This window comes from Pongo pygmaeus, chromosome 10 (assembly GCF_028885625.2).
Source record: "Pongo pygmaeus isolate AG05252 chromosome 10, NHGRI_mPonPyg2-v2.0_pri, whole genome shotgun sequence".
NCBI lineage: Eukaryota > Metazoa > Chordata > Mammalia > Primates > Hominidae > Pongo > Pongo pygmaeus.
Genome location: NC_072383.2, coordinates 51,585,918 through 51,863,911, shown reverse-complemented (window position 1 = coordinate 51,863,911; position 277,994 = coordinate 51,585,918). Strand labels below are relative to the sequence as shown.

The window sequence follows — 277,994 nt, the reverse complement described above, 5'->3', positions numbered from 1 at the left end:
TTTTTTGAGACAGAGTTTTGCACTTGTCACCTAGCCTGGAGTATGATGGTGTGATCTCTGCTCACTGCAACCTCTGCCTCCCGGGTTCAAGCAATTCTCCTGCCTCAGCCTCCTGAGTAGCTGGGATTGCAGGTGCCTGCCACCACGCCCAGCTAATTTTTGTATTTTCAGTAGAGACGGGGATTCCCCATGTTGGCCAGGCTGGTCTCGAACTCCTGACCTCAGGTGATCCACCCACCTCGGCCTCCCAAAGTGCTGGGATTACAGGTGTGAGCCACCGACCGCACCCGGCCAATCCTAAACTTTTAAAATCTTAGATCCCCACCACTGCAGGTCTATAGCCTTTTTCTCCACTTTCTCTGCGTTGGTTTCTCTTCTCTTGACAGACAAGACACTTTCTTTTTCCATCTCCTGTGCTCTTACCTACCTCTTCCTCTCTTCTCCCTCTAATCTCCAGAGAAGGTGCTTATCAACTATTTTCTGAGAAGTCCTCCCTGTCGTCTGTCCCAAGTTTCTTCTCCAAGGAGAATCCATATTCCCTGGTCTCCCCTTGTAGGTGGGGAGGAGAGAGATCTGCAGACATTGCCTCTGACTGTCACTGCTGTTCCTGGCCCCCCTGGCCTCCTGCTCCCTTCTTCTCATCTATCACCAGTTTTTGCCCTTCCTTCCTCTTCAGAATTCTTTGTTTGGTTTATAACAGAGGTAAAAAGCCAGAGTAATTAATTCCCAGAGAGAAATCCTCTCCAATTCCAGCAGGAAGGATTGAGGCTAGATGCCTGGAAAAACTTCCAAATAGCCAAAGTGAGTAGTTCTGAATAAGGGTGTGGATCCAAGGGGAAAGACTGGTCTCTCTCCAGGCTTATAATCCTCTTCTTCTTCCTGGTCCCCCTTTTCACATGCCCACAAACCCCTGCTAGGGTGACTTTGTGCCCATCCCCTGACCTGTTGATGAGTGCTGCCAGGGGGTCAGAGGTCATGGGCTCCTCAGGGCCACACTGATGCTGAAGGATGGGTTGGGGCACCCTCCTACCCTGGCCTTGCCCATTGTCCCTGCTCTGGGCCCTGTGGCCTCACCATCCACTCCAACCGTCCCTCATCTTCTCAGGATGGGGGTCTCCTGAGCTTGGAGGGTCTGTGTGTGGGAGATCTGAGGGTGTGCCGTGTCCATCTGTGGAGCCAGCCATGTGTGTGGCTGTGCATGGGGTGAAGGCATACCTGGGGGTCTCGGTGTGCCTTTGCCTCAGCCCTTGCCCCAGAGCTCCAGAAGGCCCCTCTGGTCTCTATCCTGCCTGTGGCCCTGGGGTCAGCTGGTAGGTGGGATGAGTTGGTGAGTGCACAAGCTTGGGAGAGCCACTGACACTATGAGGTAGGCACGCCGACACCTGAGGCTTCCCCGATGTTGCACTGAATGCCCTCAGGCCCCAGGCCAGCTCTGCTGTCCACTATCTGGCTAAATGGGCCCTTACCAACCAGGCCCACCCTTCTGAAAGTAGGCACTGGTGGAGGATTGAAGGGCTGTGTTGGGGACCTTTTGGCTGTTCCTTCTAAGGGCTCCTAGTCTGCCTCCCTCCAGGAGCTCTGGAGTGGTGGGTTTCGACATGGGCTGAATCCATCAGTCCCATCTGCACCCTCCATTGCAGGTCCAGAATTATTCTATAGTGGGTCAGTTCCTGACCCCTCTCTCCACACCTTTGTTTTTTTTTTTTTTTTTTGAGACGGAGTCTCTCTCTGTCGCCCAGGCTGGAGTGTGGTGGCGCGATCTCAGCTCACACTGCAAGCTCTGCCTCCCAGGTTCACACCATTCTCCTGCCTCAGCCTCCCGAGTAGCTGGAACTACAGGCACCCACCACCACGCCTGCTAATTTTTTGTATTTTTAGTAGAGACAGGGTTTCACCGTGTTAGCCAGGATGGTTTTGATCTCCTGACCTCATAATCTGCCCGCCTTGGCCTCCCAAAGTGCTGGGATTACAGGCGTGGGCCACCGCGCCCGGCCCACACCTTTGTTTTTATTTTAATTTTATTTTTTGAGACAGGGTCTTGCTCTGTCAATCAGACTGGAGTGTAGTGGCTTGATTACGATTCACTGCAGCCTCGACCTCCTAGACTCAAGTGATCCTTCTGCCTTGGCCTCCCACGTAGCTGGGACCACAGGTGCACCCACCATGCTTAGCTTTTTTTTTTTTTTTTTTTGGTAGAGATGAGGTCTCATGTTGTTGCCCAAGCTGGTCTCGAACTCTTGGGCTCAAGCAGTCCTCCCACCCTGGCCTCCCAAAGTGCTGGGATTACAGAAGTTAGCCACTGCGCTTAGCCTTTATTGAACTCCTGACCTCAAGTGATCTTCCAGCTTCAGTCTCCCAAAATGCTGAGATTATAGATGTGAGCCACTGTGCCCAACTCTTCCCATATATTTGAAGAAGGATGTTTGTTTGTTTGTTTGTTTTTTGAGACGCAGTCTCACGCTATTGCCCAGGCTGGAGTATAGTGGCGTGGTCTTGGCTCACTGCAATCTCCACCTCCTGGGTTCAGGCAATTCTCCTGCCTCAGCCTCCTAAGTAGCTGGGATTACAGGTGTGCACCAGTACGCATGGCTAATTTTTGTGTTTTTAGTAGAGACAAGGTTTCACCATGTTTGCCAGGCTGGTCTCAAACTCCTGACCTCAAGTGATCTGCCCGCCTTGGCCTCCTAAAGTGCTGGGATTACAGGCGTGACGGCGCCTGGCCTGAAGAGGAGTTTTAAAAATGATTCAAGTTCACGTACAGAACATTATCATTGCATTTGGTTCTTTCCACACTTCTTTAAGGTAAAATGGTGGGCCAGAGGGAGTTTTACTTACTTTTTTTTTTTTTTTTTTTTGAGACGGTGTCTGTTGCCTAGGCTGGAGTGTGGTGGCATGATCTCAGCTTGCTGCAACCTCCGCCTCCCTGGTTCAAGCGATTCTCCTGCCTCCTGAGTAGCTGGGACAGTCACGTGCCACCACGTCCAGCTAATTTTTGTATTTTTAGTAGAGACGGGGTTTCACCGTGTTAGCCAGGATGGTCTCGATCTCCTGACCTTGTGATCCGCCTGCCTCGGCCTCCCAAAGTGCTGGGATTACAGGTGTGAGCCACCGTGCCAGGCTTTTTCTTCCTTTCAATGAATGAGGTCACTGAGGCTCTGCGGGGAGGTGTGCCCAGGGTCACTAGCTGGAGAGCGGCAGATTAGGAACAGAATGGGGTTAGCCTGTGTCCTCTTCCAGTGCTCCTTCTGGGCCCTACTCCTTCCTGATCAGGTCTCCTCGGGGCTGGGGCTGCCGATTTGGCCTCTCACAGAAGGTGGGGCCCTGGGTTCCCCGTCCTCTGCATCAGCAACCCTGGGCCCCAGCTCTAAGCACGGGTGTGGTGGTGGGAGGTGGAACTGCCTGTCCTGCCTCTGCATGGCCACAAGGGGGCTCCAGGACCAGGTTTTTCTTTTTGCTGGAGCTGCAAGAGTTCCCAGCAATCCCAGCACCCTGAGCTTTTCTGGAAGTGCCGATTATCCTTCTGAAGCTGCCACTGAAGGGTCTCTGCCAGGCTGGGAGGCCACCAGAAAGGGCGCAGCCTTTGCACTTTATAATCCTATTCCAGAAGTAACTCCCTTCGCTCGGCTAGGAAGTCCTTCCAGTTGTCTACCCTCCATTTCTACTGCTACAAGCAGGGAGAGATGAGGCTGAGTGAGCCACTCTTCTGTCTTTGCATTACTACTCCCCTACCCAAGGCTTGAAGGGAAGTACTTGTTCTTGTCCCCATTCCCTGACCATTAGAGCTCAGACTGCTCTCCTGTCACTGCTAAGGGCTGGATAGACAGCAGCAGGAAAGATGTAAGTTAGACATCAGGAAGGACTTCCTGACAGAGAAGGCCATGGGCTGCTGGGTTTGAGTATCTGAGGAAGGCTGAACAAAGAGAAGTTGGCTGTTTATCTGGGGTGAGGCTCTGGGAAAAGTCCTCTGTGCTCCACACCCCGCAGCTATACATCCCTAGAGGTGGGGAGTGGGGCCTGGGTACAGTTATTTGCTACTGTGTCTCTCCGAACCTCAGGGAACCACAGATATTGCAGGCTCCTTGGGCTTCTGGGATGGGGAACTTGGGCTTCTGGGATGGGGGCTTACAAAGGGGTGGAAAGGAAAACACCTGAGCCACTCCCTCCCTTGGCTGGTGACCCAAGGCAGAGGGAAGGATGACATGATGGAACAGTTTTCTGCATCTACTTCAGTTGGCTTTCAGAGCCCCTGTGAGGTCTTCAGCTTCTTAGGTTATTATCAACCTACTGGGCAAAGACTGAGTCATGCAGGTGGGGTGCTTCTTGTGGCAGGTGGGGTGCTTCTTGCGGCAGGAGATGACGCTGCGCAGGATATGAAGGAGTCTGGTCCCTTCTGTTTTCTGCACCTTGACTTTCCAAGTGGGACATGAAATGTCATCTGCCTCTTTTTCCCATCTGTCTTCAATGCTGAGGGGACCCTGGGGTCAAGGGAAGAGCAGGCCTTTGGAGTCAGACCCTACCTGTTGGAGCCGCATGGTGGACCACTCTGTCTCAGTCCCTGCATCAGAAGGGAAGGGTGGAATAAGAACTCCTACTTCCCAGGGCTGTGGTGAGCTTCGGGAGACGGCAGATGTGAAAGGGCCTCTGGCGGGGGTGGGGGAAGCACAGCACAGCAGGTGCTCCCTGCCTAGACCCCTTTGTTCCTGGAGAAGGGGAGATGTGTCCATTTCCCAGATTGGAACATGGTGGCAGGAATGATACTAAGTCTCAAGGCCAGGATCTCTGCTGGACATGCTCCAGAGTCAAAAGTTTGGCCTCCTGCTCCCCTGGCTCCTCCTGTTTCCTCCCCTCCCTCTTCCCACAAGGCCCTTCTCTGGCTCTACTTTCTACCCTGCATCCACCTCTTTTCTTACTTTTTTTTTTATTCTCCCTTCCTTCTTTCTTCCCCTTTCCCCTTCAGCTCTATTTCCTATTTCCTCTGTTCCTTTACTTTCCTCTCTTCCTTCCTTCCTTCCTTCTTTTTTATTTTTATGAGACAGAGTCTCACTCTGTCGCCCAGGCTAGAGTGCAGTGGCGTGGTCTCCGCTCACTGCAAGCTCCACCTCCCAGGTTCACGCCATTCTCCTGCCTCAGCCTCCTGAGTAGCTGGGACTACAGGCGCCCGCCACCATGCCCAGCTAATTTTTTGTATTTTTAGTAGAGACGGGTTTCACCATGTAAGCCAGGATGGTCTTGATCTCCTGACCTTGTGATCTGCCCGCCTTGGCCTCCCAAAGTGCTGGGATTACAGGCGTGAGCCACCGCGCCCAGCCCCTTCCTTCCTTTACTAAGCATTAAGTTAGGTGAAAGAGATGATCAAGAGCACTAAGCAATGCATGTGCTGTACCCCCGATCATCTCCTGAGTTGTTTTCTTCTCAGTCTTTCTTTCTGACCTCCCCACTAGGCTGATGCTTCTGTTCTGTGGGCCTGGGATGGGAAGGAAGTTGATAATAAAATCCAGTTCAATTAAATGTGTGCCTGTATTTGTGTGTATCCTGGGGAGAGAGCTGAATAGCACATGGTGGTCCCTGCCCTTGAAGGACTTGTGGCTAGGGAGGGAGGCTGCAGTGTCAGCAGCAGTGTGACAAGTGCTGCCTCAGACGTTTGAGTATGTTGCTGGGATCTGAAGAAGAACATCAGAAAAGGCTTCACAGAGGAGGTGATAGTTGAGATGGGTTTTGAGGGATGAGCTGGAGTTTGCCAGGTTCAGCAGTGGGTGGAGAAAAGGGCAGTCCTGTCAGAGGGATTACCACAGGCAAAGACATGTTGCTAAGAAAGGGCAAGGAGAATTTAGGGAACTGGCAGTAGTTCTGTATGGCTGAAGCCTAGGGAGTCATGGGAGACTGAAATCCCAACCCAGAAGGGGAGCAACGATGCCCAATGGTCAGCTCACTAGCCATGTGAGAGTGGTGCAGAACAGGGCATTGCTCCCTGCTAAAGGAATGACAAGGGGCAGTGGGAGCTGGGGGTGTGGAGAGGTGTGCCCTGGGCCCTCATCTCCTCCCTACTTGCTGGCTATTCTGCTCTGGGAAACCTACATTAACTGATCCTGGGCCTCGGTTGCCTCATCTATAAAACGGGGATGGTGAAGCCTTATCTCCTGAAGATGGGTAAGACAGACCTGGTTTCTTTAGGTGCCTTTCAGCATTGAGAGCTGTAGGATTATGATCACTTGGGGTTTGTGTGATCAGAGAAGCCTTCATGGAAGTGGAGGACTTGGTATCTGGCTTTAAAAGATGGCTAGGCTGCGGTCGGGCGCAGTGGCTCATGCCTGAAATCCCAGCACTTTGGGAGGCCAAGGTGGGCGGATCACGAGGTCAGGAGATCGAGACCATCCTGGCTAACACGGTGAAAACCCGTCTGTACTAAAAATACACACACACACACACACACACACACAAAATTAGCCAGGCGTGGTGGCGGGCGCCTGTAGTCCCAGCTACTCGGGAGGCTGAGACAGGAGAATGGCGTGAACCCGGGAGGCGGAGCTTGCAGTGAGCGGAGATTGCATCAACTGCGCTCCAGCCTGGGCAACAGAGCGAGACTCCACCTCAAAAAAAAAAAAAAAGAAAAAGAAAAACATGGCTAGGCCGGCGCGGTGGCTCACGCCTGTAATCCCAGCACTTTGGGAGGCCGAGGCAAGTGGATCTCGAGGTCAGGAGTTCAAGATCAGCCTGGCCAAGATGGTGAAACCCCGTCTCTACTAAAAATACAAAAAATTAGCGGGGCGTGGTGGTGGGTGCCTGTAATCCCAGCTACTCGGGAGGCTGAGGCAGAGAATTGCCTGAAACCAGGAGGCAGAGGATGCAGTGAGCCGAGATTGTACCATTGCACTCCAGCCTGGGCGACAAGAGTGGAACTCCATCTCAAAAAAAAAAAAAAAAAAAAAAAAAGATGGCTAATATTGAGCGAAATTGAGAGGAGTGGGGAAGACTGGGGGGACCATCACAAAAGTTGGAGGCAGGACAGTACAGGGCATGTCTGGAGGATGGTGTGTCCAGCTGGCTTTTGGGGTTGAGGCTGGCTCTAAGGAGAGGACAGGAACACGCCTTGTGCTGTCAGGAGGTACGTGAGAGTCATGGACTCTGGTGCATGATCCCCTCCCTGCCCCAAGCCTCTTGGGACCAGACTGAACTGAGAGCCAGAAACATGCAAATGAGATGCAAACAGCAGGTGACTCACACCCCTGCACCCACTGCCTGAGGCCTGTTTTGTGTGGGTTTGAGCCACAGGACAGAGGGTCCTGTACCCTTTACCTTCCCTGCCCGGGCTCTTCTTGCCTTACTGGCTAAGCCTGCTAGATTTTGGGGACACAGGCCTATCAGCTCTTTCCCTTCTCCAGGCCCAAGAGCTATTCCTTCCCCACCCCTCCCCTGCTAGACCCCTCGCCCCTCCTGTTCATCCCGGGAGGACTGGCTCGGTTCCTGTGGAAGCTTCCCAAAGCCCGCAGGAAGTGTCTGAATTTCTCTGACAGGGAGAGTGAAGAGCAGGTCAGAAAGGACCTGAGACAGAGGGAGTGACTGGGATGGGGTCTCAGACAGGGGAGACCAGAAGGTAAGGGACAGTCTGTTGAGAGGCCTGAGAAAAACAGATTTCCAGGGAAGTGGATAGATGCAAACCCAGTGAGCAAAAAGCGCCTGAGACCCTGAGAGACACATTCCAGCAGAGACCCTGAGTGACAGAGACAGACGGAGAGAGCCCTTCTCATGTGTCCAGCCTGGGACATGCTGTACCAGCGCCTCTGTCGGCTTTCTCTCGCCTGTCTGCCTGTCCCTGGCTGACGGTCCCTTTGTCTGTCTAGCTCTTTGTTTGTTTGTCTCTTTGTTTGCCTGTCTCCCTCCTAGTTGCCCCTTTCTTTCACCTCTGCTGTCTATCTGTTGGTCCAGACTTCTCCGTCTGTCATTGCCCTCTGCCTGTCCACTATCTATGGAGAGCAAACTGCCCACTGGGATCGTGGGGCCCCTGTGTCCTTGCCTCCTGATCTTGGACAGGTTCTTGCTTTTCCTTCTCCTGATTTTGGGTCTCAATTTCCTCCTTTCTAAGATGGCCCTACTTTCTGCCTCCTATCATGTTTATGAGCCTCAGGAGTGTGGAAAAGTGACTGTATTTATGGTTGCTCAGGCATCCTAACAAAGGGTTTAATGCATTTGAGGAACAATATTGCTCTTCAACCTTCTAAGGACAAAGCAAGAAGACAATAATGGCTGCAGCATGGAGCACAGTGGTTAGACATTCAGAGGGACTTCCTAAAAGGGCAGTATGGAAAATATTAGAGAAGGCCTGCTAAGAGGTTAAATAACCCCTTTCATAATCTCCTGAGGAAGAGTCCCATGGCAGGAGGATACACAACGTGACCTTCCTTAGTCTGTGTGGTCTGAGAAAAAGGCTTTTGATGTTATGAGATAGCAGTGACTGGCAGGAGGAGGCTAGGGTACAACCCTTGCCATCAGCTATCCTAGGCTCCCACCTGCACAGCCTCTCAGGTGGCTGGGGATTGGGCCCTGAGGGCAAAAGGGTGTGGAGGAAGTGCTATCTATCTCCGCACCTCCACCCTGTTTCCCTGTCACCTTCCCAAGCTGAGGACCACCCCGCCCTCGCCCCCCCGACAATCCATGAGAGATGGCTGCTGGGGACGGAGTGATGTATGTAATGCAGATAAAATGTCAGCAATTCTAAATGGGTCCGGAGATGCAGCCGTGGGTGGGGGAGAGGGAGAGAGGGCAGAGCAGGGGGGACAGAGGAAGGGAAAATGAGATGTGGTCCTTACCAGGGATGGCAGCAGGGACAGACACCCTCCTCCCCCCAGCAAAGGCCAGAGGAGGGGTGGGCCCAGGAGGCAGGAGCCCAAATGAGATTTTGAAGAGGGAGCTGGAGGGTGGGGGGTAGAGGGGAGGAGGACGCGGGCGGGGGCAGTGGGGCCGGAGCTGCTGATGTATAGCGGTTTCATAACTTCCTCAGTATTAAAGGCAGGTTCATGGGGAGGGCAGCGCCATTAATCACCAGGCTGAATGGGGCTGGGATTTGCTGAGAGGCGCGCTTGCTGTCTGCTGCGCCTGCTCAGCTCAGGGTGGGAGGGGGCAGGCAGGGATGTCCCTCCTGAACTAAGGGGTGAGACCCCAGGACGCTATTCTGGGTGTTGGGCAAGTGGGTCCTTGCCTGTAGACTGGGGATTCTGGCAGAAAGAAAAAGGAGGATGAGGAAGGTTGTGGCAGGGGCTAGGAGAGGAGGGTCAGGGGCTGTGGGGAATGATGGGGGCAGAGGCTGAGAGGATTCTAGGGGAGGAAAACTGGGGAGGGAGGATTGTGCATTTGAACATGAAATTGATCACATGTAAATATAATGCAAATGACATGCAAACGAGCATAGGATTTCTCTGGGTCCACAGCTCAAGCATTCTCTTTCTTGGATTGAGCACCGGGGCCAATTTGCATTCAGTTCTAGGCCCAGTGCCTTGTTTCTTTATTATTCATATTTTCAGAGGGAGAACTCAAATCTCACTTGTTAAGGGAGTGGTGGGGCCAACGTGGGCTGGTCCTCTGGACTTCTCGGGAAAGGGTGAAACATCAGGAAAATCAACATGCTTGAGTGACAGTGAGGGAGCAGAGTGGTAGGACTCCTGGGCTACATGCCTGAATTAATGGGGGTCAAAGAGACAGAGGCTCAACTGTAAGGTAGAAAGGTGGAAAGAACAGACATATCCCCACAGCTTATCTGATAGACTCAGAGCAGATAAGACAAGGATGCATCATGTGTCCTGTGAAGTAGGCATTGTCATCCTCTCTTCCAGGTGAAGAACGAAATGATTAGCCCAAGGTTCACAGAGGTCATGAGCTTCCTAAGGTCACACTGCTGGCAAGTGGCAGACTCCCAGCTCCAAATTTCCTTGAAAGTTCAGTGCTCTTTTCAACCTACTATCAGAACATCCTTGAGCTGGACATGGTGGCTCATGCCTGTAATTTCAGCACTTTGGGAAGCTGAGGTGGGAGGATCACTTGAGCTCAGGAGTTCGAGACCAGCCTGGGCAATATAGTGAGACCCCCGTCTTTACAGAAAAATTTAAAAATTAGCAGGGTGTGGTGGTGCACATCTGTAGTCCCAGCTACTTGGGAGGCTGAGGTGGGAGGATTGCTTGAGTCTGGGAGGTAAAGGTTGCAGTGAGCTAAGATTGTGCCACTTCCCTCCAGCCTGGGCAACACAGTGAGACTTTGTCTCAAAAAAAAAAAAAAAAAAAAAAAAAGGCTGGGCACGGTGGCTTACTTACACCTGTAATCCCCGCACTTTGGGAGGCTGAGGCAGGCGGATCACCTGAGGTCAGGAGTTCAAGACCAGCCTGGCCAACATAGTGAAACTCTGTCTCTTCTAAAAATATAAAAATTAGCCGGGCATGGTGGCAGGTGCCTGTACTCCCAGCTACTCAGGAGGCCGAGGCAGGAGAATCCCTTGAACCTGGGATGCAGAGGTTGCAGTGAGCCAACATTGTGCCACTGCACTCCAGCCAGGGTAACAGAGGAAAACTCTGTCTCAAAAAAGAAAAAAAAAAAAAAAAGAGCATGTCCCTCAAAGTGTTGCTGAGAGGAGTAAAGGAAACAATCCACATAAAGCACTCAGGGTGGTGTCTGGTGTGGACAAAGCACTCACTAATGGTTAGTTATTGTTGTTATCACCCTTACCACTATTCTGAAAGATGTGGAATGGAGGACAGAGACAGAGAGAGGGATCACCAGAGAGATGAGAGGGGCAGTATGGGTGGGAAGGAAAGGACAGGTTCAAGAGGGCTGCAGGAGCAAGAGAAGGCAAATGACAGAGCCAGGGCCAGAGGCAAGGAAATTGTCTTTTGGGAATATTGCAGGGGAAGGAGCAGGGCTCAGAAGAATCACCCTAGGTTCAAGTTCCTGCTCTGTGACTGGTTCCCTGGGAGTGCAGGGCAAGGCAGGGCTGGGCCTCGGTGTTGAGTAGGCTGGAAGCTAGGATTCTTGGGTCGTCCTCCCACTTGGTCCCATGGCCACTCTCTCAGACTCATCTTGATCCTCTTCTAGTTGCTTCATTTGGCTCAACCTGTGGGAGATGCTCCTCCCATTCTCCAAGTCTCACTTCCATCCTTCCTGCTAAAGGACTTGGGGATCGGTCCCGTTCCCTTGTCTGTCTGTCTGTCTGATGTCTGTGTGGTCCCTCAGGATAATTGCTCTGGACAACTCTAACACCACTCAGACAGATTGTCCGGCCTCCTGGCCCTGACATCTCCCACCACTGCATCAAGCCAAATTACTCAGCCCCCCCAAGCCCCGGGCTCTGGTGAAATCCGATTAGTGAGGAGAGAGCTGCACTGAGCTGACAGCTCCTCCGATAATTGCTTCCCAAGTAAGTGATGCAAATCAGCCCATCCAGCCTATTCCTGCTCCTCTCTTGGGGACCCAGGAGTCCAGGCCCCAGGAGATGGAGGACACCAGAGTTGAGGAAACCTAGACGCTGTCATCTGCCTCCAGTTAAGTGGGCACAATCCATAAAGCTAGGTTGTGCTGCCTTGGGGCTGAGGTGTGCGTAGCAGGGTAGCGAGGCTGAGCCAGGGACCCCACTGACTCTGCATTTCTGTCTTAACTGAGAGGGTGTCACTTTGTCACCTTATTCTCACCCCTTGGAGAATAATCTCATTTCTTGTAAGGTAGATGAAGACAGAGATATAGAAGATACAGAGACAGCGAGATGGCTGAACCTGTTGAGAAACAAATCAGGCAGGTGCGGTGGCTTACACTCGTAATCCCAACATTTTGGGAGGCCGAAGTGGGAAGATCACTTGAGCCCAGCAGTTCAAGACCAGCCTGAGCAACATAGCAAGATCCTGCCTCTAAAAAAAAAATTTTTTAAATTAGCTGGGTGTGGTGGTGCACACCTGTAGTCCCAGCTACTGGAGAGGCTGAGGTGGGAGGACTGCTTGAGCCTAGGAGGTCGAGAGTGCAGTGAGCCATGATCACGCCACTGCATTCCAGAGTGAGATCCTGTCTCAAAAAAAAAAAAAAAAAAAAAAAAAAGACACAAATGGAGGAATTCACAGCCTAGCTCCTCTGGTTGTGGGCCCTGCAGATAGCTTTCTCTCCTTGTAAGTGCCCCTCCTCACTAGGCTGAGGAAAAGACATGGAGTGTTAAGTCCCCACAGATGGAATGGGGAGGCATGGGGAATCTGATCAAGTCTGAAGACTTTTGCATCTGTGCCAAGGACATGTCCTTGGGATGCAGTGGCCCTTGCTTAACTCACACATCAAGGAGCCTTTTTCCCTTCCCCAAATCAGGGCCCTTTAAAGGGCCTGTTAATGCTCCTTCCTTAATGCATTTCCTTCCTACATCTTTACTTCAGGTTCTTTCTTCCTGTGACCTCCTTATCCCAACTCCTGCTGAACTTGGAGACCTGAAGAGTTACTTTCCTTGCAATCCTGAACTTCCAACTCCAAACCTAACCCTGCGTGCAGGTCACTGTCTTTGGGAAATCTACAGGATGAGCTCCTCAGTCTTGTCCTCCATGCTGGTGTGTCTGATAGGGCTTCATGGACTGGGTCTTGGGTACTCAGACTAGCATCTGCCTGAGACCCTGGCAGAGCAACAGCAATAACTACCCTTTGTGGAGCCCAAATTCTGTAATAAGCACTTAATGTAATTAAGTCATTTAAACATCACAAAAGAAGATAGAGATTACAATGATTATCCCATTTTACAACTGAGATAACTGAGGCAGAGAGAAATTAAGTAGCATGCCCAAGGTCACCATGAGTAAGTGGCAGAGCTTGGATTCAAATGCAGCAGTCTGATTCCAGAGCCCACAGTCCTGAGGCCTCTGCTATGCTGCCTTCACTGTCCTATGCTCTTTTGATGTTTGTTGGGCTAATCGAGACAGGGCCCAGTGTAGTGGAAGTGGGGAAGGTGGCTATGCTGAAAGTTAAACACCAGAACCCCCTTTGGGGCTCCCCAGGTCAGAAACAGTGAGTGGGAACTGAGCAGGGTGACACTTGGTATCTAGAAAGGGGGAAACATGGCCTTCACCTTCTCCAATTCCCGACCTTTGTTTTCTGCAGTGGGAGGCCCTGCAGCTAGACAGCCCTTCCCCGTGAGAAGCGGCGAGGCAAGGGAAAGGCTGAAAGATCCGCCTAGAAGCCCAAGTGAGCAGAGTCGGAGCTAGGACCCAAAGAGGCCGATAGATGGCGCTCATGGCCCAACACAGCTCCAGCAGCCCGAGGAAACCAAAGGAAAACAAGTGAGCCGGTTAACCCCTTCCCTCCCGGGCTCAGGACAGAGGAGCTGGCTGGTGGGTATGCCTGGGGCCCTGCCCCAGGCCCGGTGACTCAACTCTCTAGGCTCTTACCCAGGCGATAACCTGGGTCATCTTCTGTTCCTGCCCCACAAGGCTCTATCCGTAAATCACAGTCAGCAGCCTCCTGAAGACTTCCCAGAAGACATGAAGACTAAATAAATGGAAGAGACTGGTTGGGAGGGCTGCACCCAAGCCCATGTTTCATCTCTTGGGCTCTATCTCTTGAAAGCCTCAGGGTCTCTGCTTCTAGGCACCCCTACTTCAGGAGAGCGCCTCACCTCCATCTTTCCTGGGAGTGACTCACTGGTTGGGGAGGAATAGCATGGACTAAAGACAGAGAAGGCCCCAGGCCCCTCTGGCATTAGCTGTAGGGACTCATTGTGGGCTGCCTAAGCCTCAGTTTCTCCTTATATCTGGACTTTCTATCTCTGGGTTCCCTGGGGTGGATGGGCTTATACGGACAGAAACAGTTATTCAAGTCTTCTAGGAAATTGAAATCAGGGGTGGGGAGGTGGAGGTCCTGGGGGATCTCTGCTTGCCTGTTACTCATTTCACTCATTACTGTTCTGCCAGAAGCTGACTTTGAATGTGGAGGGGCGGCCAAGATGACAAACTAGAACAGAAGTGCTGGGCAAGCAAGTGACAGAGGGGTCGGGGGTGGGCAGGAAGGTTGTCCAAGGGATGGTGGAAATCCTGGAATTTTTAAGCAACAAGATGACACCACAATGAGGTCCCCTCACCTTATTTTTGGTCAGAAACACAGAAATACATAGATACACAGAGATGGGGGAACTTGTTCTAGAAGCTCAGATTCTTATTCCAGTTATTCTAGGGTAAGAAGCAGAAACAGGGAGATGTACACAGAGGGAGACAGAGACATGCAGATACAGAGAGAAAGCTACACAAGAGACTAGAAATAGAGATAAATTTACATAAGTAGAGAGGGGCAAATAACATAGGCAGCGAGAGACAAAGAGAAGGAGAGGATCTGGTAAAAATTAAAGCTCAGGAAATTATGGGCTTCATGAGGTGGATGATTAATTCCATTTCCAAAGTCTTGCAAGGGTCAGGGTAGTTTCTCACCCTTGAGGTCAGCAGGTCACTGCTCACAGCTCCCTGAAGCTCCTACTGCACCCATTAAGTTTTTGTTGATAGGAGATCAGACAAGTCCTGGGAAGTGAGTAGCATCCTTTTTCTCTCACTTCTTCCTGTTCTGGGGTTTATAGGTCTCCTTCTCTACCACTCATATGGAGACCTTGCTTCTGTGATTAGGGCCTTGGCTGTGCTAAGGTGTGTGGAGATTGTGGGGTGGAAGGAATATAGAAGATAACTAACCTTAGGGGGTTCCCAGTCTAATGAAAGTTTTAGAGTCAGGACACAGAACCAGACCCAGATAGAGCACAAGAACAAAACCAGGAATAGGACAGATTTGGACATAGATATTGGGATGGGGGAATGGTGGGGGAATGGACTGTTAGGTGCAGCCATGGGATGAGGATTGATCAGGGAATCCTTCCCGGACAAAGTATTTGAGGGAGAAGATTTGGATGGAAGAATGATAGCTAACTTTATGTGCCTACTTGAGTGGTCTAAGGGACACCCAGATAGCCGGTAAAACATTATTTCTGGATATGTCTGTGGAGTGTTTCTGGAAGAGATTCGCATTTGAATTGGTAGACTGAGTTAAGAAGATCACCCTCATTAATATGGGTGGGAACCATCCAATCCCTTGGGGGCCAATAGAACAAAAGGGTGGAGGAAGGCAAATTCTCTTTCTTCATGAGCTGGGCCATCTATTTTACCTGCCTTTGGACATCATTGGAGTTCCTGGTTCTTCGTCCTTCAGGCTCTGGGACTTAGCAGTGAGCCCCCTCCCCTGCTTTGGACTTTCCTGAATTATACCACTTGTTTTCCTGGTTCTCCAGTGTATAGACAGTAGAGCAGGAGACTATAGGACTTCTTGGCCTCCACAATCCTGTGAGCCAATTCTTGGAATAAATCTCGTCATATAGATAGATATCCTGTTAGTTCTGTTTCTCTGGAAAACTCTTGACTAATACTGACGTTATAGGGTTGGGCAGATAGCAAGGCAGAGAAAGAAGTCAAAATCGTGACACTCTGGAGATGGGCTTGGACAGTAATGGGGGATGCTCCTTGCTAAAGAGTTGTTACGAGCTACCAGAAATGTCCCTCAGGTGGGTGAGGGATTGGGGATGGTTGAAGCTTCCTGATTTGCAATCCCTTTGGGAAAACAGTGAATGAACTTTTGGAAGGGCGATGCCCTTTAGGCTAGAACCCAGGATTTCCCAGGTTAACAGGAAACAGGCTTAACAGGCTCTGGCCTTTCACTTCTCAAGACTTCCTGATTTAACGCTGATGGAAAGATTAAACTACAATTCCCAGCGATATTTAGGGCTAATTTAGCGCTCCTTCCGGGATTGGAGCATTTCCGGCGGAAGTGGCTGCGGGTACGCCAATCTCCTTCCCTAAACAATGTAGACTACGACTCCCACTGTCCTTAGCGCCGGGGGTTGGGTTTGGGGGGGGGAGGAAAAGGAACCGGAAACGGGATGGGGAGCTGGACCAGGTGAGGAAGTAGGAGGCTGGGAACCCGGGACTGTGGGGGCAAGTTGAGGGCTCCCAGGGTCGTCGGGGCTGAGCCGAGAGGGTAGTTAGAATTTCTGTGGTTTAGGGTCCCTCCCTCCGTATGGGGTTAGACTCAGTGCAGGGAGAGCCCAGCCTATGAAACCTCCTGGGAGGTCTGCAGGCTCAAGGCTTTCCAGTCGGCCCGAGCCGGCGGGCGCCCCCGGAGGTTTTGTATGGTGCCTTAGTAGTCGGCCCCTTTGGAACCAGATGAAATGGTCTTTTTGAGTTTATGCTTTATTATTATTATTGTTTATTTATTTATTTTTCCGAGACGGAATTTTGCTGTGACTTCCAGGCTGGAGTGCAATGGCGCGATCTCAGCAGCCTCCGCCTCCCGGGTTCAAGCGATTCTCCTGCCTCAGCCTCCCGAGCAGGTGGGATTACAGGCGCGAGCCACCATGCCCGGCTAATTTTTGTATTTTTAGTAGAGACTGGGTTTCACCATGTTGGTCAGGCTGGTCTCGAACTCCTGACATCGTGATCCGCCCGCCTCAGCCTCCCAAAGTGCTCGGATTACGGGCGTGAGCCACCGCGCCTGGCCTATGCATTATTATGATTATGATTATTATTATTATTATTTAGTTTAAGGATATTTATTATTGTCCCTTGGACTCCCAGAGTGCCTCCAAGGGACAGGGGAGTGCATATGTGTCTTCGATTCCTTCCTCACTTCCCGGATTTGATGTCAGAGAAGTCTGACATCAGTCTGAAGTCGGCCCTTGGTGGTCAGCCTTATTGCTGGGTCCAACTCCGCTGCCTTTGTGCTTAATGTAGTATGACACCGTATTTTATAAAATATCTACATTTCTTAAGCCTCTGGCTCTTGGGGCGACTTTGGGTAGAACTTACAAGTTCCTCCTTTGGGTTCTCTTAGTGTTTTTTCCGGGTATTAAAGCTCACATCACACTGTATTACAGTTAGTTGTTTATCTGCCCTCACAGCAGTTTATGAGCTTACGGAAAGCCTGGCCTACATTTTACTCTTTTTGGATTTCTTCCTCACCAAGAGACTGCTGCAGTGCCTGTCGTGTAAGAGAGACTCATAAGTATTGAAAAAAATAAATGAGTTAACAGGTGGTAGGTTGGATGGAGTATGTGATTTTCATAGAGAAGAGAGTTAAATGAGTTGCTCAAGAGAACCTTCTTAGAGATGAAACAGGAGTAGAATTCAAATCAATTGACTTCCAGCCTGTGGCTCTTGCTGTGAGATCAGGCTTTGAAGTTATGGAACAATGAAAGTAGTGTCTTGCCACTCTTTTCCCCAGCCTTGCTGTTTCCAACACAGGTGTCTAAATGTCAAAGGTAGGCTCAAGACTTCTCGAGATTCTAGAGCTGGAGCAACCAATCTGCTAATGTTGGTGTTGCATGGGGAGATGCAAAGCAAGGTCCCCTGAAACACTGGCGTTCTCCACAGCACCCTTCTCAGCTTTTGTATGAGCCCAGTTTGTCCTGGGTAGCCACCTGGACAACAGATCAGTTAAAGACTACTGAGACAGTCAGGGAAGGATTTCCTAAGTTGGGCCTCTGATTTTTTTTCTCTCCCACTTCCCCTAGGCTAGGGTGAGAAAATAGGTTTATCAAGCTGTTGTGTCAACCTTGAGTTTTCATCTTGGAGAAGAGGTCACTCCTGACCCAGGCAGAAAGTTGAGAGGAAGGAATGACAATGGTCCTTGTCACATGGGAGGTGCACATATGATGGCCACAGACCCGGAGTCTGGAAAACAAGCAGAGTGCGAAGTGGGCAGCTGAGCCTTGAATGAACTCAGGATATAGAAGTGGAGAGGGATCCATCAGGAGTGCCTCCTTGGTAAAAGGTGTTTATTTTATTTTTAGAGATGGGGTCTCATTATGTCAGCCAGGCTGGTCTTGAACTCCTGGCCTCAAGCAATTCTTCTGCCTTGGCCTCCCAAAGGGCTGGGATTACAGGCATGAGCCACTGCGCCCAGCACAGAAAGTAGTTTTAAACAAAAGTGAAAAAGAAGATGGACATTGCTGAGCAGGTGTTTGTTGAGTACCTAATAAGGGCCAGGACCTTGGGCTTATGGAGGGAGATTGAACAAGGCCTGGCTCTTGATCTGCCCAAGTTTAGCTGGGGAGGCAAAAGGAATTCATTAAGACGACGGTAACCATGGTGACACACAGTGGTTCTCAGCCTTCACCAACCATCAGAATCACCCTGGGAAGCTTGTTTAAAATACAGATTCCCAGGCTGGGCACGGTAGCTCACGTTTGTAATCCCAGCACTTCGGGAGGCTGAGGCGGGCAGATCATGAGGTCAGGAGTTCGAGACCAGCCTGACCAACATGGTGAAACCCTGTCTCTACTAAAAATACGAAAATTAGCCAGGTGTGGTGGTGCGCGCCTGTAATCCCAGTACCCAGGAGGCTGAGGTGGGAGAATCACTTGAACCTGGGAGGCAGAGGTTGCAGTGAGCTGAGATCGTGCCACTGCACTCCAGTCTGGGTGACAGAGCAAGACTCTGTCTCAAAAAAAAAAAACCAAAAACACAGATTCCCCGGCCTCAGGGGACCTACTTGTGTTGGGGGTGGGGTTGGGACACTATGGCAAATACTGCAGTGTTCTGAGGAGGGAAGACTTTATCAAAGGGATGGTTTGAGCTGCGTTTTGAAGGATGGGAGTGATTTGGATATGTGGACCTGTTGGGGAATCGACAGTCCTAGTTGACTGGATGACTGCTGAATGATGTCCTGGTTGACTTCAGGAGTGTATTTGGTTGGACTGTAGAAATGGTATGTGCAAGGTTTTGGGAGTTGAGGTAGGAAAGGCATTTTGAAAATGCGAGTAGAATGGTCAGGTTGGAACACTGGGTTTGAATGGGAGTGGAGTGAAGCAATGGCCTTTGCAGTTTACAAAGCTTGGTGTCATGTTCCTGCCCCCTCCCTTCTCCTTCCTCCCACTTCCCTTCTCTCTTCCCTTTCTTCTTCCTCTCCTATTTCTTCCTTTTCTCCCTTCACCTAAACATAACATCTCATTCCATCCTTACGTCTGTTTGTTTTGAGACAGAGTCTCCCTCTGTAGCCCAGGCTGGAGTGCAGTGGCATGATCTCGGCTCACTGCAATCTCTGCCTCCCAGGTCCTGGTTCAAGCAGTTCTCCTGCCTCAGCCTCCCGAGTAGCTGGAATTACAGGCACGTGCCACCATGCCCAGCTAATTTTTGTATTTTTAGTTGAGACGGGGTTTCACCATGTTGGCCAGGTTGATCTTGAACTCCTGACCTCGTGATCCACCTGCCTTAGCCTCCCAAAGTACTGGGATTACAGCCATGAGCTGCTGCGCTGGCAAATCTTTTTTTTTTTTTTTTTTGAGACGGAGTCTTGCTCTTTTGCCCAGGCTTGAGTGCAGTGGTGTGATCTTGGGTCACTGCAACCTCAGCCTCCCGGGTTCAAGCAGTTCTCCCTGCCTCAGCCTCCCGAGTAGCTGGGATTACAGGTACCCACCACAATGCCCAGCTAATTTTTTTTTTTTTTTGAGACAGAGTTTCGCTGTTGTTGCCCAGGCTGGAGTGCAATGGCGCCATCTCGGCTCATCACAACCTCCACCTTTCGGATTCATATGATTCTGCCTCAGCCTCCAGAGTAGCTGGGATTACAGGCGTGCACCACCATGCCTGACTAATTTGTATTTTTAGTAGAGGTGGGGTTTCTCCATTTTGGTCAGGCTGGTCTCGAACTCCTGACCTCAGGTGATCTGTCCAGTTCAGCCTCCTAAAGTGCTGGGATTACAGGCTTGAGCCACTGCGCCCGGCATGCCCAGCTAATTTTTGTAATTTTTAGTAGAGACGGGGTTTCGCCATGTTGGCCAGGCCAGTTTTGAACTCCTGACCTAGGGTGATTCACCCGCCTTGGCCTCCCAAAGTGCTGGGATTACAGGCATGAGCCACCATGCCTGGCCTTCCTTATGTCAACATTATTAAGTGGATATTATTATTCTTTGTATTTGAAGGCAGAAACCTGAGGCTCTGGCCATGGTTGTGTAGCTCGTAAGATTCTATGAGGAGTCTGTAATCCTCCTACTCAGTATTCCTGAGTGTGGGAAAGAAGCTAGGCTGGGGTTAGGGGGTTGTAGAATTAGCAGGGTGGCTGATCAAACCATCTAAGGCGAGATGGCGTGGGTGGTTAAAGCATAGCCTTGAGCCAGAGAGATTGGGCTCAATCAAATCCAGCTTTATTACTTACTAACTGTAAGACCTTGGGCAAGTTGCTTAATCTTGCTAAGCCTCAGTGTCCTCACTTACAACAGGGGAGCAGTAATACCCACCTCATGGGATTGTTGTGAGGATCAATGAGGTGTACCTGGCGCAGAGTAGTCGCTCACCACCTGGAAGCTATTGTAATTAGCCTTCCCAGGTCTCTGGGCTGTGGCTGTGCACTTGGATTTCATTCTTCAGCACTGTGCTTTCCAGAACACAGTCCGTTCTGGCTGGGCTTTTCTTTTTTAGGATGACCTTAAAGGTGCTGAAAGGATGCCACCAGTAAATGTTTATTGAAAACCTACTATGTGCTTGGCATAGCCCAGGAACTAGTGACTTATGCCTGATGGAAAGGAGATTTGGAGTGGGAGATGTTTGGTGGCTATGGCTTATCCTCACCAGGTGCCATGTGAAGAGGACAGATACTGGAAGTGGGGAGGGAAAGGGCCCTTCATTACCAAGAACTGAGATGAGTTCAGTCCTACTTGGTGGTTGGTAGATGACTGACATGGTCTCTTAGGGTCCCTTCTGAGCCCAGGAAATGGTAGTGGGGGCCCTGGCAAGCATGGATCCCTTCTACTCTGTGGCTGAGGGTTGATGGGGCTTCTGTCCATCTCTTTTCCCAGGTGACAGTGGCATGGCCATATGCCCCAGGCTTTCCTGCTGGGGTCCATCCATGAGCCTGCGGTTGCCCTGATGGAGCCCCAGCCCTGCCCTGGAAGCTTGGCTGAGAGCTTCCTGGAGGAGGAGCTTCGGCTCAATGCTGAGCTGAGCCAGCTGCAGTTTTCGGAGCCTGTGGGCATCATCTATAATCCCGTGGAGTATGCATGGGAGCCACATCGCAACTACGTGACTCGCTACTGCCAGGGCCCCAAGGAAGTGCTCTTCCTGGGCATGAACCCTGGACCTTTTGGCATGGCCCAGACTGGGGTAAAGGGTTTGGCTTCCTCAGTGGGTGGAGTGGGGGCTTCTAGGTGGATGCTTGGCTGGGTGTGCTGTGGAGAAGGAGCATGTGCATGGCTGTAGACATGTGTAGGTCCCCCCGCCCCATTCTCTCTCAACACACATATTGGCTCCTGTGGTCTGAGGCCCTCTCCCAGCGTCTCTGCCCGTAATTAACCAAGCACATCAATGGTAGTTTCGTTTTCCCTGTGAGCTGGCCACTAATTGCCTCTGAGAGCCCTTCCTTCCGCCAGCCCCATCCTTACTTTACTGGATCTCCCCTGTCCCTGGAGTGTGGTTGGGGTCAGAAGAGGGACTAGGACTGTTGGGTCTTCAGAAGAGACTGGTTGACAGGGGTGGGTATGTAAGAGATGCAGGGCGTTCTGGGAACCTGGGTTCTGTTTCCTCGCTAAGGCAAGGTTCAAAACAAAGCCTGGCTCCAGTGCCTGCCCGCTTTTCTTTCAGGGCTCAGGATGAGTGACTGCCCCTCAGTGGGGGTGCTTGGCAGGTGGGGGAGGGGAAGAGGCTTCAGGGCAGAAGGCTCAATCGCTTTTATTGACCCCAACTGGATGATGAAAGGTGATCAATGATGATCGATGGAAATGACAGCCTGAGGCTTGGGGCTGAGAGGGCACCCAGAGAGCAGTGGTCAGCTCATCCTTGTGCCTCCTTTAACCCTGGCTGCGTTTCTGTCTCAGACCATATGTCTGTCCCCAGTACTAACCATCAAACCCTGTGTAGGGCTAGATATCTCAATGTAGTCCCTGTACTTAGTCCCAAAGGCTAGCTGGGCTAGAGACAAACAAATTCTCTGGACCACAGTTCACAATCAAGAACTGGAAAAAGAAGGACAGGCTCAAATCATAGGGCCAAGAATCCTTGTCTCACGCCTTTGGGTGAAGGTAGGGTTAGGGGGTGCAGGCTGGATCCTCATGTAAGGTATAAAGAAGTCAGTTGGTCCAGAGCCCGGGCCTCAGGTCTCCAGTTTGAAGACTTTCATGTCTCTCTCCTTCCTCACAGGTGCCCTTTGGGGAAGTAAGCATGGTCCGGGACTGGTTGGGCATTGTGGGGCCTGTGCTGACCCCTCCCCAAGAGCATCCTAAACGACCAGTGCTGGGACTGGAGTGCCCACAGTCAGAAGTGAGTGGTGCCCGATTCTGGGGCTTTTTCCAGAACCTCTGTGGACAGCCTGAGGTCTTCTTCCATCACTGTTTTGTCCACAATCTATGCCCTCTGCTTTTCCTGGCTCCCAGCGGGCGCAACCTCACCCCTGCTGAGCTGCCTGCCAAGCAGCGAGAACAGCTTCTTGGGATCTGTGATGCAGCCCTCCGCCGGCAGGTGCAGCTGCTGGGGGTGCGGCTGGTGGTGGGAGTTGGGCGACTGGCAGAGCAGCGGGCACGACGGGCTCTGGCAGGCCTGATGCCAGAGGTCCAGGTGGAAGGGCTCCTGCATCCCTCTCCCCGTAACCCACAGGCCAACAAGGGCTGGGAGGCAGTGGCCAAGGAAAGATTGAATGAGCTGGGGCTGCTGCCACTGCTGTTGAAATGAGTGCCTTTGGGGCCTTGCATGGGACACATTCAAGACCTCGAAGTCATTCTTGGCCAAGCAGATGACAACACATCTGGACTGGAGCAAAAGGTCCTTCTGTGCACCCTGCTCGCTGGGAAACGTATTCTTTGATCTGTTGAACTGTCTTCCAACCTGCCATGGCAGTTTTGACACTACTCCTGTTTGCCCTCTTGATTCCTGCTTTCTTTACCTTTGAACATTGCCCCTTTCAGGGGACCCCACTTTGTAGGGAATCCGCAGAAGATGTGCTTTTGCACTTGCAGACTGCTTTACCTCAGTGTTTCCTTGGGAGACTTTATTCAGCTGAGAGTGCCCTAGACAGTAACTTCTAAGGTCACGTTTACTATTTCAGAGGAAATATCTTGCCCGGATACCTACCCATCCTTACAGAACAGCTGCCTTTAGCTGACCCCTTTCCTCACAGGGACCAAGACAAAGCATGGGACGTGAAATTAAGAGTGAACTTCTTATGGGAGGCTGCAGCTGGATCAGAAGAAAAATCCATTGTGGCAGAGTGAAAGCCAGAAGACCTGGCTTTTCATCCCAGCTTTGGAGACTTGGAACTTTTTGATTGACAAATTAATAAACCTCTCTATGCCTCAGGCTCCTCATCTGTAAAATGGGGATGCCTACCTTATGGGGTTGGTGTGAGGATTAACTGAGATAACACTTGAAAGTGCCTTGCATGGGCTTGGCATGTGGGTGCTCATTACATAGTCTTCTTGTTTTCTTGCCTCTGGGTTGAGGATTCACAGCACTGCACTACAAGGGTAGCCCCTCTCCATTCTGGATACCTTGCTAGGGGAGAGTCTGGGCTTCCACCTGTGGCCAGGGTGAAGGGAAAATTCTTGCCTTGTCAGAGATGGATCAATGACTATGAAAAACCTAGCCTGTGATTTTTTTTCACTCTAAGCATTAAAAGCTCCTAAAGCCTTTTGTCTTGTTACTTTTTGCCCCCTCTTGCATGCTAGAGGTGGAAGGTAGTCATTTAGATTCCCCTCTTCCCTCTTCATTGTTGGCCAGGGGTTCTCTTGGGTAGCTGGGGGAAGGATGTAGTAGATCTGTCTTTTTTTTTTTTTTGAGATGGAGTCTCATTCTGTTGCCCAGGCTGGAGTGCAGTGGTGTGATCTCAGCTCACTGCAACATCTGCCTTCCGGGTTCAAGTGATTCTCCTGCCTCAGCCTCCTGAGTAGCTGGAATTACAGGCATGTGCCACCACGCCTGGCTAATTTTTGTATTTTTAGTAAAGACAGGGTTTCACCATGTTGGCCAGGCTGGTCTCAAACTCCTGACTTGAAGTAATCCACCTGCCTTGGCCTTCCAAAGTGCTGCTGCCTGGCTGGATGTAGCAGATCTCTAATTGCCTTACCAAACCTGCAGGGTCTCTGTTAAGTGTCTGTTAGGGGTCTTATATGATACTCTGGACACTGTGAGAAACAGGTGATGGGGCAGATGGGAACCTGGTATCCAACTCATTTTTTATGTCTGCTGAATGGTTGACTGGGTGCCCCTTTGGTAAGGGCTGGGGAAAGTGAACCAAGTTGGGAGCAGAGCAGGTCTTGAGACCACCTTAATGAGGAACACATGGTCTACTTCCTATCTCCTGGGACACAGGTCATTTCCAGCTTCCAAAATTAGTAAGATTTTTCGTATAAATCCTCCCCTACTTCATTGTATAATAAAGAATTTGGCCTTTGTCTTCAGTTCCTGAGAAGGAGACTCTAAATCCTTGGAATTTCCCAAATAATAGGAGTATCTTTGTTTTTCGTGGCGGGTCCCTGAAACTACACCTGAATTTATGTTGAGATTTGACCTTAGGCTGCACCTAATTTTATATTGAATTTGATCTCAGACCACACCTGAGTTTGTGGTAAGATTTGACTGAGGATGGGGGCTGACCATGCCAGAATGACCAACCATATAGTTACAGGGCTGGGACTTTGAGCTGGATGATACCAGCTTGATCCCGAGGGATGGGAGAGGGGCTAGAGATTGAGTTCAGCCACATGCCCGTGATTTTAACCAATTATATCTATGGTAAAACTCTCTATATAAAAACTTCTGTCACTGAGGTTTTGGTCAGCTTCCTGGCTGGTGAACACATGGATGTGCTGAGGGATATGCAATGGTATCCTGTTTCTATAAGCAGAGGGCACACATCTGTGCCTGGGACACTCCTGGACCCTACCATATATTTGTCTTCATTTGGCTGGTTCTGATTTGTATCTTTTGTAATAGAACTATGATCATAAGTATAGAGTTTTCCTGAGTTCCATGAGTCATTCTAGGAAATTCTCCAACCTCAGGGTGGGCGTTGGGGGGTTGTGGAGACTCCTGAATTTATAGCCAGTTGGTCAGAAGTGCAGGTGGTCTGGGGATCCTCGAGCTTGCAAGTGACATCTGAAGTGAGAGCAGTCTTGGTGGGGAGTATGGCCTTAAACCCATAGGGTATGCGCCAACTCCCTGTAGTTAGCATCAGAATTGCATTACAGTATTGAACCTCCACATGCCGTAGACTCCTTTCCTTCTCTTTTTGCTGTCAGTGCTACGTAGTGAGTGCGCCATGTTGCAGAGCACTGGATTAGGTACTGTGGAATAACTGCACAGAGATAGAAGCCATCATTTCATTATATATTTAGCTGAGATAGTCAAGGAAAGCTCTCTGGAGGAGGTGGCATTTCAGGTGGCCTTAAGACTGGGAAAGTTTTGGATAACTTAGAGAACAGCCTTGTTATGTTCAAGGGGTGGCAAGTTGTATTAGGGTCTAGAGAGACAGAACTAATGATACACGTATACATGAAAAGGAGTTTATTAAGGATAATTGACTCACACGATCACAGGGTGAAGTCCCACAATAGGCTGTCTGCAAGTTGAGGAGCAAGGAAGCCAGTAGTGGCTCAGTCTGAGTCCCAAATCCTCAAAAGTAGGGAAGCCGACAGGGCAGCCTTCTGTTTGTGGCCTAAGGCCCAAGAGCCCCTGGCAAACTACTGTTGTAAGTCCAAGAGTCCAAAAGCTGAAGAACTTAAGAGTCTAATGTGTGAAGGAAGGAAGCATCCAGCATGGGAGAAAGATGAGGACTGGAAGACTCAGCAAGTCAGCTTCTTTCACCTTTTTCTGCCCGCTTTTTCTAGCCACCCTAGCAGCCAATTGGATGGTGCCCACCCACATTCTGGGTGGGTTTTCCTGTGGGTGGGTCTTCCTCTCCCAGTCTACTAACTCAAATGTTAATCTCTTCTGCTAATACCCAGAAACACCCAGAAACAGTACTTTGCATCCATTAATCAAGTTGACACTTAATATTTACCGACACACAAGTAGATTCCTGTTGGCTTGGCCCAGTTTGGAGAAAAAGATGAAAAGGTAGATTGAAGCTAGCTTGTGAAGGGCCTTGAATGCTAGAATAATCTTTGAGAATTTAAAGTGTAGTGGGGGAAGTGAGATGCACAGAACACACACACTGAAAATACCCAACAATAGGTGGAAACCCATAGAAGGAGATGAAGGGGCAAACCATGTAGGAGGCAGTGTAGGTGCAGTGGGGAAAGGGATGGGAAGGGAGGGGATGAGTCTATAGGGAGGACATCTAGGGGCATAGCAGGTCTGGTTGAAAGCCTAGAGTTGGGGTCTCTAGGTGATGAGATAGTGGGATAGGATTGGGTAGTACACAGAGGCACTTGAACAGTAGTGACCAGAATGACTTGAAGGCCTGGGTATGGCAGAGTCGCTGCTGGGTCTGGGTCCTAGTGGGGCTGTTGCTTTCAATTCCTGGGATGCATCTTGTCGGAGAGGTTGATTAAGGTCCTGGGCCTGCCTTTTCCTGAGGACACTATATTATGCTGCTAGGGCTGCCATAACAAAACTACCACAGACTGGGTGGCTTAAAACAACAGAAATTTCTTTTCTCACAGTTCTGGAGCCCGTTAAGTCCAGGATCAAGATGGTTTGATCTTTCCTGAGGCCTCTCCTTAGCTTGCAGATAGCTGCCTTCTTGCTGTGTCCTCCCATGGCCTTTTCTGAGCATGTACCTCCCTGGTGTTTCTCTTCTTAGAAGGACACCAGTCGTACTGGATTAGGTACCCCCTTATTACCCAATTTAACCTTAGGTGCCTCTTTAAAGGTCCTATATCCAAATATAGTCATATTGGGGTTCAACATACAAATCGGTGGGGGGGGCATAATTCAGTCTATAACAGGCACACAAAGTCATGTCACTGCTTTTTTTGTCCCCAACCAATGTCAACCGTAAACAAACTAGGGTACTTAGGAGTGCCTTTTTTCCAGTCTGGAGGATTGGAAGCTGGTCTAGGGGCTTAGGCAGCTGATCAGACTTAGTCTCACCAGACTGGCTTTTACCCTTCAATTCATTCTAGAGCATTTTCTTCAGTGCAAATGAGAGTGTCCTTAGGGAAAGGAAGTTCATTGGTTTTTTTTTTTTTTTTTTTCTGAGTGGAAGAGAATGGAACCTTTAGCTGCTACAAAACAGCATTGTGAGAATTATTCTAAAGCCAAACTGAAATAATTTGGTGTCATCTAGACTTTTATAGACCAATACAGTAGCCACTAGCCATGTGTGGCTGTTTTAGTTCAAAGTGATTAAGGAAAAAAATTCAGTTCTTCAGTTCATATTTCAAGTGCTCAGTAGCCACACATGACTAGTGACTACTGATTGGATGACACAGAAATTGAACGTTTCCATTATCACAGAAATTTGTGTTGGACAGCACTGATCTAGAGATCAGTGGCTTACAACCCTGCCAATGAATCCGAATTAACCGGTGGAGGTTTAAAAAAACAAGTGTCTCAGCTCCACTTAAGATATTTTGATTTGTGAGGTGCAAGGGGCATCCTGCTATCTGTCTTCAACAGAATCTCTCCTGCTACCAACATTCAGCCAAGGTTCGGGCAGGAGTGTCCTGAGTGTCTCGAAGGCAAAGGCCAGGGTCTCCTTTTTTTTTTCCCCCAGTATGTAATCCCACACCTGGCACAAAGTAGGTATTCAGAGCAGATGTGGAAGTAATGCATGAATCTGGTCTGGGAAAGCTACTCGTGTGCCATCCAGAAACACTAGTTTCTCTAGAGTTTGCTCTTTTTGCCTAGTGATGGTGTTTCAAGTTCTGATTCAGAGGAATGATGGAGGTCCCACCCCAAAACACACAAACTCAACTTGGTAGAGACCAAGGGTGTGCTTGGGGTGGGGATGCTTCTGAGCTTCTGAGGAGTAGATTGTGTTGGTGAAGAAAGAGAATTTTCTTACCTGTGTTTTTTTTTTTTTTTTTAGTTTTTATTTTTTTGACTCGGAGTCTTGCTCTGTCGCCCAGGCTGGAGTGCAGTGGCGTGATCTCGGCTCACTGCAAGCTCCGCCTCCCGGGTTCATGCCATTCTCCTGCCTCAGCCTCCCGAGTAGCTGGGACTACAGGCGCGTGCCACCACGCCCGGCTAACTCTTTTGTATTTTTTAGTAGAGACAGGGTTTCACCGTGTTAGCCAGGATGGTCTTAATCTCCTGACCTTGTGATCCGCCCATCTCTGCCTCCCAAAGTGCTGGGATTACAGGCATAAGCCACCGCGCCCGGCCTTTTTTTTTTTTTTTTGGGACAGGATCTTCTTCTCTTTCCTAGGCTGGAGTGCAGTGGCATGATCATGGCTCACTGCAGCCTTGACTTCCTGGGCTCAGGTGTCCTCCCACCTCAGCCTCCCGAGTAGCTGGGACTATAGGCATATACCACCACACCTGGCTAATTTTTTGTAGAGACGGGGTTTCACTATGTTGCCCAGGCTGGTCTCTATCTCCTGAACTCAAGCAATCCTCCCACCTTAGCCTCCTAAAGTGCTGGGATTACAGGCATGAGGCACCATGCCCAGCCTTTTTTTTCTTAGACGGAGTTTTGCTTTTGTTGCCCAGGTTGGAGTGCAATGGTGTGATCTTGGCTCACCACAACTTCTGCCTCCCGGGTTCAAGCGATTCTCCTGCCTCAGCCTCCTGAGTAGCTGAGATTACAGGCATGTGCCAACATGCCTGGCTGATTTTGTATTTTTAGTAGAGATGGGGTTTTTCCATGTTGGTCAGGCCGGTCTTGAACTCCCGACCTCAGGTGATCTGCCTGCCTCGGCCTCCCAAAGTGCTGAGATTACAGGCGTGAGCCACTGTGCCTGGCCCTGGCCTTTTATCTTTGTCTTTTTTTTTTTCTCCCTTACTGATATGGGATAGCTTAAAGGAAAATTGGGTCTTGAATTTGGCCACTGTGTGGTCTCACTTTCCTTTTTCAATTCAATAAACATTTATTGATGTCTGCTGTGTGTGTGTCATTCCTTGTGCTAGGCACTGTAGGGAGTGACAGAGGTGAATTAGATGATTCTTTGCCCTCACGTTGTTCACTGTCTAGTGCTGGGAGATACAGGCATATAATTATAGTATAAATCAAGCTGAAAGCATGTTGTGAACAAGTTATAAACACAGCGCTCTGGGCACACTGAATGAGGAAGTGATTAGCCCTCAGAGTCTGGGGAGGAGGTGTGTGTGCCTGTGAGAGAGGGCGGAGACTGGAGATTTCTTATCTCATAACTTGCTAAATCTTACCACCTCCATGGAGTGGATATTTGCAAAACGGGACCATTGTGTCAGATATGTCCAGGAATTTCTCAGCCCCAACTGCAAGGGGCTAGGAAACAGGATGAGGGGAGGGGCTCAGAGGCCAGGAATTAGGCAAGAGCCAAGGGTTGGGTGTGGCCCTATGGAAGATGAGAAGTGGAGCTTCCTTTCAGAACACATCTGTTAACTTTGGGGATGGAAAACTGCAGCAGATGGTGGCAGGCGATGTCCAGGTAGCAGATCAAAAAAGACTGGAAATGCAGCCTGGCCACAGCTGGGGTAGAGAAGCTAGTGGTGGAATGGAAGAAGGGAATAGAGATTGCCGCCTATCCCAGACTAAGTGTTGACTCTGAATATTCTTGTTTAGGAGGATATAGGGCAGCTGTTTCCTCTTCTTCCCTAGTGCCCCAGAGAAGTAAAGAACTTCAACTGGAGCATGAGACATTGAGGTTAGACACATGGATAAACTTCCCAGCTATGACCATCAGGTGATATAGAAATAAATTACTTTGGGGGAAGATGAATTGCTTTCTTCTTCAGAGACCTTAATGCCAGCCTGGCTCAAGCCCATGCTTACCAGTCAAGGTTGAATTATAATGTATTTGGGGAAACTTTCTTTTTTTCTCTCCCTCCTTATTTTGGCCCTCACTCTCTCAAGTACAAAACAGAACAAACAAAACACCTGCAAAAGAATTTTCCTGTACATCTTCTTGTCCATTCTTCGGCCCCTACATCTCATTCAAGGACCCTCAGGCTGATGTCTGTCTCTAGTCCTGGCTTGCAGGAGGGATGGCTGAGAGCCCAGAACAGTCCTCCATGGTGGCCTGTGCCAAGCCAGGTTGCCATTTCCATTTTCATTAATTGAAGCAGCTTGACCCTGATCTTTTCAGGCCAGCAATTTCCTGTCTGCTGGTTAGGAGTATGTGGAGGACATGTTTTTGCAGGTCATTCTGTCCTTCCATCTACCTGGATGATGCTAACACCTCATTCAGGCAGCAAAAAAGGGTCTCCTGTCAACAGTTGACTGAGAGAATCCCAACCTCACACAAATGCCCAGCCTCTCCTCTTGGGATTTCACACTTTGTCTTCTTCAGAAGCTCTTTCTGGTATCTAACCTCCAGCCTATCTGCTGTAATTTTGGTTGTTTTTTTGTTCGGTTTTTAGAAACCTGCTGACTGATAGCTCCCTCTCAGAACCTCATGTGATGATACTTCTGTGGCTTGGGAGAAGAACAAAATGTCTTTGAAGGAAGGGGTTTGCCTTCAACCCTGGAAGGCCACACAGCTGAGTGATTGGGGTGTGATGGCTTTGCTCTGAGTGTGAGTGTGGATGTGTTTTGCTCCTTACCTGGCTGTAAGGAAGGTCTGTGTGTCCCCTGTGAATCACTGAGTTAGCATCATTTTGTTCCTGTGTTTGGTAGCGCCGCTTTGCAAGTACTGTTTTAAGGGGTAGGGTAGTGTCTTCCCTTAGAGTGGGAGTCCACTGTATTACATGCATTTGTGTCCTCCTGTGATCATGGGATCTTTTTTGTCTCTGCAGTTTTCAGTCTTCCAGATGGACACTAATGTAACTGAGTGTGACCCATTTTTGTTGCTGTTGTGTAACCAGCACAACACAAAGACACAAAGGTGTGTCTGGTATTTTTGTGTAACCTCTGTGTTTGGGGCATCTTCGAGGGGCTTGTCGTGTCTTTCTGAGTGTCCTCTGGCTCTGTTTGGGCGGGGGAACAGAAGAAGGAGCCCAGACTCGAAGGGGAGCTGTCTGGGTGGGGGGAGCGTGTTGGGAGGGGGCGTGCTGCAATCTGTGACTTGGAAAACAGATTTGCAGAGGAGGCGAGCAGCCTGGGTATGCGGAGCGTGCGGGGCGGGGGCGGGGGGCCGCTCTGGCCCCCAGCTCCTCCGCAATCCAATTAAATAACATTTAAATGCATAACCAGCCCGCGCGGCGATGAGGCTGGAGATTGGAGCGGGCTCGGCGGCGGGCCGCGCGGGCGGCGTTTTGTGGAGCTCAGCGATTCTGGCGGCAATTTACCCGCTCGACGCGGCTTTTACGAGCCCGCTCCCGGCGCCGCGCCCGCTCTGCTGCGCCCGCCCCGCTCCCGGCCGCTTCCCGCCACTCCCCGCCTCGACACTTTTTTCTCCCTCGCCCTCTCTGCAGCCTTCTGGTCTGTCCGCGTGCGTGTCTCTCGCTCTGGTCTCTGTCTCTCCATCTCTTGGGGTGCATGCACCTCGCCCTAACCTCCCTCTCCAGCTGCTCCTGCGTCTCCCGATGCCTCTCCCGTTTGCTCTCTCGCTGGATGTCTGCCTCTCCCTTGCGCTGCCTGTCTGTGGCTTCTGCCATCTGTCAGCTTTTGCTTTTCTCGCTGCTGTTTCTGCCTCTGACTTTGACCCCTTGTTCTGGCGGATGCTGCCTCCACTTCTCTCTGTATCACCGTATCATCACAGCTTCTGGCTGTCTTTGCTCCAGTCTTCTTGTCTCTGGCCTTCTACATCCTTCCACCTTCAAACACTTCCCTTCAAGCCGCCTTGCCTTCTCCCCATGACTCAGAGACCCCACCACACCAGGCTTTCTGCTGAGTCCTCAGCCTTTCTCCACCTGTGTGCCCGTGGGGAATGCCTGCAGACTGGGAACAGCTAGAAAGGGCCGAGGAGGAAAGGAAGGGAAGCTAGGTTAGGAAGAGTGGGAGCGGGTGGTGGGCTTACCCTGGCTGGGCCTAGGCCCAGCGGGAGACGGGAGGAATACATATGTGGTGAGTGGATGACTGGAAGAGACCCATTCTTCCCTACTTCCTTTAGGAGCAGAGCAGGGAGGACCACCACATTCGGGGTCAGGGGAGTGGTTCCTTTTTGGGAGGTCTGCAGGAGCACCAGAGAGATGTGATTCCTTCAGGGCTTCAGGCTCTTTTGAGGTTAGGATGGAGATGGGTATTTTCTGAAGAACTAGAGTGGGACAAGTCCCCCCCCTCCCCGCCCCGCAGGAGACCCCCGCTGAGCTCCTGAAGCCAGGTACCTAAGGAAGACAGAGGAAGCAAGGCGGGCATTTTGTTTCTTGTGCAGGACCTGACTCCATTGTTTCCTCTTCAGTTCACTCCCTTTCTTATCCCTGCTCAGGCGCCCCAACATATGGAGCTGCCCTATAGCAGATGCTATATGGCATACAGATTTCCAGGGAAGAGTTTCCTGGCTAAGAGAACAGCAAGGGCAAAAGCCCTCATGTGAGCATGTCTGGCGTATTGGAAGAAAGCAATGAGGCTGATATGGCTGGAGCAGAGAAAATCAGGGAAGAAAATAAGTGATGAGATCTAAGAGGTGATGGGGAGCCACATCACGTAGAAACTAATAAGTTACAGTAAAACTCACACTCCGAGTAACATGGGAAGTCACTGCAGGGTTTCAAGCAACGGAGTGACATGATCTGCCTTGTCTTTTTACAGAAAATTCTTGCTGCTGTATTGAGAATAGATTGATAAAACAAGGGCAGAAGCCGGGAGACCAGTCAGGAGCTGATTGCAGTATCAGGTAAGAGGGGATGAGGGCCGGGACCAGGGAGATGGCAGCAGAGGTGATGAGGAGTGGTCAGATTTTTGATACATTTTGCAGGGAGAGCCAAGGGATTAGAGAGAGCGTATGAAAGAAAGAGGAGTAGAGGATAAGACCAAGATTTTTTGGCCCGAGTGACCACAGCAATGGATTTGCCATTAACTGATATGGGGAAATACCACAGGAGGAGCTGGTTTTGGGAGTAGTATTAGTTGTGGACATGTTAGCTTTGAGATGCCTGTTAAGCATCCAAGTAGAGGAGGCTAGCAGGTAAATCGATACACAAGTCTATAGCTTTTTTTTTTTTTTTTTTTTTGAGACAGAGTCTAGCTCTGTTGCCAGGCTGGAGTGCAGTGGTGCGATCTCGGCTCACTGCAACCTCCGCCTCCCAGGTTCAAGCAATTCTCCTGCCTCAGCCTCCGGACTAGCTGGGATTACAGGCACGCGCTGCCACGTCCAGCCAATTCTTGTATTTTAGTAGAGACGGAGTTTCACCATGTTGGCCAGGATAGTCTCATTCTCCTGACCTCGTGATCTGCCTACCTTGGCCTCCCAAAGTACTGGGATTACAGGTGTGAGCCACTGCGTCCGACCACAAGTCTATAGTTTAATGGTGAAGTCCAGACTGGAGATAGAAATTTGGGAGTAATCAGTGACACTGGATGAGATCCCCTAAAGAGTGAAAGCTGATAGAAAGTGAAGGTGGCCAGGCGTGGTGGCTCACGCCTGTAATCCCAGCACTTTGGGAGGCTGAGGTGGGCCCTTCACCTGAGGTCAGGAGTTCAAGACCATCCTGGCCAACATGCGAAACCCCATCTCTACTAAAAAATACAAAAATTAGCCAGATGTGGTGGTGGATGCCTGTGATCCCAGCTACTTGGGATGCTGAGGCAGGGAGAAATGTTGGAACCTGGGAGGCGGAGGTTGCAGCAGTGAGCCAAGATCATGACGCTGCACTCCAGCATGGGTGGCAGAATGACACTTCGTCTCAAAAAAAAAAAAAAAAAAAGAAGTAAGTGAAGGGCATCCAATGACAGAGTCTAGGCGCCGCAATATTTAGAAGTTGTAGAGGTGCATTTATCTGTCATGGGATTAAGAAACAAAAGGGGCCAGGTGCAGTGGCTCACACCTGTAATCCCAGCACTTTGGGAGGCTGAAGTGGGAGGATCACTTGAGCCCAGGACTTCGAGACCAGCCGGTGCAACATAGTGAGACCTCTGTCTCTACAAAAAATAAAAAGTTAGCTGAGTGTGGTGGCACGCAACTGTAGTCCCAGCTACTCAGGAGGCTGAGGTGGGAGGATTACTTGTGCCTGGGAGGTTGAGGCTGCAGTGAACCATGATTGTGTCACTGCACACCAGCCTGAGTGACAGAGTGAGACCGTCTCACAAAAAAAACAAAAAACAAAAATGTTGTGGAGGTACAAAAAAAAAAAGTGCTGAGACATCTCAGGGAGGAGGATTTAGGGAAGAGGTGCGGGGCTCTTGGCTTGATCATTCTTTTTCATTCCCAGCTGCCCTGGTGGCCAGGCCCTTATTGGCCCATATCTAGATGGTCCCAGTCCACTCTCTGGGCCCCTGCTTCATTCCCCTCCAAACACCACACAACAGCCACACTGACCACCTCATGCCACGCTTGCTCAAGAACCTACAGGGACTCCTGAAGCTCAGCATTATGGTCCCAGAGCCAGGGAAAGAGAGCTGCGGCTAGATGGGACCTGAAACTCTTAGTTCACCTTTACTGCTTTGCCACTAGGGAAACTGAGAAACAGTGAGCTTCTCTTTTTGCTTTTTTTTTTTTTTGAGACAGAGTTTTGCTCTTGTTGCCCAGGCTGAAGTGCAATGGCGCGATCTCGCTGGACCACAACCTCCGCCTCCCGGGTTCAAGCGATTCTCCTGCCCCAGCCTCCCGTGTAGCTGGGATTACAGGCATGCACCACCACACCCGGTTAATTTTGTATTTTTAGTAGAGACGGGGTTTCTCCATGTTGGTCAGGCTGGTCTCGAACTCCCAACCTCAGGTTATCTGCCCGCCTTGGCCTCCCAAAGTGCTGGGATTACAGGCATGAGCCATTGCGCCCAGCCCAACAGTGAGCTTCTCTAATGTCGCCCTGCCATTAGGTGGCCAGGGCTCCTAAACATAGCTGAGTGCTGTTTATACCAGCCCACCCTGCCTTTTGAATCACTTCTCAACAAGCCACAGATGTACTATTACCTGATTTTACTGAGTACCTGATTTTACTCACAGCATGCAGAATAGCAGTGGAGGACTATAAGGTGCCCAGTGGAAACAGAAGATGCAATTTTTGCCCTCAAGAAACTTGAACTAAGGATTCTTGAATGATTTCTCATCATTTTCCTCTATCTCTGCTTTCCTTTCTTATGACTTCCCAACATGGACTCTCCTCTTTCCCATTCTCTGCCCTAGGTTTTTCCTTACCCTGACTCATTCTTCCAGAACCCCTCCCCAGATCACTTTTTTGTTTTTTTTTAAGCCTGACCCACTGCTGACAGACAGATCACCTTTTATTACCTTTTATTGTCCTAACCTACCAAGTAGCTCAGGCCCCAAACCTGAGAGTCAGTATCCTCTTTTCCTCTCTTCCCCATCCCTCATTCATATGCAAGTTCTATTGACCTTATCATCCAAATATATCCCAACTCTGACACATCATCTCACAATCTCCACTGGTACAGTCCTAGCCATGCACTGTTTATCTTGCTTCTGCTACTGACCATGACAACTCCCTAACTGATCTCCCCTGCGTGTCCCCCTACAGTCCATTCTCCACACAGCAGTCATGTTCCTCTGAAGCCCTCAGCACTGTCTCTTGGGCCGGTGTGTTTCTTGCTATTCCTGTGTCCTTCAAACCAATCTCTCTGCCTTTTGGTCATTTCCCCCCAGCTGTGACCTGTCTTCTCCCCTCTCAGACCCTGGGGTGGAGGGTGCTCCCCTCTCATGGGAGGCAATCTGACTGGGAGTTGGGGTGGGGGCTGTTGTGCTAGCCTAGAGGAAGTCAGTGAGCTGAGCATGGTTGAGTATGCTTCTGAAATGGGAGGAAGTATTTTCAGGGACTGTCTTAGACTCACTTTTTCTCATTTCCATCTTCCCTGGTTCCTTCTGTCCAGCATTCTTCCTTGCTCTCACTCTTCCTTCCTTTCTGTCTCTCACTGACTGATTCTCTGTCTTTGGATTGGGGAGAGGAAAGCATCCCTCATCAGCTTCGGGGTCTTGAGAGATTCTTCAGTCAAATGTACCCCTGTTCCCAACTCAAGCCTCCCCGCAACTCTGGGAGGTGGGCTGAAACAGGCCAGGTGGGGAACATTCATCTCATCCTCTGCAGTCTGCACACCTAATCTGAGTCATTCACCATTTTATCCCCAATGCCTAGCACAACTCTGTGCACCCAGTAGATGCTTATTAAGTATTTATTGAATGGGTAAATGAATGAATGAATATCTTAGGCATTCAGTTTCCCTGTTGGACCCCTGGTCTGGCATTTCTGGTTCTTTAGACTATTGCTTTCAAACTTTAATGTGCATAAAAATCACCTGGGGATCTTGCTAAACTGGAGAGTTGGATTGAATAGGTCTGAGTTGAGGCCCAAGAATGCATTGGTAGCACACTTCCAGGGATGCCGATGCTGCTGGCTCTTAAGTCACATTTTGAGGAGCAAGACTCCAAGAGGAGGGGTCTCCCAGGCAGATGGTATCCTCAGCCTAAATCTGAAAAAGAGAATGATGAAGATTGAGGGAGACTGAGAAATAGGGAGAGAGGAAACAAAGAAAGAGGAGGTCCGAGGTCACTAGTTTAAAGGCCTTTAAAGCCCCTGAGAGGTACCCAGGTCAGTGGTCTCAGGAAGCCTAGAAGAACCTGCAGCATCTCTCACAACAGCATCTCTCTCAAAGACCTCACCCCTGACTTGGGGAGGTGGGGCTCTGGAGATAACTGCCATCTCCATGTCCCTGATTGGCCTCCTTACTCCTGATGAACCCCATGGGTCACAGAAAAGAAAACTTGGCAGAGAACAGGTTTGGAGTTTTCATTCTGTTCCATGAACATTATCCAGACTACCTGTCAGCACACAGGTGAACAGGAGGCCTGTCTAGTGGAGGCAGACATCTTGCATGAATAAAAGAAGTTGGGATTTAAATCTGGCTTTAGAGGAGGATGGAGAGAGCTTTGATAAGCATATGGGGGCCTTGGAAAGTGGTGGAGAGGTCATTCCAGGCAAAATGGGCTGGAAGCAGGATAGTTCAGGGCATATTCCTTGAATGATAAAGGGACCAGTAGTTGGGGTGAGGAGGAAGGATGTAGGAGGAAAAGCTGTAGGAGCTCAGTGTGGTTCTGCATTAAGGAGGGCTTTGCATGCCTATTTGAGGAATCAGTACTTTGGTGTGAATGCAGTTTGTTCTAAATGCATTAGGGTGCCATGGACGGGAGTTCCATGAGGAGAGACGTGTATCTAGGAGAGGTGCTTCTGGGGAAGGCTTTGCCATCTACTGATTTACCTGCTTATCGGGTGGACCCTTCTTGTCGGTCTGTCTGTACTCCCTGGAGGCTTGGTCAGGCTTTGAAATTGAAAGAGTGGTCCCTGGGTTGTGGGGGAGCTGGAGTGAGGTTTTCCTGTTTGTTTGTTTTTTGTTTTCCCTTTGGGAAAGAGCTAGAGTAATTTTGTTCAGTGGAAAATTTTATGAGCTTCTGCCCTAACTCCAGGGCTTTCTTTTGTTTTGTTTTAGCCTAGAAGCACCTGATAACAAACTATGCCTCAGGCAAGGGAGAGGAAGGGGAAAATAAGGAGGCCATTTTTCATGGTGGGTGAGCTAGTAACATCATCACTGGTCCATGCTGGTGAACACTGGGACCCACCTGCCCAGGAATGTCCTTCAGTCTGATTTCCACCAACCACTCAATCTCCCACCCTCCAGCCAATTCCAGTGTCTCCTGACCTTGGAGCGGGGGCCCTAGGACATATTGCCAATGCCAGATGCTTGGAGGCTTTTCCTGCTTAGATATCTCCAGCGCTTGCCAGACTGGGTGTCAGCCTTCCTAAGAACTAACTTAAGTTTAATACCCATGCATTTCACACACAGGTATGTGAGGGTAGAGACTATTTTTTGGCTGGCTGCTGGGAAGGGGCAGCATTTTGTGATTATTTGTGGGAGGAGTCTGGCTTGCAAGTCTGGGGTTTTCCCTGACAAGGATCCATCTCTTTCCTCCCTGTGTGTCTCCTGTCCCCTGTGCCTGAGGTCACTCTCTTGTACTCATTCCTCCAGCAGGCCAGAAATTGTGTCAACAGAGAGGGCAGATTTGGTTTCTGTGGGAGAGTGTGGGAGATTATTTTCATTTGATTTATTACAGTGCCTGATGATCCTCATGCTGATGTGCTAACGAGCAGGAGAAGCCAGGAGCAGCCCTCACAGCATCATATGGAGGGCTAGACCAAGACTGGCTGGCAGGGACTTAGTCCCAAATAGCAATTTCGGAGTGGAAAGGGGGCTGCAAGGGCTTGGGGGCGGGGCTATCACTGACACCTCAGACTCAGTTTCTCAGTTCTGGGAGGGGGACTAGCATTGGGACAACTTTGTGTGGGCCGTTCTTCTTCCTGGGTCCTCTGACATTTATTTATCTATTTATTTATGTGACAGAGTCTCGCTCTGTTGCACAGGCTGGAGTGCAATGGCGTGATCTAGGCTCACTGCAACCTCTGCCTCCCAGGTTCAAGCAATTCTCCTGCCTCAGCCTCCCAAGTAGCTGGGATCACAGGCTCCTGCCACCATGTCCAGATAATTTTTGTATTTTTAGTACAGACAGGGTTTCACCATGTTGGCCAGGCTGGTCTCGAACTCCTGACCTCATGATCCACCCACCTCAGCCTCCCAAAGGGCTGGGATTACAGGTGTGAGCCACTGCGCTCCGCCGGGCTCCAACTTTTATATTCCTCACTGCTCTGAAGCTCTTTTAGCCCAGAGTCCTTTCAAATGTTCTGTGGCAAATGTGACCAGGACATTTCAGGCAAAATCTTCTCACACTTGTAGAGTGAATAGAAAATTCCAGGTCCTCAATGTTGATCACGTCTTTGATTCATGACTAATAGTAGGTGCTCAGTTTATTTCTGGTGTAGGCGAGGAGGCTTTTAAGCTACTACCTGGTTTCATCTAGGAAGCTGAGGGCTAAGTTTTGGGTTCCTCTGCAGTAACTGTCCATTCTTGGGTTTCTTTTCCCAGGACATTTTAAAATCCTCACTTCTTTATCTGTTCTTGTTCTTTCATGGGTGTTTCAATGGTTCTGTTATATCTGTCTTTTTAATTTTATTTATTTATTTATTTACAAACAATGTCTCACTCTGTTGCCCAGGCTACAGTGTAGTAGCATGATCATAGCTCACTGCAGCCTCAAACTCCTGGGCTCAAGGGGTCTCCCCACTTTAGTTTCCCTAGTAGCTATGATTATAGTCCCGCATCAGCATGCCTGGCTAATTTTTAAACTTTTTGTAAAGATGGCGTCTCACTATATTCCCTAGGCTGGTCTGGAACTCCTGGGCTGAAGCTATCCTCTTGCGTTGGCCTCCCAAAATGTTGGAATTACAGGCATGGGCCACTACACCTGGTGATCTGTGTCTTATATGGTAGGCCATCTCAGATCTTTTTAGAAGGAATGTGGGTAAAAGTGCTCTGAAGACATTGTTGTATTTCACTTCAGCTGCTGTATGATTTTTTCAGGGGTTGCTACCTGACAACTGGCCCCAAAACGAAGGGTCTGCTGATCATGTGCAGTCACACCAGGTCCTGCTGGTGGTTGGAGGGGTTGCCATGAGAGTGAACAGAAAGCCAACTTGAAGTTTAGTGAGGCAGCATGATTGGAAAGGGAATTAAGGGAGGACATGAGAAGGTGAGAGAATAGAAAGAGCTTGGCAAGGGAATTCAGGAGGAGAGATCAGAGGAGCAAAGAGGGAGGGGTGTAGGATGGAAGGTACTTACCATTCTAGGCCTCAGCTTGTCATCTGTAAAATGGGAATAATAGGGTTGTTGTCAGGAGTAAGGCAGTTAATACATGTGACATTCTTAGCAGAATGATATAATTGTTTGATGATAATAAATAGGGTAATACTGCCTCCGTCACAAGGGTTGTTATGAGACCGGGGCATGTAAAACACTTTGCAGGCTGCAAAATGCTCATGTTTTCACTGCTACTATTATTATTCCACTCTTGCACTTCTTTCAGCCACTGTCCTGTCTTCATGCGGATGAAGGGGGAGCTGCCAGAAGGAGGTGTGGACCCCTGGGTTCTGTTCTGCTTTGGGGACTGTTTCCTTCCTCCCATCCTCACCCCCTGGTGAACAGAGTCCAAGCCCCTCACCCTCCCCGCTGGCTTGTATGCCCTCAGGCTCAGTGGAGAGAAAGTAGAGGCTGGCAGGAGGGGCGCAGGAGGGAGGCCGGGGGGAAGCCAAGCTGAAAATGAAAGCTGGGGAGGGGGCAGCAGAGCGCGCCTGGAATCATGTTTGCATAACGAGCTGTGCTGGCTCTGGCTTGCTGTTTTTCCAGACAGGGCTCTCCCTGCTTTGTCTCTCAGCTGGTGCTCCAGTCTCTTTCCTTCTTTTTTGTCTCCTGGCCACTGCCCCTCATTTACTTTGCCCCTCAGTACTCCCTGCCGCCACCTGGACTCCAGTCTTCCCCTTCCATTTCCCTGACTTCTGCTCTGAGGCTCTGCTCATTAATACCTTTGTTTCCCCCATCCCCGTCTCCCTAGTGTGCCCCCCTTCTCTGCCATCCATTTCTGCCCCAGTGGGTTCCCCTCTGTCTCTCTCCCCAGTTCTCCCTTCTCCATCTCTGTGCCATCCCCTTTACTCTCTTTCTGGCTGGAAGTCCCCCATCTTTTCTCTTCCTGCCTGCTTCTGTCTTGCTCTTGCATTCCTGGGTCTCTTTCTTCTTACTAACCCCTGCTGCCTCCTGGGTCAGGCTTCACCTCCTGCCTTCCTCCCCTTCTCTTGCCTTCCCTCTCTGGCAATAGCACTTTCTTGTCAGTTATACTGCTTGGATTCAGGGCACTTAGCAACTAGATTGAGGGCCCACTGTGAAGCCCTCCTTTGTTCACTTGATGAAATAATTGCAGTAACAAGATTAAAATTTAATGAACACTTACTAAACGCCTTATCTGTATATGATCTCACGTAATTCTCTCAATAATATTCATCCTGTGAGATGAATATTATTATCCCCATTTTACAGATGAGGAAATTTGAGAGATTAAATAACTTGCCGAAGGCCTCACAGTTAATCAGAATTGGGGCTTGAATGCAGGCCTGCTTGCCTAAGGAGCCTGTGCTCTTAACCACAGGGGTCGATTCCAGCCCTGGAAGAAGCTGGTCTCACTTTCTCTCCCAGTGAGACTAACGTAGCCCTCCTCCTTTCTTTAAACATCATCTTGGCGCCCCCAGCTTCCTCCAACGGTCATTTGGTCCCTTCTCTTTTCTCTGCACAAGTCCAGATTCAACCTAGCCTCAAGACCTTATTTTATATGACAGTGCTACTAACGATATATTGCCTGGCACTGATCTAAGCACTTTATGCCTATTATTTTATTTAATCATCTTAGTAACTGTGGGAAGTAGCTACTATTCTCACCCCCATTTTACAGATGAAGAAACTGAGGCATAGGGAAGTCAAATAATGTGTCAGTGGTCACATAGTTAATAAGTGGCAGAGCCAGGATTGAACCCAGGCACTTTGGCTTCTGGGAACCTGGCCTAACAGCCACACCGCTTCACACAGTTCCTGGGAAAACAGGTTTTGGTCCCTCACCTCTTGTTACTAGTGCAGGTGCTTTGACCAGTTCTTGTGGTCCATCCTCAAGCCCATTTCTGTGGGCACTGCCTGCTGCGGTGTAAAGTCTGCCACCAGCACTGACAGCCCTCAAGATCTGGTAGGCCACTTGCCCTAATCGGTGCCTGAGGGGATTTATTGGTGGCTGCCCCCAGGGAGCGGGGACAAGTGTTTTCCTCTCCAGCTCTGCTGTGCAGCCTCCTAGCCTGACAGCTCCCTCGTTCCGGCCCATCGCAGCAGCTGATTTACCTCTATGGCTGGGGGATTTAGTTGCTGGCCTGGCTCCTACTATAAATCCCTGGTCAAATAACCAAGCTCTGCATCAAAGCTGCCAACAGGGAGTGAGCAGGAGCAGATGGTCACTTTGGCCATGGGGTGGGGAGGGCAAGGGCAGTGGCTCCAGGGCTTTCTTGTCCACCCCTGTCCACAGAGCCAGGCTGCACCTTGTTCATGCCCATGGGGTTGCCACTCAACTTTCAGAGGATTTGACGGCCCCATCCTGGCGTCTCCCGATGCTGAGTGCCGGCAGGTTCTGGTTGATGTTCAGTCTTATCCCTGCTACTCCATTTGAAGTCTCTTTGCCTGACATCACTAGAAAAGGAGAGAACTGACTACCATACTGGGTTTTATCACCCTTCCAAGAGCCAAGCTTTGGGCGGTTTTCTGGAAACCCGTCCCATACATGTGGGATGTAGGTAGGTTCTGTCCTCCTGAGACAGGCTCAGACTGAAGCAGGAATTAAGAACTTCTCAGTGGAAAGGAATGAAAGACCTAGAATGTAGGTGACCTAGAGTGGAGGCTGAGCGAAACCTCCAAAAAGTAGGCCAAAGTCAAGGTGGAAGAACCCTGAAGGATAAAGGTACTCCCTAAAAGTGAGACATGTGGAAGCTGTGGTTGGAACCCTCAAACCTTCCATGTGTGGCCCTGTCTCAGGAATATGATATGACTGCGGGGATCCACACTGGATCTTGGGGTGCAGTGGGACTGGAGGGGTCATTGTTCTATCAGTGTTCCTTGCTTCTCTGGCTTCCTCCCCTCTTTCTCTGACTCCTTTAGTGGCTTCTCCCCGCCACTCCCTGCCTGTCCCCTGCTCCCTTCTCTTTGCCATGTTCTCCCCTGTGGTGCTGTTGCTTGCTGGTAGCCAGAAAGCACTTCCTACACTCAACTGACCAGCCTGCGGTGGTGGGATTGGGCTGTAGCTCAGGGCTCTGGTTCTGCTCCCCAGAACCTTGCTCAGCCTGGAGCCTGTCCCCAGTGTCTGTGCCATTTTGTTCTTATGCTCCTCATTTATCTTTCCTGTCCCCCTCCCCCTACCACTGCCGCCTCCGCCTGGGAGATTACAGTCACTGAATCAGCAGCCAGCTCCAGAGTTCTGCTGACAGGGGACTTTCTGCCTCTGAGGGCTCCTTGGTGGGATCAGGGTCCCTCCTGAGGCCCAGGGATTTGGGTTAGGGGAAGAGAAGGGCTGGAAAGAAGAACAGGTGGATGTAGAGGGACAGATGAAGGCAAAAGGTAAAGGAGAGAGGCAAGAATATGGAGAGAGAAAGGGAGAGATGAACAGAATTAGAAGAAAATATAGGCAAAGATGGAAGAACAATGGGAGAAGTGGAGAGAGAAGCAGAGGCTGGGGAGATGGGAAAGAGTACAAGAGGAGGGGTGTGGGAATTAGGTGGGGCAAGCTCTGTTCAGCAGCCTGCAAGTCCTGGCCCAGCCCTGCCCTCTCCCCTCCCCTGGTGCCTGGGGAAGGCCCCTTGGAGGCCCAAGTTCACTGGGACCCAGCTGAGGGGAGCAGGCTGGGTCCTGCTGGCCCTGGGTCTGGGGCTCTGCCTTGCACCTCCCTCTCTCCTCCTCACGTGGTGGTTTGTACTTCATCTTGTTTGCGGGGCGGCTGGGCCTGCTCTCGGGGTTTAATGATCTGTGCCATTATTTATAGCTTTGCGCGCCGAGAAACACACTGAATTTATCGCTTGCTTCTATAAATAACCCTGGCAAACGGGTGCCCAGGGAGAAGGGCTGGAGGGGGAGGGAGAAGCTAAGAAAGGAGAGGTTGGGGGTAGGGCAGGGGAGGACTCTGTGGACTCTGTCCCCAAAATGGGGTGACGATGTGCACAAGGACAGTGGAGGCTGGTGGGACTATTTCATCGTGGGTGTGTGTCTAAGGACACGTTAATATAACAGGACAGTGAGGGGAGAGGGAGTGTTTGCATGTTTCTGAGGGCATGCATGAGTTGACTATGTGTTACTGTTTGTGTTTGTCTCTGGTGCCACGCTGGTGGCGGTGAGGCTGAAAAAGCACAAGGCAGCCTCCAGCAATGGCTGGTCTCGAAATGGATGTCCAGCAGGGCTGAGAGACAAGGGTTGGGGGTGGGGCTTGACTAGAGTCGAGATTCTTTCTCTAAGGTTGGGGTAACAGAAAAGGTCACAGTGAGACTACTTTTCTGGGTGTTCGATGGTAGAGGTGACAAAAGGAAGAAATGAGGCCTGGGGGGCAGGGGCCAGGGCCACCTGTTCCAGGATCCAGAGAGACCTTCACTTTTGGGCTTTGTGGAAGGAGAGGTGGTGGATGGAGAGAGGGGTGGGGTGTGTGGTTGGCCGCAGCACTCCTCCTAGGACCCTCCTGGCAAGTCCTGTCCCAGAGTGGGAGTGGGGGCTCCGTGCAGGCCAGCCTGCCCAGGCAGAGCCAAGGGCCTGGTGCTGTGGCCTGCAGATTGCACCATTTCTGCCTATAGCAGGCCTTCCCCCTGGCCAGGGCTCTTCCCTACCCCTCCTCAGGACTGCCCAGGGTAGGCAGGTCTTGAGGAATGGAAACCCTGGCACGGCCCAGCCACAGGGCTGTGGTCCTACCTCCTCTCTCTCCCTTAGCCCACCACACAGAACCTGCTGCAGCAGCAGCGATTAGCTCTGGGAAGTGCTGTGCATCTCTAATGAGGACATTTGCATATATAACGAAGAACCTTCACAGGTGTTGGCAGAGCCACCCCTCCTCTTTTCCCTTCTTTCCTGCCAGCTGCCATCTTTGACCTGTGGCTCTTGGGGTGGGGGGTCCCTGCCCATTCAGCTGGGAGATGTGCTGTGCTGAAGGATCCCAGGCACAGGTGAGTTTCAGGGGCTCCCCTCTCTGGGTCAGAAACTGTCAAGGTGAAAGCCCATTGTGTCAGTGTGCATGGACAGGCCCAGCAACCTGTGTACACGTGTGAACATGAGCCTCTGCACACACAAAGAAGGCACAAGGTCAACACACTCATCTGTGCCCAAGTGCACTGCAGCGTGGTAACGTACCCTGGTCAGTGCAAGTATGCAAAACACGTCCCAGGCTGCGCCCTGGCTGATGCTCCGATGCGCAGTGGACATGGCTGCCAGCACATGCTCCTTCACACTCACATCCTGGCACTAGTGCAGACAATTAGACAAAAATGCACCTGCACTGACACTTCCTCCATCCACACAGGGCCCCCTCCCTCCCTCCCTCCTTTCCTTTCTCCCTCATGGAGTCATCAGCCCTTATTCAGGCCAGGAAACTACCTCCCCCATCCCATTTAGACCTATGAAGTACACAAGAGACCATTTTCCTTTTAAAAATGATTATGAGGGGCCCTTACACCCAGATAAATGACATTGAAGGGGAAGAGAAAATGCCAGGGCCAGGGTGGCAGGTAGGACCTCAGGTTGGGAATTGGGGGCAGGTGGAGAGATTTCTGGGGAGGAGAAGCGCCAGGGGTGCTGAAGTCCCCACAAGGTCATTCTCAGGTTATCCCCGACAGCCCTGACTCTTCTGCTGCAGACCAGCCAATCCCTGGCCCGAGGCCTCCCCACACTCTCCTGTTGGTCTGGCCGAGCCACGTGACCCTCCCGCTCTGTGGCAGCTGCCTGGATGATGGATGCAGCTGCTCAGCTCTACCTGTTGGGGGACAGGGACTGCACAGCTCCTAATTACCTCCTTCTTCAGTGAGGGCTGAGGGCTGGGGGCTCGACGCCGGGCTGTTATGAGACCCCCTCTCCTCCGCTGGGGCTGGGGCTGGGGCTGACAACCTGAACTACAGCCAGGCCTGGAGGCAGGCAGGCATTCCCTGAACTGCCCTAGGGTGAGGAGGGTGTGGGGGCACTAACCTGGGGTGTGGAGTGTGGGGAGTGCTTCTGGAAGATTGACAGAGGGGAGAAAGTGCATAATAAGTGACTTGGGAAGCTGGGGTAGGATATTAAATGAATGACCTTTCTCCAAGGCCATCCCACAGAGGGCAAGATTCAGGTTAAATATCAAGGCAAACTCCCTGGCAGTCAGGGATAAGTGCACTTGAGCAAAAGACAGAAAGGTGGAGATAGAGGTTTGGAAAGCTTTTTAGAAGATGAATCAGATCATCATTTTCCTGTCTGTTGGGTGGCTCGTGGCAAATAGCTGCAGAAGTAGGCTGGAGTTAGAGTAGGAGGGCTGGAGGTAGAACTCGGAATGATTTGTTGGAGTGGTGGGTTGGATGACACTGGACTGGACGCTTGAGGAGGTTGTGACACATCAGTGTGGGAGGCTCCAGGTCTGGCCTGGCTTGGAGAGGGATGAGGAAGACCCCAGGATTGTAAAGATGATGGAACTCCTCCAAACTTCCCGGGGGCACTGAGGTCTTAGGGGGCAGAGGCATATATTCAACAACACCCCAGTGCAATGGGATGCCTGGTGGGTGTGAGTGCCCCTGGCTGGAGGCAGGCAAACAGGTGGTTTGGGAATGGGACCACTACAAGATTTCTTCTGATTCTGAGATCCTAGGAATCCCAAAATTAGGATTCTGCAGGTTTCAAGAAGGGGAAGTGGGGAAGCGTTGGGCACAGAGCTGGTGAGTAGCACCAGGCATCTTGGCTGCCAGCCCCCTTCTCCTGGTGGTAGGGGCTATGATGATGTGGCTATGATAATTGCTATCCTTATTAAATGATATTGCAACTCACAGTAATGACAACTCCACCAGGATTCATTGCTCATAGTCCTCCCATTTTGGGGATCTCTTGGCTAAGGAAGAGGGGGAAGGGGACCTTGAGTCCCTTTGCACCCCCGGTCCCAAAAGGAGGACAAAATAAACCAGTTGTCCAGGTAAGCAGACCTTGAGGGGTCAGTCAGTGTGGATAGTGAGGAAGGGAGTTGGGGGGAAGGCAGCAGGAAGGCTCCTCATGTTCCAGTGAGTCCTTTTTCTTTTTTTTTTTTTTGAGATGGACTCTCACTCTGTTGCCCAGGCTGGAGTGCAGTGGCCCAATCTCGGCTCACTGCAACTTCTGCCTCCTGGGTTCAAGTGATTCTCCTGCCTCAGCTTCCTGAGTAGCTGAGATTACAGCCTGCCACCACGCTCGGCTAATTTTCGTATTTTTAGTAGAGACGGGATTTCACCATGTTGGCCAGGATGGTCTCGAACTCCCGACCTCAGGTATGATCCGCTCACCTCGGCCTCCCAAAGTACTGGGGTTACAGGCATGAACCACTGCACCCAGCCCCAGTAAGTCCTTTTCTGAATGGTCCCCTGCCAATCATTATTTGTCTCCCAGGGCATTTTTCCCAATCACCCCCACCCCTGGGTTTACGTGGATTGCAAATGGGCTGTCCTCAGCAGCAGTGCCCCCCTCATTCCCCCTCACCTGACTCCTCACTGTCCTCCTAAGCTCATCAGGCTGTGGGGTAGACCCTCCCTCACCCTTGTCCTTTATAGTGCCCTGGGTCACCTTCTCTATTGGCATGAGTCTTGAGGGAAAAGGTTAGGTAGGAGGTTGCTTACTGTGCTCTCCAGTGTGTGTGCGCGTGTCTCTGCTTCTAGGACAGTTTCTTCATGTGCGTGCTGGGGTGCAGGGTACACAGACTGTCTGAGGAGGCAGCTATGCTCTTGCCCATTCAGGGTGGTTATGAAAGGGAGACAGAAGGGGTGGGGATCTGGTGATCCATCATCTCCCCACCAGGGCAGACTGGAGCAGTTTTGTGAAACCAGGCTTTCCTGGTCTTAGCACCACACTTGTGTGTGTGCGTACACACACACACACACTCACACCACAGTCACCCCAAGAGACGCATCGACATGCTTGATGCCTCAGGTTTTTTCTGAGGAAGTCTGCCCTGTAAGCTGCTCCCTAATTTATTACCCTACTTTATTAGAGTAAATTTCCTAGCAAAATGGATCCCCCCTGTCACCCCAGACAGAAACTTTCCATAACTCCCCAGTGCCCATGGAGTGAAGCTCAGACCCTTTAGCCAAGCACTCAGGTTCTTCTCTGGTCTGTTCCCAACCTGCCTTTCCAGCCTTGTCTCCCATAATCCTCCAACAGGAGTGTTTTCCCCAAGAGGACTATTCCTGTGCACTTACATTTCCTCCCGCCTGGATCATCACAGTGAGTGCCCTCCTCCCACTCACACCTCTAATCGTTTTTTAGGCCCACCCCCTCCAGGTGGCCTTTTTTACTTCCCCAGCTTAGAGCAACTTCTTTCTTAGTATGTGGTCCTTGGCATTTGGAGGATGTGTTTCTACAGGCTGGGTTGGGGGAGCCCTGTCTCCTCACTTCTGAGCCTCTCAAGGCCGGGCCTGTACTCATTCATCTTTATTTCCCTGGTGCCTAATATGGTGTCTGGCATCTGTGTATGTAAATAGTTGAGAACCTGGCTCCAGGAAAGAGCAGCCTTCTGAATTGGATTAAGTCCCTGCCCTGATTCTTCTGGCTCTGTGACCCTAAGCAAGCAGCTTCCCTTCTCTGGGCATCACTTCCCTAATTGCATCATGGGGAGGTCGGACCTCCTTACTCTGAGATTCTGTTTTTGTGGTGGTGAGAATGGAGACAAACAGCCAGATATAAATCGATGCATAGGTAGCCCCTTACAACACAGCAGGTGAGGAGGCTGGGGGGTGGTAACTAGATAAATGGCCAGGCAGATCCATGTGATCTGGGCTACTTCCTTTGCCTCTTGCACCCTCTATTTATTTATATGAAAAATGGGATTGATGTTACAAGATTCCTTTGGACTTTAGGTAGGCAGAAGTTTAATTCACACACAGTATACAGAAGGACTTACTTGGAGAATTGTGTCTGGGGCCCCTCTCCCTTCTCATTTCTTCCCTAATGGTCTCTGCTGTGTTTCTTTTCATCTTGATAATTGCCTGGGAGAACCTGTACTCACCTCCCTTCACATCAGCCCCAGTGGCTTGGTATCAGGCCTGAGTGCAGTCCCTGACTGGCAGTCTACGGGGGGGTCTGGGCTGCAGAATGCCTCAGTGATCCTCCAGGCAGCTCCTCTGGTGGAGTCTCCTTTGCAAATGTTGTTGCTTCTGCAGGAACCACAGGATTTCCCACCACCCCAGATTCCCATATTCCTGACTCCTCTGCCTCACACACATCCTGCCTTCTATCTGACCCTGACCTTAGGGGTCTCTCCCAGCCTGAGAAATGTCCCACTTGTCTCGTTACCCTTCCCTGGGAATACTGAGGCTGGAATTGTCCGTGGAGGCCAGGAAAGTTCCTCAGAAATGTGAGGAAGGGGGTGGGGTATTGAGTGAGGGGAGACCCCTATTCTATATTATGACCTCTGGTTCACCCCCACTTCCCAAGTCACCCTTGGGAAAGCATTGGATGCAGGCCTCAGAGTGTACCCCCAAACCCATGTCCCAGTCTCCATAAGGCCTTAGAGGTGGGAAATTTTCTTTGCAGGGAGCCGAAAGGGAACTGGTGTATGTTCAAGGTGCCCTGGGGTCCCAGCTTCCCAGCCCCTGCCCACTGTGTGATCTCCAAGGACCTTGCATCCAGCCTCAGGAAAGCCGCTCTGTTTACAGTGTGAGAGGTTCATTCCCACTGATGCCGCTCAGCCTAGAGCTCTGGAGGGAAGAGGGGAAGGACTGTGGGAAAATCGAGGGGGGAAACCACATGAACTTTGGAAGGAGGTGGAGTTGGTGACTTTTCCCCTCCTTGGAGCAGCTGGGAGGTCTAGCAAAATGTAGCCCTTTCTCCTAGGGAAGAAGGACCACAGAAAACAAGTGAAGAAACCAAGTGGGGAAAATTGAGGGCAGGGAAGGATCAGCAGTTTGCTGGGGGCGGTAGTTGGCGAGAGGGAAGAGCTAGAGAGATCCAAACCAGAGAGTACAAGTCAAGACTCATTGAGTGTGATTTGGCTGCAAATACACAGCATCTGGGTCATTGCAAGGGTGAGGGCCCTAGAGGCTGGGGCTGAGTCACATGTTTCATTTTTACCACTGAGACTGGCCTTTGCTTACAGGAGGCCCAGAGAGGGAAAATATTTGGGCGAGGTCACACAGCTCTTGCCTCAATCAGAGGCTGGCCTGGCTTTCTCTTGCTCTTATTTTCTCGGCCACTCTTGACCTGACCTAAAAAATACATATATTCTCCAGTCTGTACAATCTCTCATGCTCCCTCTTCCCCCTAGTTATGTGTGAACTTTGACCTGGGAATTTGCTTCGAGGGGAGCACTTTGGGAAAACATGATAAAGCCTTGTAAAGAACCCCAACAGCTTGCAAATAGCCTGTGCTAAATTGCCCCTTCAAGTGAAAATTAAAGCAAATGTCTGTTTTATGGCCCTGTTTTCTTGGGCTGCAACTATGGCGGGAGTGCAGGCAGCTCAGAACTGGGAAGCAGAGAGAAGGTGGAGGCACATCAGGTGTGGGATCCCTGGACAGGTAGAACAAGCTGCTCCGCAGAGGCCCTCTAGACCGTCCTTCTGCATCCCTGCCTCTTCCACCCCTTTTCTGTATAGAGAGGGTGTCAAGATAATCCTGTCCCCAGGAAGCCCTTCTTAAGGCCTCTCCTCTTCTCCCAGTGTGGCTTTGGAAAGTTCTTGATCTTCTGGGGGCACCAGCCTCCTAGAGTGCCAGTGGTGGAAGCCCTGACATCACCCCGGCCAAGGTCTTGACCTGGGGTCTGTGACCTCCCAGGGTTTCTCTGACAGGCCTCTGAGGTTGTTGCTGGAGTAGAGGGGCTCTAGACCACCCCACCCCCTGCTCTTGCAGTTTTCTCCAGATCTAGTCCACTTTTGCATAGTGGGATTCTAAGTGAGGATTGTTTGAAAAGAGGTTCTAAGGCAATAATAATAATACAATAATAATAGTAATAATAATGATGATGACAAAAAAGGAAACTCCTGATCTACTCTAATCCCTTCACTGCACAATTGAAGAAACTAAGACCCAGAGAGGACCTCTTGGGGGAAGACCCTTGGTTGGATGAAAGGAAGTCTGGGAAAAGAAGCTCTGATTCTGACCCAAGTCACTTCCCTTCTCTGGTCCTCAGCTTCTTCATGCGTAAAGCCAGATGAGCAGATTCCCTGAACTTCAAAGGTCCTTGTCAGGCCTGTGAACCCTGAGTAAATAAGTACGTAATAATGACAACAATAGCCCATGTTTTTTGATCCCAGGGATGCGCCAGGTCCTAAGTGCTATGCATTTTCTTTTTTTTTTCTTGAGATGGAGTCTCACTCTGTCGCCCAGGCTGGAATGCAGTGGTGTGATCTCAGCTCACTGCAACCTCGGCCTCCTGGATTCAAGTGATTCTCGTGCCTCAGCCTCCCAAGTAGCAGGGATTGCAGGTATGTCCCACCATGCCTGGCTAATTTTTGTATTTTTGGTAGAGACAGGATTTCATCGTGTTGGCCAGACTGGTCTCAAACTCCTGGCCTCAAATGATCCACCCGCCTTGGCCTCCCATAGTGTTGGGATTACAGGCATGAGCCACTGTGCCTGGCCACTATGCATTTTCCATGGGCCATCCCATTTAAGACTCAATAACTTTATGAACTATCGTTATTCCCATGAGGAAACTAAGGCACAGGGAGGTTAAATAACTTGGCTGAGGTCCTTAAATGGCAAAGGCAGAATTTGAACCCTGGCAGTCCCTCTCCAGGGCTTGGGCCCTCAGTCACTACTCATGTAAGGGGACTGGGACCCAGCCCTGCTGACCTGTGAGCCAGTGCTCCTTCCACTGTACCAGGCCACCTGTCTAGCAAGGGCGGTGCTGGCCTCAGGCTCTCTGGAGGCTGCTGGGGTCTGCTGTACTCAGTGCTGGGAAGCCTAATGCTCAGTGTACAGCTTGCAGAAGGGGCTTTGGGGCAGAACAGGATTTCTTTTTTTTTTTTTTCATGAGTTTCCTGAGCTTCAAAGAACAGGGCTTCTTGAAGGAGGCCTCAAAGGCTGAGAAGAGCTTCTGTGGGACTCCAGGAAGCTGTGAAGGTTCAGGGCAGCAATGATACAACAGTATATAAAATTCCCTCCCTGCCCCTCACCCAATGGCCTGCCACCTAGGAAACCCTGCAACAGGCAGCCAGACTGGCCCAGCCTGCAAAACCTTTCAGTGACAACCCCCTCACACACACACACACACACACACACACAGACACACACACAGTGTCCCTTCTAACCTGGCTATCCCAGCCTCTTCTCTGAAGCTTCACTGCTAGAACTTGAGATCTGGCTTCCTCCTCAGAAGACAATTTATGGCAACATGTCGAAGACTCTGTTTTAATGAAGTTGCAAAAGTAGGTTAATGGGCTGTGGGTGTTTTTCATTCCCCTCCCCCTGCCCCATCTCCACCCCTGGGTGGATGAATGATGCCTCTCTCAGCAAGATGCAAAGTCAGGCTGAGGATCTCGGGCCTGGACTCAAGCTCACATCCCTTCCTTGGCCCTCTGCTCAGCTCCTCAGCACCACTGCTCTCTGCCACTGGGAAGGTGCTCAGAATGTCTAGTCCCAATGCTTCCTGCTGTAGCTGTGGTCCAGAAGGTGCTCCCGGGTCTGCCCAGAGGGGAGGAGCATGGCATATTTGACTGGTGGGTCTGGGGCAAGGACTGAGGCAGGGGTGGGACTCTGAAGAAGAAGTAAAATGCTGGGGAATGGATTTCTTTTGGATTGGAGAGGCGGGGAGGTAGAAGCTCAGCTAGTATGGACCCAGAGAACTCTGAAGCTGGTGCTAGTATTCTGGATGAGGACTGAATTTCTGGGAGCCTCTCCAGTTGCTGTCCCTGCCTGTGTAATTCATCTCTGTGTTTCCTGGTACCATGCTGATGTAGAGCTGCTCTCTCGATTGTTTGCTAAGTGAATGATGGATATAAGAGTGGATGACTCTTCTTTCCCTACACCAAGTCTCTGGGGCTAAACTACCCTCATCCTTCCTCACCTCTGCACCTTCCCTCAGCTGTTCCTACTTGGAACCCTCTCCCTTCTCAGACTCTGCCCAGTCCTGGCTCTACACTTCTGTCTCTTGGGGAGTTTTTCATGATTAAGCTGCAAGAAGAGTTCTCTATTCACTTGGGTCCAAGATTAGGGTCTGTCATCCCTGTAAGTTCAGGGTCCCCAGGGAGAATGGTCTATGTCATTTTCCTCCGGATTCTGCCCTGCCTCAGCAACACCCAGGGCAGGGCTCCAAGACTGAAGTGGGAGCTCTGGGCTCAGTTATTGTTGGGGACATACACCCAGGAGGACCATACTGCTGCCCAGGACCAGGTCTGGTCCTTCCTCCCTACAGAAAGCCGGGAGCGTGCACAGCATCTCACCTGTCATCACTCCAGGGGAGCAAGCAGCCTTCTTCATTCCCAGCCCCTCACTGCCAACAAAGGAGGCTGTTGGCCAGGGTTTGGGACTTGAATACCAAGATGGGGTAGAGCAGAGCCTTGCTGCCCTGCAACTTCAAATTATCCCCTCCTCTAGGAAGCTGGGTCACCTCCGTCCTTCCCCCTCCAAACTCCCTAGCTTTCTTTTACAGCCTTTTCTCCCTCCCTTCCTCTGGGCCAGGTAGTAGCACAGGCCTGTGGCCTTTTGGAGTAACCCTATAAAAACCCCAGAGCAACCCTAGTGTGAAGCCCAGAAAACCGCACCATAATCTCCAGGGCAACTCCACAGTTGTACTCCAAACTCTACGACAGCATCCAAAATCTACAGTAACACCCCAAATCTCTATAGTAACATCCAGAACTACCCAGCCCAGGCAGTGCCACAGAGCCACCCCAAACGTGGGACAGGAAGCTCAACACAGGGCCCTTCAGGAGCAGCTAAGCCTTCTAAGCTGATCTTCTAGCTGACCCAGACAGGGGGGTCTTCCTGGAGACTCCAAAGCCCTCATTGGACCTTGCTCCCCACTGAGCTTTGATGTGGTAGAGGGAGGGGTGGGCACCCAGGGCATGGACGTGAAGGTTTCCCCTCACCTGAGGTGCTGAGGGAAGAGGTCTGGGGGAGGACAAGCCAGATTGTCCCTGGAGGGTCAGGGAAACCCAAAGGCCATGGTAGTCTCATACCTGAAATGGGAATCCGTGGGGCTTCTGTGGATGAAGAGGAGACAGGACTCCCGGGTTCCCATGGTCACACGCACATGCTTTACAGATCTGTTTTGGGTCTGAGTCTCAGGGGGCGTGGGAGGTGGTGTGGAGACAATGGGTATGGAGAGGGTTAGTAGTTGGCAGTTCAGAGGGAGGAGACACAGGCCCGTTCCCCTAGTCCGATGAGAGAGAAGAGAGTCACACCAGGACCTGATTTAGGAATTGCTGGAGGGGCTTGTTGAGTGCAGGGAGAAACCAAGAAAAGGGAGCCAAGGATTTCAAATCAGGAGGGCTTCATGGAGGAGAAGAATGGGCAGGAGGTTGGAAAAGAAGGGGCCAGGCATGGTGGCTCCTGCCTGTAATCCCAGCACTTTGGGAGGCTGAGGTGGGCGGATCACCTGAGGTCAGGAGTTCGAGACCAGCCTGACCAACATGGAGAAACCCTAAAATACTTGGAAGGGAGGCTCCCACCCTCTCTGCCCCTGCCCCTGGCAGCCCCACCCCCAATTTGAGCAGGGCTTGGTCCCCAGAGCCTGGGGGTGGGTGTATCTACTGAAAATACAAAATTGGCCAGGCGTGGTGCACACCTGTAATCCCAGCTACTCAGGAGGCTGAGGCAGGAGAATCGCTTGAACCCTGGAGGCAGAGGTTGCAGTGAGACAAGATTGTGCCACTGTACTCCAGCCTGGGCAACAAGAGTGAAACTCCATCTCAATAATAATAATAATAAGAAGAAGAAGAAGAAGAAGAAGAAGAAGAAGAAGAAGGGAGGAATAGAGCTGGGAAGGTCCCTGCTGGGGGTGAGGCGGGGGGCGCTCTGTGGCTTTCGAAGGGTTGAGGGCTGGTTTCAGGCCAGGCTGAGTTCAACCTGTGGAGTCACCAGACATTGGCATCTCTGGGTATAGAATCCTGAGAAGGGAAGAGGATGAATGTGGAGTCAGGAGGCCGAGGGACCACAGGCTCCACCCTTGGCCTTTGACCTTGGGTAATTCCCACACACTTCTAGTGTCATCATTCTCCAGTCTGTAGAGAGGGAATAATAACATCCAGCATTCTTGAATTTTTAAAAAGCTTCTCTAGCAGGTGAGAAAACTACTTGGGAGAAAGCTATTTGGCCCACGATTTAGTAGATGTAAACGGTGCCAGCCCCTCTGTGGTGCATGAGATGTCAAGTTCTAAGTTCCCAGCTCTGCCACCAGACAGTCCTTTTTTCAGGCCTCAGTTTCCCCATCTGTAAAACAAGGGGAGTTGCACTTGTTCATTTATTGGGGCCCCTCCCCATCTGGTATCTGTTTAATAATTTTCGAGGTTCTTACAAAGGAGATAATAAATGCCAACAAGCTTTGTCCAAGTGTAAAGTGTGCTTCTGATGTGAGGGGCTGAAGGGCTCCCCGGATGCAGAGAAAGGTGCTTTGAGCTGGGCCATGGCCCACAGTCTATCCTAGGCTTGGACCCCTGGAAGGAAAATGCAGAGAGCCCTGCTCAAGTTTATCCCACCCCCTTCCCAGAGCTGTGCCCATGCCAGCAACATTCTGCTCCCCCTTCCCAACCAACCCCCAGGCTCTGGGGACCAAGCCCTGCTCAAATTGGGGGTGGGGCTCCCAGGGGCAGGGGCAGAGAGGGTGGGAGCCTCTCTTCCAAGTGGCTCCAAGCTGGAGCACAGCAATTACACGAGAGGATTTATGTCCCTTTGCCTTTAATCGGAAACTCCATGTCAAGAAGAAAAATCTGCACTGTCCTCCAGCCCGGCTTCCTGCTTTATCATTATTATTGGAGGAAGGTTGATTTGGAAACTTAAAGAAAAGTGGGGTTGGGGGTGGGAGCCACTGGGGAAGGGGAGGTGTGGGGCACAAGGATGGCCTTCCTACTGTTTGGTTTGTCACAAGGAGACAAAGGGTAGTACAGGGGCCGGGTCCCGGAGGGCAGGTGAGAAGAGACCAGAGGAACACTAGGGGGAGGTTGGGGGCTGCAGGGTCACGAAAGGAAAGGGCACCCAGGAGCTGGGGGATGCTTGCAGGGAGGGAATGAGTGGGCAGACAGAGGGGACAGCTGGGGGTTGAAGGGACCTGGGGAGAGAAGAGAACCAGCAGCCAAGGTGGAGGGAAGGAGCAGCCAGGTGCTGGAGGGACTATGGGTGGGCGAAGGGGTGTGGAACAGCCAGAGGAGCAGCCAGGCTCTCGGGGGATACTGTTGAGGAGGGAGAATGGGGGGTAAGCAGAGGGGATGTGGGGTGGGGGAAGAAGAGGGTGGGGCCTCGTGAAGTGAAGAGGCATCAGGGACTGGCAGAGGGAGAGGGAGGGTAACCAGATGGGAGAGTCAGGGACTGGGGCTGGTGGGGAGTTAGACCAGGAACTCTGGGACTATCTCAGTCTAAATGGCCTGCTCCCACAAAGGCCTCTCCTCACCTGGCCCACCTGTGTCTCCTGGTGTCCTGATTGAAGGGCTCTGGCCTCCCACAAAGCCCCAGGTTTTTGCCTTCCACCTTGGGAGCTGTTTCCTCCGGTGATCAGGTGTAGTGACTGGGAACAGGCTGAGGGGAGCCACTCGACTCTCTTAGACAGACAGGTCTGCGCTCTGGGGAGGCGAGACCAGGGACAGAAGGCCTCCTTCAGCCATCTTCCTGCCCTGTTTGGAAGTTCCCCCAGTGTCTTACCTGTTATCCCTCCTGTTGCGAGGATTTCATTCTGATGCTTTGGAGTCAGGCCTGGGTTTGAATTTTATCTCTGGCACTGACTACCTGAGAACACCTCTCTGAACCTCAGGGTTTTTGTCTGCGACATGATGACAGTAATACCTATGTGACAGGTGTTGTCAGGATTAGAGATAATTAAGTAAAGTGCCCAGCACATAGTACGCCTTCAAGATGCACTGTGCCCAACTGGAGGTAGCACCTGATATATGCAACCTCTCTACTTTACAAAGCATTGATAAATTATTTGTATGTTTTCTCATTTGATTGTCATGACAACTTAATGAGGGAGCCTGGGTAGGTGTCATTATCCTCATGTTAGTGATGGAAACCATGGTACAGAGTGGCTGAGTGACTTGCCCAAGGCCACACAGCGCATGCCTAGAGCACCCGGGTAAGACAGGCACATAATACCACATGAGAGGCTTGAAGATCTTCCTCTGGGTCTTCTTCTTCTACCCTTGCCAAGGCCCCACACCCAGCCACTGGTCCCTGGAATCTAGAGTTGAGTTTGGGGTGCTCAGCGGAGTGGCTCAGCTTCCAATCCTCCTGCAACCCGGGCCATGCCCACCCTCATGCGCCTCCTCCCCAGCTTGACTAAGAGGTTTTATAGCCTTTTATGAGCAATTTCTGTCCATATATCATCGGAGATATATAGCCAGGCAAATATTAGGGACCCAAACGGAGGTTTTAAGAGTGAGTTTTATTGCTGCTGAAAGAAGGTGTGATAGGCAGCATGCGGAGACCCACCTTCCCTGTTGCTCGGCGGCCGGGTGGTGGCAGCAGGGACTGGGCTTCAGCTGAGAAAAGCTATCTGTGAAGCTTGCGTGTTATGCCAGCACCCAGGGGTGCATTGGCGGAGGGTGGTGATGGAAGGGTGGGGCTCTGTTCCTCAGAGAGCCATGCAAGTGGGTGTGGAGGGGTGAAAGGAGGCAAGAAGTCACAGGCTGGTGTGGACAGAACAGCCTCTTCTCCAAACCTGAGTGGGAAGACACTGAGTTCCAGTGGATTCAACACACAGAAGCGTGGATTGACGTGAGACAGACTTGGGAAACAACTTCTCCCCAGGGGCCCCTGGGAGAGACTTTGGCATTGCCTTTTGCTGGAAGTCTTTAAAAACTGGACCTGAACAAGGAGACCCCTGCCCAAAGTTGGTGAGCTGGACAACATGACCCCTATACTCTTGAGCCATGGCCCCTGTTCTGCTGGAGAAAGCCCTGCAGAGGAGGTCATCCGTGGCCTCCTTTCAGGCTCTGTCCCAGGCCCCCGGCCCACGTGTCCCCTGCCCTCTGTGGGTTCCTGGGTATGGGTGAGTGGCAGAGGGGTAAGGAGAGCCTTCTTGGCTTGCAGCATATGGAGAGAAGATGTCCCAGGGAATCCTCGCTCCTGATTTAAGCAGCTCCGACAGCTTTATGGCGCCTCCTCGAGTGAGCCCCCAACGTTGGCTGTTTAACTTTTTAGCGTTGTTTAACACTTAGACTCTGGCGGACAGGCAGGCCCCAAGGCCCCAGAGGCAGCGGCACTAAATCAGGACACTCTGAGGCCCCGATAAATAATTTTTACAGGGCACGCAGCCCATAGATCACCAGTGGGGGTGGGGGGAGAGTGGCTGTGATATTTCAACCAATTGTCATATGTGACTGCCCTGTGCTCAGACTCCAGGTCGCCCACATGGCAGCCGGCTTCATAACCACAGCCGGCTCTGGGGCTCTTCACTTTGGGGCATGGGAGAGGAGTAGGAGATGGGGCCTTTGATAACCCCAGCCAGCAGATGACCTGTTGCCTCCCCGGGAATGATGTTAAGGTCTGCTCAACTCGCTGTTGTCCATAGAGCATGGGTGCTTAATCCAAGCCTCCTCTGGCACTGGGAGAAGGGACAGCTGAAGGCGCAAGGGCAGGGTGGCAGAGAGGAACACAAGTAACTTTCTGTAGCCAAAAAGTCACTTTTCTGAACACCTTCCCTGTTCTGTTGACCACCTCCAAACTTGTGGTCTGCGTGAGAGAACAGTATAGAGGGAGGGAGGCATTAGACCTGACCCCTGGAGAGGAGGGCAGAGCTAAGGCTAAAGTTCAGAGAAACTGGCAGCATCCCTGTACCATTTATACCTCTAGAGAAAGAGACGGAAAGACGTGGCGGGGGAGTGCGGAAGGAGAGAGACAGAAACACAGAGAAAGCTAGGTAGTGAGAGGGATAGAAAAATGAAGATGAAAGACAGATGAAGATGTAGAGAGAACAAGAGACAGAGGCAAGAGGAGACAGACCAAAACTGACTCAGAAAGGACACTCCAACAGATGGTTTGGTGTGGAGAAGGAGTCCTTTTCCTAAAGCTTGGTACCAAGCAAGAGCAACAGTGGTATCAACAGACCAAGGCAGGGGCTGCATCTGTGCCAGGCTGACCTGCCCCATGCCCTCTGAGGGTGCCCTTCCCCTGGCTCCAGGACTGTGTTTCCCTGCACCAGCTCCACACTGCTTCCCCACTCTCTCCCCTCCCCTCAGTGCCCTTGCCCCGTCCCCTCATCTGTAAGATCCTGGGATTTGTAGGGACACTTAATCCATATGGAGCTGATTCATTCCCATCTAAATCATCTCCATGAGCTTCCCTAAGAGCCCTCTGATGTGCCAGCCACCATTCCTCTCCCCTGGGCGATGGCGGGCTGGGGGCTGCCAGTAAACAAACCTCAGCCGCCATCCATCCATCTTGGCCTCGCCCATCAGTCCAGCCAAGACCATTCATCTCTCCAGCACTGCTCCCTGCACTCCTCCATCCCTCCATCCATCTGTCCCTCCTCCTCATGCCGCTCTACTGGAAACTTTACCTCTCTGCCTTTTCCTGGGTAGCATCTTGAGGGGTCATCTCAACCAGCCCCCTGCCTTCAGACAGGAGCCTTACTTTACCCCTGGCCCAGCAAGGCAGGGGCTCTCCCAGTTCATCACCTTCCAAGAATGAGGCCTTCGAGTCTGATGATTTTACTCTACAGCACTGATAACCTAGGGAAGTTCTTTCTTCTGTCTAGCTTGTGTGCTTGACATTCACATATGACCATATGTCTGAATGGGAGTGGGTATAAGATTATAGGATTATATTCAAGCGTGAGAGTCTCCAGTATTTGTAATATGTACCTCTCTGGCTTAACATGGTATGTAGAGTGCAAGACCAGTGAAATGGGCCTTTCCCCCAGTCTCCCCCAGCAGAGTCTGGCCCAGTGCCAAGCACGCAGTGGGCGCTCAGTGTTGATTGCTTACTGGCCATCTTCTTATTTGCCAGTGCCAATGAGTCCAGTGGTCTCACATACATCCTGGGGGGGGTTTTGGTGGGATGACTCTGTGGATCTGATACAGGGCAGGTTATGGCACCTCTAGCCTGGCAGGGTTTGCAGTAAACACTAAGGAAATGTCTCTTACCTCTATTCTCCCACCCAAATTTCTTTCTTTCTTTTTTTTTTTTTTTTGAGACGGAGTCTCGATCTGTCATCCAGGCTGGAGTGCAGTGGTGTGATCATGACTCACTGCAACCTCCGCCTCCCGGGTTTACTCCATTCTCCTGCCTCAGCCTCCCGAGTAGCTGGGACTACAGGCGCTCGCCACATGCCCGGCTAATTTTTTGTATTTTTGGTAAAGATGGGGTTTCACCATGTTAGCCAGAATGGTCTCGATCTCCTGACCTCGTGATCCACCCTCCTAGGCCTCCCAAAGTGCTGGGATTACAGGTGTGAGCCACCGCGCCCGGCCTATCCCACCCAAATTTCTTAATGCAGGCCTGGGGTTGAGCTTGCCCCAACAACTCGCTCTTGGTAATTGTGGGGCTGAAGAGAGGGAGGACGAACAGGAGGGGCAGCAGGTGCTGGTGGGGCCTTCCGTGGCACCGAAGCAGAACCCTTGCATTTGGGGGAAACCGTTATGTTTACCTGCACTAATCAGGAGAGTGCATGGAGGGCGCCGCTGTCCCCCGCCCCAGCCTTAGCATTATGGCCCTTCCCTTTTCAGCTTCTTCACCTCAGCCTGGGAGGGGTGACTCTGAGAAAGGGGCTTGCAGAAGCCCCTCAGGAGAGAAGATGGGAGCAGGTCTTTGGGTCCCACCTCAGCGTCTCCATGCGCAGCACCACTGGAAGTTGGAGAACAGGTCTGTCTCTGGAGTAGAGAATTTGGGTGAGGCTCTAGTAACCCTGCAGAGGGATAAAGTGGGTATGGGGGGTGGAGGTGGAGTTACAGGGAGAGATGAGGGCAGTACTTGTGACAGGTATGTCCTTCCCTGGATCCGGTCATGAAGAGTGGGAGGGAGAGAGGAGAGGGAGGGGAAACATGAACTTTCACGTGCCCTGAGAGAGCTGGTGTTTCACCACTGCCAGCTGCTCCCTGAGACCTGGGATGCCTTGTTGAGCATCTGCCCTGCTCCCAGACCAGACTAGACCAGGCAGGGAATCCCGATGCAGGCTTCTCCCCTGTCCCCACACTAACTCCCACTCCCTTTCCCCTTATTGCTGGTCCCCTGCATGGAGTCACTGTGGGTGCACAGGATAGGTGAGGCTCTACAGCTGTTATTGAGTTGTGAGGATCCTTGACCTTGTCCCTCTCACTCCCCTACAGGGAGAGGAGGCTCTAATTGTAGTCAGAAAGATAAGAAGGGTGTCGTGGAGAGGAGACCATGCAAAAGGATAAATTATTGCCTAAGAAGGAGAGGACATGGGGGAATAAGAAAAAATTCAAGCCAGGGAGACCCAATGCTACCACACTCATCACCATCATGACCTGACCCATCTGTGCTGGACTGATTAAAGTCCACAGGGATGGGGAGGCCTGAGAACTGGCCCTGAGGTCTTCAGAGGAAAAGCTGATACCCCACCGTGCATTTGCTTGATGTTACACAGAGCAAGGGGGAGCTGGGAACAGCTGCTCGAATTCTTCAGGTGGGGCAGCCACGGGGAGCTCCCCAACCTCCTCCTTCCTTCCTTGCGCCCACCTCTCTCCAACCCCTCCTTCTACCTAGTCCACTGAGGAACAGTGCCCTCTTCTCCCATTGGCCCGCCTCTCATGGTTGTCCCCAGCCTCTTGGGCTGGGCCCTCTTCACCCACTCAGTGGCTCCTAACCTCTATTGTCTCCTCTGAAACTCCTCTTCCTGCAAGAAGCATCCCAGGCTGCTTCTCCCCTCCCTCTAAAAAAAGCCCACTTACCCAGACTTGCGGCTGATGAAAATCCTTTAGGATCCACTCGTGGGCTGCTGCCTTGGGTCCTGCAGTGTTTGGAGATTCCTTTGTTTGTCTGTCCTCTATTGCTCAACATCCACATGTCCAATTTAGGCCGGGATTCCCACAATACAGGTGAGGAGCCAAGTCTTTTTTTTTTTTTTTTTTTTTTTTGAGATGGAGTCTCGCTCTGTTGCCCAGGCTGGAGTGCAGTGACGCGATCTCTGCTCACCGCAAGCTCCACCTCCCAGGTTCACGCCATTCTCCTGCCTCAGCCTCCCGAGTAGCTGTGACTACAGGCGTCTGCCAGGATGCCCAGTTAATTCTTTGTATTTTTATTAGAGACGGGGTTTCATCGTGTTAGCCAGGATGGTCTCGATCTCCTGCCCTCGTGATCCCCCCCAAAGTGCTGGGATTACAAGCGTGAGCCACCGCGCCTGGCGGAGGCTGGGGTTTTAAAATCTATTTGACAGCCCTTCTTCTGACATCATGAGGCAGAAGTGTCTTGAGGAATGCTGGGAGGTCTTAGAGGACCAATGAGTGGGACTGGTACACTTTCCCCCAGGGAAGCCATCTCATGCTACAGCAAGTAGTGACTGAGGCTGGACAATGGGAAGAACTGTAATCTCTTAAAATTGAAGGAAAGATTGCCAGGGTTTCAGTGAAGACCTTGAGAAGGAATGACTTTAATCTTTTCAAGCTCTGAGGGAGCAGAGAGGCCTGGGAGTCTGGAAAAGTTTCTGTCCACTCTTGCAGAACTGACTCAAAAGAGGGATGGCCACTTTCTTTTTCAAGAGCCCTGACTCATCCACATTCAGTCCAATTCCACTCACAATTTCTTAGGTAATTGTTTCTTTCTTAGACAGAAATTTGGTTCTGGAATTCCCTCTCCTATTCTTCCCATGACCTGGGAACCATCTTTGGGAACCAACTTCAGCTTATGGTGCCAGAAGAACAGAGATGTAGAGACATTTTTGGACAGTCACACAGCAAACCATCAGGGAGCTGGGAATGCCCCCTTACGGATCCTCTTCTCTTCTCTGGATGTGAAGGGAAAGGATATGATCCTAGGGGGAAGGGTGGGGTTAGTGAGAGCTGGAAGAGCACCCCCGCCCAGCAGGCCCAGATCCAAATGTGCACATGATGGAAATGTCTTCATAGCCAAGGGCCCCTCCCTCCCAAAAAGAAAATCCCACAATTGGGGAACATCTGGATCAAACCACAACCATGAAAGCGCAACATCAAACGAGGGTTTCTGAGCGACCCTCCCCACAGGCCCTGGTCCAAGAGAAATTGCAGACCTTCCTGCTTGAAGCTTTTAAGTGTCACAGAACCCCTCAAATTTGGGATTGCCCCCTATTTGCTGGAGACAGATGTCCCTGAGTGTGGTTGGGCCTGACTGCCCCCAGTGGGAGAGAGTGTGTGTGACCTGATCTTACCCCCAGCTGATCCAGGCAGGAAAGCTGTGATGAGGGGCTCCAGCCTTTCAGGCTGGGGGCTGGGGAGACAGGGGACAGGTGGGCCTTCTGAAACGTGCCTACATCAAAGGTTTGAGTACCCTCCCTTCCAAGCTTTGGCGCCTCCAGGGGGAGGAAAGCAGTGATTTCACCACATAACTGCACGTAGGGCGGATCTCAGTCTGAGAACTTCTGGGGAATGTGGAGAGGGGAGGGACGGTGCTTCCCAGAGGGGAGGAAAGGGCAAGGTGGGTTCTCGCTTCCAAAATAGCCTACCCAGGCCAAGGAAAATGGGGCCATATGCAGCCTCCCTCCTGCTCTGGCCTCTGTGGAGGGAAAGCTGAGGGGAGGGTGCATTCTTCCAAAGGGGGAGGAGGAGCAGCTGTAGCAGGAGGATGGCAGGAGCCGGATCACAGATTGAGAACGGTGGGGAACAGGGGCATCTTCCACACACGGGAGCATGAAAGAGGAAGGCTGTAGGGTATGTGAATTCCAGGAGAGAGTAGGCGCTCCCCTCCCTGTTCCCCAGGCTCTTTCCTGTCTCAGGAATCAGAGAGTGTCTGGTCATGATGCTGGCAGGGTGGGATTGACTGTGGGGCACATGGGTTAGGGAGGCACCCCGTATCTGGCTGGAATCCCAGTTCAGGTTTGGATCATTTGAGGATGAGTGAGAGTCGGTTGGGGTGTTGACACCTCACTGTAACCTTAGTTTAAGAAGCTAAGGATTTATTGTTGGGGTGGAAGGTCACCTTCAGTTGGGAGGAGTGTGGGGAGAGAAAAGGGGCACCATTTGCATATAATTTTGCTTATAGTTTCCATAGTCTTCCCCTTCAGGGAGACTTCCATGACCCTTTCCTTTCCATTCCCAGGGAGGTTTAGGTGTGTGCATGGTGCTCCCCTGGTGCCCTAGGTGTACCTATAGTCTTGGTTCTTTTCACCTTGCTTTGTAAAGATCCGTGGTTTCTTTCCCCATCCAGACTGTCGGTGCCTTGATGACATGGACCTCCTTGCTCTTCTCTGTGTTCCTAGTGCCCAGCACAGTGCCTGGCAGAGAGCAGGTGCTCGGTGATGCTACCCTACTACTGCTGGAGCCCATTCCCCCGTGACCAATGTTATGGGGGAAACAAAGGACAACCCGCAGGATGGTTCTTTAGCAGCCTGGAGGCCTCTGATGGGCTCTCAGCCTTTCTAAAACTGCAAGGATAGCTCCTATCTGACCGCCTCTGGGAGTCTCCTGGGAGGACCCTCAGTGACAGCACTTTCTTCTGCCCCTGAAACTTATTGTCCATAAGGCTCACCTTCATGGTCAGATATTTATTTATTAGAGACAGGGTCTTGCTCTGTTGCCCAGGCTGGAGTGCAGTGGTACAATCACAGCTCACTGCAGCCTCTAGTGGGCTCAAGTGATCCTCCTGCCTCAGCCTCCCGTAGCTAGGACTACAGGCACTCACCATCACACTCAGCTAATTTTTTTTTTCTTTTTGAAACTTATTGTCCATAAGGCTCACCTTCATGGTCAGATATTTATTTATTAGAGACTGACTCTTGCTCTGTCACCCAGGCTGGGGTGCAGTGGCATGGTCTCGGCTCACTGCAACCTCTGCCTCCCGGGTTCAAGCGATTCTCCTGCCTCAGCCTCCCGAGTAGCTGGGACTAGGATTACAGGTGCCCCACCACCATGCCTGGCTAATTTTTATATTTTTAGTAGAGATGAGGTTTTGCCATTTTGGTCAGGCCAGTCTCAAACTCCTGACCTCAAGTGATCTACCCACCTCAGCCTCCCAAAGTGCTGGGATTACATGCATGAGCTACCACACCCCACTAATTTTTAAAATTTCTTTTGTAGAAACAGGGTCTCGCTGTGTTGCCAAGGTTAGTCTCAAACTTCTGGCCTCAAGAGAGCCTCCTACTTTGGCCACCCAAAGTACTGGGATTGCAGGTATGAGCCACCAGGTATGGCCCCTATTCTGATTTTTAAATCTGGGATGGATGTGTCTCTTTTTTGTCACATGAGACCAAATGCTCTTTGGGGCCAGACTACCCGTACTGTTTCTATGGCCCACAGTGCCTAGCATGAAGGAAGACTTCAGTCAAGACAGGTTGGCTGTGGACCAGCTGACTTTCTCTGTGAGTGCTGGTGCCTCAGTCTTCCATGCGGTAGCTTTGTCTGGGGCTCTGAGGGCTGAGCTTCCATGAGCTGTTGAGTCAGGGGTGTTCTGACATAAGGGGGTGAATAGGACACATTAGAAGCTCCTGTCCTGGTGACACAGGGCCTGAAGGGCTCTGTCAGCTGAGAGAATCAGTGCTCAAGGGGAATGTTGTGGAGATTACAGCGGTCAGAGGGTTTTATTCAGAGTCTCTGGGAGAGGAAAATAAGAAAGGAGCTGAGAGAAGGGGAAGGAATGGCTAGGCAGAGGATGAAGGAGGATGTGCATGTGGGTTAAACTTGACAGAGGGTGAGCAGGCAAAACAGCTTTGCCTGCTAGGGAAGACCCAAGTGTGAGCCTGGCAGGCCTTGTGTCTAGGAGGGACCTGGGCGATTGTAAACAATATACTGTGTTCTGAAGATTGTACCCACCCCTCCAGTCCCCACTCCCATCCCTTCCCAAGATGGGGTCTTTGGTCTCACTGTGATTTCTAGGCCTAGCCTGAACTGTGCTGGGGTGACACCACCCAACACCAAGCTCAGATCAAACCAGCTTTGCTTCATACCCTTGGGGGCCTCCCTGAGGCTGGAGGGGACTTTGAAGTTGATGGAGAGAAGATTGGTGAGCTGTGTGCTAAGCAGGGCTCTCTCAGCAGTCAATGAGGTGGAGAGGATCTCCACTCCCTTTTTTGGGGGGCTGAGATATTGACACCTTAGTTTTCAAAACCTAGGTTTTTCATCCTTGAATGCTGCCTAAGGCTGACTTGATCACCAGGCATCTCTGGGTGGTAGGGTGTGGCAGCATTGCTGAACTCCAGAGAGCGCCATTCACTGAATTCCTGGAGCACAACTCTAGGTGGTGCCATTCACATAGAATTCAATGTGTAAGATGCCCCCCTCTCCCCTGAGGAGCTGTGCAACTATGGGTCACCATGATGCCCTTTTTGGGTCAGAGTTCTGTTTAGAAGCCCAAGCTGGTCAACATGAGAACTAGCAATATTCAAGTAAGACTTTGCCCAGAGACAGAGAGAGATGGACAAAATGATTTCCGCAGTTAAGTCTTCATGAAAGTGGTACCAGGAATGGGAGCTGTCTCCCGGAGCAACAGGACCATGGAGCAGTGCGTGGTCTTGGGCTAGATTAGAAATGACAAAAGTCCATCATCAGGGAAGGAAAACAGTCTTAAAATCCCTGGATTGGAAAGGATAACCCATATGTAAGCACCTAGTGGGGCCTGGCATTTAATAGGTGGGCAATTAATACGAGGTGAGGCAGTGGCTCATGCCTGTAATCCCAGTACTTTGGGAGGCTGAGGTGGGAGGATTGCTTGAGGCCAGGAGTTTGAGACCAGCCTGGACAACATAGGGAGACCCCATCTCTACAAAAAATAAAAAATAAATTAGCCAGGCATGGTGGTGTGTGCCTGTAGTCCCAGCTGCTTGGGAGGCTGAGGTGGAGGATTACTTGAGCCCAGGAGGTCAAGGCTGAAGTGAGCCATGATCGTGCCAGTGCATTCCAGCCTGGGTGGCAGAGCAAGACCCTGCCTCAAATAAAACTCCCCCAAACGAACGAGCAAACAAACAACGATAACAACAACGAGGTGAAACAGCAGCAGAGTCTACACTCCAGTCTCTAGGTTTGCGGATCTTAGAGGCAGAATGGCCTAGCCACGATGACTACACTTGCACATGGGAACTCGCTGAAATCAGAAATGGGAACCTGACCTAGGTAGGAGTCAGGAATTTGTTTTCTTCTTTTTTCTCCTTCTTAGGGAAAGCTTAGTCCATTGTTTAGGATGAAAAATAACAACCAGATGAACGAAAGAAGGATCTTCAGGAATGATGAGTAATGTGCTCCAGATGTGGCTGTGGAGAACTGGTTCTGATGGGCACCGCTGCCTGGGAGTAGCCACCTTGTGGGGAGACCCCCTTATTTCAACAAGGTTGCAGTGACACAATTTTTTGCAGCCTTCTTTTGGAATTGTCTTCAGGGTGTGTGACTCAGTTTTTTTATCGTCCTTATTGGTGGTAAATCTTTATGCTTTGCTTTTTTGGAATCAGTCAGCCGCTGCCCGCCCCCCCCCGCCCCACCACAAAAAAAATCAGTTAATAATGGTTGCCTTGAATTCTTTGTAACTGGCTCTGAAGTCAGTTTTGAAAGGAGACAGGTATGTTTTAATCAATAGAGGCACATAAGGAATGAGTGTATGTTCCCTGCAGGTGACTGTTTTGAAGGGCAACCCTTGTTTGTTCTGCCATGTTTGTTTAAAGAAGCTAATCACAGATATAGAGTTCATATTGCATTCTGTATAATAAAATAATGTAATATGATGTTGAAGGCAGTATGCTAACTACCTCCTCCCGCTGCTATTATGAATTAATACCTCTGATGATGTATAACGCATTTGTTTTTGCCAAGAAAGGGAGGGAATAGAGGCATGGAGGCTGTGTCTACACAGGCAGACCAAAGTGAAGAAATGGTTCAGTGATTCAGGGGAGAAGGTTTGGGCATCCATCTGCCCGTGAGAGTTGCCTAGCTCTGCACTCCTTTCTGGACTGGCTCTGTGTTCATTCTTCCGGAGGATTTGGTCAACTGGGCAGGGTGCACAGCCCTCTTTTAGAGGGGAGATTAATTTCTTAGCTTGGTTCTCTGTCATTCACCTGCAAAAATCAGCACTAAGATCTAAGAGAGGGAATCATAAATCAGTTCATAAATTATGCTTTTCACAAAAGTGGAAGAGGTGAGGTCAAAATGAACCTACATAGCAAACTTGTTCATACAGTTATTAGTTAACGTAAATGAAGAACTCTTTGGTTGAGGAAGTTTCCAGAACTTTCCTTTCCTGAGGAAAGACCAGGAAGAAATCGGTAAGCATCAGATCAGGGAGACTGAGGGTCCCCCCTTTCTCTCCTTTTGGGGAAACCCTGACTCTGGGCTTGTGTGGGATTTTGGGTGTGATGGCTGGGTTGGGGCAGAGAGAGGGTGGAATGACCTCCAGGAGGCCTAGCCAGTGGAACGCTCAGTGCTCCTTTGCTGATAGACCAAGCTGCAAATCAGGAATTTATTAGGAGCTGAGACTCATTTTCCCACCCTTTATAGCCCTGACGACTCAGAGTCAAACTCTGGCAAGGGGCTTCCTCATGGTTTTAATTAGACAATTAATTTTTTATTGCATCGTTTGATTTCCAGAGCCGGTTCCACTCTCCCTCTTGTCGCCCACCTGCCTCCCAGCTGTGAACAGGAAAGGAGAGACAGGGGGATTCAGGAAGGGCACAGAGAAAAAAAACCCTGTCTGCCTTTGAGCTGATTTAGGAGTGGTGGGGAGGGGGCGGGAATCCTCTGCCACCCCAGCTTGTCTAGCACCAGAGACACTGTCCAGAGCCCAGACCTGGGCTTTCAGAGCCTGCACAAAGGCATTCTGAGCTGCTCCTCCCAAGCTTCTCCCTGCTGCTGGGCTAATTAGTAACACAGAGTGGGGGTAGGGGCAGGGAGCAGTGCCCCGAAATACATTAGCGGCATTTCTGTGGTTAATCCTTGCCGTGCTTAGAGGCTGTTTACCCTCTACCCAGGGATTAGGAACCTGTTTGAGTTAGAAGGGCAGGGAGAGGCCAGTGCTTGGCTCTGTCCTCCACCTGCTTTCAGGAGCTGGGGTGGGGGGGCGGGGGGGCGCTGAGCCAGCAAGGGGTGGGGAAGTAGTGAGACAAACCTGTCTCCAATCTGTCTCCCCTTATTGATCTCCTGCCTTCCAGCAGCTTGGCCTGCTTTTGAATCTTTATCCTTCCCCCAGCCACCTGCCCCAAGTTTCACCCCTCGCCACTGCCCTTGTCAAATATCACCCTGGCTTGGAAAGGTGGGGAAGAAGGGAAGAGCGAGGGGATGCAGTGTTTAAGCTGTGGGGATGAGCCTGGCTGTGGAAGGGCTCCCTATACGTCACATATGTTCTCTTGGAGGAGTAGGGAGCCCCCTCTCAAGATTTCTGACTATGCTCATATTCCACCCTGAAAGACGAACAGAAGGCTAGACTCTAGGAAGAACTTACTTTCAGTAGCAGAAACAGGTAGCTCCTTCTTTAAAGTTTTATTATATACCAAGTCCAATATTTCACTGACAACAACATTGCTCAGAGGCCTTAAAATGGAATGGAGAGGGCTGTTTCCCCAGGTGTCCTGTTGGTGGGGACATTGTCACTCGTTGTTTCAGCACAAGGGCTCTTTCTGGAAGTGTGTGTTCATGCACACATACACACCCACCCACATACACATCAGGGGCACTGGCGCACCTGTGCAGGCATGCACGCCACCAGGCACGACCCGTCAGTATGCCAAGACTCGAGGTTATCCACGAAAGGTGTGCACGTGCTCACACACACGCACACCCCGACAAAGCCAAACTGAATCCCAGAACCAAGTTGACAAGCATCTGCAGACACAGAAGTGGCTCTGAGGAGCCTCCAGGGCCCTTGCAGGTAAAGCAAGCCCTCCAAAAGAATAGACCGGGATGCCATTCAAGCAGAGGGGCTCTGGCGACCTCCTTGCTCCTCACATTCCCGTCTGGGGTCAAAGCAATATCAGCATTGGTGAATATGTGCCTCCCACCTGCCACTGTGGGTCTAGAAGGGCATAAGTTTCTCATGGGGTCCAGGACTGCAAGAAAAAGTAGGACGTATTTATACTGGACTGTGAGGGACACAAAGATAAAAGGACCCAAACACCAAAGGGCCCCCCAGAAGCTCAGCGTGCAGACCTCTGGATCTCAGACTTGTTCTGTAAACAGGGTTTCTTCTCCTTTTGGGAAAGCTCATGTTGAGCAATCCCTCTGCTGGGGCTTGAGGTGGTTCCATGCTGGGAGTGAGGGATGGGCCTTCTTGAGATGAAGCCCTGCCTCAGTGGTGGGGGCACATCTCTGACAGCCTGGCCATTACCTCCCAAGTTGTGCATAATGGTAGTTAGAAATCCACGGAAGAAAGGGACAGAAAGGTTGTGTGTATGGGGTGTGGGGGCAGGCCCAGTATTATCCACTGACGTGTGTTTCCATATGGCCCCACAGCAGAGAGACGTGAATTCAGGCCTTCTAGCACTCGGAGCGCTGGCTTAAGGGTGGGGTGTGTATGCGTGGGGATCCTGAGCTGGCACCTCTGGGACAGTGAGGACAAAGGGGCCAGGGGAGCAGGCAAAACTCCACCAGAGAGGCCATGTGTGGGGCTCAGTGTCTATCTGTGGGCAGAGGAGAGATGAAGAGAAATGGTGAAAGGAATAGGAGAAAGAGAAGAAATAAAAATGAGGGCACTGAAACAGAGAGAAAAAGCTAACATCCACACAAAGAGAGGCCGGGAAACACCAGCTGAGCTTGAGGAGCGGGTGGTAGGCAGCAGGAGGCGGGCAAGGGAGAGCCTTGGGAGGCCAGCAACCAAAACAATTGGCCAGGCTTCTGGCTGGAAAGGTGGGCAGGATGGCAGGGAGGGGAAGGGGCTGCAGAGAAAAATCCTGCTCTCTGGGTAGGGGAGAGGCGGCAATGGAACCTGCTTCTTCCAGCTCACGAGCTCACAGCATTTCCCCCACTCTTCTCTGTGAGCCCAGGGCTGAGACTGACGGGCCTGCAGCTTCTCTGGGTCCTGGGTGGATTTGAATAATTAAGTCATCTGGATTCTTATGATTTACCATTTTCAATGATAAATAGACAGCACCCAAGCCAGCCAGTTGGCAAAACTCTGGCTGCTAGTTATAATTTGTCAAGCTGCCAGCAGATTCATGTTTTATGCTAATGGAGGGGGACTCATTGACTAGGGGGAGGCAGTGACCAGGTCAACTCTTTCCTCAGGCACCCCAGAGGTCGAGAGTTCGGGGGGAGAAAGGCCGAGGCTGTTATGGATTTTCTGTAAGGGTCGGTGTAATTTTATCATAATTCAGCGGGTAAACACACTCTCACATACACTGAGGGTCATGTATGGAGAGACATGTTCAGATTTGCAGGTACCTCTGTCCCCCTCCTCACACACACACTGGCACCTATGCAGGCGTCTGGGCCTGGTGTACACAAGCCTGGCACAGGCACACTTATCTGCCCCCCTTCAGCTCGCTCACACATGCACACCCTTGTTATCACCTTCAGGCATGTGATTACACCAAGGCAAACTCACAGACCTGCTCTGCAACCTGGAGAAACGTATCACATCACCCCTACCCTCCCTCACCTCTGACGGAGCAATGTTTTGGAGGGCCCCACCGCCGCCCATCCCAAACCCTTTGTTTTGGGACTTTCATGGCGGCTGATCCCAGCACAGGCCTCTTGCTCCCATTCTAACATTTTTCCAGTGGGAAAAACAAATGGGCCCCAGGGAAGTCCTGCTTGTCAACCAGCTGGGGCTGGGTAGCTGGAGCTGGGAAGTCAGGGGCTCTGAGACCCAGCACATGGAAAGCTGCAATGAAAATCAGCTGACTCCGAACCACAGTTTCTTTTCCATTGGTTTATTTGTATATTGGTCCACAACACATTGAAGCCTCACAGTTGCAAGAATTTTTTTTTCATATTTGTGGCAAACTGAGGTAGAGACAATGCTTGGCACAGAGTAGGTACTAGATAAATATTAGTGGAATGAACAGCTGAAGCGACTGACTTCTAAATGGAGCAGATTGCTCATTTCGTTTCTGTTCCTCCACCTCAACAAACCTTTACATCCTCACTGGTTTGTGAGGCCAGAGAACAGGTGTGGCCTTGGTGTGATAAGAAATGCTAATTTTATACAAACTGAAGCAATCTGGTCTCAATTTTGACCCCCAAATGCCCTCAAAATGGATCAATGAGCCAGGGAGGCTTGAGGAAGGAGGGAGCATCTGCCTTTCCTCCTGGCCAGAAGAGAATTTGAATTTGCTTTGAGTAGCTTATGGGGCAGGGCTGGAAGGTGCAGTTTATGACTGTCAGCAGCTTTGAGGCTGATGGAGGCATGGGGAAGGATTAGGGGCCTGGGAGAAAACATTTTATTTCCCTGTATCTCACCACCCCAACATGAGGGAGAAAAACACAACAGCAAACTGAACAGAGCAGAGGACGAGGCAGCAAGAACCCAAAGACAGAAGCTGCTTCTAGCATCAGGCTCCAGGATGCAACTGCAGCTCTCAGCTCTGCCGGCTGAGATTCCAGATCCTGCGAAGCAAGTCAGGTTTCTTCCTTCCCTGCCAGGCTGGAGTAAGGAGGCTGTTCTAGGCAGGCAGTCTGCAGCCGCTCACCAAGGTCTGGAACAAGCTGCCTTCCTTCTTTGCCACGCAGATGTGGATGGCGGTGGGCCTGGCTAATCAGGGGTGTTCTGTGGAAAGATAGCCAAGAGCCAGAATCACCAGCCTCTCCAATCCAAGGGATAGATGACCTCTAACTGCATCAGGAATAGGGAAATACGCTTTGCTTATTTAAGAGTTTAAGGCTCCGACCTGGCACCATTGACCTCACTCTCACTCACCCTGGGAGAGTAACAGCCTTGAGGGCATCAACAATTCCATTTTTGGGAGCAGGGAGAGGCTGACTGTGGTTTGCAGATGGCTGGGAGTGGGGAGAATTGTCTAGGGGTGAGCCAAAGGGATGTGAAAGTCATAATCATGATTAATACATAAAACTAATTGATTCATCCCACATCTGGTTAGCAAAGCTTACTCCCCATTTCTCCCCTCATCTTTTTTTTTTTTTCTTTTTTGAGACAGGGTTTTGCTCTGTCACCCAGACTGGAGTGCAGTGGCATGATCTCAGCTCACTACAACCTACGTCTCCTGTGCTCAAGCCATCCTCCCACCTCAGCCTCCCAAGTAGCTGGGACTACAGGTGCACACCACCATGCCTGGGTAATTTTTGTATTTTTTGTAGAGATGGTTTTGCCATGTTGCCCAGGCTGGCCTTGAACTCCTGGGCTCAAGCATTCCTTCCACCCTGGCCTCCCAAAGTGCTGGGATTACAGGTGTGAGCCACCCTGTAATCCCAGCTGCTCCCTCCCCATCTTCTAATCCTATTTGCATCCACATAATGAACTCTTGAGGGCAGGCTACATGTTAACCAGCCTAAAGGGCTCAGAGCAGAGCCATCCGGAGTACAAAGATAGTACAAGATCCCCAACTTGGACTGGATGAAAAGGGAGACAGAGAAATCAGAAAGGTTGGAAGGAAGAGAGAGAGAAAGAGAAATAAAGGAAGGGAGAAGCTAGAGAAAAGAGGGGAGGAAAAGCTTAAAGAGCAATGCTAGGCAGTGCTGGTCAGAGGCCTCCCTGAGAGAGCACTGCAAGGTTTACTGTGAACATGCCTTTCCAGCCAGTGGTTTGGGGGTGCCCCAGCCCATCCTCAAGGCATACACTGCCCTTGGAGGAACTGGCTGACCTCAGTGACCTGCCCCATCCCACTTTTGGGAGACAACGGAATTGGCTCTAAGAAGATACCTTGTGAATCAACCAGAGCACATGAGCAGGGCATGGGGAGTGCAGGCCCAACAGGCTAAAGATAACCTAGCAACCTCAAGTTGATCCTCTCTATAGCTAAATCTAAAGTCAGCTTACCAATTAATCTCTTTGTGTGTGTGAATTCAGTGAAATCCACTGCAGACCTAAGGTCCACTTGCCCGGGTAGGGAATGTCTTCCCTTTCATGTATGAAATCCTTTCTCTGGCTTTTCCAGGATTTGCAAACCTCCTCCCAAAGCTCTTTGCAGATGAATCCAACCCCTCCTGGCATGGAGAAACTCCTTGACCTGAAAGGTGGTTTTCTGGGGCAGGGTTGGAGATAAGGATAGCAAAGGAGGAAAATTTTTCTTCTCACCAGTGGAAGAAAATGAAGATCTCACTCCCAGCCCCCCATCCTCCCAACCCCCACACCCTCACACCCCCCTCCCACCCTTGCAAAGTGGACTAGGTCTTATCTTCATCCCTGTCTCATTTGCACATACTCAGGCAGGCTAACCAAAACTACAGAAAAACCCTCCAGTGCAAAGGGCTCATTTAACAAATGATTGCCGGGCACAGTGGCTTAAGCCTGTAATCCCAGCACTTTGGGAGGCTGAGGTGGGCGGATCACTTGAGGTCAGGAGTTTGAGACCAGCCTGGCCAATATGGTGAAACCCCGTCTCTACTTAAAATACAAAAATTAGCTGGGCGTGGTGGCACATGCCTGTAATCCCAGCTACTCAGGAGGCTGAGGCACGAGAATGGCTTGAACCGGCGAGGTAAAGGCTGCAGTGAGCTGAGATCGTGCCACTGCATTCCAGCCTGGGTGACAGGGTGAGACTCCATCTAAAAACAAACAAACAAACCAAAAAAACCAACAACCAACAAACAACAACAAATGATCAAACAGGCCCAAGGTCACAGAACCAGAGCACCTCTGAGCCCGGAACAAAGCTGCCCAGTCTTCAGACAGCCTCTGCCAGTAGGGTGAGAATGGAGGCGCTTGGGGCTGCGGGTGAGAGGATTGAGCCCGGGATAGGGGCCGCCAGGGTGGGAATCCACGACCAGTTCCTGCCTCACTGGCCTCTTGTACTTCATGCGCGGCTTTTGGAACCAGATCTGGACCTGCATGTCACACAGCTGCAACGCCATGCATCCAGCTTGGCATGCTGTGTCGGGGGCAGGTAGGGCTGCAGGAAGAATTCCAGCTCGCTCAGCTGCTTCGAGAAGCCCATATGCAGGCAGCCAGCCCCTGCCTCTACCTCCCACGGTTCACAGGCGGCCATCACCCAGGGCTGGGCCCTAGAGACAACGGAGTGGTGGCGGTCAGGGCCTCCGCAGCCCAAGGTGAAGTGGGGAGGGGCCCCAACTGGCCTTTCTGCTCACCCTCCATCTCCTCTTTCCTCCCTATGCTCCTCAGGAACCGGGATCCCCTTTCTGTTAACTGTTAACCCTAGTTGAGTTCGTGTTTCTCTTTCTCTCTCTCTCTACCCCGCTTCCCCTCACTCCACTTATTCCTTCTTTATCTCACTGTATCTTCATTTCTCATTTTTCCTTCCTTCTTTTGCTTCATTTCTGCCCTACCTTCACTTTCTCTTTTTCTTCCATTCCTTCCCCTGTCCTTGCTTCTTTCCCTGGTCCCTGTCTTTCCTCCTTTTCTACCTATCTTCGTCTCCCTTCCATTTCTTTTTTCTCACTTTTACCTCTCTTTCTTTCCCTTCCTTTTTCTTTTACTCTCTAGCTCTCTCCTTTCATTTGCTTTCTGTTTCTCTCCCTATTTTTTCTTTTCTCTTCCTTTCTGTCTTTATCTCTAATCTTTTTTCTTCTTTTTTCTATTTTAACAGGCCCCAGACTATCTCTAATCTTAAAAACCCAAACAAACCTAGTCCTGCTTCTTCCTTCTGCTTTTTATCAATATTCCTTTCATGTTATCTCTATCCCAGCCACCCTTCCAGAATACCTTTCTGTCTCCGGCATTAGGGCCTTTTCATATCTTTTCCTCTCTCCCAGTCTTTTCTCTTTGCTGTTTTGAATTTTTCCAGTCCTTTATGCTGTTTCCCTAGGCCTTCTTCTAATCTTCCTTTGTTTCTAAATTCCCTCTCGGCAGTAGGCACAAGGCATAAAACTGGCCCCTCCCCAGTAGAGGTTTTTGTCCTGCGTAAGCCCAGCCATCCTTCATGCATTTCTTTCTCAACTCCTCTCAACTTGAGACTCAATCTCAAGGGCCCGGGAATAGAGCTGTTTCCCCCTACTTGAGAAGTCAGGGCTGGGTCCACAGCTCCCTATCACAGGCTTAGGGAAGCCTTGCCAAACTGCCGTCACTCCATCAATCCTAAGAAGAAAGGGGAAGAGGAGCAAGGAAAGAGAAAAAGAGAGATAGTCCCACAGATCTGTGGGATTGGGTTGGGGGTGGGGGGTGGGGCGAGGGGTAGTATTGGAGAGGCAGGAGCAAAAAGGACCACATTCATCAAAGGGGGAGTGGGGTAGGCAGAGGACCAGACATCTTCTCTCAGAGCACACAAAGCCCCAGCAGCCTGCAAGAAGACGCCCAAGCCGGCTCCCACGTTTGCTTTGGGACTGGGGATGGATAAGGCCTTCCATCCAAATCCTCTGGACTGCAGAGGTGTGAAGGGCCACAAGATGTGAGGAAAGAAAAGGGTTTACATTCGTTTTGAGTATCAGTGGATTTTGTGTCTGCCCCTGGACACGTCTCTCTCAAAGGCCCTTTTTCTGGGGGACCAAGCCAAACTCCCTGTTGGCAGTGCCAGTGGAAGCCCTCCTAAACCTCTCAGCTAGGCCAGTCCAACTCCGTCCGGGGCTTGCCAATGAGCAGATGCTGAGCAGGTGCCAGGGCAGCTGCTGGGCCACAGCAGAAAAACTTCAGGAATAGCGAAAACAAAGTCCTGGGCAGATTTGTGGCTTCTGACCCAGCAGGGCCAAGTGGCCTCTGGAGGTGTCTACCCAGGAAGGGCCAGAACACCACGTGTTCCACGTAGGAATTTTCTCTCCTGGGATTCACATCGCTTCCTGGCCCTTTCCAAGGAGTCCGAATGTGTCCTCTGCCACTTTCCTGGCTCCTCCAGCCGGGGGCTCCCCAGGAGGGGCCCAACCTAAAAACTAAAGGCATAGTGCAGACCCTTGCCGCCTGGCTGGACCTCCCCGCCCAGGAACACCCCGGGCTCCAGGGTACCCCCCAACACCTGCAGCGGCCTCTGCCCTTGTCCACTTCCCCAGGCCACCCCGCAGCTTCTACACCGGCCTGGGCCCGCCCTTCCCCCTTGTCCTGGGCCCCAGGTTCAGCTGTGACCTCTGAACCCACCCTCTGCTCTTGACTGCCCTTTGAAAAGCCTCCCCATTCCTTCCTCCTGGGGCATCTCTTGGGTGGGGGAGGAAATCTCAGCCCTGGGAGGAGAGTAGGGGCCTTTTCCTTGACCTCTTTTGGGAACTGGAGAGGAGCGGGAGATTGTGCTGGAGGCGGGAGGGGGCACTCGCTTGGCTCCATCTCAGGGAAATGGGTCTCTGACTCAAACTGGATTCAGAAAAAAAAAAAAAAAAAAAAGATTTTTGGGAGTTGTTCCTTCTCTCAGATCACTCCTAACTTAGAATCAACGTAAGGTCCCAGGACAGCAGGGGACCGCTCTGGGCGGATCCCCCGCCCCGTCCCGGCAGAGTCGGAAACTCTGGCATTTCCTTCCCTTTCCGCGGGGCGTGTCTGGGGATCTCCAAGCGTCTCTAAGGGCCTGCTGGGGTGAGCGGGTTTGGGACGCGGCTGGGTTTTTCTAGGCTGGTAATCAGTCCCGACTGGGGAATAAGCACACACATCCTTCCTTCAGTACGGGAAGCGGAGCACCCTCTCTCCCACTTTAGCCCTCGAAACCCCAACTCCGCTCCCTTCTCCATCTCCCCTCAAAAAACTTTTCCGAAGTTCCCCCAAGTTGCGTTTGAGGAAAGAAGTCGTCTCCCTCAGACTCTGGGTTTCTCGGCCCCTAATCCTCCCCTCAATCCCCAGTTGCGGAAGCAACCCTCCCCCTCCCCTGCCAGCTACCACCTTAGTCCCTAAACTCGGGGAGGAAAGCTGCTCTGACCCCATGCATCTGACAGAAGCCCAGCCCCAGCCCAAATTTCTCCGGGGGAAGGCAAATTAATGTCAGCCTGCAGGGGAAACAGGGGTAAGGGGAGGGAGAGACCGGGACGAGGAGAGACAGATTGTTCTCGGGCTGAATCACACTGGTCCCGGGCCCAGCTTACCTGCTCCGGACCGGCTCCTCTAGATTTCCATCCTCTCAAAAGTTTGTCCTTCTTTCAAACGATTCCGGGAGGAGCGCAAACTCGGCCCTTGGGGAGGGCAGGCGGGCCGGGTACCCTTGAAGGCGCAGGCGGCTGATTCAGAGCAGGCCCCGGGGAAGCAGGACTCGGGGGCACGGTCGCCAAACTGGCGACCCGAGCAGCGATCCGGAGGGACAGCATGCAGGCGCCCAGGCTGGGGGCTACACTGCTGGCGCGGGACGACCCGGGACAGAGTGGGCGCTATAGCGTGAGTGGCAAGCAGGGCCGGGCGGGCCCGGGGAACTGGAGGGAGAGGTCCCTGGGTCCCTGGCGACGTCTCTCGCTTTCTCCAGTTTCTGCCGTGCCGGTGTGCCCCAGCCCACAACATTCCCTCGACCTCTTCTGGGGCGGCGCTCAGGGCCCCCACATGGCGAAAAGGGAGGGTGAAGGGATGAGGCGCCCCTCCCGCCTTAGCCCCTCCTCAGCCCCCACGCCACAGCCCCCCCTTTCTCCCCAGAGCCGAGGGACAGACAGAGAATTGCGACTAGAAATTCGATCGATTGGTACGAGGGACCACGTGGCCAGGTGCTGGCCAATGACCAGGCCGCCCGGGATGAGCTAATAATGCAAAGCAATTTGTAACTTTCAGTAGCTCTCTAGGCCTGGGTACCGGAGGGAGGGAGGCGGGCAGAGGAGGGGAGATGGGCACCCCCAGTCTTTCTATCCTCCTCATTCGTCTAGGGGCACCCGAATCCCCTATGCCTTATTTCCCCTATCACTCAGGCACTGGCAGGGTCCTTTGCCCACTCCTGTTGGCCGCCGCGGCTCCAAAGCGAGGTAAGCTGGTCCTCTACCCCTCAAACTCTTCACTACCCTCACCCCGTTTACTAGCACCTGCAAATCACAGCCTCCCTTCCTGTCCCATTAGTGAATTTAAATCGGATTTTGTTTTTACTCTTAGTTGAAAGAAAAAAAATCTTTTTGTTTTCTTTTGTGTAACCTATCTCGGATTTGGAGAAAATTTTAATTCAAAATAATACACTTATATTGGGGGGGTGAGTGGTACTTTCCTCCTTTTCAATAAATTTGTGTACTTGCTACTTTATGGAGAGTTTACTTTTCTTTGGGGATGAGTTACACCTTATGTTTTCACACGTGTTACTTCTTTAATGGTAAGTTCAACTCCTTTCTCCATTCCATCCTCCAATTTTGCTATTTATAAATATCACCTAATAGATTTAGAGTTTATTCATTTTTCTCCTCCCTCACTAGTTTTTCGGCTGTTACCGAATCACCACAATTTATTTTTCTCTGTGTGTGGATGAGGTTTTGTGTTGATTCCTCTTTTTGTTTTGTAAATGAATTTATTGTTTGGGAAACTCTTGGAGGGTGTGTGTGTAAAAAAGGTCTTTTGATTAATTCCAACCTCTCCTCTTCTGAAGAACAATTTGCTTGAAATGTTTTGTGTATTTTCCTCATTTTTATTGTGTTTAAATTTGAGGTATTTTACCTTCTTTAAAACCTGACCTCTTTTTAAAATGTAACCTTTTGCATGTTAAACCATTTTTAAGGTTTTTATTTTATAAACTTCAATGGTTAGTAGATTTATTTGCCTTTCCCTGACCTCCTTCACGCGCCTGCCTCCTCCATCTCAGAACTCCCATCCCCACCTTCCACAATTCTCAGCTTCCAAAGGACTCATCCTCCCCTCTCCTCCCAGCCAAGGAGGGATGCCTGGGAAGTAGACAGTGTCCTTCTTGGGTCAGAACCTATGCTCTGGTTCTAGTTCAGAACACATCGAGTCTGACCTCCAAGCCGGCAAAACGAGTGAGAGCAGAATTTCTGTTCAACTTTTTCGTTTGGGACTAAGTTCTTTCCACTTGGCTGTATTCCGGAGAACTCTGATACATGAAATTTAATTTTAAATTCTCATTTTTTCCCTAAATTCTAAGAAAAGTGCAGGCAGATTGTTTTTCTTCCTTAAATGTAAGCTGTTAGCTTGGGGGTCAGCTCTTTGGGTCTTTTACCTCCTGGGGGAGACTTCTCAGAGAGACACACAGTGTTGATTCTTCCTTTTAGTTTTGGTTAAGATAGAAGGGGCAGGGATTGGGGAAGCCCATATTGATCTCTGGCTCTAGCTCTGAACAAAGAAGGGTAGAGAGCTGGCCTGGGGACTTGTCCCTTTGGTCAGTAAGGTTTGGCTTAGGAGAGAGTTTGGAGTAAATCCCAGCTCTGAGGAAATTCTTTTTAGCATTACTGTGAAAATAAACTATTAAAATGGTGTGACATGGCTTCAAACTATTCAGATTCCTTGAAGTAACAAAAATAAAATTACAAGAGTAATTCGTGTTTCCCAAAGATCCGCCTCCAGTGACTGTCCATTTCTCTCAGGGAAACAGAACCCAACTGGGCAGAAGTAAAACTGCCGCCCCTCCCCTTTCAGTTCCCCAGTCACATTGACATTCTGGGCACATTTGGCCCAGCCCCCGTCCCTGCTTCTCCCAAGTATGAATCTAAATTACTATTAATAAGGGGCCGCTCCAAGTTAATTGGCGTTAAAAGAATTCATTTCAATTTGTTAATATTAAATGAATGCTCTGCACTTTAGCTCCCTTCTTCGCCCTGGATTCCCAGATGAGTGATGGGAAGAGGCGGCAGGGAAGTAGAATGAGGGTTTTATTTCTGGCTCTCAGCTTAGCCACTGTGGTGCCTCCCCGGGCGTGTGTGATCAGGCACAGTGGGGGCCTGCTTGGGGAAAGTCTGATGGCCTTTTTTGGTGAAATTCATCTGTTTCAGCAGGAGTTGTTGGGGGAGGGTGGGTGGGGAGCAGAGGGAGAGGGACAGAATGGTTTGGGGGACTTTGTGGGGAGCAGAGAGACTAGGGAGAAAGTGGGAAGGGAAAGGGACGGAGGTCAATAGGAGTTTTGGAGAACAAGGGTTGTAGGCTGTGGGGGGTAAAGCAGATTTGTGAAGAACTGGTGATAGGAACTAAACAACCCACCTAGAAGGGGAGGGGCTTTGAGCAGGGGTGGGGAGGTGGGATTTGAGGCAAAACAGCTAGGGGTTCCGAAACTATTAACATCTAGCTGTGTGACTCGGGGCAAGTTGCTTAACTTTTCTCTCTGCCTTAGTTTCTTGACCTGTAAAACAGGGATAATAATAATAGAACTTATCTCAGGGGGTTTTTCGGAATTAAAAGAAATACATGTCAGGTGTTTTCCACAGTGCTTGGCACATAGAAACTGTCAGTAAATGTTAGCTCTTTTTATGGCAGAGTGGTTAACAGGATGGATTCTGGAGCTAGACGGCCTGGTTTTGAATCTCGGTCATGCCTTATGTGAGTTGTATGACCTAGGCAAGTTACTTAACCCCTTGTGCTTTAGTTTCCTTGTCTGTAAAATGGGGTTAATAGTACCTAGCTCAAAGGCTGCTCTCAGGATTAAATGAGTTATATGTACGAAGAGCATGGAACAATGCCCATCCCATAGGAAACACTACGTGAGCATTACTTGTCATTGATATTGTTGCTCTTCTGATCTAGGAAGGTCGAAAATAGAGGCACAGGTGAGCTACTACTTACAGGCTAAGATTGGAATCAAATCAACTCTTTCACTCCTATCCCTGAAGCTAGTCCTGCAACTGGGGCTGCATATGAGGGCTTGGGGAGAGATCCTATAACCCTGGAAGCTGGGATATCCAAGTCCTTCCTCTGCTCTAGCTCTTGGGTTGGTGGTCCCTCAAAGACCCATAGACTCGAAGTCACTTCTTTTTCCCTGGGCAGGGTTGGGGTGGGGCTAGTAATAGGAGAATTACTTTCTTGGTCTAATAACTCCCTTTGGTAGAGAGTTAGTCCTGGGAGTGTGAGTTGGGGGAGGTTGGGTAGAGCAGAGGATATTAAATATCCTTTATGTACCAGCCCACACACACTTGACCTCACCAGAGGGTTGGGAAGACAGAGATTCAAAGAGAGGAAGTGATCTGACGAAGTCCTAAAGCTAGAACTTGGCAGAGTTGGCATCTGAACTCTGATCTGCTTGATGACAAACTTAAAGCCCTTCCATTGCTGTATGCTTTTTGAAGGGAGGGATGGGACATGTGTAAACTTGGGCCAGGACCATGGGGTAGATGGAAGATGGGCGAAGATAGAGTATTGGAGTGGGAAGTGGCCAAGCAGGAATTTTTCAATCATGGAAGATTTCCTGAGAAAAGAGATTCCAGATCAGGATTCAGATGGTAGGGGAATGAGGATAGGAAGTAAAGAAGAGGGAGGGAGCCATTCATTGACAAGGAAGGAGAAGAAAAAAGAATTTATGCAAAGGCTGGGTCAGAGTAATGGACATGAATTCGATTTGCTTTGGGTTTGCCTTACCCATTTATTGAAGGCATACTATGTACTAGGTACATACATGATCACATTTGATGTTCACAACAGCCCTGACAAGTGGGTTTCTTATCCCTATTTCCAAAAGAGTTCATTGAAGTTCTGAGAGCTTAATCCCCGCTTTAGGTTACACAGCAGTAGCTGGATTTCCTGGCATCAGAACTCTCACCTAGGCTGCCTCTGAGCATGGCTTCTGTGTCCCAGTCTCAACTTCCATGACTGTTTCAGGTCCTCCTGTTCCCCCACATTTGTAGTCACTCTTGGTGACTGGGAACAAAGGGCTAGGGCGTAAGCTGAAACTGAGACAGGGAGTGGCAGGCAGGCAGTGGGGACAGAAACTTTTCTCACATCCACCCATGTGAAAAAGATGGACAAAAGGGTGGTCCTTCTGGAGGGAGGCTTCCAAGCCACTTTCCCAAGACTGCTGATCTTGGGATGAATGGCAGGGATCTGATTGGGTAGGGGATGGGTGGTCACATTGTTTTCTGGGCTGTAGACTTTATTTCCCTTCCTTCGGGAAGAGAAGAGGAAGAGGACAGCTCAGGTGTGGGTTTGAGCCCTGGATTAAGACTGCCCACTGTCCACTAAAATCTCTTCTTTCCTTGCTGCATGAGGGTAGAGAGACACCCAGCTGGACACTCCATTTCCCAGCTGCTCTTGTTGCCAGGTGTAGACACAGGGGAATGTGAGGCGAGCATGTCCTCAATGCCTGACGACATTGGGTAAATTCTCCTTTGTGTTCTCTCTTTCATGAGCTGGGCAGATGTGCCTGAGACAGGTTTGACCCGCCAACTGAAAAGACATCCCTAAGAGAAGACAAAGCAAAGGTATGAAAGGAACACACGTCCCTGACTTACTAGGAGGAACAGAGCTGCCTGCTGTCTGGAACCGCTTCCTCCCAGACTAAGTGAGAAATAAACTTCTGTTTTCTATATGCTACTGTGTTTTGGGGCCTTTGTGTTATAGCAGTTTTGCCGTCATCCTTTCTAATTCACCTTCTCACACCAGATATTTCAAATTAAAAAGATTATATCAGGCCAGGTGCGATGGCTCACGCCTGTAATCCCAGCACTGTGCGGGGCTGAGGCAGGTGGATCACTTGAGGCCAGGAGTTCGAGACCAGTCTGGCCAACATGGTAAAACCCCATCTCTACTAAAAAATACAAAAATTAGCTGGACACGGTGGCACACTCCTGTAATCCCAGCTACTTGGGAGGCTGAGACAGGAGAATTGCTTGAACCCAGGAGGCGGAGGTTGCAGCGAACCGAGATCATGCCACTGTGCACCAGTCTGGGCTACAAAATGAGATTCTGTCTCAAAATAAAAAAATGATCACATCAGATCACGGAATAACTATAATAATATTTATTGGGCCAGAAAGTATGCGAAGGACTCTATACACATTATTTAGTGTAATCTATGTGACAATCCTCTGAGATACGTGTTACTATTATTCCAATTTACACACGAGGAAACAGGTTCAAGGAAGGTAAGTTATGTGCTAAGGGACACACAGGAGGAGGTGGAGCTGGATTTCAAGCCCACTGGGTGTGCAGAACTGAGCCTGTTCACCATGGGGGCAAATCCCTCCTGAGGACAGGGCTGGAAAAGCCATGGAGATCATCTTGTGCTTGGACAAGCCTCTCGCCAGTCACCGCAGGGCCCTGAGACTCCCATTCCTACTTTCAAGAAGCTCAGCAGGCTACTACTCGTGTTCATGTTGGGTCACTACATATGGTTTTATTTGAAGGAAGGACCCCAGAGTTAAAATCATTTGAAAACCCCTGATAAATTCAGTCCCCTCCCTCTTTTTACAGGTGAGGCTCGGAGAGAAGATATGACTTGCTTAAGGTCACACACTTAGTTTCTCTGTCAATCTTTCTAAATCTAGGACGAGTTCTCTTCCCACTGTATCAGGCTGCCTCAACAAACAGGGAGGTACAAAAATAGCCAAATCCAGGAAGGAGGGCAGTGGTCTGTGTCTCCTCCAATAATTTCATGGGCCAGCCAAGGCTATTTCCTTGATTTCCCTTGTGCCCCCCCTGTTGGATGTCTGCTTTGGGACCCATCTCTTTTGGGCTTGCAGAGAGAATGGGCTGCACCAGTTCTCTACCCTTCTCATCACCCAGATGGTCAAACATGCAAAGGGAAAGGAGAGCTGGGGCCAGAGCCAAGGCAGGCAAAGAGACTCCTCAACCCCCTCCAGTCTTTCCACATTTATATTTTTGGAATTTCAGGCTTCCTCCTCCCCCTAGACCTTTCCTAGTAGCCCACCAGGGAGAAGAAGAGGGAAAACTGCCATAAATTTCTCCTATTTATACAATATGACAGAGTTTCTTGTGCCAGAAAAAACACAGAAAGGGAGCTGTCAGGGGAGAAGGGACCCAGCCCTATACCTTCTGGGGTCAATTTATCTTTCCGAATCGTGGCTTGGGGGCTACCCTAACATTGCCTGTATGAAATGCAGGCTTTGACTTGGGGCAGCCAGGCCAGACAGCCCCTGAGCTTTGTTTCTGATCACAGTTTTCCTGCTTCATCTCAACTTCCCCCTACGCCTTATGCTGTCTTTTTAAAAAACAACTTCCTTGAGGTATAAGTCATGTGTCATACAATTCACCATTTGAAATGTACAATTCAATGGTTTTAGTATATTCACAGGCATGTCAAACCATCATCATAGTTAATTTTAGAACATTTTCATCACCTCAAAAAGAAATCTTGTAACCTTTAGCTATCACCTCCCTATCCCCCCATATTCCTTCTTGCCCTTAACAACACTAATGTACTTTCAGTCTCTGTAGATTTCCCTATTCTGGACTTTCATATGAATGGCATCATATAATAAGAGACCTTCTGTGACTAGCTTCTTTCATTGAGCATAGTGTTTTCAAGGTTTACCCATGTTGTAGCATTTATCAGTACTTCATTCCTTTTCAGGGCTGAGTAATATTCCATTGTATGGATATGTCACATTTTGTTTATCTGTTCATCTATTGATGAACATTTGGGTTGTTTCCACCTTTTGGATATTATGATTCTCTCTTTCCTCTTATTCTCTAGACATCTTGGATAGTATCCAGTGAGGCCTGTGGGCAAGAATGGGTGTTTCTTATATTTGGGAACACCTAATATCCATGAAAGCAGGGTCTTGGCACATGTCTGCTATCATATTAAGCACATGTACTAGCTGGAATTTTCCTCCCTCTATTGTTACTGAGGTGGGGCTGCTCCCTCCTTCATCAATTCTACCTTTTTATCAAGATTGCTATGTTGGACACTTGCTGACTCTTCATACTAGGGGATTCAGATCCTTCTCTTGGGGCTTCAGAGACATGGAGTGGATGAATAAATGTCTTCCCATCAGGGAAGAGTTCCCTGAGTCTGATCTCAAGTGATTCTCCAGTGCCTCACAGTGGAAGGAAGGTCTGTGAAGACTCCAGGGTCGAGGGAAAGTTATGTTCTTGGAGGTATGACTGAGCCCAGAATCCAGGCCTCCAGTTTCCATCTCCTTGCCTGGCCCATTTCAGTCTTCAGACATGCTTTGAGCTCAATACAGTCACTCACCTAGCAACAGACACTGCCTCTGCCCTCATGGACCTTGCAGTTCTAGTGGTGAGAGTAAGATGAATACAAGTGAACAAAATGATGGCAAGTTGTTCAAGCTTGTTCAATCTTGTAAACACTGTTCAATGAATGAATGAACCAACAAGCACTTACTATGTGCTCTGGAAAGAAAATGTGAAAAAGTCAGAGTTGTAAATCACTTTCTGCTACCACTACCTTTCCTAGTCTGGAAGTCAGCATTACTTCTCCATCCCTTGGAGGAGATAGTGGGTAGATATTACAAAATGTTAGCTAATAAGAGCTACCATTTATTGGACCAGACATACACCAAGGGGTTTCTATAGTTCATTAATTTTCACCCTTCGAATTAGGCATCAATATTTCCATTTTGAAGATGAGAAAAACCGAGACTCAGGGTTTAAGTAGCTATCTGCCGTAGTAGTAAGTTGCAGAACATTTGCTCTGGACACTGGGATAAGTATGTGTGTATGGGTTTTTTTGTTTGTTTGTTTTTTGTTTTCTGGTTTTTGTTGTTGTTGTTGTTTGTTTGTTTTTGGGATGGAGTTTTGCTCTTGTTGCCCAGGCTGGAGTGCAATGGCATGATTTCAGCTCACTGCAACCTCCGCCTCCTGGGTTCAAGTGATTCTCCTGCCTCAGCCTCCTGAGTAGCTGGGATTACAGGTGCCCACCACCACGCCTGGCTAATTTTTGTATTTTTAGTAGAGACGGGGTTTCGCCATGTTGGCCAGGCTGTTCCCAAACTCTTGACCTTGTGATCCGCCCGCCCCGGCCTCCCAAAGTGCTGGGACCACAGGCGTGAGCCACTGCGCCCGGCCATGTATGTGTTTTTATTCCTAGCACTTCACAACAAATGCCAACATCTCTTCCTGTGGCCCTACCACAGAGGGAGCTGATCAGTTGCCCCTCCTGCCCAAAGGCAAAGCAGCCACAGTGGAAGTGCCAGAGTCCTCCCTCACAGCCTGCGGTCTAGTGGCTAAGGAAGGGAAGGACCCATTTTGCTTTCAAAGGCCTTTTCCTTCCAGCCCTTGCTGTGCAGCCCGTTGTGTGTGGGAGGGACCATGAGAGGCCTGGATATTGTCAACAAAAGACTTAAACAAGCCAAAGAGCTGATGATGTTGACAAGAAGGGGACCTTAACAAGGCAGATAATCAAAAGTTGATGACTGACAGCCCCTTTCGCATCCCTTCACCCTCTGCTAAATCATGTCTCTTACATGATCTTGATGACAAATAATAAAAATTATAAACACATTACAATTTTCACATGCATTTGTTCACTTCTCACAGCAAATATGAGAGGTATCTAAGGCTGAGCAGCTTATTACAGAAAAAAGTTTATGGGACTAGAACCTTAATTTTATGTAACAAAATTTATATAGAGCTTACCATGGATCACGTACTCTCCTAAATAGTTCAAAACTTTCATTTTTAGAGACATGGGGGTCTTGCAGCCAGGCGCGGTGGCTCACACCTGTAATCCCAGCACTTTGGGAGGCCAAGGTGGACAGATCACCTGAGGTCAGGAGTTCAAGACCAGCCTGACCAACATGGTGAAACCCTGTCTTTACTAAAAATACAAAACACAAAAATTAGTCGGGTGTGGTGGTTCATCCCTGGAATCCGGAGACTGAGGCAAGAGAATCGCTTGAACCCAGGAGGTAGAGGTTGCAGTGAGCTGAGATCATGCCATTGCACTCCAGCCTGGGCAACAAGAGTGAAACTCCATCTCAAAACAAAGGCGAGGGGGCGGTCTTGCTATGTTACCCAGGCTGGTCTTGAACTCCTGGGTTCAAGCAATCCTTCCACCTCAGCCTTCTGAGTAGCTAGGACTCTGGGCCCATGCCACCAGGCCTGGCTGTATCTCATAACTATTAACTCATCTACTCTTTTTCACCACCATATGAAGTAGGCATTACTGTTATTCACATTTTTTAAGATGCAGAAACTGAGGCATGGTAATCAAGTATCTTGCCCAAGGTTGTACAGCCAGCAGGTGGTAGAACAGGGATCTTGAGCCCAGCCCCAGCGTCTGTGTCTAACCGCTTCACCAAGTGGGCTTCACATGGGGACTACACTTGAAACTCTAGTTTGTTAGTCTGGTGCCCCTGCTTCCGCCTGCCTCCCTCAGTCTTTACGGCCCATTGGAAAAAGCAAGCCAGAGCTGTGGCTCCCAGGGTGACGATCCTTCAGCCGCCTCCTTGGCACTGTCATTCTCTCCGCCCATCTCCTGCCAAGGGCTGCAGCCGAGAATACCACAGACGGTTTGCCATGGATCAAGATTTCTCTCGAGAAAGAGCTCACAGAAAGGCTGCTGTGAGAAAGGAAGTCACTTGCTACTCCCCTTATTCCTCCATCAGGAGGAGCCAGATGAGGTCACTGCACATTTGAGTGGGTGCTATCAAAGCACAGCCTCTGGCCAGCGTGGAGACAAACGTGGGCTGTGTGGCCCATGACTGAGTGGCTGAAAGGGAACCTGAGGTGGTAGATGATGGAACTGATTGAAATAAAACTTCTTCTGTAGGAATGCTGCATGTCATTCATTCAACAGTGCTCCCTGACCAGGGACCAGGGCTGTGCATATGAGCTGCAGATGGGTTTGTTCATTCGTTTACATATCTATTTGCTTATTTATTCAATAAATTCTGATTATGCCCCTAAGAGGCACTGTGCTAGATGTCAAGGATGAACGAGACAAAATCCCTTCCCCACAGGGGCTCCCGGTCTAGAGAGGGGAGGAGGAAGGAAGATCCACAGTGGTTTGTATCATATGCTGAGAAAAGAGAGTCGTTTACTATCGCCGTTTGACATCCTCACCCTCAGTGCGGTCCTTCTCTTTGTCTCTCCATGCTGGGAGTGAGCAGTCCCTACCCTGCTGCCCTTCAGACACAGCTCTCTTCCCTCAAGCTGCCCTCTGCCTGGATCCCACCTTCCTTGTGAACTGGAGTATTTGTGTTGAAGGAGTCTTGACTCTCCTTCCCTGTCAGTCACTGTTTGGCTGCAGGCAGTGACAGAGGTGGCAATAAAGCAGCAGAGAGAAGGCTTTGGTATCGGAGCAGGGACTCGTGGGTGGGATAGGACGGGGATGGTTTTCTGTTTGCCCCACTGTGTTCTCTGTGCTGCTCTGCCCAGGGAGGCTGACCTCTGCAGACTGTGTCACCTGGGCCCCCTGATCTCTCAGCCAATAGAGGTCCCGGTTGGGAAGGGGGAGAGAGGAGTCAGGGTATTTGTTTCCCCCATTCCCTGTCAGCCCCCCTTTTTGCCTACCTGAAGCTCTGGTGGTGGTTGTGGTTCTTCTATGTTCACAGCGTTGCTGAGTGGCCTCTCTGCTGTGTCCCGTGACCCCAGTCGGCATCGGGCTTTGGTAGAGATATTTCTATCCTGGTGCCACACTAGCCCTTATTAGTTTTCTTCATCTGGTCTATGCCTTTAGAAACTGTCACATCACTCAACCCTTCAGTGAAACCCTTTCGAATGTGTCATTTATTTTCTGTTGCCGCCCTGACTGGCTCACCTGGGTGCAGAGGAGATGGGGACAGAGCAGGTTGGGGCTCCAATTCAGCTTTATTGTCCCCTTTTTTCAGGGTTTCCTAGAGGAAGAGAGAATTTGGACAAACGAATGAGGGACAACGCTCACCTGAGGGTTTTCTTTAAGGGGCGAGGATCACTGCCCCTAGCTCCTTTGAAAGCAGAATTAAGAGGCAGTGCAGGAAGACACAGCAGGAAGGCTCATGGTTAGACCACAGAGAAGGAAGCAGCCACTGCTGGGGACCTGCCCTGTGCTGGTCACTGACAAGCTGTCTCATTAAACCTTCCCGGACCCTCAACCCCTCCTAGTATCTTATCCTCATTTTACAGATGAGAGGACTGCAGCCCAGAGAGGTAAAGATCTGGCTAGCAGGATGGGAGCTTCACTCTGTCTCAGTTGCTCTGGCAAAGAGAAGCCTCACCTTGTGATCAAGGGATTGGGAGGGTGACAGATAAATCTTGGCTTAAGTGTCAGCATAGCACTGGGAATCTGGAGCTAGACGGCACTGGCTTGACTCCTTGGATCTGCCTCTTACTAGCTGTGTGATACTGGGCATGCCTCTGTTTCCCCATCTATAAAAATGGGGCTAATGATAATAACATCTGCCTTACAGTTTGTGTAGAAGGTTGAATTTGTAGTTATGAGGTGCCCAGGAACAGTGCTGGCACACAGTGAGTGCCATACACAAGTGTTAAAGAATGGAGCCTCCTGCTCTCTCCTTACTTTCCAACCCCCTGCCCTCTTCTCATTGCCCACCTCCCTGCCTTCTCCTCACCATCCTGAAAAAGGGTGAACAGCCACCCAGGAGCTCCTGAACAGGCATGTTGGTCCCAGGCCCTTTGTGAGCATGCTTTTCCCTGCCCTGCCCCCTGTCATCACCATTCTGGATGGAGCAGCAAGGGCGGAGACACTTAGTTGGGCTATCCACTCCAGGTCCAATGCCAGTGGGATCAGCTTCAATGGGACGCGCACAGACTGACCTCTTCTCCCCAGCCCCCTCAACTTCCCAGAGCTGCAGGGGGCCCGGGAGTTCTTGGTAACAGCACATTAAACCTCTGTTTGTGGGAACTTTAATTTAAACACAAATTAGAGACGGCAAATGACTCTGGCAGCCAGATAAGCCATCCCGGGAGAACAAGGAGAAAGCCAAGAGAATCAGCCCAGATAAAGCCTGAATTTAAACTACTGGTGATACCCAGAAGCCTGGGACAGATGAAATCTAGGGGTCCTGAATGAAGAACCCCAGAAGCTCCACAGCCCAGTTGCCCTTGCTCTGGGCTCTATGCCAGCTCCCTCTCCTGTGTTCTCTATATTTCTATCTTTTTGCAAAATTCTAAGCTGATTCTTCGGCTCCATCCCTCCCACCCCTACCCCACTGTTGTAGAGAATGCACTTTCTTTACTTTGCTTCTCATCTTCTTCTGTGACCTACTATTCTGAGAAAGTTCTACTTGTTATCTAACCTCCATCTATGCTACTACCTTTAGAGTCTAATACATCCTGCTTAGTGGTAGCTCTGGGAGTTGCTGTTCAGGTGGCAAATGTGGTGTAGTAAAAACAATCTGAAAAAGACCTGGGTGAACTTCTCTGCATCTCAGTTTCCTCATCTGTATGATGAGTGTGTGAGAAAGAATCTCTAAGGGCTTGTAAACTCTGACTTCTCACAGAGAATCTGAGGACAAGGACATCCCAGGAAATCTCTATTGAATTTTCCACTGTTGTACTGTTTGGGAGTGAGCGTGGGGAGAGCAGTCCAGCCTGTTGATTCCTTTCTGGGAGGGGTCTACAGGCTTTGCTTCCACCCCTCCACCCACAATCCAGGCTCAGGCCAGGCCCAGGCCCAGGCCCAGGCCCAGGAGAGAGGCTGCCTTTCCAGTTCTGTCAAGGCCTGCTGAGCCCAGCTCTGTGGGGCTGTGGCTGCTAAGATGTTGTCTCTGTCCTCTGGGGTAGGAGCAACATATGTTCCCTCTGTCACAGCACCTGTGAGGGTGGCAGAGGGATGGCAACCCCCAAGAGGGCAGAGTTCCATCTCTCCAGCTGACCTTGAAGAATCTTTTTATCCTGCTTTTCTGAGAGGCTTAAGGTGAAGGTGGAGGGAGATATTACACAGCCCCAAAGCCCCCACCTAATGGGGAGCTACTGTCTTTCATCTTTCATGCAGGGTAAAAGAAGACACCTCGGCTATAGCAAGAAGAAAGAAGGTCAAACCACAGGCAGAACTTTCAGGTTGAATGTTAGAGCAGACTGTGATCCCAAGAGGTCATCCATGACCCTTGGTCTCAGAGGATGCCTATGAGGCCCTGGTCCCTGGCTGGGGTGGAGACAATAATCCCAACAGCCCCATGCCAGACTGACTTGGGAGTCAGAAGGTCCCTGGGACTAGAATAGAAGGACTTTGGCATTTTCCCTAGCCTAGGGCCCTTAGACAGAGGTAGGCAGCTGCCATCAGGAGCCTGGGGCCCAGCTGTGTCCCCACCTTGCCCGCCTCCCCCCTCCTGAGTGCCTGGCTGCCCCTGGAGCCCCAGGCTTGCCCGCCATCTGGGCAGCTCAGAGGAGAGCCCACTGCCAAGGGAGTGCCAGCGTTGATTTATAGCCCACAACCTTGGCAGGCTCAGGCTGTGTGCCCGAACCACCTTTGCTCAGGGAAGAGATGCTCCTCTTAAAGGGACAGTGCAGAGGAATGCAGGAATGTCCAGGACGAAAGCTTGGCAGGGGGCTGGCAAGGAAGACCTCCACCCATCAGCACTCTGGGTGACTGTCACTCCCTAGGGAAACTTCTCCCTAGGGAACCACCCATCACGCCTTTTATCATACCCTATCCTTTGTAGACTTGGCCCAACTGTAACATATTAATATGTTTACTGTCAGTCTCTCCCACTGGACTGTAATCTCTGGGAGGGTAGGAACTAGACCCATTGTGCTCATTCCTGAATATTCAGCACCCAGCACAGTGCTGGCGCCTAATAAGATCTCAGTAAGAATTTGTCAAGTGTAGGAAAGAATGAATAAATGAAGGTCCTTGTCCATGAGGTGGAGGGAAGCCCATGTGTCTTCTTAGTGCCTGCCATGGTTTCCAAGACCCTGCAGCATCTGCTGCTACCTCCAGGATCTCTCCCTCCAGGACTGTTCCCCACCCCTGTCATATCAACCCAGGACCAATGGGGCCAATCTTATCTGGATACCCTTGCCTCCCCACTTTCCTTGAGTCACCTTTCTTAAGTCCTTCACACAATGTTCTTTTCCTCCCATTTTCCTTCCTCCAAGATACTTTCTCAGATTACCTACAGCCTCAGTCCTTGATTCAGATACTCTTTCAGATAATATTTTTATTTATTTATTTATTTTTTATTTTTTATTTTTCTTGAGACAGAGGCTCCCTCTTTCACCCAGGTGGGAGTGCAGTGGCAGTCTTGGATCACTGCAACCTGTCTCCCGGGTTCAAGTGATTCTCCTGCCTCAGCCTCCAGAGTAGCTGGGATTACAGGTTTGTGCCACCATGCCCAGCTAATTTTTGTATTTTTAGTAGAGACGAGGTTTCACCATGTTGGCCAGGCTGGTCTCCAACTCCTGACCTCAAATGATCTGCCCGCCTCAGCCTCCCAAAGTGCTGGGATTACAGGCATGAGCCACTGTGACTGGCCTATCCAGCAATATTTACTGAGTATCTACTATGTGCTAGGCACCGGTTGCCAAGAATTCATGAATAAATGGGACAGGCATAATCCCTGAACTCAAGGACCGTACATTTCAGAGAGTGAAACAGACAAAACAATAAGTAAGCAAGTTAGCAAATACATACATCCAATTGTGAGACCTGTTGTGAAGTGGGTAATCACAGACAGGGTGGAGCAGGGACCCTTTAAATTGGGTGGTCAGCTAGGCATGGTGGCTCAAGCCTGTAATCCCAGCACTTTGGAAGGCTGGGGCGGGCGGATCACCTGAAGTCAGGAGTTCGAGACCAGCCTCACCAACATGGAGAAACCCTGTCTCTACTAAAAATACAAAAATTAGCCAGACGTGGTGGCGCATGCCTGTAATCCCAGCTACTTGGGAGGCTGAGGCAGGAGAATCACTTGAACCAGGGAGGCGGAGGTTGTCGTGAGCCGAGATCGTGCCATTGCACTCCAGCCTGGGCAATAAGAGCAAAACTCCATCTCAAAAAAATAAAATAAAATAAAATAAAATAAATTGGGTGGTCAGAGAAAGTTTCTCTGAGGAAGTGACACTTGGGCTGAGGTTGGAAGAATGAGAGGGAGCCATGTCAAGAGTGAGGTAACAGTATTCTAGAAACAGTTCAGTCACCTGGGTGTGCACAGCAGCATTTGGGGGATGGGAGTGGGTGAGGAGCTTTCCCAAACTGCACACTCCTATCTCGTTTACATTTTGAAAGCCCCTCCTCTTCCAATGTGGGAGGACCACTGCTTAAAATCTTTGGAGAAGCAGCCCTGGCCTTACCTGGAAGCTGGTTAGAAAACAGAGCTCAGGTGCCACCCCAGATCTACTGAGTCAGAATCTGTATTTTAACCAGGTCACAGGTCATTTGTATGCACAGTGGTGTTTGAGAAGCAGTGTTTCAGGAAGCACCTCACAGGGGGAATGGAGTGTGAGGACATCAGAAGATGTGAGGTGGGTGGGGTTGGGGGGTTGGTTGCTGAAGAGTGGATTTGAATCAGAGATGGGGGTCTGAGTGTGTATATGTGCCTCTGTGTGTGTGTTCCTCCAGCCCTAATGACTGTGGGCTATCTGAGGATGTGCATCTCCAAGCGCTTTTCCTTCTATGGGTGTAGAGTACCAGGGGATACTGTACATCTTTATCCCACTGTGACAATGCCCCCACTTCCACCTACAGCTGTGAGTCAAACAGAATCTGCCAACCTCTGGGTGGTGGGAGCATCTCGGAAGCAAGGCAAGGCAAGGAGATCCCTTGTTCCTGACCTCTGGCAATCCATTTATTTGACCTGAGTCTCATAAAGGCCTCCTGATGAGCCCAATCGCTTGCTAATGGTTATGAGCTGAGACCTGGGGATTTATGGCTGAGGCCTCCGTGGCCACGAACAGGAGTAGGGCTGTGCACAGGAGGCCAGGCTGTGCATGGCTTCAATTCATGGAGGCCTGTACCCCGAACCATGGTGGGGACTACTACACCCCCACCTCCAAATCTGGGGCAAAGAGCATTGCCCTGGGTGGGGGAAGGTGAGCTAAGGAGAAAAAAGACCTCTGGCTGGAGATGTCCAGGGATGAAGGGTGAGTGTCTGGGAAACTGGCCTGACTTGGCTGGGTGGGGTGTAGGGGGAGATACTGGAGAAGTGAGTGGAAAGGGCACTGGAATTGGAACCAGTCAAACTGGGGTTCAAATCCTGGATCTGTTTTCCACCTGTGTATGACACTGGACAAATCATGGCTCTCCCTGAGCCTCATTTTTCTCATCTGTAGATGGGAATTGTGACGCTATCTCATAGGTTTGTGAGAATGAAATGAGGCCAGGTACGGTGTCTCATGCCTGTAATCTCAGCACTCTGGGAGGCCAAGGTAGGAGGATTTCTTGAGCCCAGGAGTTCAAGACCAGCCTGGGCAACATGCCGAAACCCTGTCTCTACAAAAATACAAAAATTAGCCAGGTGTGGTGGCACGTGCCTGCAGTCCCAGCTACTCAGGAGGCTGATGTGGGAGCATTGCTTGAGCCCAGGAGCTTGAGACTGCAGTGGGCCATGATCATGTCACTGCACTCCAGCCTGGGTGACAGAGTGAGATCCTATCGAGAGAGAGAGAATTAAATGAGATAATGTTTGTGAAAAGCACCTCGAATACCAATTGTATATATTTAAGTGGGTCAAGAGATTGGGATTCTAATTCTAGCTCCACCACTAACTTGCTGGGATTCTAGCACTGGTTTTGTTACCAATGGCTTTTTTTTTTTTTTTTTTTTTCCTGAGACAGGGTCGCACTCTGTTGCCCAGACTGGAGTGCAGTGGTATGATCTTAGCTCGCTGCAACCTCTGCCTCCCAGGCTCAAGCAATTCCCCTGCCTCAGCCTCCTGAGTAGCTGGGATTACAGGCGCGCTCCACTACTGCCTGCTAATTTTGTATTTTTAGTAGAGACAGGGTTTCGCCATGTTGGCCAGGCTGGTCCTGAACTCCTGACCTCAAATGATCCACCTGCCTTGGCCTCCCAAAGTGCTGGGATTTCAAGCATGAGCCACCCCGCCCGCCCAGTTACCAATGGCTTTGTGACCTGGGGCACATCACAGACCCTTTCTAGGTCTTAGTTGCCCCATAGATACCAAGAGGGGACACAGTGCTCTTTTGGTTGCCTCCAGCTCTGATGTTTTGTGGTTCTAATGAGGAGTCCTTGTTTGGAAATGGAACTTTGGAATGGTTTGGATCTCATTCCGGCCATAGAGAGGGGATCATTGCAACTGTTGTTTCAGGGCCAATGTGCGGTTAGGGGGGCTGAGTCAGAACAGCTCCCTCTTCCTCGATAGTGCCATCCTGTGAGTACAACCTCTGTATGGGTGTTGGACACAGTGTTGGCGAAGACTGGGCAACAGGGGTAAGTAGGAAAGGCCCTGTGGTAGGGGGTTAGCTGGGTATCCACGGAAATGCCTGAAGTACTCATGCCTTTTGCACAAGTGGGTCTTCAAATAATCTCTTCTGCTTCCCTCTTCCCCACTCTTTCCCTGTCTAAGGTGTGTGGTGGTGGGTTGTGTGTGTGTGTGTGTGTGTGTGTGTGTGTGTGTCTGACCTGATTGGGAGAGTAAGCCAAATGCAGTGGAGTGGAGAAACATCCCCAAAAGTCCCAGGTAGAGACCTAAGGATTCCTAAATCACAGTGCAGAACAGGGTCCTCCACCCTTTTGCCTTTCTGGGAACATCCTGAAGCCAGTCATTGTGGGAGAGAGACATGACCCCCAACCCAGCCTCACAGACCCCACCCCTCTTCCATGCTTTGCCCTACCCTCCTTTCATGTGCTTGTATCCTAACCTTAAGCCCTAGAGACTTCTAGGTACCCAGAGAGCAGCCTATTCAGTGCCGTTTACTGAGCGCATGTTATGTGCCTTGCACTGGGCCTGGAGCAAGGGCTAAGGAGTGAAATTAGATCTGATCCCTGTCCTGCAGATGTCACAGCTGAGTAGGCAGAAAGACTTTAAACAGATAATGGCAACATTGATGTGCTAAGGAACATCAATGTACAAGATAACAGGTAGTCTGTATTTATGGGAGAGGGAGGCGTAAAAGAAGATGCTTCAGCTGCTTTCTAAACATGTTTGTTGTGGAACATTAAAAACATACAAAAACAGAGCAGTATAGTGTCCTTATCATGCAGCTGCAACAATGGTCACACCAGGATCTTGGTGTGTCTATACTCCCACCCACGTTCCATACCCCACTGCACCATTACTTGGGGTGGAACTGGGTTGGTTTTGAAGGAGGAACAGCAATTCCCCAAGTAGAAAGTGCTGGAGGGAAAAGCTTGCAGGCAGAGGGGATGCGGTGCTCAGAAGCTTGAGCAGTGCCTGATGGTGGTGCACCCAACCGAAGCTGAAGGAGTGGGACAAGATGCTTTGGCCCCTGTGCATGCTGGCCCTAATCCATCTGTCACACAGCGTGCCCTGTGGCTCCTTTTGGAACTCGGGTCTCCAGGCAAGTCTTCGGCAGAGCCAGGTTAGCGCAGAGCCAGCCCTTTGAGTGCAGGGAGTGAGGAGGCACCGCCAAGACGGCGGGCCTTGGCTGGGCGTCGGCGGGGCCTTGGTGGGCCTAGAGCGCTAGGGACTGGCACGCATCAGCACTGACGGACAAAGCGGGCGCAGTCAGGCCCTCCACCCCGCGTCGGCACGCGGTCTTAAATATCACCCCGGAGTTTTCAATTATCTCTCCTTAATGGATTTGCAGGGGCTCTTTCATCAAGCTCGGGGTGGCTGGGTGTGGGGGTGCGGGGAGCGCGCGGCGAGGGCTGGAGCTGGGAAAATGGCCCATATTTCAATATTAAAGCCCTTTACGATCGTCAGCGGCATGAAAGATGCTGCAAATAAAACGGAGCCGCCCGCGCCAGCCTCTCCATCTCGCAAGTTTTAATTAACGCTGAGGGGGAGGCGGCTGACGGGCGGGTCGGAGACGGGCCAGAGGCGGGTCTGGGAGCCTGCGGATCCCAGATTCCTAACTGGAGCGGCAGGGATCTCGCAGGCCGGGCCAGGCGGAGGCGGAGGGTGGTGGACTCCGAGTCCCGGGCGAGGGCGTGGAAGATGCCCGTGGAGATGGGCAAGGCTGAGGGGTGGGGGACAGGTTGGAAGGTCTCTGAGCATCTGACCGGGAAACAAAACTCTGCAACTGAATGCAGACAGCTTTGTTCTTAAAGGTGAGGGGGCTTGTGGCCAAATCACCGAGCTCTTCATCCCCAGGCTCCTTCAGCGCGCGTCCTTCTGCCTCTCTTCTTTCGGCCAACAATCCCCCCAAACGCTCCCCCGCGTTGATTCCCGGTCCCCTCCCACCTCATCCTGTGGCCTCTTGTTTCGGGAGGCAGGCGTGCTTCTGTGACCCCGCGGCTCCTGTTCTGGGACGTCTGCTTTCTCCATCACTCCCTGGCTTCCCGGGCGGGCCCCATCCTCCGGAGCGGAGCGGAGCAGCGCGCACAGAAGCGCCTCTGTTCTGCCTTGGCAGGGCCTGGCCCGACAGCTTGTGCCTGCGCAGCAGACCCATCCGTCAGGCGGGAAGGATGGAGCGACGTCCGGCTGCCCGCTCTGAGGACTCCCCAGGGAAACACCTCTGGCCTTGGCCCAGACTCCTCTCTTCCCTTCTCCCCACCCGCCAACCCTTCCCCCAACTACCAGCTCAGTATATACTTCTGTCTCTCCTCCTTTCCTTGCTTCTCCTCCTCCCTCCCATACGCATGCAGCCTGGGGCCTGGGGCCCAGGAGAGCCACTCCTCTCATGGGTCACACTGAGAAGTCCTTCCTCCACCTGCATCCACATGGCAGGGCATAACTCTAAAGCTTAAAAAGATCCAGCGATCTCAGTGGACCACAATCCAAAGCTAAGTCAGCCAACCAACACTCAAGGGCTTAAATCAAGGACTTTGGGCAAACCCTATAGAGTGGAGGAATTAGAAAAATAATACAAATAAAAGACATGGTCATTATTCCTGGGTATTTACAGATACTTTGTGCTTCCTGAAATGTTTTGCAGAAATCACATGCTCCTCTCATTGTGCTACACAGCTTGTAAGCACCAAGACAAGAAATTCTATGATAAAGCAAAAAGAAAAGAAAAGAAAAAATTCTCTTCTACTTTCTTCTTGGTGTGTATTTTTTCTTGTCAATTTCTGATAATCTATCAAGCTTACTTAAAATAGTGCCTGCTTATGCAGTATGGTTAGGATGATGAACACACACTTAAACGGGATAGGGAATAAGTACAAACTACAAGTGCTGTGGGGATGCAGAGTAATAGGACAAGTGGTGAAAATTAAAACATTTTTGGCTTAATCAAGGAGTACTTCCTGGAGGAGGGGAGACCTGATTTGGAAGGAGAGGTGATATAAACTTGAAAAGAAAGTTCCAGATGTGGAAACACTGGTTTTATTCTTTATTTTTATTTTGAGACAGGATCTTACTCTGTCACCCAGGTTGGAGTGCAGTGGCACGATCTTGGCTCACTGCAACCTACACTTCCCGGGTTCAAATGATCCTCTGCCTCAGCTTCCTGAGTAGCTGGGACTACAGGCGTGTGCCACCACGCCCAGCTAATTTTTTTGCTTTTTTCGTAGAGACAGTGTTTTGCCGTATTGCTCCAGCTGGTCTTGAACTCCTGGACTCAGGCGATCCCCCTGCAGCCTTGGCCTCCTAAAATGCTGGGATTATAGGCGTGAGCCACCACACCTGGCTAACACCGGTTCTAAAATTAGGCAGAATCTATATTTTACTTGAGGTTGAGGAGCAGATAATCTTGGCTATATTTTCCCTGACAATACAGTAACATGAAAGAAGCCTTGTGCAATAGCAGGAAGAATTCAGGGTAGACAGTGGGATCTGGGCTAATGCTGGAGACTAAAGTGAATGGAGAGAGACCCTAAAGCACCCTTTTCCCTTACTTGGCTATGGGCTATGGGAGGGATGCCTGGACTCTCAGACTTGGCCACCGTGTTGTGTTTTGCCATTGGAAGATTTGGACATGAAGTTGAATAAGGCAGGAACGACCTCACAGCATCAACCACAACCCCCAATGTGGTTGGAGAAGGAGGGAGAGAGGGCAAAGAATATCTTCCTCTTACTCAGATTGTAAGTGGAGAAACTGAAGTCCATTTACTCAAATCGATAAGTGTCTACTGAGCACCTCCTATGTGGCAAGCGCTATACAGGCCCTAAGGATCCAGAGATAATCAGGGCATGGTCCCTGTCAACATGGTGCTCACAGTCTAGTGGGAAATAGAGTTCACTCGTCATTCTATCATTCAATCAAAAACAAAAAGTATTGAGCACTTACTCTGAGCCAGGCAGAGTTGCAGGTGCCGGAGATGCAACCGTGAACAAGACAGACCCAATCCCTGCCCCATCAGAGAGTACTGCCTGGTGCAGAAGACACATACATAAACAGGCAGCTATAATTCAGGGTGATGTATGCTATGAAGGGGAAAGGACAGCTGCCATGGGGTGGCGTATCCACAGATATGCTGTAGATCCATAGGTTTCCATGAGGGGATTTATCCGAGTCTGTGAAAGGGGACGCGAGGATGATGTGGAAGAAGCAACACCAAATCTGATCTGCTCACAAGGTGCGTAGAAGTCAGGCATGGGATGGCATGGGGAGGGTGTCCTGGGCCTAGAGTTTGTGTTCCTTTTCAGCATCTTACTAGGAGCTTGTGGCCAAATCAGGCCCAGGCAGAGCTTCTTCCCTCTAGTCACAGGATAGCACTGGCCTGCACCAACACAGCTCTTCCAACACCAGCAGGGGAAACCAGATGATAATCCTAACAGAGCCAGACCAAAGAATGAGGTTATCAATTTTCCTTTTTCTGCTGGGAAGTTTCTGCCTTGGGGCTAGGCTATGTGGGGGGAGGCTGGGAGGTGGGAGGGCACTGTGGAGGATCTTACTCTTTCCACCCTCTTCTCACTGATCCTAGTTTTGGACAAGAAACAGGTGATCTGTTTCTCTAGTTGCAGCTGAATAGAAACCAGGACAAGAAAGTATTGTCCTCCCCAGACACGTTTCTGTCTCCTGGGTCCTAACCAGCTGCCTACTTGAGCCGTCTGACTTCCATCCACAGGGCCTCCCAGGAGCTGAATCCAGAAGGGCAAGAACAAAGTAGCAAAGCAGGAAAGGGCATTCAGAAGAGAACAGTATGGGCAAAGGCCCCAAGGCCAGAGCACTTGGAAACTGCAAGTCCCTCGGTGTAGAGATGAGTTTGTAGAGGAGGTTGACACAAGCTTGTGAAAGACCCAGTATGCCAGGCTAAGGGGGTGGGAACAGTGACGGACACTGAGGGTTTTATGGCTTAAATTTTGACAAGTGTATCTGCAATATAGACAACTAATGTAACACTCCTTTTTTTTTTTTTTTCTGAGACGGAGTCTCCCTCTGTTACCCAGGCTAGAGTGCAGTGGTGAGATCTTGGCTCACTGCAACCTGCGCTTCCTGGGTTCAAGTGATTCTCCTGCCTCAGCCTCCTGAGTAGCTGGGACTACAGACTGATCCCACCACATCTGGCTAATTTTTTTGTATTTTTGGTAGAGACAGGGTTTCACCACGTTGGCCAGGCTGGTCTTGAACTCCTGAGCTCAAGAGATCCACCTGCCTCAGCCTCCCAAAGTGCTGGGATTACAGGCAACAATTTTTTTTTTAAATTTTTTTTGAGACAGAGTCTTGCTTTATCATCCAGGTTGGAGTGAAGTGGCTCAGTCATAGCTCACTGCAGCCTTGACCTCCCGTACTCAAGCAATCCTTCTGCCTCGGCCTCCTGAGTTGCTGTTAATTTTTTTTTTTTTAGACGCAGGGTCTCACTATGCTGCCCAGGCTAATCTCAAACTTCAAGAGACCAAGGCGGGAGGATGGCTGAGCTCAAGAGATCCTCCTGCCTTGGCTTCTCAAAGTGCTGGGATTATAGGCACGAGTCACTGCCTGTCCATATAATGTAACACTCTTGAACCCACTATCCAGACTTGAGGTTTTGTTAAGTTACTGTTAAAATTTTGTCAATTTTGCTCTTGAGTTTTCAAAATAAACAGGTCATTACAGATAAAGGTGAAGTTCCCTTTGTCCCTTCCCCAGTACCATTCCCCTCCCTTTCAGAGGCACCACCATCATATATTTTTTCTATTTTTACCATAGATATATATCCATGAATAACATTATAAGGCTTCAGTGCATTTTAAAAAGAGGTCCAATGGTTATGATATAATTTATAACTTTATTTTTCCATCGCACATTTTTTAAAAAGTCTTTCTTTGAGGTTTTTGGCAAAGTGCTGACAAGGGTAAAACTAGGGTTATAAGATCATGCTGGTTACCAAGTGGAGTATTCCAGGTGACAGAGGAGGACCAAGAATGGTGACAGTGGGAAGGAGGAGACACAGGTAAAAGGAGAATCCATACCACGGGTCACTGGTGATCGCCCTGTGAGGGCAGGGTTGTTTTATACATGCTGTTCTTCAGCACCATGAACAGGGCCTGGCTGTTTAAGATGCCCAATAAATATCTGTTGACAGAGAAAGGTTGACAGGGGCAGATGGATCCAGGATGACTCCCAAAGTCCTGGCCCAGTGCAAAAGCCTGGATGATGGTCCCAGTCTCCAGTATGAGGGCCCCAGGAGGAGAAGTTGGATTGCAGGGAAAGATGAATCCAGAAGCCATCTCTCTGATCTAGAGGAAACGAGGCTGTGCCGTGTGGAAGGGATTAATGTTAGGAAGCAGCCCGGACTTCCGTTCTTAGGACAGAAAAAAATCTTGTAGCAGGTAGTTCAAGGCTATAAAAGATCTGAAGGGACCCAGAGATGGTAAGAGTGGAAAGGTTCAGTCCTGCTGGGGGCAAAGGGATAGTTGAAAAACAAGCCAAAAACAATAATCACTTTCCTCAGAAGGCCAGGAGGGCAGGGCCCAGCTTCTGCATCAGCCACAATGAGTGTCTTATAGCCCTCTGTGCGGTGGGTACCCACAGCCCATTAGCCAAGGCAGAGGAGGAGGAAGAAGGTATAGTAAGTGCATCTAGGATCATAAAGACCTTGTCAGATGCCCACACTCAACTTTGCTCCCACTCCATATTCATCAACAAGATGGACAGGTAGGGTGCTCACAACTGCTTCTTAGGACTTATTCTTGACCAAATTCAATTTCTCTATTCAGGGAAGGATGTGAAATATAACCTGCTTTCCAACTCTTAAGACCCAGAGCTCTGGCTCTTCACCTCAAAAGGCTGCCCTCTGCAAGAGCTCCCTCAAAGGCACTGCCACCCCCACCTCCTCACCCCACCACCCCTGCCCCAGGCACAGCCACCACCCACCCTCTGCTGCTAATTCACCTATAAACGGTCTCCTGCCTTGCGTCTCCACTCAGTTTTGTTCTTTCTCTAACACGTTCCACTCTCCTGAAAGCCCACCCGATCCTTCCTGTTACCCTAGCACTGACTTCCTAAATGAAGTCTGGTGGCTCACGGTTCTGTCCTTCTCTGTTTTTGTTGCTCTTTCCAGCCCCTCACCTGAGCCTTTGGTAGCTTGGTCTCACAATTCTTTGGGTCCTGGCTATGGTTAAGTGGCATTTCTCTACTTCATCCCCGGGTTCAGGGGCAGAAATGCTTTTACCATCCCCAGTGCCCCTCTCTGGGGGGAGCAGAGAGGTCACTTTAGTTTTGTTTGGTCTGGTGGAGTAAGGCACGCCCTTCTTTCAGAGAGGGAGCTGTCATAGATCTAAGCCAGTCCCTGTCCTAGGAGTACTTGCAATTTAGAATTGCACTTTAGTCAAGGAATTTTAAATATTGTAAAGCAATGCCATAGCTGGAGGGGGAGAATCTTGGAATCCCCTTTCCATGAGCCTGCTATTTGAAGGTGTGGTGGGATCCCTTGGAAGTGTGGGCCCCTTGTACTCTGGATCTAATTCCTAGAGTCACCAAAGGGCCAACATAATGATTCTCAAACCAATCTGTGATCAGTCCCCTCATACCTTGAACTTGGGCAGGCTGCTAATTTTTATCAGAGCAATACACCCTGTAGATACCACCTCCCTGAACTCTAAACCGAGCAGAGCTCTAAACCATCAAAGAATCAGGCTATATAGACTTCTACCTTAAATGGGTGTAGATTCAACACGATTCCCAAAGCCACGTGACTTGCCCCGCTAACCAGGGTTCTTCCTCAGTGGGGAAACTACTGGGGCCTTTTTTCCTTCTCCTTTTCACCTACCTGAATTATTACATTTATTTATAATTAACATATATCGCATGTACTATTAAAAAGAAAATAAAACTTAGAAAGACTTGGTGGTGGGTGCTGCTGAATTAGGTACAGAGCCCCAGTTAGGTGGGTGTCCTGTGGAGTTTCTGATGAATCAAAAGCCATTGTTGGGCACTTTAAAAACATGGATGCCTTGAGCCCTGGGAAGCCCCAAGGCTGTGTCTATGGAGGGCACCCACAGAGGATTAGAACTGGGGCACTGGAACGAGAGGACCATCAGAAGCAAGGCCTGGATGCTCAAATTCCCACCACAGTCATAAAATTTAAGAGCGTCTAAGTCGCAAGCAGCCTTTAGGTACTTTCTCAAGAATCCAACTAATCTTGTGTTCCGCCTTGTAGCCTTCTATAAAGTGTGACCATTCACTTGGTTGATGATTAATGATTCAGCTAGTAATTATTAAACAGAAAGGAATCAGAAATAAGAATCATAAATTTAAACAAAACATTTCATGTTCTTAATGCTAAACTTGAAGGTAAAACAGTAGGAAGGTAGAAAAAACAGTGTTGCTATTTGTTTTGTTCTTTTAAAGAATGAGGAAGTCAGACTTCCTGCTCCTTGTGTAGGCTCTGTCCCTGACAGGGTTTCTCAAACTTTTCTGCCAAAGTCTCTTTGATATTAGAGGCAGGAGGGTAAACTTGGACCCCAGCAGTCTGGGGGCTTGCCCTAAAGGGCCATTAGCAAGGACCAATTATTTCTTTTTTTTTTTTTTAAAGACATGTTTAATTAAATAATAGGTTACTTCATCTTCATTATTTGCATTATATAAAAATAGGATTTTTTATTAATAAGAAAATAGCAGATTCTTTTGTGGCCTTAAGTTTTAGCTCTAAAATGATGCAAACTTTGCATTTTATAACATAGTATATTTTATACATCTTAATATAAAACTGATGTTTTAAACCATTTGCCATCAAAAAACCTCTGTGGCCCTCGGAGAGGCTTCTTATATATCCTGGGACACCCTCAGCATGCAGCTACTGCAGTGTGGCCTGGGGCACTTGCACCCAGGTGAGAGGTGCTACAGAGTGTGGTGGTTTGTTAAACTAGCTGCCACTGTCCCAGGTTATATCTTTAATGACTACCATTTAGTGAGCACTACTATGTGCCAGACCCTACACCAAATGCTTTTATATGCATATGCCATTTAAATTCTCACAACCACCTGCCTAAGGCCACACAGCTGTAAGGTGGCAGAGTGAGGATTCAAATACCTGTCTGCTTGGTTTCAAAGCCAACTGTGACCCCCTGCTGACTCTTAGAGGCCAAGGCTGAAGCCCCTGACTGAGTGAGTGGTGGTGACCTGGGGAAAGGACTGTTGTGGTGCATCTGAAAAGAGCGTGGGGGGGGGTGGTCCGCAGGTAGTGCCTTATCTCAATTGATTGTTCACAGTCAGTTACAGATCAAACTCCTTGTTCTGCTCCTTCCCCCTTCTCATTACTGCACTTGACCAGTCTTTAAAAAAAAAAATACATACAATGCAGGTCTAATACGAGAAGTGTCAGAAAAGCTAGGCTTAGGTCTAGCTCTGCCTTTGACTAGCTATAGGTTCTTTAGGGAGGCCCTCAGCCCTGTCTATAAATGGGACTATAAAGGTCTGTGAAACGGGCAATGGAAAAAAGATGAATGTTGAGCCACATCCCAGGCTCCTTTCTTGCTCCACTGCTTATCAGCTGTGTCATCTTAGGCACATCACTATAACTCTAAGCCTGTTTCCTCACTTCTAAAATGTGAAGAACAATACCCACCTCACAGGGCTGCTGTGGGGATGAAAAATAATACACATGAAACACCTGGAACAGAGTTTACATATAGTAGTTGCGCAATAAATGCTTCCCAATAGTAGTTATCCTTGTAATAGTAGTATTAGCGATACTACTAAAGTATTATCATATAAAGTAGTATTAGCAATGCTACTATTCATATTTTAAAATTGTGTTTATTAAAGTGAGAAAAATGTATGAAAGGAATACTACAAATTAAGATAATCCATTAAAAATAAGCAGCTGGAGGCTAGGCATGGTGGCTTATGCCTGTAATCCCAGCACTTTGGGAGGCCAAGGTGGGTGGATCACCTGAGGTCAGGAGTTCGAGACCAGCTTGACCAACATGGAGAAACCCCGTCTCTACTAAAAACACAAAAAATTAGCCAGGTGTGGTGGCGGGCGCCTGTAGTCCCAGCTACTAGGGAGGCTGAGGCAGGAGAATGGCATGAACCTGGGAGGCGGAGCTTGCAGTGAGTGGAGATTGTGTCACTGCATTCCAGCCTGGGCGACAGAGAGAGGCTCCATCTAGAAAAAAAAGGGAGCTAGAGGAGGCCCACCTTAATGTACACCAAAATAGTTCTGCTGGTTGAAGGCCTGGAGTTCCCTGCAAAGGGTGGGGAAGGGGATTAGCCTGGGGAAATAATGCCTGGGGCAAGTTGAAGCAGAGTTAGGGAAGATCCAGGTCCCTCTGCTGAGCCAGTTTGGAGGACAGAGCCTGACCCTCCATGAAGAGAGACTCTCAAGGTCTCTTTTAGCTTTAACATTGGCTAAGTGTGGTTCTATGACTCAATCAGTCTGCCCTAATTCCTCAGTGTGGGCAGGACATGAAAGACCACCCACCAGTATCTCAGTGAGTTTGTGTGGCCCCCACCTTGGCAGCCACACACAGACACTTCCCAGAGTCTCAGTGATGACGATTCTCTCTAAAGGGAACCCAAGCCTTAACCAAAGACCACCTCTCCATCTTCCTGCTGGGGCCTTGCAGGTCAGCTTAGAGGGAGTTTTCCAGAGCAGGTGGCTTCCTGAGTGGCCAAGATCATGTGGGCAGGATAGGTTCTCTTCTCACTGGGCCTTTCCCCCCTAAGCTGGTGTCCCAGGCATCTCTCTCAGTTTGGAAATCAGATTATTTATGGTTTATTTTTGACACCAGATCATCGCTGCCCAAGTTTCATCAATTTGTCACTGTTTTTATTGTCAGCAATTGCCCATAACTGGAGCACATTTAAAATGTCATTGATCTTGGTATTACAGTGTCATAATCTGACAGTAATAGGTGTAGCCAGCACAGGAAGCCCAGGCCCTGAGATTGATGGCGTTCAGCACACCAATTATATTCTGTCCATCTAAGTGATAAAAGAGTACGTAGGAGGCATTCAATAGATAAATTAGATATCGCTCCCAATTATGTCCTTTATTTTATGGAGTCATATGCTCCCCTTAGAACTTTTTTTCTTCATTTGGCTTGTAAAGGGGAATTACTTGACCCCCCTAAAGACTGGGACTGCCACCCTGCCTGTCCCAACTTGGGTTCTACCCTGATCCCTTCCGAGTAGCTCATAGTCTCTCACCTGGGCTTTCTCTGGAACTCACCTAGGAGTTCCCCAGTGTGGTGGGTCCACAGGTGTAGAGGGAAGGAGGCAGAGGTGCCTCACCGTCTGGGAAGGAGTTGGGTCAGCCCGTTGGGAAGGACTAGGAAGTCTGGCAATGCCTTTAATGTGACACTGCCCAAATAAATGAGACCGGGAGAGGGGCTGGAAAATGGGTAAAAATCCTCCAGTCCAGACAACAGAGCCTTCAAATTAGGACAACGAGTAATTGACTATGGCTGGGGAGGAAGAGGATGGTAAAAAGGTTTTCAGTCCTTAGGAAGTGAATTCATCCATCCCTCTACCTCCACTCCGGACTGGGTGGGGCCAATTCAAGTCCTTCCTTGGAAGAATTCCCGGAATCTTCCACATCCCCATTCTGATCCATATCAGATGACTTCCTCAGCTCAAGTCCTAGCTCTGCCACTGTGGTAGGGACATAATGCCAGCTTTCCTGGGGGAGGCAGAGGGCTGCTGTTTGAGAAAAAGCCCCAAGAATGGTTCATTTCCAAGAAGAGAGCTCACCTGAGGCAGGGAAGTGCCTGGCCGAGGAATAGAGGTACAGTGAAGGCGTAACTTTATTAGGGGCCTGGTTTATAAGCATCTTAAACTCTGAGGACAGCCTTGACCTGGTCCAGACCCCTGTTTCCCCATCCCCCAAAGCAAGCATGAAACACGGCAGAGGCCGAGACACCAAGTAGTAAACTGTGATATAGGTCTATTGATCGAGCTTTCAAAGAGAAAGTGTCCATGGGCTGGGCTGCTCCCCATTGCCCTGTTGCCATCTCAATGTTATAAATAATTCTGGCACTAAGTGCCCTGTTACACCGAGGGGAAGTAGTTCTTATGGCGTGAAACCTGAGAATATGGGTCATGGGAGGAGGGGTGACTGGGGGCAGGGGTAGAGATGGGGAGCGATCACCCCAAGGCTCCTCAACTACACCTCTAGGCCGGTGATAGATGAATTTCTGGAGCAGAGGATGGCATTTCAAGTGAAATGTTTATAGGAAATGAGTGTGATTTAAACAACGTCTTGGCTGATAAGCACCAGCCAGCTGGGGGGAGATGGCAGGCTAGAAGTGGAGGAATCAAAAGCCCAGAGGCCCCCAGTGTTAAGTAGCTGTCTGAAGCTCCGCTCAAACACACACATCAGCTTTGGTCTTAACATGTTTTTAAGAGCTGGTTATGATTTCCTTGAGGGTGGCTCAGATTAAGACTAGAGTGGAGCCCCCAGCTGAGCGCCTTCAATAACTGTCCATCACATCCTCTTTAGAAACAGCAGCCTCTTCCCCTTGGCTCAGGGACCCTGTAACTGGGGAGGGCTGTGAAGCTGCGTGGCTTGTCAGCCTGTTCCCAGGCAGCATGGGGCCTGTCTGCCCTTTGCCTGGGGTCCTGCCCCGGATCCCAGGAACAGAGATTGAGCCCAACCCACAGAGAGCTCTCAGCCTTCAAGAAGAGAGAAAACATACAACCTAGAAAAGAAGAGAGGAAGTAAAGAGAGCAAAATGATGGAAGCCAAGGAAGAGGAAACTGACACCAAATCTGGAATTTGGGCCTTTCTCACCACATGCACTGCTGCCATCCTGGTCCAAGCCACACGTTTCTCACTTGGATTAGTGCAATGACCTTTCAACAAGTCTCCCTGCATCTTCCCTTGGCCCCCTGTGATCTATTCTCAACACAAAAGACAAAAAGACTATTTAAAAACTGAAGTCCAGGCCAGGTGCAGTGGCTCACGACTGTAATCCCAGCACTTTGGGAGGCCAAGGTGGGTGGATCATGAGGTCAGGAGTTCAAGACCAGCCTGGCCAAGATGGTGAAACTCTGTCTCTACTAAAACTACAAAAATTAGCTGGGCGTGGTGGCAGGTGCCTGTAATCCCAGCTACTTGGGAGGCTGAGGCATAAGCATCACTTGAACCTGGGTGGCAGAAGTTGTAGTGAGTCAAGATTGTGCCACTGCACTCTAGCTTTGGTGACAGAGTGAGACTCTCTCTCAAAACAAAACAAAACAAGACCCTGAAGTCCAATCATATCTTTCCTCTCTACTTCACTCAGAGTAAAAAGCAAAGTCCTTAAGTTGACTTATGAGGCCGAACATCGTCTGTTCCCTCCTTACCTCTCTGATGCCATCTCCTCCCACTTTTGCTCACTCCCACAGACTTGCCAGGCATGTTCCTGCCTCAGGGCCTTAGCACCAGCCACTCCCTCTACTTGGAATGCTCTTGCCAAGATGTCTATGGGGCTTACTTCCTCTCTCACCTCTAAGTCTTTGTTCAAATACCATATTCTCAGTGGGATCCCTTGGACAACCATATTAAAAACCTCAGATTTCCCCTCCATGCTGATCCTTCTCTATTTGATCTATTCCTTTTCTGTAACAATTATCATCTTCTAATATATGATATAATTTACTTATTTAGTAAGAATATTGTTCATTATCTGTCTCTCTCTGCTAGAATGTAAACTCCACACAGGCGGGGGGTCTTTCTCTGTTTTGATCACCAACGTATTCTAAGAACTTGGAATAGTGCTCAATTATAATTGCTTAGTGAGTAAATGCAAAGGATGAGTTTCACCAGGGGAGGGTTTGGGGAAGAGAACAGAGGGGAGGCCATCCCAGGCTTGGGGTGAACTTGTGCCTTATCTCACACCAGGCCATGTGTGAGGATCTGAGAGTCAGAGTGTTGGGCACAAGTTCAAGAGTCGGGCTAGGGCATCACCCAAAATGGAGAGATTCAGTTAACAAAGAGACTAGGCTGGATTTACCTCTGGAATCTGGTGGAGGACTTGGCTGTAGGTTGGGATTTTACCATCTTCATGACCAAAGCATACTTGGGGATAATAATGCCAAAGGGATGTGCAGGGCAAGAATGAGGTGGTTGGGAATGAAGGCAGACTGGGAATTCAGGTGGGAGAGGGTAGCTGAAAGAACAGGCATGTGTCTTCTAAGTCTGGAAAAAAGATTGAGGAGGAATTAGAGGGCCTGAAGGAAAATTGTGTATGCAAGTGGGAGGAAGAGCCTGGGTCACTGGAAGCTATCACCTCCAAGAGCATGTTCTGTCTCCACTGAGGGCAGAATCAAAAGCCATGGGCTGCACCTAAAGTCGAAGGAACTGGAGTGAGACATCAAGAAAGGCCTCCCAACAATGTGACAGGTGGTGGAGGGGAAGCACTGGGCCTTGTTCGCTGGAAAACTTGAGCAGGACCTAACTGGGTGCACACCTGAGCCAGGCTAAACCAGAGGGCAGTGTGAGGCTCTGGGGTGGGAGTGTGGTACTAGAGCCCCGGAGAGGGTTCCTGCCTCTGCCTGGCTCCCAACTCCATCCTCTCACCTGCGAGGCTTCTGAGCTTCTAAGCATGCAGAAATGTCCTCTCTCCTGACCTCAAGTTTCTGCATCTTCTCAGAGTGGAAACTGAGAGTATTTAGCATTCCAAGGCCCCACCTGTCCAGGGGCCAAAACATGTGTACCACCTCTCCTCAGAATATCAGTGCTCAACTCAGCTTTGTTGTGGCCTCAGGGTACAAGCCAGGAGAAGCAGAAAATACCTTTGGAGGTTATACAATTCAGTGGTTACTGCAGTTATAATGGAGTGAGGACATGGGTGGCCTGGGAGTTCTGAGGTTCCGGGGAGACTTACTTGTCACTGTATAACTTTTGGTGCCTTTTGAGTTTTGAACCATGTACATGTACTTCCTATTCAAAAAACATAAAACAATTAAAATCAGATGAAAGCAACAACAATAATAACAACAAAGAATAGGTCTAGGGAAGTGGGAACTTGATGCCTCCAATTGCTACCCTGAAGGCAATGACCTGCCTCCTCTTGCCCACGTGTACCCTCCTCCTCATCTGGCATCTCCATTCTCTAGAGGCTCAGAGAGGGGTGTGGCTGGCCTGATGTCACCCAGCATTTAAAACTAGCAAAATTCTGGGGCTTAGGTGTCCAGACTCTCAGTGTTGTCTTTCTTTTCTGATCCTCAATGACCCCATCTACTCATTGACCTCTCCATGTTTTCGGCAGAACTTTGCATATGCTACAAATCAACCTTCAACGGGTTATTTTTAAAACTGTATGGTCTTAAATGCCATCTTTCCCAGGAAGTAATCTCTTTTCACAAAGAGAAAGAGATGACAGCTCTCCTCTCCCCCTGGTGTGGTGTCTGATGGTTCATTCCCTCCCTTCCTGCCTCCCTTCTCCCTTCCCCCGTACCTCTAAAGTGGCTCTCCACTGAAACTTGGCCCTGTCTCTGATGAGATATGTGACCTTGAGCAAGTCATTTAACCTTTCTGTGTGTCTGTTTCTTCATCTGTAATTGAGGATCCTGACCTTCCTCCCCTGGCTCTTCACTTAGGCATTTGTACAGCAAGCATGTATTCTGTGCCTGGTGCTGAACCTGGCACTGAGGATCACACAAGACAATGTATGTGAAGTTAATACAGAGACACAGAGAGTTACTGCCAAGGCCTCCTTCCTTGGATGCTGTTCTGGGCTGGGTGCTCCAACCCCCTCATCTGGCATGCCCTTGGAGGAACTGCTTCACAGTCTACTCCAAACCTCTCAACTTCTAGCATTGCTCCTGGGCTGAAGCCAATATCCTGCTCTGCATGAAGGGTCAGGGGGTGCAGAAATAGCCTATTTCTCAGGCTTTTTCATTTGGTTAGATCCTTAGGCACCACTTTGCCTACAAGAAGGAATAATGCTGAAATCTGTCTGTTGGTCTTTAGTCTGGAATTTTCAGTGTCCGCCTCTCTTGCCTTCTGTGGGCCTTTCCCTGGGAGTTGGGCTGGAACAAGGGGTAGGAAATGGAATCTATTCATGTTCTCACTCTGCTCATTTCTCTTCTTTCCTGAGTCCCATGCATCCATGGAGATTGGTACAGTGGCTAAGATTCTGGGATCGGAAACTCACATTTGTTTCCCTTCAAATGTAAGCTGGGCTGTGGAGGAAAGATGGTACCTTCTTTAAAATGAACACTACCATCTCAGAGTATACAGGAGCTTGCTTCAGGTAGAGGAGGCAGAGCTGCCTTCCAGAGCTCTTGGCAGGAAGCTGTCCCCACTCCCTGCCTGACCACCGAGGATTGGGTGAGCATCACTGGGAGGGAGGGGTGTTTGTAGAAAAAACGTGCTGCTTCAGCCCTGATCATTGCTGATGGACCATGGCAGCAAGGAAGGTCAAGTCCAGACTAAGGAGGTACTTCTGGTTGTCAGGGACTGGGTTTAAGGTGAGAGGTTAGTTGGAACTACTCAGACATGGTCTTCCCAGAGCAAGGAGGAAGGATGAGATGATCTGGGAGTTGTGAAGGACTCAGGGGTTCCATGATGTTGCAGAACTGGCAGTGACTGGGAGGATGCCAGGGAGATGTCAGTTCACCCATGTCTAGAGCAGAAACCCCATGGTCAGAGACCAGGTATCTGGAACCCCAACATTCCCAGCATAATGCCTCGCACAAGGCTAACTGGAGACTGAGGAAGACAAGTCCTTCCCTGGAAGATGGTGCCAACACTGTGCTCACAGGACAGCTACTTTAAAGCCCCAGCAAGAAAATGGTCCCAGACTGTGGGACCTGGAAGTACTTCTTCATGTCCAGCCTCAATCCTCCTTACCACAGCTCGATTGGATCTCAGTGCAACCTGTGGGATTTGTCCATGCCCAGAGGAGAAACCCAGCAAGGAATATGGACTTTGCTTTTAGGCCTACCCTGTTGGCTGTGGGAGATAGAACAAGTTGGCCAAACTGTGAAGTACCTGTCTCCACACCTGGGGAGTCCCCAGGAAAGTGGAGAGGGAAGATCTTCCAGGGAACTGCCACCCTCCATGAGGAGATAGGCATAACAGCAGAGGGCAAGGAAGGTTCAGTGGCCAGGAGAGGTGGGGCTCAGGGAGTCCCTCCTGGCTGGGGGTGAGGGAGTTCCTGGATGCTCAGCCCCTCCAAGCCCCTGAGGAAAGACTGTAGCTTCTGGAGGGCAGGAGCTGATCCTGCATCATCTCGGCAGACCAGTGCCCAGCACACAGCAGATGCTCAAAACACATGGGTTGAATGAGTGAGCCTGGGGTCAAGAGCCTGCCCAGCCAGCAGGTGGAGTGGGTCTTTGGAGAAGGGATTCCCCTCTCTGGGCCTCCATTTCTTCATTTGTAGAATGAGGGGCTGCAGTAGATTGTTTCTAAGGTTTTGTCGGCCCCTGACGATCTGCGGTTTCCTATTTCCCTGCTCTCTCGTCAATCCCTTTCCAATTCTCTTTCCCTCTACAGCTTCTTTTCCTTTCCCTTTAAGTCTTTTTCTTCCACTAACCCCCAATCTCTGCACCCCCATTTTCAGTCTCTCCCCTCCCCAGACAATTCTCTGGCTTTCCCCCTTACAGGTATTCCTTCCTCTCTGCTTCTGGTAACTGCCCCCATCACTACCCTTCCCTGATACCTTCAGTGTTCTGCGCCGCCTGCCTCCCAAAAGCCGCCCTTTCTAGTGCCGCTTTCACCCACCTTAGATCCCAGAGGTGGGAGGTTGGAAGAAAAGGAGGAGGGTCCTAGAGCAGTCTCTCCCCTGCCCCTGCAGTGGCCCCACCGCGATGTCCTCGTCCCCGCGCCCCGCCCCCCTCCCCGCCACGCCTCTCCCTCAGCAGCCGGTGCCGCACTGCGCCCTCGCCCCACGCTAATGCGATCTGGAGAGACCCGGGCGGGCGGCGGGCAGTCTGGCCCAGCGTCCCGGGCGGCGCTGATGGATGGTCCCCTGACAGTAATCGAAGAATGAGGACGCGCTGGCGACGCTCTTGCCCGAGGCCCCGCTGTTTGGCTAGCCCGGGAGTTCCTCCCTCCGCAGCGTCTGCCTTCCGGACGCTCTGAACTCACTCGGCTTTGCGGGAGGCTCAAAGCCTCAGGTTAGGGCAGAGGTGGGGGCTTCTGCTCTCTCTCTCCCAAGACACTGGTTTCTGTTTGGGAACAGATCCCTCCTTGGATCCACGCTGCTTCTGTGATTCTGAACAAGCCACCCATCTCCCGGAGTCTCAGTTCTCCCTTCTGTATAATGCCCTTTAAAGCCTGGTGGAGTGTTGTGGGCCCGGGAGATAATACTGAGGAAAATGACGCTCTCTCTTAAGTAGAAACCGAATTTCACTTTTAGTTTACAATGCTCAGAATAATCTGGGCTAAATGTGCGAAGCCGAGTAAGAGCTGAGTGGCTACTCACACACAGAACATATGTTTATACACATACACATAATGTTTTTAGCATACCAGGACTGCTTAGACGTCTTTAAAGAGAACACTAGCCCAGGTACTTCTCCAGGGAGGCGACTGTCTCCAGCAGGACTTTTTCTCCCCTCTACTGAGGCCACTTACCTGTCTTAAGCCCCCAGACCCCATCCGTTCTGGGGTTCCCCTGCAATCCAGGGCCAGGCTGAGGTGGTATGTGGGAAGATCTCCCTTTGGAAAATGTTTCTGGTTAATTTCCCAACTCTTTGACCATGTTCTCCCCACCTCACCCACATTCAGATAACACAGGGTTCTAAGGCTCCTTCACTCCTTCACCCCCGGGGGATACTCCTTGGGCCTGGCCCTGTGGAGGGGCTGGGAGGTGGGATCCAGAACCAATTACAATTCTGAACGCACACCCAGCCGCCTCCTCACTCCCTTTTAACCTTTCCCTCTCGTCAGAAGCCAAATTGAGTTAGTCTTGAGTTTTGATTTAATTCCCGAAATGGAGTCATAATCTGCTTAGTGTCCTTTTTCCCAAGTCCTAGATATTGAAGTGTGTGTGTCTGTCAGGGGGAGTTAAAAGAGCAGCTCTGTGACCTTTGGAGGACCCTCACACTCACTTACCTCCCAAACACCACCAAAGAGCAGGAGACGCCATGGCCCTGAATTGCTGGGTAGTGTGATGATGGTACTGACAACTCACATTTACTAGGCATTTACCACATGCCAGGACTGAGACAGGCACTATACACGCATTTCTCACAACTACCTTTCAGGTAGGTACCATTCATATCCCCAATTTACAGATGAAGAAACTGAGGCTTAGCGAGGTTAAGTAGTTTATGTTCTATCCTGCAGTGATTACAGACGGTCCTCGACTTATGATGCTTTGACTTACAATTTCTCAGCTTTATGATGATGCCAAAGTGATATGTATTCATTAGATACTGTACTTCTAATACTCATACAACCACTCTGTTTTTCACTTTCAGTACAGTATATTATAACATGTTGAATCTCATGTTGAATACATGAGATGAATAAATATCTCATGTTGAATACATGAGATGAATAAATATCTCATGTTGAATATATGAGATGAATAAATATCTCATGTTGAATACATGAGATATTCAACACTTTATTATAAAATAGGCTTTGTGCTAGATGATCTTGCCCAACTGTAGGCTGATGAAAGTGTCCTGAGCACTTTAAGGTAAGCGAGGCTGAGCTATGATGTTTGGTGGGTTAGGTGTATGAAATGCATATCCACCTTACAATATTTTCAACTTACTACAGCTTTATCGGGACACAGCCTCATCGTAAGTCAAGGAGAGTCTATTATTAAGTGGCAGAGCCCAAATTTGAAACTACACAGTCAGACTGCAGAGCCTGTGCTCTTAACCACTTAGTTGTGTGACACCTGGCAAGGTATTTAACTTCTACATGCCCTGTTCCCTCGTTTGCAAAACACAGATAAGTAGGGATGATAAGATATTCCCTTCAAAGAATTATGTTGATGAATTGAGCTAAGGCATTCACCATACTCACAGTAAGCATTCAGTAGTTTAGGTGCCCTACACATTGGAGCAGGGTTGAGGAAGGGAAAGGGTACAATCCAATGGGCTATTAATTATTCATTGTTACTGTTGATAATAATAGTTATCATGCATTGAGAGCCAAGTGAGCATAGGCCACCCTACAAGGTAAAAATTATGTCTGTTTTACAGATGAAGAAACTGAGTTTCACATAAATTAGGTAAATTACCTAAAGCCATCCAGTTAATAAGTGACAGAACAGAGCTCTTGTTCAAACACTGGGCCCTTGACTCCAAAGCCTTCAGTTCCCAGCACCCCCAGGGTCACCAAAAACTGGCCTCTCCTGGGGGAGGTCAGGGCTGAGGCCAACAAGCCCAAGTCACACCTTTTACCACGTGGGACCTGATTTTCTCCAGGTGAGCAATGTTTTCTTAAAAGAACAGGAGGACAGTAAAAAATTAACTAAGACAGTTTCTCCCTCCCTGAAGCCAAGGTAGAACCTCCCCCCTACAGCCAGCCCCCACTCTCCTCACTCCTGTTTCCTCTGTGCTCAAGTTTGTGGCCATTAAATAGAAGAGGAGAAAGCTTGAACCAGGCATGAAATATTTATCAGTTAATTACAATATGCAGATTCTGTTCCTAGGGGTGATTTATCTTTTTGGAAATATAGGAAAAGATCCTGGAAACTTGTATCCTAATTGCTTGGCCTATTATTGTAGCAACCAGGTAGAAACTCCATTTACTATGTAACTACAAATTTTCCCACTACTGGAGGTATCTGCCTCTGCTTCTATCACTGGTGGTCTGGGGACCATATGCTTTTCGGATAAGAGATGAGCCTCTTAGAGGTCAATTTGTCGATTCCTCTGTCTCCTCTTGGGGTGGTCCCTTTGTAAATTCTAATAGCTATAGGAAATGAAAAGGGTGAGAGTCTCTGAAATTCTGGGATCTCAAGAGAAGCTAATTCTAAGTGAAAACCTCTCCGACTGAAGCAGTGCCACTGGTGAGGGGATGTCCAAAGTTGAGAAGCAGCTCTCAGCTGAGTATCCCTCCCCTCCCTTGCTCTGGCAGAAGTGTCAGCCCTCCTCTTATCTCTTGTATCATTTCCTAGGGCCTGCATCTCAACCTCTGGCTACACATTAGCAACCTGGGGAGTTTTAAAAATCCAGATGCCCAGGCCCTACTACAGGCCAACCAAATTGGAATCTCTGGAGGTGGGACCCAGGCATCAGTATTTTAAAAAACTTGTGGCCGGGCATGGTGGCTCACAACTGTAATCCCAGCACATTGGGAGGCCGAGGCGGGCGGATTACCTGAGGTGAGGAGTTCGAGACCAGCCTGGCAAACATGGTGAAACCCCGTCTCTATTAAAAATACAAAAATTAGCCAGGCATGGTGGCAAGCACCTGTAATCCCAGCTACTCAGGAGGCTGAGGCAGGGATAATTGCTTGAACCCAGGAGGCAGAGGTTGTAGTGAGCCGAGATGTGCCACCGCCCCCTAGCCTGAGTGACAAGAGCAAGACGCCATCTCAAAAACAAAAACGAACAAACAAAAAAACTCACTGGGGGTTCCAATGTGCAGCGAAAGTTGAGACCCTCTAGAGCTAATAGAAGGGTATCACTGCCCGGTTAATGGGCCCTGCTTATCTGCAAGACTGTAATTTTTATCCTTCCCTCTCTGGTGCTGGAGGAGGCAATTTCTTCACTTTTTAGAATCTGAAGAACATCTCTCTTTCTTCACAAAAAGCTTGTAACACAATAACTACCATTTATCAAGCCCCTGCTGAATGCTTGGATCTATGCAAATAAAATTTAATCTGATCTACAGAACAACTCTATAAGGTCAGTGGGTATGTCTATTTTATGGATGGCTCAGAGAGGTTAAGTAATTTGCCCAAGTTTGTACAACTAGCAAGTGTCAGATCAGGGACTTGAATCACAAACCCATGCTTTTAACCACTGTGGTACACTGCCTCTCAGTTTCTCAAGGCCAGAAGGGAAGGGCTTCAGGTCCACCATATGCAGTGCCTACGGAATGTCTTGGGGAGGGAAAGAAGAGAGAAGCAAGGAGAAGTATAGGGAAGCAGACAGGGGCTACACATGCATAGGGCCTGGAGGGCAAAATGGTGGCTGGGAGACTGAAGAGGGTTTCTGGGGCTAAGAGGAGGTACCTGAAGGAGGGTGTGGTAAGCCGACACGTGCATGGGAAGGGGGCAGTGTCTATGGAGATAGCTGGGGAGTGGCGGAACGGGGTCCAGGAGTGGGCGCCGGCAGTTGGAACATCCAGAACAGTGAGCAGTGCCCATCGTGGACTGGGTGGTTGGGGAGTGGGAGGGACCTCGTGTCAGAGGAGGGGTCTTTGTGAGCGTGCATCAGTGAGGAATGCTCCACCGTGAATACTAAGGGCAAGAAGAGAAAGGGCCAGAGGGGGCTGGGTGATGTTTAGCTGCTGGGGTGATTAATGGGGGTGAACGGAGGGTGAAACTCAAGCCCTTCCAACGAAGATGGTGGGGAATGGTTGTCCAAGAACAACAGTGCACTGTTTCATGGAGAAAGCCAATGCCCAGGGGAGGAGTGGCTGAGAAGGACGCCAGGCACAGTTGCTCCTTCCCTTTTTTCCCAAGTTCTCTTTATTTACCACCAAACAGTAAATTAAACTATATTAGCCAGTTCCAGGGGACCCTCTGGATGGGCTTCCTACCTGCCTCCTGGCTTGGGAGAGACCAAGGAATGTTGGTGTGGCTTGGGGAAAGAGTGAGTGAGGTCTGGGCTGAAAGTTGAGATGACTCCATGGACCACCCCCTGGTGGGGCACAAAATGGTGATGTGCTGGCAAGAGCCACTGGCTCCCTCTGACCAGACAGGCACTGAGAGATACATGGGGGTTGGGACCTCAGGTGTCCTGTAGAAAGTGGTAGTGTTCTTAGAGCAGTTTTTAGAGCAGCCCCTTGGCCTCAGGGAGGGACGCAGAGCTCCTTTTCTGTGAGAGAGAGTTGGGGGAACAAGGAGAGAGGGCTTCCCATGGCCCTGGCTTCAGGGTGTTGACCTGGGTTTGAAGAATGGAGATAAAACTTGTGGGAAATAGCAGGTTTAAGCCACTCTCCCCTCATTTCCTACTTCCGTCTCTTCCTCTAGATACAGCTGTTGGGAGCTGCCTCTTCTGCCCTCAATCTCCCTGCCTGTAGTTCCAGAGGGAAGAAGAGGGGAAAAAAAGGATGAAGAGAATTGTTTCAGTGCTGGGGGAGGTGAGCTTATAGCAGGGATTTAGATAGGAATTACCTCATGGGATAGAAGCAATTTTCTCCCTCTCCAGGCCTCTCACAGATGTGAAACAACTGGCAGATCCGACTTTCCCACCCCTAACCATCTGAGGGGATGATGTGTCTTGAAACCTGTGCCTCTCAATTGAGAGGCTGGTGGGGGAAAGAGAGGTCAAGAAAAGGGGCCAGATGTGTGTTCAGGGTCCCCAGAGAGTTGAGGGAGACTAGCATCTCCTTAGGGTAAGGAAGGCAAAATGCCCATTCCTGATCCCAGATTGCTTAGATACTGTGCCTGGGAGTCCTCCCACCTGGCCTTAATTCCTGTCTCCACACACAGCTTGGCCAAGTTTCTTCCCCTGTTGGAGTCTCACTCCCAGTCCCCTACTCTATCTCTCCAGGAGCCTACAAAGCACTTTGAAATCTGAAGTTTGTGTGAGGTGGCTGTATCGCCCAAATACTCTGAGGTGCAACATGACTTGACTGGTAATGAGGCAACCATCCCACCTAGGGCAGAGTTCAAGGACTGCCTTCAAGAAGGGCTGGCCTCAGTTTGCCTGTTACAGAAGCCAAGGGCTAACAGAGGCTGCCCTCTGCCTCACAAAGAAGGAGATAAATGGGTCCACTGGAAAGCAACGGTCACAATCAAGTCTTAATGATGAATTAATAATTCATAATTACCCAAGACTTGCAGATAAGCACAAGCCCACTGGAATGATTTCCCAGGGAGGAACACAGTCAGAAAGGGTGGGAAGGGGACTTCAGTACAGACATGTCTTCCAGAGGCCATTAAGTTCATTCCTCTGCTTCCCAAACAGAACCTGGAAGAGATTCATTAGCTTCCTTGGCTGATTCCTCCTAACAGCTACCACCCCCTGAGCTTCTAAACAGTTCTTCATAAGGCCAGAGGACCATTCCTGCCAAAGTGACCTCAGAGCCTGGACTCTGGATTTCTGGGGTCTCTCTGTTCTCTGCTCCCCATTCTGCTATTTACATATGAGGTCCCCTGTAGGAGGGCCTGGTGCTAGGTGTCCCGGCGAGATGTGGACATCTTTCTGGCTCTTCTCCTTCTCTTATCTAAGTCCTCACATGGTGGGAAAACACCTCTCTAACGCTATGTAGAAAGAGAAGCAGGGAGTGCCCCTTCTAGCGTGAATGCCTTTGGTTCCCAGATCTGGATTTGAGGGGCTGGCTCTATCTCTTAAGAAGACATTTACCTAGCATCGATAATGGAGATGGGGCCTAAATAGGGCTAGGGAGGCACACCCAACTCCAGACCCAGCTCTCTGCTGTTCCCCTTCCCAGTGCACACAATCCCAAATTCCCACTCCAGAAAATTTTTTAAAAACGTCTTAAAAAAAACCTCAAAGAGCCAAGCAGACCCTCAGCTTCAAGGTATCTCCTCATTCTCTCTCTCTCTCTGTCTCTCTGAATCTACAAAGAAGGAGTGAGTTTTGTCTCTCCAAGTATTCAGAGCCTTAGATCACAAAGGGGCCTTAGATCCTGGTCTTTAGGAGGTCTTTGACCACCATCTCTGCTGTGGCATGACCTTTTTCAAAATGCTAGAAAGAAGAGAGACTGGCTCTTAGACCAAGGGGATTTGGGATTCGAAAGGACTTCCAATTCCAGTTCTACAGATTTCCTTCCCATTAGCCTCTTCATGTGCATCAAATGTAAATGGCAGGCTAAACCTATAGGATGAAGAGAGTTGAAAGACTGCGGCCTAAAAATACCCTTGTCCAAATCTGTGGGTGCAGAAGCACATTGAAAAGCAGCTACCCAGCCTGGCGGTGTGGCACATACCTGCAGTCTCACATACTTAAGAGGCTAAGGTGGGAGGACTACTTGAGCCCAGGAGTTTGAGGCTTCAGTGAACTGTGATGGTGCCACAACACTCCAGCCTGGGAAACAGAGCTGGACCCCATTTCTAAAAAAAAAAAAAAAAAAAAAAAAAAAAGTAGTTACCCAGGTAAGGTGGATGATCAAGTACACCCAGTGAGAAGCACACAAACCTTACCCTCTACCCAAACTCTCTCCCTTACCTGGCCCATTTCCGGTCTCTAGAGGAGGATCAGTTAGGGGGTGTGACCCAAGTTACCCAGATAATTAACTGTGGAAGCACGAGTTTGTTTTTTTTTTCCACTTCTTTGGCCTCTAAATATGAGAGATCTTTACATCTCTTGCCTAGCTCCCTCTTATTCTCTACCCTCTCCCCAACACGCACGCAAATCCTAGCAACAAACAAAAAATCCTAAATATAAAAAGACAAACCTTCCTGACCTACCATTTTGGCCCACCTGCAACCCCTGTCCCCCGTCCCCCCCCCCCAATTTTTTTCTCTCCTGAGCCTCTGCTCTTCGCTTCTAAAATAAAAAAAAAAAAAAAAAAAGAAGAAGGAATTTTCAATAGTCCCACTTGTCAAGCGAAGACCATCTTTTAACCTTCAACAGCAGCGAAAGCCGTGTGAACTCTCGGTGAACCAAGATTGAAGTCATAAATCACGCGTACAAAGGCGGCTGCGGAGGCTGGCGCGGGCTGCTGCACCTTTAACGCTTTCTGGGGCTGACAGGCGGCGGCCCAGCTAAAGTTCACAGCGCCCGGGGAGGGCCCGCCTCCGCCTCCCCTCCCGCCCCCGCCTCCCCTCCCCCAGCCCGGCCCCGGCCCCCGGCCCCGGACCGGACCGCCGCGCGGTCGCCTGAACTGCGAGCTGAGGAGGCCCCTTAGCTGTTCCCGCAAAGGGCGGGGGGCGCATTTTCTCTCCTGCCAGCCCGCTCCATCCTGGTCGTTTATTCCCGGCCTTCCCTCACCCCCCACCCCCACAGCCTGCTGTATGTAAATAGGCAAATAGATCTACACGGACACAATAATTTAGTTTGTTTGGTCTTTGGCATTTTCTACAAGACCCCAAGAGATGGACTTTCCTCTCCCCTTCCTCCTTTTAGAAATGGCACCCTTCATCTCTGTCTATGCAGGCCCAATTATCCAGATCCTCGGGGCTCCAATAGGGTCTGAGTCATTGAAACCAGGAACACCTGGCTGAAACATGACACATAATTAGATTTTCTTTTTCTTTACCTTTTCTTTCTTTTTTTTTATAAGAGGGCCGGAATTAGCCTGTTCGACTGGGGCGGAGTAGCTGGGGTGTGGGAAAGGAACACCTGCATACAACTTCCAGCTTTCAGCCCCTTGGAGAGATCTCCAAGTTCCCCCAAGCCGCCAGGACTTCCTTTCCTCGATCTCTCGGCCGCCTCCTCCTCCTTCTCCGATCGTTTTTTTTCCCCTCCCCCCACTGTCTTCTCTACGGTTTAATTAAAGTTCAGCGACTCCATTTGCCTCTCCTCTCATTTCTTTCGGAAAGCGGAAACCAGACGACCCAGCGGCCGCGGTACGAGCCGCCCCAACTCAACCCCAGCAGGACGCTGGAGGGGCCTCCCTCGCCCGCCTCTCTTCGCCGGCGCTGGCCTCCCGCACCCAGGTCTGCAGTCCCTCCGCCATCTCGTAGGTGTGCAGCCGCTAGGCCTGGGGGATCCGAATGACTGGGGCTGGATAGGAATGCCTTCGTGTTTCCCAAGACCCCCGGGCCTGCTCCACAAAGTTTGAAGGGTGGGTACACCCCGACCCAGGCAAGTTGCTCCCCCAAACCCATGACTGACTAATCTGATATGACAAAAGCCCATGATGGATTTGGTATATGTTAATTCACAATGCCCTTTCCTCCAGAATTTAACTATAAGTTAATACACACCGGAAACCACGCGCATACACGCTCCTTAATGGGCTTAGGTATTAGCGAGTCCTAACGATGCATACAAATGTGCTCTGCGCTCTGTAGGCCCCTCAAGATTTATGGGCCTTGAGCTCTCTGAAGCTGTAAACAAGGAGAAAAAAAAAAAGAGAAAGCGAAAGCGACTCGGGGGAAGAGACGGAGGCCTGACTCGCCCCTCCAGGTTGTGGGAGAGAAGGGATTCTTTACGTATTTTCCTTTCCTTGCAAGCTCGGTGCGTGTGGGTTTTGGCGTTGGTCTGGGGGTGGTGTTCTGCCTGAATGCTGGTGTGCATGGGCAGTGTGTTGTTTGCGTGCTGGGGTAGGATGCCTGCCTCTTCGGATTGCTGTGCAGGGGCCTGAACACAGCAGGCATTTGTGAGCATATATGCGTGAGTGTGTGCACTGTGTTAGGGTGTGTGTGTGTATGTGTGTTTGTGTGTGTGTGTGACACAGAGAGAGAGAGAGAGAGAGAGAGAGGTAGGCTTCCCCCTGGGCCAGGCTGCTGTCCCCTGAACGGTGGTGAACAAATCTCTAACAATCATAGTAACAATAAATAATGAATAATAATAATAAAACAGTAGTTAACAGTCCCTCCATAACAGAGTAACAATAAAATGCAAGAGGAAATATTTTGAGGTGGAGACAGAAGAAGGAGTCAGGATCACAGCATCTGAGGGGGAGATAGGAAAGGCAGGGAGGAAGAAAGCTTCTTAATATGCTCTTGGCGGGGCTGGGGTTGGGAACCCCTTTCCCAGACAAGGGACAGAAGAGGGGAAGGAGAACCAGGAGGCCACTCTTTATTGCCACTCTTTATTGCTTTTTTTCTCAGGCTTCTGCTTTGTGTGATCAGGGAAGGGATCCCACATATGGGGATGGTTAATGGCTTTTGGGACTCTCTAGGAGCCCCTGTTTTAAGGAGGCCAAATGTGCAGGCTCAGGCCAAGGGGCAGAGATGAATGAGGCGATGACCACAGCCTTGATCCGGCAGGAGCTCAGAGATGCCCAGGAAGACTGGGGGCCCGAACGGAAGCAGAAAAACACTTATGGCCGCTGGGGAGTTGGGAGAGCCAGGCTGGGGCTCCGGCAGGCCCAGGCAAATTTCCCTTTCTAGGCTCTTTATTAAAAAATTTAAAAGGAGGAGTTGAGGCGCCTTGAATTTTCCTTCGCGAGTTTGGAGGCTAGCCGATTTTTCATGAAGCAAGCAAAGACCGCGGTCCCGGATCCTGCAACATCTACCTCATTCTCTCCAGGTACAGTTTTCTGGTTATTTAATTAGTTTGTTTTCTTGGGGGAGATGGGAATCACAGGCGCAGAGATAGTAAGTTTGCTAGAGAGGAAGCCACCCCACAGTTTCGGGTCTAACGAAATCCCTCCTTTAAAAACAATTGTACCCCCAATAAAAATAAAATTAAAGAGGAATATAGAAACACAAATTAGCCAACTTTTTTAAAAGAGAAAAAAGAAGAGAAAATCGTCGTAAAAAATGAGCGTGAGAAATTCTAAAAAATTTGTCACAAACCCTTTCAGAGGTCTGGATTCTTTTTCAGTAGCCGGTGACCCATTTGGTCTGAAAAGAGAAATACACTATCCACTGAGTCACTTATTTAAAGCTAGCACACACACACACACACACACACACACACACACACAAACACACACACGCATTCAGAAAGCCCTGGGTGCCCTCGCATTTGAAAACAACACCGGGTGGAGGACGCTGCGATACCTAATCGGACAAAACAGCAATAAAATAAGACAGGTGGAAGCGCTGAGCGCAGGACGCAGGGCTAGGGCCCAGGTTTTGTGTTCCAGGCCGCCGGCGAGGCAGCGGCCCCGGGCGATGGGGCGCCGGGCGGTCAGGCACTGGCTGGCGACTCCGCTCGGCCTCCGCAGCCCGGCCTGCAGCCCCTTTCCCCCAGCCTCTGGGCCTCGTGGGCTCTCTCCGCTCCGACGCCTGGTCGGGGCTTCCCTGTTGAGAGGGTTTTAGGCCGAAGGGCCAAACGACTCAAGCCAGACTCTGCTTTTTCATTTTTCTCCCTTAGGCCTCTCCACTTGCCCGAGCTCTCAGCCACCAGGAGACAGACAGAAGGGGCTTCTGGGCTGCGTTGGGAGCGGGCACTGTCCCCTACCCACTCCTGCTCGGTTTCCCAAAGTCCAGCGACCTCCGACCCTCCTTGGGGGGAAAAATACCAGTACCCAGACACCTCCGCACCCTGTTATATGACTGGGCTTGCTTCAGGAATATCTTACAAAGAAGAAGAAGAAGAAGAAAGAACGGCTTGGAGTCATGTTTACATCTAGTTCTACTGATCCGTTCACATCTGGAGAGTTTATTTATAACTCCCTCTATAACTCTCTGTTTGGAGGCACTGGTGGCTCTATTGACAGACTGATGTCTAGGAAATATTGCTCTATGTCTAACCGTACCTAAATGTGCTGTGGTTGTATTTACAGATTTATGTTTGAGGGAAATATAATTATTTCCATTGTATTTGTGCATATACAGTAGTTATAGGAGCAGATTTATATATGGGAAAATATATGACTCTCTTACAGCCATCCGGCTTTATGTACATTTGATATCCTGACAGATTTATATCTCTGAACAGCTATATAGATAAAAATGTATATTGTTAGAATTATGTATCAGGAGATATATACTTATTGATTGTGAAATAGAGTAGTTAGAGCATTCACTTAGAGCCATATATGGCTATGGAGATATTTCTATATTATTATCACTATATATAGGCATATCTATTTATAACTACATAGTTATAAAAATAGACATAAATAATTATAGTCCTATATGTGCATGCTGCAATCTCTCTCTAGAGTTATAGACACTTTCAAATATAACTCTATAGAGAGATCTGTATGTATATAAGGTGTAATTATCTTGTGATGTGTTTACGTTGGGACTTAGGCCCGTCTATCTAGAACAGACATATTTATATGTAAGGGCTGGGAGAGACTTGTTCACAGATATCTGCAGAGGGCCAACTGGAAACACTGTATCTGCCCTCTAGGAAACCAGCTAGGAGAGTTGTGTACTTATGGAGGGATGGAGTTACAAAAGGGTAAATAGAGCTCAGGGAGCCTTAAGGAGGGGAGGTGAATGGAGGGTGGGTGGGCTCGGTTTGAACAGATAGTGGGAGGAAAGGGGTAAACACCAGCACCCACCAGAAGGCGAGAACCGGTTTTGTGAGGGGCTGGCGCAGACAGCTGTGGACAAGGAGCTTGTAAAATGGGAAGCGGTGAACAGTCCTGCCACCTCACCCTGAGATACTCTGCACCGAGGAAGCAGCCTTCAGTTTGGCTTTTAGTGCACTGTAGGATAGGGGACTGTCGTGTCCCTCCTGTAGTCCTAGAGCGTTTCTGTTGAACCCTAATTTTTAGGTCTCAAAGAGTGGGCTTCAGAGATAAAGAGGTTTAGGCAGAGACAGGGCGAGGTGCGTGGGGTGTACTTTCGCTTTCCGATAAGTGAGGTAATCCAGGAAAGTGAGTTAATTTGGCCAAATAAAGTTTGTTTTTATCTGGGCCTCCTGTGCCCTGGCGGGGATGTAGGATGGGACCAGAATCTGGTGGACTGAGGAGTGAATTTGCAAGTATTGGGCCTGCTCTGATGGGGGCTTGGGGAGGTTGTCCTCATCACCCACCCTCCTTCTCTGAGGCCTGAGTGGCCTAATTCCCTCTAGGTACAGAGGGACTCCTTCAGCTCCCTAACAGTGCTGCCCTGGGTCTTTTCAGGGAGAATTTGACTTTAGGAACAGGGAACATGGACTTACCCCACTAGATCTCACTTCTCCCACTCACAGCTACACCACTCTTACGTCAGCCTCCTTCCAGGCGCCACTGGGCCAGGAGTCCACAATTCTTCCCCTGCTACCAACCAGCCCAGTGGGGAAATACCTCCCACGACTGCCAGTTTTTGGTGTTTTGTTTGTTTGTTTGTTTGTTTTTTTAACCAGGGAGTTACAGATAACTTCGTTGAATGTGTGAAGGAATTGTCCTGAACTCAGTCTCCGTGGCCAACCTGGCCTCCAGGATCTCTAGGATGCTAGGAAGGGAGTGGAGACCCCTGGACCAGGCTAACCACCATGTGCCACCCTCCACACACCCCTGCCCACAGGACTAGGAATTCCTGCAGTGCAGGGACTCTGTCTGCTGCCTGGCACAGAATGTTGAGGTAAACAGAATGGCAGTCAATACAAAAACTCACCCTCACTCTGCACACCACCATAGCCACTGCTGGCTAGCAGGCACCCTAGCCAGGCTGGGAGATAACATGGTGGCTGGCAGCAGCTTGGGCTTTGACCGGACCAGTGGTTAGTAGGGTGGGAGAGCATCCTGAGCCTAGGGTGGGGTGGGGACTGGAGCAAGGCACCTGGAATCCGGAAATCTGGGGGTAAGCCAAGGCAGATCCACCGCCCCAGTGCACTTCTGCTTTCTATCTCCAGTCTCCTGGCTCCCTGGACCCCCAAGTTATGAAAACTAAACCAGAGCTGAGACCTGGGCTAGGAAGGAATTGCCTGTCAACCCAAGGGGTGCAAAGAGGAACCACCATTGGGTCCATTAAGAAATCCACAAATAAAACAAAAATAAATCAGTGCAAGACAGACAACCTGGCTGAAGGAAAGGTTTCTCTCTATGCCTCAGCCCTGCTCCAGGGCTACCAAACAGATCAGGCTTAATATTTAAAATGTTTAATAGTTAAAATTTTTTAACAATTTAACTTTAAAAAGGTCACGCATTTTCTGATCCAGTAGTGCCCCAATCAGATTGTTTCATTTTTTTTTTTTTAATTATTATCACCAGTGTCCCCTTTTTGGTCCCTGTAAAATAGTTGCTTTCGGGAGTTTGGAGCCAGGCCAGGCGCCGTCGGTTCATGGGATGGGTTGGGCAGGTTTGGAGCTCCTCTGTCTAGTGAGGTTCCCCGTCTGCAGAGAAGGGTTGGCCTCTCCCTCTCCCATCAAGGCTTAAAGCAAGGAGGACCCTCCCGAATTTGGTTCCTTTTCCCCTAAGTATCCTTAGAGGCAATCCACCCTGTGACTAGGTGACTAGGTGAAGGACTGAGGTCCAGAAAGGAGTTATCTTAAACCTGGAATCCCATTTCCTACTCTGCAGCCTTTGGCAGTTTCCCTCTCAGACAGCTAGCCCTCTCCTTCCTCCCCATGAATACCTATGGCTTACAGGGATGGTTGTTGCTTTCCCTAAAGAAATTCAGGGAGGGAGAACTGAGGGTCCTACATTTACATATATTTGCCTAAGAAGGGCTCAAGGCAGGTGCCTGGGCTCTGGCTAGAAGTAGGGGGGTTGGGGGGGTTGCTGACAGTTGCTGTAAACAGCAGATTACAGTAGTGGCCAGTGTCTATTGGTTTGTCCTTAGCCAAAAGGCAGGAAACCAATAGACACTGGCCACTATTATTAACCCCAAAGAGTCCTGGGTCCCTTTTACCTGGGCTGGAATGGCTCTTAGCTGTTTCTGGGTCCCAGACCCCTTTGAGAAGCTGACAAAAACAATTGGCTCGCTTCCTAGCAAAATTCTGGAAGTGCCCTTGATAGTTGCAGGAGTCCTAGAAGCCTATGATCTCTAGACTGAGTATCCCTAATTTGTATATTTCCCCTTTGTTTCTGTGACCCACCCCCTTCCTAAATGCCTGCCTCAGTTTTTGCCCTCCCTAAGTTCTCTTGCTTGGAAATCAAGAAGTTATTCCGTAAGTATAACCCCCACGATTCTCGGCAAGTTTCCTTTTCTTCTTTTCTTTGCTAGAACAGGTACCTGGCAGAGGCCTTGCTGCTTATGTTGAGCTCCTGTTTGGTTCTCCTGCAGAAACCAGAAGAACGGCTGTTAACTGAAGCCTAGTCTATATTGCCCAATTACTCAACTGATTCCTGGGGAGGCGGGGGCTGGGGGTTATTGACAGCTGTGGAGGCCTGGCAGTAAGGGGGTCAGTTCCCGTCTTTAGTGGAAATTTGAGCAGGAAGCAAGTTACAATTGCTATTATAGTCATAATAATAACAATAATAATTTATTTAGCATATCATTAGATGTGTATTTACTGTCTTCCCTCTGCTTTTTTGCAAGTGTTTCCTAAGGAATTCTCACAACACCCAGGGGAAACAATAATAAGCTAATTACCGCCCTTTAGTTCCTTCTCCTCCCATCCACAAAGCCCCCGTCTCAGAGATGGAGCGTTTATAGAACCCCTTCCTATGTTTTACACCTGCTTAACACATTCTCTCCCATTCCCAATTCTCCTCTCTCATTCCCAGTTCTTCCAACCTTCTTTTTTTTTTTTTTTTTGAGACGGAGTCTCGCTCTGTCGCCCAGGCTGGAGTGCAGTGGCGTGATCTCAGCTTACTGCAAGCTCCGCCTCCTAGGTTCACGCCATTCTTCTGCCTCAGCCTCCTGAGTACCTGGGACTACAGGCTCCTGCCACCATGCCCGGCTAATTTTTTGTATTTCTAGTAAAGATAGGGTTTCATCATGTTAGCCAGGATGGTCTCGATCTCCTGACCTTGTGATCCGCCCGCCTCGGCCTCCCAAAGTGCTGGGACTACAGGCGTGAGCCACCGCGCCTGGCCTTCCAACCTTCTTAAGGAAGTTTCTTCATAATTTAGAGGAGGAAAGTTTGGGGAGAGGAGTAGTTGAGGCCCTACAACTTGGTTGTAGTTGTTGTAAGTATTAATATTATTTCCCTGATTAATATTTCACAGCAATATTTAGGGTAATGTAGGAGGAACCAAGTTCTCACTTATCAGGCTGCTCTTTTTACGGCAGAAACTGCCTACACAGGGTTTAGGTGCAGACTGGATTAGAGAGAGGATGTGTGCTGCCATGATGCCAAAACATCTGAGTTGAAAAACATTGGTAGGAAAGCGGCCAGTCCTGCAGATGTAACATCCACTCTGGTGGCCTTCAGGCTGTTCTGGTCAGATTGCAGAGATGCCAGTTGTCACATATCTTATTGGCCTCTTTTGGCAATGGAAAGAAAGGAAGGGAGGGAGGGAGGGAAGAATACGTGTGTGTGTGTGTGTTTACACACATACATACATATTCAATATTCACACACACATTTTTTCTTAGTAAATAACCATGACAATAGTTATACTTTTTCAAATATTAATTTCTTTGCTCTTTCAAATATATATTTATATCTCCTCAGAGATTACAATTAAAACACAAACCAGGCCAGGCGTGGTGGCTCACGCCTGTAATCCCAGCACTTTGGGAGGCTGAGGCAGGTGGATCATGACGTCAGGAGTTCGACACCAGCCTGGCCAAGATGGTAAAACCCCCGTCTCTACTAAAAATACAAAAATTAGCTGGGCGTGGTGGCAGGTGCCTGTAATCCCAGCTACTCGGGAGGCTGAGGCAGGAGAATTGCTTGAACCTGGGAGGCAGAGGTTGCAGTGAGGCGAGATTGCGCCACTGCACTCTAGCCTGGGTGACAGAGCAAGACTCTATCTCAAAAACAAAACAAAACAAAAAACAAAACACGAACCAGTCACGTGTGTTTGGATGATGGATTCTGGGTGGACTTTTGGACCAACTAAAAGACCCTCTAGAGTCCCAGTGATCTGCAGAGCACACTCTTAGTTACTCATTTCCTTGACCCCAACCCAGAGTGGAGACCTTTAGCTGTTGTCATGATAGTGTTGGTCAGAGACAGAGCTACTTGGTCTCAGTCACTGAGATCCTGGATATCCCTGCTCAGACTACCCAGACACTAGTATTGCCTCTCTACCTCTTGCCCAAGTACATCATTGCTCTTGGGAGGATGCAAGTCTGTGCTGGAAGGTACAAGAGCTAGGTAGAGTCAATATCAAGGTGAATTGAAAGTTAGAATTGTCTCAATGTCTCAGCTCCCTAAATCACAGATGGCCCAGTCGACATTCTTAGTAGGTCCCATGCCCATTTGGTGTCTTTCTGCTGCCCATACATTCTACTGTGTGCCTCCTGAAAGGAAAAGGCCTGTGCTCTGGCCCTTTAAGAACCCCAGTCCTATCAAAATTTACTTGTCCTGAACTCCAGACCATTCTTCTTTACTGAAGGAGAAGCTAGATTACAGGTTGGGAAACTTTCACCAATGTGTTGACATCACGTTCTCCCAGGCAACTGTGTGTTTTTGGTAGGGGTCTTCAGAAGCCACTGCCCAGATGGGGGGAAATATCTATAATAATGGAATTTTAGACCCATGTGGCAGGTGGCATAATACAAATTTGGGTGAGGGTGGTTTATGATTTTTCTTAAATCCTGTCATGAAGGCAGCCACCCATCCTGTCTGTGGGTAAGGCCAACCTTGGCCCAAACCTAAAATTTCCAGGTTGCATGGAGGGGTTCAGGACTCTTTCTGCTTATTTTATTGGCAGATCCTGAAAGATAAGATTAAGTTGGGAAAAAACAAGATTCACCCAGGTAAGAAAAAGATTATGCGCCGGGCGCAGTGGCTCACGCCTGTAATCCCAGCACTTTGGGAGGGCGAGGCGGGTGGATAACAAAGTCAGGAGATCGAGACCATCCTGGCTAACACGGTGAAACCCCATCTCTACTAAAAATACAAAAAATTGGCTGGGCGTGGTGGCGGGTGCCTGTAGTCCCAGGTACTCGGGAGACTGAGGCAGGAGAATGGTGTGAACCCGGGAGGTGGAGCTTGCAGTGAGCCGAGATTGCGCCACTGCACTCCAGCCTGGGCGACAGAGCAAGACTCCGTCTCAAAAAAAAAAAAAAAAAAAAAAAAAGAAAAAGAAAGAAAGAAAAAGATTATGCATGAATTTATCAGGGTCTGGACCTCTGATGTGCTCTGAGCATGGTGACCATTCATTCCATGGCTTAGTGCCAATTCATGAATGGTGTCCTGAAGCTCCCTTGGTACTCATAACTATAATAGTTTCCACTTCTGGAAGATTACTATATGCCAGTTGCTTTATACTGAATTTGATGAGGAAATCTATTCTCAGAAAGGTTAAGTCACCTGCCCAAGGTCACATCACTAGATTTGAACCCTGGCTGTGTGTTTCCCTATCTGCTAGGTTTTAATATTTTCAAATCATGCCTTATGGGTTAGATATACAGTAGATAATCATAGAAATGGAATGGATTTTTCCCCCTCTGGAATAGTTTTATATCCTCTGGACCTACAGAGGGCCCCATGAAGTACTTCTACACTGGTTTCTATAGTGGCTGACCCAAATGCACGTATATTATCGGAATTTCCATCCCCCTGATTTAAGTTTTACTGGCAGCCTCTGTGATTTTTCGGCATGATAACTACCCTCACCACTTAGAGTACACCCATTTCCCAGGACTAGAAATATGCTCATAATTGCAGGCATCTGGTTTCTAGGGGAGTCCTTGAGTTCCCACTTCCTCAGGCAGAATCTAGCTTTCCCACAAGGATCAGGCAATGTGAAACTGAGAAGTATCTAGAGATTAATCTTCAGGGCCCCTCATCTCCCTGAGCATCCCCCCTAAGCACTACTTTTCTGGTTCTATCCTTGTTTGATGAAGTATCCCAGTGGTGCTTTTGTATTTTAAAGGATGTGATCTGCAGAGGACTGTACTTAACACCATATGCTTTAATGGTGGAACTTAAGGCATTTCTGTGGCAGGATAATTGGGGAGGGGGAAACAGATCCTTCCCAGGGGCTTTAAACTGAATCACTGCAAAAGGCTGATCCTGCATCTCATTATCCATTACATCAGATGAAAGCTACAAAATTGGATCCGTTTATTCTATTTGAAACTAAGCAGATAGTGGGCTGATTTCTCTGTTTTCACCTGGCTATTGGCATCATGCAGACACCCTTTCCAACTTCCTGCCCCATCTTGTTTCTGCCTCTCTTCCCTCAGGGGCAGAGTCCTTAAGGAAACAGCTCCCCATGGTGTGTCTGCAGGGGCTCAGTGGAAAAGGTTGAGTTGTCAAATAAGGAGACACCACAGCTAACACCCCCTACTCCCCCACCCCCCACCAACTCTGGAATGAAGATGGAGAGTTTTCTGTGCCTGGTTTGGTTCACAGAGACACATAGTCCATCATTTGATTTGCTACAAAGAGTATTCCTTCTCCCTGCCCCCCAGCATCCTTCAGTTTTTGCTTAGAGTCTCAGAGCTGGAAGGATCTTAGTGATAACCTAATCAAACCACTTCATTGTGAAGGAAGAGAAACTGAGGCTCAGACAGACATCAGAACCCAGGTGTTCTGATCCCTGAACCAGTACTCTTCCTAGCACCATGCTGACTCTGGCTGTGTGTGTTTCAGCTGGATATTTTTGGAGTTGCTCTCTCCAAACCCCAGAATCCAAGCTTGCTCTCCATGGCAGGGAGAGTCACCAACCATCATAATAAGATGGCCCCTTCTTCCTGGCTGTGGCCACTTTTTGGCACAAGCCTCATCATACACCATGCCCCATAATCCCACTGGAGCCATCTGTGATCTCTGCGATATTAGAGGGCCTCTCCCCTCTCCCTGCTTCTGTACCACATTACATATCAACTCATCTTAATCCATTTCCTAGAGCTGGCCAGGGCCCAGATAAGGGGCTGAAGGTCTTAGGACAGACAACAACGGGGTAAGGGAAGTTTTTGCCTCTAAATTCCACACCTCCAGCCTCAGATCAGGAGAGAAAGAGGCTCTCTTGAATAAAAAAAATTTCCTTAAGATTTTGTCAAACCTTCTTCAAGCTTCAAGGGAGAAAACCTCTCTTATTGGATGAGTTTTATCTTACTGTCCAACTCTGAGGACTGGAGGCAAGGGAGAGGGGTTTGAGCTTGGCCTGAAGAATCTGAATACACATAAGAAAGAATGTATCAGTGATGAGAGCTCTCAGACACTTGTGTTCTCTGAACATACCAGGTAAGTTCTCCTCCATCTGAGATGGCCAAGTTAGCCTCACTGAGTTCTTTCCAGTTCCAAGATTCTGGTTAGAAACTTCCGTTTCCCAGTGTTTGGTGGTCAGCCTAATCCCGGATTCCCCAGCCCATGCTCACTCAGTTTCCCAATGGGCCTTGGCTCCAGGAAACAGTTTTTAATCTCATGTTGGCTCTAAACAGCTTCCCCATCCCTAAGAAACAAAACAAAACTGAGCCAACTTAAGAATAGGATCCACCAGATGACTTAGTCTGACATGGGCACAATGGCAGTGGACTAGGAATCCAGAGTCATGGTGTCAGTTAAGGGCTGAATTGTGTCTCCGCAAATTCCATTTCTTGAAGTCCTAACCCTCAGTAACTCAGAATGTGACTGTATTTGGAGACAGGCCCTTTAAAGAGGTAATTAAGTTAAAACAAGATTGTATGGGTAGGCTCTAATTAAATATAACTGGTGTCCTTATAAGAAGAGAACAGCATGCCAGGTGCGGTGGCTCACACCTGTAATCCCAGCACTTTGGGAGGCCGGGGTGGGCGGATCACCTGAGGTCAGGAGTTCGAGACCAGCCTGACCAACATGGTGAAACCCTGTCTCTACTAAAAATACAAAAATTAGCCAGGCGTAGTGGCACGCGCCTGTAATCTCAGTTACTTGGGAGGCTGAGGCAGGAGAATCGCTTGAACCTGGGAGGTGGAGGTTGCAGTGAGCTGAGATCGTGCCATTGCACTCCAGCCAGGGCAACAAGAATGAAAATCCATCTCAAAAAAAAAGAGATTAGGACACAGGCAAAGCAGAGGGAGACGACAGACATCTACAAGCCAAGGAGAGAGGCCTCAGAAGAAACCAACCCTGCTAACACCTTGATCTTGGACTTCTAGCCTCCAGAACTATGAGAAAATAAATTTCTATTGTTTAAGCTGTCCATGCTGTGGTACTTGTTATGGCAGTCCAAGCAAACTAATATGGTATCTAAATGTGTCTCAGCCATTTACTCACTGTGTGACCTTGGACAAGTCATTTAAAACTCCCCAAGCCTCAGTTTCCATATGAACTCTAAGGTCCCTTCAATATCTAACATTCTGTGATTCCATACAAAGAAAAAGGCTCAATTCACTATACAACTTTTACTTTCTTGCCAATGATAATAGTTTTAAGTTCCTGATACATACTCACATTTTATCCTTCCGAATCTACAGTCATTTACACAACCCTTCCCTTACCCTAAATGCCAGTGTAGATCCAGCTTTCAATGCAAACACATTTGGGTCCCTTGACTCTCGGATGCTGTTGCTTCTGCTGCGTCTCACAAAAATTGGTTGAAATGAGGCCGGGTGCGGTGGCTCACGCCTGTCATCCCAGCACTTTGGGAGGCCGAGGTGAGCGGATCACAAGGTCAGGAGATCGAGACCATCCTGGCTAATGCGGTGAAACCCCGTCTCTACTAAAAATACAAAAAATTAGCCGGGCGAAGTGGCGGGCGCCTGTAGTCCCAGCTACTCGGGAGGCTGAGGCAGGAGAATGGTGTGAACCCGGGAGGCGGAGCTTGCAGTGAGCCAAGATTGCGCCACTGCACTCCAGCATGGGCGACAGAGCGAGACTCCGTCTCAACAAAAAAAAAAAAAAAAAAAAAAAAAAAAATTGGTTGAAATGAGAACAGTTTAGTCAGTTGACTGGTTTTCCTGAGCACAGTGCTAAATAGCCCCACTGGTTTATCTCCATCTATTGATGGATCTTGTTTTAAAACTGTCGGATTCTGCCCATCGTTTTTGACTCAGTATCACTCCATGGCCATGTAATGCCTAGCCAACAACCTGATCCAGCCAGTTCCATCACCTTTATTCTTTTAATTGATTGGTAAGTTCACTCAGAAGAATCAACCCCAGACAATTGGCACAGCCTCTCTCGGGCCCAGAGAAAGCACACCCACATCATGTCTAGAAGATGCCAAAACACCCATGTGGGTCAATTGATTTGGGGAAAAATCAGTTCAACCTACAGGTGTAGCACAAGGTAAGCAAAGCAATGTTTCGTCATCAGCCTGCAGTGACTTGAGGTCTGTGCATGGCTAGTGTTCTTTCCCCTTTTCAACAAGTTCACTTGGCAGAATGAAGAAATGTGTCTTCATAGGGACACATGCACACACTTACATGGTACCACACCACACCACTCTTATTCCTGCCTTTTGGGGAGACAGAGCACTAATGATAGAGAACTTGTGCTGACAAGGGCAGGGGAAAGGCCTTGGGATGACTTATCCCAGGTACACAGTTTTGTGAATGTGACTCAGGTTGTAGTTTTGTCAACATTTGGCCTATTTGATGGTATGTGAGGGAAAGAGTGAGCCAGACTTGGAGCTTGGCCATGTTAACTGGTCGGTAGTAAAAATGTCTCAAAGTGTATTTTCACACTTCTGGGCTTTTCTATTTGGTTCCAGAACCTGCATGTTTGTATCCCTGCATGTTTATATATGTTTGAGTGTTTGGGTTTGTATCTCTGTTTTCCTGCATGCCTGAGTTTGCTGATTTGTATGTATATATTTGCATCTGCCTGAGTGTTTGCATATGTTTGTACATAGCTGGTATATGGGCAGGTGGATTTACTTGTGTCTCTGTGCAATCTCCTTTTGGGTTTCTATATGCTATTACATGTATCTGCATGTCTTTGGAGATAGGTAACTCCAAAGAGACTTCAGACATCTTTCAAATGCCTGGAGAGCCGAGGAAGAAATCTGATGCTGGAGAATGGCTTGGCAGGCCTTCAGCTCAGATTCCTTCTGGTTCACTCCGATTTTCATCCAAGATGAGGTCTGCAGTGTCTTCCGAGGATGCCTTCTGGCTGCCTCCACCACATTAGACCTCCAGGGTCCCCTCTCAGCCCATTTGTAATGGACCTAATGAGTAGAGGGGAGGAGATGGGGGTGGCCTGGGATTTTAAGATAAAAATAAAAAAGGAAAGTTCATCCTTTTCTCCCCATTCTCATTTTCTATTATTGACATTCATCAGCCCTAAGCATGAGACAGAGGGGAGTTAGCCACTTAACATTTCTTTTTTCTTTTTTTTTTGAGACGGAGTCTTGCTCTGTCGCCCAGGCTGGAGTGCAGTGGCCTGATCTTGGCTCACTGCAAGCTCCACCTCCTGGGTTCACGCCATTTTCCTGCCTCAGCCTCCCGAGTAGCTGGGACTACAGGCGCTCGCCACCATGGCCGGCTAATTTTTTTGTATTTTTAGTAGAAACGGGGTTTCACCGTGTTAGCCAGGATGGTCTGGATCTCCTGACCTCGTGATCCGTGATCCGCCTGCCTCGGCCTCCCAAAGTGCTAGGATTACAGGCGTGAGCCACTGTGCCTGGCCTCCGCTTAACATTTCTTAGATCTTTTTTACTTTTTAAAAACTAGGGAGGCTGAGGCAGAAGAATAGCTTGAACCCGGGGAGTGGAGGTTTCAGTGAGCTAAGATCGCACCACGGCACTCCAGCCTGGGCGACAGAGTGAGACTCCGTCTCAAAAAAAAAAAAAAAAAAAAAAAAAAAATCTAAAGAGTTTTGCTAAGAAATTTTAGGTAGGTATTATAATCATATTGTGGTTATGTTATTAATAAACTTTAACTTTTAAAGGTATTCACTGAAATGTTTACTACATAAGAAATTTTATGTCTGGAATTTGCTCCAAAATGTAAGAGGTACTGTTGGGTAGGGAATAGATGAAATTAGACTGGCTGTGGGCTGATCATTGTTGAAGTGAAATGATGATTGTATTACTAGTGTTTGATTATATTATTCTCTCTACTATTTTATTTGGACTTTTCCATAAAGGAAAAGAATTCTAAAGCTGGGCATAGTGCCTGTAGTCCCAGCTACTCAGGAGACTGAGGTGAAAAGATTGCTTGAGCCCAGGAGTTTAAGGCCAGCCTGGGCAATATAGTGAGACTCCACCCCCAAATCTAAAAAACACAGAAAGAAGGAAAGAAAAAAGAAAGAAGAAAGAAAGAAAGAGAGAGAGAAAAGAAAGAAAGAAAAGAAAGAAACAAAGAGAGAAAGAAAAGAAAGAAAAAGAATCATACTCAGACGTCTCCTACTATTTCCCCACCAGACTCCTCATCCCGAGATGTAGCTGAGACTATCATTATTTCCCCCCATTATGCGGATGAGGAAGTGGAGGCTCTCACTGGGTAAATGATTTGCTTGAGGCAGCTAGGAGCAGAAAGCTTGGCTAGAATTCAGACAGACTGACTTCCCACCGAGGCTTCTTCTCATAGGATCCTGCATAAACATGAGCCTCATACAGCCATAAAATATAGAATTTGTGAATAAATACCTATCAGATTAATGAAAGAATTGAGACCCCAGTTGCTCATACATTTACATGGGGCTTACCTAGACAGGTATACGGGCACCCAATGTTCTACATTTGCATCTGCAGAGACACATCTACACCTCAGCTCATACAACGATGCTTTCCTTGGTTGTACACTTGTAGACCACTAATTTTTGAAAAGGTATGTTAGAAATGATGTAGAGGAAAAAGAAAAAGAAGGGGACGAGACTGCTACCCTCAGGTGTGCCTGTTCTGTGTGCTCATGTGACAAGCTGGACTATCTACCTGCTCTCAGTGGGAATGTACCAGCAGGAGACCTGGAAGGAAGGAGTATCCCTAACAGTGGATATATCCAGCCCAGAACTACAGACACGTAGATAATTTGATGAGGAAGGAGAAACACTGGCAGGCTGATGCCTTGTACCAAGCAAAGCTGTAACTTTGCATGCAGGAATGTAAGACATTTTTTCTCTCAGATATAAATATGTTCAGATAAATACAAACATTATATATACTTCATAAATGGTTTGTGCCTGGCACACATCCACCCTACACAGGCATGTTTTGCAGCCATGTCTGTATAGAGAGGGATTCTGAGAGGGTGGGCATAGGTCTAGGAGTCAAAGGACGGGAGTTCTGCCCTACTGCCCACCAGTTGCTGATTGTGTCATCCTCAGCAAGTCACATCAACCCTCTTTGGCTCAGTTTCCCCTTCTGAAAAAAAAAGATTGATATTAATAGTCAAGCTGCCCACCTCAAAAATGCTAAACATGTGAAAGCTATTTTATCTATAAATTTATATTTTACTCTATATATTCAAGCTAAACAATAATGAATAATGCACCTATGACACACATAGCAAGTCTGTCTATATCTATCTATCTTCTATCTATCTATGAGATAGAAAAATTGAGTAACTTACCTAAGATAACACAATTCAAATACAGCATGAAATAGTGAAATGTTGATGGGTTTTGTAGTCAGAAGCACCACTAAAGAGCTAAAAGGGTGTCCAGTAATATTATTATAGTGGCTTCTGCTGGTTATCACAGTTGGTTGGCTCAGTGGTTCTTAAACTGTAGTCTAAGGATCCCTGGGGATCCCAGAGACCTTTTGAGGAGCTCTGCAGGTCCTTCCTGCCTCAATTATATGTCCGCATATGAGGCTATGTACTTCAGATATTTCAACCAAAACAGCATATCAAAATAAACTGAATGCAGAAACAGATATGAAAATCTGTCTTCTATTAAGCTAGACATTAAAGAGATGCAAAAATGTGAAATAATGACATTCTTCACACTAAATTGTTTTGTTTGGGAAAACATAGTTTTGTCATAAAAGTTATTTTAACATATAATATTTATTACTTTTTAAACAATTTAAAAATTCTTTTAGTTTTAATTTTTAATAAGGTAGATATTGATAGGTGTAACCCATAGAAATAAACAAAAGCTCCTTGAAACTCTAATAATTTTTTTTTTTTTGAGATGGAGTTTCACTCTTTTTGCCCAGGCTGGAGTGCAATGGCGTGCTCTCGGCTCACTGCAACCTCCGCCTCCCGGGTTCAAGTGATTCTCCTGCCTCAGCCTCCCAAGTAGCTGAGATTATAGGCATGCGCCACCACGTCTGGCTAATTTTTGTATTTTTAGTAGAGACAGGGTTTTTGCTATGTTGGCCGGGATGGTCTCAATTTCTTGACCTCGTGATCCACCCGCTTCGGCCTCCCAAAGTGCTGGGATTACAGGCATGAGCCACCGCGCCTGGCCCGAAACTCCAATAATTTTTAAAAGTGTAAAGGGGTCCTGAGACTAAGAAGTTTGAGAACCACTGGGTTGGAGCCTAGTGTTGATGAGAACAAGAATCTGCCTAGGTGAGACCAAGCCAGGTAGCAAAGCCCAAGCTAATCTAGGTCCTGCTTGCCCTTGGCTGACACGACCCCCATACTCTCACCAGTGCTCCTTGCCTATCATGAGCAAAGAACTGGAGTGGTTCAGAACACCCACTCTGGGGCCAGGCAAGTCTGACTGGAGTCTGGGCTCTGCCAGTGGAGCACATCCTTATCCTCCCGAGGCTCACTCAGCTTCCTTTTGTGTCAAATAGGAATATAATAACTTCCTTACAGTGCTATTATAAGGCTTGAATGAGACAATGAATCTAGTCCAGTTCCTGGTATATAGCAAGCACTTAAGAAAATGCCTGATGATGTTACTAATAATAACAGATTGCACTCACCGAAAGCTTATTCTATTCCAAGCAAGAATCTAAGTGCTCGTCATGCATTAATCCATTTAATCCTCTAATACCACTGTAAGGCAATTAACAACCCTAGGAGATAGTTATTTGGCAGTTGCTGCTATTGTGGAATGGATGTTTTCTAGATCCTACCTATGGGCAAAATGGGATAGATTGGAGTGTTAAATAAATGTTCGTGGTTTTGATTAACCTTGACACAGAAGTGAGAGGGTTAAGTGAGAGATCTGATCTTCCAGAGATTAAGTGAGAGATCTGATCTTCTAGAGAATCTTCTGACTCCTGCCTCATTCCTCTTTAGCCACCCCAGGCCTAAGGAGCCAAATTATGGGATCAAGAGTGAGACCTTAGGCCACATGGTCTCAGCAAAGAAGCAGGCCTTTTAGAGCAGTTTAAGGGCAAAAGGGGACAGCAAAAACCTCTGGCACCAGTGACATCAGTGGTAAGTCAAAGAACCCACTTCATAGATGCGCTGGTTGGGATGTCATTCTCTGTTATTCATCACCTCTACACACACACACACACACACACACACACACACACATACACACTCTCTCTCTCACCATCACCTTCAGCAAAGTCACCTACCCATGCACATGTGAACAGAAAAAATAAAAAATAAGTATGTTAAGGTCCTTGAATGTATGTGTCACGTATGTTTTGAGGATATGTCTCTAGGTAAATGTGTACAGAAAGGTCTGTGTGAAATTATAGACTGGAGAGAGGGATCCAATCCAGTCTTCTCTCCCAACTAATTAGCAAAGATGCTATCACAAAATTCAGGCTCTTACCTCCTGTATCCTCCTTAGGTAAGGTTCCCCCAGACAAGAACAACATCCTGGGCTGGTCCAGGTCTGCCCAACCAGTGTGTGTGTTTGTGTGCGTGTGTGTGTGTGTGTGAGAGAGAGAGAGAGTAGGGAGTGGTAGGTAGGTAGTTTGCCTCTCAACATCATGGAAACTGGGTGGCAAAGCCACTGGGAGCATGAATCTGGGGCTCTTGGCCAACTGCTACTCTTCCAGGATAGAAGAGGAGGCAGGATCCCAGGCAGTGGCTGGATCTCAGGATGGAGCTGGAGGGAAGGGAATGAGGAAGGTTTACTCTTTTCTACCAGTTTTCATCTGTGGGCACCAGAACAAGGACCTTGGGATTATTCCAGTCTGGTGCCCTGGAGATATAAAGCAGGTTTTTGCTAGAGACAGGTCTACCAAGCAGAGTTCAAAGGCCTTGGGCCTGAATTATCTGAACTTGGACCCAAGTGGATTGACTACAAAGGGGAAAAGACAGGCTACTGTCTACCTCGATTGGGTTTACAACACTCTCTATATATTCTACGGGTATGAGTGGAGAGAAGGAGGATGTGAGGGAGTAATTTTTGGTTTCTTTTTTTTTTTTTGAAAAACAGAGAAAAGAGGCTCTCCAATGTGCACAGTATGGAAACTGCCTTGATCTTCCTAGTTTAGATTAGTGAATTCTGGGAGGGATTGGAGTGGCTTTCTTATTGCTCAGAAAATGACTTTGCAATTAAGGGAAGGGTCAGAAAGGGGTGATAAAAGAAATGGCCAGGTAGAGGTTAGAAAAGGACATCTGTCTATGGTCAGAATATGGATATGTTCAAAATCTAGAGCCCCCAAAAGCCCAACAGAGGACTGGGGTAGTTATCTAAATAGTTCATCACCAAACCTTTCAAACTTGGACTCCTTGCTTTTACCTGAAAAATGGATAATTGTCCCAGGCAGAGAAGAGACTGGTCCCTAGGGGCCAAGACTCAACTCATTCAATTCCAGGACCCTCTCCAGCTGGTAGAATGAAAGAAAAGTAACCGGGGAGGGGCCTAAAGGTTTGGCCTCAAAGGTATCTGGACGTTGGTGTATCAGAATAGGTCAGAGGCCAGAGGCCTTCCATTTGGGGGCTTTTTGACTGCTTGAGGTGGAGGGAGGGAGAAAGAGGAGGGTGTTGGGGGAGGGTCAGACAGGAACAGATGCTTTCACATCTAAAGAAACAATTTGGGGGGTGGGCAGGATCAAACAGAGGAAGAGGAGGGGGAGGAGGGGGAAAGAAAAGAGAACAAAGGTATAGTGGAGATTGGAGCCTCTTCAGTGGAAGAGAGATGAAGGGGAATCCGGGTGAGATGGCCAGCATTTGCCCCGGCTATAAAATTTTGTTCTATTTGCTGCTGGCCCAGGGGGCACTCTGGAGTGGTCAGATCAGCCCCTGAGGTGGCCCGGACTGGAGGCTCAGCCAGGAACTTTTGAACCTCAGTTGTCCCTCCCAGACTGCCACCCACCACCTTTTGGTTCTTCCTCTGCTTTTACAGTTGGAAGAGGGTCCAAGGATTGGAACCAGGGCCAGGACAGGAGGAAATATGGAACTCGGAAAGCAGCAGAAATGCTAGGCAGAGACTCTGAAATGGCCAAGAAAAGACAGACAGAGCTGGAGGCAGTCACATTCCAGGAAGGTTTGAAATTATCAGAGACTGAATCCTTGAGGGGAGGTTTCCAGCTGGGAGGCCCACATCTCCCCATCACACCTGAGCTGGGTCAGGCAGGATAGGGATGAGGTGGGGAGGCCCAAGCAAGTATGTATTATGATTATTCCTTGCCTCCCTCCCCCATTTTTTCCTTTCTCTAAACTGGCTGCCCTTTTGTTCCTCCAGCTAAAACTCAAGCCCCATTCGGTAACCTTATTTTCCAAAATCTATTCCAGCTGAATGGAAAGACTCCACATGTACAAAGTTACAAACACAATGGTACCACCCAAAGGGGCAGAGCCTCAAATAAGAGCCAGGCTATCACTGTGGTGGGGTGAGATCGCCTCAACAAGAACAGACCAGTTTGGAGGACTTCTCCCAAATGACTCACGCCCAGCTCTGTCCCTGCCCATCGGATTTGAGAAATGTTTCCCCTTTTACAAAAGCCGTAAGCCTAACCTGACATCCAGAAACAAAGGCCAGAAAACCGAAGAGGGCAATTCTCCCTATAACTGGGGGAGAAGGAGACATTCTTGGTTGGAATTCCTCTGATGGAGGGGATTGTTGGTTTGATGGCCTGGGATCCTTCAGGGCCTTCCTAAGTCCCGGGTCCAGAACGCTTCTACTGATAACTAGATCTCCCCTCTCCATCCCCACAAAGATCCTGAGAGGGTCCCATTTCCTGCTCTTGTACCTCGGAGAAAACTATCTTTTCATTTCTAAAGAAAATGAAATCTCATTATCTGGAGGTGGTAGCGGTAGGGTATCGGTCAAGGAGCGATTGAGGGTCCTCTCAATTTTCCACGAAAAAATGGAAGGTGAGATAGGAGGAAGAAAGGAGAGGCTGGGATCTAAAGGGCGAGACCCTCAGGCCGAGCGGAGTTCACCGCGCAATGAACCCGCTCAGCCGGCCACGCAGCCCGCGCTCCCCGCCCCGCGCCCTATTGTCCGCCCAGGCCCAGGGTCGTGACCCAGCTGAAGGCGACACCGCGCCCAGGGCGGACGCGGCGTGGAACCGAGAGTAGGAGCCTGGCTGCCGCCGGCCCCTGAAACCTCGTCTTTGCCCCGGCTGGCCCCATTTCGCGATCCTCAAGACCCCGGCCTCTGTGAGAAAGGGAGCTGGGACACCCCCACCCCATGAAGACAGTCACATTTTGCCCCATTCTCTCACGGCCAGGCTTCCCGGGAAGCCAGAGCTCCAGAGTGGAACCTAGGGTTTGGCTATCTGGCAGTGCCTCCTGCACACTCGGTTCCAGGGTTTTTTTCTGCCTGGAAAATAAAATACTGTATACTTTCCTCTCCCAATCTTTGATGCTAGGAAGAGAGGGAGTCAGAAAGGAGGAGTGAGTAGAGGCGACACTTTTTTGGCTTCACTCATACCCCATTGAGGCAGGCAGAGCTGACCCTAGAGGATGCTGCCTATTCAGGAATCTGAAAATTGTTGATGGGGCCTGGAAATTTAAAATAGTCCCTTCCTCTTTATTAGGCTCTGTAACCGTATTCGCCCTCAAACATAGTCTGATATTCCCTACCCATCCTTGTCTTCCCTTCCTCCTGATTTATCCTCCAGGCCTGGCAGAAAGTGGAAGCAGGAAGATGAGGCTGCAGAGGCCCTTATCACGGCAGGCCTGGATGTGGGCTCTGCTGGATTGGCCCTGCGTTCAAAGAGCTACAGAACTGACACCAGAGAGAAGAGAAGAAAAACCCGGAGGAGTGGAGGGAGAGCCAGGGGCTCCTGGCATTGGAGGGCTGATGAGCAAACCTCCAGATCAGCTTTAGTTTCTTTCTGCTCCCCAAGCTCCAAAGGGGTCTGAGCTCCTTGAGCTGCGCAGGTTTTAAAATGTTCGAGGGCTCCTCACAGATCTGTAGCTCAGAGTTCACCGCCCCCATTTTTAATTATCAAGAGGCAGCTAAAACTCCAACACCCGGAGCAGCCACACGCTGCAGGAGAAAAATCAAAATGGGGCTGGCAATGCGGGGTGCAGAAAAAGCAGGCTGAGAAGGGTGGCCAGCTCTATCAAAAACATTGGGAAGAGGCAAAGACTTTTTTTTTTTTTAAACAAATCCCCCAAATGTTTATTTTGGGCTCCTGCCCATCCAGATAAATCAAGCTAACAGATTAGGAAGTTCATAAAATTGTATTCTTAGGTAATGACATCCAGAGAGGTAATAAATATTCCCTCTGCTCTGGTGGCCGCTGGAGTTCTGGTGTTCTGGGATCTTCCATCTCTTGTTCCAAGCCTGAGAGGGGTCTCTTGGAAGGGGAACATTTAAATTAAAATTAGCTCTCCATAGGTGCAGTGCCAGATAGAAACTGTGGAAAACCCAGAGCGGTGGTTTTGAGAGTGCAATAGCTTGCTCCCCCAGGACTGGGCAAAAAGCAGAGAAAAAGATGGTACAGTTGCTCCAGAGCACTGCTCCTCCCGGTCATAGCATTGATCTTAAGGGCCCCTTTCAGAGTCAGTCTCCCCTAATCCCAGAAAAGCAGAGAAGGACACCCTGGCCCCAAGCTCCCAGCAAACCTTTTAATTGTTTTCACTTCCCTACCACTCCCGCCAACACACACACACACACACACACACACACACACACACCCCTAGCTGTGGGAAGCTGTCTCTGGATTTCAATCTGCCAAGTCCAAGCAGAAAGAAAACTGAAGCACAGATTGCAGAGAAAACTTTTTAGGAAACTTCACACAAACAGCAGCAAGAGACCCTCAGAAAGGCAAAGTGCCCCAGTCCTTTTCCCTCAGTCTCACTTTCTCAGACTCTCTCTTTTTTAAGCCAAATTTCTTTACTCCCCAGGTACACAGACTCAGCACAGAAACGTCTTTTTCTCCAAGCAGAACCCCTCTGCTCACAATTGGATTTCCCGCCTTCCCTGCCTAAGACCAGGAGTTGAGACAAAAATTGAGTGGCAAATAGAGTTTAAACTTTTGTGCTCCTCACCCCCGGAGCAGACCGAGTGCTAACTACTTACGTGTCAATGGGATCTTTGGCCTGTGGGGATCTCCTGGCGCTTGGAGAGAAGGAACCCTGGAAGATTGGTGTCGCCATTTCACCCGTCTTCTTTTTACTTAGCCATTGAAGAGAGAGGGATACAATGCACTTACAGGCATTCATGCGCCTTGCCTCTCCCATTACTCTGGGCAAGAAATCCCCAGTCCTACAAAAGCAGTGGCATCCTATCTGGAGACCAGGGCTGAGCAAGGGCTGGCTTGGGAGGGTCAGAGATGGGGGTGGGGGAGAGGTCAGAGGCGCTGCCGAATATAAAGGCAATGGGAGAGAAAATGCTGTGTCCTCCCCGTGAACCTGGGCTGTGTCCTCCCCCCAGCCTTTCCCCACTGCTCAACCCAACTTAAATAAAAGCCCAGCCCTCAGCTTCCCAGCGAGGCTGTAGCAGCATCAGGCAGAGCAGCAGGGACCAAGACTGCTGGAGCTTGGGGCCCTCGGCCTAGACTGGCCCCCCCACATCCCAACCCTGCCCTGCCATTCTGGGTGGCCAAGTCCAAGGCAAAGGAGAGTTTTGGGGAAAGGGGAGAAAATGGAGCCCACTGGAGGGAAGGCCAGAGGCCAAAATCTTCAAACTCAAATGTAAGGGATTTTAGTTTGGGTTCATTTGTCAAGAATTATGGATTTCTGATGTTTCCCCTTTTTCAGACCAGAAAGAACAGAAGGAGACACACGGAGAATGACCATGTATGTGAGGGAAGAGGAAGGAGAAGAAACAGAAGACATAAAGAAGGGGAAATAAAATAAGTGTTCTGACCCTTTTATGCTGCTTTTCCTGAACTAGAGTGTCCCTTCTGCAATTTTGGGGAGAAACTTAGGAAATAAAATGTAGTAATTTTCTCCCTCCTCACTCTCATCTCTTCCGCTTTTGGGAGGAGAGGGATAAACTCCCTGAAAGCCACACGAGCAAACTTAGGAAAGGACCATGGATCTCAATTTACCCCTTCCCTGCTTTCCATCTTCGCTCCTTTACAGGCTTGAAAAGACACCCTGCTGCCCTTAGACCTTCCTTCCCTTTTCCCAAGCACAGCTAGAACCCCCTTTTTCTGTTCCAAGGGCAATCGCCTCAAGATGATAGGGGCTACAGTCAGATTTGGCCCCTAATTCACTTGATTACATAAAAAACTCCAGATAATTGTTGGCCCGCCTCCTCAAACTGTAGGCAGCATGTTTTGTTGTCTCCAGGGTACCACTGAGGGAGGAAAAGTAGACCTAAAGGACTAAGAGACTTCCCCCAACACACACACTTGTGAGGGCATGCATACACACACACACACACACACACACACACACACCAAGTAACAACCAGCAAGTGGTTCAAAAGGAAATAAATTCAAAGCACACCAGTGTGATTTGTACAACTTAGTCCTGCTGTTGCCTTTCACTCCAGAATTTGGGGATGGGGGAAGGGGTGTCCCTGGCTTCCCTGCATACCCTAGATCTCTTCTCCCTCTGTCTTCTACTTCTAATTGCCTTTCTTCTTGAAATATGGATAAATCGTCCGAGAAGAAGGTCACCAACAGCTCTCCTCCCACCTTCTCCTAACAAACAAGCAAAAAATTAAGCAGGCCTTGCTAGGGCCTGGTTCTCAGGACCAGAATTATTTGGGAGTCTTTGGCTTGAATGTATTCAGGTAATCCAGGCAAGACTTTTTGTTTCTTTTTTAGCCCCAAGGAAACAAATTTATTTAATTAATTTATTTCTTTACAGCCAGAGAAACTTGTTCAGGCTATCCCCATACGCTGCCAGGACCTGGGAGGTTATAGGAAGAGAGGGTGGTCCTTGACTCTCCCTAAGTCTCTTCGCAACACCTGGCAGGTCCATAATAAAAGTTAGAGAATAAAAAGGTAAAAGTCTTTTATTATCTCCAGGCATCAGCCTTTGAGGCCTATCCATAACAAGGGTACCTCCCAGGCCTCTGGCCAGTCTTTTTTCCAAGTCTAAACAAACAGAGAAGGTATCCTGACAGGTCACTTTGCTGCTTCAGAACTGCCAGCTCGAAACCTTTCTTCTTTTAAGAACTCAAATGTTGAGGGGATGTATTCCTTAATCCCTCATCCCAAAAGAGCCCTAAAAGATGAAAGAAAACTCTTCTCCTTCCCACTCCCTAAACTTGCCCCCTTGTCTACAAATTAGGCAGGCCTACTCAGCACAGAGGAGGGAGAAGGGAAGAGAGAGAACAGACAAAAAGAAGAAACTGTACCTAACTATAGAAAAGTGAGACACCCTCCACACTCAGCTCCACTGAAGTGCCCCCAGAGGTGTCTGGTCTCTCTGCAGACTCAGGCGGAAGGAAGGGGACTGGAGAAATCAGCCTTAATCTTCCACATCCCCTCTTCTGAAGATGCCATACCCCAACCCCCTTGCTGGTTCCTCTAAGGACATTGGAAGACTAATGGAGAGCTAAGATTTGTGTGTTTGTTTAAAGTAAACTTAGGCAACTATAGAGAAGATGGGATGTTACCAGGCCAGAGAGAGGAGGGGGATAAAAAGAAACCATCAGACATTGAGGTAAAACTAATTCACATCCACTGGTTTATTATTGATCACGGGGCATTTCACATCGACACTAAAATTCTTTATTGCAAGTTTTACAATAATCAAGTAAATTCAGTCCAAAAACACAATAACCACGATAGGGGTGGGGAGAGATTCTACCTATAGACTGCCTCTCTGAACTGAAAGTTCATTTTGATTTTCTTTTGGCTCCTCAAACTGAACAGCTCTGAGAGGCTCTCCAGATGCATTTAGCTTTGTCTGCTGTCTTCGCCCCCTCTCCTCCCGCACCCCCCCCCCAACAATAATACAAAAGAACTTCATAGCTTTGTTCTCCTTAAAATGACTTCCCCCTCACTAACCTCCCCTGGTGCATTTTCAATGCAAAAGGCCTAAGGAAAGAGGGGGGAAAGAGGAGGAGGAGAAGGATGAGAATTGGCTTTAAAATTTCTTTCCTTTTTTCTTTTCCTCATTTCCCCTGAAATTCACCCAAACCAGACCATCCTCATTTCCCCTGAAATTCACCCAAACCAGACACCTTGCAATATATAATTTTTGCAGCTTTTTTTCTTAAAAAATAAATAAACCCCCCAAATGGCCTTAAAAAAAAAAAACACCCAGCAGGTACCATGCTAAGACAACATCACATGCTTAAAAGGGTCCTTAACAGTGGAAGGGAGAGGAGGGCAGGGGGCTTGTTTCTCTGTTTTGTCTGTTTGGAACTGACAAGGGACAAGGTGAGAGGAAGAGAGAAAAGAACCTATATATATATATATATATATATATTAAATTCTATAAATAAGAGTCAATTTGTGTGTGAGGGGAGGGTGGGGGCATGGGGTGGGGGCAGGGGTGTGAGTTATGTTTTATAACCTGGTAATGTCCTCTGCCCGTTGCTGCTCCGGCGGCGTGGCGCTCTGGGAGTGGTCTTCAGAAGTACCCGGGGTAGCTGCCGAAAGGGTGCTGGGCGCAGCGCCGGCCGGGGGTGCTGACCTGACTTTGGTGTTGGGGAGTCGGTGGTCCTTCTTCCATTTCATGCGACGGTTTTGGAACCAGATTTTGATCTGCCTCTCAGAGAGGCACAGCGAGTGGGCGATCTCGATCCTTCTCCTTCGGGTCAGGTAGCGGTTGTAATGAAACTCTTTCTCTAATTCCAGGACTTGCTGCCGGGTATAGGCTGTCCTCGAGCGCTTGGGTTCCCCTCCGTTATAATTGGGGTTCACTGGGGGGGAGGGGAAAAGCAAATAGTGGGGTTCAGAGGCAGCAGGCTCCCCGCCCCCCACCCTCACCCCATCCTCAGCTCTGAGGAACAAGAGGAGGGAGTGGTGGAAATAAAGTCATCAAGCTTAAATGGGTTATAAAGAAGTTGAAGGAAGCTGAAGACTTTGTAGTGTAATAAGAGGGGAATCCTCATTGTAACGACACTGAATTATTTATGCGCCCTTAGAAAGCGAGCATAGTTTTCACACATACATAACAGATCGTAGCACATGGCTCGGACTGCCCAGAGTAGCTAAGCCATAAAATTTATGGGGGATGTAATTACCCATTCTCGCTCGTAAATCCAGTTCAATTGTGCTAACCCAGAGTCGCTCCTGGAGAGAGAGGGGGAAGGAGAGAAAGGAGGACAGGGGCCAGAGGGGGCGAGGAGGGTGGGTAGCTCTAGGGAAGAAGGGAGGGGGGGAGCAAAAAGCAAAGTTGCCTACCCGTGCTAACGTGAATTTTTTTCATCCATGGGTAGACTATGGGTTGCTTGCTGGCGGCGCTGGAGGGATGGTCGGGGGCTGGCTGGCTGCAGGCTGGCGGGGCTGGGGACGGGGAGGCGGAGGCGCCTGAGTGAGGCGCCGGCTCGCAGAGCGACTGTGATTTCTCGGGGTGGTGGTGGCCCGCCTGGGCCGGCCCGTGGCCTCGCGAATTGCCCGGCCCCTGGAGACTGGTGCAGCTATACTGGCGCTCAGGGTAGCTAGGGCGCGGAGGCGGTGGTGGGTACAGCTCCTGGTGGTGATGCTGGAATCCCGATTCCCTGGTCCGGCCGTAATATTCCGGACTGTGTTCAGGGATGTAGCTATTTTGCGAATATTCTTCGCATGGAGGAAATTTCGGATCGATGTAGTTAGAGTCCATCAAATAGGAGCTCATGATCATTAATTTCTGGAGTGGAAAATAATTTTTCTCGCTTTGTCGTTTTTCTGCTCCATAAAGCCCTCCTACTAGCTAGCGACCCTGTAAAGTTACTTTCACCATGTGACTTCGCCGGCCAATCACACGGAGCAACCCAGTCCCCGGATAAGGAACCGAATCGCTTTATTCAAAATGTATCCAATTTTTTTGTGTGTGTGGTGGTGGTGGTGCTGGGGGGGCGGGGGTGGGTGGTGATGTGGGGTTAGCTGGCAGGGGTTGGGGTGCCCCCAGTGCACATCCCGCCAGACTGACAACCCTCCCCTGCAAAAGGAGATGGGAAGCTCCCGGCTCCCCTCCAAAGCCCGGGCATTGGGGGGCTGTCGGGAGGCAGTGATTCAGCCCCCGCCCAGGGTCTCCCCTCAGGCCTCTGCTGGGCCCCGTGGGCCTCGGCTCCTCAGCTTTTCCAGAGGTCTCCATTCATGGCGATCGTGTCTCAGTCTGTGTAGGTCACCGGGCAGCGCCCCTCTTTCGCAGGAAGAGGAAGTTGAATGAGGACTGGAGTGGAGGTTGGATGGGGAGGGGCCCAGGCTGAGCCGAGGAGGCTGGAGAGCCTGGAGTGCCCCCCATCCAAGGATACCAGAGTCCAGCCCCTCTTCCCCATACACACTCACCCAACCCTCTGGCCACGGGGCTGGTGAGGCAGGGTCCCAGCTGGACCAGGCAGGTAGAGGCAGCGGGATGCAAATGATTCTGACGTCATTTCTGGAGGTCTGGGGGTTGAGCCCCCGCTGAAGAGAGACAGGAAGTGGTTGGCAAAAGCAGAGTTCAGAAGTCTCGCCTTCCCCTGCTACCCACTGACCCTCCCTGCCCCAGCCCCAGAGCAGAGGATCTCTTCTACTGCTGGCTCCTGTTTCCACTCCCCAAGTCAGCCCGGCCTGCTATTTTCTGACAATTATCTCCAAGGAGCTGGGGCAAGGAGGAGATCTTTCTGCCAGGAGTCAGTGCCCTCTGATGGTGCCCAGCCAAGACCCTGAGAGTTCTTTCTCTGTCCCCACAGAGGGCAGACCTAGCTAAGAGGGAGGCCTGTGTGGGTAGAGCCTGCTTGCTTCTGGCTAGGAGCTGTATCCATGTAACACGTGTGTTTACATGTAAACACGAATTCCTAAGGGCCAGCTCCAGGCTGCTTTCCAAAAACGGAAGGCTAAGCTCACAAAGTTGGGGAGGCACGGCCAGCCTTGGGGGTCTTCAGCCCATTCACACCCCCTGCTCTCTCTCTGCCACCCACTCACAGTAATACTCTGATGGGGGGTGACAGGGCCATAGAGGAGGGAGGGGCCAGGAAAAGCTGCTTTCCTAACCACCCCCCCCCCCCAGCTAGGGGTGGTCCTGTCATGCCACCGATTCCAATTAACTGATCGCCTATAACTCAGAGTTGGGGGGGTAGCGGAGGGGAGAGCCCAGGGAGGGAGCCTGGTCCCCTTGTTGTACTTGATAACAATTATAGTTTAAAATCATAGCTTGCCAGGGCTCGGCTATATTTTACTTGATAACAATAAAAGTGACACATAAAGTTAACTGTTTATGTTTTATTTATTAGACTAAATCTGCCAGCGGTGGTAGGAGCGCTTGCCTCGTCGCTACAGCTTTTATAGGGCTGTAAAACGTCATAAATCAGTCTCGCGGAATCGCCCGCACTCTTTGTGTCGGCGGCGGCGCAGGGCTGGCGGCCGCTGGTTGCCTGCTCCCTCCTTTCCACGAAAAGTCGTAATGTGATTTTTTTCCCTCTGATTTTATTATTATGATCGCCGCCGTGATTAGTCAATCTACCTTTAATTCGCTGCCCTACGCTGCCTCCTCCCAGCCCAGCCTGGTTGACACTTGAATAAGTACCTTTTAAAACGGCATAACAACTATTTGAGGGTTTAATTAGAACATCTGCAATTAAGGGAATGAGGAGGGGAAAGGGAAAAAAAAAATAAAGCCCTTGTGAGAGGGAGACTGAAGGCAAGAGATTCTCATCCTTTTCTCATCACCTTTGGGATGCTGGAGAGGGTCCCCACTTCCAAATTAGGGCTTCCCCAGAGGGCTGGAATGAGAGGGAAGCTGGACCACAGCCGTGCCCAAAGGGTGCCGATTCCCGCCTGGGCCCTCGTTGCCTTCCCTCCTCCAATGCTTAGGCCCCCACCTGCACCCCAGGCTCAGCAGGGCCAGGGCTTAGCTCTCAAGGAGCTGGTGCTTGGTGGTCCCTGAATACTCTCTCTCCAAGAGGACAGTGCCCATCCCCACTGTCACCGGGCCAGGTGAAAGAACAGGAGTTCCCCAGAGGCTGACCACCTCTAATGGAGATTTCCAAATTCTCAGAGTTGGCTGAGAACACTTGCCCACTCTTGTCTGGAACCCTCTGCATGTGAGGACAGGCTGGTTTGGTTGGAGAGGAACTTGAGACTGTGAGTGAGGGAGCGGAGGAAGGCTACTGCTTGGTTAATAGTGGTTTGGGTTGTGTGAGGGTTGTCTTATTTTAATCATTGGTGGTGGGGGCGGGTTCATTATAAATTGCTGAAAGAGGGCAAAGGGAAACCAGTGCTGAATCCTAGTACCTAAGTCTGAACTGTAGTCCCAGATGGCTCCACGGGGAAGTCCAAAGCTCAGCAAACTTTGGTACCCTGTGGAGAGGGTTGATGAAGAGGGAGGAAACCTTCCCGGCCCCACTCCCAGTCTCCCTTCTAGGCCTGTACCTAGATACGGCTGCCTCACCTGGAAAGGTGAGCTGTGAGCCTGACTCTCCTCCTCTCAGCCCTCACACTCACCTTTTACCATCCCTGCCCTGACACTAACCCTCTTTTCTTCAATCTTCACCCTCCTGTACTTGTTAAGGAGTCCTCCCCAATATGTTGCCTGTCACATCCCACCCCTGCCAGGTTTCTGAGCTTCTGCAGGTAGGTCAAGGAGACTGACTTTGGGCCAGTATAAGTAGTAGACACAGAGGGTTCAGATGCCCCCAACTGAATGTCAAGTCTGTCTTTGGTTATTATGGTTAACATATATGCATGCACACTATTAATATTTATTAATATATTAAATGCCTCTTTATGCAGCTATAAATATGTAGAGTTTTCATTCCAGGTTTGTGCAGCTAATTCAACATGCACATCCAGAAAGTGAAATCTCCAAGATTCCCCCAAATGTGCCCACACTCATCTACATCATTTACAAAACAACAACAGCAACTCCCTTTGGGCTCTCATAGCTTAATAGCAAGGAAGTCACCTGTCACATGGGTAAAATACCACACACATACACACAAACATTTTCACCTGGATATTATTACAAGCACAGAAATAAAATCCATTCAAAGGGCTTTTGCACTTAGCAATGGCTTAATTGGGAGGGGGTGGGGGTACTAAAGCAGCTCTCATCTGTGATGAATCCTTGTATCTGGTCCTGTCTTCTTTTGTGTTTCACCCTCCTGCCTCCTGCCTTGCTGGCCCAGGGACTGCACCTCTGCCCTGTCCTCCACCTTACTTTGCCCCAGTTTTATTTATTTTTATTTTTTCTGACTACCTTTTGCCAGCATCCAAATGCTCTCTGCAATTGCCCCTCCACCCCATCTCCTTTCTAAATCTCGATTTGGTTTCTCTTTCGGAAACATGTTTCAGTACAAAGCGCTTCCCTTCTGACATCGCTGAAGAAAAATATGTGTCCATTGTGTGTGAGGCCTTATTGTGCCTGGATTACCATACTGACCGTTGGATAACCCATATTCCTCCCCTCCCCAGTAACAAGCTGCCGGCTGAGAGAGCTCAGCGGCTCCATAGATTCTCTGCTGCATTAAAATCGTACCCTTCTCTGATTTTTCCAAGGGAGAAAAATAAATGGGTGAACCAATTCAGGATTTGGAGGGCAAAGGGAAGGAAAAGGAGGGTCATTCCTTTCCCTACTCTTTGAAATGCAGGGTTTATGTGTGTGAATGTTGTTGTTGTTGTTGTTTTAGGGATTAAAAATTGCAACATGTCTGTTTCCTTTCACTCATATAAATTGACTTTTAGATGGTATGCAATCAGGAAATTCATTTCACTTTGATTTTTTTTTCCTTTGGGCAACTTGAAAACCCCAAACTAAATCAAGGCTCATAGCCCATTTTTTTCATGTGTGTGTGTGTGTGTGTGTGTGTGTGTATGTGTTTGTCCCTTTCTAATGCCAGCAGCCAGGGCTAATGTATGCAAAAGAATATGCAAATGCTTAATTGATTTTTTCTTAAATCTCTTGTCAGTAAAAGTAATGAACTGGTCTAAAATGATTTTAATAACCTGGATGTGTCACCAGAAAATACTCAACCTTTTTCTTCTCCTGGAATCGCTTATAGTCTCAAAAAAAAAAAAAAAAAAGCAATCATGGAATGTTAATTTGCCCCCCTTTAAAATATTAAAGATGAATTTCTCTTGTTTGTTTGGAGACCATAGGCAAGGTCCTCTCATGGATTTCCCCCACCTTGCCTTGCCTTCCTTGGAATTCAATTTTCCTCAAATCTTGTTTAAAGTGGCTTTTTAAAAAGTGGCCGCATTTTAATATCGGTTAGACAGAGTGACCTGCATTTCACCTCGGGTGTTTGACTTGTTCCAATAGGTCACTGCCATGGGGTTATTGATGGGGAAACTCCATTGAAATTTGTCTCTTCGCAAATGGCCTTTAGATCTTCCAGCGAGTTCAATAACTAGTTATAATGTGGAAGGGGAAAAATGAAGGCCCTGGGCTAACGAATCTGATGTTTTCTGATGTTTCATTTTTATGCTGGAGAAATTGTTAGTTAGAGGTTGGGTTCCCCACCACCTTCCTCCCTCATCTCAGCCTCATTGACCCCCATCCCTCTTCAAGACTGCTGGATGATATCCTTTTTAAAACTTGGTTTGGGGTGTCCCTTGCTAACTTTGATGCAAGCTTTAATTTTTACTATGAAAATTGTTGTTGATGAAAATTCTGATGTGTGGATGCAGGAACTTTGCTGTGCTGCAGGTTTGTGACCTGAATTTCTTGCTGGGGAGGGGGACTTTTATTTTTCAAGGAACCTAAATGTGGCTTGAAAAGATCTAGAAATCAGGCTGGCCTTAGGTTAGTTTATGGAGGGGTCCCTGGCCTGGTACTCCCAGTATTAAAAAGATGACAGGAAGCTGGAAAGACTTTTAAGAGTTGATGAGGGTATCTCAAAGTGCCTTAATCTGTTCTTGGCCTCTGAACTGCCAGAGACCCATGAGGTTAGGCACCCAAGACCAAAGAAGGCAGAGACTGGGAAAAACTAAGGATAGAGAGAGAATTCTACAGTAGGCAAGTGAATCCTGGGTCCTCTCCAGGGTCAGCGTCAGAATTCATGAGGACTTGGTCGGGTCATCTCTGTTGCTTCACAAGAAGGGTGCTCCAGAAAAACTCAATTCCCAAAGACCGTGCATTTTAGTAAACTGGAGAGAGCCGAGGAAAAATAAGTGGGGTGATGGAGATTTTATAAGGTTTCCCTTTTTCTGGAGTTTTTAAGGAAGAGAGAGGAAAAGGCAGAGGAAAGAATCAGATGTCTTTATTTTATTTTCCCCAACCATAGTGAAGTTGGGGAACCCTTGACTCCTCCAGAGAAACCTCTGTGAGAAAGAACTTTGGAGAGCGCGGTCTCCTGGGCTGACCCAGCCATACCAGATCATTACCATGATTAACCTCAATAATAAGAACATCTTCCCCTCACAAAACACAGCTCCCGGTGTGCCTTTTTTTCTCTTCCAGGAACTGTTCTTTCTCCTTTCCTGCCCAAAGGGGTCCAGTTTGCTTAGCCCCAAGCTCTCCCTTTAATAACCCCGTCTGCCTCGCACACCCCTTCCAAGCCTGGGCCCATAGATCGGAGTCTTTCCGGGCATGCCTTGAATCCTGGGTTGGAGGAATCAAGGCCGAGAGAGATTTCTAAGTGCCTGAAACTGGGCTGTCACCTCCCTCCAACCCCTCAAACCCAAAGGCAGCATCTTGATGCCATTTGGGTTCGCAAACTTGCCTTGGCAAAATCGTGGCACCAGTGGGATCTGGGGAGCGGCCTTCAACTGCAACTGCGCGTCTCAACCCCACAAAAATGGGAAAGTCGGAGAAGGGACCATCGGAGGCTTCAGGGTCTGGCCTGGGAGAGGGCACCAGAGTCTGCTCTTCCTAGCCAAGCGGGAATCAATAGCGATGTGTTATAAACTTCCCCGAAGCCCCTCCGCGCGCTCTGGTCCTGGCGGGCGAGCCACGTCCCTAAGCCGCTCGCCAGCCTCGGCCTGCACCTTGGCCGCCTCCTCCGAACCCGGGACCCCCAGCCTCGGGCCTCGCCCCCTCCCTGTTTTAATTACGTGATTGATTTCCGCTTTGGCCGCCTCGGGATGCCTCTGCCTCCGAATGTTTAAATCTTTCGGCTCGCTTTTTGTATTTCCGAGTCCTCCCGGCGGGCTGTAATTTACAGGCGGCCCCTCGGCGGCCGGCGCACCTCCCGGCCTGGGTCCGGAGCGGGCTTCGGCCTCGCCCTACATTCCAACGAAATGGTCCTGCCGCGATGCTCGGGCAACCGGCTCTGCAGCGGCCCCGCGGCGCGGGACTCTCAGGCTGTGGTCCTGCCCATTCGCTTTCTGAATTATTTTGTGCTCCATTATTCTCTGATAGGAAAACGTTCCCTGTGTGGGTTATCCCTTCAGGCCTGGCCTCAAAGCTGGGCTCTCTGCGGTCCTGTGCTTTTCTCCTCCCCCAAATGAGGTGTGTGTTGGAAGGTCTGGATTGAGCCCGGAGGAAGCGCGACGCCTGGCTCCAGGCTTGCGGGGAGCTCGAGCCCCTTCGCCCCAAACACCTGGGCCCTGCGTTGGCGGGCGAGAAGCACCAGAAGAGATGCGAATTCGGCCACAACTTTACTCCAGTCAGCGCGAGAGGGACCACAGGGCTGGCGGTCCCCGCTGCGGCCCCTACCCCGCAGTAGGCGGTGGATCTGACTTTCGCTCCACAGCCCAGAGGCCCCCTCGCCCTGGCAGCCCCAGCGGGCACCTGACAGCAGCCTGGGGTGGCTGCGCGCACCTCCGCCCGGTAACACGCTGTTCAGCCCCTCCACCCGAGGGATTGAAGGTGAGGCGAAGGAAGGGAAAGAGGGGAGAAATTGATGAGAAGGGTAGACTTAGGGTAGGGAGAGAAAGGGGAAGACAAGAAATGAAGAAAAGGAGCCCCTTCTCCCACCGTGGCTGATTTCTTTCCCTTTCTCTTTTTGCTTCCCAAACTGCTGGTTTTCCACTTAATCTCTCATTTATTTACAACAAATAAACATTGCTCTGCTTATTCTCCCACGTTGTGTTCGTTCTTTGATCTTTTCGAACGAGGCAGCAATGAGTTACTATTAACTGTATATATATATATTTCCCTCAAGGAGAGAAGGGGATTGGGAATGTCTTTCTGACTGGAAAGAAGTTAAGTGACACTTGAGTTGGCCACAACCTTCTCCCTGTCCCCTGACCTACCACACCCCAATACTTGCCCCCCAGGCCCCCTCCCCCACAGCAATGTTGCCGGGTAAATAAGAGTCCGCCTGCCTGGCTATTAGGATTCTGGAGACGTTGGCATCTGTAGCAATCATTAGTCAAAGCCGCGGAAGCCAAAGGAGCCGAGGAGTTGGACAGAAAAAATCTTGGAAATGATATACAGGAGCCGCCGAGGCATCAATCCCAGCCGATAAGAGCGGGGCTGCTGGGCGCAAGGCGGCCGCTTAATTGGGCCCTGGGCACCGAGAACAACTGGGAAGGAGGAACCTTTGGGTTGTGCAGTAATCCTGGCATCATTTGGGCACCCTACAAAAACAGTTGAGGACTTGATCCCCTTTTCCCCCACATTTCAAAGGCCCAGTTGGGGGTGCAGGGAGACATACAAGCCCCTGTCAGCCTCTTGCCCTGGGGATCCAAGAGGAACTAGGCTGGAGGACTCTCCCCTTTCTTCTCTCCCCCTTCTTTTTAGTGGCTACCTTGAGAGGTAGGGAGCCTCGGCTTGGATCTCAGGTCACAGAGGCAGCCTGGAGGCAGGCTATGACCCCTAGAGTAGGTTTTCGATGGACAGATAACTTAGTGGGACTAGATTTTGGAGATGGCCTTGGAAATAGAGACAGAATTACTTGCTTTAATAAGCCAAACATCCAAAATATATTTGTTCCCTACCCCCACTCACCTAATATCTTTGTATATCACAGACACAGAGATAGAGAGGGAGACAGAGAGATGCAGTAAGTTTAAGTCCTTCTAGAAGGGAGATCTATGCCCCTATACACAGATGCATGCATTACAAAACCATCTCTAAACATACATTCAAACATGTAAGTTTTTCAGCAAAAATGCAGAGACCGTAAAGATCTCTAAATATGTAGCTTCAATATGTAGCTATTTTATGGGTTAGGATCTTGCATAAATCTAGATAAAATTTTCAAAATAGACATTGAACACACACATAGTTCTTTCCAACCAAGAAAAAAATTTCCAAATATTCACCTAGGTGTTTCAAGAGAGCTGTACCAATACATCCTAGCATATACATCCAACCACTATAGAAAGATTGGTAAAGTGCACACAGGAATTCGACCGAGGACTGTTATGTTCACTATGGATCTATAAATCTAAAGATCTATAAATCTGCATTTAAATGTGGAGCAAAAAGGAATATAAAACATACATCCTGATATAGACATAGAACGATCTATAAATACGTTTTCACGTATATAACTATGGGAGCGCTCAGCTCTCTGTGAAGATTATTTGCACGGAGTCCTAGGAATGAAGAGGAATCTCTAGTGCTTGTGGGTTTGGGGTATCCCAGCCCAGGCTTCTCTGAGAAAGAAATGAGGGTGGACCAGAGCCTTCGCAAGTACTAAGAGGGCCCAGAACTCATATAATCTATGACATATTTCCAGCATATAGGGGCATTTTGCTGGCAATGAATATAAGCCCTGATGCCTGGGCCTGAAAGCTTCCTGACCTGATCTGGCTTGAACTAAGGCTGAGTTAGAGGGCTCTTAACTTTGTTTTCCTTCAGCTCTGTAGCCCCAGGCACAAGGGAGGGACTTGCCAGCGAGGGGGTGGGGGATCCTTAGGAGGGGAAGACTCATTATCATTAGGAAATGGAGCTATTTAGGTAAAATACATTGTTTGTTTGGTAGATAGAGATGTGAGAAGGCTGGGGACTTATACACACACACACACACAAACACACACACACACACCCCTGCACCCATCTTAATTACAAAAAAAACCCAGTGACAGACTGCAGAGTTTCCTCCATTCATGTGGTACACGATGGGGTTCCCCTATGCCCTCCTCCCATCTCCTCTTACTCTTAGCTCCCATGAACTCTTTCTTTTATACATCTGAAGTTCTACCTTGTCAAAGGGGGTTTGGGGCTTGGGGAAAGAGTGACAGGGAGAGATCAGCCCCAGAACACAAGAGTCCTGATATCTACAGCCAGGCTCTGAGGCTATTTACCGTCAATGTTAGTTTATTTGTGACTGAGGGGTTGGGGGACCAGGGACTGCATGGGCAAAAGGAAATGAAACGTTTATTATTTTTTAGGGGAAAACTTTGAGGGAAAAAAATCACCAACTACCCTTTTAAAAAAGAAATTGGAGGCAGAGGATTTTGAAGACTCCAGATGCTCTGTTATATTTCTCCTTTAGTTTACTGGGGAAGGGAGGCAAGGAGGGGCCTCAGGTGGGCTTGGGGAAGTGCAATCCAATCTGCCAAGCCAGCTTTGGGGGAGAGTGATTTACAAAGCAAAACCTCAGATGCTACTTCCTGAGAAGTTACCAGATCAAAACACCCTCCTCTAGGCGTTTATGAGCCTGTCTTTACTCCCAACAGGAAAAGCACCCTCAATAAAACCTCAGCCCATGCCCCCATCCTCCACCCAGGGGATGGGGAGAGACACAACATAAAATGGAAGACCTGACCCTTACTACTCCCTACACACACACACACACACACACACACACACAGAGCCTGTGTTTTCCAGCCAGAAAGTTGACTTTTAAAAGAAGTATTTACTAGACAAGATTTATCTCTAATGTCTGAGAAAGGGAGCCCTGAGGAGTTTGGAGTTTGAGCTTGGAACAGAAGGAGAGGGGGATTAGATCAGATAAGATTCTGGCCTCCTTAGACCCTCCATGTCTCTTCAACTCCCGACAACTCAATCTGGGCCAATACAACATTGAAGATCACAGAAAGCCTGGCTGCCATCATCCCTGGAGTCAGCTCTAGGGTTTGGGTTTTCCAGAAAGGCAGAAGGAAGGAAACTCAACAGCTGCTCAGGGCTTGAGGGGTGGGGGTGGGGTGGGGAGGACAAATGGTTTCCAAGCTGGGCTCACAGGAAGAATGGAGTGGGAGGGAAGGAGTGGGAAGTTGGTTCCATGCTGGTTACTGTGTCCAGCCCAGGCTTCTGACCTCTACCACACCATCCTTGGGCACATATATGTATTTCTGTGTGTTCAGGTATTCTGGTGTTCAGGGCCAGGGGCTGGGGGAAATGAGACTCTTTAGAGGGCAGAACCAAGCGTGAACTGCCTCTCTGAGACCTGTGGTGCAGAACTGAAAGGATCGTAGGTGACCAGGCTACACATTTCACCCAGCCCATATGGGGTTGCAGATCACTGTAGAACTTTCTCTGTACATGTGTACAGATGTAGAGAAGGAGCCTTCTCCCTGCACTTGCTCTCCAGCATGCCTGGAGCAGTGGACGAGCTCAGGGCCCAGCCCAAGTGTTCAACCTCTTCTCATAGCTGCTAAAATGTGGTCCTTAGAGGCTGAACAAGGTCCTGCATAACCGAGTCCAATTTTCCCAAGTCCCACATTGCACACCCATACCGCTTCCTCTGAGGTATCTCTGTTCCCCTTTTGCCTCTCAGTGAACCTTAGGATTGGGAGAGGGAGATGATTACAAGGGTTGTGTAGGCCTCAAAAATAAAGAGATTTGTATCACCCAAGTTCCTCAGCCCAGACCTTGTCTGGCAATTCCTTGGGCTCCTGGAGCCCCATCAAAGGAGCTAGCGGAGATATTATCAGAACAGACACACCAATATGGGTCACAAGGAGCCAATAAAAGTGGGGAGGGGTAGGAAAGGATGTGACTCTCTTGGCTCTCAAACAGCATCGTCTTCTCCTTAAATTGAATCCTTCACCCCAAAACCCTAGTTTGGCACACTGATTTCAGATTTTCTTTCTCCTTCACCTCAAAGGGCTTCAGGGGCCCTAGTCCCACTAAAGAAGAGGCTCAGGGTGGTGGTGCTTGTCTTCTCAGCAAAAAAGACCTAATTAAATCCTAGAACAATGATGTTTCAGCATTCCCCCTCTCAAAAACTCAGTCCAAAGCAGTTACAGACAGAGAACAATAGTCAAAAAGAGAAAATTTACCTAGATATTAGGAGGGGTCGAGGCACTCATAAAATCTCTTTTCCCAGTGCCTGTGTGGATAGAACCAATCTCCCCCGTCTTTGTTTCCTAACACTTCACGAGATCTGGTACCCCAGTGTGAGAAGTCCACATTGAGGGTGAGAGTTGGTCTCCAACAATCTGCCACACCATTCACTGGGGAAGAATAAGTGTGTCCTTTAATTCTAACTCATAAAAGAGGCAAATGGGGCTGGCCGCGGTGGCTCATGCCTGTAATCCCAGCACCTTGGGAGGCCAAGGCAGGTGGATCACCTGATGTCAGGAGTTTGAGACCAGCCTGACCAACATGGAGAAACCCTGTCTCTATTAAAAATACAAAATTAGCCAGGCGTGGTGGTGCATGCCTGTAATCCCAGCTACTCAGGAGGCTGAGGCAGGAAAATCGCTTGAACTCAGGAGGCAGAGGTTGCGGTGAGCCGAGATCCTGCCATTGCACTACAGCCTGGGCAACAAGAGTGAAACTCCATCTCAAAAAAAAAAAAAAAAAAGAAAAGAAAAGTCTGGGTGCGGTGGTTCACACCTGTAATCCCAGCACTTTGGGAGGATGAGGCATGTGGATTACCTGAGGTCAGCCTGGGCAACATGATTAAATCTCATCTCTGCCAAAAATACAAAAATTAACTGGGTGTGGTAGTGGGCACCTGTAATCCCAGCTACTTGGGAGGTTGAGGCAGGAGAATCACTTGAACCCAGGAGACAGAGTTTGAGATGAGCCGAGATTGTGCCATTGCACTCCAGCCGGGGCGACAAGAGTGAAACTTAGTCTTAAAAGAGGCAGATGGAGCAGTGTGGTTGAAGGTAACTTGGGAAGTGAGGGCTCAATGATTTCTAAGAAGAGCTGCTCTTTTTCTGGCTTTTCATCCTTATCCTTCCCACCTGGCCTGTGGCATTGTCCCCAAACCAGCTCCACCCAGAAGACAAACAAGGAGGGGGTTGTTGACAAAGCCCAGCTCAGTCCGGACTATCCTTCCCATTCTTGTACTCTTAATGCCCCCAGGGGGGTGCTTAGAGGTCCAGGTGGCACAGTCCATCAGAACTCCTGCCCCTTAGCTCAAAGCGGGCAAGAGATCAGGAAGAGAAGGGGAGGAGAACCCAACCAGAAAATTCACTCTGAAATAAAGCTCTAGAGAAGTGGCTGGGGGAGAATGCCTGGGTCTGGACCCAGCCCAAGTGTTCAGGAAACACAAGCATTTCTGTCATAGCTGTGCACTCCCTGTGCCATCAGATGCTCTTACTCAGCAATAGTTTCTCGCCTATTGCTTGTACTTGGCCTAATCCATGTAAACTCAAACACTGAAATCCACACCTTCAGTAGCTGTACCTTTTGATGGCTATTGGCCAGGACATAGGATCGTCACCTAGTCTATTATTATTATTACTATTATTATATCCTGTTAAAAGAATGGAAAGGGAAGGGGTTTAAACAAATCCATCAACTATTTAATGTGGATAGTGAGGAAAGTCGGAATTCTCTGTGCTCATTCCTTTCCAGAACCCTTAGCTAGCTCAAAGTTATTCGACAAACGAAAGGTACCAAACAGAACTTTCAAAAAATCTCCACTTTTGCTCCCTTCCCTAACCATGCCTGAGGCAGTCTGATAAAGCTAATGGCTATTGGAGCATTTCCAGAAAGATAAATCAAAAGCGCTCTCCTCTCACCCCACCTGCCCTCATGAAAATCAGAAGAGAATGAATACTTGTAAGTTTATGGGGAATAATTTGAATTCAGCCAGAATTTGAATTTGCTCTATAGTATAATTTAGAGTCTATACCTACAACACCCAGAAAATTGGGTAGAATCACGCTGGCGAACGTGGGAATAATCCAGAGGATGCCCCCACAACTTCACATCCTTGTGCATTTGAGATTGACTCCCAGATACAACTTTGTAAGCAACTGAGGAGACAAGCCAAAGACTCCTCAGAGCTGGTTCAGGGACTGAGAGAGGAGGCCAGAACATGCTGGGTATCACTCCAGCCTTCCAAATCTGAGATAGGATAAACCCAGGAGCTAAGGCTGTGGTGGGAAGGGAGGGAGGGAGGAAGGAACAGGGCCGGATGGGAAGAGCGAGACAGAGAGACCCAAGTACTTTTTGCTGATTGGTTGGTGGGGACCATGTGACCATGCTTAGTGCACTTCTGATTGGTTGCTTGACCTCTCCTTGGGTTAAAGACCTAGGAACCAAATTAAAAGCTTCCCGGGTTGGCTGGAAAGCTTGGCACCTGATTGCCTGCCCATCCTCTGCTCCAGAGAGACTCCAAATTAGGGTTTGGGGTAGTGGGTGGGAAAACCAAGAATTTCAGGCCTCCTTTGTGTTTGCCCTGTTTCCAGGTGGAACTAGAAACTTTTTACAAAACAGTAAAAAACTGAGGCAAACTATTTGAGGAGAAGGAGAATCAATTATCACAGGAAGAGGGGTGGTATTTAAATGGAACTTTTAAGCCTAAAGAACAGAAAAGGGGGTGAAGAAGTCATCAAAGGGCTCAAGGGACGCTGTGTAAATCTTTAAACACCCTCGAATGCCCGTCTACACAGAGAGGAAGGGAATGGGACTGAGATTTGGCCAAGAGTCAGGGCGGGTGTCAGGGTGGAGTCTTGCCTGGGTGTGGGACTTCGGCCCTGGCTAAATTCCCGGTTAAAGACCACTGCATTCGCTCCCTAGAGCCCCCTGGGGAGGCTGGAGGGAGGGGAAGAGTCAAGTTACAGACCAAGAGAAACTCCCGTGTCTCCATTGCTTGGATAGGAAAGTTTCCAGAAACTCTCAAAATCACAGACTAGAGGGAAGGAGAGAGCCAAGAGGGACGGGTAATGAAGAAGGGAGAAACTGATAATTAGTTTTTTCCAATGCGTTGCTGGAGAGAATTCCCTGGGATCCTAGGAAAATAAAGGTATCAGGGAGGAGGGTGGGGGAGGCTGAATCTTGGCCGAGACTGAGGCCCTGAGGGATGGCGTCAAGGGAATCCTCCATGTCGGTTCCCCAGCTCCTCATGCAAGTGAGAGACTCCTAGACTGAAGAATGGGGCTCAGCTAAGACTCCCCATTTATTTGAGCCTCTGTGCCCCCTTCATTCTCCCACAGTCTGACTGCTTCTCGCTTCTTCCTCAGTCCCTTGAGCAGCGGGGGCGAGGCTAACAGCATTCCCTTCTCATTCCCCAACAGCACCTCTCCACAAAGCAGATGCCCAGACACCCCTGCTCCCCAGGCATGCCCCCCTTCTGGAAGGTGCATATTTGGCTCACTCCCTCTGCTCCCCACCCCTTTCTCCCAATCTGGAGGAGTTGCCCTTATGGGTCCGCTGGCATTCAGCCCTGCTTCCAAAGCCCTGGCTATTCATGGCTGGCCAGTACAGGAGCCTGAATTCACATGTTGTCACTTTCCTGGCTTAGCTCCCGGTGACGCACAGGGAGGGATAGCACTCGCAGGTGTGGAAGACACGTGCCTCTCATGCCCAACGCTTCTGCTGCTCCTTCCTAGAAACCTGAAGGGCGCCCTAGCCTGAGGATTGACCCCAGGGTGCAGTACTCATATTGGGCCCCGCTAGCTCCATCCCCGAGGGCCTACTCTGTCCTTAAGGTTGGGGAACTTACTTTCCCAGCCTAGCAAAGACATTGCCTCTGCTCCCTCACCCATTCAACACACAATTACACTCCGCTCACAGCAGGAACCTCTAGGGCTCTTAGGGCCTAGTTTTATCTGAGGCAAGGGCTGGGAATGCCAGGAAGACCCAAGCAGCTAGGAGAGGAGGAAGCATGAAACCACACTGGCTTCAGACGGACTAAGATGCCAAACTACGGAGGCTGAGACAGCTGCCCATCCAAGCCTGGTGGTGAGGGAGGGAGGGGGCACTCTGGGACCTCTGGGTTCAAACAGCCACCTTTGAGATGCTTTTGCCAGTTCAGGCAGCAGTAGCCTGTGGGCTTAGAAGCCACAAAACCCTCCTTCCCTGCCTTTCTCCCCAGTTTCCCAGCTTGGGCCACTGGCCAAGGGCTGAACTCACCCCTCACTGGAACAAGGGGCCCCAGAGGCATTTTGAGCTTGTGTCTAGAGTTTACATACCCGTACAGACACCAAACACCCTTGTTGCTGCCGCTTGCTTTCTTCTCAACTGAAAGGGTCAGGAAGGCCCGGCAAAACTCTAAACAACCAAGGCCTCTCTACCCCAGTTGACTTGCAGTCAGAGAGAATAAGGAGTGGGAAGGGGAGGGCTGCTCCGGGTAGACAAGCTCCCCCATCTTCCTACTTCCCAGCGGCTTTTTCTGCGGCTTCTTCTCTTCTCCCACCCCAGCCTAGGAAGGCCTTTTCCCCCTCCCCCTAATGAGTGGGAGCTGCCTTCTATCAAGTGAGGGGGGCGGTTAGGTAAATGGGAGAAAGGGTCTGAGAGAGAGAAAGAGAGAATTAACTCACAGCGTTCGCCTGGGATTCATTTGCGAAGATGTAACCTCTCTCACCATCGTCCCCAGCGCCGTAATCCCCTCTAACTGCCAGGCCCTCTGTCCTAGCATTAAACCTCACCAGCAGCTGCGTGGCTGGACAGTTAAGATTATATATGATGTAAATATATTGTGGGTTTGTCAGCTCTCCCTACACCATAAAACTTGGTTTAATGATATCACGTGGTCCCCCAAGAGCCACTCACGGTCTTGCCTTCGGGCTATTCACATAAATAACCTCCAAAAGTTTCAAACTCCTAAATTCACATAGAAGCCATGCCTATTTCTCTAATGCTCAGTTACACTAAAAAGCCCTGGTGCTGTTCCTTTGCCCCACCCCCACATCCCCCTTGCAGGGTGGAGAGGGGGGAGAGGGTGGATCCTTATTTATTTATTTACTTACTTATTTCCCTAAGGACCTGTCGCCTTCGAGGTCGTGTTGATATTTTTGTCCTCTTATTTTTTCCTCCTCTTTCCTCTAATTGCTCAGAGTGGGCCGTGTCCCTCCTCTTCCCACTCCCCTGGGAAGGTAAGTCATGCTTCTTCCCCTTCTTTCTTGTTGCCAGAGGGGGTGGGTTCCAGGGCAAAGTGGAGAGGCAGGCTCCATGGTCTCCGCTTGCAACCCAGAAGCCCCCTCCATGAACTCCCCCAGAGCAATGCCAGACCCTGTTATCTGGAAATATGTTCTAGGAGGCTGGCTGGTGGGGAAACTACCCCAGGCCCCAAAGCAGAAGCCTCTGTTCAGGGAGAAATCAGGGATCTGGGCCTTACGCACCCCCAGTGTAGGGAAGTAGGTACGAGGCCTCTGGCTTGGTTGCTGCCGCTGACTCCTGACGATGCTGCAGAAGCCGAGGCTGGGGCCTGGGCAGACCTGCAGATTGTGACAGGAAGGAGGAGGGCAGGCAGGCACTCTGTGTCCACCCAAGCCTGGCCAAAATGAGTCAGACCTTCAGCTCCTCCAGGGAAGGAGAGGCCCAAACCCTGCCGGGAGGAGGCAGTCAGTGCACGGTGGGGCTGGTGTGCCCTGCCTGGCAGCTCTAACCAACATTGCCCCTATCTATGGCAAAGGCCTTAGTTTTCCCCCTGGGGTGGTGCGCCTGTCCCCTGGGGAGGAAGCACAGGGCCTGGGCAGCCTGGGAGGCTGGAGTGGGCGGGTGCGGGTGCCACAGCCTCTTTCTTAGTTAACTGTTACCCACCGGAGACGCCAGTGCTTCTCCACGCTTCACTGCTCGCCCAATAGTTTTACTCAGCGTGGAGAAAAAATTAAAATAACTCCCTGAAGAAAATTACACATTTTATTTCAGAGAGAGAGAGAGAGAGACAGAGCGCTGGTCTGGGTTGACTGCTGTGTGCAAGTTGAGGAGAGACAACAGGCACCCTAACCTGGCCTGAGTGCAGTGCGAAGGGGAAGGGCGGTAGTTGTGGGCACTGTTCAATAAGCATTTGTTGAGACTGCCTATGTGCCAAGCATGGGGTGAGGAAAGGCTCTTGGGTCTTTTAAAAAATGACTGATGGGTAGCTTAGGCAGTGGGATGCAGCGAAGTTAGTCCTTATAATAAATCCAAGGAGCATCAGCATTAATAATCATAAATATTCCCCTGCCCCTCCCCAGAGCCTCTCTGCTCCCTTTTCTTCTTGGCTGCTGGTGCAATCCCTTACCCAAGCTCCAGACCCTCACCCCACCAGTGTGGGGGGCCTAGGCTTGGCTCCAGGAAATCACCCCGTTGTGGGAGGTGGGAGAGGAAATGCAGTAAAGTTTTATGGACCCTTCCCACATTTGTTTCTACTGTAAAGTGCTTCCTCCCCCAGCCCATCCCAGGAGCCTGGAGAAGGACCTGATCCTCAGACACTACCTGAATTATCTGCCTCCTCCCACCCCCACCTTTAACCCATCGTCCCCTCCACACAAAATCCCAGAGACTGAGATAAATGATGGCAAACAGACGTGACTCCAGCCCTGGTCTATGCAGCTCCTTTCCCAGTTAATTGTCCTGCATAGCCCGAGGCCCTAGAAGGTGGTGGAAACAGTCTGAACATTTCCTGCCAGGCTGATACACGCTGCAGATTGTCCTCCCTGCTCCCTCTTCCCCAGTATCTTAGATACTGAGGCACACCTCCTCCAACTCTCCCAACACCCCCTTACCAAGCAATACCACCTCTCTCTAGAGGCCCTTATGGGACCAAATGGGTCCCTAGAGTGAGGGCTCAGCCCTCCCTCTATGTCCAGCAAGGCCTCTCAGGGACCACCTAGGCCCAGGAAAGATCTTCAGAGGCCCAGAAGGGCCTAAGGCTGAGCACAGCGGAGCCACTGGTTCCTGCACCGCAGCTTTGGCATACAGTGGGGGCTGCTGCCAGTCCAGAGGCCTCGTGCAGTGCAGAGGCATGAAGGCCTTGGACAGCCACAGCATGGGAAAAGCCAGTACCCTAAGCCTAGGTGCCCTTCTCTTCCCCCCAGAGGCTCTTGTTGCAGCCAAGTATCAGGAAAGGAGCTCAATTTCACCTCCCTCTACTCATGCCCCTAGAAGCTAGAAAATTTTTTACAGGGATGGCTTAAAGTTTGTGGGTCTCCTTCTACATCTCACAGCCCATTTAGACAATTTTACCCAACACATGCCCCAAACAGACAGGAGCCACTGCATCTTTAGTCCTGTTCTCTCTTTATTTGATATGACAAAATATAGTTTCAGGAAGGACCCAGAGTCAATAAATAGTTGGACAACAGCAATGGGTCAGGAGGGCACAGAAAGTCGTGGCAGGGACTATGGGACAGCAAAGGGCCTCTAGGACCACTTGCTGGGGTCCAGTGCCAGGAAACCCCAATAGTTGAGCTAGCTAGCAGGCTGGGGCTGCCGGCCTGAGAGGGCATGCAGCAGGCGCCGGCTGGGGAGGTTCCCGGGTTTTGGGGGGAAGAGGTTGTGGAGATAAGGTTTGGAAAGCATAGAGCAACCGTGGGGGCCCTAGGCCGATGTTCTCCTTTCATATGCAAATCATTCATAAGTGAAAATCTAGTTTAGTCGCTACAAGGAAGCACCCCGAGTCTAGGGCCAGACTCTCACCAGCCTTCGGCTGTCTAACCCGTCCAGCCGGGAACAAAGGAGAGGGCGAGGCTAGGGGGTCGGGCGAGGGTCCTGTGGCGCGGGCCGGGCCCACCTTAACTCGGGAGGGCCGGCCAAGGTTCGTTCAGCGCCAGCCTGTACGCCGCAGCCCTCCGGGGAAGCCCTACGGAGCTTGCCCTGGGCCCCGGGTACCGAGCTGAGCCGAGCTGAGGGGAGATGGGGCACCGCGGACAGCCCCGCGGGAACCCTGGGTCGGTAGGGATGCGGAATGCCAAGGAAAAGCGCTTTTGTCTGTGAGGCCCGGGAGCCCAGTGCTCCAGCACCTGCCTCCGCCCCGCAATATAGAGAGGAAAGGCGAAAAGGAGAGGCGCAGGGACCGGAACCGGCTAGAGGCGCGCTCTGCGGGCCTCCCCCGCTGCCTCTAAAGAGCCTCTTTGCTTTTCATTTTGGAATCTTTCTTCCACTTCATCCTGCGGTTCTGGAACCAGATCTTGATCTGCCTCTCATTGAGACATAAGTTGTTGGCGATCTCTATGCGCCTGCGGCGAGTGAGGTAGCGGTTAAAGTGGAATTCTTTCTCGAGTTCCAGAGTCTGGTAGCGCGTGTAACTGGTTCGGGACCGCTTGCCGTCCGTCTCTGGAACATAAACCCCACCCCAAGCCAGGAAGGGGTGAATAGCTTGCAGCGTTCCCCCGTCCCCACCCCAGCCCAGGCCCCCACCCGCGGCCGGAGGGAGAGGAGGCGAGAGCTGCAAGACAGGCCACGCGGGCCGCAGGCGGGCCAGCCCAGCCCAGCCCCGGGAGAGGCGCCTCTGCCCAGGCAGGAAACTTTCCACCGCAGCCTTCACTCTGCAGCCGGAGGGGCTGAGCGGGGGGGTTGGGGGGAAGACGGAGACCCAGGCTCGGACCGAACAATAAGCACCCTCGAGATCCGAGCACCGGGGAACCCCCTCCCGCCCCTCCCGAGTCGCTGGAATCCTCCGGAGCCGCAAGCGCCGGCGGAGCCGGCTCCGCAGGGGAGGGAGGGAGGGAGCCGCGGGGGGATCCCCGCTCTGGAGCCCCGCGCTCCTCACCCTTCAGATCCCTCTATTTTTTTAACTCCCTCCCTCTCCCCCAAAAATTGAATATTGCCTTTTATACACGTTTTGTTCCTATGATCCAATTATGTCGTCGTAAATTTGGGCGCACACAGCCTCTAAGCCTTTTAGTGGACAGTTTTACGAGCCATTGATGCCTGGATCGTAAAATTTATGGCCGCAGGTTTTTTTTCTTTATTTGCCCCGCATGGCCTATAAAACCCAGGCGGACCCGAGCGCGCAAAATGAAGTCCTAAAGTTTACCGTGGCTCATGTGCAGTTTGGTCATCCACGGGTAAATCTGTGGCGGGGCCGGTGGTTGGCTCAGTCCGGCGGGCTGCCCTGTCTGCGCCTGCTCCTCTTTGATTTCCCCACTGCTCTTAGCTCGCTCCTCCAGCGCCGGGCGAGCCGCCTTCTGACTGTACATCCCGGGGTTCAGAGGAGCCGCTTCGTCTCTGCCCAGAGCGTGTCCCGGAGCGGCCGCGGCGCTGCAGGCGGGGCGGTCGGGGTGAGCCCGGGGGTTGGCAGCCATGTCTACCCCGTGGAGAGAGTTGGAAGGCGCAGGCGGTGGGAAAGTGATGCTTAAGTCCAATCCGCCGTAGCAGTACCTGGATGCCTGCACCTCTGAGGCCGATCCATAGTTCCCACAAGTTTGCATGTTATAGGCAGGGATATTGGGGCTCTGCTTATAGAATGAATTGGCTACGTAGGAGCTCATGGCGGGGAGGGCCCAAAAAATTTTCTGCACCCTTTTTGATTAAGGGTGATTTGTGACTCTTTGAAGTTGAGGGGTTTTTTGTTCTCCAAAGTGCACAATTTATAGGTGGAGATATCTCTTTCTTTATCCTATGCGCTCTTCCCAAATAAGGGAGCCTTAAATAGAGTCACGTGACTCGAGCGGCCACTCATAAATTTGGCTTGATGACCTCCGGGAGGTTAGTGATGGAAGCCGGCGAAACGAATCTCGATATGTTGGCAAAGCCCAACCAAGGGGGAGAGGGAGTGAGAGAGAGAAAGAGGGAAGGGGGAGGGAAAAAAAAATGGTTCTTGGAATTGGGGGTAGCCGGGACAACAAGCCCACAGCGACACCTGGTGCCTATGTGGGGGAATTGCATCCTGGAGCTCCAGCTTGCTTTCCGGTGGCTGGATTTCCTACACTGTGAAGAAGCTGGTTGTTGGGGCAACCCCTGAGCTAGCCTTTTAAATTCTATTTAAAATTGGGAAAAGATGAGGCCCCACTTATAATGCACAGAGTGTTTTTTGTAATGAAAGCCCCGTTCTCCCAACCTCCAGGGTCTTCCAATCTTCAAAAATGGCTGAGGAAAGGGGATTTAGTTAGGTAAGGTGGCCTATGCCCAGGCTGGAGAACCAGTGGGGTTTAACTTAGGTTCCCTAAACCAAAGTTAGAAGTCCCTTGCCTCTCAGGCCCTAAGGCCCCACTACTGCTGAAGAGGTGCCTATCAGCAAGAGAAAGTAGAATTAGCCTCTGAAGAGGTAGACAGGACGCCCAGGAGGAGGGATCCTGAGTGGTCAGAACAAGATAGTGGGGTCATGAAGCTGAGGGTGTTGCAGGCTGTTTGGGATGGATCTGGAGGTGAGGAGCCAGGTGGAGTTGGCTAGACCTCACCGTGCTGAGGTCCCCAGAGTGGCAACAAGGCAATTTTCAAGTGTGTGTGTGGACACGGACAGAGCCAGACAATGGTGTGGAGGACTGCTCTGTCTCCCTGTGTGCGATCCTTATGTGGTACCTATGCCAGAGGTTTTAGACAGAAAATAGATGTTAATTGAGGGCATGGAGAAGCAAGATTGAAGCCTCCACAAATATTACATGAGCATGGCAGAGGAAAAGGCCCGTTTTGTGCCCTTTGGGGAAAAGGTCTCTGGGCTAGGCTTTCCAGGGACCTGAATCCATAAGGTCCACAAGAGAGCAATTTCTGAGCTACCAAGAGGAATGGGGCGGACCTGGGGGGTGGGCAGGGCAGGCGCCTGGGTAGCCTTCGCAGGGTATCTGCAGCCATTCGGCCCCATCCTCTTCCCCCGTAGCCCCAAGTCTCATACTTCCCTGCCTGCTTCTTCCCAGGAAATCTCCGCCCCTGCCAGGAGAAGGCCCCCTTCTCACTGGTGGAGGCGCTGGAGGCGAGGGTGGGGACGCTGGAGGGAATCTGAAGGGCCTGGAAAACTGGCGGATTTTTTTCCCTCCGGAGACCCCCCTCAACACCTCTCCCTGTAGGCCCACTCAGGTTTCTCTGGCCAGGCTTGGAGAGAGAAGGCCAGGGTTGATAAATGGTTAGGGTCCGGCTGCGCTCCTCACCCGCCTCTTCACCCGTTTGAGGAGAGAAAAGTAAGGAACCACCCCGGCTGGAGCTGTAATGAAGAAGGAATTTTGTCCTGGCCACGTCAGGAGTCCCAGAGCAGGCGAGAGCTCAGTTTCCAGGCTTTCTCTCTCGAGATGTCCTTGAATCGCTGAATCCCTGCCGACAGAGCTCCAGTCCCGCGGTCTTCTCTTTCCCTCCGCTCTCCGCCTCCGCCACGTTTCGCAACAGCCAGCTTGGCGCGGGCCTGGGGCTTGCTCTCACGGCGCCCCCCGCCTCCAACTCCCGGGAGTGGGTGGAGGAGACCCTGGTGCCTGGATAGTGCTTCTTTACTGGTCTTTCGGGGCGCCTCGGGGTTCGGACGCCGAGAACACCGGCTGCCACAGGCAGGAAGAAAGGCCTGCGTGGGGTTGGTGCCCAAACCGACTGATCCGGGCTCCCCCCGCAACAAAATCCTACGCGGCCTTTTTCCCGCAGGGTGTGTGTGTTGCTCCGCGCAGGGAGCCCAGAGAGGCCTCCCAGCCCCTCAGTGAGATCGCGAGAACGAACAGAAGGCCGGGGCCGGGCGCCTGGGCTCCAGGGATGGCGAGTGCAGAGGCCTGGGGGCTTGCAGGCGGCCGGCAGGCGCGGGAGCGCTTGGAGCCTGCTCCAGCTCTCACCCCGAGGCCGGCGGGCGAGCGAATTAACAGAATTCCCGGTATAAACTTTTAAAAATAATATCAGTTTTATTAAATATTCGAGAACGGACCCAGAGGTTGGATTTATACAGGAGGGTAACACGAAGGGATTTATTTATTTATTTATTTTCTCCTACTGGCTAAACAAACGTCATTCACTTTTTTTCTCTCTTTTTGTAATTTTCCCTCTTTTTTTTTCCTTTTTTGAAATTGGATAGGAACACTGACGGTGCTAAACATAAATATAAATACAGAGACCACAAATACAGCTAAAAATATTCACACAGAAACGGTCACAGTTTGTAAAATGCCATAATGACCCCCAGGATTCTTTAAATACAATTTGCCTGGGCTGGGCATTTGCTGGGGCAGAGGGGCTAGGCAGGGACTGCGAGGAGGCCCTGGGGGTTGGTGTGGGGCCAAGGCGCGCCCTCCTTGGGCCTCCGGCCCTCCCCGGCTGCCAGGCCGGGCCCTGAGGCCCTGGAGCAGAGGCCCCAGGCCCAGGAGCCGGCTGGCTCTCTGCACGGGGGGCGGGGGTGGGGGCGTCGAGGGAGTGGGGGTAGCCAGGTCCTCACTTGGAGGGCAATCTGTAGAGTCTGAGTTCAGGGTCCGAACCCCCAAGGCCTGGACGGGGAAAGGGGCTTGCAGAATAGCCGAGAACGAGCTAGCAAGGGAGCGAGGAGGAGGAGGCGCGTGGTGAAAGAGAGTTGTGCGGTGAGGAAGGGGGTCCAGAGCTGACTTTCAGGTCCACATTTGATTCCCTAATTTTGTTTTAGGGAATCAAAACACATCAATTGTGCCAGTGATAAATACAGAGTGTGTGATTAGGGGAGAGTTGTGGGGGGGAGCGAGGGAGAAAGGGAGAGAGGGGTGGTGGCAGGGACAGTCCTGGTCACTCTTTCTGCTTCTCCTCTTCTGTTTCTTCCCGCTTTTCCTCTTTTCCGCCCAGGCTGTCGGCGGTGGCCCCTCCGCCGCCCCCCGAGAGAGTGGATGTGAGATTAGATTCTTTTTTCCACTTCATCCGGCGGTTCTGGAACCAGATTTTGATCTGTCGCTCGGTCAGGCAAAGCGCGTTGGCGATCTCGATGCGCCGGCGCCGCGTTAGGTAGCGATTGAAGTGAAATTCCTTCTCCAGTTCCAGGGTCTGGTACCGCGAGTAGATCTGGCGGCCGCGCCTCCGGTCCGCTCCGTAGCCGACCCCTAAAGATCCGGGCACAAAACATACTAAAAGCAATCAGCAAAGCGTCCTCTGCAGACTGTTTTGCCTAGCAAAGTCCTGACCCTCCCAACCTGGCCAGCAGCTCACAGCCCCCTTAGGGCTCCAGTCTTCTCCCTTTTGCCCTGCCCCACACCCACTGGGGGTACAGCGAGGACCCCAACTTCATTCAGACCTCCCATAAGGTGGGACCTGTGTGTCCCAAAGAAAGGTGTGTGGTGTGGCGGGGCGGGGGGGGGGGGGGGGGGCGGAGCAAAAGGCAAACAGAAAGCTGCAAGTCTAAAAGCAGATTTTTGAAAAATCCCAGATAATGGGGATGAGGGCCCCCTTTCTCAAGGACTGGGCTCCCCCATCTCCCCAAGCATCCTAGTTCCTTGGAAACTTCTCCCCACTTATCTGCCTCTCCTTCCCCACTTATCTGCCTCTCCTCTCCCCCTCCCTTCTCTTCAGACTGACTCCACTTTGGGGGGCTCCCCTATCTTCTGCTCCCTCCCCTCATCCCCTGCCCTGTTCCTGCCCCCTCAGCTCGCCTTGGAGCCCCCCAATCCGTCAGGGGCCAAGGGGGCCAGGCCCCTGCAAGCAAGCGAGAGGCGAGCTGAGGGGGCAGAAGAGGGGGCCCTGTCTCGGCGAGGAGACGAGCGTGATTGTTTTTATGGGGCCATAAAAAACTCTCTCCGCCCGTTCTTCTAGGGAAGCCGGTCATAAAGCCAGTTCAGTTTATTTAATTTATATCTCGGAGCTGTAAAACTCACCACTGTGCGAATTCATTCGCTGCATCCAGGGGTAAATCTGGATACTGGCTTTCTGGTCCTGGGGCGCAGTCCTGCCCTGCTCAGAACTAAAATCCTGAGCGATTGAGGTCTGTGTGTTATGTCCTAAGGTGTTTTGTCTGCAGTTTGAGAGCATGTCTTTCTCCTGGTAAAAGGAATTAGATCCATAGTCATACGGCCCCCGGCTGGAACTGAACACGACATTCTCCTGTGGCGAATAAAAGGGAGTCGAGTAGATCCGGTTCTGGGCAACGGCCGCTCCATAGGTCGAGAAATGCCTCACTGGATCATAGGCGGTGGAATTGAGGGCGACGTTGGGGAGGACGTCCTGGCCCCCGGCGAGGTGGCAGGATAAGGAAGGGTTAGTGAAGTAGGAATTCATTCCTTTGCCTTTACCTGGTCGGGCTATGATTTCTTTAATATTTATTTCTGTCTCCAGTTTGTACTCGGAACTAGATGGTTATAGGGACGGCTCCAATCCAGGACAGACAAAATGACAAAGTCAGCTGACCCCCTCCCAGCCAATCGCAAGCCAGATGTCAAGAAGGGGGAAAAAAATCGCTTCTGCTTCTGTTGATTCCCTAGTTGAGACTAAGTGTGTGCTTTGAAAGTAAGACTTGGATTTCTTTTAAAAATATATATGTAAGGGAACTGGTTTGGTGGTGAAGGAGGGGTGCATGTACCTGAGCAGGGCCTTGGGACTCAGGGAAGGAGAGCTGTACTACCAGGAAATCTCTCAGCCCCAGCTAACTTTGCTGTGCTGTGGCCAGAGCCAGGGCTAGAGAAACCCCTGTATTTTCAATCTGGTTTCATCTTTTATATCTGCCCCCTTCTAAAATTACATCCTGATTTCTCCAAGGGAGGAACTCCCTCCCAGCATAGGAGGGGGTCCCCAGAAATCCTGCAGGAAATCCTGGTTTGACACTCCATGGAGTCAGTCCCATCACTAAACTAGTATTTTTTTCACCAATAATTAAAAAAAATCAAAAGTAGAAAGAAATTTCATAAAACCTATTCCCCTGAGTAAGTAGAGTGTGGCTGAGAGTCTTGAATGTAGTAGGGATGTGGGGAACAACTAGGTCTAAAGGGGCAAGACTTCAGGATACAGTGGCAGAGCTGGAGTGGGCAAATGGGCCAAGCATCTGCTCTCCTTTGCCTCCTGGCTCCCTCCTGCCTCCTCCTCAGGACCCCTCTTTTGGGAAAACTCTTCCAGCATTTTTGCCTAAAAGGGAAAATGTATAAAAATGCAATAGAAAAAGGAGAAAAAGAAGTAAAATGTAGGGAGGTGGCACCGGAGGGGGAGAGACAGAGAGAAAGAGAGAGAGAGAAAGGAAGAACGAAAACTCTGAGAATCTTTCTAGAGACATCAACTCCTGTTTATGTTGGTGAGAATTTATGATTTGGAGCCACTGAGGGCCGGTGGGGTAATTCACACAGGATCCAGCCAGAAAGAGAAGGCTGGTGGGGCTCTGATGGACAGTTAGCTTCCTGCAGGCTCAAGCCCCTGCCTTGGTCAGAAGCCCCCCTGCCCCCTCCAGACTCAGGGCACCGCCAGTGGAGGCGCCCCTGGACCTGAGCTATGAGGCTTGGAGACTTCAGAAAGGGGTTCTAAGGAGCTCTCACCCAAGTGCCAGTCACCCGTGGTGGGGATGGGCCTCTCAGCAGCCTCAACCCCCATTTTATTCCCCCATCTTGGGGCTAAAAAAAGGGAAGAGACGGTTACGAAAAGGCAGCTGAATCCGAGGCTTGTGAGGGAGCCGCAGTAGGCGAACTGAAACAGCGGAAAGTGTGCAGATGGGGGTTTTCTCCTGATTAGTCCAAACTTAATTTGATATCGTGATATAGGCTGAAAATGCCTTGAGTTGACAAAGAAAGGTGGTGGGGAGTGTGCAGGGAGCAGTGAAAGCTCATATTTCCCCCCCACCATTTTTGGGTGGGTTGCGGGGGGAAAGCTGGCTATAACAAGAACCCGGATGTCGCCGGATTTTATGATCTTTTCCTTCTGTGTAACAAAGCGGAGTAATCAATGGGTAGCAATAAAGCCATAAACGGGACTATGCTGAGAAAAAACTCGTTTATTCATCTTCTGTAACGTTAAGGTTTCCCTGGAGTGTCGCTAGGGGGGAAAAATAAAGTTTCGAACCCAAAAGCAGACAGTGTGCAGGAGCTGGTAGAGACAACATGTTAGTTAATACATGAACCTCGTTAGGGGGTTGAAGAGTCTTCCTGCCAGACAATTTGTGTTGGTTTTAAAAAATACGGCCCCAATCCTCTAGAAAGGACAGAAATTTGTCGGTATTTGGAAGGGAAGGGGAAAGACTCCAATAATTATAAAGGTTCCTCCTTCTAGACCACACTTTCTTCTCCCCAAGGAAATGAAGGGGAAAGGGTAGAGGAGGATTTTTAAATTAAGAAAAAATTTTTAGATGAGTTATCTCATTTTGGGGTGACTTGGCAGGTACACAAACATAGACACCAATGTGAGTTGCTTTTTGCCCTAGAATCCAGCTGTCCTCGAATTCATGGCATGCCTGAGCAGAGGTTTCCAACAGCTGGCTGAGGCTTCAGGCCCCCTGGAGGGCAAGAGGTGGGGGAGAGACAACAAGGCAGGAGTACTCTGGGGGCTGAGCTAGGGAACAAGTCAGTGCACCCCTGGACACAAGTAGCCTCTCTCAGAGTTCCCAGCCTCCTTTCTGCCCTAAGGATAGTGGTGTAACAAGTAGAAGAGGCCGGAAGAGAGAGTAACTCTGTCCCCCCCTCCCAATTTCAGAGAGAGATTGCTAGAGGGATAAATCATGTCAGTGATATTTCCTTCAAGATATTAAATTGTTGCAATGTACAACAAATTGAATGATGGAAGATAGGATGTCTTAATGAGGTTTCGCTTTCAATGAGTGTTGATTTTCTATGTATTTAAAAATCTCTTTTATGTCTGGGTGGGGGAGGGAAGGACCTTGGAAGAAAGAAGGGGCTTCTGGGGTAGCATGGACTACAGCCCCCAGCAAGGATGCCTAGGTTTCCTTGAGCCCCTCCTCAACCATGTCTGGAGAGGAAAGGGGCCCCAAAGTTGGGGAGATTCTCTACTGGGGCCTAAAGTCGGTGGGCTCAGGGAGGTTGGCGACCTGAGAAGCAGAATGTGAGCCTCAGCCCCGGAAAGTTAAGTGTTTTATGACGTCCCTAAACAGAGGGCAGAGACTGAAAGGTCTCGCCGATTTATAATGAACAGAAACCAGCTGCTGGGTGAAAAAGGCAGAAATGCTGGAAGGGGGAGAGAAGGGGAAACAGAAATACAAATAAATTCCTCCACTGCTTAAAGACTTTTGGCAAAATTAATTTTCAACACCTCCCCCCATTACCTTTCATTCCTGAGGAAAGAAGAAGCCCTCTTCTTTCTCCTAGATCTTTAATTATGCAGCTGAAATTTGCTGAAAGGATTCGCTCCAAGGGGGGAGAGCAGGTCAGATGAGCCCGATCTTCCCTACATTGGATTATATTTTCTTTTTCCCATTTCATGTTAATTTTATTTTTTGGCAAAAGAATGGCTGTCTATAGGGGGAAAGCTGGGACTTAGATTTTTCTAAATATATTTATATTTTCCTGTTAAATTTGTCTGAAAACAATTATGGAAACTCATCAGCAGAAGCAAGAACAGATGTTTTATTAAAACTGCAGTTGTGCTCTGTAAATATGCACAAGTCTTGGGAAGGAGAGGAGAGAACTTGTTCTTTGTTTCTATAAAACAAGCCTAGAGAAATCAGAAAACACTACCCCCCAACCCCATCAGGCTTGCAGGTCTCCTTGCTGCTGCTCTGGCCCCTTGGCCTCCCGAATCAGGCATTCGGAAGGGGCTTGGTGTCCAGAGCAGATGTTCACTTTCAGAGAAGCCTTAATTAGTGGATTCAAAAACAGAATTCAAAAAACACAGAAAAAGAATACGGGGAAAAGTTGCCACTTGCTTCTCCAGTCCTCTCCAATGCAAAACACATGCTTTTGATAGTGCTAATTATAGGAGAGAAATTTACTGCCTGTGCCTTGGACCTGAGTGGGGTGCAGTCACTGGCCTGGAGTCCCCAAGGATAAGGGTGGCATTGCAGCCTGGGCACTTGGGAATTTCCCTAGGCAAGTTAAATGCTACCACTCCAGCCTTACTCCCCTTTAGGCCAGGGAAAGGCTGGGGGCCTGTGAGCTCTGAACTGGGGAAAGGGTGGGTGGGTCTGGACCCAGCCTGAAGAAGTTCGTGGGCAGGCCTCACCTTGCTGGCTTTTGCTTTCCACTCAGCTCTGGGAAATATATTAATTTCTTGGGGAGGGATATTTGAAGTGAGAGGGATGAGATCTGGAATTTTTATTTGGGGACAATATTTTCCAGAGGTCCTCCTTAGTTGTGTTCTCCCTGTCTCCTCTCTCTCCCCAGATCCCCTAACTCTGCGCGGATGTTTGTAACTCACCAACCCTCGCACACAGATACACATACTCCATTCCTGGCTGCCGCGCCGCAACTACAGCTCGGTGCCTCCGGAGGCTGCTCAGGGACCCAAGCACTGGAGCCTCAGGACTCAGTGCTCAGCCTCAGCGCTTGGCCTGGGTGCTCAGCTGCCTGGACGAGACCGCAGCTGCCCGACCCTGCCCCCACCACCCCCAAGTCTCACTTTTCTGAGCAAGAGAAGAACGGTTGCCCCGCTGGCTCCTTTTGTGCCACTGGGCGAGGGCTAAAATCCCTCTTACGGAGAAAGCCGAGTTTCAGTAATTGCTCAGCTCCCCTCATAATCACACTATTTGGTTAAGGCTTTGCTGTTCTGGAGCGACTGCTCAGTTGGCCCAATTGGTCTATGATTAGACTTTTTTATTTAGAAATTAAAAAATAAATTCTACTCCAAATGCCTGGTGTTTTGTGTAGAAATAAGCTCCTTTGATCTCCATGGAACTCCTAGTCAAAGGATCAGATCGCAAAGAGCCTCCTGGTCTGCCAGAGAACCTGAATGCAGGGAATGCTGTTTGGGAACACCAAAGCATGGCTCACCTAAGGGGCTTCCAGTTTCCCATAGATATGATGGGGGAAGCTATCTGAGCACACACCTGCCCCCCCAACACACACCGCATTCCAAAAAGGAACACTCCTCCTTTCAAAGTTTAGGCATGGAGAAAAGTGAAATTTGACACATCTAACACGGAAATGGATCCCATTTGGGGGTGCTAATATTTTGGGGACAGGGCCGGGGCTGACCAGTTCAAGGGAGCTGGGGATCAGCGGGGGCGGGGGGGAAAGGAGGAAGAGGGCAGATTGGGCATGTTAAGCTCCTGAGAACTGCCCCCAAACACCTCCGAGGCCTGCGCTGGTGACTCCTCTTTTGAGCTAAGAGGTTGAGAGGCTACCCGAGCTGCTTTTGCTTTATTACAATTAAATGGAGAAGAAAGGTATATGGAGGGGCTCTGCTAACTCATGTCACATTTCCTCTCCTCCCTCTTTCTTTCCAGATTTCTGCCTGACCTTTCCTTACCAGCACTTCACTTATTGCTGCTACCATCAGCAGATACAAACTCTAACACTGGCATCTGTTTGGCTTCTCAATTCACTTCTCTGACTTAAGGTTAAAACGTAAAATAGGTCCCAAACATCTCTACCCCATCACACTCAGCCCTGAGCCCCCTTCCAGCTCCATCTGGAAAAAATCATTTCTGGCTTTTTGGGGGCTGGTGCCCAAGCCTCCCACCTCTATTCCAAGCAGCTGAGTATTAGCTGAGGAGGGGGCTTGGGGAGTGCCTGGGGACACAGCTCTCTGTGAGCTGGGAATGGGGAGAGAGCTTAGACGCCTAGGGACACTTGAGGGGGCAAAGCAAGTGGCCCTGCTTGGCCCAGGAGAAAAATTAAAATGCAGAATATCCAGAATATTTTCAGCCCCCAGAATAGGGCCTCAAGAGGATGTCACATGAGGAAGAGGCCGCAATACAGGGTGTGCTGCTCTGCGCTGGGTCAAAGGATCCCCAGCCTCCTGGCTTCTTCTATACCCCTCCACATGAAGCACTGCTTGAACCCATTTGAGAGGTTCATGAGAATTATAAAATTCAGGAACTGGTATTATGACATCACAGTGAGTTGTCATATAGAAATTGTAAATGTCCTACCAGTTATGCATGGCAGGAGTTTTGTGTGTGGGTTCCCGCCCTCCCTTCATGTTTTTTTCTTTCCCCCTCTTTCTCCCCCTGGTCTAACTTCTCCTGCTTGAAAATAAGATGTTGTTATGTTCTGGAACAATACGCCAACAATAAAACAGCATCCTCATTTCCCTATAAATAATTTTATCCTTTATTGTTTGCAGATCTGAAAGAACCATTTAATCTGTGCTGGCAAAAAGAGAGAGAGAGAGACTGGGAGGGGAAAATTAATTTCAGAAATGAGAATATTACTTACTTCAATGACACTCTTTTAAATTTAATAGCTAGGAGCAAAATTAAAGGCCAAAAGCCAACTATCTGACTCTACACCTGGCGGGATTGGAGACATATAGGATCTTTAGCAAAGGGGCAATTTAATTTTGTAGGATTTGCTTAAATTCACCGCAATTTTGGGGGGCTGAGGAGAGGGAGTGTGGGAGGAGAATGACATGCTATATCTAGCTTTATGAATCCACCAGCATTACCCTGATTTAAAACCCAACAACCGGTGTCTCAGGGAAACTCCTGCAGAAAGGAGTGGGGTAGTGGGGCACTGGGTTGATGGGGGTGGGCTCAACTTTCTCAATGAGTGTGGCCCTCTTAACCAAGTGGTCACCAGGGGAAAGAAGAAAAACCTAGGCAAGGGAAGGGCTGCTCAGAAGTCTCTCCACCACAGGGACACCCAGAGGTTTATGGTGTCCCCATAATTCCCCTGACCCTATAAACAGCTGCCCTGTTTTAAGGCTATTTCTGCTTCCTCCCCTCCGAAAAGGAGAATGCAGGAGCTTGTGAGGGCAGGAGGGGGTTGCTGGAAAGGGGAGGGAGTTCGGGGATAGCGCTGCACTTTGTTCTCCTGGGCGAGTTCGCTGGTTTGGCGGGTTTCTGACGCAGGGTGGCAGCAGACAAAACAAGTAAACAACTCACAGACACAATAAACAGGAGCGGCTGCGGCGCCGTGGCAGAGGCCGTGGGCTGGGCGAGGGGCACAATCCTGGGGTAATGTCACCCCAGTGCCTGGGGTGACCAAGGCCCAGAAAGCCTAAGGCTGCCCTCCTTGAAGGGCGGGAGGAAGGTGGAAGAAAGCTGCACACCTCTTGGTGCAGCCTGTCTGGACAAGAGTCTTGGGAGGAACCCGATCACCTACAGAGAGTAGCGGAAAACCCCTCCAGCCCCACTCTGGTCCCTGCTTTCTTTTATGGGGTTTTCCACTGACATTGATATTTCCCCTCTGCTCTGTCTTTTTGTGTCTCTGGAAGGGAAAAAGGCTGGGAAAGGAGGCTCATCAATTCTCAGCCTCGGTAGCCCATACTCAGTCCTCCAGGCCACAGGCGGCGGGCCCAGCGTCCTCTCCCGTGCTGCCCGGACCAGCCATCTCCCTGACCAGGTCTTGCCCTGGCTCAGATAGCGACGAGGATTAAAACGCAGTTCATCCAGTAACCAGATCTGGGTATTTGGGAGACCTTAGAGAACTCCCAATCTGCCGCCACGGATGCAGGCAAATCGGGCTGGGGTGGGGTGAGCGGCCGGCTGGGGCAAGCAGGGGGAGAAACAGATATTCACTGCATCCCTACTCCTTCTGGCTTGCCTTTTCCACAAGCTTCTCCAAGCACCCTGGCCAGCAGCCGCCCCAGATCACTGTCCAGAGGCCACCTTATTAACCACTCTGATCCCTTCATTGCTCCAGTGAGGCTTCCAGCGCCAGGGCCCTGACTACTCAGAACTGCTTGCAGCCCTACCATGCCCGTGAAAAGAATCCCGCAGAACTCAATTTCAAGACAACTGGTCTCCCTTGTAAAATAATTTCTAAGTTGGGAGAGTTTGCCAGGAGGTGTGGAGAGAAAGCAGAAGGGATTTAGTATTTCCCCAGTCCAGCTGCTCGGGCAACAAAAGCAATAAGGTCTGAGAAAGCCTTTATGGCATCCATTGGTTACTGGAACCCGCATACTCCGATTCCAGTGCGCACATATTTCCAGCAGAGCAGGCATAGAAGGCCTGCTCAGTGCACCCCGTGCCTCCATGAGCCCACTCTCATCTAGTGAGGACTAACAAAATTTTGCATGCACATAAAGTGGTATTTGAGCGAATATAGGCATGGTAATATACAATTAACCACCAAGGAAATATGAGTCTGTATATATTCTGCATAAGCCTGAGTCTGTACATTTAAGCCTGTATATAATAAATATATAACACTCCCAAGCCTGGTTTCAGAACACAGCCAACCCAACAAGGTCGCCTTCTCCAAACAAGGTCGCATTCTGTCGGGATCACAACTGTCAGACCAGGGAGAGAAAGGGTTTGCTCTGCCCAATTCTCCTTAGCTAGGAACCAGCACATGAAATACAGCGGATGGCAGGGCTGACAAAGCCCCTTGTAAGGGGGGCAGGCAAGCCTAAGGGTGCCCAAAGAGTGGGCTCAGAAGGGGAGGCTCCAAGGAATGTTGCCAGGCCCTGACCCACAGATTCAGTGTCTCTGCCCCGGGTGTGCGCAGAGTCCTTGAGCCAGATTCTATTCTCAGCCACCCTGGCTATTATTAGATAATCACAGAAGGGCTCTCCTGCAGGAAGGACCACGTCAGCAGGGAATGTGGCCTGCAAGGAGGCTAAGAGTTGCCACTGGTGGGTCCTCTTGTGCTTCTATTTGAATGCCAGAGAGGGAGAGAAAGAAGGAGAAGGGAAAGAAAATCAAAAGTAACTGGGAAGCAGAGAGTTGGTGTTGGAGTCCACTGGGGTCCAGTTTATCCCCTGGCTAAAGTGGAAAATGAAAACAGAGGGCCGGTCGCTGCTGCTATGCCTTCTCTGCTTGCCTCTGTCTTGTAAGGATGGGTCTAGGGGTGAAGGGCATAGGATGGGGGTGGGGGAGCTGCAGGGCTGTAGCCAGGAAGGGACAGAAAATCAATTAAAATATTATATAAAGACACCTCAGGATGGTGCTGTTAAGCGGCCAACCTCGAACTCTAGCACCCCCAAATCTCGCTGTGGGCACACTCAGTGAGCTCATTCTAGGATTAAGAGAAATACCCCAGCCTCACCCAGGCCTGCCCCTCGGGTGGGAGGGGGCCTTTCTAATATTCTAGGTGAATCTCCACTGGCCTGAATGGCCTTCTGTGGAAAAGGTTTTCTTTCGGGGGCGGACAAAGGACACTTGTGTTCCCCCCCATCAGCGGCCATCCACAAGGGCGGGGGCGGACAAAATGCAGGCGAAAGAGAGAAATAGAGGCCTCACCGGTCGGCGATTCCCACATTACGCCAGGAGAAAGGCTCCCTTTTTCGGGCCTCTCGGGCCCCTCCTGTGTCCCACCGCACTCCCTTTGCCCTTTTCAGGTCCCACAGACTCCGGGTTCCGGCCTGCCGCAGGCTGGATCCGCGGGGCGTCAGCCACTGGGCCGTGCCTGAGCGGCGGGAGAGCGCGTGGCAGCCGGAGCAGGCGGCTGGCTGGGCCCATTTGGGGAGAGCCAAGCGCTTTTCTCGATCGTAAACAAGGAACGCGAAATTAGCCCCTCGTCAGACGCCTCTGCCGACACACAAGTCCTACTGGGGGTGGGGGGGGGTGGGGGAGGGGGAGAGAAAATGCCATTTCTTCCCGCGGGAGAATACCTCAGAGGCCTTTATGGTGGCTGCGAAAGGGGAATTTTGGGGGGGCAGAAAAGGAAGGGAAGTGGGTTGTGGGGGGAGGGGAGATAAAATTCACCGTCAGCTCTGGCCCAAGCGGTTTGATCTGAATGCAAACTGTATTTTCAAAAATTTGATAAAAACAGGTTTCTTCCCCCATCCCCGCCCCCCCACAGGCGATGGGTCAGGGTTTAAACAGGAAATCGTGGAGCGATCCCCTCCCCCACTGGGACTTGGCGCAGAATCCCAGTCGCGCCTCTGGGAGAGGGTGGGGGTAGGGGGGGTGTCTTGGCTTAGATTGAAGGTAAGTCTGGCCCCCAGGTTCTCTGGGACCTCGTCTGGAATATGCTCCCCCACGCCTCCGGGTGTGTCTGCCTGGGTGTGTAGGCGTTTGCGTGTGCGTCGCCGTTTATAAACAGAAATTCACACTTATGGGGCCGCCTCAGAGTCTCGGACCCAGGCCGGGGAGCAGGGCGGGGTCATATATCAAACTGCAACACATTCAGTGCCACGTACATTTGAAAGAAATTAAGCCACGGTGTTACGAAACCATATGCGTCGGGTTAAGACTATACAACAGGCCATTAGCACCAATTATTAGCGAGATCCCGAGTGCCCAGGACCCTCCCGCCACCCCAGGCTGACGCTCCTACCCCATAAGCCAGCAGCCCCCGGAATCCTCACTGCCTCCACAGCACCTAGGAGACTCTGCCAGGAAGACTGGGCCTGTCCCCGCCCAGCCTAGGGCCTTCCCCATTCCCACCTCCGCCCCAGGCGAGGCAGGTCCTAGCCCAGAGCAGCCATGCGTGGCGAGCTGGCATCCCGGTCCAGTGGGCATCCCAGCTGGGATGGCCGCGGTTGGGGGTGAGGGGCGCCGGACCCGGGAAGGGAAAGCCGGTAGGCCTCTTTTCTCCGAGCACAAGATGGCTTTTGAGTACGGCATCCCCCACCCCCACCCTACAACCTCCACCCTCCACCCAACGCAGGGCACCTCCCACCCTTCCATCCGCCCGAGTGGGGGCGGGAGCAAGGGGTGGGCAGACGCTCTCCTTTCGGCCGAAGCGCCACCAGCCTCCCCACTAATTGCCAATTAACAGGCCCCGCCGGCCGCCTAGCTGCGCCGGCTTCCTGCTCGGCGGCCCGGCCCTGGGCTCACACTGCGCATGTGTGAGCTCTAGCAGTCGCGCTCTCTGGGAGGGAGGGGGCTGCCAGACAGGGAGGGGAGGCTGGAAAGTTTGTTTGGGGGTTGGGGAGCTGACTTTGCTTAGGGGGCAATGGGCACAGCCTCTAGGTCCTCTCTCCTGCCTGGAGCTTGAGCTTCCAGTTCCGCTCCGACTCAGTTCCATTAGCCAAGAGGCCGAAGATCTATAATAAGCAGGTACTGACACAGTGGGCAGCAGAGAGCTGGCGCCCTAAACCGCCGGCTTGAGCCCCACAGGTGCTGTTCCCTTGCCTCCCCACCCCCAACTTGGCACACAGTGACATCAGAACAACACAATCGCCCAACTACCAGTTACCAGTATTCCAGTTTAACCCCATTTCTCTCCGCCCGCCAATTTTCCTCCCCATAATTAACTACGCGCCCACCCTCTCGCCAGCCCCCTCTTCTCCCTAACCAAGACAAGCCGCTGCTGTCCTTATCTTGAAACCGCCATCCAGCTACGGACCATTAGTTACATATTTGAACCAATAAGGAAACACTTACCGAGCGCTGCTGTCACTCTCCCTCTCTCCCTCTCTCTCTGCCTCTCTCTCTCCCACTCTTTCTCGTCTTCCCTCATTCTGTGCCGCTGCCGAGCCTGTCTCAGCTCCACACACACACATATACTTTATATAAATTCAAAAATAAAAATAATTATAATCATCCAAAAGCCAAACAAAATTAAGGAGAGTTGCAAGAAGGGGGCAGGAGGAAGAGCCTGGGAGAGGGGAGGGGCGGAGGCATCTGCAGCTCCCTAGCTCAACTCCTGCTCCTGCATTCTCCTGCCCCTTGGGGGCCAGAGGGTCGGGAAGGAAGAGAGAGATGCCCTCAACTTCTGTCTCTCCCCTCCCATCCCCACCCTCACCAGCTGCCCCCAGCTTCGGCAACTCCACCTGGGAGGGAAAAAAAATTAAATGGGGGAAAAATAATTATTAATCAGATTAATTTAAAAAAAATACTGCTAATGAAGGGAGCGCCCAGCGCAGGTTTCCCTGGCAATGGTTAGGCTCTTACAGGGAGGACTGTTCTGCGGAGCGCTCGGAACGGACAAACCACAATAAAAAGTTCACGTTCATGGATGGAATCCACATGACTTCTTGTGGCCAATCCAACTTGTGAGTCGATCGTAAACTTTTATTACTCAGCTGTAAATTTTCTGCAAACAACCGGGAATGCGATGCATTTGTGTAGCGTGTGCAAATGGGCGCCGCGGTCGCCATGTTTACCCAATTCTCTCATAGAGGGAGCATCCCCGGACCCCCACCCCACCCCTACCCCCACCCACCGCCCACTCCCCACGGGCCAGGCTGCTGCAGGCGAGCGCAGAAAGAGCTGAGGGCGGACGCCCAGACGAAAGAAAGCTTCAAGCACTGAGGGTCGGTTGCCTCTCCTGGCTTGCCGAGTTTTAAATATTGTCCTTAATAAATGGGGGCATTAAGGTTGGATCAAGGGGAATTCAAAGCTTTGCAAAGATTTGTGGCCTTGAGGCAGTGATGGCTGGTGAATTGCAGGGATTGAAAGGGTGCCTCCCTACCCCTACCTTTTTTGTTTTTTTTTTTTAGTAAGAGAACAACATCCCCTCTTCTATGGGGTACCCCTGAAAGCCCCTACTCCACCCTAGACAGGAACAGTAGTCGAAGACCACTGGCAACCACCCAACCAAACCTGACCTGGAGTGGTCTGAAGAACCTAGGGGACTAGACCTACCCTGGGCAATCCTGCAGTGCAGCAGGAGAGGTGAGAATTGGGGGCAACTTCTAGGACCCTCAAAACGACCCTCATCCCCGGGGTCCCTTTCTTAGAGAGAATGACATTTTCCCCCAAGACCGTCCCTAGTTTCCCTTCCCAGTTCAAATGGTGGCTTATTTGAAATCTTTTTACAATTAAAAATAAAATTAAAGCCCAAGATCTTGGTCTCTACTTCCTTTTTGCGGGGAGGGGTGCAAGGCAGTAAGCCTTTTGGATCGTGTCAGATTGCCCACACCCACCTGCCTTTCTCAGAAAAATTTCCTGATTCAATGTCTGGGCAGCTGGGATGTACTAGCGAGGCCTGAAAAAATAACCTTTTACTGCCCTGAATTCCACCTTCTGTGCTAAAATTTCGAGCAGTCTGTTTTTCCAGACCCCTAATTTTGAAGGTGAGTCCAGAATAAATTCCCGCATAGAGACTATTTGCCGGGGGAGGGGTTGCAGCCAGGTCCCTCTCCCCACGTGCTCGAGATTTGAAGGCCGTCAGCTCTCCACTTGGTCCCGCATCAAGCTGGCATGGGAATCTCAATGGCTAGGTGCCTCAACCCTGACCAAGAGGGGATACCTCATGCCTTCCCCAAACTTCCTCCATAGTAAGCAAAGCAGTTCCCTAGGCCGGATGCAGGGACCTCGTTTCTTTTTACAAACCCACCCATAAATTTTATAACAGGTAGTTAAAAATTACGACAAGGAAGCGCTGGCCCAGCTTTTCACAATGGGCAGCAGGGAGAATGGGACGGCGCTGCGGGCAGCTCACCGGAAATTTTACTTCTAGACTGTGGCACAACCTGTCCTGAATTCTCCCTGGTTGGGACGGGGTAACTTTCCCAGCCAGCAGGCAGTCATTAGGGCATCTTATCTGGGGAAGATAAGACTGGGGAGACCAAACCACTCGCCTATCCAAGGGTCCCTCAAGGAGCCCTTCAGGACGCTCACTACCTCTCTCACCCACCCCCAGATCTCTTGCAGGTCCGCACCTTCCTTGGCTGATGAAATGAGGGAGTGGGGAGGAAAAAAAATTTAATCCAAAGAAACGAATTTGCCCCCCAACTTAATAGCTGCATTATTCCAGCTCTACGGTTGAGATTAGAATAATAAATTCAAGGAGCAATGAGCGAGATGCTTCAACTCAGCATTTTGAAAGATACTATTTTTCACAAATCACAAATGGCTTTCGGAAGCCACTTTGATTGGCTAATAAAAAAGTAAAGAATGGGAGAGAAAGTCCTATCTGCAGCAGCCGAATGGTCCCCATTCCGGTAATGGGACGGCAGGAGCATTTGGGAGGACGCGATTCTAAAGAGAGCGCATCCCGCTCACAATTACGTTCCCCCATAAAACGGGTTTTTACCTCCATTTCTTTCCAAACGAGAAAACAGAGGCGGTGGGCAGGAGGGGTGGGGGAGCGGGTACTGCATGAAGGGGTGGCTGGGGCTCCCTCGGCTTAGCCCTCTCCATGCCTGGCATTTCGAGTAAAGCCGGGCGCCAGACGCACCCCGCCCTCCGACGCGCCGGGCTTGGGGCCACGGACATTGCTGAACAGGACAAGGGATGAATGGGACATTTGGTGTGGGGAAAAGGCAGAGAGGCCCTTCGGAGCCATTTAATGCTGGGTTCATTCCGCTAGGCTACTGGGACAGATATTTTTATTAATAGCAATCATAATTCCACGTTTAAAAACGAAACGGGACCTCAGCCATCCCTAGGAGTATGGAGGACACGCCTGTGGGAAGGCCCGAGGTCTGAGCGAAATGCCCTCTTTTCTGGCCTCTCTGGTGGATAGCTGGTGTCTCCCACTGAGAACAGGGGTTACCTGGCTGGTGCCGCTGCTCACAGCAGGGACCCCAGGTTAGAGCAGATTTCCCGGAGCTCCTGCTCAAAGCTGCCCCAGCTGCCTGCAGCCTGTGCTTCCAATTTACAGCCTTTCTCGGGCTGCAGGAGTCCCCTATGAAGGAAGCCCGACTCAATTCTCTACTCAGGCCCGATTTTCAGGCCCGATTTGCATGGGGGCCAGTGACTGGGACCTGGGTGAAATTCCACAAAACAAGAGTTGGCCTGGGCCTAGGTCTGGGAAAATCATTGACCAGGAGCTAGACAGATGAGGGGTGGGGAGGACAGAGAGAGAGAGAGAGAGAGAGAGAGAGAGAGAAAAGAGAAAAAGAAAGAAAGAAAATCTGGCCTCAAAAATATTTCAGCCTTTGGGGGTCTGGTTTTTAAGACCAGAAGATCCCTCCCCTCCCTTTTCCCCTCTCCTGACTGAGTCAGAAGACTTGTATCTCTGGAATTTGGGGTTATTTGACCAGAATCTTATTGGCATAAACAGAATTTTTAAGTCCAGGACTCTCCAGAGAAAAGTGAGAGACCCTTCTACCCCCTGGGTCCCTGAGCCTTCAATTCTTCATTTTGGGGAATGAAGATACCAATAAAGACGCCCTCTTACCCCACTGTGGCTGGGGTGGCAGGCTGTCCACTCAGCAGGCCCATCCTCCAGGCCAGTGGCCCACACTATGGGGGCTGGGTAAGTTGCCCAATTGCCAAGGTGAAGTGGGGAGTGGACTTCAAACCGCCTGAATAGAAATTGGAGTGGACGCAAGTGGGCTGAGTGACAGTGATGACAATCTTCCTGTGCAGAGGATTGAATTTGAATTTCAGGATGTGGGCCCAGGCTGGTCGCCTACGAGCTCACTTACTTTCCCCTTCCTTTCTCCTCTCCTTAAGGCTTAAGCTTCCTCATCCTCCATTCTTAGCATCCCCCATCTTCAGGCATCTTCAAGCAAGCCCTGCAGACAGGCCAGCCAGTTGCCTTGAGCCTCACACATCCCCACCCGGTTCATTATTCTAGTGCTGGGTGCTGGATGCTAAGGTCTGGCCACAAGGGGCATGTGGAGATCAAAAGGAATCCCACTATCTCATCCTCAGCCCCAGACCCTGGAAGAAAAAGTCATAGTTGCATAGGGCAGATTCTTTGTCTGGGCCCAGCCCAAGGCTGAGGAGGAGGAGGGTGGATGAGTGAGGAAATCTTTCTTCCCATTGGGATCCTGGCATCTGGAAACCCACTTTGTTTGGAGCCAAGATTCCCCCAAGGGCATACCTATAGACTCCTTCCTCTCTCAACCAATGGACTGTTCCTTTTCTTCCTCCCCTCAAGCCCTCACCCCTTTCACCTGCCCTCCCAGGCCAGCATGCTTTCTCAATTCTCAGGCTTCTCTCTACGTGAGTTTCTGAACCCCAAAGCCAGAGCAGTGAAGCAGACCTTTTCCGGAGAGTTGGACAGGGGGATAAGGAGAGAGAGGGTAGAGAAAGGGGAAGAGCTGTGGAGAAAAAGCAAGTCATTCCAGCTTCTATTATTTTTCCTCTTTTTTTTTATTATTATGACTCACGTATACAATACAAAGTACTTGGACCAGGAACAGGGCTGTCGGGACACAAAATCTACATTCATAGCTGGACATAAAGACAAATGACAAAAAATTATTATTATAGATATATTTTTAACGTTTTGTTTCTTTCGAGCACATTGCATAAACAGAGAATTCAAGACAGAGTTAACTATACATTCAGTGCAATTTAGTTCTACTCTACTGGGGTTAGAAGCACAATAAAAGCGCACAGGACTGGCGGGCTAGGCAGTCTCAGTTGTTGGGTTTTCTTAGTGAAATAAGCAGCAACAAACGACAACAAAACCGCATTACGAATACTCTCAAAGCAGGATTTCTTTCTATAGGTAGTGATAAAATATGCTGGAGGTTTCTTTCTTTCTTTTTTTGATTTTTATTTTTTTCTCTTTTTTTCTCCTATAGCAGGATTTTAAAATTTTTCTCTTTTTCTTTTTCAAGATTATTGCAGGTTCCCTTTAGGTAGTATGTTTGAGATTTATTATTATTATTTTCATGATTATGGTGATTTCTGAGCACTAACACTAATGCAGCTCAGAGGAAGCCGGGCCCAACAGAATAGAAATCAAACAGCGAAGGAGAGGAAGGCATGGGCCCGAGTGACCATGGGATGGTTAGGTAGGATTTTAGAGGCGACTGCAGGCTCCTATCTACCCTTCTGGAAATGGGGGGAGGGGAGAGACCCACATCTCCTTCAGGTTTCCATCAGGTTCCTAGAGAAAGTCAAGGGGGTTTTCTAAGCAGGGAGCCCTGGGGAGGGGGAGGGGGAGGGGATATTCCTTGCTTTTTTCCTTATTTCTTTACATTTGTCTTCCTTTCCTTCCTTTCCTTTCTTCATTTTTTTTCTGTCCTTTCCTTTTTAGAAAAAGTACATCTAGTACACTAGCCTTAGCATAAAAACAAAACCACAAGTCCTTTTCTGCATTTCGAGGGGGCTCCCCTCTAAAATAAATACCAGAGAAGCAGGGAGGTGGGAGTGTGGCGAGAGACAGACCGAGGAGCACGGAGGCCAGGTCTCAGACCTTAAAATCCAGGAAGGACTCAGAAGGCTGGGGGCAGGGACAAGTGTGTGTGGGGCAAGGAGTGAGACAGAGAGTCTGAACTTTTCACTGTGTCTCCGTCTCCCCCCTCCAGCCCCCAAACAAATAAAGAGCAGGGGAAGTCCAAAGGTAATAAAACCAGAGCTGCAAGTATCTGACAGGTAGTTAGAGTTGTGAGTGTCATTCTATTCTCTATAAAAGCAAATGACAGTCGTAAACTTCTCAATTTATCTGCTACCATAAAACGAAACTTCAAGGGAGTTGCTAAAGGGGGGGGTCTTTCTTTTTTGCTTAGTCCTTGTTTTCTTCCTTTTCCTCCTCTTCTTTCTCCTCTTCCTCATTTCCTTCTTCCTCCACCTTCTCCTCATCTCGGGCTCCCGGCAGTTTATCCTTGTTGTTCTCCTTTTTCCACTTCATCCTTCGGTTCTGGAACCAGATCTTCACTTGTCTCTCGGTCAGTCCCAGGGCATGAGAGACTTCAATCCGACGCTTTCGTGTCAAATAAGGATTAAAGAGAAACTCCTTTTCTAGTTCCAAGGTCTGATACCGGCTGTAAGTTTGCCGTCCACTGCGCCTCCCCGGAGCTGGACAGAAGAAAACCCCAGTCTGGTTACGTTTGGGTGGGGGCTTGGTTTTCCTTTGCCACTCTTCCTCCTCTAAACTCCCCTCTCTGATCTCCTCAGTTCCCCTCCCCTCTATGGAAAAGGCTAGAGCAGAAGACAGACAAGGGCAGGAAAGTTGGGGGATTGTTTTGGTTTGGCTTCACCTTGGGAGGTGGGGTGGGGGTGGGGGCTGGGGTCTGTTTGGAAACTGGGGCCTTTCAGGGGCTGGGGGAGCCCTGTAGAATCTCCCCCACCAGGCCTGTAATCCTAGGAACTGGCCTTTGCAGATTTGTTTACAAGTGCAGCATGGCATTTAGTGAGCAAGCCTGGGGACAGAGTGTTTCCGAAAGAAAGGAAAAAAAGCTGGGGGTAAAGAAGAGGGGCTCTGCCCACTGCCCTCTCCTTGTCTCTCTCTGCCTAATGCTTTTCCAATAAGAAAAATAATTGATCTGCTGGAATGTATCACCGCTCTGCCTGATTGCTAACTGGAGACCAGGAAATAAATCATGGGCCATCCCCGCCGGAACTTGTCGCTTTATCGCTTTCCCCTGTACTTCGAAATTGGGCCATGAGAGGCCACCCTTGGAGGGGCTCATGACCTAAGCTACTCTGCAGGTCTCAGGGAGACCCCACAAGTCCTTGATTGGGGGGGTGGCTAGGGTCTTCTGGACCTCGGGGACCCCTAATCTCTATGGCCCCTCTCCTTTTGAGCACTCTTTTTTCCCCCTCCTCTCAGGCTCCCCTGTCTTCTCCAAACTGGGGGAAGTATAAAAAAGTTGGGGTAATGGCCCTCAGGCTGGTTCTCTGAGAGGAGGTTGTGGGTGCCCTAGAGAGCCAGAGAGCCTGTCCTTAGAGTCTCACCACTCTCCGGCTAGGGCAGAGAAACAGGGGTCTCCCTTTGCCCCAAGACAGCCTGGCCAGTGTCCTGGACTCTAGGCTCCCTGCCTCTAGAGAAACTGGTTTGTTCCAAAGGCTGACAGTCTCAGGGTACTCAGGGTACCATTCCCAGCCACCTCCCCAACTTTGACTTTAGAGATGGGGAGTGGGAGAGTCAGAGAGAGACAGACAGACAGAGATGGAGAAAACGATTTTTAACCCTTTGCGGCCACACACCAGCTTTCTCCCACCTTCACCCCAATCCCCTAAATGTTCTAGGCACCCCCTCCCTGCCCCGCCCCAGCGGAGCCTTCCCAACCTCGAGAAACCCACCCAGGCACAGGCACGGGGGTGGGGCGGGAGAGACCCCAAAGCCAGGAGAAAAAGCGAGGGCAGACAAAAAGGAGGCGAGGGAGGGGGGGAAAACCCCGGAGCGCGGGAGACCAAGGGGGAAAGAGAAAAGGCTTCTCACCGTGGGGTCTCATCCATGGAAACATGAGGCTGGGAGACGAGTTTTGATTTAAGTGGCCTTGTCCTTCGCTACTGTTAGTGTTGGCGGAGGATTTACAGTCGGGATATTGCACCACGCTCGCCTCTTGCTGAGCCCCATAAAGGGACTGTCTGGGGAGCGCCTCGTAGCCATAGAATTTGGAGGCGTCTCCGTGGCAGCTAAGCGAGCACGGGTTCTGCTGGTAGCCTGAGTTGGAGATGCCGGAGGTGCCGTGGTGGAAGAAGTCTTGGACGTGGTGCGAAGCGTGCTGGAAGCCGGGCGCCGAGCCGCCAGGCCCGTACACCAGCGCATGGCTCCTGCCCACGCTCTGAGGGAACCGGCAGTCGTAATAGGCCGGTTCCAGGGACTCGCCGCCTTTGTATTTGGAGAACAGGGGGTTGACGAAGTAGGAGCTCATGCTGGGTACATGAAAACCCGCGGCCCCCTCCCCTCTAGCTCACAAGTACCCCGCCCGGTACCCCCGAAACTCCCCTCCCCCCGGGACCGAACCCCAGGCCGGCTGGCTCCCCGGGACTGGGCTGGGCTGGGCTGGTGGGCTGGGGGCTGGGCAGGTTGGGGGGCGCCTCGGTGCTGAGCTCGGCCGGATCAGCAGAGCTCCCGGCGCTGGGGTGCGGGCGGCGGCGGCGGGCGGCGAGCGGGCGGCGGCGGCGCTCCTCACTGTCGGTAGGTAGAGCTCGCGCTCTCTCACTTAGCTCTTTCCTTTAACAGCCCAGGCGAATTCCTCAGACTCCCGGCGGTGGCGGCGCTTACACGCGATTCGCGTTCATCAATCCACGACATGAAGACAGGCGAGAGAGAGAGAGAGAGAGAGAGAGAGAGAGAGAGAGAGAGAGAGAGAGAGATGGCGGGGGTTGAGGGGTACAGGGCTGGGGGGACCTGGAGGAAGGGGAGGGGAGGAGAGGGGGAGGGATGGGGGTGTGTGGTGTGTGTAGGGGGGTGGTGAGCCAGCCCCAGCTAATGGCTGGGGCCAGTTTTCCAGGGTACGAATTTACATGTGAAGGTGCCTCTCGCCCCCAACCTCGCTTCTCTTTTCCTTCTTCTCAGAGAGAGAGAGATACCTGAGCCAGCAGGTCAACCCAGGTTACCTCAACAGGTATAAGACCTCCAAGGGGATGAATACCTGCAAGCCAGAGCAGGGCCCCTAACCCAAAAGATGGGCTTCCTAGGGGGTCCCTAAGTCTGGAGACTTTGAGGAGGAACAAGCACACCATACCACCAAATAATTCAGGCATCAGACCCTCCATCCCCTGGCCCCTCCCCAGGGTCCAAAGCTGTTCTGTCTTCTTCCTTAGATCCAGGAAACTCTCTTGCTACCTGCTATGGTTTGAGGAGAGGGTCAGAGGCGGTGGGGCTGGGGAAAACTCCATATACCCAGTCAGGGCCACACTGCCCCTTCAGACACCAGCCCCTGCATGGAGCAGGAAACCCAGGCAATGGCCACAATCTTGGCTAGGGGCTCTGAGAGCAAAGCTGCTTATGGAAACTAAAAGGAAAGGGCAGCTGTGTGTCCCTGGTTTCTAGCTGGGCTGATTCAGGACATTTCTTCTTAGGAGACTATTTGCATCTGAGTTGGAGGGGACTGGAGCAGGCCTCTTACTTGTCCCCACATACCCCCACGCCATAGGAAATGCCAGCTCAGCCTGGTGGGGCCCCTGGCTTCACTGCAGCCCCCTCTTCCCCAGGCAGGCTGCCCAGGCCAGGATGTGGATGGGAACTGTCAACAGACACTCTTTAAATATTTATCCACACTTTCTCTGGAGGGTTCCCCCATCCCCAAGACTGAATACATTCAAGTTAATTCTAATGGATTAAAGAACCTTAGTCCATCAGCACCCTTCTCTGGCCATAAGTGTGTACAGTGATTTGGGCTTAACACAGACAGAGAGAAAAAGGGAGAAGGTGAGAATACATGCGTGCTGTGTGCATACGAATGAAAAAGATGAGTAAGAATTATTTTTCCAGTCCTCTCCCTCACCAGGGTGTGAGGCTGTTACACCCAGGAAATCCTGGAGCACACTCAGGACACACACACACTGTACGTGCTACTTTTCACCCTGAGACACATCAAGTCCATACTCAGTGTAAACTAGCACACACATGCCTGGAAGCATCCCTGCCACCTCACAGACACTGTACACACATGTGCACACCCAGGCACACATGCACACATGCCTGACAAACACAGATGCATCTTTAGGTCTTTGCATTATTAAAGCAAAATGCTACCTGTTTTTCTTCCACATCCTGGGGGTTTCAGGGTTGGATGAGGAAGGAGGTGGTTAGGCAACCAGACCTTTTCCTTCCCCATCCGGAGCCCAGCTCTGGAGATGGAAGAAGGAACGGCGGTTCAGGGCAGGATGGTTTAGAGAGAATTAACACCTCCCCCCACCCAACCCAGTCCCCCTATTATCTAAGTAATTGCTGGGGAAATGGCCACTCTCTGTCAAATTCCCAAAGGAGATTCACTGGTGCAGGCAGCAAGAGCTCTCTCCAGGATCCCCTGCATTTAGGGAATCCCACCCCCATCTCAGGAGCTGCCCAAACTCTTAGACACCCAGAACTCTGGCATTGGAACAGCAAGAGGGAAGGGTCAGAAGAGGGCTGTGCCAGGGCTGCAGGCCTCCCTAGGGTCCAGAACAGTGGCGGTCAGGACAGGGCCTCTCTACCCCTACCACAGCTCGCTTCAGCCTTGGCTCCAGCCCTGCCTTTTCTGAGCCTGCTCTTCGGGTGCTGCGATGAACAGAGTGGACTCTGGGCTCCCAGCATCTGGGTCACTGGAGACTGTCATAAATACTTTCTCTTCCCAGCCTGGAAAAAGGAGGCCCAGAGGGCTGGATCCGCTCTGGGGCCTGCGCCTTATCATTTAGGGGGTGGGGTGGGGGGATATTTCGACATTTTATGGTCCAGCGAAAACCCTGCCAGAGAGCTATTCTTCCGGGCCTTTGTGTCTTGGAATGCGACTGTCCCTAGTGTGCCGCCACCGCCGCCTGCCCGGAGAGCCCACCAGTCCCGCAACCCCTGGCCGGACTTGGTTTCTCCTTTTGGGGGTCCCTCACCGTTCTTTCATTTGTTTGTTTGCTTTCTTTTACACGTTATCTGCTTTATTTCGCTCCCCGAGCCTGGAAATAAAGGAACCGAAAGCAGCCATCCTCGCCGAGGCCGTCTCTGTCCCTCTCCCCGAGGCCTGCACCGCCCTCATAGGTACCACGGATTTATGTTCGTTTGTCCGGGTCATTCTGCCTTTTTGTGTTAATTACGCGCTGCCTGCTTTGCACTTATCTCCTCCACAAAGCGATTATTTTTGATGCCTGCCCTCCTGAGCCTTCCGAGCCCGCTGCCAGAGCGAGGGCCCATCTCCCGCTGCCACTCGCGAATTATTTACACCTCGCAGGTGAGAGGATTGATTTGCTCAGAGCCAGTGGGGCCGGGCCGGCCGAGGCGCGGGGCCTTCTCGCAGCGGCTGCGGGCCGGGCCTCAAATGTCAGTGCGGCCAGGGCGGCCCGGGGCACCGCCGCCTCTAACATTGAGCAACAGCGCCACCTCGCGTCCATTTGGTCCAATGCAGTCCGGCTGGGAAAAAGCTAACAAGAGGTCCCAGGCTTGCCCCAAAGGTGGAAAGTGGGAGGAAGGAACCTCCAGATGGGTGCGCAGGAGAGAGATTTCCCGGAAGGGAGTTGCCCCAGGACTGTTGTTCTTTTGTTTTCTAAGTTCTTGAAATAAAACCTTGTGAAAGGTTCCACACTGTTTTCTCTTTTTGTTACCCTCCCTTCTCCAATTAAGATACTTTAAGCAAAGCAACTGCCGCGATCTCCCCCCATTCAGGCGCATTTCTGGGCTTGGAACATCTCCACGAACGCGGATGCACGCTCTGAGGCTCCCACGACCACTTGCCCGCGGCGCGCACCCTAAAGTCCTCCCTCCTCTTACCCTGATGCTGGCCCCGCACCGACTATTCCGCCGCCGCCTGCAGGACTTTGGGGAGGGACTCTGACTTCTCCAGGCTGTTTGACCCCTGGTTTGTAGCCCATCCCTCTCGCGCGCGCGCTCTCCACCTCTCCCTCTCAGCCAGTGAGGTCCTGTTCTCCGTGGGCCATAGACAAAACATTCCTATAATCCGATTTCAAAGGAAAGTGTCCACCTTATTTAAACCATAAAACAATTAAGCCCAGACGTCTAGCCAGCTCCGCGCTGCTGTTTTGTTCGGCCCCATTCAGAACCCAGAACAGGGAGACAAACAGCGCCATAAAAGTGGCATTTCGGGGCTGCGGAAATGTACCTATCCGCTGCCTTCCCAAGTGGAACAACCTTTAGGGTTTTGTGATTCTGACAAAGGAGCAGAGGAGAGGTGGGAGAGGAAGATTAGGGGAAGAGGGCGTTTGCTAGCCCCTTTCTACCCCCAGCTTTCATTTCTTTCCTCAGATGCGTGTTGTGTTGTTGTTTTAATTCGTAAATGATAGCGAATAAAAAATGATTCCAATCCTGACCTGCAGGCTGGGCTGGGATTGAACAGTGGGCCGGGCCGGGTGGGCCTGTTCTGCATCCCATGCTTTCCTCAGGGTCCTCCAAGTCCGCGGCCCTCCTTCCTGCCCGCAGTAAGGCTGCTCAGGCCGGCTGCAGGAAGCAGGCCGCGCTGATGGACGCTGAAGGGAGGCGACAGGGCCTCGGAGCAGGGGCGGGGTGGAAGCCCGGAAACGCCGCTCTCGGTCTGGGAGAGAAGCCCGCATCCCAGCGCTCCCGACCAGGGGAGAGAGGGGTGTCTTGGCCTTCACTGGGTGGGGAACAGGAGTCAGAGTTCCAGAACAGCAAAATGGCCAAAAAGAGGTGTGAGGAAGGAGAAAAACTATAGGCAAAGCACCTTTCAAATGGACCAAGAAAACAATGCTTCTGGAATTGGGGAGGCGGTCTCCTAAGCTCGAAAGAGGAGCTGGTGCTTCAGCGACTGCGAAGTCCCTTGTTGCGACTTGATTGCCCCCCAGTATTATCGAAACAAAATTTTCACCCCTTCCTACCTTCCTCCAGCCACCGACTTGGAGTTTTTAATAGAAGGAGAGAGTAAGAGATTCAAATGATGGGGAAGGGGCTGGTCCCTACAAGTGTCTCACCATCCTGTAAGGTGATGCTACCGGGAGCAGCACATGGGCTGGGGTCTCTAATTATTTTTTCACGGAGTATCCCCCAAATATTCAGAGCGACACCCTGCACCTTTGGCAGAATGGGCAGCTTGAGATATTAAAGGACTATATTTCAAGCAGTCTGATTTTAATAGTTTCCAGATTGGGGGATTTCCGAGAAAGGGGGCGCTGGGCCGAGGCATACCCGGCAGCTTGTGTCTGCTTCTGATTAGCAGATTAAAACTGCTGGTTCTAGGAAGGCGCTCTGGGGTGCAGTACAGCCGATCAGCCCCACCGGGCTGTTACACACACATCCCCACATCTTTGCACTTGGGGTCCCACAGCCACCAGGAAGCACCCCACTCCTGGCTAATCTCTGGCCAGCTTCCTTGGGCCTTGGGCACACCATTCCCCAGAAGTGCTGCAGCTGCACAGCGTGACCCAGTCACCCCCAGACAAACATTCAAACTAAACACCAGAGTAGGGGAGACAGAGATTGGAAAGAAAAGAATTAGGAGAAGGGGAGCGAGGAGCTGAGACTGCATTGAGAAGTAGAAACTACATCTAATTCTGATTGTATTGGCTTTGCCGTCTTTCTCCTTCCTTCCTTCCTTCTTTCCTTTCTTCCTTTTCTTTCCTCTCTCCTTCCATGTCCCATCTCTTCTCTCTCACTCTCTGTGTTTTTCTTCTTTTTCTTCCACTGCAGTCCCCAGTGCCTGTCCTGCTCCCTGAGGCCTGCGTGGCCTTCCTCCTAGTCACACACCCCCTCCCAGCCTTCTTTCCCAGCCATCCCTGGAAGCACCAAAGCACCAATGCAGCCAGGCAAGAATCCAGCCTGGGCCCTGACCCAGCACCTAACTTTCATCTTCACCTATCTCTTCCCTCCAATCTCATGTACTCATAAATTATTACAATTAATTACAGCCAAGGAAAGCCATTCATGCCGTGCCTCTCCCGCGCACTCCATCTAGCCACCAGGAAACTTGTAGGCAGCCAGCCGGGGCAAGCACAAGCTGGGCCTGGGCCTGGGCCTCAGCAGCCTCCACCCCACCCCCAGAGCCCCCCACCCCTCCCTGACTGGAGAGAAGCAGCAGCAGGCATTTGCCCTTCCAAGGTAGAAGGAGCCCATTCTCTGGCTCCAGCCTCCGCTAGACGACTTGAGCACTTGCCTCCTCCACAACAGCAGACTGGGAACCACAGGGAGGAGAAATAACGAGAACTGGATACAGCTGGGTTTCTGGTTTTTTAAGTGACTTCAATATATTAACACAGGGCTGTTCTACCATAACAAACAGAAGCACGTTACAGGATGGACGCTGGGGACGAACGCTGGGGATGAGAGGGAACACTATGTACAGCCCAAGGCGCCGGCCTGCACGGGCCCGACCCGGCCCTCGGCATGGTCCCCAGCCCTCGCCCCTCAGCTCCTGGGCTGGGAATTATTATCATGTATGTGTGTGTGTGTGTGTGTGTGTTTTTTTGTACAAAATCTGCACGCAGAGTGCCCCAGGCCTGGGGAGGGATGACCTGGACCAAATACGATACAGGGAAAAAAAATAGAAATATAGCGATTCAAGTACTGGCTTCTTTGAAGAAAGGAGGAAAAAAATCACATTTGTGTGTGTCATTTATTTCGGTTGCGCTGGGGAAAGAGAACGCAGTTTTTCTCCCCGCCTCCTCCTCGCTGGGTAGAACTAACTCTAAAACACCAATATCTCAACACTGAACCCTCCCAAATCGCAAGAGTTTTCTTTTCCCTTTCCTTTTTTTTCTTTTTAAGCTGATTGGCTTTTGTCTATCTTGCTCTTTCCTTTTCTTTTTCGTCTCTTCCCCGCCTGTGTTGGGGTATTTTGTGGGGTTTTTGTTTTTCCCTTGGCTGTGCTGAGGCAGCAGGCTGGGCAGGGTTTAGGACTGCTCCTTGTCGGTTTTCTCTTTATTCATCTTTTTCATCTTCATCCTTCGGTTCTGAAACCAGATTTTGACCTGCCGCTCGGTGAGATTGAGAACCCGGGCCACCTCATACCGACGGTCCCTGGTTAAATACATATTGAAAAGAAACTCCTTCTCCAGTTCCAGCGTCTGGTACTTGGTGTAGGGGCAGCGCTTCTTCCTCGTGGAGCGGGCATGAATCCAGTTGGCCACGGGGTTGCCTGGAGGGCCAAACACAAGCAGGGGTCAGTGGAGCCCCTTTCCAGCCCAGGACTTCTGCTACTCTACCCCCAGACTTAGCCAGGCTCCCCAAATGCAATAACTGAACCTGAATTTTGACACATTTTGCTTTAGGAATTTTCCTCCTTCCTCGTTTTGCATTCTGTCCCCTCCCCAGCTTCCCCCTTTTCAGTTTCCAGCACCTAAAACTGTAGGAAATCCAAAGCTATCAAAGCCCCTCCAGTCTGGTCCTCAGCTTCGAGAGTAGTAATTTGAGAATATCCTCATAAAAAGTCCAAATTCCCAACCGTTTCATAGGCCCATAAACGCTTCTCTCTCTTGTTTTTTATTTTTATAGCAAGGTCTCTCTCCTCCCCACCTCCCTCCTCCTCTGCCCCCTCCCATCCTCCCAGCCCACGACCAAGTCCTGAAATTTTAGCAGTTCTGCTTCCTGACCCTGAGAATCCCTAAACCCCTCACCACCCTCTGCAGCACCCTCCTCCCGCTTGGAGTTCAACCCTGCTGAGGCGAATTCTCAGGGTGATGCTGAGACGGGAAAAGTCTTTCTCCTCTCCCCAGAGAGCTGCTGGTCTTGGGGACAGGCTCCCCTATATCTTAGTTTTCCTGTTTGGCCTCCAGTGCCCCCCTCCTGCCAGCCCCAGGACAGGCTCTTCAGGAGCCAAGCCTCCAATTTCAGGTTTATGGGAGTAGCTGAGGGCAGGGAAGGAAGCCTTCAGAGGGGTATAATTAGGCCCTGGCCCCTTATGGGGCTGGAGGAAAAGATTTCCTGCAGCCCCCTCCTGGGACTCTCCCAGACACTTCCTCACACCCAGGGGTCTGCACTCCCTCCCCTGCTGTTTCTCCTTCTTTCCCCTTTTTCTGGCCCTGCAGCTCCCACCTGCCCCCCCACCCTAGCCCTCCTGTGCAATCCTCAGAAGGCGCCTGTCTCCCTGATTGGAGTGTGTGTGTGTGTGTGTGTGTGTGTGTGTGTGTGTGTGTGTGTGTGTAGAATTCTCTAATCTGGGGAGATGCCCACTCCTCATCCCTGATCCCCATTCTCAATCCTTCCCCTCCAAGACCCTCAGAAGAGGGTTCTCAAGTTTAAGGAGACTCAGACCCCACTTTCGTCCCCACTTCTCTTTGAAAGTCCTGATCTCTCCAAGTTCCCAGGCTTCGAAATACCTCAGACCCCTCACCCAGTGCTCCTGGGGGAGAAGTCCATGGACCTTCTGTTTTGTGAATCTCGAGGACCTCCACGCTGACTGGGAAGCAGGGGTCTTTCTCGCTGGGGGTATCTCCTCTGTGCCCACAGTGTCCTCGTCACTTCTTCCCTGTCCCATCTCAAATCACAAACTGAACCTCGCCCCCAGCCCCATCCCCTGGCCCTGTCCACCTTTCTTCGAAAGTGGTGACTGAGCCAAAAAGCCTGGGCTGGGAGGAGGGGGCAGGGGTCTCTCATCAAAGCCAGCTCCTGAGAGAGGCGCTCCCCTCGGCCCTCTCCCAACCTGTCTCCCTGGGCCCCATTCTCAGACCTCCTGCCCCTGAAAGCTCCCCAAGGTAATTCGCTTTTATTGAGTCCTCGCCCCCTCGCCCCTCTCCCGCGCTCCCTGCACGGTTCGGGAGGGCTGTAATCCGGCTGCCCCCGCCCGTCCTCCCCTCCCCTCCCGCGCCGGTTGTAAAGGAGAATTGCTCCCAACTTACTGGGGTCCAGGTCAGCCTTCTCCTCTTTGTGCTTGCTGCCGGCGAGCGCGTCCGCCTCGGGCGAGGGTAGTGTCTGCGGGGCGCGGTCGCGCAGCTCCCCGGGCGAGCCGTACATGTAGTCCGGGTAGCTGCGGCCGTCGCCTGGGCCGCAGTCCGCGCGGCGCCCTGGGTAGGCGTCCGGCTTGAGGGCGTAGTGACGGCCCCCGGCCGGGAAGCTGGGGAAGGAGACGGCGCCGGACAGCGGCTCGAGCCAAGTCCGCATGTAGCGCGTGTCGGCGCCGAGGTGGGGCTGGGGGCCGTACGGGTGGTATACCACGGACGACTGCGAGGGCACGGGCGCCCACGACGTGCTGAACACTGCCGGCTTGGGCGCGAAGCTACAGGACGGAAAATCGCTACAGTCCGGCACCAAACCGCTGGGTCTGGCGGCGGCGGGGTGAGCCCCCGTGGCCGGAAACCTGGACGCTAGGAGGTCTTCATTGTCGTGAGAGATGAGCGAGTCCACGTAATAGTTACTGATGGGCCCCGTCGCCGACATCGTAACGGGGTTTTACATACATAAGATTATTGTATGAACTGTATATGTACTTTTTATCTGCTCACAGAACAATCAAGGCAGGTAATTATTTTTCCAGCCTTTTCCCCGCAGCTCATTGGCTCCCCGGCCCCCACGTGATCGTATTTACCCAAAAATACGGCGCGGATCAATGCGCAGGGGCTTTTTTTTCCTTGCCTTTTTTCCCCCTCTCCCACCCCCTTCTCTCTGCTGCTCCCCGCGACCTGCGATTTCCTAGGGGTCCGGAACTCTGTACCCAAGGCACCGGTCACCCCCTCAGGACGGCTCCTAGCTCATCTGAGAAGCCCCTGTGCCCATGTCCACCCATAAGCAGATGGCCTCCCCCCAACCATGAGGATTTTTTAATGGGGTGAAAATGCCAGTCCCTGAAGCCAGGGTTCTCGGACCCGCAGGGCCGAGCTGGGCGCGGGAGCCCCGCAGGGGCGGGGAGGCCGACCGAGGTAGGTGGAGGAACTATTTCTTGACGTAATCCGTCTCTGTCGGCCCCGACGCTCCCGCAGTCTCTGCGCGAGCCGAGATCAGCGATTGTCAGTTCGGAACGTGGCTTTTAAAAATGCGTTTTTAAATAGTGTGTATGTATGTATTTCTTCCAGGAGCAGCAGCGGCGGGGAGGGAGGGAGGGTGGGAGGGGACTGGGGAAGCTGAGATACAGGGAGGGAAGGAGGGAAAGGGAGCGTTCTTCTGCCACTGGCCAACTCTGCCCCCCAAATCTGGGGTAGGGAAGCCTGGGGAAGGTGGTCCCTGGGTGGGAGGGGTAGAACCTCAGGATCTCATACACCTTTATCAGCAGCCTCAGAAGTCTTCTCTTTGCTTTGGCACAGATATACAGGCGCCTTTATTTTAAATTTATTGTCTACATCTATTTATCTTTCTTTGCCAGCTTGAAGAAGTGTAGGAGAGATCTACACAGCTTAAGTGGGGCGTCCCCATCCCATCTTCCTGCGCACCCTCCTTTGCCCCCAACTCCATCTCTGCGACACTTCCCCACCCCCACCCCCCCAAAAAAAGAAGTCACTCCCGGGCTCTGTCTGCAGAGAGCCAGGGTGAGAGCGGGCAAGGCAAAAGAGCGACCTCGGTCGTGGGCAAGTAGCTTGTTTTTACGTCCTTCAATAAAATTTTTATGAGGATAATTTGATTGTTCATAAATGTGTCTTTCATTAAATAAAATTGTAGGCTATTTTTGGAACGGGAAAAAAGCAACGGAGGAACGGGAGAAAGCAATTTCTTTGGGGTCGGATGCAGGAATTCCAGAGGGGGCAGTGTGATTGCAGAGGAATATCAGACAACTTGGATTCCTCCTCCCAATAAGTTGGTTGCTACCCTCCTCCTTCAGTTGAGGGTTTGTGCCCAGCCCTCTGCTTTGCATCAGACTGTCCCATGGTGGTGTAGTAAAGGGAGGCTTCAGTCAAGTAGGAAATTATCAGTGTGGGTGAAGAAGAGGGGGGCATGGATGTTGGCTGGGGGGTGGGGAGAAAGGGACAGGTGAAGCCCCCAGAGATATGGTGCACTTAGGCAGGGTAGAGTGAATTTGAAGGAGGGGTGCAATTTCAGGGTCAGAAAGGAAGAGTCCCAGGCTGTGGCCAGGGAAAATAGACAGGAGCTGAGGTTGAGATGCAGGCTCTGGAGGCAGCAGGATAGGGGTCTTCCCAGACCCGGCCACGCCTGCCCTTCTTTCCCTCTCCTGTCCCCAGGAGGGGACCAAACGCCAGGGGTGGGGGTGGGGGCTAGTTTTCTCCTGCGTCTCTATGGATCTTTCTCCTCCGGGGTGGAGAGGGGCTGGGGAGAGTGTGTATAGTATGTGTGTTCCGGGGGAGGAAAGTTGGGGGGAGACAGCTGCAGCTGGCAGCACCGACCCCAGCTCCATAGGCCCCCTCCCAAGTCTCTGCTCCTCCCCCTCTCTGGCTCTTTCCTTTTCCTTTTCTGTCTAAGGGGGCGGCTTAATGGGGCTGGGATTTCAACGCATGGGGGAGGATGAGGGATGTGTTTGGTTGGGGAGAGGCGACTTGGGGGTTCAGCTCCTTGGCGCCACTGTCTTCCCCTCCTTGAGCTGGACTGAGCTGGGAAACCCAACTTACAACAAGAAACAGAATATCTCTTTGGCCTTGATGGAGTTGGGTTAGCTGTCAATCAAAAAATCTCCCTCACTAGTTCAAGGAAAAGACAGGAGGTTACAGTCCCCCTGCCGAGGCTTTCTCCAAATCCCCAGTGCAGCCAGCACCTCCCCCAGTCCAGGGCGGCTGAGGACCCGGCCCGGCTCTTGGGCGGCTGCTGGCAGCGATGAGCAGAGACGTTTAGCCCTCAGCGGGGCCCGGGGCCAGACTGAGACCAAGAGGACATCAGGGGACAGAGCCTGAGAGAGACTGAACCCGAGACAGCCTGGGACAGACCAACTGAAACATGGAGTCAGGCCCAAGAGAGGAAAGAAGGAAGCAGAGCATTAGAATAAAGGGGAAAAAAGGGGGAGAATTAAAGAAAAGAAGGAAGGCAAGATGAAAAGAGATAGGAGAGCCGGGAAAGGCAGGCGTGCAGAGAGGGCGGCGAAGGAAGGGCGGCCGTAGGCAGGCAGGACGGGGCAGGGGCTAGCTGGCGGAGCAGCCGTGGCATTGTGCAGCCCGCTGGCTTGCCGGGCCTTTGCCGCCGGACCGGCTCCGGGCGCGGCGGCCACTTCTGTCTGGACACAAAGGCGGAAGAGGCCGCCTCTCCTGCCCCTCCCAGGAGACTTGCTCGGGTGGGTACTCTAGGCCTCAGGGATATAGAACCCCATATTGGTCCAGACAGCCGCTCAGGCAGCTGGGGGCTGAGCCCTTCTCTAGTCAAGGAGCGAAGAAACAGAAGAGGAAAGAGGTTTCACGCCTGCTCTTCCTTTGCGTCTTCTCCAGGCGGCAAGGCCAGCTGCCCAGCCTCAGCTTTCCTGGAGGAAAGAGTCCCTAAGGAGCCTCCCCTATGGGCCTCTGCTATTTGGGAGAGTTCCTCAAATAGACATTGGGGCCGTAAAGAGACGCCCCTTTCTCTCCTAGCCCCTTTGAACACCGCCTTCTTTTCAACTCTTGAGCTGCCTGCGCACCCTGCCTGCCCACTCTGCGCAGGCGGCAGCAGCGGGCAGTGAGGCTCACCGGCGGGATCCCTGCTGCCATGAAATCCCCTGTGAAACCAAGGAGATTGTCGCTTTCCTTTTTTATTTTATTTTATTTTATTTTATTTTCCGGGAGTATGAACTCCGAACTCTTCCCACTCAGAGGCAGGCACGGCTGTGGATCAGGAAGCAGGCCTCGCCCACAGCCCCTTCCCAGCCAATGCCTCATTTTCCCTGCGCCCTTCGGAGAGATGCTGCCTTGGGGAGGGGGGCTAGAAGAGGCTGGGAGTCCCGGAGTCCACTGGGCGGAGGTTCCGCAGGTCCACAACTGCATGTGGCCTGTAGCCCCCATTCTCCACATTTGGAGGGGGGTGGGTGGCAGACCAGGGCTTTGAAGCGGACCTGCAGATTTCCCTCAAATCCAGGTTTGTACGTGCTGGGGGCGGGGCACAAAGGATATAGGGGCACCAAGAAGGAAGGTCTGTCTTCCTGGGGTTCGGTTACTCCTTCTGAATCTTCTGCCATACTCCAGACTTCCCCTCACCCACATACTCCCTTCAATTTTCCTCAGCACCGCTGGGGCAAACCCAGGGACTGGAGGCCACTGGGAGTTCTTGTTGGGGAGGGGGAAACCCCAGCTTTAGCTCGCAGCTGTGCATTCACTCTGGTTCTTAGAGTTCCCTCCCACCTCCAAAAGACTTCACTGGGCACAGGAGAGACCCTTGAGGGGGAGGGGCACCCTTACTCCATCACCTGAAACCTGGGCAGCTGCGGCCACAACCAAACTAGCACCGTGGGAAGGACAGACAGAAAGACAGGTTAGAGTCTTCCCCTCCCCATGCCCCGCGCCTTCCTTTTAGTGATTTAAATTCCCTCCAGTTCAATCCACACCGTCAAGTTCGGATTAAATTTAAAACAGGCTTTCTCCGGTGCCCCCAGCGGGCCATCCCGGCTGCCGCAGGCAGGGAGTCCGCTCCCGGCTCGTCAGCACCCGCCCTGCGCGGAGAAGGCCGTACTCCATTTGCTTTCATTTTCCTTCTCCCCCTGAAATGGGCTCATTTCACCTCTCCACTGCCCTCTCCCCCTCCCCGCCCCCTCCCTGGTTCCCCTCTACTTTCCCCCCTTCTCTCTCCTGATCCCTCTTTGTTGGGAAAAACACACCCACACACAACTCCTCCTAGCTAAGGCCTGCGCTGGAAGCAGAAACTGAGTTCTCTTGGCCTGCCGCGAGGAGACCCGCGTCCTGCCCCCACCCAAGGTGGGTATCTGGGATCCCTACACACCAGGAGTCAGGTCCCCAAGCCCAGCAGGAGTGAAATCCCCAGGGCCTGTGAACGTGGCTCTCTCAACGCCACGGCCTGCCGGGCCTGCATTCTCGCCGGCGCCCCCGCCCTGCCGCTCCGCAGCAAGCGGGGCTATTTCCGGCTCCCCCAACACGGTCTGGTTTTCCAGCCTGGGAGTGGCTGGAGGGGGAGCCGCCCCAAAGCTAGAGCCGCTCCCTGCCCTGCCCGGAGCCCCAATGGCCCTGAGCGCCTTGTTACCTGATCTTTTGTGTAATGTATGTGTCGCAAGGAAATTTGCAGTGACTTTGGAGCCCAGACTGAGGAAGCGGAGGTGGCGAAAGGAGAGACAATACGAGTCCGAAGTACAATTAAGGGGCCAGAGCCGCTCGTCTCTCCCCCGCCCTCCCTGCCCGACTGCGAGCTGTCTGGCCTCAAACCTCAGGGCGACACGCGAACCTGGAGCCGGAAACTCAACCCGTGGCAAAGGGAGTCAGAGGACTCTGCATCCAGAAAACATAAGCAAAGCGCCCTTCCAACTTGGGGATGCCTTAACCAGCCCCGCTGAGTTGCAGATAACCCAATGAATGAAAGTGCAAATTCCGCCGTTTTTCTCGATTTTTTTCCAGCCTTGGGAAGGAGAGCTCAGGGTTTGGGGCGTCTCAGACAGAAAGGCAAACCGCATCTCCTGAGGCAGACAGACCCACAACATGAGTGTGAGCCTGAGATCACATACAGGTTCAACATTTCCCGAGGCCTCTTTGCCAGGCCCGGCGGGCGCCGATCTCCCTACCTTCTCTCCCTCCAGGGCCTCAGGCAGAGAGACCCAGAAGACTCGGTCCCTCTGGTTTGGTCCAATCCCGCTTCGGAAGCGCCTTCGTTACCTGCTCCTCCACTCCCCACGGCCATAGATACAGGGCAGCCGCCTCCCGCCTGGGGAGGGAAGCCCCGGGCACCACGGCCGCCGCCCGCCCTCCTTCCCTCCCTCCCTCCTTCTCGCCCTCCCTCTCTCTCCCTCCCTCGCGCGCTGCCGCTCGCGGCGCCCTCCCGCAGGCAACCTGCTCTGGACCAAATCCAGGTATCTCCGAAAGAGAGAAAAAAGAAAGGACCTCTTACGTGAAAAAGAAAAGAAAGAAAGACCTTCCATTGCATTTATTTTTCATGCTGTGACCATTGGTCGGCCTCAGTTCAGACGTCCCAGACACGGCCCGGCAGCTGCAGAGGTGTGCAGGGCCTGCTGCCTCGCCCACTCTGACCGCCGCGCCCCGCGCGCCGCGTGCTCCACACTCTGGGCCGCCACCCCCAGGGCAGCCCAAACACCCAGCAGACCTCAAGGTCCTTTCTACAGACTCAACATCCGGTTGCCCTCCTCGCCGCCGGCCACAGCCCGGGAGCCCGCTCTGCTCTGTCTGCGGCCAAAGTCCATACACAATCCACCTTGCCGGTGCTCTCGCGCCCTGCCCGGACACCCCTCCTGGCCACGCAGCCCTCCGGGCCACACTCGGGCTGCGGCCCGGCCCAGGACTTCGAACCTCGCCCCCTGCAAGACCCACACAAAGCCCTGAGCCCTGGTGTTCCCACCCGAAGCCCCCAGTCCCCGCTGCCGCCGCCTTCTTCACCTGTTCTCGGGAAGGGCTGCATCTCCGAGCTGAAGTCAGGCCGTGGGCCGGGGCGAGGTCCCAGAGAGGCCACAGCGGATCTGCCAGGCTGAGCCGGAGCCCCAGCAGCCGACGAGAGATCTCAGAGACCAAGGCTCGCCTTGGCGAGCTCTTGCCTTTTCCTCCTCCCGCAAGTCTCAAACACTCACACACTGAGAGTTCAGCTCTATAAATCCTGCTCCTCTTTCCCATATCATAATTTAAAAAAACCAGTAGGGGAGGTTTTAACTTTTATTGCAATTTCTGGAGTTGGGCTGCGGAGCATATATTAAGTTTACGCTTATGCGCTCTCGGCGGGGAGGGTCTTTTAAGAAATAAAAATCCGTCTTAATATCCACAGACGAGAGAGATAATTTTTTCTCTTATCTTCACGCTGTTCCTTCTGAAGACTCCCTTCCAGCGAAGCGAATAAATAATTACCATCGCCTTAGCCATGATCCACGGCCTTGTGCCGGGGGTGGACTCTGACCACCAGACTAGCCCTCACCTTGGCCCTATGAGACCTCGCTCCATTTCTCTGCATTTGGGGAGGAGACACCTCAACCCCTGGCTCTATGACCTCCCACACATAAGCCCAACAGCTCTGAAACGGAAATGGGGGCACAGAGACCCAAATCACAGAAGTCGTTCATTAGTGAATTTCGGCCCATCAGGGACTCTATCTCCAAGCCAAATGCTCCTGAGCACCCAGTCCCTGCCTGGGACACGCTTTGCCCCAACTGACTGTGTGCCTGGGGCAGCCTGAAGACTCAAAGGTTGCTAGGAGCTCCCAAACTAGGGGAATCCCTTGCCTGCTTCCCACCAGCTGGCCTGACTCTCTGGAAACTTCCCCATTTCCCTGGGAGCCATAGAGAGGTTTGAATACTTCTCTCCAAGAGAAGAAATTTTTTCTCCCACAAAGGGATGGGGGACAGACAGACCAACAATTCAGCTAGGGAGACAAGAAATTCTATTCCCATTTTCTCCTCCAGCTTCCTTGGGAGTCAAAACAAATATGTTCGCATAAGAGAGAGGGGAAAAATAAATGTGTATGCGTATAAATACATACAGGGTATTTAAGACAGCCTAAGGGAGACAGAAACAGAGCCCTACACTCATACAAGGTCACATATATCCCCCTCAGCAGATGACTGTGAGAATATGGAACTCTGTATATATTTTGTTACAGGGACATAATTTTGTTTCCCTGTGTAGACGTTTATAATGTTTTAATAATCATAATAATTTCAAAGTAAGAGAACCAAGAACCTGACCTCCTTTTGGCTTCTCTTCCCCAGTATCTCTGAGAACAGGAGTGTAGCTTCTCAGTCTCCATAACCCCTCCCCCATTTATTCCCCCCCCCCAACTCCACCCGCAGGCAGGCAAAGAAACCTCTTCTGAGAACTTTCTCTGTAGCAACCAGGGCCAGAATTGAAGAACCAGAGGGGGAAAGGACTAGAGGAAGCTTTGCAAAGTTTCACACTGCTCAGATTTACCTCTACCCCATTCTCCTCCACTCCTCCCCCTGGCATCAGCCAACAACCTTTCCACCAACATAGCAATGGTGGGCACGGGCAGCCTCTGTTCACCCAGATGTTTCCACATAGTGCAAAGACAGGCAGCTGCCTGACAATCACAGCCACAGAGACCGAGGCCTACAGGCCACAGACGACTAAACAGAGACCAGAGTCAGGTTTTTGCCCTGATGTTTCCCAGTTGCGTGTATGTGTGTGAGGGGTTCTACTTGGACTTTGATGGCTTTCCTCTAACCTACCAACACCCCAAACATGTCCTTCCCCTGAAGATGGAGCTATAGAAGGGGAAGGGGAAAGGGCTGGGCTGGCGCTCAGAGTTCCCCAACTCTTGAAACCTCCAGGTACCCCACTTTTCTAAGGGGAATCTTGAGCCCCAGTCGACTGGAGGTGGTAGGTGGGAGAGGCTAACTGTTCCAGAGACCCTCTTCTCTTTCTGTGCTCCTCTTTCTGCTAATGATTCTGCCCCACCCTGCTGCCAAACTGAGCTGGCCTGCCAGGCCACCTCTTACTCAAACTCCTGAATTTCCTTGGAATTGGCTGGAACCTCTTTGTCTGTCTCCATCAGCTGGGCCCAGGAGACAATAGCTGCAGGAAAAACTCCTCTCTCTTAATCACAGGGATTGGGACAGGTTGAGAGGATGGCATAAAGCAGGGTTCTCCAGACTTGTTCTGCAACCCCACTCACAGCTTGCCCTCCTTGGTCTGCACCCACTTTGCCCTATCTGGGAGGGGGCAGTGGGGCAGTCCCACTGGGGAGGGTAGGAGTGGGAGAGGTGGGTTGGGGCCCTCGACGAAAACCGACTGATGTAACTCAGGCAGTTTCTTGTTGCCGAGTTCAAAACTCAATCCCAACAACATGAAACTACCTAAGCCACAGATCAGCTGAGCGAGCAGGGCGGGAGATTCAGCTTTGCATCTATCCGGAGGAGAAGGGAAGGGGGTTGGGGAAGGAAGAAATTCAGCCCCGTCCCCCTTTCCGCCCCCACAACCTCCCTAAGGACTAGAGAGTAGACTTTGGGTTGCTGGGTGGGTAGGGAGTCTGACTGCCTTCATTAGTTTCTGGTCTAAGCAAATCGCTCAGGAAGAATCTGGTGAAATGGGACCGCTGGCGACCAAATACCCGCCCCACCCCCAGCACCGCAGTGGAGCTATTCCCCTGCATCTGGCCCTGGCCCTGGGGGAAGCTGGATCTTCCTTCCACTCTGGAGCTGGGTCCTCTGTCTTGTCCATCTGGCTCTCCTGCACTCTCCTCCTAGACTCTCTCTGATCCTCTCCCTCTCAGCTCGGTTTAGGCTTCTCAGCGAATGTGGGTGGCTGAATCATAGCCCTGTGCTCTGGAGCCCCTTCCAATCAGGCCACTTGCCTGGCAAAACCTTACAGCCAGGGAGCACAGGGAACAAGAGGCTGGACGAGGCTCACATCCAAACCAGCGAAAAGCAGGAAAACCTAAGCTTCAAGCTTCAACCCTCTGTACTCCCCCTCCCCCACCAACAGACGACCAGACTGAGCAACACCTAGACCAGAGTGTCGGCCTCGAGGAGACCCAAAGTGCTCAAAAAGATAAAGAAGCCAAAAACCATCAATTTATCCCTTTAACCGTGGAACCCCCATGGCAATGGGCCGGGGAGGGGAGGAGAGGGAGCTCCCAGTCGCTGCCCTCCGCTGCCAGCGGCCACAAGGAAAGCCTGGGTTCTCGGCAAGCACGGATGCCCTAAACACCTTCCTCCAGGCTCTGTCCACTGCACGCCGGGCACCTGGGGACACCGCTCATCCCCACTCCGCCGCCAAGAGAAGAACAAGAAACCACTTCTCTTACCTTGTCGCTGCCTCCTTCTCCTGCTGCCCCTGGCGTTTCTGTTAGCTGCTGTCGAGGTTAGGGGGGCTGAGCTCCTCATGCCCCTCCAGCGGTTAAGTTTATTCCTTTCCTTGGATGGGTGGGGGGCTCTTGGGGTGACCCCCAGCAGCAGTGGGGTGCGCCCAGCCCAGCACCCCAGGCAATCAGATCCGTCTGCTCCTCAAGATTGCAGTTTGCTCTCTGCCTCTTTCCCTCCTCCAGTCACCTTTAAATGCATCTTTTACTGCAGCACCACATTATATTTGCAGATCATAAAATCCACCTCTCGCGCGCACCAAGACCGTCCTGACATTACTGTTTTATGACCTTGACTTATTGTGGTCACCTGGATAATATTTAAATCAACGTTATGGTCTCTCACTTACATTAAACCCGCCAAGAGACGTTCTAGAAAGGCTCTAGGAGATGAGTCAAACACAAAACACACACATCCACACACTCAGCCTCTTCGGGGGGGGTGGTGTCGCTAAAAATCACTAAAAACAAAAAACCATCCATTTGAGGATTATGATTCTGGAAATTTATTAGGATTTTTTTTCTCCATTAAGGAAGCTACATGCAAAAGATACAACATACAGAATATCTTTAAATAACACAACTCCCAGACAGGGACAGAGCAATATTGGGGGGGGGGGGGACATTCTGTCTTTGCTTTGCTATGTTCTATTTTTAATTTTTTTGTTCCTCTGGATGAAATTTCTGAGATGTTAGTAGATGGGGGATGTGGGGGTGCTGGGAGGGGTGGGAGAAAAGCAGAAAGCAGTACAAATACGAGACTTCAAGCAGATTCTTAGAGCGACTGGGAGGTAAAGACACGGAGAGGGTTTGGTGGAGGCTCTGGGTGCTACGACAAACACACGAACACTAGCCAAACTTTCCAAAACGTCTATTAGTCTAAGGAGGAAATGCAGCAAGGAAGGAACGATTCTGCCTCTGCTCTGCGAGATTACAGACCCTCTCTGGTTAATTTTTTTTCCTTTTTTTCCCCTACAAGCGGGTGGATTCGATCTTAACTTTGCATGGAGAACAGAATGCTGTGCGTGAGTGCGTGGGTGAGTGAGGGTTTGACACACACACCAGCCACACTCCCACCCCCATCTATGAGGGCACACACCACACCCCACACCCCGGCACCCCATTTCTCATGCTTTAAGTGGAAGCATCTTCGCAGCACGAACCATAGGTCCCTTGGAAGGAGAGTCTGAGGTCTTTGCCTTTTTTGCAGGCGCGTTGCATTTATACTCAGGGAGGAAAAAAAAATATATCACCAGGCACAAAGGGAGGAGGGGCGGGGAAAGGAAGGAGGGGGAAGGGAGGAGAAGAGGCCGCGCGCTCAGGTGAAATTAAAATTGGAGGTCAGTTCCCGGATCCGATTCTCTCGGTTCATTTTCTTGAGTTTCATTCTGCGATTTTGAAACCAGATTTTGACTTGTCTGTCTGTAAGGTTAATGGTCTTGCTAATCTCCAGGCGGCGCTCTCGCGTCAAATACATATTGAACAGAAATTCTTTCTCCAATTCCAGCGTCTGGTGTTTAGTATAGGGGCACCTCTTCTTCCTTCCGCTCTTTGCTGTCAGCCAATTTCCTGTGGTGTTTTCTGCCTTTATCTCCTCTGTTAAAAATAACATTATTTACATAAGTATCCCTCGAAGTCGAAAACCCTCTCAGCGCTGCAGCCTTTGCCAGCCTGCTGTGGGGTGGCTGAGGGAGCACAGGGGAGCTGCTCTTGCCCCAGGGGCCTGACCGGTGGGCTCCTCTTAGGCTCAGGGTTCTTACAATTTCTGTGGGGTTTAGACTTAGGGAGATAAAGGGAGGAAGTTCTTGCCTGCAAGCGTTTATTAAATTTAAATTACCCAAGTCCACCTTAATCTAAAAGATCCTGAGTACCCTGGCTTTCCCCCAGCTGGCTGACCCTGGCAGATTCCCTAAACCTTGCCAGGTCCCCCCTTCTCTCTGTTCCATTCCAGCTCTGGAAAAATCCAACCAGACGGAAAAGCATTTTCCAGGCCCCAGACCAGAGCAGAGTCTACCCACAGACCAGAGAAATTCCCAGAGAGCTTTGACCTGTTTCAACTCAATGGAGGGACTTTGTTCCAGGATCTGTGGCCAGAGGCCATTGCAGTGGTCCCTGTACTGGGTCCCCAGCTCTTACCCCAACCTGAGCTGCCGCAGAGTGACTCTGCTCCCTTAGGTCTCCCATTGCCATCTCTTCCTCTCTTAATCATTTCTCCCAGGTATGTGCAGCTGAGGGGAGCTTGTAAGAGCAGCAGAGGTCAGGGGCAACAGAGCTGGGGCATCCTAAGGGGTCCTCAAACAACTTTCCTGGCCAAAGGACCTAAGGTCAAGGGAGAGACATATCCTGAGGAAATGCAGCCTCCCAGAAACCCTCTGCCCAGTCTGTGCATACATAGATGTGTACGCCTGCAAGTACACATGTATACCTGCAGAGATACACATACCTATACACATAAGTACACACACATAGATATGTACGTGAGTCTTTTTTTGTAAGGAGATACTATAGAATACTGTGTATTTCTCATGATCTTATTGACAGCCTCTATCCCTGACACACATTCTTGCTGAAATGGACCAGCCTTGCTTCTCAAGTAGCAGAAGGGAACTTGGCCATCTTTTTAAGGGCAAAAAACAGAGTCCAAAGACCTGAGAGGACACCCAGAAAAGGACTCTGCTGATGACTCTGAGCTCTCTCTCCTCCCTATTCCAAATGAGGCTGCCAGGTTCCTGGATCTTATCTTGATGGGGGCGGGGTGGGGCGGGGGCCTAAGAGGAACCAGAAAACACACAAAAAAGGCAAACTTGAGGCTGCATCTAAAAAATCTGAATGTCCCGAATTTTCTCTCCTGTCTCTGCACCTGCAGCTTCTTGCCAGATTGTTTACAGGCTTTCCACATCTAACTACGTCCTGTTTATTTTCTTACTGGGGTTGTTAGGTTTGGTCGGGTGGGGGGACAAGACAAATTATAAATGGGGAAGTTTAATCAAAAGCTCTCTTGCCTCTGGCCTGGTGGAGACATCAAAACAGGAGGAGGGGAAAGAAGGGCACAGACAGGATACAGGGTAAGAGGGATTCCTTGGGGTGGGAGGGATTAGGTTGCTGTGGGGACAGCTAGAGAAAAGGGAGAGCCTGTGGGAATGGGTGCAGGTCGAGTTAAGAGGTGAACTTGTTAACCTTGACTTTGCTTTTGGTGGGGCTAGAATGCAGGTTTTCCTGACCCAAATCTGCTCCCTAACCAAGCTCAGGGTCTGTAGAGAGGGTATAAGATTAAACCTTCACACTGCACACGTGCCACAGGAAAGGCTTTGAGGCTGTAGGCGCCTCACTCTCCCCCTTATCCTCATGAACACACCAGTGCTCATCTTCCAGTCAGTGTCTCTATGGGGATGATTTACCAAGGCCACCTTTGCCGACCCAAGAGGATGAGGCTCTGCCCTTGCCCGCCAAAAGAGTGCCTGTGCGTGTGTGAGCGGGCATGCGTGAGTGTGCAAGGATCATGCAATATGGATGTGTGTGTGTGGCACAGGTCGCTCGTAGGCATGCGTGTGCGTCGCGTCCATATACAAAGCACCAGGCCGCCCCCAGCCTGCTCCGCTCTCAGTATTTCATCTTCCTCTACACCCAATGAGCCCCTTATATACTGTCACCAGTAGCCCGTGTTGTAGGGAGCAGGTTTATTCTTCCCCGTTGGTTGGGCCTTTTTCTGAGGCTCTTTGCTACAACTTTTCAGGAAAAGTCGTTCCCCTCAGCTTTCGTCCCCTGCTCCCGTTTCCTCCACATTCTTTCCCCAAGTATCAGAGAAAGATCCCGAAGGCCCCCAGCTCCCACAGCAGAAATGAATCTTGAACCCTGAGCTTGAACTCTGGCTGGGTTTTCTCTCAACCAAAATTACAGTGAAATCCAACCAAAGCCACATTCCCTTTCAGGAGAAAACCTCTTGCCACGCACACAGAAATTTCCCAACCACTCATTTGTAAGCTGCTTTTGGAAACCAATGAAAAAAGATAATTTAACTAGAAAAAAATGGAAAAGAAAAAATTAAAAGAGGAAACAGAAAACTTACAACATTCCAAATGCCCCGTTCCAACGCCATCCAAGCCAGGCATCTGGAGGAGGGAGGGACGTGGCGGGCAGCCCTACACCTCCACCTCTTCCGGCTCCAGCCTCGCTGCCCAAGGCCCCCGGCCGAGCCAAAAGCCGCAGGAGCCCAAGCCGCACGCACAAATCAGACCCACAAACAACAAATCGCGTTTCGCAGGAAACAATTTTCAACTGGGAAAACGCAGTAAAGAGAACCCCCCATCTCCCCAGCCTTCCCTAGTCCCTGGCCCAAGATCGCCATTTTAGGCTTTTTGCAAGCCCCTGACGTGAGCTGGGGGACGTCAGCTCCCCAGGACACCAGCATTGAGAAAGCAAACCACAGCCAGCACGCGCCTGGGAGCAGCCACCAGTCCGGTGCAGCACACTGCGCCTGCAGGCTGCCCGCGGTGCGCACCGCCCCCGCTTTAGCACCCATGGCCGGGGCCGGGCCGACACCTCCACGTCGCCGCTTACCTTCCCCAGCTAAGTGACGAGCCACCAGCCTGGAGCTCAGCGGACACTAGTCGAAAGCCAGGGTCGCATTCCCGAAATGGTCTGGGGCCTCCTGGGCCCAACCCTCTCCCCTGCCCCCCTCCCCGGCCGCGAATACCAAGTGCCGGAACGTCCCAGCGGCGCCCGCGGCCCAGGCGGCCTTACCTTTCGCTTCGTTATCCGAGGTGTCTGGGCTGGAGTCGGCAGTTTTGGCCCTCTCCTTTTCGCTCTCCGAGGGGCTCCCTTTAGCGCCCGCCAGGCTCTGCTCCGTCTTGATCTCATTGGGGCTGGGGGTCTGGCTGTCGGACTTGGGGGTCTCAGGGAAACTCACTTTGCCCCCCAGCTGAGGCGATTCCAGATGTTCCGTGCGCGGGTTGAGACTGGCCCGCTGCTCGAAAGGGGCTTCGAAGTCGTTGGCCCCAGAACAGTGAGGCGTCTTGTCCAGAGCGGAGTAGTTCGGGCTGGCGCGGTAGTAGCTGGGCACGGGTACCTCGTGCTCCCCAAGGCAGGACTCTGGCAAGGGGTGGGAGTAGAGAGCTGCCTCGGGGCCACTTTTCGCCCGCTTCTCTGCGCTGTACATGCAGCAGACATTCTCCTCCTTGACACTAGGTGGGTAGGAGCAGGAGGACAGCGGCCTGCCAACAGGTTGTTCCAGGCGATAGGCGGCTTTGGGGTCGCCCCAGGAGTCCAGCTGCGAGAGGTAGGACGGATAGGTGTTGAGGGCGAGGCTGGGGCTGCCGCCCTCGTCCCTTTTGGAGAGCGAGGGCGCGAGCCCGCAGCCCCTCATCACCCCGCAGTTGAAGTCACTCCCAGACTGCATATACATGCCTGCGCTCCGGCTATAGCGCTCTTCTCCGCCGGGCGCAGCCAAGGGCTCCGAGTACGAGTTCGGAGTTACATTGCGAGGGCATGTCATTTTCAGAGAGAGGGGTTTTTAAGGAGCAATACTACAGCAGAGGAGCTGACATCTTTTTTTTTCCCCATCCGGGAGGGGGGGCGCGGTTGGAGGGGAGGGAGGAAAAAGAAGGGGAGGGGGGGAAATATCAGCTCCATAATTATCCGCGCATTCGGTTCTCACCATGTGACGGCTAGACCAATGGGATTTGAAAATGGCCTTGATGATTCAGACTGCCGTGACGTCAGCGGGGTCAAGTTGTCGGCAGGCGGAGCGCGCAGAGTGGAGTAACAGCGCCATCTAGCAGCTGCCTCGGGGTAGGGGCACCGGAGCCCTTCCCCGCGAACAAAGGAAGCGCCCCCCGGGCGGCAGGGGAGGTAGGCGGGTGGAGGGGAGTGGGGGTGGGGGTTCTAGGAAGAGGGGGGTTTGTTTATCCAGTAACCAGCCTGTAACTCCTGGGGAGAAGGGGGCGGAGAGGGGGAAAATGCGGGAGAGAGGGAGAGAGCGAGGCAACCCGGGGCTCAAAACAGTCAAATTCAAATTAAAAGGTCGAGACACGAATCAGGTACTTCTCCCCACTCTTCATCTCCACTTTTCATTTCCCGGGACCCGACTCCCGCTCCTTACCTTGGGGATGGGAGTGGGGTGAGGTTTTTTGGGGGGGTTTGGGGTATCTGATGAGCAGAGAAAGGGGAAAAAAAGTTAAGGAATCCCAAACAGGATTAAAGTTTCTGCTCTCCCGCCTCCTCTTTTCCCCGGGCTTGGCCCTCGGGGCTGGAAGCTTGGGGGCCGCGGCGCTGGAGGTTGGTGGAGTTGCAAGTTTCCTGTGGGGGTTGACCGGGAATCTCCAGCCTCTAGGGTGGGCCAGGGAGGGGGTCACGGTCACTTCATGGCTGCTTGGAAAAGGAGGTTCCGAATGGACGCGGGGTAGGGGAAAGAGGAAGCCAGAGACCAGAAGCACCCGATCCCCGACCCGAGAGCTGTGGCCTGGGCCTGGCAGGGTGGACGGCTCCTGGGTCACCATCTCAGGGGCCCACAAGGCTTTGGCCTTGGAGCCGGTTCTGCTGTTTTACTTCAGGCCCTGGCGGTCCTCGTTTTCCGCTTGACCTTGCCCCCACTAAAACAGGGAATATTCCGGGAAAGAAAGAGGGAACCTGCGGAGCCTCGGTCAGTTTGGAGGAGTCACGTATCACACGGGAAACCAGCACACAGGACACAACAAAACCCGACCGAGAGAAGCGTCCTTTACAGAGCGCACGGGCTGGGAGCATGTTTGAAAGAAGACAGACCAGTCTATTTTTGTGGTTGTTTTTAAATAAAAGGAAGAAATAAGGGGAACCGTATGTTTCAAACAGTTATTTCCGTTTCTCCATCGCCTTCTTCCAAAGCGAACTAAACTCTCCACCCCTTCCTCAGGAAACGGAATCTGGAGAACAACTTGTCTTTCCCGTCGCCCCACATTTTTCCTTGGACAGAGCCTAGGGTTCAGACTTTCCGAAGGGCTGGAGTTTGGCGGGGAAAGGACTGGAGCCCAGCGCCCTGGCGTGGAGGAGTGAGGAGGCTAGACCGCTTCTAAGGAGGCCCAAGCCCGCTGCGGCTAGAAGCCCGCAGAAAGAAATCCGCCGAATTTCCCCATCCAGGAGTGGAGAGAGAAGACGCAGGGATTCCTGAACCTCCGGAAAACTGGAAGGAAATGTAGAGTGTATGATTTGCTTGCAGGACCGGCCAGGGGAGATTTGAAATGGTTTTGTGTTTTCATTTGCCGGGTCACCGTGGCCTCAGCATGGGGGTTATCCAGGGCAAGGTTAGGCTGTTTAGGCCCCAGACTTGGGACAGTCCGGGCAGCAGTCAATCCAGGGAGCCATTTGTCCCACCGCCCATCCCGCGGGAAACGGGCAAGACTTTATGGCCACTCTGTTTGTATTATCTGCATTAGTCTTTCCCCACCAGTTTGATCGAAACCGTTCCCTTTTACGAGGACCCAACGAAAATTTCCCGTCATATTTATCAGCCAGGGATAAAAATTTAGTATGGGAACTGATATTTCCTCACTTATGGGACGATGAAATTAAATACCAAAGCAATTGAGAATTATATGGCTTTGGGGGTTCCCTCCCCCCTCTTTTACGTCTCCTTTATTTTCCTGCCTGGTGTGCTTTTCCTAGGAATTTAGCGTCCCAGTTCCCTACCCTTACCCCCCACTTTGGAGTCTGGTGGGTCTTTTTCCCCACGGCCAAGTGGCCCTTGGCCACCTCAGCCTTTTCTTTTTTTTTCTCTAGGTGTTAGTAGCTGGGGGCCAGGACAGTGCTACCCGAGCCTCTGCCCAGGCCAGCCAGGACAGGCTGGGATCAGAGAAAGGTTTCCAGGGAAGAGCCGCAAAGGGTTTGAGCCCAGCCTGGGAGGGGGTGAAGGAGTCGGCAGCAAAGTGTGAAGGAGATAAACTTCAGACAAGCCCCAAGGCGTAGCCTGGGGAACCAGCAGACAGGGAGCAGACCTATCGGCCTCAGGGGCCCCACCACCCAACCTCTTTCCAAGCCCATCTCTCACCTTAGCCAACGGAGAGGACAGAGTCGCTTCGGAATTCTCGCCATCATTAACGAAAATAATACTCCAGGGAGGAGCCTCCCGCCTCGACTCCCACCTCCTCACAAGAAAGAATAGTGTTTAAAGTTGAAATAATTAGAAGTATGATAAACACGGCCCATTAATGAAAAAAGAAATCAAATTCATCAGATTAAGTGGGACCCCCGGTGGGACAAATGTTTGCCTCTAATTACGCAAGATAAACGAAAACCGGGAGCTGCTAAACTAGAGCCCGCTCGGACGCAGACCTGAATAACTTGTTGGGTTTTCACAGACTTGGAGATTCTGCTTCAGTGGAGGTAAAAGGAAGGAAAAAGTGAGTGTTTTATCCTGGCGAAGGGAGCATTTGTGCGGGCCTGGGTCCCAGCCCTGCCCCCTTGGGCTCGGTCTTTCCCGAGGCCACGAGCAAAGGCTGTTTCGGTCCTATTGTCCGGGCCTGGCGTTCAAAGGCATGCGGGCCGCCACAACCACCCCGCCTGCCGCCACTGCCAGGCACCCACCGCCCTGCCCCACAGGGCCAAGACCCTTCAGCCTGTGCCCTTGGCAACTGGATTAGGATCCAGGGGAGGCCTGTGTTGCTAGAATCACCCACATATGGACTCTTATTAATCCATTTCCCCAACTTTCCGAGGGTGCCGAGACACCTATGCCTATGTCTAAGTCTGGGGCTCCCCCTTCTTACCTCAACTTGGGAACATGAAAATCCAGGGGCTGCAAGCCACAGTGGGGCTCAGGCTGTGCATACGACCTGACAAATCCCACCCAGGGCCAATGCCCTGGCCCCTTTCTCCCTTCCCGGGTACTCAGATCCTGGAAAGGCAGCAAGGACGGGGCTGGGCCTCCTTCTGCCTGTGAGGCTGTGAGCAATGCAGAGGAGGAGGGTTCAGGAGCTCTGTGAATACTCTGGGAGGATCCAGCGGGTTCCACAGGGCAGCCCAAGGGCTGGGGCGCTAGGGGTCCCCACGTGAAAGCAGAAGAAGGAAAATATGCTCAATGAACAAAAAAGGACCTTGGTTACTTTCCTGGCTGTAGCCCTCAACACACCCCAGAAGCACCCTGGTTTCTCCAGCAAAAAATTGGAGTTTCCCCAACAGGTTAAGAAAGTCAACTGGGAAATTCTGAAAAGATGAAGTGAAAAAGGAAGAATGTCTTTCCCTTTTGGGTTAAATAATAAGATAAAAATAAAGTGTGTGTACTGAAATCTTTTTAAGCCAAGAGGAAACAGAATCACACCAGAGATTGCAGGTTTTTTCCTCTTGCTTTGGAGGCCGAGATAAATCCTTCCCTTCCCAAAACTTGAAGAAAATATTCGCTTTTCTTCTTCACTAGCGCCGGGTTCTGCCCCAGTTGAATTGGGAGCAGGGAAATTCCAGGCAAAATTCGGAATACCCAGAGACCCAGAAAAGAAAAAGATTTTCAAACAGGTATTAGAGGGAGGTAGGAGGCTGAGGACGGTTAGCGGGGCCTCTGGTCTACTCTGGACCTCACAGCCCCCCGGGCAGCGCGGCCAGCAGAATCTCTCACGTCTTGACATTGTATACACTTGCACACAGATGCTATGGAGTTCAGCATCTATACACGTGTCTAACTTGCACTTAAATGTGTGTACACAGCCACAGATATTCACTTTTACCCAAAGCGCTAAGATCTCCGAATCCTGAATTCTGATAACCCGCGCCAGTCTGACTGCTTCCTGGCCCTGCCGAAGCTGGCCAGTTATTTAATTTTGTTCCCTGAATTGAAACCAGACCGAAGACACCTCGGAGAGAAGCTTTGGGAGGAGGGTGGGAGGATGTCTTAGGGGCAGGCCCTGCTCCCCACTTTAGTGGTTTGCTTCTAAGTTGCCCCCAGTAAGTCAGGTTTCTAGCTAGAGTCGGGGCTGTGGTTAAGCTGGCTTGCTCCGGAGAAAAACATCGAATCTTTCTTACCGGATAATTCCTTTTCAAAGATCTCTGTTTGCCTTCCTTTCCTTTCTTATTTTTCTTTTTTCTTCTTCTCTTCTTTCTTTCCTTCTTGTTTCATCCTTCTCTTTTCTCTTTATTTGCTTCTTTCTGTTTTTCTTTTTCTTCCTTTCTCCCTGTAATTGATTTTTTCCTTCTTTTTCCAATCCTTTCTCTTTCTTGTCTTCCTTATTTCTCCCATTTCCTTGTTTCCTTCTTTCTTTATTATACAATTCATTCTTTGCTCTTTTCTCTCTCCAATTATTTCCTTCTCCCTGACTCTCTTTCCTAGCCTTTCTTATTTTTCTCTGGTATGCTGGGCTTAGTGAGGGGGACAGCACCAGGCTCAGTCGCATGCCTCCCTAGCCCAGCTGCTAAGGCTTGGAGTTGACCTTCTCCTGCCTACAGCCTTAGCTCAGCTCCTCCTCACAAGGCGAAGTGTAGGGCTGCCAGTCATCAGCAGCCAGGCCCCAGCAGTCGCCATTAGAGGGAGGAAAAATAGGATTCTGGGGCACATCCACACTAATGCTGATGGCTTCTTGAAGTGTTAGGATTCAGGGGTCATGTATTTTCACTTCCATCACCCCAAAGGAGGCTTGTCTACCAGGCCTACCTTTGGAGAAGTCTGTCCCATCTTTGTCCTGACCTCCGGAGCTGAAACATTAAAATGGCCCAAAGTTGAGCCCAGTTGGTGCTCCCAAGGCTGGAGTCAGGGGAAATGAGCGAGTGGGATTTTGTCAGTCCCAGGTTGAGGGGCAGGTCCAGGGGTCATCCGTGGGCAAGGCCATCTCCCACATGGCCGCCTTTGTTCTCTGCTCCTGGACTGCAGCCCTGCTGGCCCTCCGTCTCCTTTGGTCCTGCAACCACTGCAACCTCTGGGCAGGAGTTTCCTGGTGTTTTGGATTCTTTCTTCAAACCCATTGTCAACTTCACAGGCGGCAGGCAGGGATGCAGGACTGTGTGTGCAGAGACCCTCCCAAATCAGCAGTCTGAGTCAAGGTTATGGGTCTTTGCTTTGTGCAGTGGGTTGGAGGGGTACTGTGCAGAGAGATGTGTGTGTGTGTGTGTGTGTGTGTGTGTGTGTGTAGAGAGAGAGGGAGAGAGAGAGAGTATTGCCTACAGGAGAACAAGAGGGTGTGATGGGGGAAGGTCTTGTCATGCTGATATTGTCCACACTTTTACAGTTTGTAAAGGTGCAAGAGCAGAGTGGACAGGACTTTGTCCAAAGAGGCTCCAAAGCTGAGTCCAAGATGGGCCTCAGGAAGGATTGACTCAGACCTTCAAGCCTTTTTGCCTTAGACAGAGAAAGGCAGCTCCATACACTCCCTTCCCTGCACTGCCACTCCTCAGAGCCCCTCTCTCCCCTGCCTTTCAAAGACTTGTGATTTCATCCTACGGCAAGACCAAAACTTACTTTTTTTTTTTTTTTTTTTTTTTTTTTAGGGATGGGGAATCTTGTAAAATTTTTATGCCAAACGAAGTTATAAAAACTTCCCGGGCGTTGCCTTTTCCAAAGGTTTATATGAATAATAAAGAATGCAGTCGCGTGCACTGGTTCTGGCGGGCTCTCAGTAGGGAGGGGTTAGCAAACAGCATTATCCAACCCTGGGGCACCAGAAAACCCCAGTAGCTCCCCCCTTCAGGGAATACTGGCCCAGAAACAATTGCCCTACAGATTCCTGAGAGAGGCGGGGAAAGCGAAGGGGTGGTGCCCTTGACTCCCTTGAAGTTCAAAGTTCTTTTTTGCCCTTAAGAGAAGAGCCCTTTCTGCTCTCAGCCCACTCGAGAAATTAGCCCAAGGTAGTTTCTCCCCTTCTGGTTGAGAACTGGCTCTAGGTATTCCCAACTCTGTTCACCTTTCAGACACCTGGTTTGCACCTTTCGCTCCCTCAGAACAGGGCTCCCCAGTCTTTCCATCTGGGACACCTAGAGCCAGGGAGCTTTCTCTCAGAGGTGCTTGGCAGGGGTTTTGAGTCTTCTTACAAGGGGCCCTTGCATCGCCATTCCTCAGCCACCTAAGAGTCTAAGTGACAAAGAAACCCCAAACTCAAGGCTACTCCCAAACCCATTTCTCATTTCGAGTGCCCTTGATTCCTCCTGCACCCCCAAAGCCCATGGTGGGAGGGGGAGGGGACCAGAGTGCTCTCTCAGCCCACACCACTTAATACCCTTGTAAACTCCCACGTGCGCTATAAACTTGGATTTTTACAACCAGCATTCCTCCTTAGCTCCGGGAAACTTTGAACTCGGCCTCAGGTTTATTTACTGTGGGGGGGGCGGGGCGGGGAGGAAGGGGTGCTGGGAGCTGAGAAAGGCTGGAGAAAAGAGGAAAAATGTGGGGCAACGGGCTGAGGAGGTGGGAGTCTGGGGTGTGTTGGGAGAGCCAAGACCCTCCACTACAGGTTTGTTTACTATTTAGGGCGGAAGTGGTTTCTAATACAGGCCAGACTGGGTCATTAAGGTCGAAATGAAACTGGGTTTAGAGACGTGGGGGGGTGCTTTATGGCAGCGTCTAGACGAGGATCTTTTGTTCCCGGGCAGTGCTGCGGCTAGAGGGGATTACCCCAAGAGGTTGAGCCCAGAGTGCTGCTGACCTGCAAGGGGGGTTGGACACCTTGGGAGACTGAAGGTGGGTTTGTTTGGGGGCCAAAAAACCCTTTTTCCTCCTTTTTAGAGGGTCACCAAGGACTGGCAGGTTCCTGGCTTGGGTCACAGAAGCCTTTGTTTTTCTTTCATGAAGACCTTCTCCTCTCATCCACCAGAACTCTCTTTTGGAGCTGAGGACATTTCTGGGCTCCACATTGCAGAGAAAGTGGTACCTGCGGGTTTTAAATATTTTTCTCCAAAATCAGGCATTTGGAGGCTAATATTTTGCTTTATAAATAGGTTCATCTTATAGAGTTTCCTGTATCCTAATTTCACAGGAAACATCACCAGCAGGCTAATACTTCCTAATGTGGCTAGTGGATAAACATCTTACCTAGAGAAATGTCACACACACACAAATGTACAGAGGCCCCTCAGTTGCATTCCTGCCCACACTCAACAGACACTGCCAGTGGTTACACACCACAGAGACACAAGCTCTAGATGTGTATGTGGTCAGGTTTACTCCATGCAACAGACAAAAGCACACAAATAATATTCCTTCTTATGTGCACCCATAGGCACACCGAGTTAAATAAAACGTTTGTGTGTGGGCACATGAGGGAATTGTGGGCTGCATATACACCCTAGTTTGCAAATCTTGTCTCACGACCTGACCCACGTTTACAAATTAGAAATTTAGATATCTAAGCTGCAGGGATTCCTACCATCAAAAATGACAGAACCTAGATTTGATAGTCATGATGCTTTTTCCTTTCATCCAACAGAATTGTATTGACAAAAACATTTTCTTTGAATTATACAAAGACAGAAAGAGGAGGGAAAGATGAGATAAGTTGTCCTGAACCTCTGCCCCCAAATAACGAATTTGAAACAGAGACCAATGAAGTGCCCTCACTGAAAGCACTGCAAGGGCCATGATTATCTTTATACAGAAGAAACATGCAGCAAATATAGATGGGTATGGTGACAGTCCCCACAGGTCATCTCCATCTCCAGTGCCAACCCCTACAAAACAAACCTCTGGGGCTTTCTACTGTGGGACACCCAATGTATAAACATCAGGGTGGCCCCAGTATAGGTGTCTTGTTGTGTCTGGAAGAGCCTGGCCATTTGTGCCAGAGGGAAAGCAGCCAGGCCCCACCTTCCCACCCCCAGGAGCTGTGGAGAGGAGAGGGAGGGGGCTGGTTTCTCCTTCTGTCCCCTCCCTCCTTAAAAACAGTGTATAAAAATTCCAATACAGACTTCTCATAGAGAAAAAAAAAAAAAAAGCCCTACCCTCCACACTACACATTTAACTGCGACAGACGGAGACATCTGGCAGAAGGGCGGTGGAGCCAAAAAAATTCCTATAAATTTAAATTCGATGATGGTTACAATTAACTCCACAACAAACGTGTACTTAAACAGAAAGCCGTTGCTGGGCGTTTGGACACAGCTCGAGCTGCACGTGAGAAAGGAGAGCTTCAGAGTAGCTATGGAATGTCCTCAGCTTGAGAATGTGAGGAAACTACGGCCATACTCTTGGCCCTGCCAGCGGAGAGGAGCTCCAGGCCGGCCAGCACCGGCCTATCTCACCTCTGCCTTCCTGTCCTCACCCGCTGGGCTCTGCCCGCCTGCCTCCTCCTCCTCCGCCGCCGCCATGGGAGCATGGAGGATTTTAAGAGGGGAGGGGTTAATAAAAGGGTCAAATAAAATCATAATATTGAACAGAATGAAATTTATCTTTATTTGCCACCAAAAAAATTTCACAGCAATCCCTCTGGGAAGGGAGCAGGGTGGAGAGTGCACATGTACACACGCACTCACGCATAGGAGGAGAGATGGGTGATTTGAATCTCACTGGGGGCGTCCCCCCCTTCCCCTCCAGGTGGAAAGAAACGCTTGGGAAATTTATTTACAAAAATCCAGGCCCCAGCACGGGGGAGGTGCCCAATCCCATCTCTCTACTGCCTCCACCACCCCAATCTTCAATTTTCTTAAAAAAATAAAATAAAAGAGGTAACGACTGCATAGACTATAGCTATAAATCCATGAAGTGGGGCACTGCTTGGAAAAAGATTTGGAAACCTCAATGCACCAATTAAGAAATTTCAGAGGAAGGTTCTACACATTCAGGGGGAGAACAACTAGGCTCGGGCGGGGCCTTGGCGAAAATGGAGGTAGGACACGGACTTTGCGCACCTAACACCAGGTTGAAGGTACAGAAATTTCACAGCAAGGCAGGATCACATTTAGCTGCCCCCTAAAGTAGTGGGGCAAGGTGGGGCGGGGTAGAGGGGGGAGCCCGAGAAGTTTCCGCTGGCAGACATGCTGTCTTAGCGGATCTTTTCACTTGGGCAAGGGAAGGCTTTTAGTTCGAGGATTGTTCGGCTCAGGCGCTCACGACTGTCGCCCCTCCCCACCTAATCCGAGCAGCAAGACATTGTCGCCGAGGTGTGTTTTCTTTTAAATTAAAGTCTTGGCCTCGGCGCCAACGGTGTTCATTCGCCGTGCATCAGACACTTCCCTTCACCCCGTTTCCAGGCCCGGTCCCTGTCCCACAGCGAGAGTCAGATAGAGGGGTCCAGGAGGTTCTGGAATGGAGTGCCTGCCACAGCGGTGGGGGCCAGCCCTGGCCACAGTCCAGTTTTCCATCGGCGGAAAGAAGACGAGTTAGAAAATAAAAAATTAAAATAAAATAATTTTCCCCTCCCCCCGCCCCCAAAAGGGCCCGGTCTGCAGGTTACAGCAGCGGATTTCCCGAGAAATACTGCAGCCGGTCTCTGCTCAGCTTTTTTTCTTTCATCCTTCTGTTCTGAAACCAAATTTTCACTTGTCGGTCCGTCAGGTTCAGCATCCGGGACAGCTGCAGCCGCTTCTCTTTGTTGATATATACGTTGAAGAAAAACTCTCGCTCCAGTTCCCGGATCTGGAATTTCGAATAAGGGCAGCGCTTCTTGCGGGTGCGGGGGGCGCCTGGAGGGAGGGGAGGGGGCAAGTGCGAGGAGAGGGAGGAGAGAGACATGTGAGACCCGGGCGACCCCAGCCCGCTGGGCGCTCAGCGGCCCTTCTCCTAGCCCACCGCGGGCAGCCCTCCCGCCAGGCGGCTGGCTCTCCTGCAGCCGCAGCGCCCGGGCAAGCCTCCACCCCCTGCCAGGTCTAGCGGGTCCCCACCCCCCCGCCACTGCGCGACGCCGTCCCCAGTTCTCAGGCGAGAGCCGCGGCTGACAGGGTCTGGGACAGAAGGAAAGCCCTCCGGGGACACGTGCGTCCCCTCGGGCCCCCTGTCTGCTCCCCCTCCGCCCTCGGGCCCTTCCTGCGCCGCCCTCCTAGTGGTTCGGAAAGCCCACCCCCTCCCTCAGAAATATGGGGGGAAAGCTGAGAACAGGCGCGAAGCAGTGAGATCTGGCGAGAGCAGTCGGGAGGCGGGGAGGAAGCCGGCCAGCAGGCACCGAGACACCAGAGAGCCGCTTCCGGGGCCCTGGCGCCCCGGGACGCCCGCGGGGCAGCGCCTTCCACACCGCAGTTCTAGGCAAGCGCGGAGGCCGCGGACTCAGGAGAAACGCCCAGACCCCCGCCTGGAACGCAGTGGAGTCCTGCGCCGCCTCGCCCCATTCCCCTGTCGCCGCTGACCCGAGTTGCTTGGGTTTCTGCTCGAGGACCCGCGAACACATAGTTTGAACATTTTCAAAACTAGTTTTAAAAAGGATCATAGCCGCCCTGGCTTGCTTCTCCGTTCTCAGGTTCTGCTCCATTGCTCCTCTACCCCACCTCTCCCCTTCTCTGGATCTCTCCCTGTGTTTCCCTCGCCCTCCCCTTTCTCCCCCTCCACCCCTCCCCTCCTCCCCACTCCTCGGCAGCCCGGCTCCCCATGCTTCCTTAAATGCTCCTCTAAGTTCACGATCAAAGTTAATATCGCCCGCAATGGTGGCGCTTTTAAAAATTTCACAGACCGAGGGAGATAACGGGGGAGGGGGGTTCACTCGGCTTTTCCAAACAGCCCTTTTCCCTCACTCCCCACCCCTTCTCCATCGTAAAAAGTCGAGTCGTTGGGAGAGAGGGCTTTGTAGGTTATAATAAAATCCTTTGAATGCTTATAAAACTCCACATAAAATCGGACTGACCCAAAACACGAGGCCGTCCCCGCTCCCCTTGCCTCCCCCCTTCTCTCGCCCTCCCTCTCTCGCTCCCTCCCTCGCTGCCCGCCCGTTCCCCGGCCGCTGCTACCTACTGGGGGCGGCTCCTTTGGCCGGCTCCTTGGCCACGGAGTGGGCTGAACCGGACGAGCTGGGATTTGTGTTCTCCTCCTCAGCCTCCGCCTCGGCACCCGCCTCAGCCCGGGACGCCAGTCCCGAGGCCGGGGGCGCCTCGGGCTCCCCCTTGGCCTCGCCCTTGCCGGAGCAGGGGGGCTCGGCGGGCGCGTCGCCGCCACCGCAGTAGGCGTTGTCGAAGAAACGGTCGAAGGCTTGAGGCAGGACGCTGTTCTTGTTGACTGAGGAGTAGAAGCCGGCGGGGGCTGCGTGCGGGGCGCTGGGATGGTGGTGGCCGCCGTAGGAGCCTTCGTTTTTCATGAGGATCTCGGTGACGGTGGAAGGAGGCAGGCACTCCCGGTGCATAAGCTCGTCGGCGGCCGCATAGCAGGAGGAGTAGCTGTTCCGATGGTGCCACTTGCCGGATGGCTCCAGGCCGTAGGAGACCTCCCGGACCGGGGGCACTTGGGCCGAGTAGGGATAGGAGATCTGACGAGAGGGGGCCTGGGGCAGGAAGGAGGAGACCGTGGAGAACTCAGGCATGTAGTAAGTGCAACTGGGCAGATAGAGGTTGGAGGCGCAGCTCCCTCGCTCGCCGAAATCTGCGCCCCTCTCCTTGCGCGACGGCGAGCAGAAGTTGCCCAGGTTGACCGAGTTAAACATCGTTCTCCTCTCCTGCCGGCTCCGGATGGAGGTTTTGGACCCGGTCTAGCGAGGGGGGAAAATTTGGGAAGGCGAGATGACGCGTTATCCGTCTTAGTCTCTCTCTCTCTCTGAGCACGTGATCCAAAGTAGATATTGTCATATATCAGTTCGGAGCACTTCGCAGACGTAGGAGGGGTTCTCTCTTAGGTAAGATCGGGGACGTTCAGGCGATTGGTTTGCAAACACCGCAGAAACATTATGAAAATCAATTGCAGATTTGTATTCGTTTTTCTCTCGTCACTCCCCTTCTCTCCATACCACAGCACGAGCAAAGGAGGAGAGAGAGGGTTGGGGTGGGGTGGGCGGTGGGATGGGCGAGGGTGGTGGCTGGGAGTGGGTAATTGTATTTTTTTCTAGCTGCTGCTTTTTTCCCCCAGGATTGGGGGAAGGAGGAGGGCTCTCACGTATGGGGGTCTTGCCTCCTTTCTGTGATCAGCACCAGGAGGGTGGGAGTGAGGACTTCTTTCCCCACTGCCTGATTTCCCCAGAGAAGTGAATCCTTTCCCTTAAATCTCAGGGACTCTTACCCTTCCAACCCGCAGAGACACCGCCTGTTCACAAGAGTTTGCAGAAGTCCACTCTTTTCCTGGCCAGAGCTGGGTGTCAAGACTACCTTTCTGGAGTCCTTAGAGAGACTCCCAGAAGAGTATCTGAAGTTTCCCAAAGGTGAGGCAGCCCAGCTGCAAGCCAGTGTCCCAACTTTGTCTGGCTTGCTGTGCTGCCGCTGGCTAGGGAGTCAGATTAGTCATAAATGAGTGGTGAGCAGTGCGCCAGCCGCCCAGCCGGTGCCTGGCGAAGTCTGGGAAAAACCTTCTCTAATGTTGTGTTAAATATTTAGTATGAGAGAGTGGCCCTGGGTGAATATTTCATGCCTGGCTTTATTGTCAATCAATGTGAAGAAAGCTACATCCACTGTGGATTTTCAAATCCCAAACCCCAAAGAAAAGGATTGGAATGAGAGCCATGTATCTTTTATGTCAGGGCCCTTTGGCTTAGTGGCTCAGCCTCAGCTAGTGGGCTGAAAAGAAGCCTAGTGTAGGGGTCCAGGAAGAATATGGTGGGGGGGACTAGGTTTGGGGTTCTTATCCGTGGATGATTTTGGGGACTGTAAGGTGGGCGGTGGGGCCAGGTATGTGTCTCCAGAAGAGACTAGCCAGACAGTGGAAAGGAGCGGTGGATGCTGTGGCATCGGGGAGGCCCAGCGGCCACTCCCTAGTCAAAGCCCCCAGCCTCTGTCCCTGGGGCTGTGACCAGATCTTAGTGCCTCCTTCCTATTTCTCAGCCCTGTCCTGCCCTCCTACAAGTCTGTCAGCCTCCTGGATAGCTGTAGCCCAAGGAGTAGGCTCACTCATTCTGCATCCCCAACCCCTTGCCTTCCATCCCTCTGAGCACCACAGGACACATCTGGGCATCTGAAAATCACTTTACTGAAAGGCTCTGGACTGGGTCCAAGGGGCCAAAAGCAACCGGCATGAGCTGAAAGCAACCTTGGATCCAAAGAGGAGCTGCCAGGGCACAATTTGTTTGGGAAGGAGGGGAAGAACCGAAGCCCCTAAGGGCTCAGCCCAATGCACACTCAGGGGAAAACAAAAAATAGCCCAAACTCTCTTTACACCCATAACCCTCAGTTAAAATTCGTTTCCACTTAAAGAAATTAGAATGGATTTGTCTTGATGAAACATGATGAGGTGCTGCGGCTCCCAAACCAGATAAGGAGGACACAAAAAATTGTAGCTTGTCTCCATATGTAACCCCTAAAATCCATTCCTCCTCAATGCTCCTGCCTCCTCAAACTTGCTCAGCATTTAGAGTGACACCTGAGTGGAGTCTGCCTCCACCACGGGTCCCATTCTCAGGGTGGTTCTGGAATACTCAGGGATAGGTCTCAGGTGCCCCCCACCCACTCAATGCTGGGCGCTACTCCTTTAGTTCTGGTCAGATCTTAAACTGAAGCAAAGAAGAACTAGATTGGGGCTTTGCTGAAGTGTGAGACTTCTATTGGTAAGGGGCCACGAAAAGAAAAATCTGCTGTGTTTCCTTTTTCCTCTAGCCCTTTTTATAGGGTGAGCTGGGGCCAGCATTTTTAATTATAGTGGTGGGGAACTGTGGACTATGGCTTTTAATGGGGTTCACACTGACCTCATTAAACTCGAGTTTATTGAAGGCAAAATGCTGCCCAAACAGTGATGGGAACCAGCAAGAGGGAAGCGAGAGGTACCCCTATCCTCACAGAGGTGTGGATGAGGGCTCAAGTCTCAGATCCCGCTTTCTCCACTTCCACCCAAGGCTCTGCTTCCTTCCCCCTCCTGGCCCTCCAGGGTGATGTGGGGCCCAATCCCCCAAGGCAGATTCAGCATAGCCAGGGCTGAGATGGAGGTAGGGGCTGCTTCCTGTGAGGAGACAGCTGCTGGACTGAGCACTTGAATTTGACCACCAAAGTTTATTCCCGGGCTACCATAAAAGTGAGCCAGGCGGCAACAAGGAGCTGCTGGAGGCCCTATTTCCTTGAAACAAAAAAGAAATGCAAGAAAGAATGTCAAAGAGTTGATGTCTAGGAAACGCTGGGGTCTCCCAACAGAGACTTCTGGAAAGTAATATTCCTCCCCTTAAAAGTAAGGCATGAAGTTTAAAATGTTCTCTAGTGTTGATATGGCTTAGTTTTTCAACAAATCAAAAAACCCTTAGCAACTGTCAGTTGCTGCTAAGGTCAAGGAAAGAAGGCCCTGGCCACTGAGGTCAGCTAGACATTTACTGGCAAAAATGCCCATGGTCTGGAGTAGCCTCCCTGCCCAGCCCTGGGTCCAGGCTACCTGGACACTTCAGCTGAGATGCTTGCCCTAGGCTGCACCCTCTCAGCCTGTGGATTCTGGCCACAGCATCAATACCTTCCTATACAGGACCCATCCCTGGCCCCCAATCCCTTCCTTGTCAAGCCCGCTCCAGGTGGCTTATTTGTATCTTATCTGGTGGGTGCCTGTGAGCCCTCCATCTGCTTTGAGTCCTGGCCTTCACCTGAAATTCTCTGCAGCAGGGCCATCCGGCCCTCCCCACTGGCTCTTGGTGTCCTCAGTCAGTGCCATCAGCCAGCCTGGCCGCTAGCAGGCGGCTGTGGTCTGGGCAGCTGTCCAGGTAGCCTGACCAAAGTTAAGGCAGACTCCAGCACCCTTCCCTCCCACACACGGACAACAGGGGCAGCTTCAGAAGGGGACAGTGTCTCCTAAATTCTACACTGGGCGGCTCCCAGAACAAACTCCCGCACACAGCGTTGGGGCCTCCTGTTAGCTTGTTTACCTCCTCCGCTGCTCTGGGTTCTAGAGAGCAGATCGTGATAGGGAAAGGAGCCCATCCCACAGACCATGAACTGGGGAGGAAAATGCTAAAAGGAGAAATGGGGCCCACATGTGCTCCAGTGGGCTTGGATTGTAAATTTAGCCTGTGTGGAGTCAATAAAAAGATAAGCGGAGAGAGTCCCACACATGGACACTCTCATTTGTTCACAGGCTGGGCCAGCAAGGAGACTTCATTAGAAATTGGCTTTCACCTTCTTGCCTATATTTCTCTCCCTTACAGTAATATCACTGCCTGCAATAATCCCTTTAGTATGCTTTGGGATTTTCAGGTCAGTGGTTTATCTTGCACCCAGGACACCCCAGCCCCAGCCAGGGAACAAGAAGCAGGTAGAACTGCTAGTTCCTGGCTTCCACCTCTTCTCAGACTTGGCCATTGCCCCAAGCCTCAGTCCCCAAGTCAGGCCACCTAAGCTGGTGGACGCTGCTCAGAGGTTACTGGGACCTATGGAGGAGGTAGTGGGGAGGGAGAAGGACAGCTCCTTTGCCCCCACAGGCCCCGCCCAGCTTCCTCTGTGGAGAGATTGTCCCAGGATGCTAGCAACCTGACCCTATTTCTTCCCATAAAAGCCCTATTTTACGAGCTGGTTTCACTGGCCCCCTCACCAAATGCTCCCAAATGAAGGAAATGTCTTAAAAGCAGGCTGGAAATGGAGCCGCTGCTATTGGGCTTTAGTTTCCTAAGCCAGTTGCAGTGGCACAGAAAATACCTTTTCTGGGCGGGATTGCCCTGTTGGGCCACCCAGATCTCCCGCCTCACCGCAGAGCAGAGGCGGGTTGGCCGGAGCCCTGATTCTCTGGCTTTAGCTCCTACATTAAGGCTCGGACCTAGTCCTCCTGATCAAAGTGAGCTCGCGGCATTTTTATGAGATCAACTTCAGTGACTCTTTACTAGCGATCAGATGCCTGGGTCGAAAATGCAAAAGGGAACGAACAGCTAATCAATCCAAAAGGAAAAAGAAAAGAGAGGGGTGGGAAGGCATGGGGTGAAAAAATTCAGGTGACACAAAGCAAAAAGATCCAGTCACCAAAAACAAAAACAAAAAAAGATCTTTTGCCCCCAGCAAGAATCATTTGTTTGGGATCTGTTCCAGCCTCCAGGCCCTGCCTTCTGCCTGCACATTCTGCCCTGATTTCCGGAACCTGGAAGCCTAGGCAGGCAGGGGGGAACTCTGACTCGCCTGTGCTCTGAAGCTTGATCCGAAAGCTTCCACAGTGAGGACTGCTCCGTGGGGTGAGTGTGGTGGCCTATGCCTCCTTGCCCCAGCAGGGAAGGTGCCTTCTGCTCAGGATTTACAAGTCTCCCCCATTTTGCTGCTTTCCTTTCTGTGGGCTCAGTGGTTTTCTCCTCACTACAGTCAGAAGTTGAGTTACAGGAAGATTCGCCAGAGATTTATCGCCTGGCCCCAAACTTGGAGAGCCTCGTTGTCATAAACAGCCATCTATTGTCTAGACTTTTATCTCCGGGTATGGATCGTGCATTAGCGAGGCTCAGGAGACATGGGGCTGGCTCTGTGGGGTGTTTATGCAGCCGGTGCCTGCCCCCAGGCCCCAGGGGTTTCTTTGGGTCATTTTATGAGAGTGCACACATTTGTGTACGCTCTTGGAGCTGGGCAGGTACGCCTGAGTGCTCACGAGTGGAGGCCCAAGGTAGGGAAATCTCTTTTTCTCTGTGTTGGGGAACATTCTGGTGCATGTACTTGTGTGTTGGGTGAGAATTTGTCACGGTATCCTTTGTTTCTGGGGCTTTTTAAGTGTTCCTGCCTGGGCTTTTTCAGGTTTTATTAACCTGCATCCGCTTGGCCTGTTTATGTCCCTTCCAAGCAGATCATCTGGTGTTTTTCAATATTGGAGTGCATTGTGTGTATTTGGCTTCTCTCAGGAAATGGTTTTGGGTGATACCTTCCCAGGCTTACTCCCTCAGATACCCCCACCCACCCTGAATCACACCTCAGTCTTTGCCTTCACCAGGTTGTCTGGCCCTGCCCCACTCTCTGCAAGTCCCTAAATCTCCAAAGTGCCTGCCAATTTTATGTCACAGACATGAAGCACATTTTTGTAGGGTGAGGTCTGGTTATCTCTATCTTTCCCACACTAGGGGAAAGTGTCCAGCTCATAAACCACCTCACTAACTGGAGCTCCCCTTCCCAGACTGAGGGGACATAAGAAAGGGCCTCCCCAGTCCATTTCAACTGTTTAAAATACTATCCACGGAACTCTAGATACTGCCAAAGAGAGCCTGCTGTTCCCTCCCCGGGGCTTCCCGGCTACCCCTCCAGCCCCTTGAGCTCAGGCATTTTGTAACATAAGTGGCACTTTGCCCAGATCAAACGTCTATGGCAGAGACACTTATCACCTTAGATCTTGGGGTCAGAGCTGCTTTGAAAGCCAGGATCATTTAACATCACCAGAAATAATCAAATTCTCTCCCTTTGTTTTTTATGATGAAAACACAGGGTAAGAGAGCACCAGGCACTGAGGCCTGGGAGCTCCACAGACCAACACCCCTGCTCCTGGCGGCTCCTACCTGGGACTTAGACCCTCAGGTCCCTAATATCCCGGAGGTGCTCTCAATCAGAAAGGTAAAGTGGGGGGTGGGGGCAGATCCCACAGGCCATTTTTCCAGTTGAGGAGGGTGGAGGTGACAACAATTAGAGGCTTTTGGAGCATCAGATTGAACCAGAATTCCCCATCATTGTTTTCTGTGCATCCTTCCCATCCCTTGCCATTAGAATTTCAATTTAAAAAGCAATGATTAGGCCGTAAAATGGCTTCATGAGCCCAGAGGAGACGAAAACGAGCTGTGAGGTCCAGGAAAAAGGTAAGTCCTCCGCAGATATCCCCACATCAATTATTTTTCTCTCCTTCTTTCTCTCTGTTCATTCCCAGCGCTACCCTGGAGGAAAAGGATCAAGGATCTCAGTTCGGGATCCTTCCTCCCTGAGGCTTCTAGCTGAGCCTGCCCACTGCCCACCGCCAAAGGCTGCCGCGGCGGATCTGGGGCTCTTTCGGTCTCGCCGGCCGGCTGCGGCGCCGCCTTACGCTCCCGGTCTCCCTGTCTCCCTCCATTCTTGCCTCACTCCTCCCCTAGACCAACAAATATCCAATATATTTGTTTCTCCGCACCCCAGGCCTCCGCGCAGTCAGCTCAGCGCTCGGGGATCGCTGCCCCCGCACTGGGTCCTTACGCACTTTGCTTCCAGTCCCACCGACTACAGCCTCTTTCTTTGCTAGCTGCCCGGGTAAAACGCTTCTGTCGCACTTTCCTGCTTCTCCCCCTTTCTTTCCGCCTCTGGATCTGAGAAAGAAATAAAACCAAGTCTCCTACCGCACCAGCCCTCCCCAGCCCTGCTGCCTCACTTCTCCTTACCGAGTGTACCGCCTTGTTTTCTGAAGGAAACCGTAACATTCAGACATTTAAGCTGTAAATGAACTTTTCTTTATGACGTTTAATTTTCTCTCCAATTCTTAGGTCCTGCTCCGCTTCTCAGTGGAATGGAACGGATTTAGAAGCCTGCAGTAGGGGAGTGGGGAGTGGAGAGAAGGAGCCCAGAGTTACAGACAGCGGCGAGAGATACAGAAGACCGGGAGATAGAGAAAAAGAGAGGCAGGGGAAGGGAGGGGGAGAAAGGAGGGAAGGAAGGGTCCCCAGCTAGCGGGGAGCGGAGCCAGAGAGAGAAAAAGAGAGAAAAGTTTCCCGGAGTCTTCATTAGTTGATTTCCCTGTCCGCCGCTTTCCCTGGCCGGCTCACCCCCGGTAAAGGAAGGAGGGGCGTCTTTATTTTTTTAAGGCCCCAAAGAGTCCGAAGTTTACAAGACCAGAAATGCCACGGCCGCGTCCTGGCAGAGAGAAAAGGCTGAAATGGAGGAGCGGCGCCTTCCTTATAAGGTACGATGCTAACTTGACCTTCACTTTGTCCTGGCGCCCCCGCCCACCCAGACTGCTGCAGGCGGCCGGGCGGCGGAGAGCAACAGCCGACCCCTGCTTCTGCCTCCCTCCCGCCTCTTTCTATCTTTCAGTCTTTCTCTCTCGTCTTTCTTATCTTCATTTCCCTCCTTCTGTCTTGTTCTTCCTCTGTTTTCTGTCTTTTCATTTTCATTTCCTTGCTTCCCTCTTTTTCTCCTGCTGTTCTTCCTGCCCGCTTTCTTTCACTCATTCTTTTCACCCTTGCCGGCTGGTTTCACAGCTTCCCTGAGTTCTCTCTTGCCTTGTTCTCAGGCACTTCCTTGATCTCTTTCTCTCTCTTCCCAGCCTTCTGGTCCCTTCTGGTCTCAAATCCCGGAAACAACAACAACAAAGATATTTTCAGTCCTTCCTTCATCCCTGTTCTGAACTGGCCTTCACGGCCCCAGCCTGGCTTTTGCCCCACCCAGGTGTTCCTGGGGGAGAGGGAGAAGGCCAATTTGGGACCAAAAAAGGCTTCACTTTGGGACCAGTGCCCACTTGGGGATGACAATGAAATTGGTTTGGATAAGACCCTGTCTTCCTCACACTGGCCACACCTGCAAAGTCTCTGTGACTCTAGTGGCCTTGGACTGAGAGCAAAGCCTCAGGCTGTGGGGACGTGGGGAAAGCAGATCCCACAGCTCCTAAAACTATGGGGAGGGGAGCAGAGTTCAAGTACCAAATTGTGGTTCACCCTTCTCTGGCTTTCAGCCCCTAAAATCTTAGAGCTTTCCCTTAAGACATCTGAGGAGGAGATTTAGAGAACTGGGATTTATAGAGATTAACGCATATGTAAAAATAGGATAGAGAAAGACTATAAGGGCCTCTCCACCTTGTCTATTGCTGCCTCCCAGGCTCCAGCAGAGCCTCTGACATTAACTCTAATCATATCTTGTGTGGCTATAAAATAATATCATTGACACCCCTGTAATCATCTATTATCCCCTTACTTGTAATGATTACAATACTAGAGGAGGCAGGTCTATGCTGACAAAGTAAAGCCAAGCAAATATCCTGGAAAATGAAACCAGATCAGGGGCATTGAAACTCGATCTCTTGTGCATTCTTGAGTATGTTCCAAAATCTATAAGCTCCTGCCTAGGTCCTCCTTGATTTAGGAGTAGCCATTTTGTAGAGCTTAGGGTGATGTTGGGAGACCCTACTATCTCCTTTTCCTCTACATCCCATACACCCCTGGCCCCTCCTCCTCTGCACAGACATCAGAGAGGGTCAGACAATAAAAGAGAAATGCTTTCTCTCTCTCCCTCTACAATTATCCGAATAATTGCATGAATTCTTCCTGGAATACCACTGTGTAGTCAGGGTCAGGATTTCAGCAGGAAGTGCAGGGGACAGAATTCCAAATGGGGGAAGCTGAGAGAGTCCTGCGTTCTTACATTCCCAGACTTTATAGTTCTGTCTAGTGTTACATTGTTTCTTCAGGCAAAGATCTTTGTTCCCCTTCAGTCATATTTCTCCCTTCCCCCTCCCTTTCTTTCTCTTTCCCTTCCCCCTTTTTTGAGTCCCTTTAAAGGAGACTCAAATCATCTTCTGCTCTTAATAGATGACTATAAAAGTAAAATTAATTCCCCCCTGCCCTTTAATATCAATATCTCTCCGTTAAGTATGCACATTGGCGAGAATAAACAGAATTAAGTGCTGCAACCCAAACCAGCAATTACACCCAAGGTTTTTGTTTTTTTTTTAACTTTATTTTCATTGGGTCTGGCTTATCTGGGGGTGTTCACTCTGGCAAGAGATAACCAGGGGGCATTTGTATTTTTTTTACAAGCTCGTTGGGGCCTAAGCCAGTACCGACCTGGTAGAAAAGCAACCACGAAGCTAGAGAGAGAGCCAGAGGAGGGAAGAGAGCGCCAGACGAAGGTGAAAGCGAACCACGCAGAGAAATGTAGGCAAGGGAGCAAGGCGGCAGTTCCCGGAACAAACGTGGCAGAGGGCAAGACAGGCACTCACAGACAGAGGTTTATGTATTTTTATTTTTTTAAAATCTGATTTGGTGTACCATGAGGAAAAGGGAAAATCTGGGGAATTGGAGTACAGAGAGAATAATCCGGGTCCTAGCTCGCCACATGAACGCCCAGAAGGAGAGAACGCTGGAAAAACCTGAGCGGGTGCCGGGACAGCACCCGGCTCGGGTCAGCCACTGCCCCACACCGGGCCCACCGAGCCCCCCCCCGCGCGGCCACCCGGGCTTCCTTGCTCTTCTTATCATCTCCATCTTTATGACGAGGCTTGTTATTAACAAGACCAGAGAGCTGGCCACACACCTCTATCTCAGCCGCGCCCGCTCAGCCGAGCAGCGGCCGGCGGGGGGACTGGGAGGCGCTAATTAATTGATTCCTTTGGACTGTAAAATATGGCGGTGTCTACACGGAACCCACGGACTCATAAACAATATCTCTGTTGGGCGTGAGTGCACTGTCTCTCAAATAATTTTTCCATAGGCGTATGTCAGAGGGTTCTGGATTTTTAGTTGCTAAGGAAAGACCCAAATGGGACTAATTTCAGGAGGCCCAAACAGAGTCCTTTCATTGTCAGAAAATGCTTCCCCAAAGGGGTTGGGAGTGTGTTTTGTTGGAAAAAAGCTTGGGTTATAGGAAAGCCTTTCCCTGCTAAATTGTGTAGACCCAGCTCAATTTAAGAATTACAAGGAAGGAAAGGGGTTGTGTAGGCCGGAAGCCTCTCTGTCCCGGCTGGATGCAGGGGACTTGAGCTGCTCCGGGATTTGAGAGGAACATAGAAGCAGAGGTCCAGCCTGTGCTTCACGCTGATTCTTACACTTAAGATTCAAAAACAAATTTTTAAAAGTGAAACCAGCCCTAGCCTTTGGAAGCTCTTGAAGTTTCAGCACCCACCCAGGAATCCACCTGCCTGTTACAGGCCTCTCCAAGACACAGTGGCACCGCTTTTCTAACTGGCAGCACAGAGCAACTGTTTAATATGCTTATATTAGGTCTAGAAGAATGCATCTTGAGACACATGGGTAACCTAATTATATAATGCTTATTCCATACAGGAGTGATTATGCAGTGGGACCCTGCTGCATACGGGACTTTGCACTCTAAATATAGACCCCAGCTTGGGACAAAGTTGCAGTAGAAACGTAGACATAGGAGAACACTTAAATAACTGATGCATGTAGACATAGAAGGGGTATTTAAAAGACAGAAATAATAGAAGTACAGAAGAACAGAAAAAAGACTCAGCAGATGGAGATTACCATTCCCAATGCCTGAACTTCCTCCTGCTATTAAGATTGCTAGAGAATTGTGTCTTAAAAAGTTCATGAACCCAGAATAATGCAATTTCAGTGTATTTAGTACACACACACAGTATGTATATAAACACAACTCACAGAATATATTTTCCATACATTGGGTAGGTATGCACTTTGTGTATATATAATAATGTATTTTCCATGCAGTTTTAAAATGTAGATATATTAATATCTGGATGCACTTTCTATGCACTGGTTTTATATGCCTTATGGAGTATATACTCACATGTAGCTAGATAGACTCAGGACTGCACATTCCTTGTGTAGGATGTGTGTGTGTGGTGGTTTTATGCATAAATAAAGTTTTACTTGTGGTGAATATACATGCTGTATGTAATCTTTCTCCAGTAGGTTGCTTTCACATACAGTAGATTAAAGTGCCTCTGTGTGTATATTTTATAAAGAAATATATTTTCTATGCCAACAATGCACCCATAATACAGATATCTGTGCATTTTAGACTGTGTTTCAATTTACTGGCAGCACTATGACCAGGTGTGTGCTTTATGAAACATCTTTTCCATCTCTGCATGTGGACTATGCACCTTTTACAGAGAGCTTCCCAAGCAAGGGCTGCTGGGGGGTTCCATCCTCACAGACCTGTCTTTGAAGGAAGCTCTCCACTCTGGGCCGGGTAAACTGACAAAGTGAAGACTTGCCTCCTGAGTGTCTCTGGCTGGAAGAAGAGAAATCACCTGCTGGCAACGGGCTGGTTTAGATTGGCTAAAGGTCCAGCTGTGTTTGGTCTTGTCGAGGCCCAGTTTCTTGGCTCCTATGCCAGGCTCCAGCGGGCGGCACAGGTCTTAGGAACCTCCAGGGCAGAGCCTCTAGCGATGAGAAGCCGGGCAGGAGGGCGGGCAGCCGCTGTGGGGACACCGAGTGCCCGGCAGAGGGAAGGAGCTAGGATAAAGGTCTAGTTCACGCAGCCCGGCCAGCGCCTCAGACTCCAGCCGCTCTTGGAGGTCTCTCACACTCCCAGGGCGTCCCCCCAGGCCTAGGGTGCTCAGGGACGAGCGACTGGACAGATCCGGGTCTCGGCGAGGTAGCCTCCACAGCTCCGGCCAGCAGGGGTCATCTCATCCTTCGCGGGGGCACAGCAGCCCTCCGGAGGAGACCAGAGCTGCTGGCGCTGTCGGGCGCGGGAGCTGCTCGAGTCAGCCGGGGCTGTGGGCGCGCCGGGTTTCCTCTCCCTGGACCCTGGAGAGGATCGCAGCCGGGACCACGACGGTCGGGGAATTGGACCAAGATCTCACAGCCTTCGCCAGAGGGCCGGGATGCTGAGCACTCCAGGCGCGAGTCAGGGAGTGTCCCAGGCGCCCGCGTCGTCCACCAGTGCCCGGCGCGTCTTTGTCTCGGGGCCTCGGCTAGAGTGGCAACCGAGAGCAGCGCGCAGGGCTGCAGCGCGGAGCGGAGGGCGAAGCTGGGGAGTCCTGCAGCGGCGGACGCGGGCCAAGGCCTCTCCGCGGAAAACCGGCAGCGCCGTCTCGACCGAGGCACACGCAGAGGGGCGGCCGCTCGCACCAAAGGCTGAGCATAGGCGCGCTGTGGGATCGGGGCCTGCCTTCCACCTCCCGCTGAATTACACCGGAACCTTCCGCGCCTCCAGGTGCCATGCAGAGAGGATTGGCGGCTCCAGAGTGTGTTTCTCGCGCGGCCTGGGGCCGAAAAACCGCTTTTGCTTTGCTGGATATAGCAGGGAGTGTGGGCAGGGGCTCCGGCCTGGCCGGAACCCCAAGTCCCGGGAGTTTGCTTTGTTCGCGGGCCGGGGCCAGCGGTCCCTGCTCAGCTCTGGGTCTCAGCCATCGATCGCGCCGGATTTCCGGCAACAGTAGCATCCACAGAACCCAGACGGCCAGACCCATCACCTGCCAGCTCGACAGCGGCTTAGTGGCTTTAAATACTCAGTTTCGTCTGTGCACGTCGGAGTGGAGCAGAATAACTGCAACAATAACCAGGTCCAAATACAGAACTCACTCGGGCGATATAAGTTTATACGCGCACAACAGCAGAATTATTGTCTACCTAAATTATCTGGATATTTCTTCCCTTTTCTTGCTCCTCAAAACCCGGCGAGAGACACTGAGTGCTTTGTCTTAAAGTTAGTGGAGTACATTGTAGTTTGGGGGCTTAAACTGGACAAATAGTTGCAACATAGAGGAAATCCTCACCCAGATGGAGAGCTCAGCTGCGACCTAAGTATTGGGATCGCGGTTCCAACCGTGACCTCCTCTTTGGCCGGGAGACCCAACGATTTGTTTTTCAGTCATAGGAAGGAGGCAACATCCTTCTCTGGCAACATCCCCAGTGTTTGCGTTGAGTCTCTGGACCTGCAGAGACACCACCCAACTAGGTGCCTTCTCTCTCAAATTGGGAGTATCTCTGAGAATAAATTAAAGGCCACTTATTTGCGGCCTTCCTAAATCCTCCTTTTTCTTTTGCCAGAGATGTCCCTATTGTTGATCCTTCCTGTGTAGACACGTCATAAGAGTCAGATATTCTTTTGCCTGGATTTCCTGGGATTCTGACTCCTCCTACCTTCCTCTATTCAGACCCAGGCTCAAACACCAGGCCCCTCCCCCAGCTCATGGCTGCCCAAGCTGCCCGTCTTCGGTCGATGCTGCACTCTATGGGGCATTTATATGAGCACCCTAAGGCTTTGGGTCTCCTTCCTGTCCGTACTCCTCAGCTTCGCAAAGCAACTGGGGATTAGGGGTAAAAAAGAGAATGGTATTTGATCTAAATTCACTAGTTTCTCTAATTATAGGAAGAAAGAAAGGGAAGGAAAGAGAGAAAGAGATTTCAGAGCAGGAGGTGTGGCTCAGAGGCTGGACTTTTTGGGGGCCCCTAGGATTCTGGTACAGGCTCAGGAGGGTGGAAGAGGAATTTGGAAGAGACTCCTTTGATAGGAACTTTACAGTTAGAAAAGGTAACTGGAGAGAGGGGAGGGAAGAGGCAAAACGGTAAGAGAGGGCATTTCTTACTGAAGGAAGGGGTAGGTGGAGGTGCAGAGGGTTCATGGGCACATCTGGACTCTACCACTGGCCTGGGCCTGGGCTTACCTCTGGCATGGCCTAGAGGGAGTCACTGGCTTCAGAAGGTGGAGCCTATTTTGCCAGTTCCAAGGGGTCTTCAGCCCCCTCTCAACGTCTTGCAATACACAAGCATCATCTCAGAGTGAAGCCATAGGATTAAGACCACACGGTTGAAGCTCTAGGCCCACCAACCCCGCTCCATCTCAGCCCCTGGATTATGGGTTACTCTTACTGCCCCAGTATCCAGCTCAGATCACCAGTGCCCCTATCCCGGCTTCTATTTGTCAAGTTCCTGAAGCACAGACCTCCTTTTCTGAAGCTGGTTTCAACCTCCTTTAGGCTGTCTACATTATTTTCACGGCCCCATGACTTCTCAAAGCTCCCTCTCCTCCCCCAAGTCTACCACCCCCCGATTTTTTCTCTGCTATAATTGCTTGGGACTGGAGATGGTAGCTCATCAACAGATCTTGGTTGCTTATGTATTTTTGTTGCCCCTGCAACCACTCTTCCTTTATTATTATTATACATTTATTATTTTTATTATTCACCTGAGCTAGAGAAAATAAAGTAGAAAACATCTAGGAGGCTGGGACTCCCATTATTTTGGGGTAGAACTTTTGTTTTCAAAAAATCACATAATCATAATTCACGTTTTAATTATTATTATCAATATTAATATGATGAAGCAACTCTGTACAAGGACTATATAAAGGGAAAACATGCTAAAGACAGACGTTTGAATAGGAGAATTACACTACAGAGAGCTGGGGAGGCAGCTAGGGGAAGGGCAACTATCCACAGGGACTACATTAGGTACCAGCAACAGACACAGAGAACAAGACACAGATTGACAGAGAAGCTCACAGAAGTCAAGTTTAAAGCAAATCGAAAGAGAATATTGCATATCTTTGTCCCCTCACTCCTTTTAGAGTGTTCTGGTCTCTCTTCATTATTAGATTGGGAATCAGGTTAGTTTGGAGTGGTAGAGCTCAAATCCAGCACCCTAGAGCCCAGAGGTCACAGGAAGGGCTGCATAAAGGGGGTACAGTGGGTGACCAGGCAAGGTGGGGAGTGCTTCATGCCCAGGGGAAGCCCACAGGAGACTGCAGACAGCTGGAATGGTGGTAATTTGGGGGAACTTGTACATGGGTGAAACAAGTATGTGTGGATGGGGAATTGTCAGGTGTCAGATACCCAGCAGGGGATGGAGGCATGTGATTGTATCTCCACTCTGCTGGGCCATGTGGGGATTATGAGGCTGCCTGCTTGCAAGTGCACTAGGGAGAGTGGGGTGGGCCCAGTGCTGTGCTAGGCTCAGCTGTGTGTATGTGTTTGCCTTTGCCTCTGCCTGTACAGAAGCTGTGTGCTGGTGGGAGAGTAAAAAGCTCGGTGGATTGCCCTTGGAGAGTTTGTTAGGGGAGACTCTCCCCATATGGGAAACACTCCAAGCCAGCAGGCCAGTTTCACACTGTCCAGGCTGCAGTTAACTCCCATCAGTGGCCTGCTTCTCACCCCTCTTGCTCCTGGAAAGGGCCAGACAGCAGATGGGAGGCTGGGGGACTCTTGGGGAGAAGGATAAAAATGAAGTGCAGAAAGGTTGATGGTTCTCTCACTGCTCCTCTCTTCCAAGCCAGCCCAGCATCTACTGGGCTGGGGCTGGGGTCTGAAGGAGTCTGGATGAAAGGCCTTCCCACTCACAGAAGCCATTCTCAGACCTCCAATGGGTTCTAGGGCTGTGCCCCTCCCTCTGCTCTGGTCCATGTGCTAGGCTGTGGAGGTTTGCAGGCCAGGAGGTGGAGGCAGCCCTTCTGAAGACAAAGGACAATGTTGGGGGGCGGGCGGGGAAGAGAGAAGGGAGTTGGGTGGGGGGCTGCAGCGCCCCCTCCTTCATTGTCACCAGCCTGGGAAACTGGGGCTGAGTGGGGCCTCAATGGCTGGTAGCCCCTTTAAGGGTGAATTCTTTTCCCGCCTCGTAAATTACGCTGGTCCAGCCTCTGGCCGGCCGTGACCATGAACGCCAGCGGGGAAGGGAGAATCAGAGGCCTCGGCTGTGGCTGCCAGAAACTCTCCCGGCCAATCAGTGTGGTGCTCCATAGCCCCATCTACAGCCTCTTGCACTTTCTTTCTGGAGAGCCAGCTGGGGACCTCTGGGGTGGCTACTGAACCTGAGGCTGTGTCCGCCGGGTTCTCAGGTCCCTGCTTGCTGCATCAGGCCCGCAGCCACCGCAGGCGACGGAGGAGTGGATGGCAGCACACCTGTGAACAGACTTTCACCCGGTGCAGGCAGGGAGCTCAGGAGAGGGCTGGGGACCAGGACACTGTTCTGGTCCTAGAGGGAACATGAGGCTGATAGTCCTTGTCCACAGCCTGGCCAGCCAAATGCCCAAGCTTCTGCCCACTGGGTGTCCTGGGGGACCCAGACCCAAGCAGACTCTGGTTCTTGCTGATCATTTTCTCACAAACCACACTTCCTCCTTGGTTCCCCACTTCCTCCAGCCCTACCAGAGCCACCTGACCCCCTCAGCTGTCTCCACTGACCCTCCACCCTCCTCTCTCTTCCCAGCCTCTTTTAACCCCAGGAACTGTGAGGTCGAGGCGCCTTGGTTCCACTGGCCCTGCTCTCTGCTCCTGCCGGCAAAAAGAATTAAGACTATGGAAGGCAAGTAGAGGAAGGGGACATCTGGGCCGCTGCTTCTCCAGATCCTCAGCGGAGATGCAGCGCCCCAGTCCCGCCTCAAATAAACCAGCCAGCAGCACCTCAGCCTTCCTGTCCCTGCCAACCGAGGGCAGCTGCCGGCTTCCACTCTCCCTGGCTAGGTTTCTTCCCTTCTCTTTGGGACCTGGCAGGGTGTTTTGGGTGTGTATGGGAGGGAACCACGAACAAAACAGACAAGAGGATGTCCAGGGAGGGCCTGCCAGAGACGCCTGGCATTCTAAGCGGGGACTGTGTTCTAGGCGGTGCCCTCTTTTGCTCTCTGTCAGGGACAGGCTCAGTCTGGGGCTGGCGCCCGTGTCCTGCCCCTTAAAAGAAGGAGAGAGCTTGCTCCCTCAACAGAAGTCTTTTCTTTTTCATTCTCCGGTTCTGAAACCAGATCTTGACCTGCTGGTCACTAAGATTCAAGCGGTCTGAGAGTTCCCTCCGGCGCTGGCGTGTGATGAACTCGTTGACCAGAAACTCGCCCTCCAGCTCTGCCAGTTGCAACTTCGAATAGGGCTTGCGCTTCTTCCGAGAGCGGCTGTGGATCGGGTACCAGGGCGCGCCTGGGTGGAGATGAATGGCAGGGGTTGGCCAAAGGATCAAAGGGTGACCAGTCCAGTGCCCTTGGCCCTTCCCCAGACCCTTTCACCTTGGCCTCACGGCTGGACTCCAGGCCCTTTCTCTCCCTTCTCCTTGCCGCCAGTCATCTGAATCGCCTTTTCTACCCAGACCCCCATCCCCACCAACTCTCCCACCTTCTTTACTCTTTTTTTCCTTTCATTCTTTGCTCTTACCTCCTCAACCCTACCTCCTGCTGCAGTATTCATGACCCTTCTAAGTCCCTGTCCCCTCCTTTCTCCCCACATCTCTCCCCAATTTTCTTCTTCCCTATTTCCTGGTCCCTTCCTCTCACATCCTTCAGGACTGGATCCCGGATCAGTTAGAACAGACATGGGCGAATGGCAGAGTAAACGCATACACTGGAATTTCTTTCGAAATGTAAGTAATGGGGTCTGTGGAAAGGTGGAGGGAGAGGCGCCTGGGAGAACTAGGGCCGGGCTTTCTGTCCCCACCTCCTCACCCCCAGGCCTGGGGAGTCCCCGTCAGGATCCCCCAACTCCGGAATCCCTGCCGCCTCCAGCCGCAGGCGGACGAAAAAGGAACACTCTCCAGTTCTTTTATGGGGATATTTACATGTTTATAGGCTCCCCTCCACCCGCACTTCATTTTAAAAGAAGCTCTTCCTCGCCACACATTCTGTCACCCTGGGCGTCCCTAGCTCAGTCCTGTTCTGCCCGCCCTGGTAAGATGTCGGGTTTGAATCCGCCGCGTGAGTGGCTTACCGCTGGCTGAGAGCCCGCCGCCGGGGTTCAACGGCGATACCAAGCTGCCGGGCTCGCCTGCGCCCGCGCCCTTGTTGCCTTCGTTGAGCAGGGACGAACTGGAGTCGGATTCCAGCGACTGGCAGGAGGGCGGGTCGTGCGGAGGTCCTGCGCCGCCGTCGCCACCGCCGCCGCCCGCCGCGTAGTCGTACTTGAAGCCGAGCGCAGGCGGCCCCGACGGCTCCAGCGGGAGCAGCGCTGCCCCGGGCCCGGCTCCCGGGTCGCGCCCGCGCTCCTCACGCTTCAGGCCCCCGCCGCCACCCTCGGCGCACGGCTCGCGGTAGTAACCCTTGCTGTCCTCCACGCGCGCCAGCTCGCACGTGCGGCCGAAGGGAGGGTTGAGAGACACTGGGCTGCCGAGGTAGGGCTGCGGGTAGCCATTGCACGGCTCCGCCGACGGCCAGGGCAGGGAGCACACGTTGTCGCGGCGTGGGTAGGACAGCGAAGGCAGCCCGGGAAGCTGCGCCCCAGACGCGCGGAAGTTGGGGAAGTAGAAGGTGTCTCCCGTGTGGATGTTTACCAGCGGCCCCACAAACCCGGGATTCAGGAGATTATGCTCGCCCATTTCCGCGGGGCCCGACCGGCAGCTTCTACTTTATTGCTATCTGACATTAAACATAGTTAAACCTGCACCGGCCACCCATTGGTCACCCCACTCACGTGGGCACCGCCGCCAGGGGGAGGGGTGGGGACAACCGATCCCCACCCCCCCACCATCCCGCACCAACTCCAACTTCCCCCTTCCCCAATCCTGGGGGTGAGTGGGGGAACAAAGGGCGGGGGCAGGTTTATTTGCTGAATTGATTTTTTTAAAAAATGTATATAACCTAACACAGAGAGTAAAGCCATTGCCCAACACGGGGCAAGAGGGAAAAAACACACACCAAAAAATGCCCGCATATATACACCCCTATAACCTGCACCCCCCCCCCCATATATTATCTTATCGCCAACAGCTGGCCAAGCACAGCCCGTCCCTCTTTAATTAGCTTCTTTATTAACTAAAACCGTTGGAATTTACAATATCTCTCCAATAAATTACTATTAGATATTGTGTCATATAAAGTTTACTGGCTGTTTAAGGAGACGGATGAGCCCTTTGGCTTGGGGTGTATTTACAGTAGAGGCGAAGTGGGGGTAAGGACAGTTTTCCCTGCCGTTATCTCTCCCCGCCCCAGCTCCTGCTGCATGCTTCTTTATCAGCTCTTTATCCTCAGGAATTTGGAGAGACATTTGGAGTCCTCTTCCCCAATACTCAAGGATAATTGATAATGCCGTGTTTTCCTCTGGAGCCGGGAGCCACCCAGCCTCACACCTCCACACACAGCTAGAGGAAGGATGAGGAAGGGAGGTAGAGAATGCAGCAAAAGGAGGTGCCTGGCTCCGCATGGCACTGCCTGCCTGCTCCTGAAAATCTGGGGGCTCGAACTACTCTTCTGCTGTCATTTCCGGGGGACTGAGGAGCTTCTGGGGGCCTCCTGGAGTCTTTGCAGCGGGAAGCTTTGGACCCCTAACAGGGCTTGACTTGTCTGAGAGGGGCCTAATTCTCACTGCGGAGGAGACACCTGCACCCCAGAACCGGCCCAGCCTGCCCCTGAGACCACCAGATAGCAGTGCAGAGGCCCACAGTAGGTTGCCTCCTGAAGGGACTAGGATTGAGGGAAAAAATCCTTGAAGAATTATCTTATTGGGGGGTGAAATTATATTTATGGTGCAAACTCAGAAGCTCCCTCCAGAGAAGGCCGAGAAGCAATGCTGGCCATTGGTGAGATAATCAACATCTGCAAAACCACAATCCAATCTCAACTAGGTCCACAAAACACAGCCAAGCGGATTAAAAAGAAAGACAAAACAAAACTCCCCCAAACCAGATGTATCCTTTTGGGGTCTAATAGAGAAAACACTCGAATTTCCATGTGATTATGTCGAGCTTCTAACCAATGTCCGGCTTAAGTAATACAGGGTTGGATAAATAGTTCAGTAAACGTCTAAATATGAAAAAATACCAGAAAATTGAAAGAAAATTGGAGACAGAGATTCGGAGAGAATGAGAAAGAAACCCATTTAGGTGAAAGTTAAATATCAGAGAAAGCCTGAGAATAAGCCAAAGCTACAAAAGCCGATCGAAGCAGAGAAGATTCTCCCTTTTTTCCTCTCCCTCCCCTCTCTCCTCTGCAGGACGCGGCAGAGAGAAACGCAGATTCTTTGAATTCCACCGCTCCCCGGGCGTTCATATCCCAAACCGTAGCTGCTCACTCCGACAGAAATGTGTCCCCGCGGGCGCCGCCCTGCCCGGAGCAGTTCGAAGCTCGCAGCTCGGTGCCTGCCCCTCGCCCTGCTTGGCCGGTTCCCCTTCCCCGCCCCTGCTTGCCTAGCTGCCCGGCCTGGCCCGGCCCCTCCTGCCCCCAGGAGCCGGCCCCGCGTTAGGCCCACTTGTCGGAACTTAGGGCAAGCCATGGGCTGCAAACCCGAAGCCGCCACCTTCAGTTAGAGCCGATGGCGCCAAGGAATGAGCAGGAGACTCAGCCTGGATTGGCCTTTTTGTGCCTAATTGATAAGGGGCTGGGAGGCTGCGGAGAGGAGCATCTCTCAGCTGCAAATTCCAGGTCACAGCATCTGTAACATCTTATCTCTCCTTCTCAAACTGCATTGATGAGCGCCATTGAAATTTTAGTTTTTTAAAAACATTTTATTTGAGGGTTAATTTGGTCATAAAGATAAACAGGGTGTGACATTAATATTGCTGCTGATTTCAATCAGAACATCGTGCGGGCAGCTAGGTCTCCGCCCAGGCTCTCCAGGCCTCTGTGCTCAGCCGCTATTCTTGGTGTGAGGGATGCCGAGCTGGGCTTTGCCAAATAATTACTAGCCTTTATGGGGTGGAGCATTCTCCTCATTCTCTTTTCCCTTCCCAGATAATTCCAATCTCCTAGAAGAGGGACCCCAAGAGGAAGGTATCAGCCTCTCCCCGTTCCCTCCACCCCAGCAGGCAAATCCCAGGCCGGGAGCTCTGCTCGCTGCCCTCCCAGGCCAGGCCGCTGAGCGTGAGGAGCAGCGGCCACAGGGCGGCGGATGCAACCCAGGAGAAATGAAGATTGGGCGAAGGCTTCCTTCTTCCAGGCACGCATTTCTTCTAGCCTGATTTAGCCTCATCAAAGCGGGCAGTTTTCCCCAGGTTTTGGATTCGGCGGGCAAAGAAGCACGCACAAAACCTTCTTTCTTCTTTGCAGCTGACCCTGATTCCTCTCAGGGAGAGCTGTCGAAAACCACTAGCAAAATTCGCATCCCCGGTGTCCTGCTCCCCGAGACCCACTGGGAACCTAGGGGTTTTCAGGACTCTGGCAAGGACCCCGGTAATCTAAGCGTCCAGCCTTCCGGTGCACCGCCGAGGCTCCGTTTGCTGTTAAGGAACCCCGCGACACACGCAACTCAGGCACCCATTTTTTAACCGGGCTCGGACAAAAATGCCGCTCCCAACCTGGGTCCCCGGGGCCGGCGGGAGGCTCGGGTGAGACGCTTGAAATCTAAATCCAGCCTTGGCGAGAGCTGCTCGCCGGAAGCAGGCTGGGGCTGGGTGAGGAGACTGGGAGGGACTCGCAGCCCAAGGAGTTGGAGCAGCCGTGTCTAGCCGGGCTTAACCCGCTGGCACTTCGCTGACCACGCGCAAAACTATAGGTGGTCGGGCCGAGGCACCCGAACCGTTGAGCGATTGGTGCGAACTCTCCCGTACATTTATCAAATCACAAGGCTAGAGCGATGGCCTGCCTGCTGGCGCCTGGGCCACTGGCTCCCGCCGCAGCTGGCCAGGCTTGACTAAGCCTCGCTCATTAACTCGGGCTTAATTGAAGCTGAAAGGAAGGATGCGGTCCAAGGCTTTCCTTGAAGACCAAGGCAGCCTGCGTCCCCTCAGCTCGTCCTCCAGCTGGATGCCCCGCCGCCTCTCTCACACCTTCTCTGTGCCTCCATCCCTCCTGCATCCTAGCAGCCTCCACTGCGGCTGAGCCCGGCGAAAGGAGTTAATTGTAAAATCTACGCTGATTTTGGTGGGAGAGGCAACGTGGCTACTGGCGGCTTAGGCCGCGGGGAATCGGCTGTGAGTGACTGCGTTCTGGCTCCCCCGCCGACCCGTGGTCGGGAGTGATTCCGCGCAGTGCTGCCTTACTCCTGGTCTGTCCAGAGGCCGCAGCGGCCCAGTTCAAGGTCACTATCTAGTTTGCAGAAAGCGGTTATACCTCGTATGCAAATTAGGCCGGGACTCAGCACCAGAAGGGGTGTGAGCAGGGGTTTGGCCGGCGGAGAGAAGGGAAGATGAGAAGGGGGCTGAGTGGGAGGGCCTGCCCCCTTCCCTGCCCCCCGCCCAACCCTGCAGCCCTGTCTACCTTGCCCCTTCGGGGCAACTTAGGCTTGGGACCTGACTTCTGTCGGGTTCAATCAAGGCTGGGGGGTAGAGTAGGGAGCTCAGTCTCCTACTTCGTGGCTTCCAGGCTCCTTCAGGGGTTGGAGCCCACCTGGCTCCCAGCCCTCCCTGTCGGTGCCTGGGAGGTAAGGAGCAGATTGGGAAATCCCTTCCCCAGGTGCTGCTTTCTAGGGATTTGCAGCCTGGAGGAGGGAGGCTTGTAGGAACGCTCAGTGACGGAGCCCAGTAAGGCTTTTAGGCTCAGGCAAGTAGCCTGGGGCCAACGGAGCCCTTACCTCCTCCAGTTCTCCCGCGGCTTCTCTAGTCCTCTGTCACCAAAAGATTCCAGCCCGATTGCCTCTCAGAAAATGCGGGGGAGGTGAGAGCCCCCAGGCAAGGACATCTGGGAGGCCATCTCTCCACCCCAACCTGAGCATCCCTAAATGGACCACCTTCCCCCGTTTTGAGTTTCCTTCGGTGGCGCGCTGACAGTTAAATAGGGCCGCAGCTCTGACATTTTCCCCCTCCACCAGCAGAGGATCTCCTCCACCTAGTGAATTATTGAGTGTCAGGGAAGGTGTGGGAACCAGGTTAAAAAAAAAAAAATCGCATTAAATGCCACACCCATAGTCGCCTGCAGTGCAACAGTGAAACGTCTCCATCGACCTCTAAGCTGGGTGGGGCTGAGTACTACCCGATGTGCCCTCACCCGTCGGCCTCCTTTTCTGGCTTTGACCCTGGCCACTGGCCCGGCCCAGCTCTGGGGAGGAGCTGAGATCTGCTTAGGGTCTGCTCAGCACCGCTACACAACTGCTTTCCAAACGTGGGGCACCAGTTCCGGGCAGAGGAGGGGGCTTGGGCAGATTGGGGTGGGAGCAATGGGCCCAGGAGGCGGGTGGGCGTGGGGAATGGACTACCAACCCCGGGGCTCGCTGGGCTGGGAAAGCGCGGACAGGAACAAGGGTCCACTTACCTTTGGAGACAGAAGAGGTTCATAAGGGTCAAGGATAGGAATTCTCAGCCTCTAGAAGCCTTCTGGATTCCCCCTCCCCAAGGCCGTGCGCCAGCCTCGCCAAGGTATCAGAGGAGGGCGGGGCGGGGGGGAGGTGGAGAAAGCGGCCAGCGGCAGGCGCGCGGGAGCGGAGTTGCCAGAGCATCTCTGGAGAGGCCGCCTTTTATGGGCGTTATTAGCTCCCTTGTCTAGACTGGAGACGACACCTCCTCTGTGTGTAAACAGAGGCGGCGGGCTCCGGCGGGAAGGAGGATGGGGCGTCAAGGGGACAAGCAGCCCTCCCCTTCGCTGGCCACCGGAAGATCAAGGCCTTTTCCACCCTTCCCCCCCTTCCCTGTGCTCCCTGTGATGTCAAGGTCAGAAAGACCTAGTCATGGTCAAGGCTAAAAGAGGAAGAGCCTGGTTGGTTGTGAAAAGGCTCTGGCCCCCTCCTCCTCCTCCCAGAAGCCCCCAGCTCCCCAGGGCCCCTCAATGCTCCACCAATGCAGGTCTAGATACACATCTGCCTGAACCACTCTTGGAGTTTTCTTGGGGGTGGGCTCCAATACCACCCAAGACAGATCCCGGCAGATCCTAGGGTGGGGAGTTCTCTTTTGAACAGATGGAGCCACTGAAGGGGCTGCCTGCCGCATGGACCCCACCTCCAATAGGAGGGCTGTTCAGAGAGATAGCGGCTGCCCCAGGGGCCTGCCCCTGCCTTGCACCCACACTGGCCTACTGTCCCCACACTGCTGACCCAGCCGCCTGTGGATCAACCCCAGAAGCAGATGGTCTCAGGAGCAGACAGTCATGGAGGGATCTGCGGAAATAACTGCTGCCCTTGTTCTCTCCGTTGGGTTCGGGCTGTGGGACTGCTGGCTAAAAGGCCCATTCTGCTGGGCCTCTGTCTGGAGACTAAGATGTGGGCGGGGAAGGGTTTTTCCTCCAAGCTCAGCAAAGAATCTCTTGAAGCCCTCTCTGGCAGCCCGGGAGAGTGACCACTAGATGGAGAGTCCTATGAGGCCTTGGCTGCCTAGGCCTCCTAGCTCTGGCCTAGGGAGATAGGGGAAGTGAGGAGTGTCATCAGATTATGAGAAAGATAGCAGGAGTCTCAGTCCCTCTGTGTGTCTGCGTTTCCACACAGAGGTTTCACCAGCTCTTCAGATCACCCTGTACCCCTGGTACCCTCATATTTGCCTTCACACTTAGTCTTACTTTTAACACAAACACTAGGAGACTGGCCTTGGAGAGAAAGACATATTAGAGACATGACTAAGAGATGAACTATCTCATAGAGTCCCCAAAGACAATCCAATTCTTGGGAGAAGGAAAGGTAAGAGATCAACACAATCAGAGTTGTGTTGAAGAAGAAATCCTTATTCAGGGAAAGAATAATACATTTCACAACTGTGCCTCCCCAAAACACATGCTCACACACACTCACACAGTGTTTGCTTACTCTTATGGTAAAGTCATATCCAAATAAGTCCAGGCATGATACTCCTCCAAAATAAATCTGGGTATATTTAATGCACCGCATGAGGGCTCACAGGCTCTCAGGAACTGCGGTCCTTGTTAGGCTTACCAGTGTCCCAATGCACCAGTAGTGAGCCTGCACAGGCTTTCCTTTTTCTTCTTCTTCTCCTCCTCCTCCTCCTCTTTCTTCTTCTTTTTTTTTTTTTTTTTTTTTTGAGACAGAGTCTTGGTCTGTCACCCAGGCTGGAATGCAATGGTGAGATCTCAGCTCACTGCAACCTCCACCCCCGTGCCCCCCACCGGGGTTCAAGAGATCCTCCCACCTCGGCCTCCACAGACATGCACCACCATGCAAGGTTAAATTTTTCTATTTTTGGTAGAGACTGGGTTTCACCATGTTGTCCAGGCTGGTCTCGAATTCCTGAGCTCAAGCCTCAGCCTCCCAAAGTGTTGGGATTACAGGCGTGAGCCATCGCGCCTGGCTCCTCTTCTTTTTTTTCGTTATTCCCTTCTAGAGCCTTAGGGTGGTTCCCTCAATATGGGATGACTACCTCATACGATTATATATGGGTTTGTGTGCAGAAGCAGAGGGATTCCTCAGAGAACTCTAGACTTCTCTTTAATCAGAGACCCCAGTTTCCAGTTTGCCTACAGCTGTGCTTGGGACTACCCAAAGCAGTCAGGAAGGGTGGAGTCATAGTAACAGAGCCCCAGGCCTCTTGTCCACTTAGTTTCTTTTTCTGACCAAATACACACACTCAGTCTCCAACTCCTTTCATCTCAGGGGAAACCCAGGGATTTTGGGAGAGAGGTTGGGATGGTGGGTGGGGAGAAAAAGGAGAGATGGAATTAAGAATTAACCTTATTCCTGGAAATTCACCTATTCTCCCTCAAATCTCCACTTTACAGCGTGTGGCTCTCTAGCAGTTAACCCAGAGTTGAGACCCAGAAGAACAGCACCGGCTGCCACGTCAGTAGCAGAGCCTCCACAGAGGGCAAATTCTTCAGGTTCTTTTTCTCTCAGACTCTGCGTGTGTGTGTGTGTGTGTGTGTGTGTGCGCGTGCGCACGTGCACAAAATGTGCATGTGTTTATTCCCCAGGAACATTTATTTAAATGAAATTGTTAAATCTTCAGCCCCACCAGGCAAAGGGAGAACAGAGAATTCTGATTTCCAACCTGACATCTCCAGTGTTTCTGTGTCTCAGGAGAGGAAAAATATTATATATAAATAAAAATTGCTGCAGTAAAGATTTAATCTGAGATAACATTGTTTTAGGCTATATTGCTTTTAAAAAGTCTTTTAACCTGACAACTTAATGATCTCATTAACTGTGCCAGATAGGGAGATAGGAACTGACGCAACCAGGAAAACAAATTAGTGGCAGCATCTACATAGGCTCCGCATTGCCTAGAAGACTGGGGTTCCCAGGAATACAGAGAGTAAAAGTGGGATTGGTTTGGCAAACTGGGGGCCAAAGGGGTCCTAGCAGCTCAGCCTCTCTACATAGGTTAAGTGGGGGGGAAGAAAAGAGTACAGCCAGGAAAAGCTGAGCTTGAAGCTGCCCCTGGCAGGCTATGCTGACCCCATCCCAGCTCCAACTCCAGTCCTGAACTGGCTGAAGGTATTTGGGGCCCTCTGGGGCAATAGGCACGAGGAGCCTAAGGTTAGTTCCTCACTGCTGCCAGCTGCCACCACATTTACCTCATCCAGTTCTCAGCTGGGATGCTACTTTCTCAGTACCCAGAACCAGATCTGAGCCCCAATTACTAACTAAAGTGACCATCAATGTATTTTTGTCACTGCCTCCAGGACTTTCAGTCACCAATTACGTCTTTCCTTCCTCAACAAACACTCATCTAAGTTGGGCATCAGGATGGGAAGTTTTCTCCTATATAGGTGGTATAGATAACTCAAAAACTTAAGTGGAGCAAAACAAGGGTTTGGAATCTACCCAGCTGGGAGTGATGTCTATACTCCTCCCCCTGATCATTCTGGCTGAGTCAGGGCATAGTAGACTGTCTTGAAGAGCCAGTGGACAGAATAGACTTCAGAAAGAATCTGAGCAATAAAATCAAGGCAAAAAAAGATATTTTATTTTAAAAACGTGTTTGTGGGTTTTTTTTCCTTTTTGCATTCAGTACATTGTCATTCAGACATCGCAATACTATATACAGATACACAACATTTAAAAAAAAAAAGCCTATTCCTGATGAACATTTCAAAAGAACACTGTTTTGTAATGCACCAGTGGGAAGGGAAGAGGCAAGGGGCCCCCACAGCACCAAGGTGGCCTTTGAGGAGGGAACCGTTAGGCAGCATCTACATTTAGCTAATTGAGGGCCAGATCTTCTTGCCTCTTGAACTAGATCCTCTAGCTTTCCTCTGGAAATCAGTAAAAGTGAAAGTGTGAGGAGTCCCTCCTGGGCTAGTGCCTTGATGGAAAGGTGACTGGAAAGGGACTTTGTTGAGGGACCCACTCTCCATCCCCTTGGAAGAGATGTTTATCCTTAGAAAACAGTCCTGCTTCTGTGCCTGGCCTAATCCCCAACCTTACCACCTAGAGGGAGAAAAAGAGAGGAGAGAGAAGCCCTATTTAGCAGCGTGGCTGGAGTCTTTGTCCTTCTTGGATTTCCACATGTTAACTGAGAGAGCAGAACAGGGGAGGCAGTGGGGCAAGGGCAGCTCCCACCTGGCCCCAAGAAATGCAGTTTCTTGGTTGGGATGGAGTGTAGGGACTGCGTCAATGCGTTTACGGAATTCCAGCTTTTACGGAAACATCCATACTCCAACCACGCTGCCAGATCCCTAATAATTATCATGAGTATTAACACAGCTTTTAAAATATGCACAGAAAATCTTTACTGGGAAATCTTGCCTAAGGAGTGGGGGAGGGACAGCGAAGGACAGTATGAGCTGGACAGATCCTGCCCCTAAGCTGCGCCCTTAGGGAAGGTCCTCTAAAAGCCTGGTCATAGGATGAGGCAAGACTTGGGGCCATTCGGGATTCCCCAACACTGCTTTGGTTGGAATGATTGGGCTCTGCGCTGCCACCAGACTTTCTGGCAAGGTGAACGCAAGGATGAGTACAGGTCGACAGCCTTCCTCGCACGGCCCACTTGGGACCCATTTCCAAAGCTGTTGAAGCCAAGTGAGTCCCATCTGGATGGGGGTGGAGGCTGGGGATGGGATAGGGAGTTGGGGATGGCCCAGCAGCAAGGCCATGGAGCCTCTCTGCCTCCGGGCGGCGCGGTTCTTCTCTCTCCTTAACATTAAATACTCTTCTGCACCCGCGCAGCGTCTTTTCGTGGGTTCGGTTATGGTACAAAGCGGTGACATAAATAGATGGGGCAAGCAGCGGGTGGGTGGTCAGGTGGAGTGGAGATGAGGCGCTTTCGATTTGCTGACCACCTTCTTCTCTTTGACCCGCCGGTTCTGGAACCAGATGGTTACCTGGCGCTCAGAGAGGTTCGTGGTGGCGGAGATGCGCCGGCGCTTCTCTTTGGTGATGAACTTGCTAGCCGCGTATTCCTTCTCTAGCTCCTTCAGCTGCACCTTAGTGTAGGGCACGCGTTTCTTGCGCCCGCGCCGGTAGCTGCTCACCTCAGGCTGCAGGGGAACCACGTCTGCGGGGAGATAAGGCAAGCGGGAAGAAGTGAGGCACGCGGCTGGACTGGGATAGAGGACCCGAGGCTGCCTAGGCACAGAGTTCTGGCAGGGGCTCAACGGGGCCAGAGGATTGCACTGCATAGTGAATCTCCCTAATGCTTTTCATTTCTGTTATTTTAGCAAGACCACAACTATGGTGAGGCCACTGGGCTCGAAGTTTAAGGGAGGGGGCGCCAAAAACTCAGTAATCAAGACGATATTTTAATGCAATGTTTAAAAAAGCAAAACGAATACAAAAACATTCATGATGAACAAAATATCAATTAAAAAATAAACATGGGTTCGGTATTACTGATTTTCTCTTTTGTTTCAGGCCCCAATATGGCTCTTCAATATTAGGATCCTTGTATGCTTAGAAGGGGCCCTCCAAATTCCAGCCTGGCCTGCCATGCTTGCAGAATTTCAGATATTCAGAAAAATCCCTCCTTCCTGCAGTTAGATCGCTTGGGTGCTTATTAGTTTACATTCTGCCGCGTTGTCAGAGGAAGACATTCTGTTATATATTTCAGGGAGGGCACGGCAGGCAGGCGGTCAGCTTCAGTGGGCCCAGACCACTAGATGGGTCTTCATGCCTTTGGACACTGGCCCTGCGTTAGGGATGTGAGGCACAGATAGAAGATAAGTGTCCAGGTGAAGCCAGCCTGCTTGGAGGTCCACACTCTAGGAATTGGGGTCCAATGTTGTGAACCACCTAACAACACACAAGGTGGGGGGTCCTGAACCAGAGATATAGGGAATCAGGTGTCCCTGGAAGTAGGGGGTCCACACTGCAGTCCCACCAAAACAGTGGGACTCTCCATTCCTTCACAGCTGAAGGAAACTGTCTACATCTCTTGCACCAACCATAACCCTAAACCCTAGATGCCTGTCATCCAAACCAATACTACCAGTTCTGTTTCTTTAGGCTCTGAGAATTTCACAGAAACTAAAACCAATATATATCACTTCTAACTCCATTTTCTACTCCACCCTCATCCCTGTCAATAAAGGTCACGCAACACTTTCAAGGGGAAGTAGGGGAACCAGGGAGATTATCTGGATAGGTCAGCCCTCAATTTTTTCCATGTAATTATTAGACTTTAGGTGAAAGCTAATGAGGAGGGCTGAATATTTGGGGTTTCCCCTTCATTCCTACCACCTTTTGAAACTATAGACACAGCCCAGAGGGAAGACACAAAGTTCTTTCTGAAATGTTTGTTCCCATCCCACCCTCACAGAACACTTTCCCTGTACCCATCCCCATTGGGTCTGCTTTCTCTCAGGGACTCTATACACAATGGGAAGAGCAGTGGTCACAGTGAGACACAGGGGAAAACAAAATACTTAGGAAGAAAATGGGAGACAGGGAGTCCAATGGCCTCATTTGACTGTCTTCTGGTGACAATTTCTCAGGAAAACTGTTGGACCTGGCATTTTTCTCTGCCTCTGTGAGAATAAACCATGATTTTAAAAAATAACCTAAAAAACAAAATAACTCTATTTAAACAGTATGGATCCTTTAGATTAAAAACTATTTGTTTTTGAACAAGACCTTTGTCTTTAAATCTCTCAGTTCTCAAATTTGTTTTACTCTTACAGAGGTAACCATGATTTGGGAAACTGACGATTTGTTGACAAGAATAAAATGAAAAGGATAAGTAGTGATACCATGAGTTTGTTGCTTTTGTTGTTGTTATTGTTGTTTTTAATCCTCAGAACATTTTTTCAGGATTATCTTGTTAAACTCATTTTACAAGATCAGGAATCTGAGGCTCAGAGTGGGTAAAATAACTTAAGTGGCAGAACCAGATTTTAAAGCCAGACTTTCTGACTCTTAAAATGATACAGTAAGTTTTAAAATGGAAATAGGCCAGCTAATATAATCCAGCTTTTAAAACACCTCCTTCTCCCTGGAGAAGAATAAAGTAGGGTAAAGGTGGGTTTTTGTTTCTGAATTAGCCAGATAATTGTCCCTAATTTTTTACTTTACTTTCTTTAAACTCTCACAATTACCTATCCAATTTTGGTTTCCTAAATTCTAGCTCTAAATTTCCAATGAGATTTAATCAACCCTAAAAAAAAATCAGTTTAAAAAGTAGACAACCGGTTTAAACTGGTTATTTTTCTCTATAAGATGCCAAGGATTGATTTAGCCAATTTGTCCTGGATCAGACCAACTGCAGGTTGGTTTGGCCTCCCAGGGAAATAACTCCAGTCTTGCCTTCTCAAAGAAGCCCCCTTTCTTTGTCTGCTGCCTTATCTGGAAAGGAAGTGGTATGTAGAGATGAAGAAACATCTAGTAGCTTAGACTTGGAGATGTGCGTACACTGCCGAAAGTGAGTGGGGGCTTAGTTATTAGTCTTACAATCACCCCTTCCCTAGTCTCCCTTCAGATCACATACACAAATGACTTCATGCCTGGAAACCTAATAGACACCTTTGAGGAGTAAATAAAAATCATCTCAATGCTCAGCCATGGCTTTCTTTTTGGGCTTGGGGGCCCCTGTGTTCAGCTCCCCACAGCCCACCCACTCTTGACCACCCACCCCCCACAAGCAAGCTCTGGGCCCTGAAGAGTGCCTTGTCCAGCTAGAAATCCAGCTTGCTACTCTTCCCAAATCCAAAGGCTTGTCAGTGAAGACTTCTAGTGTGGTCCAAAGAGCCCACTGTTTCTTTCTCCCTCTTTCTCTCTCCTAAACCCCATCTCTCTTTTTCTCCCTTTCTGATTCTCTCCTGGAATTTCTGCTTCTCTCTCTCTCTCTCAAAAAAAAAAAAAAAAAAAAAAAAAAAAGTCTACACTCACCATAGGGAGAGAAAAAAAAAAAAAAAACAGAGCAATAAAACAAGAGTCTGTATAATTGGGAGAAGGAAGAAGCCACAACACATCTTGGCCCTAATTATCTGGATCTTGCTGAACAATTGCCTCCATCTCCTACACCAGCCCAGACTACCACAGATGAGGTTTCTCAGAGCCAGAGGCACTGTAGAGAGACAGCAGTGTTTATGCCTACATGTTGCCGAACAAACCACAATTGCATAGACAGAGTTATCTTGAAATCTCACTACTTCTAAAAGATCTCTGAGTGGGTAGAAAGATGGAGGGTGTCTGAAGATAATTTCTTATTCGTCTGCCTCTTGCCTGTACCTCTGCACTCACTGAGATACATCAGCCCAATTCTATTTCCACACGGGGATTGTGGGAGCACATAGCTGCTGAGGCATGCTAGGTTTTATATCCATTTCCATGCCATAATTTGCAAGTGTATTAAATCTCAATTGGGATTTTTTTTTATTTCAAAGATATTTTTCTCTAGGAGGCTGTGATCAAAAAAGTATTTATTTTTAGTGGAGGTTTTTTTTTGTTTTGTTTTGTTTTGTTTTTTTCCTAGGAATCTTTGAGATGTTTATTTTGCTCAAAGATATTTCTCAGCTTCTCTCCAATCCTTCACCCCTACTCCACACCACATTCATACATAGAACAGCTCCTTCTCTTCTACCTCTTCACTCTAAACCCATTGCACATTGCTCTGGGCCTGTGCCCCCATCCACAGTGGGTTTGGTGGGTACCTGCTCCCTTACCCCTTAGCCCCTTGGCTAAGCCCATTGGCTTCCCTGCCCCAGGAATTCCTGCTGGACCCCAATTTCCTAAGAAGCTTTGTGTTTTGGTGAGATAGAGAATTAAAGGGCCATCTCTCTAAAATACATTGCTGTATTATGAAAATGTGAATTGTCTTTCTAGAAATGTATTATGGTATATTTCATATTAGGTAGTTAATGAAAGAAATCATATTATATAAAAATATTATAGCCAATACAGGGTAGGTCATGCATAATGCCGTGTACTAAAATTGCACCATCCTTAATTCTGGCAATCAGAAGTCAGGGTGCCTAGTGTAGGTCATACCCTGGTATTGAGTTGTGTTATACTAAGTAATTTCATAATATTCACAAGAATGTTATTTGCTACACTCTCTAACATCATTCAGTATTTTTTTTTTTAAACCACCTACCTCTGCTTCCAATCCAATTCCGTATGCAGAGGAATTTCAGGCCCACCCTTAGGAGGTCTTTGGGTCTATGCTTTCCAAGGAAAACATCCCTGAGCTTGGCATGTGGAGCTGGTCGGGGAGCTGGGCACTATCGGGAGACATCTGTGGCTGCCCTGGGCCCCCCACCCCCAAAGACCTCTGTAGGCATCAGAAGGGAGAACGCTCTCCCACTGAGCTCTGCTTACAGGGAGAACAGACTCAAATGCTGGACTCCCTAGACCGGAATCCTGATTTCTCAGCACAAGGCAGGATCCAAAGCTCTTGATGTGGTTTTGGGAAACCTGGGACTGGTCTTCTCCGCAAGGAGAGCGGTGGGATTTACAGGATCCTTTCTCTCTTCTACTGGAGACGGAACAAGAGCGGAATCAATTCTCCCTTCCCATCCTTAGCCAGACAAGACCAAGGGGTCCCCAGCCTGGGTCTGGACTCCAGAAGCCCCTGAACAGGTCTTCCTCTCCCATTTCTCATCCCCACGCCCTTCTTTCTGTGTTTGGGGCACCAATAACTAACTCTCTTTCTCGACCACATATGGGGGAGTTGGCAGTGGAAATGTCTATAGGTTTGAGCTCAATATACCAAAGAGGCAAGGAAAACTTTACAACACGGGGGAGGGATTCTGGCCTCCTCTCCACTCCCTCTCCAGAGATTTTGGATCTTCTGTTCCCTCAACAATCAGGAAATTCGTGGCCAGATTTTTAAAATAAGTCAGGAAAGGAAAAAAAGAAATCTCACATTTCTGTAGACCCCAGCAAATTAGTCCCCTATTTAAAAAATACTGTCTAGTGCCTGAACGATCCTGCAAATTCTGTCAAAGAAAGTGGGGGTTCTTATTCTCCCCCCTCCCCAGTTATTCGGTGGGTTGGGGGTTTTGTCCTGGATTCCAAGGCACTATAGGCCCACCCCGCCCCCATCCCTGGCCCGAAGCGGGTTTAGGGGCCAAGAGCCCGGCGGGAGGCTGGAGCCTGCAAGGGGAGGCGGAGGCGAGCTACCGGACGGAGCAGAGCCGGCGGCCCGGCTTTAGGGCGCCTGTGATTGCTTCATTCTCGGCCGGGCAGCTACAGAGAACGTGTCGGAGCAGATTTCTTCCCCGGCGCATTCCTCAGTGCAGCTCGCCCGGCCGGCTCCATAGGCAGCCCAGCCGAGCGGGCGCGCCGGGGCCAGACGGCGGGGGTGGCTGGGGCGCGGAGCCCCGGGGCAGGAAGGGTGGGGAGGGGTCCCCGGCGGCGGTGGCGCTCGGGTCCCTTCCTTACCTGGGAAGGGAGACTTCCAGAGGTGGGCGGACTGAGACTGCTCCTTGGAGCAGTACACCTGACTGTCCCAGCCATTGGAGAGAGCCCAGTGCTGGTAGCCTTCGACCGGGATGAGCGCGTCGTGACGCGGCTCCGGGTGCCCGCTGATCCCGGGCACCACCGACACGTCCAGGTAGCCGGGCATCGCCTGGTAGGAGCTGGCGAAGCTGGGGTAGAAGGCGAACTCCTTGGCCCTAGAGGACAGGTCGTCACCGGGCAGGGCGCCCGACGGCTCCGGATATTTATCGCCCGGGTGGTAGGCGCAAGGCTTCTGCTGCAGGTTCACGTTGTGCGACAGGCGGCAGCCGTAGTAGCTGCCCCCGAAGGGGTAGCCGTAGCCCAGGGTGGCGCTGGACGAGGTGGGGGGTGCGGGCGGCGGGGCACACTGGCGCGCCGCCTCCGGGGCCGGGATGTCCGTATAGACGGCGCCCTGAGGGGCGCCCAGGGGAGCCGGCGGGCGGCCCAGCACGGGGTGCGGAAGCAGGTCGCGGCAGTGGCTGGCCGGGCAGCTGCTGCCCAGACCATCCATGCTCGGGGCTTTGCCGGGGCTCGCTCCGCTGCAGCCGCCCCCCGCTCCGCCCGCGCTGCCGCCTCCTCCTCCGCCGCCGCCGATGCTGCTCTCCGCCGCGCTGTCCTCATAGACGTACATAAGGCTCTCCGGCCAGTGTGGATGCAGGAGCAGCGAAGTAGTCATGACATGATCTGCTGGAGCTTTTTAAAAACTCCACTTGCCAGAGGCAGCGAGCTAGGGAGACACCTCGCTCCTGTTTCCCCTCCCCCCATTCCTCCCCTCTTTTCTCTCCACCCCTCCCCTCCTCCTAGTGCTTCCACCTCCCTCCCTACATTCCCTCTACGCATGCGGAGACACTTCATTAAGAAATCCGCCGGCTCCCGCTCTCCACCTCTCAGCACCCCTCCCGCGCCCACGTGACCCGCTCTGCGCATGTGATGCTCCGGCCAGGTCTCCTGGGGTTCCCGCCCCTCGAGGTGGGGCGGGGCGAAAGGAAAAAGGTCTCTGCTGATTGGATCTCAGGTGGGTCAAAGGAGGCGGGAGCTGGGAGATTTAAAAGGACAGGGAGACGCCCCCGGCAGGCCCCAGGGAGGGAGGGGGGGGAGGCTGAATTTGGCCGACGCAAAGGGGTCTAGGGAGGAGAGGTCTGTAACTGGGCGCCTCCGCCTAGGCATAGGATGTGCACCGGGGAGACAGACACCCTACCCCCAAGCCGATCACTGTGACTGCTCAAGTCTCTGGATTGGGGCTTGAAGCTAAGGGTGGGGAAGAAACCAGATTTTAAAAAATAATAAATGAAGATAATAGAAAACAGTCAGGAGCGCTCCGGCCCTGGCAGCTCCCCTCCGCTCGCGGCTGGAAAGAACCCGATGCTGCGTAGCGAGCCTTTGATGCTGGGATTGTGTTTCCATTTCCTACCTTCAGCCACTTTCCCCAAAACTCCAGATGTCTGAAAAGGACGCTCTCCTTTACCTCGCTGGATTTTTCTCAAACGGAGAGGGGTGTGACAACCCCCAAATACAGAATTCATCACCTGGGGCAGGGGATCGAGAGGCAATGGAATATACTCGGCAACAAATGGAGAAAGAATAAAACGAGAGAAATAAAAGCAATAGAATAGACTGATATTTCAATGTGCAATAGAAATAAAAAATCTCAGAGTGAGATTCTTCAAAGAAATGCGGGTGGTGGGGGCGCAAGATTCAGCCTGGGAAAGCTAAAAGCCCTGGATGCGAAGGAGAGCGCCCTTTCTACAGGTATACAAAAGAAAATGTGGAAAATGGGGGAGATTCAGTGCTACACCTTTGGAGGGACCTCTCTCTGGCGCCACTCTGGGGGACCCTGCAGAACCCACCTCTGCCCTCAGGGGCCTGGGTTAAGCCACATCGACACAGTCCCCAGTTTGAATACCCGCATTGGAGCTCCCACGGCTTTCTTAGGTCACCCTCTTTTAGTGAGGGATAGTTTCATGATCTAAAACTGCCCCCTATTTCAAAGAAAAAATTAACACCAACTTACTGATTTTTCAAAAGCTCTCCCTTCTTTCCTCCCAATCTCCCAACTTGTCAGGAGCCTCAATAGAGTCACCCCTTTCTGAGGGAGCATCTCCGTGGAATTGAGTCAAGTTCCCTTTCAGCACAGGACCTCCCTGAGAAATCGTAATGAAGAGAGAAAAATAAGAGGGGAAAGGGGCTGCAGCGTTTCCTTCTTTCCTGCCTCTGCCACAGGTTTTAAATGCTGAGTGCTCGTGTGCAGCCAGCGCACAGGCCATGGCCACACAGCAGCGCCTCGCTCAGCCAGACCTACTGCACCCCTCAAGTGGAGAACAAATGGACAGGTCTGCAGAGACTCCTTTGGGCCACCTCCCTCCTCTTCGTGGGGAGAAGGTGGTGTTTGACGGTTGAGAGCACCCGGACATCCGTGAGTTAGGATAGTAATTCTTATCTGCCTGATCTTCATCCAGAAGAGTCAGCTCAGAGTTCAGAAAGCAGGCTGCGGGCTGGGCTGGCATTAGGAGGCAAAATACAACAGAAAGAGAGTTAAGACATAAGGAGACCAGCTCGAGTGTGCATTGAGGGCAATGACGGAGGGGCGAGGAGAGATGAGCCCAGTGGAAGATGGGGTCTTGCTGGGAGCCGGCTCTGCTAGGAAACTGCTTATCCTGCTGCTGGACTTCAAGGTCAAGGTAAAACGAGGAGAGCAAACAGGGCCTGGCCAAGTCTAGACTGGGTTGTATGACGTTGGCCCCCTTGCCTAAGGCCTGGCTGGTGGGGGTGGGTGGGTGGGGACGTCTGCCTTTTTCCAGCCGCGGGTAGTAGAGGTGGAACCCAGATCCTGGCCTCCCCTTCTGTGAAGTGCTGCTCCCAGGTGGAAGAACTGGGGCGCTGTGGACAGGGTTCTGCAGGGCTGCCAGGAGAAACAAAGGGCCTGAAACGTCCATCCCATTCTTGGGGCTCCCTCCCCGGTCAGGCCCAATGCCGGACCCGTTTTCCGCGGTCCAGGACTCAAAGACACGTCCCCAGCCTTTGGGAGTAGGAACCAGAATGGCGGGAGTGGGAACCAGAACGGCGTGAAGGATCTGGGTGCAGGGCGGCCAAGCAATAAATAAAATTAATAGTATGGTCTTTTCCGGGTTTATATGAGGGCATTAACTATTCCTATTGCAATGAGATATAGATTTAATTAACCCGGCAACTTTACAATTCCATTTATTAGGAGCACTATGCGGCCAAAATTTAGTGGCGAAAAGAAAGAAAGGGAACCATAGTCCTCTTCCTCAAGAAGACCAGCCGAAGTAGTAGGTCCCCAAAGCAACTTGGAGGAGTGGGAAGGCTGGAGGGGAAAGTATGGGCTAAGGGCGCTAAAGGCGGCTGGGGAAGTCCGCGTGCTCTGAACAATTCCCTCTTCTTTCGCTTGGTTCCCCAAGACCTTTCGCGCCTGCAAACGCAGTCTCCAAGTCTGGGGCGCGCCGGGATCGGGAAGGGAGGCGCCGAGGCAAGAGCCTGCAGGAGGGCGGTGGAAAGTAAAGCCTTGTTGGTTAATTACCTTTAAGCCTGGGGTGGTTTCTTCCCCCTCCCCCGAAAAAAAAAGTGGATCTCGCTGAGACACAAGTAAAATCAAATTAAACACTCCAGGAGAATATGCACCACTAGAAACGTAGTAATTACATCTCCAAGGCGATCTCGCCCTAGAAAGCCTTTCCAGGGCCTGGCGCTGAAACCCTCGGCTGCGGTGCTCACCCGGGCTCGCCCCGCCGGCCTTCGGGGATCAGGCAGTGAGGTTTGACTGTGGATGAAGTTTAGAGAAAATCCAGCTGCTGGTATGCGGAGAAAGAAGGAGCATTTAATTATATGGAAGGAAAATGGAAAACGGCTCCTCAGCCTCGTCGGGAAGCCCCGGCTCTGCTCCCGGCTGCTTTTTCAAAGGGACTTCTACAACCGCGGAGCGGGAGGAGCCACTCTGCCCTCAGCTACAGCCCATGAACCGAGCTCTCGGCTAAGTTCAACTCTGAAATGTTTTCTTTTAAATGCTCCAACACAGAAAGGAGATATTTAATATGCTTTTTCACGGGAAGCGTCTGTGTATGTGTGTGCGCGCGCGCGTGCCTTCCTGTGAGTTTAGGGATGGGTGCAGGCTGCCTGCGCCGTTTCAGCACACGGCCTTGTGGACACAGCCCAAATGTGTTCCTAAAGATACCCAGCTCTCTGCCTAAATCCTATGTATGCAAATAAAGGTCTCTGCTTGTCTGTCTGTATACACTTTTAATTTACATATTCTTCCTACCCTACTTACAAAGACATCCCCCAGGAAAATATAGAAAAATGAAGACGCAGATGTCTGTGTCTTTTTGAAGTTGAGGGGTGGAATTCATGCCCCACTGTATCTAAGACGAAGTCAGAGGTGTAACTTAGCAACATTTGCAAGCGGAGGGTGCAAGCCTGATGCACACATTTGAGGGCTTCAATGCTAGGCTAGGGAAAAGGATGAAAGAAATGGCTTTGCTGTGTCCTTTATTCAATGCCCAGATTTTCTCCTCTGAAAATTAGGTGTCAGATGACTTCTCTCCCTACAGCCCTTTTCTCTGTTTCCTCCATGGGTGGGGGGGGGCGGGGGGGGTTGGAGCTTAAAGCGCTGAAGCTCCTGCTCCCCCAACCCGCTTTTAATGGGAGAAATTCCAGTTTTAAAAAAGGAGGGGGTGAGTTGAGGCTGTAGGAGAACAAAGAGCCTCACCACCATGGGGTCTGGATTCTGGCCCAGACTTGGGGCCTTATAGGGCAGGCAAAGGATTTGGGGGCCCTTTCCTGTCCCAGGTTCAGGCTGCCAATGGAGGAGGAGATTTGTGGAGGATAGAGGAGGACAGGGCCTGAGCTAGCCAAGAAAGGGATGTTTGAGAGAGGCCACTTATAGGAAGGGATTGGGGGTTCAGAAAGGGCATATGAGGGGGTATACCCTTGAGGGTATGTCTGTGTGGGAAGACCTTCCCACATGCTTGGAGAAAATCCTGATGGGCTGCAGAGGGTGATATTGGTAGAGAAGGAAAGAAAACTAGCTGATCCTGGAGCTCCCTGGACCTGCCCAATACCCTCCCCTCCTTTTTCAGTTCCCTCCACTTCTCTGGGCTCCAGGAGGTCCAGGAGGTCCCTGCAGCCATGGACCCTGCAGACATGGATGCCACCTCCCAGGCTCCTGGATCCCTCTGGAACCTGCTCTACTTTGATCTCTCTACTCCCACAGCCCAACCTCTGAAAAGGGCCACTAGGCCTCTTCTACTAGCTTGGGAACTCACCCCCTGGACAGCAGCTGCCATCCTGGCATCTTCCACCTTTAGTGTTCTCCCTCCCTAGGCCCCCAGCTTGAGGGAAGATGGGAGCAGGGTAGCTGAGGCATCACTTTGCTCCTTGTTTCAGAGTTTTCCGCTCTTAAACCCAAACTTGCCTACCTCCAGGCCCCACTTATTTTCCTGTGGTAGATTTCAGGGAAATCCATTCCTCTCTGCTGCCTAGTTAGGACTTGCAGAGCTGGCTGAGGTTTGGGGTCACTCGGAAGACCTTTTCCTCTCTGGCTCTGCAGGGATCCATACAGGGGGTCCAAGTTTAGGCTATCACCAATCTTCTCCTACTCTCTCCTCCAAGATGCCCCCAGCTGCAGACTCTGATGGTAGTGTACTGGGTTTGGTCGGGGCATGTCAAGTGGCCCCTTCCATGGAGAACTGTCAGGAAGCCTCCTCTGGTGGCTTCTGGAGTCCCCAACCCCAGTCCTCTTTCTTTCACAGCTTCCCCGCCCTCCTAGCCCTGCCAAGCTCATCACAGAGCCCCTTCCCCAATCCTCCTCATCCCCTCCTTCCTCAGCCCTTTTCTAGCCCTTACCCCACCCACCTCCTTTTCTTTTTGGGCAGTATCTCAGTCTGTCACTTGGCCCCCTCCCTACTCTTACCCTTCATTGACAAAAGAAGTTCAGGGAATAAACACAGAGTTAAGAAATTAGCAAAGTATCTCCTCCCGCCTTCTGGCTTCACCACAGCCCCTACCCCCACCGTGTCCTCTACTGGGGGAAAAGGCCCCCTGTCCCCTTCCCTTCCCACTAAACACCCTTCCCCTTTTAGGAAGCCCTTCAGAAACAGACAAATAAAATCTCTCTCGGTTTTAGGGCCTGTCTGAGAGGGAAGTCCAAGTTCATTTTCAAGTTAGACAAGAGAGCTGAGGGGGGATGGGGAAGAGATGGAGGAGTATTTGCTGGGAGCTGAATTTGGCTTCCTCATAGAGACCTAACAAAAGCCCCTTTTGGTCAGAAAGCCAACAAACTGAATGCCTGGAAAAGGTATTTATCACTTTCGATCATTTCCTTCATCTTTTAAAAGTTTAGGTTTGAGGCTCCTAGAAGGCAGGCAGACCAGCCAATCTTTTTTTCCTTCTTTTAAAAGATTTCCAGTTACTTTAAAAACAGATATGGAAAATAACATTTTTCTTAGGGCAGGGAGGGGATGGGCCTCAATACAACAGTCTTCTGGGTCAAAGTGCACTGGTTAACCTGTCCCAAAGAATGACCAAATACAAAAGGCATAGCCGAAGGGCCGAGCATTTCACCTCTTATGAGGTGAGGGGCCTCCTTAGTCCCACCATGGTGTGGGAACTGGAATTTGGGGGGGTCTTAAAAGGGAGATAATGGAAAGAATATATATATGTATTTCATCACAGGGAAGAGGAAAAATTATATCCTAGACGGATCACAGCCTAGCTCTCTCCATGACCAGACACCTCAGCAGTTGCAGCCAAAGCACATTCTAATATGAAAATCACTGAGCAGAGCACAAGAAATTAAAGGACTTTCAGAAGATGCCTCACCGAAAGAAAGAAAATTTAACCCCTCCACTTCCAAAAGAGAAGGAAGAGAGACCCAAGGCTCAACTAAAGGGGGAAAGAAACACCTTTTTGCTAAAATGACTAACCTTGACTGGGATCTATGGAACAAAAAGGTAGAAGAGAGCTTGTATATTTGGGTATCTGGGACAAGATTCTCACTGGTAGTAATTAATTAAATCATCCTAAACGTATAAAATTTGGTACAGTTTTAGTGACTGGAGGGAAACTATCACTCTGATATCCTTGGGGTTGGGGACTGTTAAACTTTCCCTCCCTCACTGCCTCCTCCCTCTCATCCAAATTTCCCCCCTTCAGGGAGTATTTAGCGGCACTTTTTAAATCTTAGCCATGGTGTTGCCTTGTACATGCAGCAAAGCTGATGAAATCTAAGGAACTAGAAAGGAGAATGGGGGCATTCAATTTTCTTTTTCCAAATATTGGAATTATGCATTCATCTGCACAGTCAGAAAAAATTTAACTCAGATCAGAGGAAATATCTTTCAAGGCAAAGAGACCACCCCAGACACCTCGAATTTGATAGTCTTTAGCATTTCCGGGGAACATGATTGTTAAGTCCTGGTTTTTGGACAGTGCATATGCTGGGGAACATGTGTTAAAACAAGTATGCATTGTGCTTGTGTAGTATGGAGACATTTGTGGGTGTTGTAACAGGGGTTCTGGTTGGGGCAGGCTGGTGAGGTGGACATGAAAAGGAAGAAAACATGGTTAGACTGTGAGCTTGGGAAAGACCCAACTGCTCTATTCAAAGGCAGTCATCTCTCCTTAGGCTTAACCACTATAAGCAAATAGCTGGGAAAGAAGAACATCCTCAAATTTGCAGAGCTGCATTTCTTAAAGCCCAAAAAGAGGGGACCTTGTGCAATTCTTCTCCTACTCCGAGGCCTTGGGAGAATAGTCTGCTATAGCCTGTATTTGTGATTTAAAGCACTTGTAGCTCTCTTTTCAGTGCTTGGCTTATTAATGAATTTCCCTCCAAAGAAGAAATACAGATTTATTCCTCTCATCTATTATAGACTTATTTCTAGACAAGAAAGTATGTAATATATGTTTTGTTTGGTGTTATAGGAACTTCAGATAAATATTAACTTAAGAAATGTGTCCTCAGATACCCATATCCATATAATTAGGATTACCTTATTATCCATATAACAATCTTACAATTTTTAAAATAATATATTCTTTGAATATGACAACATAGTTATGTTTAGTTAAAAAGTTTAAAGGCTTTAACTGTGTTTATGCTCACGCTGAGATGGGGGGAGGCTTGACCAACGTATAGTTCTGTGGGTAAAGATGTGTATTAGTACAGATGTTTTGTTAATGCATTTCCATTCATGTTGTTTTCTAATGCAGTCAGCCATTAAACGGAAATGGTATGTAGGTATATGTAAGTGCAGAGATGCTTTTTAGAGTTATATTTTTAATAGATAATAAAAATACCATGTCTAAGAGAATAAAAACACCATGTCTTTGCTGTTGCTCCCAGACAATTCTCTGGGAGAATTTTTCTCTTAGGCATTATTTAGCGGCATTGTGCTCCTGAAACCAACTTGCCATCTCGCCAAACTTGGCAGGACGGGGGCGTTGGCTCTGTTCTTTCAGCGCAATTTTCTTCCACAGATTTTGGGATTCGGGTCGCTTCCGGAGCCTGGATGGCGATTCCACTCAGCCTGAGGAGTCACGGCCGCCTGGCTCCGCCAGGAACTCGGCGCCAGCATCTAACTCCTTCTCTTCCTTTTCCTGTGGATTTCTCCCAAGACAGAGAGTTCCTTAGTTTATTTTAATATGCTGGTTTTAAAATTTTACATATAGTAATTGTTTAGTATTTTATTTCACTAACCCAGACCAAGCTTCTTGGCGAAAGCCCTTCCCCACAAGACAATAAATGGCCGACCAGAGAGCGGCAGGATGAGCGCCAGCACTAGGAAGCGCCCGCTCCACTGCCCGGCGCTAGAGCAGGTCCAGTGGGGCAGGCATAGTCACACACGCAATCCTGATTGATGCCCTGTGTGCACGTTATGTGCACCTATTGCTGAGCACACAGGTGGATACATTTATTTGTGGGGGTAGGAGAGACTCAAGTAAGCTCCTGGAGAGCTCTGAGTGTGTGGGTAGACAGGGGACTCACCCTAGGGCCTGGGCATTCATAAGCATGCTTGTATGAACAGACGCGGAGAGGAGGGTCGGGAGCTAGGTCCCTGTGCCTCCAGAGGGACACATCCTGACCGCCAATTTCTCTTCGCAACATCCACTGCCAAGACCAAGAATCAGCCTTCCCTTTCTTCTCCCTTCACAGGTCCCTGTGGAAAGGGGTCCTCCCAAATGGGGAAACAAAGGAATAAAAAGACTATTTTCTGTTGTTTATGCCCAGTTTTGGGGTAGGGAAGTGTGACAAAGATAATCATACACCTATAAAGATTTGTCAAAGAAGGTTGAGTGAATCTCAGGCACAAAAAGAAATGTGAGGAAGTAGGAGGTGCTGGGCAAGGGCTGGGAACCAAAGGGAGAAAAACCATGATAATAGACTTCTGAAAAGCTGGTTAATCTTAGCTGGAATAACGGCAAATGAAGAAAGCAAATTATTCAGCTCTCAGGAATCTTATTATTAATTTTGATGTGGCTGTGTATTTGTTGTCATTTGCTGAATATAATACATATGAAATGGCATGGTTATGTCTTACGCAGAAGCCTACAATGACAATATGCACTTACAGTTGGTCGTGTTTCAAATCTACTTCTAAACTTGGTGCACTGGGGTCTACAAATTTCCTATTCTAAGTCTTATCTTTAAAACGCTTTGTACTTTAAGTAGTAGGGGCAAGATCATAAACAGTGGTGAATTTTTCCTTCCAAATGTTACCAGTAAGAAAAGCGGATTCACTACCTGTCAAAGTTTAGCTTCACCATCACCCTTGAAAAAAGTTTCCCCAATGTGGTTAATCCTGGGAAGAAGAAAGCCCAACCAACCCTCTCCCCGTCAAACATGACTCCGCCTTGATCCTTGATGACTTGATCCTTCAGGGTGTCTAGCTCTGAGTTCAGCCTTTAGGAAAGTGAGTTCTTTGTAAGGTCTGGAAACACCCACTGCAGTCTCCTGGCTTCTCCCGGCTCACTCATCAGGTTGTGAAGCCAACAGGGGATCACAGATGCTCTGCCCGGTACACCTGGAAGACAAATCTGAATTTGTAGTTTCAAGTCGAGTTTCCACCTGAAGGCTATGTGGGTGATGCCCCAACTTCACTTTGCAAGTACATATTCAGCTTAAAAACTATGTGGAGGAGTCTGGTCCTACCCAGCTATGATCTTCTTGGAAAAAAACAAAGAACAAACAAACAAAATGGAGCCCAAATATTCTTTCTGCCAAGAAATAAAATTTTTCATAGACACAAGTAGAAACCCATGTTTGTTCCCTCTTCTCTCTCTTTCTCTCTCGTGTATATACACACATATATATACACACACATATATGCATTTGGGTGACTTGATCTAACTCTATACATTTTATCACAACAGATACAATATCCTCCAGGAAATAATGCCCAGGAAGGCGACTCTGTCTTTCTACACAAGGAAAAATGCACAGAAGACCCATTTCACCATCTTGGAGCGCTGTTCTCTATTAGATTTTCCTTGTTTCTCTCTCTTTTTACTGTCCAGCGATGATGAGTCTCCACAAACAATCAGAATTTGCATTTTCCTGAATTATTCAAATAATCGAAAGGTGAGTGACGGGAGGAAGACTTATCTGAATTGTTCGATAATTAACCTTTCAGGATTTTTATTTTATTTTATTTTATTTTATTTTTTATTTTATTTTATAATGCAGGATTAGCGTTGTTCCCTATCCCCAACCTCAGGGAGAACCTTGAGGCTGTAAACCCGCCTCACACAGTGGAGCCTGGAGAATGGGGTCCATGCTATTTGAACAGGGAACATGTTTGTAATAACTTCAAAATCTACCTTGGTTACAAATACCTAGGACAGTGAGGAACATCCCCACCCCGCACCTCCCTCTCCACCATTTCTTCAACCTTTACTTGGTAGCTTCAGCATCAAGTATCAAAAACTGTGGGGGAGAGTACTCTTTCTCCAGGTCGAGAAGGCACCTCTTCTTGCACTCCCTGACCTAGCCAGCTCTAACGTGCGGGCTTATTCTGGGGGAGCTTCAGAGGAAAAGCCGGGGATGAGGGTCTTAATCTCGCTCTAGATCTTTACTTGCAGAGAGACGAGTTACATTGTTTAATTTTCTTCTCTACTTGGGTCGTTCAAAGAGCTCAGGAATATTGTCTTGTCTAATTCCCCGGAGGCTTCGTATTCTGCCCCTGCAAACTGACGACCTCCTCCAGCAGAAATCAGGCGGAGGGAATGGCAGGAGCTGCGTGGGGGAGTTCTTGGCGGAGGACTTGTCTTCTCCTTCCCACCCCACAGCGTGGGGGCTCCCGACTTGGAGGGGTGTGGGCTGGTATTCAGGGCTTTTTCTCCTTCCGGCCCTGCAGGGATCTGGAGTCCAGTGTCTCCAGGGAACCTTTCCTAGGTTTCAGGCGGCGAGGAGAGCATGCCAGTCTGGGAGGCAGCCCTAGACGGTTTGCACAGTCCAGAGACGGAAGTCCCCACTCTCCCAGCCTGGGACGGGACGACCCTTATTTTCTCAACTTGAACCAAACGAAATCGGCAGTTGTCGCGAACCTCAGCTCCCAGACCAGGTGGCGCCTGCCTGTCCACGTCTTTGTTTTTTGTTTTTTGTTTTTTTTTTTTTGTTTTTTTGTTTTTTTGAAGGGGGGATACATTTAAAGGAAAAAAAAATCAACCGAGAGAAACTTGCATTTTCAAACATTCATAGCGGTACTTGTATGTGTTGGCGCCGCACTAGGGCCAGGCATCCGCCCAGCGCTCCCCGCCTTCCCCAGGAGTTGGGTCCCGCACCACCGTCTCTACTCGAAGCCACGGCAAGTCACTTTCCCCCAGTCGCCCTCCCGAGACCTACTGCCCCCAAAAGCCATTTTTCAAGAGGCGCAGGCCCCTCTCCAGGCTTCTCCGGAGGCCAGAGCAGCGGGCCGGCGGGCGGTGGCTAGGGGATGCGGCCCCGCCAGCTGAGCCCGCTCGTTTCCCGCCACTGGTGAGCAGCTTGGGTCCCCCAGATCTTCGAAGCCCTCGGACCTGGCTTTCGCTCAGACTGGAGAGAAGGAACGGCGAGAGTGAATTGAGGGGTTACTGACTCCCACAGCCTCCAAAGACCGCACTTTGCATCGTTGTAACGCTCAGAGCTGCACACGCCAAAGGCGATTTTAGGGGTCCTTCTCCATCATGGCATTGGAACGACAGGGCAGAAATTTCAACTTAAGTGTCTACACTGAAGTGTTATGTCTTCTCCAAGTCCTTTTCATTTACTTAGGAAGCCTTGGTTGTGTTCTGCATTGGAATCAGAGGGACCTTCCCATCTCTCCTGTTTTGTTTTTTTTTTTTTTTTTTCCAGCATGCGGTCCAGCTGGTCACAAGAAATGGGGCAGGGGAAGTGTGCATAAAATAAAACTCCAGTGAAACTAGAAGAGCAGAAAAATGCTCACTGCACACAGACATGGATAAAGTAGTGAGTGTGGCTGTAGAACGGTACCTCTGGGGGAGAATGGAGACGCCCTTTTAGTTTAAATAGCGACATAGAGGCCGGGAATATAGTTAACAGGGGGAATTGTGTTGCCGGAATCTTTGCTTTCCTTGATGGGTCCTGCAAAGCTCTTCGCTCCCCACCCCGAGTGAGAATCCAAGGGCGGCGGGTGTTTTTTATTATTATTATTATAAATAGTCAAACTCTTCTTGTAATGACCTCGTTCTTGCCAGAAGTGTCTTCTGATCTCACCAGAATGCGGCACTTTAAAAAATTGAATCCAGTTTTGGAATTAAAAAGATGTAAAATATGTTTATTTTATTTGGGGTTGAAGGGCCAGGCAATTCTTCTGCCTTCATGGATTTTACTGGCTTCTGTGTCCAGTGGCACATTTTACCAGATTGTTTCCGGTAGCGAGGATTTTTTAGGGTCGTGTTCACTTCCAGGCTCTCTGAGACCTAGGAGTTTCAGGTGCATATTCATTACACAAGAGATGAGAAGTTCCACTGGGGGAAGGAACAAATCTCCTGCGAGTAGGTCTCAGTAGTCAAGCTACAGGAGCCTTCCTTATCTTCAAGAGGCAGCTGAGCATGGCTACTTTGCTCTGGTCTTTCACAGAAATCCTTTTCTCTCCCAGTCCCTTTTTTCTCCCCACCATCCATCAACCTGCACCATTGGGAGAAAAGTCCCTTTGGGGAGTGATGACCTTCCTTTTGGAGAAAGAAG

At 50.7% G+C, this 277,994-nt stretch overlaps 10 protein-coding genes and 9 long non-coding RNA genes across 43 annotated transcripts; 7 read left to right on the top strand and 12 right to left on the bottom strand.

Annotated features, from left to right (window-relative positions):
* The first annotated feature begins 15,858 nt into the window (after positions 1–15,858).
* Positions 15,859–23,634, top strand: SMUG1 (single-strand-selective monofunctional uracil-DNA glycosylase 1). 20 transcript variants are annotated; one of them, XM_063672797.1, is made up of 6 exons: positions 15,887–15,921; positions 16,922–17,008; positions 17,534–17,786; positions 20,816–21,119; positions 22,152–22,271; positions 23,125–23,634. In XM_063672797.1, exons 4-6 carry the CDS (start codon positions 20,835–20,837, stop codon positions 23,269–23,271), a joined length of 552 nt encoding a protein of 183 aa, XP_063528867.1. In that variant the 5' UTR covers positions 15,887–15,921; positions 16,922–17,008; positions 17,534–17,786; positions 20,816–20,834; the 3' UTR covers positions 23,272–23,634. The 20 variants fall into 20 exon arrangements, with proteins under 20 accessions (XP_054298375.1, XP_054298379.1, XP_054298367.1 ...); XM_054442400.2 differs by lacking the exon at positions 16,922–17,008 and having other exon boundaries at positions 15,859–15,921; positions 17,534–17,793; XM_063672799.1 differs by lacking the exon at positions 16,922–17,008 and having other exon boundaries at positions 15,881–16,354; positions 17,534–17,793.
* A 12,607-nt stretch (positions 23,635–36,241) lies between these two features.
* On the bottom strand, positions 36,242–41,721 carry LOC134740377 (uncharacterized). Its single transcript, XR_010127812.1, has 3 exons — positions 41,629–41,721; positions 39,808–39,830; positions 36,242–36,552 (listed from the first exon to the last, which is right to left on the bottom strand). It is a non-coding gene; the product is annotated as an uncharacterized LOC134740377 (long non-coding RNA).
* Positions 41,722–71,835: 30,114 nt separating this feature from the next.
* On the bottom strand, positions 71,836–78,652 carry LOC129009470 (uncharacterized). Its single transcript, XR_008492780.2, has 2 exons — positions 78,045–78,652; positions 71,836–72,687 (listed from the first exon to the last, which is right to left on the bottom strand). It is a non-coding gene; the product is annotated as an uncharacterized LOC129009470 (long non-coding RNA).
* A 48-nt stretch (positions 78,653–78,700) lies between these two features.
* On the top strand, positions 78,701–83,377 carry LOC129009471 (uncharacterized). The gene is made up of 2 exons (XR_008492781.2): positions 78,701–78,899; positions 83,199–83,377. It is a non-coding gene; the product is annotated as an uncharacterized LOC129009471 (long non-coding RNA).
* LOC134740376 (uncharacterized) lies at positions 82,411–146,407 on the bottom strand. The gene is made up of 3 exons (XR_010127811.1): positions 145,974–146,407; positions 89,293–89,615; positions 82,411–83,249 (listed from the first exon to the last, which is right to left on the bottom strand). It is a non-coding gene; the product is annotated as an uncharacterized LOC134740376 (long non-coding RNA).
* On the top strand, positions 122,490–125,649 carry LOC129009469 (uncharacterized). The gene is made up of 2 exons (XR_010127809.1): positions 122,490–124,340; positions 125,133–125,649. It is a non-coding gene; the product is annotated as an uncharacterized LOC129009469 (long non-coding RNA).
* A 2,110-nt stretch (positions 146,408–148,517) lies between the features above and the next one.
* On the bottom strand, positions 148,518–150,788 carry HOXC4 (homeobox C4). Its single transcript, XM_054442389.2, has 2 exons — positions 150,208–150,788; positions 148,518–149,723 (listed from the first exon to the last, which is right to left on the bottom strand). The coding sequence occupies exons 1-2, from the start codon at positions 150,644–150,646 to the stop codon at positions 149,368–149,370; spliced, it is 795 nt and encodes a 264-aa protein (XP_054298364.1). The 5' UTR covers positions 150,647–150,788; the 3' UTR covers positions 148,518–149,367.
* HOXC5 (homeobox C5) lies at positions 150,789–173,600 on the bottom strand. Its single transcript, XM_054442415.2, has 3 exons — positions 170,907–173,600; positions 166,486–170,203; positions 150,789–151,410 (listed from the first exon to the last, which is right to left on the bottom strand). The coding sequence occupies exons 1-2, from the start codon at positions 171,358–171,360 to the stop codon at positions 169,989–169,991; spliced, it is 669 nt and encodes a 222-aa protein (XP_054298390.1). The 5' UTR covers positions 171,361–173,600; the 3' UTR covers positions 150,789–151,410; positions 166,486–169,988.
* A 54-nt stretch (positions 173,601–173,654) lies between these two features.
* On the bottom strand, positions 173,655–201,408 carry HOXC6 (homeobox C6). Of its 4 annotated transcripts, none has more exons than XM_054442410.2 (3): positions 199,239–201,408; positions 175,600–175,945; positions 173,655–174,831 (listed from the first exon to the last, which is right to left on the bottom strand). In XM_054442410.2, the coding sequence occupies exons 1-3, from the start codon at positions 199,476–199,478 to the stop codon at positions 174,524–174,526; spliced, it is 894 nt and encodes a 297-aa protein (XP_054298385.2). In that variant the 5' UTR covers positions 199,479–201,408; the 3' UTR covers positions 173,655–174,523. The 4 variants fall into 4 exon arrangements, with proteins under 4 accessions (XP_054298385.2, XP_063528861.1, XP_054298384.2 ...); XM_063672791.1 differs by lacking the exon at positions 199,239–201,408 and adding an exon at positions 198,682–198,742; XM_054442409.2 differs by lacking the exon at positions 199,239–201,408 and adding an exon at positions 198,682–198,702 and having other exon boundaries at positions 173,655–174,855.
* On the bottom strand, positions 191,675–198,655 carry HOXC8 (homeobox C8). The gene is made up of 2 exons (XM_054442414.2): positions 194,716–198,655; positions 191,675–193,349 (listed from the first exon to the last, which is right to left on the bottom strand). The coding sequence occupies exons 1-2, from the start codon at positions 195,149–195,151 to the stop codon at positions 193,057–193,059; spliced, it is 729 nt and encodes a 242-aa protein (XP_054298389.1). The 5' UTR covers positions 195,152–198,655; the 3' UTR covers positions 191,675–193,056.
* A 58-nt stretch (positions 201,409–201,466) lies between the features above and the next one.
* On the bottom strand, positions 201,467–204,539 carry HOXC9 (homeobox C9). The gene is made up of 2 exons (XM_054442413.2): positions 203,715–204,539; positions 201,467–202,015 (listed from the first exon to the last, which is right to left on the bottom strand). The coding sequence occupies exons 1-2, from the start codon at positions 204,250–204,252 to the stop codon at positions 201,771–201,773; spliced, it is 783 nt and encodes a 260-aa protein (XP_054298388.1). The 5' UTR covers positions 204,253–204,539; the 3' UTR covers positions 201,467–201,770.
* A 2,037-nt stretch (positions 204,540–206,576) lies between these two features.
* LOC134740375 (uncharacterized) lies at positions 206,577–209,247 on the top strand. Its single transcript, XR_010127810.1, has 2 exons — positions 206,577–208,622; positions 208,937–209,247. It is a non-coding gene; the product is annotated as an uncharacterized LOC134740375 (long non-coding RNA).
* A 4,922-nt stretch (positions 209,248–214,169) lies between these two features.
* On the bottom strand, positions 214,170–219,403 carry HOXC10 (homeobox C10). The gene is made up of 2 exons (XM_054442386.2): positions 218,428–219,403; positions 214,170–215,283 (listed from the first exon to the last, which is right to left on the bottom strand). Exons 1-2 carry the CDS (start codon positions 219,176–219,178, stop codon positions 215,006–215,008), a joined length of 1,029 nt encoding a protein of 342 aa, XP_054298361.1. The 5' UTR covers positions 219,179–219,403; the 3' UTR covers positions 214,170–215,005.
* LOC129009461 (uncharacterized) lies at positions 218,852–222,926 on the top strand. Its single transcript, XR_008492776.2, has 3 exons — positions 218,852–218,962; positions 219,355–219,534; positions 220,284–222,926. It is a non-coding gene; the product is annotated as an uncharacterized LOC129009461 (long non-coding RNA).
* Positions 222,927–227,992: 5,066 nt separating this feature from the next.
* On the bottom strand, positions 227,993–231,324 carry HOXC11 (homeobox C11). Of its 2 annotated transcripts, none has more exons than XM_063672789.1 (2): positions 230,497–231,324; positions 227,993–229,245 (listed from the first exon to the last, which is right to left on the bottom strand). In XM_063672789.1, the coding sequence occupies exons 1-2, from the start codon at positions 231,180–231,182 to the stop codon at positions 228,840–228,842; spliced, it is 1,092 nt and encodes a 363-aa protein (XP_063528859.1). In that variant the 5' UTR covers positions 231,183–231,324; the 3' UTR covers positions 227,993–228,839. The 2 variants fall into 2 exon arrangements, with proteins under 2 accessions (XP_063528859.1, XP_054298360.1); XM_054442385.2 differs by having other exon boundaries at positions 230,501–231,283.
* LOC129009459 (uncharacterized) lies at positions 230,517–242,133 on the top strand. Of its 2 annotated transcripts, XR_008492775.2 has the most exons (5): positions 230,517–231,371; positions 231,767–231,890; positions 235,666–235,805; positions 237,028–238,459; positions 240,309–242,133. It is a non-coding gene; the product is annotated as an uncharacterized LOC129009459 (long non-coding RNA). The 2 variants fall into 2 exon arrangements; XR_010127808.1 differs by lacking the exon at positions 231,767–231,890 and having other exon boundaries at positions 230,566–231,371.
* A 3,358-nt stretch (positions 242,134–245,491) lies between these two features.
* HOXC12 (homeobox C12) lies at positions 245,492–249,518 on the bottom strand. Its single transcript, XM_054442384.1, has 2 exons — positions 248,888–249,518; positions 245,492–248,107 (listed from the first exon to the last, which is right to left on the bottom strand). Exons 1-2 carry the CDS (start codon positions 249,489–249,491, stop codon positions 247,869–247,871), a joined length of 843 nt encoding a protein of 280 aa, XP_054298359.1. The 5' UTR covers positions 249,492–249,518; the 3' UTR covers positions 245,492–247,868.
* An 8,345-nt stretch (positions 249,519–257,863) lies between these two features.
* On the bottom strand, positions 257,864–265,545 carry HOXC13 (homeobox C13). The gene is made up of 2 exons (XM_054443567.1): positions 264,737–265,545; positions 257,864–259,415 (listed from the first exon to the last, which is right to left on the bottom strand). Exons 1-2 carry the CDS (start codon positions 265,467–265,469, stop codon positions 259,159–259,161), a joined length of 990 nt encoding a protein of 329 aa, XP_054299542.1. The 5' UTR covers positions 265,470–265,545; the 3' UTR covers positions 257,864–259,158.
* On the top strand, positions 264,736–266,352 carry LOC129009970 (uncharacterized). Its single transcript, XR_008492893.2, has 3 exons — positions 264,736–264,908; positions 265,598–265,808; positions 266,211–266,352. It is a non-coding gene; the product is annotated as an uncharacterized LOC129009970 (long non-coding RNA).
* Positions 266,353–277,994: the final 11,642 nt, after the last annotated feature.

Excerpts from the sequence above, each read along its gene's own strand:
- SMUG1 (XM_054442391.1), top strand. The coding sequence starts at position 20,835 with ATGCCCCAGGCTTTCCTGCTGGGGTCCATCCATGAGCCTGCGGTTGCC. Across the intron at positions 21,120-22,151 it reads TTGGCATGGCCCAGACTGGG|GTGCCCTTTGGGGAAGTAAG; the intron begins GTAAAGGGTTTG and ends CCTTCCTCACAG.
- HOXC4 (XM_054442389.2), bottom strand. The coding sequence starts at position 150,646 with ATGATCATGAGCTCCTATTTGATGGACTCTAACTACATCGATCCGAAA. Across the intron at positions 149,724-150,207 it reads AAAAATTCACGTTAGCACGG|TGAACCCCAATTATAACGGA; the intron begins GTAGGCAACTTT and ends CCTCCCCCCCAG.
- HOXC5 (XM_054442415.2), bottom strand. The coding sequence starts at position 171,360 with ATGAGCTCCTACGTAGCCAATTCATTCTATAAGCAGAGCCCCAATATC. Across the intron at positions 170,204-170,906 it reads CAAACTGCACATGAGCCACG|AGACGGACGGCAAGCGGTCC; the intron begins GTAAACTTTAGG and ends TTTATGTTCCAG.
- HOXC8 (XM_054442414.2), bottom strand. The coding sequence starts at position 195,151 with ATGAGCTCCTACTTCGTCAACCCCCTGTTCTCCAAATACAAAGGCGGC. Across the intron at positions 193,350-194,715 it reads TCCATGGATGAGACCCCACG|CTCCGGGGAGGCGCAGTGGA; the intron begins GTGAGAAGCCTT and ends TCTTCTGTCCAG.
- HOXC6 (XM_054442410.2), bottom strand. The coding sequence starts at position 199,478 with ATGCGGGCTTCTCTCCCAGACCGAGAGCGGCGTTTCCGGGCTTCCACC. Across the intron at positions 175,946-199,238 it reads AATCCCAGCCCAGCCTGCAG|GACGTCCTCCCCAACGTCGC; the intron begins GTCAGGATTGGA and ends GCCGGGGGCCAG. Across the intron at positions 174,832-175,599 it reads GCGAATGAATTCGCACAGTG|GGGTCGGCTACGGAGCGGAC; the intron begins GTGAGTTTTACA and ends CCGGATCTTTAG.
- HOXC9 (XM_054442413.2), bottom strand. The coding sequence starts at position 204,252 with ATGTCGGCGACGGGGCCCATCAGTAACTATTACGTGGACTCGCTCATC. Across the intron at positions 202,016-203,714 it reads GAAGGCTGACCTGGACCCCA|GCAACCCCGTGGCCAACTGG; the intron begins GTAAGTTGGGAG and ends TTGGCCCTCCAG.
- HOXC10 (XM_054442386.2), bottom strand. The coding sequence starts at position 219,178 with ATGACATGCCCTCGCAATGTAACTCCGAACTCGTACTCGGAGCCCTTG. Across the intron at positions 215,284-218,427 it reads CTCGGATAACGAAGCGAAAG|AGGAGATAAAGGCAGAAAAC; the intron begins GTAAGGCCGCCT and ends TATTTTTAACAG.
- HOXC11 (XM_063672789.1), bottom strand. The coding sequence starts at position 231,182 with ATGTTTAACTCGGTCAACCTGGGCAACTTCTGCTCGCCGTCGCGCAAG. Across the intron at positions 229,246-230,496 it reads AAAGGAGCCGCCCCCAGTAG|GCGCCCCCCGCACCCGCAAG; the intron begins GTAGCAGCGGCC and ends CCCTCCCTCCAG.
- HOXC12 (XM_054442384.1), bottom strand. The coding sequence starts at position 249,491 with ATGGGCGAGCATAATCTCCTGAATCCCGGGTTTGTGGGGCCGCTGGTA. Across the intron at positions 248,108-248,887 it reads CGGCGGGCTCTCAGCCAGCG|GCGCGCCCTGGTACCCGATC; the intron begins GTAAGCCACTCA and ends ATCTCCACCCAG.
- HOXC13 (XM_054443567.1), bottom strand. The coding sequence starts at position 265,469 with ATGACTACTTCGCTGCTCCTGCATCCACACTGGCCGGAGAGCCTTATG. Across the intron at positions 259,416-264,736 it reads CTGGAAGTCTCCCTTCCCAG|ACGTGGTTCCCCTGCAGCCT; the intron begins GTAAGGAAGGGA and ends ATCTCCCCGCAG.